At 54.9% G+C, this 286,137-nt stretch overlaps 1 protein-coding gene across 1 annotated transcript; it reads right to left on the bottom strand.

Annotated features, from left to right (window-relative positions):
• Positions 1-71,031: 71,031 nt before the first annotated feature.
• GLI2 (GLI family zinc finger 2) lies at positions 71,032-242,841 on the bottom strand (the record flags this gene model as incomplete). The annotated part of the gene is made up of 13 exons (XM_080668094.1): positions 71,032-73,463; positions 74,905-75,241; positions 76,713-76,994; positions 78,416-78,580; positions 81,691-81,840; positions 86,620-86,754; positions 89,950-90,072; positions 90,938-91,151; positions 92,384-92,585; positions 101,562-101,747; positions 104,532-104,734; positions 125,117-125,222; positions 242,703-242,841. 13 exons carry the CDS (start codon positions 242,839-242,841, stop codon positions 71,032-71,034), a joined length of 4,674 nt encoding a protein of 1,557 aa, XP_080524220.1.
• Positions 242,842-286,137: the final 43,296 nt, after the last annotated feature.

Genomic DNA, 286,137 nt, shown 5'->3' with positions numbered 1-286,137 from the left:
CAGCGGGGGGCAGTTAGGGGTGATCAGGCAGGCAGGCAGGTGAGTGATTAGGAGCCAGCAGTCTAGGATTGTGAAAGGGATTTAGGCCTAATCCCCGAGATCGGGCCTAAAAGGGCAGTCGGACATCCCCCAAGGGATCCCAAATTGGAGAGGGTGCAGGCTGGGTTGAGGGGACCCTGCCCCTCATGCATGAATTACGTGCACCAGGCCTCTAGTATGCTAATGATATGCTAATGCTGCTCAACTGCTCCCTATGATGTGCACTGACCATCAGGGGGCAGATGCTCTAACTGGTAGGTTAGCTTGCTGCTGGGGTCTGGCCAATTGGGACTGAACGAGGCAGCTGGACATGCCCTGGAGCCCTCCAGCAGTCCCTCCCCGGCTGGCCAACCTCCCACGTCCCTCCCCGGCCCCAGTGGTGCACTGGTGGGGTCCCTCGGCCTGGCCTGCACCCTCTAACAATCTGGGACCCCTTGGGGGATGTTGGAGAGCTGGTTTCTGCCTGATCCAACAGGCCAGGCCAAGGGACCCCACCAGTAAGAAAAGTGTGTGTGTGTGGTTGTTGGGACATAACTGCTCAGATTGTTTTATGACAAAGATGTTTTTGTTGCTTTTTTTCTTTCCTTTTTCTCTTTCTTTGCCAAACATCTCTTTCACCTGGAGGGAGGACCTGCCCTAGCCTCCCCGGCTCTGGGGTGAGAGGAGCTGGTTTCTGGTTGCACAGGACTTAGCCTCTGGGTTTGGGAGCCTCCGAGTTCACTGGGCGAGCACAGAGGACAGCACATAAGGGAGCTGTGGCAGGGAGAAGCGGGGGGGGGGGGGGCCCTTCCTCTAACCAGGGGGCATTCTCTAGGCCTGGCTGGGGGGACGTCAGGCCCAGAGGCCCAGATGCACAGAGGCCTCTCGGGCCTGTTCCACAGATGCCAGTCCTCAAATGCCTGAGTCCTGCATCCCAGACAGGTGTGCAGGAGCCTCAGCGCAGTATGCTCCAGGTTCTCCCGTGGACAGCACAGGTCACAGGGGACCCAGGGCCCCTGAACAGCCCTCCCCATCATGTAGTTTGGCCGTGTGAGGTCCAGAGCTAGGGCACTGTCCAGGGGTGGGGATAGCTCAGAATACAGAATCAGCCTATTTATAGCCCCAAGTGACATGCTATGTCCTGTACACCCAAGTGGGTGGCCTGGGAGGTCTCCTCATCAAACATGCTAAAGAGAAGGAAGGGAAGAGAAAGGTGGGGGAGAGAGGGGAAAGGGAAGGGAAGGGAGGGAGGGAAGGGGAGGAAGGGAAAAGAAGGGAGGGAGGGAAGGGGAGGGAAGGGAGAAAAGGGAAAGGAAGAAAGGGAGGGGGAGTGGGAGGAAAGGATGGGAGGTGGAGAAAGGGAGGGGGAGGGAGGAAAGAGAAGGGAGGGAAGGGAAAGGAAGGGAGGGAAAATAAGGGAGGGAAGGGAAGGGAGGGAAGGGAAGGAAGGAGGGAAGGGGAAGGGAGGGAAAGGAAGGGGAGGGAAGGGAGGGAAAGGAAGGGGAAGGAAGGGAAGGGAGGGAAGGGAGGGAGTGGTGACTCTGGTTGAGGGACATGGTTAACCGTAGCAACCCCCAATGGAGGAAGCTGGGGGCAGAAGCACCCTGGCCTGGCGTCCTGCCCACTACTCACACTCCTGCCCGCCCCCCCGCCCTCCCCCCCCACCCCCACACTTGAAGTCACATACAGCCGAGGGCTGGAGAACCCACTGCAGCTGACTGCACTTGGCGGAGAGGGCTTAGGGCGGACCTTTGGGGTCACGGAAGATCCAGTCACAGGAGGTGCCCTCCTCAGCCCCGCAGAGAAGAGAGAAGGCCAGAGGGCTCCTGGGTGGGCCCTCGTGGGGCCTCTGTCTCAGGCCCAGGCTTTGCGCATGCAGCTCTATCTGCCGGGGTGGCTTTCCCACTGGCTTCACCTGCTGACTCCCCCAGAGCTGGCCCAGCAGGGCAGGTGTCCGGGGAAGCAGAGCCCTGGCTCCCATTGCGGACCAGGAGCCAGGTCTTCGCTCCACTTCAGCGGTGCCTCTGACTTCATCTCTCTCCCAGGGTGGCCTCCCAACCATTTCTACCCCAAAGGGGCAAAGGAGAGAAGAACCAAATGCCTGTGCCCTGTGGCCGAGGGAGGAGGCAGAAGTGTGAGCTTTCTTGGTTGTTTGATACTTTATTCAAAACATAGTCAAAACTGGCATTGTACTCCACAACACGCTGTCTTTGTCTCAACATCAGGAGTGGCTTGATGCCTCCAGCTTCGCAGAACCGGTGCTCAGGAAGTGTGGGCTCTCCCCGGCATCTTTTTGGGCCTGGCTGGTGGCATACCTCCGCCCAGTCCCACCCGAGTCCCCCACTGCCACCCAGACCCGGCTCAGGAGAGCTGGTGTGGGAAGCAGCCTCTGGCCTGTGTCCAGCCGACTTGCGCGCCCACCCCCCCAACCCCCGCCCCCGGCACTTTTCTTCTGAGCCTTTTCAGGACCTTGTCCCACCTGGTTGGTGATAAACCCCAGAACGGCCTGCAGCCACACCTGGGAGTGTAGGCAGGCCGTCTGGGGTGGGGGAGGAGCGGGGGGCAGACTCTGAAATCAATGACCCGTCCCTGGGCCTTTGTCCAGGGTGCTCCCGTGGCTTCTGAGCCTTAGTCTCTTCTTTGGCCCCACCTCCCTGCCTCTGTCCCTAGGACCTGCCCTTGGAGAGCCAGCAGAACATGAGTGCTCCCAGCTCATGCCAGCTCTACTCAGTAAACATCCCGAGAATCCGGCGTGTGACATGTGGATATGGTCTGTCCTGGTCACTGGAGGCACTGAGGCAGCCAGGACACAGCCCCTGCTCTCTGTCCCTCACATCAGCTAGGGAGACTGGCAGTGACAAGTCCATGCCAAGAGTGACCCTGGAGTAGGTGCATAGACAGAGCAGAGGGCAGGTGGGAATGTGAGTGCATCAGGGAGAGCTTCCTGGAGGAGGTGGGGGTGCAGCAGCGTCTCAAGGGAAGATGGTGGTCTTATGCTTTAGCTGCGGAGTGTTCGTTTAGTGATAGTGTCTGCTCCCTGCATGCCTGGCCTGGGCTGGTGGGTGCCCTGCCTGGATCCAGGTCTGGGGCTCAGGTGCAGGGAGGAGAGAGAAGGAACTGGCAGAGTTCATGAGGCTGGGCTACATCTGCGTTCCACGTGGGACATCCAAAGGGGGTGCCGGCGGCCAGGGCCCCTGTCTCCTGGCCCTGCCTCGAATGGCCCGAGAGTGGCACTGCCCACCTCGCTCATTAGCAGCTTGGAAATTCCAACCAGCCATCCCACATCACAGCCCTGATAATTATAATAAATTGTAGCATCTCAGAACCCAAAGCCCAAAGGTGTCTGGGGCGCATTAACAAGCCCTCAGCTAGCAGCAATATGCTGCTACAAAGTGAAAGTGCGGCTGAAGCCAACCAGAGGCGCCCGGTTTATTTCCGGTCCCTACCTAAGCCAACCTCATTAGGCTCACCCAAATGTGTTCCCCTAACGATGCTCCCGCAGAGGTGGGGCCCACCTCCGTATGGTCTGGGCAGCCGGGGCTCCTAATCAAAAGTAATAATAAGAATTAAGAGCAGCCTATTGGACGCTGCTACCCCTGCCTCCACACATCGTTCTAGCCGGTCCAGGCTGGCTGAGGACCAGGAGCCCCGGGCCCTGCAGCGAGGCGAGATTTATTCCAACCATGCTGCCCTGGCAAATGGCGCCAGTCCTCCTCCCGCCCACTAACGAACATCTGCTGGTGGTTGCTGGAAGTTCAAGGACTCGGGAGGCGGCATGGAGGTGGTGCAATCACCACGACTCCCGAAGGCTGTGGAATAGCCTACCTCAGTGCCCTGGGGTCCAGCTCTTCCTCTGGGAATACCCTTTGTTGCTGCCCTCCTTGCCAAACCTACTTGGCCCCCAACACTCAGCCCTGTGCACCCTCATCTGGGTGCCTTTCCTAGCGGCCAGGCCACCGGTCAGCCCCCGCCGCCCCCCTTTTCGCCCCCCAGCCCAGGCTCGACCTCTCATGCAGTTCTTTCTAACCATCCGTCCCCTTTTTGGTCTCTGAGGCCAAGGCTCAGCCAGGCGCCCAGGGCCTCCTACAAGTCTGTTGAGGGGTCAGTGTGAGGTCTAGGAGAGAGAAGGAATTTCAGAAATAAACAGACGCTAGCATCTTAGTGCCTTCCCTTCGGCTAAACCTTCACAGGCTCGAGGTTCAGCTCCTGGACTCAGTAGCCCCGGGTGGGCACCGACGCTCCCCTTGCTGAGGACATCAGCACATTCTGCCTTCCCCACCGGGACACCAGCCAGGCCTAGCGCCTCCACGTGGCCACTGCCCAGGTCACTGCTGCCGCCCATGGCATTCCAGGCAGACCTGTCTGAGGCGGGAGAGGGTGGGGGGTCTCAGGTGAAGAGGGGAAGGACTTCAACCTTCCCTTTCCTGCCCAGGGGGACAGCGGTGGGGAGTTTGCTCTGTCTGGGTGTGGCAGCCAGGACTGAAGCCGGCCGTGTCTTCAATAGCCTGGCTGAGTGGTTGGCCTGTGGGTGCCAGCAGCCAGGCTGGTCCTAGGAAACCAGAGGCGCCCCCCTTGGAATGCCAGGAATGGCAGGGACCTCACCAGGTCTCTCCCCACAGGATTGTGCACCCGGGGCAGATGCCAAGGATGCTTGCCCTTGCTGCCTTTTCTCTGTGCAAGGGACACACACACACACACACACACACACACACACACAGGCAAAGCCTCAGGAGCTGAGTCCATTGTAAAGCCTCAGTATTATTCTGTGGCAAAGTACCTGCCCTCCCAGCAGGCAAGAGGTTCATCCACTCACAGGCCCAGCAGGCTTTTTCTGAGCATTTGCCCCAGGCCGGGACTGATGCAACTCCAAGCAAACTGCCCACTGTCTAGTTGGAAAGAGAGATAGACCTTTAACAAACATACAAATAGCAATAAAATGACAAGCCAGGACCAGTGTGGTGAGAGAGGTGTCAACCACTCTGGGTGTGAACCCCATTTTCACACACATCAGCTGTGTGACTTTGGCAAGACAATGAACCTTTCTGAGCCCCAACTTTTTCACCTGCAAAGCTGAAATAGTGATGGCACCTGCTGACCTGGCTGGTGTGGCTCAGTTGGCTGGGGTGTCGTCCCATACACCAGAAGGTGGCAGGTTCGATTCCCAGTCAGGGCACGTACCCAGGTCGTGGGTTCGATTCCCAGTTGGGGTGCATGCAGGAGGCAACCAATCAATGTTTCTCTCTCTCTCCCCATCTTCCTCTCTAAAAGAAAAAAAGAAAAAAAATCAATAAAATAATGTTTAAAAATAATAATAACGGCATCTGCCCCTCGGAGTCATGGGGAAGCTTAGACAACCGTGTTCTGCTCCAGAAGCCTGACGGTGCAGGGCCACCCTGCCTGCTCCAGCCCACCCCAGTTCCTGGCCACTTCCAGACTGCCCCAGCTGCCCTGCTGTCCCAGGTTTGTCGCTGTCCTCCCTGCTAAGGTCCCACACCCCCGGAAGAGACAGGCCTGGCTGCGGAGACCGACCCCTCGCCCCCCCACAGGCAGGCCTGGCCCCAGCAGCCCTGGAAGGGCAGCCCCTGACGTGAAGGGGAAACTGTCCTGCTCGCTGTCCTCGGAACCTCGCGGAAGCGGTGACACGCGAGTGTGGACATTAATGCAATCGAAGGGTAATTCAATCACTTTATAGAAGTTGATCTGTCCTTTTTATTACAATTACTGTCGGCTGGGGTGTTTCGTTCCATCACGGAGAATAAACATCATTTATCATACTTGTAAAGATTAGCCCCCGACAGCTCCGGCTCTTGCTTTGCATAAATGTGTATTAATGGCGGCCCTGCCTGTGGTGTGGGGAGAGGTCTATATTTCACAAGACTGATTAGGCTCTGTCACCGCTGCTTTAAGTACCGTCTTATCATGACTGATTCACCCCGGCTGCAAAACAGCAGCCGGGATGGGGCTGCCGGGCAAGCGACGGCGGCAGCGGAATGGAAAGCAGGCGGGACGGTGCCTCTGCTTCCTCCAGGCTGGAGCCCTCTGCCGCCCCGCACCGCCCCTGCCAAAGCCCTGCTCAGGGCGCAAGGCTGCCTGGGTGTCAGGCTGGCCCTCTAGCCTCTTCTGAGCCCCCAGCACCCCCACCCAGCCCTCAGCGTCCCCCTCTGAGGCCCTCTAGGCTCTCTCTCTCCTTTCTTCTTTTTGGGGTGACTCGTCCGCCAGGCCTTTCTCTGTCAGGAGCCCCTTTGCAGCCTCCTCTTCCCCCTGTGCCCAGCTGGGGTGCTGCTGCCCTGGCCACCGCTGCTGTTGCTCATGCCGGGGTCCAGCCCATGCCTCTCCTGGGCCCTGCCCGGTGTCCATGACCTCACACCCAAACTCCCCCCCGCCCTAACCGCTACCTTGTTCATCCTCCCACCTACTCTCCACATCCTGGCTGGTGCAGACCCACCTCACAGAAAGGTGGCCACAGCACTCAGGACTCCCCCCCTCAGCACCTCGTCAGCAGGTGTCCAGCTCCCCAGGGCTCGCGCTGACCCCTCCCCACTGCCAGACCTCCTGCCCAGCCGGCCTAGCACATCCCTATCCCGTGAGCTCACACTCTCTCCAGACTGAATTTGGTACCTTCTCCCCACATCCAGCCACTGAGCACAGCTCCGACTCACATGGTGGCCTCCATGCACCCTCCACCCCGCCCAGGAGAAACAGGACCTGAGCCTCGGGCCCAGCACTCGCAGCCCTCCCCCCACCCCGACAGCATGAGCGGGATGGGGACAGAGAATGTGTGCCTCCTCAGGGCTCTCACTCACTCTGTGAGTCAGAGCACGGGCGCAGGAAGCATATGCCTTGCTAGCGGTTTTATGGTTTCATCTGTGTTACACTTGTGAATTCGTTTGGGTTTTATAGCTCCGAAAGGCTGCATATAAGGCTGTCCCTATTTAAGAAAAATTACAATAAATATAATTCAGATACTAGAACTTCCTAAAAGTGTCTGTTCATCACGGAGAGGGCAGGGATTGTGTTTGTCCCGTCCACATGTACCCTAGCACCTGCCACAGTGCCTGGCACGTAGTAGGTGCTCAGCTCACGGCGTTTCTGTGAAGTGGAGAGAAGAGGGTGTCTGTGTGGATGGGGGCGGGACCTCGGAAGCACGAAGCAGATGCCACTTGGCTGTTTGCTAAGCGGATGGATGAACAACTGCACGGACTGTTCAGGGCCTTTGGGAGCATGAGCTGAGGCAGGAGCAAGGCTCAGCCCAGCGCCCTTCTCACCCAGACCTCACCGGAAACAACTGCAGCGGCCTGGCTCGGCCTGGACCTGGACACCCTCAGGGCCGCAGCTGCCTTGGCGTCCCTGGACCCACCAGGCCTCTTCCTGACCCCGTGGGCCTCCCTGCTGAGTCTCCCATTGACTCTCAGGAAGAGTCTGGGTCTGTGCCCAGACTCTCCACCTCGGGAAGGGCAGAGGGAGCGGCTTTCTGGAGAGTCCCACTCCACACAGCTCGTCCACGTCAATGCAGTGGTTTTAGTTCCATCACAGACAGGTATACCCGCCACAGCCAACTGTAGGGCATCTCCCCACCTCAACAGAGACCCTGTATGTCTAGCTGTCACCCCATCTGCCAGCCCTTCCCCAGCCCCTGGCAGCCACTCCTGGGTTTTCTATTTCTATAATCTCACCTGTGACAAATGTTCATGCAAATGGGATCTACCGCCCCTTCCTCCACCTCTTTCTTCTCCACATCCTTCTCCTTCTCTCCTCCTCCTGCCTGTCTGCCTAGAACGTGGACACAAGGCTGGAGGGGGACCCGAGGCACCTCAGGATGGAAGCCACACATGGGGCGGAGGATGGAGCAGAGAGGTAGAAGGCACCTGTCTCACTTGAAACTGAGTGGAGCCCACGGGCTACAGCTGGACTTTCTGCTCCAGATTCCATGTTAGTGAAAAAAGCCAAACAAGACAAATAAGAAAAACCCTACTTGAACGACTGCGGCCGGTGTCTGCTACTTGCCAGGTACGGGGTCCTGACTGCAAACAGATGGGGGCTCTGATTAGGCAGCTTCCCTGCTCAGGGGCAGCACGGGACACCCGCCTTTGCCAAAGGAGATGACAATGCATCAGCTTCAGACTCATGGTCTTTTGTGGTCTGTGCCCATTTCCCGCTGTGGCCCCAGGTCAGAGGGCGTGGCTTGTTGCTGACCCTTTCATTCTCAGTTACACTTGGCACCTTCTCCCCCGACCCCATGTCCTCTATCCTTCCACCTCCTCCTTGAAGATCCCCCTCCCCGCCCTGCCTTCAAGGCCAGCTGCATCGGTGCTTGTCCATACAGGCTCCACCTGCCCCCACCTCACACCCATGCACATGCACATGCTCAAATATGCACACACATACACATGCACACACATATGCACACACATACACATGAACATATGCATACACATACACATGTGCATATGCACACACACACATACACATGCGCACATGTACAAACATGCATTCCCCCACACCCGGCTTTGTGTTGGGTACAGCAGTTATCTGTCTGCTCTCATCCCCTGTCTAGCTTGTAAGATTTTTACTTTCCTGCACCCACCCCCTCTGGGGCAGGACAACTGTGCGCATGTCATATGTGCTCCACACATGTTTTATGAATGAATGAACACCAGTGACTCTTTGTTACTACTTTACATGATATGGAAACATATTTCATGCAACACATAAATGTAATAACAAGTGTTATTTATTGGCCACTTACTCTGTGACAAACACTGTGTTAGGCACTTGATTTCAAAAAAATAATAATGTTTATTTTTTCTTTTGTATATCCAAAGAGTAAATGTTCTTTGTTGAATACAGAAAAATACATTCAGTCATCCACAGTTCTACCCAATTCTCTGCACTGTAACTCTGGGTGAATAGCTGTATATATGTATATATATGGTTTATTATATAGAGACAGGGAGGCAGAGAGAGAAAAGGGATCATGATATAATGGACTTTTTGTTAATTTTTAAATTGCTGGTTATTCTTTGACTAAGTATTTTAATTTTATTTCTCAGCGTCACCTAGATCCACATTTTACACACTGGAAAACTGAGGCTCAGAGAAGCGAATTCATGTGCCCAAGTCATAGAGCTTGGACAGCAGCAAAGTGGAACGGAGCCCCAGATCTGTGGGACTCTACGCTGTGCTCCTTCCACCTCACTCAACATCCGTAACCTCACCGAGATTTGCTCACATAAGCCACAGAGATGCGCACCACATATTTCACACGTGACTGTGTCTGTCACCATGCACTGCACACATCTGCATCCACACACCTGTGTGCCTTCGCCTGAGTCGTCATCTGGAGCCCATGGCCTTAAAGAGGACATCGATGGGCTTCAGTGGCTAGCAAGCCCCCTGAAAATTTGTTTGCAAAACTTTCTGTGTATGTCTGAATGTCAAGTTTTATAAAGGAGGATTTTTAACTTTCATGAGTTCCTTAAAGGGCCTATGACCCACCCAGGCCAGGAGGCACTAAGGTATTGACTGCACGTGTCCGTGCCAGGCCACCCTCTGTGTACACAAAGGCGCTCACGCATCATCCAAGTGTTCCAGCTGCGCCAGTCTCTGAGCCAGTCCCTCGCCCCACATCCTCACTGTGGTTCTGCTCTGGGAGTTCCAGGGAGGACTGACCTGGCTCATGAGTGGATGTCTGGCCCAGAAAGAGCAGCCCCAAAATGGGTGCTCAGGGAACATCGGGGGACCCGTGTCTGCTAGGAGGGGCCAGTGAGGGCTGGGTGCGGGGATCGGGGGAGGCAGACCTTGTCACAGGTGAGGGACAGCTCTGAGAGGAGGGGCTCAGGAGGCAGAGCCCTTTCTCAGGACAATGCTACCCGGGAGGACGCCTGGCCTCCAGCTCTCACTGGGCTGACCTGATCTTGGGCAACTCACTTCCGCTCCCAGGTCTCAGTTTCCCCTAATGCAAAAGTAAGAGCCTAGACTGGAATCAGAGCACGGCCAAAATATCATGCTCATAGCTAAAGAGCCAGGGACTGTGGCTCCTGGTCCTGAATCGCCAGTTACAGTGGCCATGATTAGCTTGCTAGTTGATTTCTTAACCCCAGAGCACTGAAACTGCTACCCATCCTTCCCCCAGAGCAGGGAGAAAGAGGCTGTGGGAGACAGGAGGGAGGACGTCCTGAGAGGAGGGAGGCAGGGGAGCTCTGAGTGTCCGGAGGACAGAACCGTGTTGCTTCCTTCTGTAACCCCAGCTCCTGGACGATGGCCTGGTGCAAAGCAGGCCCTGTATGAGTTTGCCAGGGCTGCTGTGGTGAAGACCATAAATTAGGTGGTTAGAACAACAGAAATGCATTGCTTTCCAGTTCCAAAGGCGGGAAGTCCAAAATCAAAGTGTCCACAGGGCCATGGTCCCTCTGAAATCCGCAGGGAGTCCTTCCTTGCCTCCTCCAGCTTCTGGTGGCAGCTGACAATCCCTGGTGTCCTGGGCTTGCAGCATCATCACTCCACCTTCCGCCTCTGCTTCTCATAGCATCTCCCCGTGTGTTTGTCTTCATGGCCATCTTCTTACAAGGACACTGGTCCCCGTGGATTAGGGACCCTCCCGTTCCAGTATCACCTCATCTTAACCAATTACATCCGCAGTGAGGTCTTGGGGGGTAAGGGCATCAACATACCTTTTTTTTGAGGTGGTCACTATTCAGTCCACAAAGTGTCCAATACATATTTGGGGACCAAGTGGGTAGTGGCTCTTGACCATCACACTATGAGAAGATTGCCAAGGAGGTAACAGTGAGCTTACTGGGACATGGTTTTCCAGTAATCGCTGCTCCTTGAGGGGAAACCACCGTTGACTGCACTGGAACAATTGAGTCATGGATGGAGAGTGAAGCATGTGTGAGTCAAGGGAGGCAAAGCTCCGGGAGTGTGACCAGGAGCAGATGAGGTGGTGTGGACAGGCGAGCAGGATGCGCGGTCAGCGGTGGTGAGGAGACGCCCGAGACCACGGTGCTCACAGTCCTCCTGCTGTTTTTCCATCAAGGTGAAAGTTGCTTTTACATTCCTACAGAGCAATGTAAGTGTGACGTGTGTTTCACCGTTTTATGTAGCTGATTTCATATACTTTTTGGCGGTTTAATAATGTTTTGGACATAACCTTCTACCTTGTGACTTCCCTGTTTTGAACCTAGCCTTAATAAAACACCTTGTTGTGTTAGCCAGCTATGGTGCTTGAAGTTGTCTAGGATACTTGAAGCCTGTACTCTGGAGTTCCAGAATCTTAACAGCTGGGGTACAAAACCATGACATAAAACGAAAGCAGGTATCAGGAATTCCATTCTGCAGGTGGCCTCTGCACGGGATCACTGCTTCTAGGGAAACTCATGCGAATCATGGACAACGCGCACGTCAGAGATGCCCGGGGTCACTCTGCTTTAGCATTTGCCTGTCCCAGTGTTCGGACTTCTTGCTGTAATAGTCAGCATTTAGTGCAGGGAACAAAAACCAGGCTAGGTGTTTTGAGTAGAAAGGATTTAATACAGGGAATTGAAGACTGACCAAGTCATTTGAAGGGTAGAGGGACGGGTTCCAACCCGAGTCTCCAGAAGTGGCTACAGCACAGCAGGACAGGAGGTTAATTCCAGGACCACATTGTCATCACTGAGGCCTGGGACCAGGAAGCCGGGGTCAGGGGGCTGCCGCTGCCCATACTGCCTGAACACTGGGCACAGAGACAGCTGCCTAGTGCCCATGAAGCTGGTGGCGGGCACTAAAGCCCTGAATCCAGCTGCTGCTGCAACCACCTCTCAACTCTATGAAGCAGGAGGCGGGAGCGGGTCTTTCCTGTTTGCCACCAGCTTTAGGGAGGTGACTTCCACTCCTGTCTGTCTTCTAACCCCATGTAAGTGCTTCTAATCAGAAAACCATTTAAAATCCAGGAGTCTAACTGCAAGGGACTCTGGGAAACGGAGTTTAAGCTTTCAGATCTGCGCAGCAGGTGAGGCGCTCTGGGTGGGGAAGACGGATGCCGAGGCCCGTGGCGGCACGCTGCACTTTGGCATGTTCTCATCATGGGCCAGAGATGTCCGTTCTCTATAGGGTGGAGGCAGAGCACGCAGTGCTCCGAGAAGAGAGACCGCGGAACTCCAGCTCCTTTGCACCAGGCGTCACTGTGAAGGGCGCTCCCCCGCTCGCTGGGCAGGGCTTCAGAGGGGTTAAAAGGAAGGAGCACCTCCAGGCAGGGCTGTCCAGAGGAGCGGTTTGCAATGAGGGACATTTTCATATCAGGCTGTCAGCACAGGGCCCTTGGAGTGTGGCCAGTGCGACTGGGTCACTGAGTTCTTACGTTTCGTTTAGATGGAAATGCCATCACCACACAGGGCCATGGCTGTCATATTGGACGGTGCACTCTCAGAGGTGCCAGAAAGACCAAGCCCAGGACCCTGCTCCCCACTCCGCTGATGGCTGCATTGGTGGGCTTTGGGTAGGTTCCTAGATAGAAAGCAGCGGGGCAGGGGGGAGAGGAGGGGGGGCATACCTGAGGAAGGGGCAGCATTCCTGAGGGGGGAGCAGGAGGGCTGGTGTGCTGGCTGGAGGAGGCAGCAGAGACCAGGCTGACCCAGGAGGGAAAGCAGAAGCCAAGAGGGTGATCCCGTGACAGGAGTATTTTAACTAATAACTGGGACTACTCACTTCCCATTGCTGCTGTAATAAATTACCACAAACTACACAGCTTAAACTCCACGAATCTGTATCTCACAGTCCGAGGGTGAGGTGTCCAGCGTGGGTCTCCCTGGGCTAAAATCAAGGCGTCCAAGGGCTGCTTTCCTTCTAGAGGCTCCAGGGGAGAACCTGTTTCCTGGCTTTTCCAGCTTCCATAGCTGCTTGCATTCCTTGTCTCATGGCCCCTTCTTCCACCTTCAAAGCCCATCACTGTGACCTCTGATCCTGTCATCACAACTCCTCCTCTGACTTCAACACTCCTGCCTCCCTCTTCAAGAACCCGAGTGACTGCATGGGCACACCAGGTAACCCAGGAGAACCTCCCTGTCTCAAACCCTTAACCTAACCACAGCTGCAAAGACCCTTCTGCTAAGGAAACATAGTCACAGGTTCCGGAGACTAGGACATGGACATCTTTGGGGGGCTGTTCTTGAGCCTATGACATTCTCTATTCCCATTCCATCCATTGCCCATTCCTCACCCCCTGTCACTCCTGGCCTTTCTCTCCCCCTTGTCCCCAAGAAGCTTGCTTTGTTTCCTCACAGAATAACAGCAGAACAGCAGAAAATATGAGGCATTTTTTGCTTTTTAAGTTTCAAGAGTCTAGTGTTATGGGATTGGCAATAGGCCAGGAAGGGAAAACTGACAAGTAAGACTGTGGGTTGATTTGAAAGGTCAAGAGCAGAGGAAATCTGTGTCTCTATAGCAGTCAGGATGGGTAGGCTTTGCTGCAGTGACAAACAACCTCAATCTCATTGGCTTAACAAATGAAGTTAATTTCTCACTGTCACTCCACATCCATTGTGGGTAAACTGGGAGCCGCCGTTCATATCTGCTCACTGCGGGGACCCGAGCTGATAGAGCAGCCACCACCCAAAGCATAACCTTGTCTCCACAGCAGAGGAAAAGGAGTGTGACAAATTGCAGACTAGCTTTTAAAGCTTCTGCCAGAGATGCCCTCGTCACTTCTCACTTTTAATTGGCCCAAACAAGTAACATTTAATGTCAAGGGGGTAGGGAAGTATAACTCTCCCGTGCCTGGAGTGAGAACCAGAAACGTTTGGCCTGCAGAGCTCATGACCACTAGGGCTCCTTCCCCAGGCCGAACTCCAGGAAGGTGGCTAGACGCCAGGGAAGTAGCTACTCAGGAGGTCAGGACAGGTGGAGGGGCCAGGCGTGAGCCACAGAAGTGTTCTGAGCCCACGTGATAAGGGAGCAGCGCATTTCCTGGTGTTGAGAGGGACAGGCAACGGCTGTGGGAGGGGGGTTGAAGAGGCTGGGCCCAGGCCAGCCTGGAAACCCAACACCAGTCAGAGTGAGGATGTCCCTGCCAAGTCCAGAGAGGGCCATTGGTGACTCCGTGCCCCCAGGAAGGAGGTAGTGAATTCTGAATGGCTCAATTCAAGTTTATTTCCGCAGTGGCATAGGGGCCCTAAATAGAAGTTAAGTTTAGATGGAGAAATTATTTTTCATTTGCACTGTACCTAAATATAAACCAAAGGCTGGCGTTATAGGACGTTCAGGTAATGTGACTGACTTGGGTCTATGTACCATGTGACATGCTGGTAGTTCTTACAGTGAGAGTTCACTGAATCACCTCTTTCTACCATTTAAAAAAATATCCCGAGTGACTAAACATTTCAGCAATAGCCTCCACCTCCTGCTGGCACAGCCTTTTTCTCAGGTGGTGACTTGTAGTGCCCCGAGGGGATGCCGAGAAAGGATGCCCACAGTCAGACACAGCACTTTCCCGTGGAGAAGGCTGGTCCTAATGTAACCACTTACAGAGTGGTCTGTGGCTCCAGTACACATGGTTCTCAGGCAGTCCTGTGCCGCGGGGGCCAGAGAGCCCCCACAAAGTGAAAATGGAAAGGCAGAGGGAGCCCTATTCTGCACCTAAAACCAAATGTTCGCGCTCCCAGTTGTGCTGTCGGGGTGTGTCTCCACAGGCTCAGGCACCACCACTCCTGTCTACTTCATACTTGTTAAGGAGGGACAGCACTGTCCCAGCCTGGGAGTCAGGTCACGGCCTGAGGGCTGCAGGTGACCCAGAGCACCGACCAGTGGGTAACCATGGCATGGGGAATCCTGTGACTGGAATGAATCTCAGATCCCGCACCAGGAGTCTAGAGTCAACAACAGACCACGAAGTTAACTTTGTTTTGGCCTTTCAGAATCCTCACTGCTATGCTGTCGGATGAGTTGAGCAGTTATTTATTTTTAGTCCCCATTGTCCAAAGATTAAACCCAGGCACAGAGTGTCAGCATCTGTGTAACAGAGATGGCTCTCCCTGAAATGGGTCTGTTACTGTAGGCAGCTGTCAGTCTGAGCATGGGCCTGGGTGGCCACTTCAGCGGGGTAGGCCACACGGGGGCTTCACAGAGGGTGGTGGTGCATTGGGGTCCAGGGGTGCCCTGCAGACTCCAGCTGGCTTCCTTGGATGTGCATGGGCCCTGTCCAGGTAGGAGGTAAGCTGAGGGCTGCAAAATCTCCAGGCTTCCTGGTGGTGGGTCCTATTGCTGCCCCCCCTACCGTCCCCCTGCCACAATCCCTCTATCTTAGACAGTCAGGATGCATGGGGGAAGTCTCCCCATTGGCCAAAATGGCAGGGGGAGGTTCTTACACTGAGTGCACCAAAAGCTAGAAAGATAAATGGACAGGGCTTCAGGGTGCAGGAAAGCTAGCAAGATAGTTGGATAGAAAAAAGCCCTCTCCTCCCTATCCCTGTAAGAAGCATGGGCTTGAGGAAGAGGGAGATGGTCTTTGAGAGGGCATCCACATTCTCCCAGAGCAGCACCTGAATAAACCTCATTCCTTTTGCACCAGCTCCTGTCTGCACAGCGTTTTTGTTGTTACTTTTCAGTTACAGGTCCAGGTCCTGAATTGCCAGCTCTCACTGGCTGCAGTGCTTCTCTATAAATGTTAAAAGAACTTTTATGGAGCAGGAGTGTTTTCCAGACCGTGCCAGGCAGCAAAAGGGACCATACCCCTAAGTGGCTCTGCTCCACCCAGGTGGATTATTGCCTTGGACAGGGCACACAGAGTCAGGGCTCTGTGGCCCTGTCCCCTCTTGTGCATGGACCCCATTGACCAACATAGCAGGAGGGGCCCCCAGTGGGCTGAGGCCTGCAGCTCAGGCATCTCCAGGGAGGAAGCATACCTGGGGGGAGCAGGCAGGTGGCTGACAGTCTTCTCAACAAGAGGGCAATAAAGGGATATTTCTCCTTTCACCCTGGAAACTCTAGCTTCAGTGCCACATACCCTTCCCAAGCAATCCAGCCAAACAATGATTTTCCCAGGCACTATTGTTTCCAGGCACTGGGACCATTCACACTCATGGGGTCAACGCTCATGTGCCCAAATGTCCCCTCCACCACCACCTGTGTGGCCTGGGTGTTGGTACAGGGTTGGGGGGGGGTCCTCTTTTTCTTGTCTTTTGAGGGTATCTCTAGCCTCCTGCATGGGGTGAGGGTCAGGTAATGGCTGGGTGGTCATCCTCCCTAAGGAGGGTCAGGTGCTGTCCTGCTCTGCGCTGGTTGGGGGTACCCCTCTTCTGCCTATTCTGGGTGCTACCTCGTCCATTTTCCTAAAGAAAATGCTCAGTGGCATTTCTGGATGACTGAGCCAAAGCTGCCCTAAGCTCTGACGTTTGCCTTTGGGCTGCACAAGTGTAAAAGCTGCTCTCCTCGAGCTCCTGGGCTGGGCGTGGACTGTCCCTCAGAAACCTCCCTTTCCCAGCCCCTCCTCCTCTCTCTTTATGCCCACACTTCCTCCAGTTCTCTCTGTGCCTCTTCTCTTCTGCGTATCCTCACCTCCTTCTCCAGGCTCTCACTGAGTGGAGGGACAATCACACCTGCTCCACTGGAGTCCTATGTGTACCCTGCTGTTTCGGTGACCTTGCATGTTGACCTCTGCTCTCTGCCCTGGCACTAAGGTTCTCTCTCTCTCTCTCTCTCTCTCTTTCTCTCTCTCTCTCTCTCTCCACCCATCATGCATATTCCTACATGCAAGAAACAAGAATGTTCATTTGCATAATCACAATACCATTAACAAAATTAGGAAATTAACGTGGATAGAATATTATTACTGTTCTACAGAGCTCATTCAGATTCCACCATTCTCCCAATAATGTCCCTTAAAGCAAATGAAAACCAAGGATCATGTGTCCCATCCCTTTAGTCTGCTTTAGCCTGGGCCAGTTGTGCAGTCTGCCTTTGTATTTTGCGACCTTGTCATCTCTGAAGGGCACAGGCCAGTTATTGTGTAGAATGTCCTGTGACCTGGCCTGGTGCCTCCCAGGGTTCAGCCCAGGCTCTGCATCCTATCAGGGATCCCCCAGGAGAACACTGTGTCCCCTCAGTGCATCCATCAGGAGGCTGGTGATGTCAGTTTGTCCCATTGATGGGAACACTCAGTTCAGTAACTTGGCTAAGGTGGTATTCTCCAGATTTGTCCACTATACAATTACTATTTTTTCCCTTTGGCGCTAATAAGTGTGTGTGTGCACTAAAAACACACACTATAACACATCTTTCTATAACAAATTCAAACAATCAACAAAGGCACCTTCTCCAATGCTGTGTCTCAAAGGTAACCCTTCACAATTTGGTTAAGAGTTGCATCTCTAAAGAAATGCATTTGCATCTATATTTCCCCCAGAGTTTTTACAAATATGTATACATTTTTAAATAAATAAGAGTAGTATGTTGCACAAATTGTTTTTGAAACTTAACCATTTTGTCCAGCAACATAAAATCATAGTATTATTTATTGTTCATCCTTGTTTCAATTTGTTTGTAATTACGGCTAAGGAGAGGGAAATTATTGACTATTAATATTTCTTCTGTGAATGCCCTGTTCATACCTCCAGTTCCTTTTGTAATTGTCCAGCTTGTCTTTTCCTTGCCACGTTGGGGGTGTTCTCTGTAGAGTGCCGATACCCTAGCAGTAAAGGACAAATTAAAGGAGTGTTTGGGGCCCTTGAGAACGGTGGCAGGTGAGCTGGGGCTGGGGAGGTGGTGGGAGCGCAGGGCTGGTCTGCAGGCCCAGATCCTGGCCCTGGTTCTGCAGGAAGGGGAGGGCCCCAGGCGTGGACCCGCCCAGGGGATTGAATTCTAAGATGATCTGTGTGCACCCTGGGGAGAGGGCGAGGCCTGGCGGGTGAAATGCATGCTGTTGAGGTGCTTGGAGGATGGCAGAAGCTGTCAAAGCCCCAGTCCTCGAGGAAAGTTTGATGGTGGAAAGCAGGGTTCTGGGGAACTCCGGAAAACTGGCCGTTCAGACGGAGCTGGACTCCTGCCCTAATGGGCGTCTTTCATTATCATTATCCCCATTAGTGCTTTATTGTATTAGTTATAGCTAATTTACATTTTACTGAAGCATTGAAAACAGATTGCAGATATTTGAAAACAGATGTTATCCTAATGTTAAGGCAAAACCATGAATATTTATAATGATTATTGCCGGATCAAATTACCTGGATTGAACAGGGAGGCTTGTTCTAACAGCTTCAGCCAGGAGCCTGGCGAGGGAGACAGAAAGGTATTGACAAACTTTCGGGCACACTTCACCTCTCCTTCACGTGGGATACATTTTTGTGGCCTTCCCACGGACCTGGGAACAGAGAGTGGTTGTTAAGAAACCAATTTAGGGATTTTCCTGCTGCTCTTATTCATGGGCCAAGTCAGGATTTTCCATCTGGCTTTTTCCACCTGCTCCTTGGGGAAGGTCTGCCAAGCTCTCTCTAACCTGAGCAGCAGCAGTGCCTTCCCAGGCTGCAGCGGGGAGGCCAGGCTTCTGAGCCCCTCTCCCCACCCCCCTGCCAAGGGCTTCAGGGCTGCCAAAAGCCAGGGGAGCCTCAGGCCAGCAGAGTTTGCCGCTGTCTCCCAGGCGGCTTCCATGGCTCCGGCCAACTGGCCTGCCACGCAGGACTCTCTCTCTGCTGGCCACGCACAGAAGCATCAGGAGTAGAGCATGCTGGGCACTAGAGGGGTAGAGGGTGGGGGAGGGCGAGATGGGTAAGGGGTCAACTGTGTGGTGAAAAATGGAAATTGGACTTTTGGTGGTGAGCACACAATGGAATATATAGATGCTGCATTGTAATGTGGTGCATCTGACATTTATGTATTATTACCCATGCAATTGCAATAAAAATAAATTTAAAAAGTTGAGAGCCTTTCCCTTGCAGCCTTCAGGAGACCCTGCCGGGGGTCGGGGCAGGCAGGGAGTGGGAGGAGTCTGCTGAGTGCAGGGTGGGCGGTGCCATACCAGCCCCTCGGGCCCCACGTTTGTGTGCCCTCCCTTGCCTGCCCGCACATACTTCTGCATTTGCACCCGGCACCTGCACCTGTCCTCAGGCAGGGAGTCTCCTGGCCCCAGTGCGGAAAATGAAAGCACCGAGAGTTACCCCCAACCCCCCGCCAACACACACACCTTAACCAATAGCTGGAATGGAAGCCCAGCTCTGGCAGCAGGAGGGGGCGTGTCGGAGGCACAGCTTCCATGTCAGGGTCCCGGCAGAGCAGGCTGACTCTCCACCCTGGCTCGGGCCTCCTCCCCTTCCTTCCTTGTCCAACGAAGGGACAAAGAAGTGGTGCAGGGACAGAGCCTGTTTCTGAGCAGCTGACGGGCAAGTGGTGGAGACAGAAGCGGGAGCAGACAACGAGGGAACTGGAGGCTGGCAGGGGAAGGGCACTTCCGGCCTGCAGCGGAGACTGTTGAGCGAGGGTCAAATGCCCACACACGGCCTGTCACACTTGAGCGCCACTGCAGGTCACATGGCAGGCTGGGAACTGTCCATCTCACTGAATCCTCATGGTGGCCCTGCAAGGGGGACGTCATGAGTCCCATCACTCTTCTAAAAGACGGAATCTCAGAGATGATGAGCGACTCACTCGGGAACATTTATTTATTTACCAAACTTTTATCAAGAAGTGGATAGAGCATCAGCCTGCAGACTGAAAGGTCCCAGGTTTGCTTCTGGACAAGAGCACTTACATGCCTTGGATTGCAGGCTTGATCCCCAGTAGGGGATGTGCAGGAGGCAGCCAATCAATGGTTCTCTCTCATCATTGATGTTTCTATCTCTCTCTCCCTCTCCCTTCCTCTCTGAAATCAATAAAAATATATTTAAAATAGGGAAAACATTGTTTTGTTTTGTTTTTAATGCCTCCTGGGGCCTAGGATATGTACTGGGCCCGGGAGGATGGCGGTGAGCAAGTAGACACAGTCTTGTGATCATCATGTTAGACTTGATGGGGAAGCTAGCGGTCCAAAGATACAGTACACATGGGAACATGTCATAAATATGTAATCTCAACCCATGGAGAATGGAAAGGCACAGGATGCTGGGAGAAGCCACGGTGGGAGCAGCCTGGGAGGTGCTGCTTGGGCTGGGAGTGCCCAGGAGGGTGGTGGGGTGCCAGGTGAGGAAAACGGTGGGAGCCGCGGGCAGGGAACCAGAGAGGAGTGCAGAGCCCCGGAGAAGAGCTCCATGCTGGGGCTCTAAGCAGGACAGGGTGACTGAGGGTGCAAGGGAGAGCTAGAGAGGCAGGCAGGGCCATGCAGGGCCATATCCTGACACTGTGAGCTTGGCCTTGTGGACCAAGCTTAATGTTATGCTGTAGTGAAGAATAAAAGGCAGTTATTTGAGAAAAAAACAGAGCTGCAGCCTGGGAGACACAGATTCAGGGTCTACCTACAACCTACACTGTCCCTCGGAGCCAGTGGGGAGGCCTTCCTGGGGAGGCCTTCCTTCACAGAGTCCCCCAGGTTCTTAAGGAGGCCCCTCTGAGGTAAGTGAGGTACCAAATTGTGCGGTTCTAGTTGGACTGGGCAGTTGGTAGGAAGAGAGACCAGGCCCTGTAGGCTTGAGCAGATGGCATCAGCAGTGGACGCGGGGGTGGGGGGTGGGGGAGGGGGGCGCGAGCTGGGAGTTTTTCCTGGGGGCAGAGCTGTGAGGAGCCCCTGTCAGCAAGTGCCACCAGGCTCTTGTTATTCATAAAATTTGTGTCCTCAGATGACCACGGAGAGTCCATCTCAGCAGATAGATTCCTTCTCAGCGTTCACATCACATGGAGCTTTTTCTTGGGCTCCACAGCCTTGTTCTGAAGGCCATGGGCAGCCGTCGGGTGGACCTGCCCACACAGGATCGGTCGGATTTGAGTGCCAGAGCCCGAGCTCTGTTACAGTTTGTGCCTTTAAGGACAAGGCTGGGGCTGGTCCCTGGGCTGCGTCCGGATAGGAAGAAGGTCCCAGAGTGCACCTGGCTGGCCAGTCCAGCTGGCTCGTTCCACCTTGTTCAACGTGGGCCATAAGACTCTTTCCTCTGGGCACCTAAACAAACATCAGCAGAGGGCAAAACACCCAGGGTTCCCAAGAACACGCGTTCTCAAACCAGGTTTCTGAACAGAGAATTTGCATTTCTAGCAAGTTCCCAGCTGCTGCAGGTGCTGTTTCTGGGACCCCAGTTTGAGCACCACTTCCTGGGCCATGCTGTGCCCCAGGGAGTCTCCACATCTGCAGGTCCCTGAGGGCAAGCCACAGAGTGTGAGGGCAGCCGCGCCAGGGGAGGGCGGGCCTTTGCTGGAGTATCATCAGAGTTCACGCAGCAGAAATGCATCTATGGAAAGGGGTTCATTACAAGGTGTCAGCTTACCCCATCGTGGGGACGGGCTAAGCATGTCCAAAATCCAGAGGCAGGCAGACAGAAAGGGCTGCTGAGGAGCAGCTGGCCCCACAGACACCAGCTGAAGCCTGTGGTCCCAGGCAGTAGGAGGGGATAGGAGGGGGAGGAAGGGCGAGCAGCTGTGGCCCCCACTGCAATTTGGAGTCTGTGGGCTCAGGGAAGGCCTAAGTCCTCCCAAAGGGCTTCCAATCAATGAAAGCAGTCCCACCCAGGAAAGTTCCCCTTTGATTAATTTAAGGTAAACAGACTGTAATCACATCTGCAGAATTCCTTCCCCACAGCACGGAGGTGAGTGTGATTGGGAGGAGGTGTGTATGCTAGAAATGGCCACGGCCTCCATCTGAGAAATTACCCCATGTGGCCCAGTGTAACCAGAAGCATGCCAGAAGGGGCCTCTGGGCTGCAGCCAGCCTGGCCACACTGATGTGTCCCAGAGCTTGCAGAGCGGGCAGGATCCCCAGCCCTTCAGAGGCTGGCTCAGGCCCTGCAGGGGCACAGCTTCCAACCCTGGGCCCTCCTGCTGCCATAGCTTTCATGGCCCCTCGCTCTTTGGAATGTGCCTGCTGCCCTGGCCTCCTGTTACAGTTTTGTGCCTGGGGGCTGGTCCCTAAAATAGCCTCCAAGGTGGCAAGACTTTGTCTCCAACAGTGGAGACCAGGCTGCAAACACCAGCAGGTGGGATGGAGGCAGGAGCTGCCCAGGGAGGTCAGGCTGGCCCAGAGCAAGGGCTGGGAAGGAGGCCCTTTTATCCAGGCTTGGGCATGGGTGGCAAGTCTTCCTCTCTGGGCCCAGCTTCCCCACCTGGACAGCGGGGTGTAGGAATCCATGATCCTTACAGACAAGTGAGCAGACTCTTAGAGCTGCCAGATGAAAGGCACCAGGTCCAGTCCCCAGCAGTGGGGGTCACAGCGGGTGATGCTGGGAGAAAATGGAGCAATGGCTTCAACCTGAGGAAGGAGCTTTATTTTCCTCCGAGAATTCTATATGATCACCCAAAGGGTTATTTAAATGTGACGGTAGAATAGAAGCATTGTTAACCCTGAGAACCTCAGAAGATTCTAGCCCACCCACGTTTTCAAAGGAAACTACCCAAGGAGGTGCTGGCAAAGGAAGGCTCAGGACTGAGCGTGCGGAGGTGTGGGCTCTGCAATGCAGGGGCAGGTGGGTGATGACGCCTGAGAGCCCCCTGGAGGCTGCCCAGGCAGGGAAAGGCGCTGCTGGACTGGGCTTGAGGCTTGGAAAGAAGCATTAACTAACATGCGGCAGGGCTATGGGACATTTGATAAAAGAAAACAGCAATAAGCCCACAGAAAATTAAGCTGGTGAAAAAAGTCAATTATCTATACATATAAAAGCCTAAGCGACCGTTACATCCAGTTAACCCAATGACCAGTCGACTGGTTGCTATGATGTGAACTTACCACCAGGGGGCAGATGCTTAATGCAGGAGCTGCCCCCTAGTGGTAAGTGTGCTCCCACAGCCAACCTCCCACAGCCAGCCAACCTCCCGTGATCCCTCCCCCGAGCCAGCCCCAATCGTCCCCAATCGGGACTAGGCGAGATGGCCCTGATTGGCCCCAATCACTGGCCAGGTTGAGGGACCCCACCCGTCCATGAATTCGTGCACCAGGCCTCTAGTTAAAGAAGAATAAGAGATGTTCAAGAAAAGAAACAAAATCACTGCTCAGCAGCAAACAATATTTACATGCTATGGCAATGTAAACAGGTACTGTGGACTTAACCAGGAATAATGATCTGTTTACATTAAGGATGTGGGGAGAGAGAGTCCGTGGAAGGGAGCTATTCTAACAGCACACCATCAAGTAATGCTAAAAATGGAACAGCCAAGGAACCATTATTAACAATGAGGTTGTCAACACCAGAAGAAATGGCTAAGGGAGTCAAACATCAAAGGCGGTTGGAGGAGGGGTGAGGGTTAAGAAACTGCTAGACTGTCTTTTAATACTAGTTGATTAAAAAACTGTATGCATATAATTTTATTAAAAGATACAATTAATTTAAAAACAATGAAATTACTTTAAAAATGGGGGCAAATGAAAAATTTTGAACACCTTATTGTAGGAGGCCTACTATCACAATATCAGACCCTGCCAATCCCCTCTTCCCCCATACTACTCTGCCCCACCCCGCCCCTCGCCCCGTGCCTGGGAAAGCGGGTGGACAGTGACCAGGGCTCTTCGAGGAGGAGCGGGCCAGCTTAGTCAAGGAGAACATTCCGATGTGTTGATTGTTTTGGGCAAACAGTCGATCTGAACAAAAAACTTTTCAAGAGATAAATAAAGGCTTTGGTGGATGATCCCTTTCAACACTTAAAATAATGAGCCTGGCTAAGCAGTGCGCGAGGGCTCGGAGGTGTGAGAAGGCCGGGCAGCAGATGCTGGGTAAACAGAGCGAGCTTGTAAAGCCGCTCAGAGGGCTTCCCCTGGCTTTGGGCGGCTCTGTTTACAGATTACCGCACCCGGGGCTGAGTTCAGGAATTTCACATCAGGCAGGAACTAAACAGCCAGGCAAACACGGTGCCTGGTACTAAGCTATTTGTGTTAACACTGTACATACGCCTCTAGCTGCTATCGTTACATAGCAAGCAGCGGTCGCACGTTGATAGCTATGCAAACAGCTCCTGTGCGCGGCTGTTTGCCCAAGCTCCGTGTTGATCTAGTGAGCCCCTCTTGGTGGGGGACATCCTGAATGTAAACGTGATGTGAGCAGGCTTGAAGCCAGCACGGCAGCTCTGCAAACACGGCTACTAACGGCTGTTTGCAGGGACAGTCATCCTCATTACCTGCGGGTTCCGTGTTTGTGACTCAACTGCTTGTTAAAACAGATGAGAGGCCCTGAGTCCAGTCGGTGCTCACAGCTCTTGGTGGGCGTTGCGATGAGCAGGGCAGGGGACGTGCGCATCTCCCACGCCCCCTCGCAGCCCAAGAGGAGCAGGCCAGCCCGCCTGCCCACCCACTCTCATCAGCAGTGTCTTCCTCATGGTCTATTTAGTGCCACGTTTTTCACATTTTGGTGCTTTTTGTTGGCGATCTTGCTGTTTAAAATGGATTTCAGCGTAATGCTGACGGCTGCCTAGTGTTCTAAGTGCGAGCAGGCCATGGGGTGTCTAATGGGGAAAACGTGTGTGGGAGTTCTGTTCAGAAGGCGTTACCATGCGGCTGGCGGTGAATTGAATGGACAGTATTTATTAAATAAGGTGTCTTTAAACAGGAACACTCATAGAACAATGCTAGGTACTGATTGGTTGATAAAAATGTTGAGTCGAGGCTCACAGGAACCCAAGCCTGTGTTTTCCCAGGAGCCAGTGGTGCAGGATGCAATCATTCTGTGATCACCAGGACATTGTGGCCAGAACTGTGTAGAGAATGAGGCACACTCTAGTTAGTAATATCTGGTAACAGTTGTGGCTGCCTCCCCAACATCTGCACCTCACACACCCTCTCCGTGCAGCAACCAGCCCTGAAGTGTGCGTGGACCCACTTCACGCCCAGGCCCAGGCTCGGGTCCTGATTGGTGGGAGCAGGTCCCTGCTCTCCCAGCCTCTTATCACAGGATTGGTTCAGGAACAAGAGCATGATCTGAGTTGCTCTAACCAGAGTTAAGCTTGTCTTACATTAGTTCCTCAGAAGTAGGGATGCCAAATACAGGACACCCAATTAAATATGAATTTCAGATACATAAGCAACATTTTTTAGTATAATAATGTCTTAGATATTTCAGGGGACATCCTTATACTACTAATTATTGGTCATTTATGTGAAATTCAAATCCAACTGGGCTTCCATTTATTTTTATTTCACTTATTAGTTGGTATCAATATTGACTTTGTTATTGTTAACTGCATTTTCATTGCTGAGTCAGGCAACCTTACCAGACGCAGCCTCTGAAACAAGATTCACTCTAAGGACGTGCCACCAGGGAGGAGCCAGGCCAGCTGTGATTTTGGGCGAGGCCCTGCAGAAGGCAGCGGGGTCCACAGCGAGCACATCACGCTTTGCCCGGAGCGGGCGCCGGGCATCCTTCAGCTCACACTGGCACCTTTCTCGAAAGGCTGGCCCTGGGAATGTGGACTCTCAAGTACCTCCAGATCTTCACATGCACCCCCCCGCCCCCCCCCCCTCGCCCCACCACCCCAGGAACCCAAGGGCAAGCGTCTACAAAGTGTTGTGTGGCCATTAAAGGCGAAGACACCAGAATCAGTGAGAAGGATCGAGGGGTCTGGGTAGACCACCCCCAATATCTACCCCAGAGCTTTTGCTCAAGTTGGGAAACAGCCTGCATGTCAGCCAGGACCTGGATTCCCATTTTCTATAAAAGCTGCCATATCTGAAAGGGGAGGCAGCTGAAGTGCCGTGAGCAGTGTCCCACAAATTCCCGTTTGCCCGGAACTTGAGAACGTTGTTGGGAAATATTGGGGAATATGGTCTTTGTAGATGTAGTAAGTTGAGATGAGGTCATATGCGATTAGTGTGGCAAATCCAGTGTTACTGATGTCCTTAAAGAGGAGCATAGAGACAGAGAGAGGCGCAGAGGTAGATGGAGGCGAGACCTGAGGGGCACAGCCACAGCCAAGGAGCGGCAAGGCTTCCAGGAGCCACTGGGAGCTGGGAGAGAGAAGGAAGGGTTTGCCCAGGCTCAGAGGGAGCGGGGCCATGCTGGCACCTTGGTCTCTGATTCCTAGCCTCCAATATGTGAGAGAGAGAGTCTTTGTTATTTTTAGCCTCCTGGCTGAGCTCATTTGTCACGGTCCTAAGAAATGGATGCAGCAACCAAGGACGAAGCTGCCACCACCAACCGCAAAGTATCGTCATGGAAACACCTGGGCTCCCCATGCCTGGACCAGCCCACACCTGAGGTCAGCCCACTGGGGCTCTTCACTTAGAGGAGCCAGTCAGTTTTACTCGGTGGCTTCACCGGGTGGGGCTGGAGTTTCTCTTACTCGGAGCTGACTTCCCAAAGCACTGTCTATGGGAAGGGACTGGAGCCAAGTACAGAGGCAGGTGCCAAGCTGGCCCAGCATCAGTAACTGGGGAGCGGCAGAGGAGGCCGCCCGGGGCCCCGCCTGCCCAGGCCTGCAATATGGGGGCAAAACTCTCCTTCTACCGCATGTGAGGATCTGGGCTCACAAACTGTCCTGGTGCTCCCAGCTGGGGGAAATCTCTGAGGCTATTTTTTTTTTTTTTATCACATTAAGTAGCGGGTGCCATGAGAAACTAAGAGGGGTTTGTCATTGAATTGTTTGAAACCACAGCTCTTTCCCTACAGAGCTGACCCAAGTGCTGCGTCTGGGTGACCTGATAGGTGCTGACCTGCAGAGCCCCCAGCCTGAGCTGTGTCCCTCCCCATCGGCACTCATGGCCCCTGCGGCTTGAGCATCAGCAGCCCATTTGACAGTGGGGTGGCCAGAAGGCAGGCCAGGGTAGAACCCGTGGCCCCTGCTGCCCCTGTGGCTCCATGGCTCCCGGGGCCCTGCACAGGGCTCTCTGCCTCTGTCTCCCAAGGGCAACACATCCTGGATTCTACTGCTTCTTTCCCTCCTAAACGCACAGCAACGTTCACCCGGAGTCTGAAGCGAGTAGAGCCCTGGGTGAGCACTGCATTTTCAATGGCATCTCCAAGCACAGCCACAGAGCGCCTCGGCAGGTAAGTTAGCAGCGATTCAGCCCCAGGAGCCCGCTCCTGGCTGGCTTCCCAACACAGGGCAGGAGGCCCAGATCAATCGCCACTGAGACTGCGCTCTGCCTGGCGGTGCCCCAGGGGAGAAGTCCTGGGCCCCAGCGCTCCGCAGGGAAACGCAGAAGGGGCTCTTGCCTCTTCCTTCCCCAGGCCCAGCTGTCCTGAAATATTCATAGCGCACCAGGAGCGGAAGGCCTGGGGAGGAGGCAGCAGCGCCGGCCTCCCGGTGTGCTGAGACGTGCATCGCTTTATCGAAGCTGATGTACACACGACAATCTTTGATTCCATGGGATGCAATTGGCAGATTTAAAAAGTTTGATTTTCTGAAAATTTCCCTCAGAAATAAGGTAGTTTAAAGAGGCCTGGAATGCTTGGGAAGGGCAGGTGGGGCAGGATCCATTTGGACTGGGCCTCTGATGAGCCACACGGCCCGGGAGGTGGGCTTCTCCCTGAGCTCTCTCACCATCTGAAGGCGGTGGTGACCCAGACATACTGGCTTGCGGGGACTGTGGAAGCTGGCCAAGGAGCACCCCTTCCCAGCCAGCCGACGCCTGCCGTGGCTCAGGGTCTGATGGGGATTTTAGCCTTTTCGTCTGTGTGGCCGGGGTCCCGGATCTGCCTTGGATTTTTCCACTCGTCTTCCTTTCTGGGCCGTACAAAGGCAGTCGCTCTGTGTGGGCACCATGCCTCTCTGAGTCAGAGAACTCAGCGTCCTGCCCAGCCTCTAACCCTCACACACGGTCACCCACTTTGGGGGCCACCCACCCAGAAGTGGGAGCACAGCCTGATCTGAAAACAGCCCGTAACGCTGACCCCTTGATCCTGTGGAGACGTGTGCATGGGGAGCCCCCTCCTGCTGACCGGCTCCCAGGCCCTGTCTGAGGACCCCTACCCCCCAGTTCCAGGGGCTGACTCAGGCTTACAGATTCAAGTATACAGGAGCCCATCTCCATCTGGGAATCATTTAATTTCTGATGCCGAGCCCCATTCTGTGTGATGGATCCTGGTACTGACATGTAAACAGAGTCCAAGTCAGTGATTCCTCAGCCACTGTGGGCTCAGGACCCCTCTTTTCAGAATACCCTGCCCTCTGGGGTCAGGGTGAGCTGGGGTCAGGTGTTGGCAAACTCTTAAGGGGGGTTGTTTCCACTTGTCGGTGGGCATCTGGCTTGTACCTGTATGGGACCAGGTGTGCCAGGTGCGCCCACTGAGGCTCCGGCCACCACCAGCGCTCCCTTACCACAGCCTGTGGATTCCACGGGACCCCACCAGGCCCTGGGATAGAGCCAGCCTTCACCCCATTGTCCTGCACCTTGGACCCAGACCCCTGGCAGGTCTCAGGGCTGCTCAGTCAGTTACCTTAGCTCCCAACCAGGCCTGGGACCAGGGACCTGCACCCTCATAGCCAGGACACTCCTGCACATTCCACTGTCACCGGGCACCGGGCTGCCCCGGGAGTCATTCACTTCCCTCTCAGCCCCCCAAACTCAGAGACTGCCATACCCGCCTCAAATGGGATTTGTGGACAGCCTTCTCTATATTTTAAAGCTGCTATTGTTAACTTAAAGGTAAAAAGGCCTTTCAAGTGAAGGCACACACAACTGTATTTGAGATCAGTAAGAATAGCTATTTTGGAATCACTAATTCAGGCGAAGCCCAAATAGTGCTCCGATAAGAAGACGGAGACGATGGTGCTTATGGGACAGGGAAGGGCAGCAGCGGCGCTGTGGGAGGAAGGCTGCCTGTTGTGTAGACAGTAGGACAGTGATGCGCATTCTGAACAGAGTTTCATTTCCAGGCCAGTGGGCCTATGTTCGTTCCTGTTGAAAACCGTGTTTTAAGGCCCAGTTCAAAGGCTACCTCGTGGCTTTGACACCCGCAGACCTGAGTTACAGGCACGCAGGTGCCTCTTGCCCCATGGCTGCGCTCCACTCACAGTGGCCCCACTTATGTTATTGTGACACGGTCACCCCTTTCTGTCACTTGCAGCGCATGAAACATGCACCAGGACTGGGCTGTGTTCTGTCCCACTGTCCCTGTTCCCGTGCTCCCACGAGTGTCAGGTCCACAGGGCAGGCGACATGCTGGCGCTCAGAGGCCGCACCCCCCTCAGGACCTGGGAGGACTGAGGCGAAGCTGGGAGCGTGTCTGCCACTCGCTGGGAGTCTTGCCCTGCGTCGGCCTGGCACACAGTGGGCGTCCGTCACAGCTTCCTGGCTTGTGCGAGGGCACTGAGCAAATGCGGGGCACGCTCGGCAGTGAGGGCAGGAGCCGGGCAGCTCCTGTGCGGGGGAACCGCCCGGAGGCAAGGGTGGACGCTGCCCTCATTGTCGCCCAGGTCTGCGAGGTGAGTGTTCTCTATGGGGACCCGCTCCCCACAGTATGTGTGGTGTGAACTCTGGCTGACCCCTAGGGAGTGCTATTCAAATCCCTCCATGCACCCTCACTGCCTGGCCGTCCAGGGTCTCCGTGCCCTTCTGACTTGTCCATCCTCCACTCTTGGTCAAGCCAGTTGTGGCCGGGGACGGGCCCAGCAAGGGGTGTGGGCACTCCTCCCACCCACTCAAGAAAGGGCATCCTGCTTAGGTTGCTCACCAGTAACGAGTGGCCTGGGGACAACTGCCAAGCCGCCCCCTCCACAGCACCAGGCAGCCACCCTGCCCCCGCCCCCCCAATCGCAGCACCAGTCAGCCTCCCTGCCATCCTCCCACCCCCTGCAGCACCAGTCAGCCTCCCTGCCATCCTCCCACCCACTGCAGCACCAGTCAGCCTCCCTGCAATCCTCCCACCCACTGCAGCACCCAGCGGCCACCCTGCCACCCCACTCCCCCTAGCACCCAGCGGCCGCCCTGCCACCCCCCACCCCCCACAGCACCTGGAGGCCGCCCTGCGCTGCTTTTGCTGGTCTCTAGGCAGAGCAGTGCTGTTGGCAAATGGCCTGTCTCTTCTCTGAGTCTCTTGGTGAGCAAGCCCACTCCCACCCTGTCTGCTCTGCAGGGTGCCCTCCAAGCCCAGGGATAAGAGTCGCTCACATGCAGACCCGCTTCTGTGAGGTGGCAGAGTGTCGCTTTCCAAAGGCTTTCAGAAAGGACAGCCCTGGGGTTGAATGGCAGGTTAATTCGGATCCACAAATTAATTTTGTCTTTTGTATATCAAGGGTGTGTGAGACTTATTTAATTTGAAATAAATGTAATTATAGAAATGAATGAGCTATCAAAATTTTAAACATATGATCCATCAATATTGGCATGATGCGAGTGGCTGGTTATTAGAAATAAAATGGGTCTTGGGCAATATGGAATTCCATTTCCCCACAGTGTGTCTCATTATGTCTTGACATCTGGGTTAATGCTAAATTACAATCCTTAATTTCCAAGTCGGAGCTTAATTTCTAAATAGGAGGTTAGCATAAATAACCTCCCAGCTGTGGGGCTCCTGGGGGCTCCGGGAAGAAAACTTTCAGGCACAAAAGCCTGTGGTTTTGTGCAATTATTTGCCTCCCCGCCCCCCCCCCCCGCCCCCGCCATGATTCTCCCCACAAGTCAATGCTGGGCTCGGGCAGCGGTGCAGCCAGGTGGCAGCGCTCTGATCACCAGAGGTTTCTGTGAGCGCCATCTGTCTGGTGTGACTCCCAAGACAGTGAGAGCCCTGAGACAGAGCTGCCCTGCTGTCCGTGCACCCAGGGCAGACATGGGGTGCCATGTCCATCACCCACAGCAGCTAGCCATCCAGGAGATTTACCCACCCCTTGCCCCTCAGACACAGCCGGGCCAGGGCCACGCTTCCATCCTGCCACGGACCATCACAGAAGGAGACACAGAGGGACTTCATAACCCAGGCCCACGCGTGAGCTGAGGAAAGCAGACGCTTATGTGACCTGTGCAATACCACAGAGCTAAGAATGCAAACCATCCCGCCGGCTCGGAGGGCAAGCTCTGAGAAATGGTTCATTGCAGAGTCAGAGTGAAACCTCGCACACTGTTGGCAGTCTCAAGAAGATAAGAAGATGCAGGGGACCCGCCCCCCTCACACACACACACACACACACACACACACACACACACACACACAAACACACAAGAGCCAGAAACCTGGAGGGGGGCAGAGGCTGTGCCAGGTCAGCGAGGTTCGAGGTGCGGGGAGATGGAGGTGATGGGCAGGGACGACAAGCGTGCAGTGTGCGGGAGTGGAGAGCACACGCTGGGGAAGATTGAATTGCTGGCGTGGAGGACAAACGTGGCATGTTCTCCCAGATTGCTGAAAAGAGGGAAAATAGATGCTCATGACAAACATTAATAAACTGCACATTGAGGGCAGAGAACAGATCCAACTTCCTCATGATCTAACATAGGTATTCCTAAGGAAGGAGGAAGTGTCTGCTGAAATTACTGCCTCCCTTCCCATGCCCAAGTCAGATCTTCCCTGCCCTCCACTTTCTCCGTTTCTCAGCGCTGCTTCATTATTCTCCGGAGCCCAGCCTACTCGGCCTGGCGCTCTTGTTTAAATGTTTTCACTTGTTTGTTGGCTGTTTCCCTTACTAATCTGTAAACTCCCCAGGGCAGGAATGTTGTCTTATTCACTGCTGTATTCTCAGTGCCTGGAACACATGTTCTCAACAAATACTTTTTGAATAAATGAAAGTATAGAAGTAATGATCAAATACACTGTATTATTGAAAACCCTTCCCAGCTAAAGAGCTGTTGTGTGGATCAAAAAGGATTCCCTTCAACAGCAAAAACCAATCAAGAAATATATTTATAATCATAGCTTACAAAGCTTTTGGAGCTACATTATGAAGAAAAAGTCCTTAAGACACTAGACAGCAAAGTAAAAGGTAGATCTTAGGGAACAAGAATCTGGCTAACCTCAGAGCTCTCTTCTGCAGCCTGGAATACCAGAAGGCAATAGAGCCCTAGCCAAGCAATTCGAAGAAGGATCCCAGGCTGAGATGTTACAGACAGGCCACCTGGTGCACGTGAAGACAGCTTAACTAGAGCTTCTAATATGCCAGAGCCCAGACCTCCGGGGAGCACCCCGATTAGCCAAAGACATGCCCTGCAGGCACCCCAAGCAGCCAAGCTGAGAATTCAAGAAGGAGAGAGTTGTGTGAGCAAACACCAGGCATCCCCAGAAGGTTTCCCCTCAGCAGACCTCTCCTGCCTGCACCAGGCACACCACTGTGGCTTCAAGCCTCCTTCCACGACAGCCTCTGGGGGAAACGTAAAGCAGGTGATTCAGTGATGAGGGTGAGAATAATCATGGTGGAACAACTCTGTGACCAACTGTAAAATAACCCACTGGAGAGCCTCTCCTGGGGCAGGGTTTAATAGCAGCCTCAGAAGTTCAATTAAAGATGATTGCAACTATGTAATGACAACAATAGTAACAGCAATAATTATGGTCGTAACAGTAATAATAACAACACGAAGGAGGAGGAGATGGAGAACAGCGAACATCGAATGGCCTTCGGTGTGCCAAGCACTTTTTATTTCATTATCACCACAACCTTTTTAGACCAGTTTAAATTAGGAGGAACTGAGGGTCAGAGAAGTTATGTTATCTGCTTACTCACATGGCTAGTACGTAGCAGACCGAGACTCAAGCCTGAGCAGTCCAGAGTACATGTTCTTCTTATGTGCACATGAACTGTTCACAAAGATAGACCAATTTGCTAAGTCATACAATTAATTAATTGACTTCAAAGATTGAAATCTTATGGAATGTTTTTTGACAAAGGTATTTAATTAGGAAGCAAAACAAAACAAACAAGAAACTCTAGAAAATTCCCCAAGTATTGGATGTTAACATACTTGTACATATCCAAGAGCCTATTGGTCAAAGGTAAAATCATGAGAGAAATCTAAAAAACTTTTAAACTGAATAATGAAAAAATAACATCAAAATCATGTGATGGAGCTAAACCAGTATTTGAAGGTAAATCTCTATTAGAAATGTTAGAAACATATATTTGAAAAGAAGAAAGGTTTAAACTCAGTGATTTAAACTTTCACTTTAAGAAGCTAGGGAAAGAAGTTGATTCTTTGACCAGGTAAATAAAAGTGATAAGGCATTAGCAAGAAAACCAAGTAAAAAAGAGAGCAAATAGAAATCACCATGCTGAAACATGAGAGACACTGCATGTCCTATAGACAGTAAAAGAATAAAAAGGGAAATGTTATGAACAACTTTGTGCCAATAAAATTTACAAATCAGATGAAATGAATAAATTTCTTGAAAAAACATGTCTTATCAAAACTGACTCATTAAGGAATGAAAACTCTGAATAGCCTTGTATCTATTAAAGAAATTATATTCATAATTTAAAAATCACTCTACAAAGAAAACTCCTGATCAAGAAGAATTCCCTGGTGAATTCTATCAAACAATTTAGGAAGAAATACTACTGATTTGACACAAACTTTTGCAGAAAATAGAGGAACAGGAAATATGTTCTTATTTTCTGACTTATTTTGTGAAGGCAGAATAACCCTGATACAAAACTGACAAAGACATGAAAGGAAAAGGAATTACAGACCAATATTCCTTATGAATTTAGACACAAGAATCCTTGTATCTGTGTCCTATTGCTGCTGTAACAAGTCACACAGAGTTTGTGGCTTAAAACAATGAGCATTTATCATCTCACAGTTCTGGAACCGAGAAGGAAGAGGTCCCTGAGATGAAGGCGTCAGCAGCTCACTCTCCCCAGAGGCTCTTGGGAGGATCTGCTTCCTTCTTCAGCTCCTGGGGCTGCCTTCCCAGGTCCCCAAGCCACCACGCCTGCGGTTTCTCACAGCAGTGCTCACCCCTCCTCCACTTCCGTGATCAAGTCTCCCTCTTAGAAGGACACTTGTGAGTACTTTTGGGGCCCACCCAGATAATCCAGGATAATCTCCCCATTTTTAACTTCCTCACATCTTCAGAGTCCTTGTTGTCATTTGAGGTAACATCCACAGGCTGCAGGGATGAGAACATGGGCGTCTTTAGGGGCCATTTTCAGCTGACCACAATCTATACACTGAAGTGGCCAGATTATTATGATCTCTGAATGCATAATAATTTGGCCACTCAGTGTATGTGTGTGTGTGTGTGTGTGTGTGTGTGTGTGTGTATGAGGATTAGAGGCCTGGTACATGAATTCATGCATGGGTGGGGTCTGGCCAGCCTGGCCAGGGGGAGGGGACATGGGAGGTTGGCCAGCCTGCCTGCTGGTTGAACTCCTGATCGAGGGGACAATTTGCATATTAGCTTTTTATTATATAGGATATACACTGAGTGGCCAGATTATTATGCGTTCAGAGATCATAATAATCTGGCCACTCAGTGTATATATAAAAGCCTAATATGCAACTGGTCCCCTCAGGAGTTCGACTGGGAGTTTGATTGCTCACTATGACGTGCACTGACCACCAGGGGGTGGCGCAGAATGAAGAAAGGCTCCAGAGGGCAGCGGCAGCCAGGGAGGCCCCGATCGTCCTTGATCACCAGCCAGGCCTAGGATCCTTACCCATGCATGAATTTCATGCACCGGGCCTCTAGTCCTTAATAAAAATTAACAAATCAAATCCCAGAATCTATAAAAAGGGAGAATCGTGATTGAGTGTAATTTGCCATGGAAGGGTTTAACATCCGAAAGTCAAACAATGTCCCAGAAGGGGAGATGCGGGAACTTTCTGGGGTGGTGGACATCGTCAACATCTTGACTGAGATGCTGCTTACACAGATGTATACTTACACAGGTATACGCTTGTGTCAGATTTAACATTCATGGTCCTTGTATTTTACTGTAAGTACATTTTACCAGAAAAAGACAAAGCAAAATAACAAAAACAGAACAAAAAAGCCCAGAGGCCAGAGAATCATTCCAGAATGGTGGGCGTGAGCATCAGTGAGGAAACCAGGGGAGAGCCAGATTGGGGAACCTAGGGCTCACTTTTGCACTTGTTCCATAAGGTGCTCCAAAAACATCTACACACACTTTGAATATCGATAAAGGCAGTGCTTATTAAAATTTCAATTTCAAAATTGAGCCATCAGCTATTAACATGTGTATACATTTTGGGGGGACACCATGTATTTGTCATGAGATAGGCAAAGAGTGATGTCAACCAGGCATTGCATGTGGGAAAAGAGAGGGGTGGATAAGCTTGTGGTTGGAAGTGGGGCAGGCAGCAGGTTGGGTTATGTTTTCAGCTAGGGTGACTGGTGACTGAGGCTCTCCACTTTGGTGGGCTTGCAGGAAGAAGGTGATGCTAGCTGACTGCCTGCCCGCCTCTCCTGGCTCAGGGGAAGTGCAGACAAGGATATAGCTGGCTTCTCTACCCCTTGTCACTGCCATGGCTGCCTTTAGCAGATGTGGCTCTGGGTGCCAGTTGCCTGCTCCATCAGGAACCCCAGAGCCCAGGTCTGTGCCCTGATCCTTCACCTCTCACCTGAGGCTCCTGACCCACTTGCAGTGTGGCTGTCATGGTGGGCACTCTGCCTTTTCCCACTGGTTGGCATCCCCATGGAGTCTGCCCTGGTGCCATCATAGGCCTTTCCCTAACAAACACCTTTGTTGTTGTTGTTGTTAATCCTCACTCAAAGATATTTTTTCTATTGCTTTTCAGAGAGAGTGGAAAGGAGGGAGGGAGGGGGAAGGAGACAGAGGAGAGAAACATCGATGTGAGAGAGACACATTGATTGGTTGCCTCTCACACGTGCCCTGACTGGGGCCAGGGATCAAACCTGCAACCTAGGTATGTGCCCTTGACTGGGAATCAAACCTATGACCCTTTGGCTTGGGCTGACGCTCTGACCACTGAGCACACTGGCCAGGGTGACATCTGTTTGAGCTTAAAACATGGAGTGCTGGCACACTAATTGTATAGGAGATATTCGGGTGGAACTGCTTGACACAGCCACTCTTTCTTTTAACATTTTACTTGAAAAAAACTTCAAACTTACAGAAAAGTTGCAAGAATATTACACAATATACCCTTAACCCAGATTCACTTTTTATAACATCACGCTCTTGTTGCTTTGTCACGGTGTACTTCCTTCTCAATATACACACACACATACACACACACACACAGTACACATGCACATACATGTACACACATATACAGTACACAACACAGAGACATGTACACATACATATGCAATACATATGCACATACACACATACAGCACACATGCACACACACATAGCACATACATGCACATACATAACAGCACATATGCACATATGTATATACAGAACACACACATGTACATACCATACATGTATACACACACTGAACACATGCAATACACATGCACATACGTGTGCACATACATATACATTACACATGCACATATACACATATGCACATGCACATACAGTACACATGCACATACATATACACATACATATACACATATATACATTGCTGAGAACAATGAATTAGCGAAAACGGAACCACTGCTCCTGAGGAAGTAGAGGGTGAGGTTCCTGTGACCCTCTGGTTAACATTTTCATCAAATGATCATCAACACAACCTTGTTTTACGTGTTTTTCTATTTAAAAACCCCGCATTTAATATATACTGTTGCTTCAATGAAGTTGAACTCACAGCCAGCAGCACTGTAACTCAGGACTGAGCGGAGCTTAACTAACACGCATCTCCCCGTCAGCCCTGTGCATAGGACACTGGCCAGCAGCGTGAGTAGATCCGGAAAGGCACTTGCTGGCAGTTAGAGCTGAGCAAGGGAGCAACGCGTCACCTCATTCGACTTTTGTCATGTGCTCATGAGGTGATTCGAATCCTCCCACTCTTGTATGTCTGCAGATGGCTGACAAGCACCACATTGGTTTGGGGTTACAAGAAATGTTAGTGAGCAGGCACATTCCCAAATACAGAAGAGTGAATAGTGAGGATTTACTCGTGTGTGTGCATGCGTGTGCGAGATCCTACAGCCGCTATAACAAGTTGCCACACATTTAGTGGCTAAAACAACACACATTCCTTCTTTTACAGTTTGAAAGCCGGAAGTCCAAAATCAGTTTCATGGACTAACGTCAAGGTGTCCACAGGGCTGGTTCCTTCCTTCTTATCGCATTTAATCTGGAGGACGCGCTCAGCTTCTTATTTGCCTTTTATGATGCTGACGTTTTTGGAAAACACAGGCCTTTTAAGAAAGCTTGGGGCTCAGTTTAGGCTGGATTCAGGCCATGCGGCCCCCACTGGAATTCTACATAGTGATGTGTTCTTCTCAGGATGTCCCCTCTGGAGGCACATGTGACCCATTTGCCCCTCCTAGTGATGTACGTTTTGATCACATTAATTTTAATAAAGATGTGTCCCAAATTCTCTACATTACACTGTTGTTCCCCCCCTTGCAGCAAATATGCAATCTATGGGAGGCTCCTTAGACCAGTGGTCGGCAAACCGCAGCTCGTGAGCCACATGTGGCTCTTTGGCCCCTTGAGTGTGGCTCTTCCACAAAATACCACGGGCGGACGCGCACGGACAGTGCAATTGAAGGAGTACCCTAATTAAGTTAATAACAACGTACCTACCTATATAGTTTAAGTTTAAAAAATGTGGCTCTCAAAAGAAATTTCAGTTGTTGTACTGTTGATATTTGGCTCTGTTGACTAATGAGTTTGCTGACCACTGGCCTAGACCATGCAAAGCTCTCGTTCCCGTCAGTGTCCTGGATTTAGCACCCACTGATGATTCTTGCTGAACTAAGCTTTACTGTCATAGCTGCACACCCTCTGCAGTTACCGGTCAGCACTCAGGGATCTACTGTAAACACGAGGCCCTTCTCCGTGTCGTTACTTCTCTGTGTATCTCTTTACTGTCAGTGTAAACCGGGTTCTCAGCGCGGGCGCTGCTGAGTTGTGCCGCACGCCGTTCTCTGTGGGGCTGTCCTGGGCGCTGTGGGGAGCAGCGCCTGGCTCTTCCCGTGGCCACCTGGAGCCTCCGCTGTGACACCAAACTCGTCTGCGGACAGAAGTCCCCATGGAGCTGCACTGTCCCCAGGTGAGATTCACGGGTAGAGGTTTGTGGAGTCCCGTTTTTTTCCTAATGGTTTATGTTCCTTTGGGGCTCAGTTGTCCCAGATTTGGCCGGTGGAGCCCTGTCAGCGTGGCTCCTGTGGCCTGGTGCCTGCCCCTTCCGTGTTCCAGTAGCTCCTCACTTTCTGCCACGAGCTAAGCCAGCCCCGCGGGCTCCTTCCCTCCCCAGCCCCGGCACCCGCCGCTCCTCCAGGAGGCTGAGGGCACGGTTGTTTGACTCAGCATTGGCGACAGCTGCATCCAGAGTGAAAGCGAGGCCTGCACGCCTGGCCCGGGGGGCTCCCGCACCTGCCTCTGCCCTGCTCCTCACTGACCTTGGCCACGCCTGGTCTGCAGCTGCCCAGCCTTCAGCCTCTGCCCTTCCCCTTGGCCTCGGCCATTTGTCTTGCAGTTGGGAGTTTTGGTGGGAATTCAGTGCTTTCAGTGTGATCCAAGGGAGGGACTCAGTTTACCACTCTCGGCTCCCAGCCCTGCAAGGAGAACATGGCTCGCCAGCAGGGCCCCGGCTTTACCTGGCTGGTTCAGAGGCGCTCAGGGCCACCGTGGCCTGGACAGTGAGGAGCCTGGATCACGAGAGACGTCTCTGCCTGTGGTCGCCCCTCGTGGGTAACACAACAGAGCCAGCCCCTCGGCTGCTGTTCTGTATTCTGAGGCGAGTGCTGTGTCACAGGCATAAAGCAGCTGCCATGGGAGGGGCTCCTGGCCTCTCCCAGTGAGTCCCCAGGGCCACGGGTTGCGTGGGTAATTATAGAACCTAACGCTCTACACTGGGTGCCTCTTGGAGACAAAGACTCTATCTTTTTGTTTTGTTTGTTAATCCTCAGGATAGTCTTCCATTGATTTTTTTAGAGCGAGTGGGATGGAGGGGGAGAGACAGAGAGAGACACACACATTGATTGGTTGCTTCCCACCTGCGCCCGGACCAGGGCCAGGGATCCAGCCTGCAACCGAGGTACGTGTCCTTGACCAGAATCGAACCCGTAACCCTTCTCCACAGGCTGACACTCTATCCATTGAGCCAAACGGGCCAGGGTGACTCTACCTTTTCAGATCCCCAATTTTTTATTATTAAAAGTTACAAACAGAAAACAAGTTGAAAGAACAGTGCAGTGGACCCCTGCAAGCCTTCCACTTAGATTCAACAGTTGTTCAGAGTGTGCGGCTTGCCTTGCCAGCATGTGCACGCGGAGCAATAGACTTGCTTTCTGACCGCTGGAAAGCAAGCTGAGACATGGCGTGTCTTACTAACACTCCACATGTGCCTCCTAGAAAAAGGGCGCTCTCCTACAAAGCTTCACCGCCCTAAAATGGCAGCAGTGAGTCTCTGCAACACCCAGGCCCTGATCCTATGCAGACCCACCCGCTGCCCAGGGGTAGCCTCACAGTTTCTCTTCCTTCATTTCTGAGCCAGGAGGCAGTCACGCTTGACCCTTGGTGGCTGGATCTCTCTGGACTTTTAGATGAAGAATCACAGGGACTAAAGACTGAAACCATAAAACTCCTGAGGAAAGCGTAGGCCGTCGGTTCCCTGATGTCAGTCTCGGTGATGATCTGGATCTGCCACTAAAAGCAAAAGTGACAAAAGTAAAAGAAACAAATGGGGACCACATCAAATGAAGACACCCCGCACAGCAAAGGAACAATCAGCAAAGGAAGAGGCAGCCTACTTCATGGGAGAAACGCTTTGCAAATCCTAATGTTATGTGTCAACTACACCTAAATACAAAGAATCAAAAACCTAAAAAATAGCATCCCTCCTCCCCCTTCTTGTCCCATGGGGAAGGCTTCCTGCAGAGCCCAGCCAGGGTCCTGTAGGAGAGAGTGCTCCTGCCACCTGCCCTCATGCCCAGGGCAGAGCGGGACTGAGCAGCGGAGGGGCTGTGCGCTGGTGGACGGGCCTCCCCCGGGAAGGGGCCTGGGCTGAGCTGGGCTGGCAGGCAGGCTGCTAGGCGGCAGCCCTGCATCCTCGGTCCCACGCACCCCACCTTCACGCCCTGCGGTGCATGAGTTGATTGCTCTCGTTCTTTGGGAGATTTAATCTGTTTTATTGAATATTAAGATTCTCAAATCAATACCCATAAAGATGCCCAGCATAAATACAGTCCCACCCCAGGTTGATATTTCCACCTAGCTGGTTCCCTTGGCAGCTTCCCGGGCTGGTGGAGTCAGCAAGGGCAGGGCATCATGGCAGTGCCCAGCACGGGAGACCAGAAAGCCGCATGCTGCCCCTCCCAGCCTCATCTGGGGGAGGGCCGGGCAGACCCGGGAGCGTTGGCCTGCACTGGGTCTCAGGAGCCACCTTCAGGGGGCCCTTGTGCAAGCTAGCAAACCCCTATCTCTAGAGCAGTGGTTCTCAACCTTTCTAATGCTGCGACCCTTTAATACAGTTCCTCATGTTGTGGTGACCCCCAACCATAAAATTATTTTTGTTGCTACTTCATAACTGTAATTTTGCTACTGTGTTTGCTATCTGTGTTTTCCGATGGTCTTAGGCTCTACAGCAGCAGTTCTCAACCTGTGGGTCGCGACCCACAAAATTACAGTTATGAAGTAGCAACGAAAATAATTTTATGGTTGGGGTCACCACAACACGAGGAACTGTATTAAAGGGTCGCGGCATAAGCAGGTTGAGAACCACTGCTCTAGAGGGTCCTCCTTTGTGAAATGAGGGCCAACAGTCACAGGGCAGCTCTGCGTTAGCCGACATCACGTGCCAGTGGGGCCCTTAGTGCCCACCAGGGCAGCTGCCCAGCCACAGTGGGGTGGACCAAGGAGAGACCATCAGGCGAGGGGCAGGGCCTGGGGCAGGCCTGAGAGGGAGAAGGCTTGTTGGGGCTGTGCAAGGGACACAGCGGCTGTGGTCACAGGGGGCACGGGCCAGAGAGAAGCAGGAAGGGGAACTGACCAGCTGAAGAGAAGGCTCCCGAAACACCACCACCTTGGGTGCCAGGTGCTTCGAGGTGCAGCCGCTTGCCCGCTAGTCCTTAGAGAACCCTCTACTCCTTGTGAGGACCTCCTTGCTACCGGCTGGTGGGGGAAGTTGAGTACCCTCTTAGCCAAAGGATGCTGGCCGGAGCTGTGCCTATATAGTGCCCAGCGTGGAGTTGGCAAGTGATGGGGCAGAGCGTGCTGATCCCCCACCTCCCACCTGCATGGCCTGCCCGGGAATGGGGTGAGCAACAGAGTTCACATGCCTGGAAGGGCTGAGGGCACCCGCAGGCTGTCCAGATGTCTAGTCATTCAGGGGCTCTCCCATCACTTGGCTGTAGTCCCTCACGAAGGGTTGACCACTGCTCCCCTGCCTCCCCATCTTGGTTGGCCTGTCAGACCTCACTATGGTGTTGGGTTCCGTCGGAATAGAGCCACATGCAAGCACCAGCTAAGATGCACCTCAGGGTGACTCAGTGCTGGACAGGGCCCTGGAGGTGCCCAGCAGGACCCGCAGGGGCAGGCGGCTGGGTCGAGGTGCCCAGGGTGCAGAGAAGGGTGAGTCAGGCAGGTGTCTTGGAGAAAGGGTGGAGTGAGCTGAGCCTTGAAAAGCAGGGAAGGCCTGTGGCTGAGCTGAGGGCCTTGGGGTCTGAGACTGGCTTGTTGGTGCTTTTAGAAGACCAGGAGTGGGCCCTGCCTTCGTCTCTCCCCCTCAGCAGCGGAGACGCTAAGTGAGGCCTCCGCAGGACGAGGGTGGTGGCGGGAGGAGTCCGCCCTGGCAGCAGAGGTGCGGGGTCTAAAGAAATTATAGAGACAATGATGAAACAGACTCAGATTGGCTCACTTTGCTGTCGCCCTGAGCCAGCGAGTCTAAACTGCGTCAGGGATAACATCTCCTGGGCCCAGACAACCTCTTGTGGATGTAAGTTCTGGTTAGTTTTCATGATGTACGTATAAGCTTCAAATGAACATGCTTTCCTTACTATCCTCCCCTAACATCGGTTTCTACCTGGAAGATAAGATGAGCCTCCTGTTGCACAGGCAGCCCTGACCCGCGGGCCCTGCCACGGGGCTTCGCTCCTGCTGGCACAGTGCGAGCTCCCATCCCTCCTGGCACCGACTTGCCACACAGTCTTCGAAGAGAGACCTCAGGACATAAGGTGCCAGTTAGTGTGCAGGACTGGAAGAAGCGAAGCAGTGCGCATTGCTAGGGAAAGGGTCTGCTGGTTCACAGGGGGCATCTGGCAGAATTTGCATAGCACCTTTAAAATCTAAATTTATATGATTCAGTGTTTGTTAGTAACTTTATAACAAAATAATAAATCAGGAAATAAAACATTGCATCACTGTGACTCATTAGTGGCCTAAATTGTACCCTTTGCAGATGTTTCTGCTTTATTAAAAGTCACTTATTAGTTACCAGACAGTTATTTATATAAAATACTAGAGGCCCGGTGCATGAATTCGTGCACGGGTGGAGTCCCTTAGCCTGATCAAGGCTGTCTTGCCCAGTCCCTATGGGGGCCGATCGGGGCCAGCCAACCGGGGGGAGGGACCGCAGGAGGTTGGCTTTGGGAGTGCACTAACCACCAGGGGTCAGCTCCTGCATTGAGCGTCTGTCCCCTGGTGGTCAGTGCATTGTCATAGTGACCGGTCAAGTGGTCCACCGGTCATAACGGTCGCTTAGGCTTTTATATATATAGACTAGAGGCCCGGTGCATGAAATTCATGCACGGGGGGGGGGGGTGTGTCCCTCAGCCCAGCCTGCACCCTCTCCAATCTGGGATCCCTCTCACAATCCAGGACTGCTGGCTCCCAACTGCTCACCTGCCTGCCTTCCTGATTGCCCCTAATCACTTCTGCCTGCCAGCCTGATCACCCCCTAACCACTCCCCTGCCAGCCTTATTGATACCTAACTGCTCCCCTGCCAGCCTGATTGCCCCTAACTGCCCTCCCCTGCAGGCCTGGTCACCCCTAACTACCCTCCCCTACAGGTCTGGTCCCCCCAACTGCCCTCCTCTGCAGGCCTGGTTCCCCCCAACTGCTCTCCCCTGCAAGCCTGGGTCCCTCCCCTCAACCGCCCTTCCCTGCTGGCCCGGTCACCCCCAACTTCCCTCCTCTGCCAGCCTGGTCACCCCTAACTGCCCTCCCCTGCAGGCTTGATTGCCCCAAACTGCCCTTCCTTGTAGGCCTGGCCCCTCCAACTGCCCTCCCCTGCTGGCCATGTTGTGGTGGCCATCTTTGACCACATGGGGCAGCCATCTTGTGTGTCAGAGTGATGGTCAATTTGCATATTACTCTTTTATTAGATAGGATTATTAGCTCAGCTTATAACTAAAGGATCAAAGTTCAAACTGCTAGGTAGACACAAAAGCTATTGAATAAACAGCTGACCTTTTCCTTTGAAGTACTGAAATATTTGATTTATTTTCTTTTCCTTTAAAGTTTTTCTTAATTTTCTTGACCTGAATGGGTGTGTATGTGTGAGTGTGTGTGTGTGTGTGTGTGTGTGTGTGTGAGAGAGAGAGAGAGAGAGAGAGAGAGAGAGAGAGAGAGAGAGAGAGAGCGTGTTTGTGATGTTGAATAAGAGAAACATTTTACTGTCAGTGCTTTTTCTGGGCATTAATCTTTTTCTATCACATGGTTGTTACTGAAAGTGTTTGGGTTATGGATGACCTGCCGTTGTCTGCTCAGTGCACCCGCACAGGGATGCCTTGAAGCCAGCACTACTTACACCTGCTTTGCCGGTCCGGCTGTGCTCTCTGTATGACCTTGACCGTGGGCACACCATGGACCGTTCTGTGCCTTAGGCTCTCTGTCTGAGAATGGAAATAACCATCTCCCACGGCTACTGGGAGACCCTGGAACCTAGTCTCCAAAAGCAAGCTGGCTGAGGTGAGAAAGAAGCAGGACCGTGCACCCAGGGCTCTGGCTGTGGCCTAAGGCAGGCCTGGCTACTCCCCTCCACCCGCATGGCCCTGGGCAAACACTTGTCCTTGCTCGGCCTCTGTGTTCTTGGCTGCAAGAGGAGACCATAGCAGCTGTCTTTGAAGTTTTGGCGAGGGTTAAAGAGAACAACACATCAAGAGCCCACCTAGCCAAAAAAAAAAAAAAAAAAAAAAAAGAGCCCACCTAGCCTTGGGCCTGTGTGAGTGTTCTGTCAGGAGAAGGGGGTTTCTAGGGAATCACACACTTTGGGGTGGGAAGCTGACTCCTGAGGAGTGAGGGAGCCTTGGGGCTGGAGGGGACCAGGGAGGAGGGTGTGGGAGTTCCTCAGAGAGGGAGAGGCCCGGGCACCCAGCCCCTTCCAGAGGCTGATGGCACTGGCCTTTCCAAGGGCACCTCCAGCCCTCCCCACCTGCTCCTCAACCCCCCCCCCCCCACCCAGCCAGCCCCCAGGGAAGCACAGCCCAGAGCTTCTGTCCATCAGATTACTGGGCAGCGTTCAAATAATTCCGATCCCTGGGCTCCACCCTAAGCGTTCTGAGTCTATAGATATGCATTGGGAACTATGAATTAGGTTTTTAAAAATTGAGGTAAAATTAAGATCCCATAGAATTAACTGTTTTAAAGCATACTGTTCAGTGGCAGCTAGTACACTGGTCACCTCTATGCAGCTCCCAAATACTTCTGTCACCTGAAAGGGAAGCCATGCCCGTGGAGCTGTCACTCTGCACCAGCCACGCACATGCTCTCTGCCTGCGGGCTCGCCTGATCTGAGCATTCCACGCAAAGGGAACTAGGCAGCAGTGCCCAGCTTTTCTCACCCAGCATCAGGATTTCAAGGTCCATCTCTGCTGAGCCCGAATCAGTTCTTTACTCCTTTTTATGGCGAACAGTATTCTATGGCAAGGAGACACCAATGTTTTATACTTTCATCGGTAGATGGACATTTGGGCTATTTCAACCATTTGGTTCTTGAGAACAGTGTTGCTGTGAACATTCACGTATAGGTTTTGTTTGAATATTTGTCTTCAATTAGTTCGTGTGTGTAACTAGGAGTGGGATTGCTGGGCCACATTGTAACTCTCTGTTCAACTTTTCAAGAAACCACCAAACCGTTTTCCACCGTGGCTGCACCATTCTGCATTCCTACTAGGAATGCACGAGGGCTCCAACTTCTCTGCAACCTCACCAACATCTTTTTTATTTTTGTCATCCTAGTGAGTATGAAGTGGCAGCTCACTGTGGTTTTGATGTACAATTTCCTAATGACTAATAACATTGAATATCTTTTTGTGTGCTTCTTGGCCGTTTTTGTATATCTTCTTTGGAGAAACGTCTATTCAGTTATCTGCCCATTTTAAAAAATTGGGTTCTTGTCTTTGTTGCTGAGTTGTAAGAGCTCTTCATATATTTTGGATAATAGGCTCTTACCAAATATATGATTTGCAAATACTTTTTCCCATTTTGTGGTTCACCTGTTCACTTTTTTTAACTGTGTCATCTGAAACGTTAAAGTTTAGTTTTTTTGTTGGTTGTGTGTGCTTTGGGTGTCATATCTAAGAATCCATTGACAAATACAAGGCCATGAAGATTCACCCAGTTTTCTTCTAAGAGTTTTACAGTTTTAACACTCACATTTGGGTCTTTGATTCATCTTGAATAAAGTTTTGTGTATGGTATAAGGTAGGGCTCCAATTTTATTTATTTTTTGCATGTGGATAGCCACATGGCCCACCATCATTTGCTAAATAGAATATTTTTTCCCCCATTGAATAGCATTGGCACCTTTTTCAAAAGTCAATTGACCATAAGCATGTGGCTTTATTTCCCGACTCTTAATTCTATTCATTGGTCTATATACCTAACCTTCTATCCTATGAGTACACAGTTTTGATCATTCTAGCTTTGTAATAATTTTCAATATTGGGTTATATGAGTTCCCCAAACTTGTTTTTCTTTTTCAAGATTATTTTGGCTATTTGGGGAAACCTGAAATTTCATATGGATTTTAGAATCAGCTTTTCCATTTCTTCCCACTTTCATTTGAATTGAAGTAATTTGAGTTTTTTCTGTGTTTTTTTTTTTTCTTATTCAGTTTAACTAAAAGTTTTTCAATCTGTTGATCTTTTCAAAGAACCAACTTTTTGTTTTCTTAATTCTCTCCACTCCTTTACTATTTCTTATTTCATCTGTCAATGCTCTAATCTTTATTTTTTCCTTCCATTTAGTAGTTTTGAGTTTAGCTTGTTTTCTTTTTATAGTTCCTTAAGGTGTAAAGTTAGGTTACTGATTTGTGATTTTTTTCCCAGTTATAAATTTACCTCTTTTCACTGCTTTCCTCACCTAATAGATTTTGGTATGTGTTTTTTTTTTTTTTTTTTTTTTTCATTTTCATTTATCTCAAAGTGTTTTCTGATTTCACTTATAATTTCTTCTTTGACTTATTGGTTGTTTAAGAGTATGTTATTTAATTTCCACATGTTCATGAACTTTCCCTTTTTCCTTCCATTTTGGTTTCTAATTTCATTTCATTGTAGTCAGAGAAGAGTCTTTATAAAACTCAGTCTTTTAAACTTAATGAGACTTGTTTTGTGGCCTTACATTTGGTGTGTCCTAGAGTATGTTCCAAGTGCACTTGAGAATAATGTATATTCTGCTGCTGTTGGGTGGAATGTTATATTTTTACCTGTTGGGTCTACTTGATTTATTGTATTTGTTGTTTAAGTCTTGTATTTTCTTATTGCTATTCTGTCTAGTTTCCTAATGGATCTGTTTTTTTCTTTCCTTATTGATCTTCTGTTGTCTACCTATTATTGAAAGTGGGGCATCAAAGTCTGCAACTATTGTTGAAATGTGTATTTCTCCATTCAATTTTGTTATTTTTTGCTTCATATATTTTGAAGCTCTGTTGTTAGGTACATATCCTATCTAATAAAAGAGTAATATGCAAATTGACTGTACCTCCGCTATACCCACAAGCCACACCCACCAGCCAATCAGGAGCAAATATGCAAATAAACCCAACCAAGATGGCTGTGACCACAGAGAGCAGGAGGGAGGCTTGGGTTTCCCCGACAATGGAGGAAGCCAAGCTTTCCACCTGCCCTTGCCGGCCCAGGCCTCCACTCCAGGCTACAAAGTTTCAACTATAGAAGATAAATAAATCCCAACAGAAATGGCTGCAGCCACGGAGCGAGCAGATGGCTTGGCTCCGCTCCAGGCTACAAAGTTTCAATTGTAGAAGATAAATAAATCCCAGATACCAGGGGTTGCCAGGGGGTGTGGCCAGCCTGCAAACCACCACAGGCTCCTCGCCCAGGCTGCCCCACGCCCCAAGGGAACCCCCACCCTGATCCGGGACACCCTACATGGCAAACCAGCTGGCCCCCACCCATGCACCAGGCCTCTATCCTATCTAATAAAAGAGTAATATGCAGATTGACCATCACTCCAACACACAAGATGGCTGCCCCCATGTGGTCAAAGATCCTGCCCCCATGTGGACACAAGATGGCCACAACAAGATGGCCAGCAGGGGAGGGCAGTTGGGAGGGACCAGGCCTGCAGGGGAGGGCAGTTGGGGGGGACCCAAGCCTGCAGGGGCGGGCAGTTGGGGGGTACCAGGCCTGCAGGGGAGGGCAGTTAGGGGCAAACAGGCTGGCAGGGGAGCAGTTAGGCATCAATCAGGCTGGCAGGGGAGTGGTTAGGGGGTGATCAGGCTGGCAGGCAGAAGTGGTTAAGGGCAATCAGGAAGGCAGGCAGGTGAGCAGTTGGGAGCCAGCAGTCCTGGATTGTGAGAGGGATGTCCAACTGCCTGTTTAGGTCCGATCCTAAACGGGCAGTCGGACATCCCTCAAGGGGTCCCAGATTGGAGAGGGTACAGGCTGGGTTGAGGGACAACCCTTCCCCCCCATGCACGAATTTCATGCACTGGGCCTCTAGTATATTTATATTTGTTTTACCTTATTGATGGATTGACAATTTGGTCAATATGTAATATCCTTTATTGTATCATAATACTTTTTATCTTAAGTCTATCTTGTCTGATATTAGTACAGCCACCAAGCTCTCTTTTGGTCACTGTTTGTATATCTTCTTCCATTTTTTTGTTTTCAACTTATTTGTGTTTTTAGATCTAAAGTGAATCCCTTACAGACAGTGTATACTTGGATCATATATTTTCTTATTTGGCCAATTTTTTGCCTTTTGATTGGAGAGTTTAACCCATTTATATTTAGAGTTATTGTTACTAAGGGAGAACTTACTTCTGTCATTTTGCTGAGTCTTTTCTTTGTGTCTCATAACTTCTTTGTTCCTCATTTCTTCCATTACTGCCTCTGCTGTGATTGCTTTTTTTTCTAATGTATGATTTTTATTTCCTTCTCATTTCTTTTTTAATCTCTCTCTCTCTCTCTCTCTCTCTCTCTCTCTCTATCTATCTCTATCTCTATCTCTATATCTATTTTCATTTTTGACCTTAATAGTTACCCTGGGAAATACAATTAACATCTTAATTGTATAACAATTCAGTGTGAATTAATACCAATTTAGTTTCAGTAGTATACAAAAACTCTGATCATTCACAGCACTGTCCTTCCCATGTTGTTATGGTCACAAATTTTATCTTTATGCATGTGTACCTATTAACATAGGTTTGTAATGACTGATTTATGAATTTGACTTTTAAATCATATAGAAAATAAGTTAAAAATCATAATTGCAGTGTGATTAGATCTTATATATTTCTACAACCATTTGTCTGACTGATGGTACCCCACAGTTCTCCTAGGTTCTGTTCATTTTTCTTTACTCTTGTTTTCTTTACGCTCCTCAGACTAGATAATCTTAATTGACGTATCTTTAAATTCACCAGTTCTTTCTTCTGCTTGCTCAGATCTGCTACTGATGCCTTGTAGTGAATTTTTCATTTCAGTTATTGTACTTTTTGACTCCTGAATCTCTATTTAATTTCTGTTGTAATTTCTATTTTTATATCTGCAGTCTCTATTTGGTGAGATGTTACTCTCCTGGTTTCCTTTAATTCAGTGTTCACGTTTTGTTTTTGTTTTGTTTTGTTTTTAATTCTTTGAGCATTTTTAAGACAATTGATTTAAAATCTTTGTCTAGTAAGTTCAATACCTGGACCTCCTGGTGGACTGTTTCTACTAATTTATTTTTCTTGTCAATGCACGGTATTTCCTTGTTTTCACATGCCTTATAATTTTTTGTTCAAAACTGGACATTTGTTGGCAACTCTAGAACTTTCTTAAAAATTGTGTTTTTATTGATTTTAGAGAGAGAGGAGGGGAGAGGGAGAGAGAAAGAAATATTGATGAGAGAGAAACATCATTGGCTGTCTCCTACCTGCCCCCTATTGGGGATCAAGCCCACAACATGGGCATGTGCTCTGATGGGGAATTGATCCAGAGACCTCTTGGTGCATGGGACAATGCTCAATCCACTGAGCCTCACCAGCCTGGTGGCAACTCTAGAAATCTGGTCCCCATCAAGGGTTTGATTTTGTTGGTTATTGTTGTTGTGTGCTTGTTTAGTGTTCTAAACTACTGTTGTAAAATCTGTATTCTTTGTCATGTGTGAGAACTGAGGTCTGTGTTCCATTAGCTTAGTGGACAAATAATGTTTTGACGGTTTAAAAAATGGCTGGAGCTCTGCCAAAACAGAAAAGAAAGAAGAGGAAAAGACTACTCCCCTAGTGTTTGAAGACTGGCTCTGCATCAGGGCCATTTACCAGTCCGCCCAGCCTCAACATTCTGCTTTTATGGTGCCTGACGATCAGCCAGAGAAGAAAGCGTAGGCTCTTCGTGGGCCTTTTCTGAATTTGCACCCAGCCCTGGTCATGTATCAACTTGTTGATACTGTGGGATGCGTGGGAGCTTTTAAAAGCCCTTGTTCCCCAAGAACCTGCTTTCACAACCTCTTCCTTCCCAGGTTTTCTGGTCTGTTGATTGCTTGTCCCTCTTGTTGCTTCTTACACCTTTAAATGCTATTGGCAAGCACCACGTAGGAAGCCACTCCAGCCTGGGAATGCGCTGAGATGGTAACAACTAAAGCAACCCCCTGCGCCAGTCCTTCAGAGAGCCACCAGACAGGTCACAAGGCAGCCACAGCTCATGAGAATAAGTTCCATCTTGCTCCCTCTGGCACCAGCAACCTGCAGGGAGGGCTGCTGTCTGCACGGCCACTGCCTCTCTGGGGAGGGAGGGATGGCCGGTAGGTGATTTTAAATGCCATGATGCTCATTTACTGAAAAGCAGCAGCTTCCCTACCCCCAAACCTATCCCTCCTGTACATTTCTGACTAGATTCCAGAAGTTGATTAGTGGCTTTTGTGGAGGGCTAGCGCCCTGGAGTTTCCCGCGTTGTCATTGTCAGTGCCGTCACTTTTGGGTCAGTGTATTTTAAAGTGACCCTCTCAGGTCATTCCTACCATCTGGAGGCCTGGGAAACCTACCCCATGGCACTGATCCAGGCACCCCCACTTGCCTGGCCTCTCCGGGTCTCTCTTCCCCAAGTACACATTCAACAATGTGGCTTCCAGATCTCTTCTCTGGGACTTTTTAAAAAAAATGTAATATCCCTCTTTATACCAGTACATAGCCCCAGAGACTTCACATCACACCCTGCAATGGCCTGGCCACAGGGCAGCTGCTGCCTCTTTGGCCCTTGTCAGGAAGCCAGAGGCAGCTGTGGTGTTCTCCGATGTTGATTCCCTTGGCTGGTGACGCTGCACTGTGCTCAGGGCTTTTTCATAAGGATTTCTGTCCAGGCAACACCTCCGTCCCCGTGGAATTGGCTTATTAAAGCTCAGCATTTGGAGCAGTTTGCCTTTCCTCTCTCATCCAAGAGGTTAAAAATGTTGACCAGGGAAGGGCCAAGGCTGGAGCTCTGCAGTACATGATGAGGGGATGCTCACCAACAACCATCCCTTCAGCAAGAGTCCTGGCTTGGCTTCCCCCAGAGCAGAGCTGGAGGCAGGGATATGGGTGCGAGTAGTTTATGTAGGCAGCACTGCCAGAGAGCACAGGGCCAGGGTGGGGAAACAAGATGGGGAAGGGCAGAGCCAGCAGAGAGTGTATTCATGAATTAGTCACAGCTATGGGCAAGTGGGCCATCCCACTGAGCCCTGGGTTCATTGTATAACACACTTTAGAACTGCTCACAAGGGTTGAAGAAGCTGTCCATCATTGGTTGAGAGTCACTCCTGGGGCACTAACATCTGGCTTACCCTAATATGAGCCAGAACACACTCACAGCCAACAATTCCCTCAGGTAGACACAGGAAGCCATTTGTTTGTGCAGAACCTATTTGCCTGGGACATCCAGAGTGGGCCATCAGGCCATGAGTGAGACCCAACAGTATCTGCTTCACTTCACAAACATTAAGGACCTCGTACTGTCGTCCAGGATAGCGATGCTGCAGTGCCCAGAACATAGAGTTACCCTCTAGTGGGTACAAAGTGATAGGCAACACATTAAGTCAGCAAGCAAACAAAATGGCATTATTTAGTGATGAAGGCTACAAAGAAAATAAAGCAATGACTGGGAGGACTGGAGCTGCGGTCACTTTACAGTGGTGGTGGGAGACGCTTTCTGAAGAGGTAAATATGAACCGAGAGCCTCCAGGAGGCAGCGATGGGCAATTCTAGGAAAAGTGCTTTAGAAGAAGGAACAAGTGCTAATATCCCAGGGCAGAAATAAGCTCGGCTTGTTTGAAGAACAGAAAGAAGTTCTGTTTGTGAATAAACTATGGTATATCCACACAATGGAGTACTACACAGCTGTAAAAAATGAGAAAGCACTCTATGAATTAATATGGAGTCATTTTCAGGATACTCTATTTCCAGAACACTCTCTGGATGTGGGAGTATGCTCGGGCCATGTCAGGGCAGTACAGAAGAATGTCTGTAGTAAGTCACTCTTCATTGAAGGACAAAGATAAATAAGAAAATATAGGCACCTACCTGCTCATTTGTGCAAAAGAAATATAGGAAAATAAACCAAAATTAAAGAGTTTGATTAAGGGTGAAAGGAAGGGGTTTGAGAATGGGCAGAAAGAAGAGTGAAATGGGAAAAGGATATCAGGTAGTGAGGAGGGTGACACTTTCTTAAGTACAGGCAGTCCTCGGGTTACATTGGACTCAGTGTACACCGTTTCGTGGTTACGTCACCGTCTCCCATTTATTTGTAAAAAAAAAAAGTTCCGCAATTTCGATGTATGTACATGTGCTTTATGTTTTTTATTATTTATTTACCACAAGTAGAGGTCAGGAATTGTTATCTTTCTTTTAAATTTTTTTACTGTTTCACTTCATTACTGCTGTGTATGTGCTCCATGTGAGTGACATAGGTGCTTATGTAGGTGGGTTCCGACTTATGGCGAAAATCACGTTACGTCGCGCTATAGGAATGGATCTCCGACGTAACCTGAGGACCTACTGTATATCTTTTTTATTCTCTCTGGCCCTTAGAACCATAGTAACATTTTATATACCCTTCACATTCCTCCAAACAAAGAAATTGAAACCAGCTAGGACAAGAGGTTAACCTGAGATGAAATGCAAACAACGTGCATTTAGCTGTAAGAAACCAAGAGCATAACCACATTGTAGGATGTGGGGAAGAAAAGAAATAATTTAAGTAACTGTGGAAAGAGCATCTGACTGAATATTGTAAAGCTAAAGACAAAGTGTACATAAATGTTGTAACCTAGTTTTTAAATGGTTGCTTTCAAGGGTATAATTAGCAAGTCTGAAATTCTTTAATGTGTACACTAGAACAAATAAGTAAATAAACTATAGATAATGAAAGCTGGTTTCTCACTATTGAAGAAGTTACAAATAAGAAAAATGGGAGGTGCCCTGGTTAGTGTGGCTTAGTTGATTGTCATCCACACAGAAAGGTTGCCAGTTTGATTCTTGGTCAGGGCACATGCCGGGTTGCAGCTCAATCCCCAGTAGGGGGCATGCAGAAGGCAGCTGATCAACTCTCACATTGATGTTTCTCTCTCTCTCTCTCTTCCTCTCTAAAAATCAACAAAAATATTAATAAAAAAGAAAAGTGGGAAGGCTAAAGTAAACCCTATAGTGTTGGATTAAAATCTGAGCTATAAGTATGAACTCATGGTATTTAATAAAAATTCACAGGTAAACATAATATGTGTGTGCATGGGTGATTACACATATCTATTTTCTGGCTGTATCTGATGAGTGGTCTAGAACAGTGGTCGGCAAACTCATTAGTCAACAGAGCCAAATATCAACAGTACAACGATTGAAATTTCTTTTGAGAGCCAAATTTTTTAAACTTAAACTTCTTCTAACGCCACTTCTTCAAAATAGACTCGCCCAGGCCGTGGTATTTTGTGGAAGAGCCCCACTCAAGGGGCCAAAGAGCCGCATGTGGCTCGTGAGCTACAGTTTGCCAACCACTGGTCTAGAAGCAATGGCATCCAGGAGCAATGAGCACACCTAGTGCCCAGATCTTGGTTTCTAAAACCATTCTTCAATGAAAGGAACTAGGGCTCTATGGAGAAATGGTTGATTCCAGGGTTGAGGCAGGAAAAATTCGAGGTGAGTCTGGTGGTTCCAGAAGTATAGAAACCCTCAAAACAAACAAACAAACCAACAAACAAACAAACCAACAAGGAGGGAGCATCTGAAAAGAACATAGGAGTCAACCTCCAGGAACTCCCAATGGTCAAAGCTAGAATAATTTGAGCAACAAAATAAATGATGGTATTAGATTTTAACCCCCCAAATAAAATAAATAGCTATGTGTCCATACTGATATATATATATAAGTAAACAAACAGATAAAAAGAATAAGGGAGAAGCAGCAGCTCTCTCTTACAGTATAATCTATATATATAAAAGCCTAAGTGACCGTTATGACTGGTCAACTGCTCGACCAGCTGCTATGACACACACTGACCACCAAGGGGCAGACACCCAATGCAGGAGCTGCCCCTGGCGGTCAGTGCACTCCCATAGCCAACCTCTTATGGCTGGGCAACCTCCCATGGTCCCTCCCCCGGGCCGGCTGGCCCCAATTGGCTCCGATCAGGACTGGGCAACACAGCCCTGATTGCTGGCCAGGCCAAGGGACCCCACCTGTGCACGAATTTGTGCACCGGGCCTCTAGGCTATATATATAAAAGCCTAAGCGACCAAACCACCGAACCACCGAACCACCAAATGACTGGTTGACCAGTTGCTATGATGTGCACTGACCACCAGGGGACAGACGCTCAATGCAGGAGCTGACCCCTACTGGCCAGTGCGCTCCCAGTGGGAGCGCCGCTCAGCCAGAAGCTGGGCTCACGGCCTCCATGGCAGCGATACCAAGAGATGACAGCGCTACCAAGAGGCAGCAGCAGCAGGCGCAGTGGGGCCGGGATGAGCGGGAGTGGTGTCCAGGGCTCCTCCCCGGCCACCTGCCGCTTTCTGCACTGCTACATCCCTCGGGGGATGCCAGACTGCTGGTTTTGGCTCGATCCCCACAGGCACGATCCATTTAGCTGGCAGTCTGGCATCCCCCTAGGGGTCCTGGATTGTGAGAGGGTGCAGGGCAGGCTGAGGGACCCCACTGGTACACGAACCCGTTCACCGGGCCTCTAGTTCCATTAATATATGTGGGAGAAAAGAGAGAATATATATATATGAAGTCACAGATCTGCAGTTGGTGAGCTAGAGAGCCTGTGGAGCCACAGGTGCAGCCTGAGACCAAGTCCAAAGGCAGGCAAGGACCAGTGCCCCCACTGGAGGACAGCCTGCAGTCCTTGCTCCGCCTTTTTGTTCTACTCAAACCTTCAGTTGATTGGAGGAGGCCCACCACACTGGGGAGGACAACCTGCTTTGCTCAGTCTACCAATTTCAATGTCAGTCTCCTCCAGAACCACCCTCCCCGCCAAATAATGTTTGACCAAATATCTAGGCACCCCATGGCCCAGTCAGGTTTATGCACAACATGAACCATCTCAGATGGCTCTTGGATTCTCATGTTAGTCAACTGGTGAATGGTGGTGCATTTGCTGAGATGAGGAAGGCTGGAGGAGAAGAAAGCTCGGGGCTGAAGATTAATTTAGAGATGCCCAGGAGACCTGTCAGAGGACGTAAGACAGACAGGTGACTATTGGAGTCTAGAGTTCATGGGCGAGGTACGCATGAGAGTCCTCTGCACATAAATGGCACTTAACACCTTGAGATGGAACAGCTCACCCAGCGAGAAAAAGCAGAGGGAAGGGCTGAGGACTGAGCCTGGGCCCCACTGGTCAGAGGTCAGTGGGATGAGGAAGGGTCAGCAACAAGTCCAGAAGGAAGGGTCTTGCGGCCACGCGCCTGTTCTTGTTTTTGACTCTCTGAGATGGGGTGTGGCCACTGCCAATCCATTTAGCTGGATAGCCATCTGGCCCAGAGTTCAGTCCATTCCAGTCCAGTGCACATTTCCAAGTGCCTCCCAGGTGTCAGGGCAGGTGCCGACAAAGACGCTCCTGTCAAATGGGGAGATGACCCCGCGGCAGAGCCTCCGGTGCCCAGGAGATCACGTTCTTTCATCTCATCTCATGACCCCTGATTGAACCCCTGCTGTGGGGCCTGGCGCAGAGAGAAGAGCTAAGAATGCGAAGTCAGATGAGACATGGCTATGCTTTCCAGGAGCTGGTAGTCTACTGTTTGGTAGGAAGAGACCTAAAAAGACATGTCAGTAAAACATTCCCTCCTCGAGACTTCATCACGCCTCTGCTGGAGGCAGGCCTCTCTGGGGAGACAGGGGTCCAGGTGGATTCGGCAAAACCCCCCCATCCTCCTTCACCTGCCTCCCTCCCAAACCCTCCTTGTCCGTGTGATGCAAAGGCTCGATCCAGAGGAAATGAGTCATTTTATCTCATTTCATTTTTATGACCAACAGATGCAACAGAGCTGTTCCTGTTTCCAATACCTGGTAGGTCAGGCAGATAAAGCTGAGCGAAAGCAGACATAGCGACGCTTGTGTGTGTACACCATGTATACACACACACACACTACACACACACACACACACACACACACACACACACACACACACACATGCTCTTCTCCAGCTTCCAAATTTCTTAAGTGTTAGGTCATTTTCCTCCCTGGCCAAATGGCTGTCTGCCGAGTGCTGGGGCGGCCCATAAATCGTCCTGCCCATGATATAAAACAGCCTCATTGCCAGCGGGGCTGCGCGGAGAGGTGCTGCCAGCTCGTAAAGCAGGGCCGTGTCACCCCCACCGAGCGGAGGCAATAAAGGGCGCGGGGAATTACCTGCTCCGCAGCTGTGCACCGCGGGGACGTGGCAGCCAGCCTAATGGGCTCCCCTGCCCCGCCACCTTGTAAAGCTCTGCAGTTAAACACAATCCCGCCCTTGCCCCAGAGCAATTTCTCTCCGGGAGAGGCAGCTTCCCGAAAGAGAAACTGTCCCCAAACCCAACCTCGCACCAAACTCAAATGTCCAAATAAGAGGAAGGTGACATCATTGGGCCGTCAGCATCTCCCACGTGTGTAGCTGGGGCTCTCTCCCCAAGGCTCGCTGCTGCTGCCAGCTCCTGCCCTCAGCGCCACCACCAGACCTGCTCAGCCAGTGCCCACGTGTGGCCCAGCTCAGTGGCTCTCTCCACAGCCTGAGCAGCACAGCCTGCGGCAGCTGGACCCTGGCAGACGGCTCTCCCACCCATTGGCGACCACCCATAGGGGGCCTCAGGGACAACTCGCTCCCTAATGACTAACTATCCCAAAGTGTCTCCACTTTCCTTGAGTCTCTGATGACCCTTGTCCTGCAGACCACAGGCACTATGCCAGTGGAGAGGCCAAAAGCCCTCTCCTATTACCAGTGCCAGACCTACAAGCCACGTCCCTGCTGCGCTCCTGCCCCTGCCCTCTTGATCTGACAGGGCCATCGACCAGCCTGCTGTCTGAGGCCAGTCCTCTCACCTGCTGGCCTCCCCGCTCCCAAGGTTGGCCACCATGCACTTTGGTTGGCCCCACTTCCTGCTGCGCGCCCCCCACCCCCCCACCCCCGTTGGCCACCATGCACTTTGGCTGGCCCCACTCCACTGTGTCTTTTTGGCCTCTCTCTCTCAAATGGATCCCTCTCAGCAACTTACACTTAAGTTTTTCCTATAAAATAATTGCAAACAAACCCTCTCCAGTAATCGTTCTCTCTTTTCTGCCCCCCTTGCTGGCACAATTCTTGAAAGAGTGATCTCTACTTGCTTTCTTCAGGTCCCACCTCCCACTCCCCATGTGCCAACCCACTCCAGCTCCTGTCGCCAGTGAGTTTGTGCAGTGAGGGTAAGTGACCCAGTGAGTGGGAAGCGCAGTTGTGCTGTAGAGAAACAATATAACAGATAAGGAGATGGGGCTAAGGAGGAGGTTATACTTTTATTTTATTTTATTTTTTAAATATATTTTTATTGAGTTCAGAGAAAAAGAGAGAGGGAAAGAGAGAGAAACATCAATGATGAGAGAGAATCATTGATTGGCTGCCTCCTGCACATCCCCAACCGGGGATCAAGCCTGCAACCCGGGCATGTGCCCTGACTGGGAATCGAACCATGACCTCCTGGTTCATAGGTCGATGCTCAACCACTGAGCCACCCCAGCCGGGTGAGGAGGTTATAATTTTAAATAGGATGGTCAGGACATCCAAGGCCTGAAGGAGACAAGGTGTGACTCAAGTGTATATTTGGGGAAGAACATTCCAGTCAGTGGGAACAGCCAGTGCAAAGCCCCCGAGGCAGTGTGCTGGGAGTATTTGTGGGTCAAGAAGGAGGCCAGGCTGGATGAAGTGGTGATGTGGAGAGGAAAGATGAGGTCTGAGAGCCTTTGGGCCATAGGTCTTGGCTGAGTGCAATGGGAGCACGGGTCAGTGACAGGAGAGCAGAGAATGACATGGAGAGTGAGAACAGGCTGTAGGAGATGGGGGGTGGGGACAGGTAGACCAGTAAGAAGCTTGGGATGAGATGGGGACACAGCAGTGGAGCGGAGTGCTGGTAAGCCAGCTGTTCCAGGAGCAGCCGGCCCCGGTCTGATCCCCACAGCGAAAGGCTCCCACCATGCAGCCTCACAAGGCCAGTGGTCTCCCAGCCGCCAGCGGGTTTCCTGTGAGCTGTACTTGCTCAGCGCAGCACAGGGCCCTTGGGCATTTCGTTGGGAGGAGAAGAGCTTGTGGATCGTCTCTGAAATAGCCCAAAAGGACTCCTGGCAAGTGGGGTGTGGGATGTGAGAAAGGCCAGGCCAGGGGTGGCTGCAAGGCCGCCCATCTAACTCCTCATGTGGAACCTTCACCTGGTCTCACAGTGGTCAGGTGGGCTCATTCCATTGTCACCGCTCCTGGGGCTGCTCCTCCCCGGATGCGGATGCTGGGCACACCCCCTCTGCTGGTTCCTCTGTCTCTTGCCAGGCCTTCCATATTCCAGGGCAACATCACCTCCTGGTTCTGGCCCTCGATTGCTGCTTTTTCTCAGACCCTTTTCCAGGCCCTCTCCTCTCTGAAGCGCCACTGTGCCCAGATGACCCCTCCTCAGCTCCCACGACCTCCTGCGTGGAACTGGCTCACGAGCCGCCATCAGGGTCCCGGCTCTCCTCCAAGCTCCAGACCCACGAGCCCTAACACCTCCCAGGCCTGTCTTCTTGGATGTCTCTAAAACACACCAAACTTAACACATGCAAATCTGAACTCCGAATGCCCCCACCCGCCCCGCCTCACACCGTCCCCATCTGGCCACAGTGGCCCGCGCCCATTTTCCCCATCACCGAGTCAGGTGAGTAGGAAACCTTGACTCTCCCTAACTCCTCCCACCCTGCTCCTCACGGGGAGCCCTTTGCTAAGAAGTCCTGCGGATTTCACCTGCTGAGCAGCTTGAAGCCAAACACTGCTGTCCATTCTCACCCCAGCCCTCCCTGGTCACCTCCTGTGGTCTCATGCTGGGCTCCTGGCTCTCGCTTGTCCATCCTGCAGCTGGACAGCCATTTCCAACGTGCAGCCCTGTCGGGCCATTGCCTCGAAAACCTCTCTGGTGCTCTTAGGCCACGTGCGGTCCCGGGACAGGGCCTTGTGCTCCGGCCTCCTTCCTGCAGGCCTCTCACGGGTGGCCTGCCCTGCCAGCCACGCCCGCTCCCTGTCAGTTACTCTCTGTGCCTGCCTCCCCCCTCCGGGCATCCCTTGCTCAAATCTTTGCCCAGACACCTGTCACTGCCCTTGGCGACTCATCCCAGAGACCAACACTGTCGCCGCTTCCTCAGCCTCAGAGACGCTTCCCCAGCCTCTCAGCTTGGTCAACGCTGACTCTCATGTGTTCTCAGCGTCGCGTACTCTCCCTCCTGACCCCCGGCCTGCCGGTGCCCTTCTGCTTGTGCGATGGTTTGGGTAATGCAGCCCCCCCCCCCCCCCCCCATGGCTGTGAGCCCTGTTTTGCTCACTGCCGTCTCCTCATGATGAAGTAAGGGCCCTGGAGTTGGACCCTCAGAGTGGGAATGGTGGCCTGCCCCTGAGGGCAGCGCACGCTTGATGAGTTATTCCATTTCACTAGAGATCATGTAGAGCCTATCATATAAGGGGCTGTGAGGGTTACAGGGCTCAAATAATGCAAACGCAGCTCAGAGGCATCCCTGCCCTGGCCAAGGCCTCCCTGTGGGTGAAGTGCACTTCCTTGTTCCTTTGACTCTAGGTCTGGCCATGTGACTTGCTTTGGTCCATTCAATGGGACGAAAGGGACAGTATGCCAATTCGGAGTCTAGGCCTTAGGTGTTACTGCAAATTCTTGTCCGTCCTCTTGAGCTTCTCCTGTTGCCACAAGAAGAGTCTTCCCTGGGTCACTGCTTCCCCTCCTGCCTGGGCCACCCACTTGGGGCCATGCCTGACACAGACCAGCCCGCCCGCCTGCATCAATGGGGATAAATGACCGTTGTTCTTAGCTCATGACTTTGGGATGTTTTGCTCCCAGCCTTCTGTGGCACTAGGTCATCTGCTCCAACAAATGCCATGTGCTTGGTGCAGAAAACATGGTCATGTTAGTTCTCTGTCCACAGCGGCTGTGGCACGTCCCCAGCCTGGCCCTAGAAGGATGTGCTGGAACTTCATAGCTGTCTGCTTTTCACATGTTGTGTCTCCACCAGGCTTGACCTGAGATGCAGAACCCTGTGATCGGTAGATGACAGACAGACATATAGATGTAGGTATATGGATATGTGGAGAGATGGAGGCAAATAGATGGATAGATAACGATAGATATTGATATATGAGTAGATATAATTATAGAGAGCTAGAGAGAGCTAGAAAGCTTGATGATGCTGATATAGGCTGATGATAGATGCAAAATAGACATATAGACAGGGATAGAAATGGATCTGTCCCGAGTTGTGGCCTTACCCAGGTGTGGGGCAGGTCAGGTTAGCTGGGTAAGGACCTTGTCTCATGTCAAGACCGGAGCCCCCAGGACAGGAGGTGAGGAAGGGGAGACGGGTGTAGAGTGGGGACAGAAAGGATAAGCTAGAGCCCACGAGGACGAAGGTTGTGTGGGTTCTTGAGGTAGCTACCCTGGTGGTGTGAGTGTTTTTCAGAAGCCAGGGTCCATGGTCAGGGGACTACACAGACCCGCCTGGCCCAGGAGTGGGGATCCTGGAGGGTCCAGGGAAGGTGAGCAGCAGCCGCCCAGCCCACTGCCCCAGGGCACCTGGGTGGCTGGCAGGTCACAGGTCAGGGAGCAGGACCAGGGAAAGGGATGCCTCCCTCTCCCACCCTGCAAGATGAGAGTGAGCATCCAGCTCTGGAGCGCCTCAGAGCACAGGATGCCCGTGGCTCCCGCTGGACCCAGATGGGCTGCAGTGCTGTTTGTCTTGGTCATTGTCTGTGCACTGGGTTTCCCACTGGATGGACTTCACTCCCTATGAGGTCACCAGGTCTTTGAGGGCAGGGCCTCTGGGCTTCTCACGTACACCTTTATTTCCCTCCTGATTCCTGCCTTTCCTATTCTGTCTCCAAGACCATAGCCTCCCACCTGGCCTCTGGCTTCAGTTTAACCAACCCCTTCCGATCTGGTCTAAGGATAGAATGTAGTAATGGTTCCCAACTTTTTCAAGAATGAACCAACCTTCTTTCCTTTTCTTTCCTTTCCTCTGCTCTTTTCTTTCTTCTTCGTTTCTTTTCGCCTCTCTTCTTGTCTCCTTTTCTTTCTCCTCTCCTCCTTCCCTCCCTCCCTCCCTCCCTCCCCATCCCCCTCTTTTTATTTTTGCTGTATAGTTTTGGGGATATGAATTGTAATACTTGTGCAATCACCACCATAATCAAAACATCTCCCTCCTTCAAAAAATACCCTGGCACCACATCTCTGTAATGGAACCATTCCCACCCCAACCCTGACAACCACTGTCTGTTCTCCATCATGAGGGGTTTGCTCTTTCAAGAATGTCTTATAACAGGAACCACTGAATATGTAACCTTCTGTGACACAGCACCACGCCCTCGGATTCACTCAAGTTGTTTCCTTAGTTTCTACCTTTTTACTGTTGAGCAGTCCTTGTACGAAAGGCCACGGGTTGTCCATCCATTCACCTGCTATGGACACTGAGTTGTTTCAGCTTTTGATGATTGTGAGTAGAGCTGCAGGCAATGCCCGTGGCTAGGGTTTGGGTGAGCATGCATTTTCATTTCTCTCGGAGTAACATCTAAGGGTGGGATTCCTGAACCATGTGGGAACTCCATGCTTAACTTTATAAGAAACGGCAAAGCTGCTGCTGAGGGTGGCCGTGCCGCTCTGCACCCGGCCAGCGGGCGTGGACTCGTCACACGAAGCTGTGCCAGCACCTGGTATTTTTAGATTTTAGCCATTCTAGCAGTTGTGTAATGGCACCCAGTGTAAAATTGCACCTATGTTTACATTGGTATTGCCCTAATGGTTATTGATGCTTATTTACCATCTATATTTCCTATCATCTGTCTTTCACTCATTTTTAAATTGGATCATTTGTTTTCTGACTATTGAGTTTTAGGAGTGCTGTATTTATTCTGGATACAAGTCCTTTGTTAGATATGAAATGAGAACATAATTTCTCAAATTTGTGCCTTGTCTTTTCATTCTCTTAACAGAGCCTTTTGCAGAAAACACATTTTTCATTTTGATAAAGTCCCATTTCTCACTTTTTTCTTTTATGGGTTAGGTTTTTGATGTCATGTATAAGAACTCTGCTTAAACTCAGGTCACAAAAATTTTCTCGTGTGTTTTCTTCAAAAGTTTTATGGCTTTATATTAGATCTATGGTGTGTTTTGAGGTAGGTAATCTTTGTTTTTTAAATACATGTATATATTTTATTGATTCCAGAGAGGGAGAGGGAGATAGAAACATCAGTGATGACAATCATCCATTGGTTGCTTCCTGCATGCCCTTTACTGGGCATCACAACCCAGGCATGTGCCCCTGACCAGAAGCAAACCTGGCACCCTTCAGTCCCCAGGCTGATGCTCTACCCACTGAGCCAAACTGGCCAAGGCAAGGTAGGTAATCTTATGTATGAGGCCTGAGCTTCAGATGAAGTTTCTTTTGTTCTCTTCCTATGGATATCCAGTTATTCCAGCACCACTGGTGGAACAGACTATCCGTTCTCCGTTGAATTGCCTCTGCACCTCTGTCAAACATCACTTGGTCCTATTGTGTTGGCCTTTTTCTGGGCTATCTATTTCAGAAGTTGGCAAACCTTTTCTGTGGTGGGCCAAGCAGTAAACATTTTAGGACCATGGGCCATATAGCCTCTGTCTCATATCCTTTTTTAAAAAAGTGCTCTTAAAATGTAAAAACTATTCAGAGCTCAGCATCATATGAAGATAGAGCGTGGCCCTGGCTGGACGGCCCTGCTCACTCTGTGCACTGGCCGCATCTGTCATCAGTGCCACCTGTCCCGACTGTGGCAGCTTTGCAGGAAGTGGTCAGGCTTGGTGGGTGCTCCGCCCACGCTCGTCCTTCATCGGTGCTCTCAGACCGTCGTTTTCACTCACGAGATTGTGGCCATGCTTGGATTTATGTCCACCATCTTATTCTTTGTGCTGCCCCCTGGGTGCTTTGTTTATTTGTTCCCGTTCCCCCTTTCTGCCTTCCTTTGGGTCACCTGAACTTTTTGTTAAAATTCAATTTTCACGTGTCTGTTCTGTGTTTGCCGCCCCTGCGAACAGTGAATTTCTGTCCTGAAAGCACCAGCTTTACAATGACCGTGCTGAGCTTTCCTCAGGCTCCTCGAGTCCACACTTTGCCACCCCCCGTGGAGAATGCTACGTAGCTCACAGGGCCCCTTCGCCCTCTCCCTCTGTCATCCATGTCTTATGGCATCTACCTGCATCGGGAGCCCCATCACACAACGTTATACTTCCTGCTTTCAACTGATGAACAGATTTTAAAGAACTCAAGAAGGAAATCTTCTCTATTCACCCAGCTACGTGCCCTTCCAACTGTTCTCCCTCCTTCCGGGCACTCCAAGTGTCCTTCTGCGGTGATTTCCTCTCTGCCTGTAGAAGGACCCGCTGCAAGGCTTCTCCTGTTCTCCTTCATCTGAGAGTGTGTCTATGAGTGACCACTCTACCTTCCTCCCTGAGGGATATTCTCCTGGGCACAGACTTCCGGGTTGACAGTCCTTTCCTTTTAGCATTTAAAAATATTCCACTTCCTCTGGCCTCCAAGGTTTCTCATGAGACATCTCCCGTCCCTTCAGGTGAATTTCTGCTTATCTTCAAAACCTCGCCCAGGTCTTACTCCCATTACAACTCTGCTAATTGAACATGCCCCCTTCCTGCCACCCTCCCGCCCATCACTCCTTTCTGTGCATGACATCACACACATCACACACACATCACTCCATGCTGTAGTGATTTAGTCTCATGCTGGGCTCACCCACTTGTTCTCTGTCATGTCCACCAGCTGAGAGAGAGAGGGGGCGGGGAGGGGGAGGATGGGGAGAAGGAGGAGATTAAGAAGCAGCAGTTGAAGACTGATCTTTTCAGGAACCTCAGATGACCTCTGAGCTCAGAGAATGTTCCTGGAATTGCACTGATTAGTCAACGAGGGTCCTGTGTCGGGAGAAAGCAGGGTGCCATCACAGAGGGGGTCTCTCACACCCAATCAATTGCAGGGAATCCCCAGGTGGTTCAGGAAACGATTGACGAGGGTTTGCGTTACCGTAGACTCACTCACTCACTCATTCATTCTTCAAGTGTGAGATCCTGGTAACACTGGCATTGTGCTCAGAGGACTTCAGTGTTTGCACCCAAAGGAAACATGTTTTAATGGTAATTTTCTGGAACCACAGCAGAGGCCAGTGGAGTAGACTTTGAAGTTGGAAGGGCCCATCAGAGACCCTCAGCCCAGTGACAAGCATCTGTTGGTCCCACCATGAGATTCTGCGTGAAGGCCTTTGCTCTCCACTCAGCCCAGCCTGCCAGCCCCGCCTCCTTCCTCTTCCTTTCATCCAGTAGGAACAAAATGGAGCACAACCCAGAACTCTCCAGGGCAGCTCAAAGCTTCTGCGGCATCCTCCCTGTGCACAGAACGGCCTCTGTCCAAATACATTCTGAAGGGCCCCTCACAAGATTCAGCGTCTCTGTATCTCTCAAAGCTTTGTCCCGCCCCTCCTTCCCGAAGCCCTGGAACTACCGGTTTGCAGACACCTGAGCAGAATTAATGGAAACTACTGCTGGGCCCCAGGTGCTGGACCTGGGAGGCCACGTGAGTCAGAGGTGGCTCCGGCCCTGGCGGCTCCCAGCCAGGCAGAGGGCAGGCTGGTGGTGCCGACGGGGGGCCCTGCGTCTGCAGTGTGCTGGGGGGCCAGCTCACCTCGGGGGTTCTGGGGAGGGTTCCAATTCTTTCCTAATGTGCGCACAGCTCTTCCACGAGTGTGCCTCAGTTCATCTGGTATTGAACTGGATCAGCTACTTTCAACCTTTTTCACCTCCTGGTGCACATAAACCAATTACTAAAATTCCGTAGCACACCAAAAATATGTATTTTTTCTGACCTGACCAAAAAAAAGTATAATTTTGATTTATTCACACCAGATGGCTATTGTGTTGGCTGTTGTCATTTTTCTGTTTGACAGTCAAAGGGAAAAGCGCTCAGTGCCCCTGACTACATAGGCTGGTACTGCATGTTTAAACACTCTTGCAGCCACCGGTTGAAAATCGCTGAACTAGATAGCTGGTTTCAAATTCCACTCTGTGTCTCCATGTCTGTGCCACTGGAATTGCGCCGATTAGTAGATGAGGGTCCTGTGTCAGGAGAAAGCCAGGTGCCGCCACAGAGGGGGTCTCCTAAACCCACTCAATGGCAGGGAATTCCTGTTGGGTGGTCAGGGAGGCGGGATGTTTGGAGGTTCTGAGTCTCCGGCTCCCAACTTCAGCAGGATCAGCTGCAGCTCCACTTTTAACTGTGGCCTTGACCTTACAGAGCCAATTTCACTCGAACAAACAAAGGCGTGACTGTTAAAATTGGAAGGCCTAGACGACCACGGTAGTTGTGCCCATGACACCCCGGATTCACAAGGTCTCTACAGAATGGGTCGTGTGGACATATAAACTTGGAAAAGACCTCTAGGCGTATGAGGCTATTGGCAACGCGCAGCGTTTGAGTAGGTAGTAGGCACATTGCAAAGGATTAACAATAGGCTCTCTGCAGATGAAGAGGGGGACGCCCTGGTTTGTAGTGTTTGCCAATTCCTGTGGTGAAAACTCTCCCATTTGGCCAATGGCCAATGCCAAGTAATTAAAGTGAAGTCTCTGAACGCAGAGTTTGGGAAGAGGTGCAGGAACTGGCTTTGGCATATCACTGCTGACGGCACCAATGAATGACCCCCCTGTCTTCCCCCTTTGTGTGTAGAACCAACGAAGATACAGAATCAGAAGGAAGATGGCAGCTACAAGGTCAGGCTTATCAAAGCTGGGTGAGTGGGCTGCTAGATCGGATTCTTGTTCAGATACCTGTCTCTTTAATTCTAGAAGCGTGTGCTCCCCTTGCCAACATGGGGCCCAGGCATGTGACTTGCTTTCTGTCCAAAGCCGAGGCCTCGAGAGGCTTCCTGTGCTTGGCTTGTCCTGTTGTGCTTGTGCCATCACTGTCAGAGGTCCAAGCCCGCTCAGGCCGGGAGAGGTGGCACCGAAGAATGAACTGCCTCAGCGCTCACCCAGGCAAGGTCCCCTCGGCAGATGCATAGATCCCTGAGCGAAATAAAGGACTTCTGGGCTGCTGTGGTTTCTTTAGGTGGCATTATTGGGCCTTAGTTAACTCATTCAGAAAATGGCATGGGAGGCTGCTGTAACGAAATCCTCAAACAGGTAGCATAGGTTTGGAACTGGGCAGTGAGGAGATTTAGAGAAGGTTAAAAAGTGGCAGAAAAGTGGTGACCCATGCTATGTGGTGAAGAAACATTTGGTAGAAGCATTGCACGTGGTGATCTGGGAGGAGGAAACGCACCTGTGCATTTATGGACTTGGGCAGCGGTTTCCAGGGACGGCCTTGTGACCTTGAGCTTCTTCAAGCCATAAAGGACAAGGTGTTTCAAGTACAAGATGAGTTCAGAAAGGAACCCGCCATTCACATGTAGAATCTAGAAAAGAAAGTTATTTCTCATCTCCAGTCCTCCAGCTGCTGGAAGATCTTCGGATTAAGCCTTGGCCTGAGGTACCCAGACCCAGTCCAGGCCAGGCCGGAGGCATGCAGCTCCGAGCAGAGAGTTAGGGATGTGCCCCTGGGTTGCAAGGCTCTTTGTCTGAGGGCCCTGGAAGGAGAAAGGTGGCTCTAGAGCAGGGGTGGGCAAACTTTTTGACTCGAGGGCCACAATGGGTTCTTAAACTGGACCGGAGGGCCGGAACAAAAGCATGGATGGAGTGTTTGTGTGAACTAATATAAATTCAAAGTAAAGGAGCGGAGGGGAGAGCAAGAGAACCCTCAGCTCCTTTGGCTCTGCGGGCCGGATAGAACAGCCAAACGGGCCCGATCCGGCCCGCGGGCCGTAGTTTGCCCACGGCTGCTCTAGAGCATCCTCTCAGTGATTACGGGGTGCCTAGGAACCTTCAGGGCATGGCCTCACACAGCCCGAAGGTACCCGTAACCAATGTAGAGAGGAACTGGCCCGACTGGAACCATCCATGCAGAAGAGCCGCAGTGTCTGAGAGGGCTGATGGGCAAGTGCATTGTGAGCGTGGAGTACAGGGGACTGAGGCTTTAAAATGGAAAGGACCTCGAGGCTCCCAACTTCCTTCAGGCAAGAAGAGGTAGAGAGTTACTCCACCACATAAGGGGACACGCCTTCCAGTGCCCGCTTCCGGAGTGGCAAGGATGATGGAGGAGGAAGACCCCCAGTGGGGGCAGCGGCCGAGCACAGGGGACTGCGGATCGCTAGGGGCACACTTCGCCAGGGTAGAGGCACGGGCACTTCCGCCCGCAGGACTTCGGGTGCTGGGAACAGTGGCTGCGATGGCAGTGATCCGAGCCCTGCCCACTGCATGCTGGGTGTGCGCACGGGGCAGGGAACGGCTTCTGTAGTTCCTAAGTCTCTGGGTCAAGAAGAGCCACGTCCAGCATGAACGCAGAGCACAGGACCTAGACCCCGAAACTGATGACTGGCTGGATAGACGGGGCCGTGGAAAAACACACTGCAATGGGGAGGACTATGCGTTATCGTTGAGAAATGCTCTCTCCCTCTCATGCCCATGGACGCGTGTCCTTCCTGACATCAGCGACAATGGGTTTGGCCATATGACTTGGTTTGGCCAAAAGAATGAGGTGAAACCGACGGTGTGCTGGTCCTCAAGGACGCACACTTTCTTCTTGCTTCTGCCGTCGCCACAAGAAAGCAGTGCTCAAGCCAGCGTCCTGGTCCTGGGGGAGGACGAGAGCCACGGGGAAGACCCCCAAGCTGCCCAGCCAGGCCAGTGAAAGTAGCTGCCGCGGCTGCCTGCAGAGCTGCCAGCCCGCCCAGCCCAGCCGGGACCGGACGCTTCAGCTGACCCAGGTTCAGGAGCTAATACATGCGTCTTGCTCCCGAGGTGAAGGCTTCGTGGACATTGTTAAGGCAGCACAATGGCGGCTATCGTTCACTGACGGAGGGTGCGGTCACTTGAATGGCCACCTCGGGCTTCTTAAAGCTGTGGCTCATCCTGCCGCAGGCAGCACCGAGCAACTAAGGTCCTCAAGCAGAGCTGAGCTGCTTCCAGAAACTTAACAGCAAGCGAAGGTGCCGAGCCTGGAGCTGGACTTTGAAGGAGGCGGAGGAAAGGGTGGGCCAGGCACGCTCGGTCCCCCTCCTGAGTATGCAAGCAGCGGGGCGAGCCCCCAGGAGGAGCGAGGCCAGGAGTCAACTCTGGCTGCGTCTTTTCACCAGGAAATTGCTGCCGGGGAAGTGGGGGTTCCCCTGACACTTGGGACGCTCTGCAGAAAGGAAATGGGCTAGGTCCCATTTTCCTTGGTGTTTCCTATGCCTGGTGTTTCCTTGGTGTTTCTGTACCTGGGAACCTTCTTCAGGCCACATGCCCCCCTGCCCCCACACACACAGCATGGCTCCGAGTTTAAACACCCTCCATTGGCTCACGGGCTTCTTCCCAGTGTGCCACCCAGTGCATTTCCTCAGAAAGAGGAGGGGGCACCCAGGAGGCTCCCCCCACACCCCTCCCCGCAGCCCAGCAGCCCTCTTCCCTGCTGTCCCGTCCCTGTCCAGAGCTCACCCCAGGCCTCATGCCCTAGTCACTGGCCCCACTGGGTGGCTGTCTCTGCCAGTGGTTGACTGATCTCTTACTAGACCTGAGCCTCCCCATGTACCTGCCAGGGTCACCTCCCAGGACGGAGCCCTGCTCAGGGCTGCTCCCCACGGGCTCTTTCGCCCATGGCTGCTGCCGGTATCCTAGGCTCCAGCTTCCCGTCCTGACTATTTCTGCACCAGAGCACAGAGGGCCTGCCCGTTCTCCTTGCCCCACCCAACTCCCATGCCATCGGACTGCCCCTCAGAGAGGAGGCTCTGGGTGAGGAGTGCTGGGGCTGCCCCTGGGTCTGGGACGAATGGCTCTCCGAAAGTCAGTGCAGATATTCAGAGCAGCCCCTGGAAGAGCAGCCAGATACTGACTGTTACATGCTAACCCCACCCCCACCCCAGACAGGCAGCACACACATAGCCAGCAAATGCGTCCGCATTAAATATTTCTGGGCAAATGTGAAATAGTCCATTCTGACACTGTTGAGAAAAAATACAGCCTAATTTCTGTTCAAATGCACCAAATTTACTGCCCAGGGCCTCATTAACTGTGTCAAGGAGGAAGCAGATAGACAAAATAAATTATGAAAAAATTACTTTTTTAATGTACAAAAAGACTTATTTACAAGTTGAGCATGTCATCTCAATTCATAGCAGGTAGAAAAAGCTAAAAATGTTGTGGAGATATAAACTTGGCTGGATGCCTCACCTACAGTATTTTCAGGGACGATGTCTTCTGTACAGACGATATACAGGGTGGGAATCCTGTGACATCCCCGCTCAGGGAATGAATGACCACCACAGCCCAGGCCCCGGGGCCCCTCCTGGGGCTGTGATTTGGACAGGGCCTTTCCTTGGAGCTTAACAAAGCCCTGGGTGTTCTGGGATGCAGAGGGCCCGGTAAGGTATTGGCCTCTCCTGCCTGAAGCCAGGGTCACAGTCAGTCTCAAGCTCCTAGTGGTGCAGTTGGTTTTGGCAAGGATGCCACGAATTCAACATGGGGAAGGGGGGCGGTGTGCTGGGGAGGATGCACCACTCATCCTACAGTATGTTCAGCATGTCTTCTGACGCCAGTTCCTAATCCCACCGGAACAGGAGAGTCCAGTGACGTCCTGAGCCCCAGGAATCAGCCAGCTCCTTCCCCTCCCGCCCCACCAGACGCCATGCACATCATCGTTCTCTGGAACGAATGAGGGCAGAGGGAGGGGGTCCAGAGGTGCCGGGACTTGGCAGGGACCCTGGGCCGCTGGCGAGTGGGCAGCATGGCCGGAGGCAGCTGGAGAGGCTGCCATCAGGGCCTGGGGGAGAGTGGGCGGGCAGTGCCCTGGGCAGACGGGGCTGGGCAAACATGTGACTCTTCCTACCCCAGGCGCCCGAGGCTGGGCCCGTGCGCTCTCACTTCCTAAAGGTCCATCCACGCGTGGTCCCTCGGTCATCCCTGGCCCGCAGCAGCTCCAGCAGGCCCGAGGTATTTAGAAGTGCGTGTTCTTTTCAGGGAGGGCCACGTTTTACATGCGTGAACACTGTAAACACGGCCTGGAGCGGCCTGCCGCTTCTGAGCACCCCCGAGCATCACGGTGTGTTCTTTCCCTTTTCTGGCAATATTCCCGATCTTTATTCATTCTATACACGTGGGCCGTCTGCCAGGTGCACACCTGGCTCTGCCAGGTAGAGATGCCGGTGCTACCACCCTTGAAATCAGGATGTGCTCCGAGTCGCCTGGGTAAACTCTCTTTCCTCTGTGACCAGGGACGTCAGAGGCCACATGACCAGCTTGGGGAAGGGTTCCAGGGGCCAGCAACTCCTTGCAGGATTGGAATAGAAGCTCATCTTCCTGGATTACAGCATCCAGTATGGCTTTCTGATTCAAACCCAAACATGGTCCTCTGCCCTTGTCCTCGTGTACTTGGAAAGCCCTGGCCGGGGACCCCTCTGTGACAGGTACGAAGGAGCTGAGCAGAGTGGTCCTCTACTCAACAACACCAAAGGCGGGAGCACTGTGTAAACGAGCCTTCCTACTGAGGTTTTTTCAGTGTTCCAAAAATAACCCCAAAGAAGACCAGACAGGATGCACTTAAACTTGCCTTAAAGTACTGTGGTCTGAACCAGCCACTGGCACCATCCCCCCCTCCCCCCCGCAGGCCTAGTAATACTTTTTTGGAAGAAGACAAAATGGATGACACCCCACTGTGGAAATGACGGTTCTTCGGAGTCCGCTCAGCACCAGGGGCCGGGGCCTTAGGTCATCATGTTGAGGAACTTGCTTTCCTCGGCCAGGCTGGTGAGCATGGAGCTCATGTCCCCGACGGCCATGTTGCTGATGCCCATGGGGACGGAGGGCAGAGTCAGGGAGCTCCGGGGGGTGGTGAGGCGGGAGGAGCTCTGGGAGAGGCTGTGGAGGAGGCTGGGGCTCAGGGTGCCCGAGAGCAAGCTCGAGTGATCGCCGTCATCCATGATGGCGTCGAAATCGATCTGGGAGGCCTCCAGCAGCTGGGAGTCCACAGTGCTGGACACCTGGTTGACCCCTGGCGAGGACAAGGGCTGGGGCTGGAGACCCTCCGGGCAGGCCTGTGGCTGCGGCGGTTGGGGCCTCATGACCTGGCAGCCTACGTGGTTCTCCAGGTCTCCATTCTGTTCATACATGTGGATTTGGCCATAATAGTAGAGCATGTTGTGGTCCTGGGCTCCACCTGTGTCCTGTGGGGGCAGCTGAGGAGGTAAGGATGCCATAGTGCCCATCGCTCCCTTGGGCACAGACTCTGCCATCTGCTGGTTGGCTGACACAGCAGCCATGGCATGGCCGGTGGCCCGGGCGTAGGCCAGCTGCTGCCCAGCACGTACCACCCGGTGGCGGCCAACAGGGCTGGGCTCAGGAGGTGGCCGGGGTTGCACTAGGCCGAAGCCGGGCCCAGCCAGCCCCCCTGCAGCCTGCTGCAGCTCCAGGAAGCCGGGCTGGTGGGAAGGCAGAAGGCTGGGGCCCTGGTGGTAGCCCTCCTGGCTCATGGGGGCTGCCAGGTGATGGCTCTGCTGTGGGTAGCTCTGGGCTGCATGAAGTGGTGCCATCCCGGCCAGGGTGGCATTGGGGGCCCCAAGTTCCCTGCGTCTACTACCCATCATGGAGGGGTCGGGAACAACTTCCATTTGCTGAGGGAGCCCCAGGTGACCGGGCTTGGCTGCCAGGGTGCTGCAGGATGTGGGGAATGGGTGCAGGGCCCCGCCCATGGTGCTGGTGCTCAGCTGGGGGTGGCCTTGGTCGTAGCTGGCGTGGGGGCTCGCTGTGGTGGTCATGCTGGGACACTGGCCCCCAGTCCCTGCCTGCCGAAGCTGTTGCATATGATTTACCCTGGGCCCGGAGGGGGCTCCACTGCAGGGCTGAAGGAGTGGCTGCGCGCTGCCCAGACCCCGAGGGCTCGGCGGCAGGCCCTGTGCGCCGTAGCCCGGGTACTGGCAGAAGGCCGGCTTTTGCTGCGCCACCGCCAGGTTGCCCTGCAGAATGGGTGGAGGCTTCCCCTGGCTGCTCAGGGCGTCCATGGTGCCAGAGCTCACCTCATTCCACTGCACAGGCATGCTGCTTTTGCTCGGGCCAGAGGGGGCGCCATAGCCCAGCTGGCAGCCTCCCAGCCCAGGGGCGGAGGGGCCCACGTTGGAGTCTGCAGCCACCATCCTGCGTTGGCCGTGCAGCCCTGGGCTGGGCAGTTTGGGGTGTTCAGAGAAGCAGGAGCTCTCGGGGGGATATGCCTGCGGGGTGCTGTCACCCAGGGTGCCCGCATGTGCCTTGATGTACTGAACCACGTCATCGGGCAGCACCAGGTCATCCTCGGGCAGCAGGAGGGGGCCCTCAGGCGCTGCACCATCGGTCCCCACTGCCATGGCTTCCATCACCACGTTCTCGCTGATGCTGGGTGGTCGGGGGGAGTAGGTGCCATGGGCGAGGCTGCCCTCAGAGCTGGCGGGACCCTGCAGGTGGAGGCCGCGCCTCTCGGCAGCGCAGGGCTGCAGTGGGCCCGGGTTCACATTGTGGGCGCTGAGGAAGCGCTGCACCCGAGGCGGAGCTAGGGCATCTGGCCGCCTCACTGGGTCACTGGCCCGCCGAGCCCCACTGCCACATGCCTCGTGGGGGAAGGCGGGTGCAGGCCCTGCGTGGCTATAGGCCAGCCCACCACTGCCTCGCCGGGGCCCCAACACGTGCTCTGATGCGTCCAGCAGAGCCAGCCGGGTCCGCAGGCTCCCACGCTCCAGGCCTGGCAGTGGTGTGGGGGGCGGCCCACCTGTGGCCGCCGCGTACTTGGCTCGCAAGCTGTACTGCTGCGCGGGCGTCAGGCTGAGCGGCCCTGTGCCCACCCCGCTGCCCTGGCTGGCCTCGCTGGAGCGCCGGGATGCATCTGTGGAGATGGGATCATAGGAGTCTGCCGAGCTGGCCTGGGGCGGGCGGCCAGCGCCCAGGGGCGAGGCCTCGCTGGAGCGGCGGCTGGAGAAGTAGGGGGAAATGCCGGAGGAGCGGCGGCTCACCGTGTAGGCCGAGCTGACTGTGCTGGCGGAGCTGTCGCGGCGCTCCTGCAGGTGGCTCAGCACCGTCACCTCGCTGGAGGACAGCTCTGACAGCCGCGGGTTGGGTAGCAGCCCCAGCGGCCTGCCACCCCCACCGCAGCTGAAGTTTTCCAGGATGGAGCCTGTGGGGAAGGGAAGAGGTCAGCACGGGGTGGTGGGAGCGGTGCCCTGCCCGCTGGGACCAGGCCGAGGCTGCAGCCCGGAGCCCTAGGACACGGCTGGCGCCCAGCAGGCACTAAGCTCATGATTTCTGATGGAAGCAGTAAGGAGCAGTAGGTGGGTGAACGTGGACCTCATTGTGGAGGGTGGGCAGCAGAGTCAGGGCCGATGCCGTGTGGCTCTCCCATTGCCTGGCCGGCCCTGAGTTCCATCCAGCTGGTGCTCTGCATTCCCAGCTGTGGACGGTGACCTCACCATGGACTGAGCTATGGAGAAGATCCCAGGAGGCCTGGCCCTCACCCTCTGGGGGGGCTGCCAGTCAGGATCCTGGGACAGGACTTACGGTGTGGGGGGCAGGCTGCTTGTAGGGAGGGCCGAGACCCATGCCCACGGGAGGGAGGAAAGGCAGTAAGGTGGGCAGGAGAAGTGAGCAGTGACAGGCCCGACGGCCTTGGCAGACCTCACGGGGAGTTCCAGGCCTCAAACAGCCCTTACACTCTGGCAATGATCAGTCCCTGGATGGAGGCACCCTGGGAAGGGTGACCTTGGTGAGTCAGCTGTCAGTGACCCAGGCGATCTCTGTAGGAAGCGGAGATGTGAAGCCATCTGCTAGCAGTTCCCTCAACAGCCGAGTCAACAAGTCCTCCCTTAATGAAGAGCTGGTGGTGCATCCCCGTGTTCACGTCTCCCTAGCCCAGTCCTGGGTCCACACTGGCCGTCAGTCCCCGAGGGAGCCTGGAGGATAAGTGCCCTGTGGCTGCTGCACTGCCTGGCACAGGGTCAGCACCCAAGAAGTGCTTGGTGAAATTGCCTTCCATCTCAAAACTTGGCCAACACCTCCTGAGGTTGAACACAGGGCTGCCTCCTACAGGAAGTCCTCCCTGCCCTTCCCTAGTGGACAGGCTTTCTCTCTCCTCCACACAGATCTACCTCCGTGCTGTTTGGCCATTCTGCGGGTGACTGTGCATCTGATGGCATGGCCTTCAAATGAATGCTCCTTCTAACCACAGGGTGGGAGACTGTATCACTCCTGCCCATGGCCTTCGCCACGGTGCCCACAGCAGGGGCCTGATAAGTGGCCGAATGAATCATGAGGACGAGGATGATGTGAGCAGGGTGTGCCTGTTTTTAGGGGTTGTAGGGTGCAGCATGGTGTAGTTGAAAGAGCCTGGGCTTTGCAGCCACTCAAGCCTGGGCTAAGTCTCAGCTCTGCCATTGGTTTAAGTGAGGCCCTTTCATCTCTCTGAGCCTCAGTTTCCTAGTCTGTGCAACGGGCTGGTAAGATCCACCCTATTGTGGCCAGTGAGAGGACACATAGCGCTTGATGGGCATGAACCTGCTGGGTGCTACCCCAGGCTCTATCCCCCTCCCCCGCCAAGCCCACACGCCAGGACCTCCACTCACCACTTCCCGGGAGGGGAGGCAGCTTGGGGTTCCGGGGGTGTGGAGCTGGCCCGGCCCACGAGCAGGAATCTTTAAGTGACTTGAGCTTCTCCTTCTTGAGCTGCTCTAACCGGTGCATGGCGGTCATGTGTTGGCGCAGCTGCAGGCCGCCAGCGGAAGGGGCGGCCAGGGCTGAGGTGTCGGGTCCCGGGGGCGTGTCATCCAGCGCTGTCAGGTCTCCCAAGCTTCCAGGCCCTGTTCCCGGCATGTCCACACCGCTGTCATTGTTGGGGGCACTGCCCAAGGGAGAGGGCTCACTGCTGCAGGATGACTGGGCCCCAGGGCTGGCCTGACACAGCTGTAGAGGACGTGGTGAGGTCAGACTCAGAGGTGTGAGAACCACCTGGCCCTGCGCCCATGACTGCACCCACAATGCACCCTTGCACACCCAGGGGCGTGAAGAAAGCTGCCCTGTGAGGACCATTCGAATAATCTCTTCTCTCAATCTTGGCCTCCCCAACTACAGGATGGACCTGAACTGCCTTCAGTACAGAGTGGTAGGTGGAAGGGACTCATTGGCATGGAGAGGACACCAGTAACTGTCAGCCTCCCTGCCCCCCACCATCCCTGTGCTCAGCCCACCCTCACTCATGCCAGCCCGCCCCACCCCCACTCGGAGATGGTGAGTTGTCAACAGGTGGACACCTGGAAGCTGTGTCCACAGAAGCGGCCGCAGCCACATGAAGTTGACATGAAAGGTACTTGAGCATTCACAACAATCCCGATGTGCACGATGAGGCAAGGGACAATGAAAGCTGCTGACGCCTTCTTAGCAGGCCCCAGGGAGCGTGTTAGGAAGGGAAAGGACAGGCGGGGAGGGACCTGTCAAAGTGCCATCACACCAGCCCTGGCTCTGGGTCGGGGCAGAGGGGCTGGGAGTTCATGGCGCATGACAATGCAGAACCCACGGAACCCGGATCTGAGCCCCAGTGAGGCTGATGCTGGAGGAGCTCCTCTGGGCTCATTTCTAGGCTGATTGCTCCCAAATTCCAGACTTTTCTTTGGGAAGCTGCAAAGCTCCATCCTGTCCAGGCACCACCCACATTCCTCACCTCACTCAACACCTTCTGTAGGTCAGTCCTTCTGTCCTCTGCAGCCCTAACCCACACCTCTACTCTGCCTGTCCCTCATGTGGGAGAGGTCCCCACTGCTTGCTCCTGGGCCTGTCAGCTTGACTCTTGCTGCTAGCCTTGCCTGTTCCAATGGTCCTACCTGCCGTCGACCTATCCAAACCCACCTTCACCTGGACAGGCCCCCAGCCCACCCTCACTCATGCCAGCCCGCCCCACCCCCTCCGGCTTCTTGGCTCACCTCAGTAACGTCTATCCTTGGGGGAGGTACAGTCGGGGAAAAGAGGTGGAGACAAAGAACAGGTGGTTAGAACAAAAGGAGTGGAGGCCAGAGGGGTGAGGATGCAGACAGGACAGAGGGCAGGGAGCCGGAGGCGGCTCTGGTGCTGGTTAGAAGGCAGACACCGGGAGCCACTCCCGCCCCTCGCAGACTGGCCACGTGGGGGCAGGCGTTCCCGTCGCCCACAGCCTGCCCAGCACCATAGGACCTGCCACAGAGCTTCTGTGAGGCCCATGGTGGTGAAGGGAGGACAGTCAAGCTGGAGAAAGGAGGCACAATGTGGGGTGCTTAGAGAGGGGGCCTGGGAGGGCCCACAGCTGCAGGGGGCCTCTGGACCCCAGGCGGTGCTCTGGAATGGGCCTCGCCTGCTGGGCGTGGCTTCCTGGGGGTCGGGGCCTCCACTGCCCAACTCTGCTTACCCCGGAGCTCTCGGTCTTGATGGCTTTGAGGTGCAGGCAGTCCTCCGTGGACTGCCTGGTGCTGCTGGCCTCGGCGCTCTCCTCAGAGCGCTGGCCACCAGGCTCAGTGCCGGCCTCAGGGTCCCCATTCTCCTTGAGCAACAGGGCGCGGAGGTGCACGTCGTTGCGCTGCTTCTTGGTCACGTGAGCATCTGGGCCATGCACGGTTTTCACGTGCTTCCGGAGAGAGCTGGGGTCCGTGTAGCGCTTGGTGCAGCCTGGGATCTTGCAGATGTAGGGTTTCTGGGAGAGAAGCAGGCGGCGTTACGGACGGGCCATGAAGGCACTCGGAATGGGGCACTCCCCTCCGGAAGCCATGCCACCTTGTGCAGCCAGCGCATCTGGATGGAAGGGGCCTGCCCTGCCGCCTGTGTGCACCGTTTCCGGCAGGTGAGCATGTGGCTGAGGGAGCCCGCCACAAGCTGGGGGCAGAGATCAGAGACTGGAGGGAGGGGACAGAGCCTGGCATGACCATCCCGCCGCCCTGGCCAGGGCGCGGGGGCTTCTGACATCAGCAGGGAGGGTGACACTTTCCTGTGCCCGTGAGGCAGTGCCAGACCCAGGCTCTCTGAGGGAGTCGGGCTCAGAGAGGCAGAAGAACTGGCCCAGGAATGGGATGAAGACCCAGGGTTTCTGAACCTCAGTTCTGAGCTCATATACATGCACTCTACACCCGCATACATACATACATGCACATTTATATGCATACACACATGTCTACATGCAGGCACACACCCAATACATACAGGCACACACATATACACATGCATGAGTACACATGCTTACAAACACATCTACATGCACATCTACATATAAAGCACACACATACCCACATGTGTACATGCTTACAAATTCACACCCACCACATGTAATTCATACATATGTACAACCACACCCACATACATACCCACATTAACACACACATACACACAGGCACACAGTCACACACAGGCACACACCCCTCTTCCAGGCCAGCTCATCTGTAGAGACTGAGGGGTTCAGATACCTCTGGGAAGACCTCTAACTTCTTACAAGCATTGGAGCAAGTCCCTTTGGGGTTCAAAATGTATCTAAGCCCTAGCTAGTTTGGCTCAGTGGATAGAGCGTCGGCCCGTGGACTGAAGGATTCTGTGTTCAATTCCCAGTCAGGGCACATGCCTGGGTTGTGGGTTCCATCCCCAGTAGGGGTTGTGCAGGAGGCAACCAATCAATGATTCTCTCTCATCATTGATGTTTCTATCTCTTTCCCTCTCTCTTCCTCTCTAAAATCAATAAAAATATATATTTAAAAAATGTATCTAAGCTTTTAGAAATGTTCTTTCTGGAGTCTCCCTGAGTGACAGCATTTGATCGGCAGGGCAGGGCCTGGGAGGTGGGTAGAGCAGACGCCATGGGCTCCCGCCCACTTCCTTCCCCGGGCTCTCAGCCCCGCTAGGGCTCTGGCTCTCGGGAGAGACAAAGGCTGCCTTGTGTCCCCTCACAGGTCAAGCGGGACTGGCGGCACTAGCGGGTAGACCTGTCCTCACCAGCTGCGCGGCCCTGTGTGCTGAGCTGACAGAACTCAGTGGGGAGAGGGCACCTGGCACCTGGCCTCCAGGCGTCTAGAGGCCACGGGGCGATGCATTTGCATGCGTGCCTTTGGGGCCCAGTGCAGCTGGAGGTACCTCGTTGGAGTGCGTGCGGTTCTGGTGCTTGGCGCGGTCCGAGGCGTTGGAGAAGGCCTTGTTGCAGCCCTCGTGCTCGCACACGTACGGCTTCTCCCCAGTGTGGGACCGCAGGTGCGTCTTCAGGTTTTCCAGGCGCGAGTAAGCCTTCGAGCAGCCCTCGAACTGGGAAGAGGCGGGTTTGGTCAGCGAGGGCGCCCCGGACCCAACGCAGGAGCCTGGCCTTGGGCCAAACATGCTCCTCCCCAGCCCTGTCTGCTCCACCCCGCAGTGCAGCCAGGAGCGTGAACTTAGCAGTAACACTTACCTTCCTTTCTGATTAGAAAAATGACACCTGGCATTTCTGGAAAACTTGACCAGGACTGAAAAGTACAGAGGGATGACCATACTGCTGGCGCTGCAGTTCATCTCCATACATTCTTTTTTAAACCAAAATTGGGAATGTAGCATTATTTAGTTATGTTTTCTGCTTGTTAAAATCAACAGCACATTGTGAGACCATCAGTAAAAACTCTTTCAAATGTTATTTTTAACTATTTCCCAATGCCCCTCCCTGACTGGAACAGTTCTGTGCATCAAATGTGCTGAGAATAAAATCCAGAGTCCTCGTGGCCTCGCCCTCGCTCTGGCCACCACGATCTCCTCAGATCCTTGAGCCCATTGGCTTCTTCCAGGCTGGGCCTTGGCACACAGTCCCCTTTGACTAGACCCTTTCCCCCGCCCCCACTCACCTGGCCCTGGACTGGCTCACTGCCTCTCAATCTTGTAGGTCATCCCCTCCAAGAGCACTTCTCTGATATTCTTAATCGTGATAACGACCCCTCCCCCTTTAAGCTCCCTGACACAATTTAGCATGATCTCAATCGCCCTGTGACCCGGCCTTCCCACTAGGGTACAAGTTCCACGAGGGCAGTTTCCTTTCAGGTCCTGTTCATTTCTGTGTCCCTAGTACATAGTGCCAGGTGAAAGGAACACCTTCAGGAAGGAAGGAAGGAGGGAGGGAGCGAGCGAGCGAGTGGCAGGGAGGGCGGGGGACCAGGAGTGTATACTTAGGATCCTGCAGCTGCATCCAATGTACCTGTGAAAACTGGCCTCAGAATGACAGGGAAACGAGCAGGCACTGTCTCATTCCCCATGCCCCCCTATGCCCCCCCGACCCCCTTTATTTCTGACTGTCTGAGCACACGTGTCTCCAAAGGCCTTTGATCTGTTTCTGCCACTTATGGCTCCTGTCGGAGGCCTATGGCTAAGAAAATAACTTCCTGCAAAGGACCCAGAAGAGCCAACACAGTCTTAAAAAAGGAGGACTAATTTGGAGGATTGACACTTCCAATTTCAAAACTCACTGTAAAACTACAATGATCTGACTGTGTGGTACTGGCATAGGACACAGAGGTCAATGGAATGGAAGTGAGAGGTCAGAAATGAGCTCCCATGTGTAGGGCCATCCGATTGTCAGCAAGGGCGCCAATGCCGGCCGAGGGGAAAGAACAGTCTGTTCAACAAATGGGACTGGGACAACTGCAGAACCATGTGCGAAAGAAGGGAGTTGGACCGTCGAGAATACAAAAGGGAACTCAAAATGGAAGAGCCGCCCTATAAAACTATATACAGGGTGGGGCAAAGGAGGTTGTTGAAACTCAAAACTTTGTGCTTCAAAGGAAACTATCAAGAAAATGAAAGAAAACCCACAGGATAGGAGAAAATATTTGCTAATCATAAGGTCTAGGAGAACTACTACAATCCAGCAATAAAAAGACAAATAATTTAAAAATGGACAAAATATTTGAGTAGACATTTCTCCAAAAAAGATATATTAAGAGGCCAACTAAGCACATGAGCAGACACTCAACTTCATCAGTCATCAGAGAAACACGAATCAAAATCACAGTGGCATGCCACCGCAGTCCACTGTGATGGTGGGGATCAGCAGACGGGTAACTCACGCTGGCAAGGACGCGGAGAAGCCAACCCACGCACTGCCGGTGGGAAGGTAAGTAGTGCAGCAGCCTCTCTGGAAACCAGACTGGCTGGTCCTCAAAAAGTGAAACCTAAGAGCTTCTAGCTGACCCAGCAATTCTGCTCTAGCATGTGCACCAGAGAACTGAAAATAGGCCCACACAAACCTGTACACAGATGCTCACAGCAGCATATTCATAATAGCCACAGAGTAAAAACAGTGAAAACATCCATCAACTGAGGAATGGATTAGAAAACTAGGACCTGTCCATACAGTGAAATACCATTTAGCCCCGACGTGTAGAAATGACGTGCGGATACACGCTGCACCACCAATGAGCCTTAAGAACAGGCTAAGTGAACAGGCCAGGCACAGAGGCTCACATTGTGCGATTTCATTTCTATTGACTGGAACAGGCACGCTCAGGGGTAGGAAGCAGATCAGTGGCTCTCAGGGAATGCGGGGTGGGGGTGGGGGAAAGAGCTGGAAGTGACTGCTCACAGGTCTGTGGCTCTGACGCTCTGACGGGTGATGAAAATGTTCTGGAATTAGCTAGTAATTCACAACTTGTGAATATACTAAAAAAAATCACTGAAATTGTACCTTGTTAAACAATGATAAACTTCATAGTATGTGAATCTTATTTCAATGAAAAACTTGTAACAAAGGTAACGTATTTCATTGAATCCTGGACAGCACCAATTTTAAGACAGCCTGGTTTCAGAGGTAGTAAAATGAGAATAAAATATACATTTTGGAATCCATGAAACAGGGCAATTCACAAAGAGGCGCTCCCAGAGGGTTCAGCTGCAACCCATCAGCGCCCTTTCAAGAGGGACCGGTTTCTGTGTGTGAAAAAGGCCTTACCGATGATCATCCCAGACCCTTCACTCCCTAAGGGAGGCTGTCTGAAAGGTCTTCTATTTGTGTTCACTTAAAAAAACAGAGATTTTACCCCCTCATGGTTCAAGCTGTGACCCCCAGTGAAGCTTCTCTCTCTGCAGGGCACAGGCTGCAGGTGCTGCCCCGCCAGCACCTGTGTGGGTCACCCAGACACGAGAAGTGGGGTACAGCTGTGCTGGGAAGTTTGAGGTGACATGGACATAACCACAGAGACGCTGGCACACTCCTACTGCAGCACACGCCCTGAGCGAGAGCCAGAGTTCCGGACAACAGGAGGCGAGGAGCCTCAAGGACTGAGACAGGCAGAGGGCCCAGGGCAGGAGCAGACTGAACAGCCCGACCCTGGGCTCAGCCTGGCCCAGAGCCGCAGGGGCCGCCCTGCGCGGCTGCGGGAGGGCGAGGGCGCACTCACCGTGCACTTGTGCGGCTTCTCGCCCGTGTGCCGGCGCATGTGCACCACCAGCATGTACTGCGCCTTGAAGGGCTTCTGCTCCCGCGTGCAGGCCTGCCAGCGGCACACGAATTCCTTCTTCTCCCCGTGGATGTGCTCGTTGTTGATGTGCTGCCGGAACAAGCCCCAAAGCGGGTGAGCACGGCCAGTGCCTCAGACCCGCCCTGGCAAGTGCAGGCCACCCCCACAGACCACCACCCACTCTGTCGGGTCACCCTCCGGCCACGCCTCCTCCTTGTGGTTAGCGGCCATTAAGTGAAGACATACTGTGTGCTAATGTCTCGGCTGCATTTCCCATTTAGTCATCAAAGCAACCATCCCAGATGGTCAAAGGTGTCCAGCTCACCCCAGACGGGGCTCCGGGCTCCAGTCCGTGAGGACTGGTGGCCATGACGATGCTCCCGGCTGTGCTGCACACAGTAGGCACTAATTAAGTGCAGTGAGGCAGACAGGGTGCCTGAGAAGCCTCTCCCGAGCTTGCCCCTGTTGTCCCAGGTTTTTACATGAAGCTTTAGTTATAATGGAAACGTCAATGCGTCCTGGTCTCCATCTGTGATAACCCGTAAGATGGCAGGCTCTGTCCCTTTGCACAAAGGCCCAGCTTGTTGGTGGCTACAGGGAATGACCCTCTCAGAGGACCCTGGGACCGTGTGGCACTGCCCCTGGCACAGCACAGCCTGGGGAGGGAGCAGAGCTGCCAGCGACCGTGTGACTGGTGGGCAGCATGGCACTGGGACCCTGCTCGTCAGCTCGTGGCCCACTGGGGCGAATGAGGCAGAGCAAGGCAAGCAGCCGCCCTGGACGGTGGTCCTCAGACTGTCTTGGCCAGCACTGGCCTGGCAGGAACAGGGCTAACTTTTCTGCCTCTCAGGCCCTGCGCCCACACCTGGCCTTGGCCCTGGCCTCACCATCTGTATGGTGCCCAGAGTGGTTTCTCCTGTACGTGGAGCCACGGGCCCGGAGGCTTTCTGTTTCAGGTATCAGCTTGTGGGATTGGGCAGAATCTGGGGTTTAAGTCACTTGCTTTAATTTTTAGCCGTGGGCTGCAGTCCTCCCTGAAGCAGGCGCATCGCTCACTGCCCCTGAGCTGCAGTCCTCCCTGAGCAGGTGCATCACCTACTGCCCCTGAGCTGCAGTCCTCCCTGAAGCAGGCGCATCGCTCACTGCCCCTGAGCTGCAGTCCTCCCTGAAGCAGGCGCATCGCTCACTGCCCCTGAGCTGCAATCCTCCCTGAAGCAGGCGCATCACTCACTGCCCCTGAGCTGCAGTCCTCCCTGAAGCAGGCACATTGCTCACTGCCCCTGAGCTGCAGTCCTCCCTGAAGCAGGCGCATCGCTCACTGCCCCTGAGCTGCAGTCCTCCCTGAAGCAGGCGCATCGCTCATTGCCCCTGAGCTGCAGTCCTCCCTGAGCAGGCGCATCACCTACTGCCCCTGAGCTGCAGTCCTCCCTGAGCAGGCGCATCACCTACTGCCCCTGAGCTGCAGTCCTCCCTGAGCAGGCGCATCACCTACTGCCCCTGAGCTGTAGTCCTCCCTGAGCAGGCGCATCGCTCACTGCCCCTGAGCTGCAGTCCTCCCTGAGCAGGCACATCACCTACTGCCCCTGAGCTGCAGTCCTCCCTGAAGCAGGCGCATCACTCACTGCCCCTGAGCTGCAGTCCTCCCTGAGCAGGCGCATCACCTACTGCCCCTGAGCTGCAGTCCTCCCTGAGCAGGCGCATCACCTACTGCCCCTGAGCTGCAGTCCTCCCTGAAGCAGGCGCATCACTCACTGCCCCTGAGCTGCAGTCCTCCCTGAGCAGGCGCATCGCTCACTGCCCCTGAGCTGCAGTCCTCCCTGAGCAGGCGCATCACTCACTGCCCCTGAGCTGCAGTCCTCCCTGAGCAGGCGCATCGCTCACTGCCCCTGAGCTGCAGTCCTCCCTGAGCAGGCGCATCACCTACTGCCCCTGAGCTGCAGTCCTCCCTGAGCAGGCGCATCACCTACTGCCCCTGAGCTGCAGTCCTCCCTGAGCAGGCGCATCACCTACTGCCCCTGAGCTGCAGTCCTCCCTGAAGCAGGTGCATCGCTCACTGCCCTTGAGCTGCAGTCCTCCCTGAAGCAGGTGCATCACCTACTGCCTCTGAGCTGCAGTCCTCCCTGAAGCAGGTGCATCACCTACTGCCCCTGAGCTGCAGTCCTCCCTGAAGCAGGCGCATCGCTCACTGCCCCTGAGCTGCAGTCCTCCCTGAGCAGGCGCATCGCTCACTGCCCCTGAGCTTGGGCGGTGGACATGTGATTGGTGCCCCCAGGACTTTTATGTCCCCATTTTGGGATGTGTATCTACCTGGGGTGGAAACAGGTGGTGTCGGAGGCTCACACAGTGGTGCACAGGACACTGCTCCCCTGCTCCCCCCCACTGGGGCTTCTCCCTAAAGGCCAGGCAGTGCAGGTCCCATCCTCCCCTTCCTCGCCCTCAGCTCCAGGCCTGTCCTGCCTGTATGCCCGTCAGGCTGGGCCCGCCTCCCCGGGGGGGATGGTGAGGGGGGAAGGTGTGTGGAATATCAGGTCCTGGAGTCCCTTCTCTCCAGCCCCAGCCCCTCTCTTCTCTCGTTCTCAGTTCCCGATCACTTTCATCCCCCACTCAGCCTCTAGACCCACACTGTCCAATGTGCCAGTCACTCCCCACTTGTGCTCTGAGCCCCTGAAATGTGGCTGCTCCCAACTGGGATGGGCTGTAAGTGTAACCACACCTCTTTCAAACACAGAATGAAAAACTTCCAATGTCAAATGTTCCAATATTTTGTTTTATATTGATTACATGTTGAAATGATAATCTCTTAGATATACTGGGTTAAATAAAGTATATCATTAAAACGAACGTTGCCTGTTTCCTCTCACTGTCCCTTACACGTGCTCCTACATAGTATAAGTGACATGCAGGCGGCAGCGTGGCCTGCAGTCTCCTCCTGGCGATGATGCCGTGGATCTTTGAACCCCGCGAGGCTGTCCGAGCTGGACACCGAGGCCTCATGCCTGAGTGACAGGCCCGACTGGTGTGCACGTAAACGCCAGCATTGCTGCAAGTAATATCTACAGCACCTTGAACTTCAGGGGAACCTTCTCTATTCGCCTCACTTTCTGTTTTAAAGCCTTTCAAATGATGGGAATGTGCCCTGACAATGCCTTTCATTTTTCTTATTGGCTTACTTAGCAACAAATTGTTCATAATCGACTGAGGGCTCAGCTCGCCTGTGTGCCTGCCGCCATCCATCTTCCCGGGAAGCAGAGACAGAGCTGGTGAGGCGCCGGCTCCCCTCTCCCAGGGGCTAGCTCTTCCGGGGCAGGTGGAGGTGCTCACGTGCAGCCGCAGGGACAGCCCTGGCACAGGCGGGAGCCTGCAGTGGAAGCCCTCCTTCCCGCTCTGGACCCCTCTGCCTTCATTTGAGAAATGCCTCCCTGCTCCTTGGGGCCGACTCACTCATTACTGAGCACATCTTGTCATCCTGGTCTCACTCTGCCCAGCCTCTGCCAGGCCCAGACGCCGCCCCTTCTTCCTCTAATTGAATCTGATCTGCCCCGTAACTCAGCTCCCAGATCCCTTCTCCATCTCGGACTCCTTGACTCAGAGTATTGACAGACCCTGTCTCACAGGTTCTCCGTCAGCTGCAGTGATGGTCTGCTAGGAAATTTGCCTCCTGGATGAGAATGTGGGAAGAAAACCCCAAACACAAGAGAAACCTACAACACTTGAGAGCAATGGTGGCAGATGGAGGAAGTGGGGGAGTGGGCGGTGCTCTAAACGCTGAGCTCCCAGCGCTGGGGAGAAGGGCGCTCGCTCGGGGTGGCTCGTGGGTGCGAGCAGTGCGGGCACAGGTGTGCATGTGCGTGTGCAGCCCCCTCACCGTCGCGCTGTTTAGTGTGGGGCTCACCTTTACAGACACTCATTCACAAGGAGCGTGTGCTGGGACCGGGTGTGGGGGCTTGTTCTTGAATTTAAGTTCTCTTCTGGATAGAGAAGAGCGGCACTCGGGGCTGGCATGAGGACAGGGAGAGAGGCAGAGGGGCGACCAGGCATGGGCTGTGCTCTCTGCTAAGTGGTTACGCTGGGGTCCTATTCAATCTCCACACCCCTGTGGAGTAGGATTCACAGGAGGAACACTGCGGCTCACGGAGGTTGAGTCGCCTGTTCTCACCTGTTTAGACTCGCTGGCTGTGGTTTGAAGCCTGGTGCCTCAACGCTGAGCCCCATGCCTGCTCCTCCCACTGCACAAACTGCCCCGCGGCCGCCACAGCAGGTGCCGCTATCGAAGAGTTTGCGGTGGGGGCCAAGGCGAGGGCGCACCCTGATGGCGCACCCACTGCGTGGTCTTCTCGGGGCTCCTGATCTGCCAGTACCAGGCACGTTCACGCAGGCCCTCTCTGATCGGGCGGAAACAGCCACCTGCACCTGTGCGGGTCGCTATGAACCGCCTCCAAGAGGAAGTCACCAACTTCTCCTCCATGGGAGAAACTTCCTTCGGGTTTCAGGGTCAGGTTTGCTCTTACTCTGCGCACGATGCCGGTTTAGCTAACCTTATTTCCCTCTTTGCACTGGTTGCTAGGAACCTCAGGCAAAGTGTTTACGTGTGAACTATAGCTCAGAGGACTTGGCTTTGCATACTAACTGGATTCCTAACTTCCTTTTATTGCTCATTTCCCTTTAATTGTCCCCTTTTCTTGTTCTCCTTCTATATCTTGTACTGCATATGTATTTGTAAGCCCCCTTTTAGACCCAGGGCCTGGATGAATAATCACGCTGCCCACTTGCAGAGGACATGGCACCCCTTCTGTTTGGGGCCTGGGAGGCTGCAGGCTCCCTGGGCCGGGCCCTGCCCCTGCTGGGCGGCTACGGGGCTGGGATGCTTACATGCACCAGCTGCTCCTGCGTGTCGTACTCCTTAGTGCAGTCCTCCCAGTGGCAGTTGGTCTCATAGATGACCACCTCCGCCTCCTGCTTGCAGTCATCCCTGTCCAGGTCTTCCTTGAGGTCGGCCAGCTGCTCCTAGGGAGGAGCAGAGCACACCACTGAGCCTTGTCCGGCACCCAGCCCCGCCCAGAGGCTGCCGTGAGCTCTGCACAGGCTGTGCCAAGGCTCTGGCTGTGCAGTGCACGCACACAGGCATGCACACAGCATCGGCTCCCCAGCCCCTCCTCAGCTGGCTCTTGCTCATCACTCTCCCAACACACAGCGTCCTGGGCCCTTCCCTCCTCTCTGATGCCAACCTGTCATCACCAAGGCATCTCGCTGACATGGCGGGAGAGTAGCAGCGAGCAGGTGGTGGCTTTGCGGTTTGGCGTGGTTTCCCCTGCGAGGAGCTGGGTAGGCCCACAGGCTCCGGGGTGGGGCATTTTAGTCACAGGGTCTGCTGTCCATGGAGGCAAGAGAACCCCAACAGGCATCTGGCCTGGCCCTCCAGACCTCTCACTTTTGTACTGTCCTCTCCTCCCAGGCACCCAGCACACCTGGATTCGAACCCAGGACAGCACACGGCTGGGTGAACATGCTCGGCACGTCCTCCTGGCAGCAGGCTCTGCGGAACAGCCTGCAATGGGGGCTTTCTTCCTGCGCTGCAGCCAGAAAGAAGGCTCGGGAGAACTCCTCGCCCTCCCAGACACACAGCGAGTGTGGAGGCCTGGACTTGGACTCTAGCCTCCCCAGCATGGGCCCACGCGTGTCCATTTCAAGGTGGCAAGGAAAGGCCCCAAGACAGGCCTCCACTCAGTCACAGGTGCTTAAATTAAAAGAGGACACTTTTTACTCCAAAACCAGCAATAGACTGAGCATAAATCAGCGGCACCGCGCCTCAGCTAATGCGAACACACACTGGCCAGGGCAGCCTCCCAGCAGGGCCCGGGGACAGGCTGGGAGGGAACAGGAGCTGGTGGAAGGGAGGCACCAGAGCCCCGGGCCGGGAGGAAGGCCCACGAGGAGCTCCAGAGGACCGCAAGGGCTCCCCTGCTCCGCTGACTCCTGATGTCCCTCTGGCCTGCCAGGCAGGCTCGGAGCAACGCCAGGCAGTAGGATGATTTGCTTCCATTCAGACTACCTACCACTGGCACAGATGTCCTGTCTTTCACAGCAACCTCTGGGGCAGACATTTATAGCTCAGGCTGAGGGGAAAACCTCTCCCCACAGTCAGAGCTCCCACAGACTCCAGACACTCAGCCTCACTCCTCACACAGCTCTGTGGCTAGGGGTGACACCAGCACCACGGCTCCTGCAGCCGGGGGACCTGCCCTCCCGCCTGCCCTCCCGTGGAGCTGGAAGGGCTCCTGCAGGAGTGGCCTCGGGTGTTTGTGAACGTACCTTCCCATCAACGCACTCGCTCAATGCAGGCGTTGTGAAAAGGAAAACGAGGCGTAGTGTAAGAAGTCCCCGGCAGCCCCCGGTCACGTTATGGGAAGGCGCAGAATGCCCTGCCTGACTCCTTAGGAAGGGGCCGCAGGGCCTCCTGGTGCCCGCTCCGCCCTCGCAGGAGACCTGGACCCGGACTTCATGCTCTGCTGATTCGAAGAGGAGGCTGCCAACGGACACGCATGTGGGGACAGGGTCGGCGGGATGGCGTGCCCCCGGGCCCCCAGGGCGTCTTCCTAGGCCACATGTTTAAGGCAGGCAGGGAGGGAGGCTGGGCTGCGTTTTGTGCAGAGGGAGAGCATGCCCACCCACCTTGCAGAAGTCCAGTCACGGAATCAAGACAGAGTGACATGGTGACAACCCCCTCATGATGAATGGCTCTCCCTCTCCTGACACAAATGAGGAGCCCAGCTGGGCAGGCAAGAGGGCTTGTGGGGCCCTGGGCTGGAGGGGGCGGAGGAGGGCGGCTGCCTGTGCTCAGTGTGGCCTCCACCCGTCCTCGCTGCTCCCGCGTGTAGCTCTCCCTACAACGTGCGCCGCCCTCATCCATTCCCTCCGCCCGATGAGGGCTGCCCCGTGGAAGCCACGCATCACACTAAGAGGCTTTGGCATCAGCGAGGGGAGAAGAATTTGTCACCAGCCCCTCTGTCTGCCTGACAATAACAGAACCCAATATTTCACAAAAATTAAGTGCCCAGAGCATGCCCGATGGCTGCAGTCTGATAAAGGATTGTGTGACAGAGGCAGGGGAGAGAGGGACAGGAGGCCTGAGCATCGCCGGCGTCAGTGCTGTGACAGGGTAGTATCGGATGGAGGCCAGGCCACCGTGAGAGACGGGGTGGGAGGCTCATCTGTGTGGTCAGCACTCACCCTGAGCCCTTCCCCCACAGCCTTGCTGCAAGAGCTGGACTGACTGCCTGTCCTCTCCGATGTTGGACTAGGAGGCAGGGTCTCCCGAGGGACCTGCACAGGTCTCAGCCCGCACAGGGCCACCCTGGCTGTGGGTCGCTCCGTCCCTCACCTTCCCCTTCACCACACACTCATTCCCTCAATGTGCATGGAATCCTTGGAAACTATGATTTCAGTTACCGTGTGCCAGGCCCGGTGTACACCCTGATGGCCAGGAACCAAACCAGACCCTTCCCTGAGAGGGCCACCTCCCCACAGCTTCCGGTGCAGTGCAGGAGCAGCAGAGTGACCCGAGGCTAGACTGGGCATCTGGCAGCTGCAGCCTAGTCTGCAGGAGGGTCAGGAAAGGCTGAAGTGGTAGCGAAGGGGGCAGGGCTCCAGGGAGAGGGAGCCGCTTGGCAAGAGCCTGAGCCATCAGGGGACGTGAGCACCTCGGGCTTGTGCTGCATGAGGGTGAGGGTTGTGGTGGGGGCGAGACAGCTGCAGCCCCAGATCATCCATTCACTCATTCTGAGGACATGTTAGAGAAAGGAAGGGGGAGAGAGAGAGAGAGGGAGGGAGAAACACTGGTTGCCTCCCGTACTGGCCCCAACCGGGGATCGAACCTGGAACCCAGGTATATGCCCTGACGGGGAATCGAACAGGCAACCTTTCGGTGCATGGGATGATGCTCAACCAACCGAGCCACTCCCGCTGGGCAATTCGGCATGTGTCTGACGAGCATGTAAGGTGCAGGGTGCTGGGAACACAGCTCTGGTCCTCCCCGAGCTCAGGACCGTCCGTCCACCCACCCTGGTTCAGTCATTTGCTCATTGGTTCATGCAGGCAGCCACCTGTTCATCCTTCACCAGCAGGGGCTCAGTCCCAAGGCTGCTGGCTCTGCGGACCCAGGCCTGGCCCAGCCTAGAGACGTGAGGGTGGCGGGCAGGTTACCTGCGTCAGGGTCACCGGGGAGGCTGGCCGCAGGCCCTCGGCTTCCGTCTTGACCTTGCTGCGCTTATGAATGACGATGGGGTTGACGGTGCTGCTCACAGCCGATTCGCTGTTCTGCTTGCTCTGAAGGGGTGCAGGGGAGACCTGTCACTGGGGGCAGGGAGGACATCCCAAACCTCCAGACCCTCCCCACACAGCCTATCTGGGCCAACCCTTGTGTTTGGAGTGGGAGAAACTTGAGTCCTTCCAGCTTAGTCCCCAGCCAGTGGCACGGCCAGGAGAGAGCCCGGACGGCCTGCCAGCAGCTCGCGCTGTGTCTGCAGCAGCGGAACAGAGGCCTCTCTCTGGAAGGGGGCTCGGAGGACTGGGTGAAAAGGGAAGGGACTGAGAAGCAGAGTCTCACGGGGATGTACCGTACAGCATAGGGAATAGAGTCAGTAACACTGTAATAACTCTGTATGGCGCCAGGTGGGTGCTGGAAATATTGGGGGATCACTTTATAAAGTATATGATTACCTAACCACTGTGATGTACACCTGAAATTAATACAAAATAACATTGAATGTCAACTGTAATTAAAATATAAAATTAAAAATTTTTTAAAAAGCTGGTCTTTGGTGAATCCATGATCTACAACTAAACTGCACGATATTAATTATTATTCATTAATCCATTTTGTATTCTGGGCAGGGAGCGCCTACATTGTGCCGACTGTGAATTCTAGGTTTCTCTGTCTACTTACCTGTTTACTGTGCAGGTGACATCAGAACTGAGGCTGGGCGCTGCCCACAGGAGTGGGAGCAGTGTCAGGACCCCACCCAGCCTCATCCAACCAAGGCCTTTCAATCATGTGGCCTCTTCACAGAAGGCACCCCTAGACAGACCTGCACCCGAGTCCTCCCTCACGTTGCCAGTGTGAGATGGGGACCACCAGCCCTCGTGGAGTCAGAGCATCTGTTGGCTCGCCCCGCGCCCTGCACCCGCCTACCTGGCTGGCGTCGTTCAGACAGTTGCTGCTGCTGCTGAGCTGGGTGGGCGTGGTGTTGATGGAGGTGAGGGCCATGGGCTGCTGGGCCAGGAAGGTGGGGGAGGGCTGGATCAGGGGTGGTGTGTGTCCAAAGGCCGAGCCCAGGCCCCTCTGCTGGCTCAGGATCTGCTGGTAGGCCACGGGGTTGATGGGATGGGGGAAGGTGAAGGCTGGGCTGCAGAGAAGAGCAGATGAGGTGGTGGAGCAGAGGAGAGGGAGGGGGGACCAGGGCTCTGCTAGGCTGACACTTCCCGGGCAGAGAAGACCTTGCCCAGGGATCGGATGGGCAAGTGCTAACCTCACCATCACCATGGCTCTGCCTCACTCAAGAACCAGCAGTGGCTCTCCACTGCTGCCATCACAGGCGTCGCCTTTCATGCTTAGCCTCCAGACCCTGCCCCAGGTGCAGCCTTCACCCTGGCAGGTTGGCCCCCAGATTCTGTCCCACCCCACCCTGGCACTTCACGGCTCTGGTGTGCAAAGTGCCCTCCTGCTCCCTACAAGCCCCACTTGGCCTCCGAAGCCCGTTCTAATGCCCTCTGGGGCACATCCCTCTATTCTTCCCCGTCTGCTGCACTTGGGTCTACATTGCCACGCGCACTAGCCTCTTTCCAGAAGAGCTCACTGAAGGAAGAAGATGGCCCGAGGCTGAGCATAAAGAACGCTGTGGCTCCCCCCTGCTCCCTCAGATCCCACTCCGACGGAGGGTGGGGATCGGTGGCCGTGTCCTGAGAGGCCCTGTGGACAGCTATGGTGAGGGCCTCCTGGAAACGGAGCCCTGGGCCCCATCACCCTCAGGTGACTGCAGCCACGGCTGGCAGCTTCGAGGGACCAAAGCTAAGCCCGCCTCACATCCTGACCCTCAGAGGCGGTAAATGCCTGTTGTTTTAAACTGCCAAGTTTAGAAGTCATTTACTATGCAGCAAAAGGTAATGAATATGTTTGTTACCACTACTATTTCTGGGTCCTTGGGCCGAGCTCTCCCAGCATTCCTAACACCTCTGGCCTCTCTCGGGATGCTCAAGGGGAGCACATGGTGCTATCCGAGTAGATGGGTCTGAGTCCTCAAACAGGGGCTGGGCTAGTGGCGTTGACGAGGTTGGGGTGTACCATGCGGTGACCACGTGGGAGCCTGCTGCCAGCTAGAGACTCGCATGGCCCAGGTCAGTGTCACTCACCCTTGTGTGCCCCCAAGCGGGTCAGGGACCTGGCTGCTTCACGGCACTCCCTTCAATACTAGGAAAGTCACCTTTGACTTCAGGACCGAATCTTTCATGACAGGCACACCAGAAATTGTGTTTGGGGCATGAAATCCTGTCTTTCTTCTCGGGTGAAAGTGCTGACCCTTCCTACTTGGTCCCCAGTCCAGCTCCCAACTCTCAGCCTCTGCTTGAAGGCTGGGCTCACCTGAGGGTGCCCGCCGACAGGTGCCCGTAGGAGCCGCTGGCGGCCGAGCTGCTGCGTGAGTTGTTGATGTAAGCCACCAGCGAGTTGGGGGAGGTCCGGATCATCCGCTGCAGGTCCAGGCTGGCATCTGACAGCGGGGAGATGGACAGCGCCCGCTTGCGGCTCAGGCGGGGTGTCACCCGTGGGCTGGAGAAACGCGACACTGTGGGATAGCCAACCCAAGGCACATCAGCAAAACGTGTTTGGGGGGGGGGTGAGGGGGCAGGTGGACTGCAGGTGAAGGACAGCTCTGCCATTCTCGTTGTGGCCTCTTGGGCCAGGGCTGTAGCCATTTTCAGCCTCAGTTTGCTCATCTATAAAATGGACTGATCCACACGTGGTGTGGTAAGGACTTAAGAAGCACAGGTTAGAGGCTTGAGTGAATCCGAGCACTGAATAACGTTAGCACCCTTCCTGTTCACGATACAGGGACCAGCTGGACCCACCAGTGCCTGATGCAGGACAGCAAAGTGCACAGGGACGTGAACCACCCATGAGGCCAGTACCAAATGGTTGCCGGTTCGATTCTCAGTCAGGGCACATACCTGAGTTGCAAGTTCAATCCCTAGTCGGGGCATGTATGAAAGGCAACATATCGATGTTTCTCTTTTGCATAAATGTTTCTCTCTCTTAGCATGTCCTCTGGTGAGGATTAAAACAAAAAAAAAAAACCCACCAAAAAACAGGGCTTGGCCAGTGCCTAGAAGCCCCTCTGTCTGTCCAGACCTGCCCCAAGCTAGCCGGACCTCTAAAAGGCAGCTTAGTCTTCCTGTTTTTGAGTATTGGCCTATTCATGTAAATGAAATTGTAAATACTATTAGATCCAGCTTCTTCATCCAACGTTAGTTTGTGAGATTGCTCCGCACTGCTGTGGGTGGCAGTCACTGGCTTTTTCATTGTAGAAAATTCTATTGGGGGACTCTGTGGCCAGGGTAGCCTGGTATGTCCCTGGGGGACAGGTCCTATGTGGTCTGAGCTGGTCTGAGCAGGCACCACGAGCACAGCACGGAGGGGCTGGGCCAGGCCGCGGGGAGCACAGAATGGGGGGCCCAGACCAGGCCGCAGGGAGCACAGCATGGAAGGGCCAGGCCGCGGGCAGCACAGCACGGAAGGGCCAGGCCGCGGGCAGCACAGCACGGAAGGGCCAGGCCGTGGGCAGCACAGCACGGAGGGGCCAGGCCGCGGGCAGCACAGCACGGAAGGGCCAGGCCGCGGGCAGCACAGCATGGAAGGGCCAGGCCGTGGGCAGCACAGCACGGAGGGGCCAGGCCAGGCCGCAGGGAGCACAGCACGGAGGGGCCGGGCCAGGCCGCAGGGAGCACAGCACGGAAGGGCCAGGCCACGGGGAGCACAGCACGGAAGGGCCAGGCCGTGGGCAGCACAGCATGGAGGGGCCAGGCCAAGCCGTGGGGAGCACAGCATGGAGGGGCCAGGCCATGGGGAGCATAGCATTGGGGGGGGGGGTGGTCAGGCCGTGGGGAGCACAGCATGGAGAGGCCAGGCCAATCCGTGGCGAACATAGCATGGAGGGGCCAGGCTAGGCCATGTGGAGCACAGCACAGAGGGGCCAGGCCGTGGGGAGCATAGCATTGGGGGGGGGGTGGTCAGGCTGTGGGGAGCACAGCATGGAGGGGCCAGCCAGGCCGCAGGGAGCACAGCATGGGACGGGGGCAGGGCCAGGCCGTGGGGAGCACAGCATGGAGGGGCCAGGCCAGGTTGTGGGAGCACAGCATGGAGAGGCCAGGCCGCGGGGAGCACAGCACGGAGGGACCAGGCCAGGCCACAGGGAACACAGCATGGAAGGGCCAGCCAGGCTGCAGGGAGCACAGCATGGGAGGGGGGCAGGGCCAGGCCGTGTGGGGGACAGGGTGTGTTCAAGCACCCACTGGGGTTGTTTACAGGACACCCCTCCAACCCGGGGCCACTGACTGGAGGACATGTGGGCAGGGGCCAGCAGGGCACAGGGAGAGGCTGTTCCACACAGGCATCCAAAAGCAGGGCACAGCGGCCAGAGGATTGACATGCGCCTGCTGAGTGCCAGGCACTTCTCACGCCTCCCTCATCCCCTCACCACAGCCCTGGATGTCCGACTGGGGACCCCTTCACAAGGAGGACAATGGGCTCCAGAGAGTCTGGACAGGGTGGAAACCGTGGTGTGTGGAGACCTGTCCAGTGATGTCAGACCATTTCTATGCCGCTGTGTTGTCCAGAGGAGACCCAGGGCCCTGCCTGGGGTGGGGCTGCAGGAGGAGCTGTCTGGAGCCAGGGCCGGAGAGCCCCGGGGGCAGGGAGCCACCGCAGGAGCAGGTCCTCCTCCCTCCCTGCAGTTATGTGTGAAGAGCAGGCTCGCCTGACTCCGGGGAGAGACACTCCAGGACCCCAGGGGATGCCTAAGACTGGGATAGGAGCACACCCTACACACACTTTTAAGTGTTAAGTAGTTTAATCTTCATAAGCACCCTATAAGGAAGGGGCTATTATTAGCCTCATGTGCAAATGACAAAACGTTTGTCCCTGGAAGCCTTGGCAGAGGAACAGAGGGGAAGGCAGGTAGATGGCCACCAAAAACACCACCTCACAGCTTCTGCTCGGGGTGGGAGGTGAGTATCTTGGGAGGGTGCTCCTGGCGGGGTGGGGTGGACACACACACCATGTGGGGCCCACAGCCTGTGCCAGCCGGCCACACAAACCTGATGCTTCGCAGCTGCCTTGGAGCATGCTACTTAGCTGCCACGAGCCTCTCTTTACCCGTCTGCACAATGGGGCAGTGTGCTTGGCTGACAGGGTTGTTGTGAGAACACATGGAGAGGAGGAAGGGTAGTGCCTAGAACCCAGAAGAGCATCTGCAGGGGGACCGTGAGTCGATTCCTCTTCGTCAGGGGCCAGGAGGACAGGTGGGCAAGGGGGGCCCAGAGTGATGCCTGGAGCGAAGGACAGCTTGTCTAGAAAAGATGGCGAGGCCGCACCGCAGCACAGCGTCACTACGCGCTCGCTCACCCGCCCATTCGGGTGTCCTCTAGCCTCTTCGTTCTTATTCACCCAGTCACACCACGCCAGCCCTCACTTTAAAGGGAACTCAGAATAAGAACAAAAGCGTTAGGAGCTGCTGGCCAACGGGGAGATGTGTGTGGGGAGACAGCACATCACGTAAAGCAGAAATACACGCATCTTTGTGATACAATTTTACAAAAAGGTTTTGCCAATATTTGGATTCCCACCCTCTCTTGCGCCCTTAACAAGAGGAAACAGGCCAAACCTGACAGTAATATTCATCTCCGTTATTCCCACCCCTCCAGGGAAATGTGTTTATTAATGCGCCTCTTCCCTTGATAAATTACTAAACAGAAAGGAAAGCCTGGCACTCATTTCCCGTGGCTTCTCCTGTGATTTATGACCAGGATTGGTGGAGCCGCCGCCTCCGCTCATCTGTGGATGTGCCTGTCCTGATGTGCGACGGCCTCCGGGCGACCAGCCACAGCCTGCCCTCACCTAGGCGGGCCCGACGCTGCCCATGCCTGCCGCCGCTCACGTCTAGACCCTGCCTCACCACGAGTTCTTTCTTCTGCTCATCCATGTGTTTGTTCCTCACTAGCAGACCCTTGCGCAGTGTTGACAGTATGCCAGGCACCGCTGGAGGCCGCGGGGTCTGCAAGCGAGGAGGACCTCCGGCCTGTGCTCCTGGACTCACCTTCCAGGTGTGAGATGGGAATGGTGGCTCCCCACCAGCAGGATTCGTGAGGTGCCACCTGTGCTGGGTCAGCCCAGGTAGTGCTGTGCTCGGGGGGTGGCTGCATTCCCCGGGGAGGCCGGGAAGGGCAGGAGATGTGTGAACAAGCCCTGTAACCAGGCCGACCCAGGTTCCCATCTGGCCGGTAGCTCTGAACTGGTTGGCTTTGGGTGAGTCACTGAAACTCTGTGAGCTGCCCCCCACTGTAAGACAGGCCAATAGCACCTCCCTCCGGGTGGCTGTGGGCTGCTGACCAGCGTACCCATAGCTGGTGGACCGCCTCTGGACCCAGGAACCTGGGCTGAGGGCGGCCAGAGGGATGCAGGGAACCTGGCTCCCAAGGACCCTGGAGCCATTTTTGCTCCAGATGCTACTGTCATCAGCACCGAGCTGGGACACACCCTCCTTGGGGACAGCAGGACGCACCCCTGTGGCAAGCTCCTGGGCCCCGAGTACTTGGAGGTGGGGGAGGCCTCCTGCCCGGCCCACTCTCATCCAGACCTTTTCTGGACTCACTGAGGAGAGGCTCTAAGGACATCCAGCCGAAGACCTGGCCCTGCCCAGAGAGCTGCCCGCAGCCCCTCACCGCCCTGATGGGGTGAAGAGGGAGGGCTTCGGAGTCCAGGGCTGGGGGTGAGGGTGACCAGCCCGTGTCCTACTTCTGCGATGTAGGGCTCCAGCTCAGCTTCCTCACCTGTAAAGTGACTGCATAAGGCTTGTCTCTCAGGGCTGTTGGGGCAGGCTCAGCAGGTGGCCCGCCTGCCTCACTAGCTGTGCCTGAGCACAGCAGCCTGCCCCAGGACCTCGGCCAGGCCTCTCCTCCTCGGCAGCTGGCCAGAACTGCCTGCCTCGGGCGGCTGGCTGTCCCTCCATCAGCTCCTCCCGCCTCTCCGCGGTGTGATCAATGTAATTGGTTTCTGAAAACCCCCCTGGACCCACAAGCAGCATAAAGAACGGGCGTTAGAATGGAGGTGACATCCGAGTCAAATTAGTGTCAATATGACAATAAAATATACAGCCTGGAGGAAATATGGGCTGTAAACAGACAACATTTCAATCGGAAACATTTCCATCTTCCCAATGCGGTGGGAGTGGAGGGAGTGCGCGGTGGCGGCTGAGCCGCTGGTAAATCACCAATCTTCAACAGACAACACGAGGAAATTCCACTTTAGGGCGCTGATGACAGCCAGAGAATTCCGCTCTCCAGAGAACCCGAGGCAGAGGATAACCATGGGCCTCTGACTGGTTATCTACTGCCTTCCAACGCCCCCACCCCCGCTCCGTGCTCTCCGGGCTACAAGTTAGATCCTTTAAGAACCAGAGGCAGCGAGCCTTCATTGACCCCAGGAGGCCAGAGCTCCCAGTAAGGGGCTGGGCTAGCAGGGAGGTGCCCTTTCCTGCCACAGCCTGGCCTCCCTGGGAGGCCTCAGCAGGCGCCCCACAGGGGCGTCCACCTCCTGCCTCCCCTCCACACCGCCATGCGTTCCCCTACGGAGGATGTATGCCTATATAAATGAGATTATTTTAGGCTCGATGGAGACACAGACAGGGACGTCTTCCTCAAATATTATCAGGTTTCCCATTTAAAAAAAACGCAAAGTTCCATTTTAGCATCCATTTCTTTAACCCCCAAAGGTGAGTCTATTAAAAGTATAATCTATACTAATAAAAGGGTAATATGTTAATTAGACTGGGAGACCTTCTGGGAGACCTTCCAGACGTCCTTCCGGTAAAGCCATGGTGGTGGGGCCAAGGCAGAGGTGGTTAGGGGCGATCAGGCTGGCGGGGGGAGGGCAGTTGGGAGAGATCAGGCCGGTGGGGGGGGGGGCAGGTGGGGATGAGCAGGCCAGTGGGGGGGTAGGTGGGGGGCGAGCTGGCTGGCAGGGGGTGGCAGTTGGGGCGATCAGGCCGGTGCGGGGGGGCAGTTAGGGATGATCAGGCCTGAAGCAGGGGGGCAGTTGGGGTTGATCAGGCCAGCAGAGGCAAAGTGGTTAGGGATGATCAGGCAAGCAGGCAGGTGAGTGGTTAGGAGCCTGCAGTCCTGGATCATGAGAGGGATGTCCCAGATTGGAGAGGGTGCAGGCTGGACTGAGGGGACCCTTCCCTACCCCGGCACGAATTTCGTGCACCGGGCCACTATTATTAAATAAAGAATCGTGCAGATGGCACTTGTCTGAGGTGAAATTGTGCTGTTGGTTTGCCAGTGAGTGGATGGGGAATGCTGTGCTGGATGCAGACCCCCGAAGCTGTCCCACTCACCCTCCCAGGCAGCCTCAGCCTGCAGACCCCATCCCCACACCCTGTTTTGACAGTCAAAGCCCCGGAAAGTTCTCTCTGCCCCACTGTTCTGCCTCCTCTTGGACTGTGAAGGCAGGTGCTGAGAGAGGATGCTGGGGGGCGGGGAGTGGCCTCAGGGCCGTGTCCTTTGTCCTGCCAGGAGCTTACACAGAGCAGCGCCACGAGGGAGGACGCATGGCAGGGCATCACTGTGTCCCTTGCACCTAGAATGGTGCCTCACTCCACCTGAGAACTGATTTGCCTTCCAGGCCAGAGCTGGACGGCGATGCCCCCCTCTGCACCTTGAGCCTGGGGAGTTCTCAGGACTGAGGGGCAGGCCGGACGGCAGTGGTGTGATGAGTCAGTCAGCGGCAGCCGACCCGAGCTGGGTGTTCTCGTGCCCACTGGTGAACCCGCCTCCTCACTCCCTGCCTTCCAGTTCTGAGGCCCAGACCTTGCGTGTGGCCCAACGCTGAGTGCCCAGAACATAAAGCTGCCCTGTCCCCAGCCCCGTCCTGGCGCTCTGCACGCTGACAGCTGCTTGCCCAGCTGTTTCTTCCCGAATGAGTTTGCACCTTCCTATCCCAGATGCTTTGTGACTGCCACACAACGTGTGTGCTCACCCACAGACACAGAGGCCTGCTTCCTGGCAGCCATGCTCAGACCCAGAGTGTAGACATAGAAGTGCCAGCTAGTGCAGTCTAAGCTCCTCAGGCCCCGAGCGGGCATGGAGGGAGGGGCAGCTGGGCTGGGTAGGACTGGGGCAGTCTCGGGAGATGTGCCGACTGGCCTGGGTACTAGGACACGGTGCAGGATTGAACCAGGCCGACCTGCAGGAGGGCACTGCAGGCAGGAGCAGGGAGTTGTCCGGGGGAGTCTAGATGCAGTGGGTGGTGGAAGTGCTGTGTGCCCTCCTTCCCAGACTGCCTCTCGGCTCCGGCTCATGCCTGCTTCTCGTTGCTCACTTATCCCCTTGGTCATTCGGCAGTCACACCCTGGGGATCCTCATCACCCTCGGGGTGAAATTCAAATTGTGACATGGTTCCAGTGGCCTTCCCTCAGCCTCATCTTTCCCCACTTGAAAGACGGAAAAGGATACTGGGGAAGACATTTACACTAGTGGTAACTGAGCACATGCTAAATGCCAGGCACTGAGACAGGTTCACACATAAGATCTCATTCAGGTCACATAGCACACGGGGCCGGGTGTCACCGTCCAGACCTTCCAGGTCCCATCACAGGCAGGTGCTGGTCTAGGTATGCCCTCAGCTCACTGCTCACGCCACCCTGACAAGCACCCTGGTGTGGGCCCTGCTGCTCTGGGCTGAGCTGGAACACAGCTGGTCCAGGGGGTCCTCCCTGAGGCCATGGCTCACCGGCTAGTCAGATGTGCTGGCTGCCTGGAGGTGGTGGGCCCAGGAAAAGCCAACGGTGCTAGTGACAAACAGATCGGGGCTTGGAACCCTGACTCGCCACCTAGGCATGTCACTTGGTGCTGGGAACCCATTGGCTCATTTTAAGTAGGGGTAGTACTTCCAGCCTTAGCAGGTGGCTGGGGGGTGTCATGCGAGGGCCCAGGACAGAGGCAAGTCTCCTCACAGCAGGTGCTCGCGCCTCTCCTGCCCTGTGGGACACCTGCTCCACCTGACCCTGCGGCTGCAGTTCTCTGTGCCTGCCCACTGTCCAGCTGGCCCAGCCCATCCACACTGAGGCCCTGCGAGGTGGGACCGGTTTGGGGTCACCTGACAGTAGGACATGGCTGTTGGGACACACTGTCCAGTTTTATGCACTGTATGTGGTTGTCTGGTTTCTAGCTTCGACAGGTCATGTGTGCACAACCTTACCACCTGCTGTCACCCTCCGGCTCCCATGGGAGCACCTGCAGGGATGGCGGGAGGAGAGAAGGGAGCATGTGGTGAGCGTGCATGGGGCCAGCAGGCTGTGCTTCACACTCTACACCATGTGCCTAGTGCTGGATAAACACCACCCTGAGGGAGGAATGAGGAGGGAGTGCGGGGGTGGGGTGGGGGGCAGACCCAGGGAGCAACTTCCTGTCACGTCCCTCAGGGAGCATGGAGGGCAACGTGGCCAATAAATGAGGGGGCTGCAGTGCTTTGCCTGCACACTCTTTGGGGACAAGAAGGCTCAGGGGCTCAGGAACCGCCCTGGTGGCTCCTGCGAGTGCGCACTGAGCGGCAGAGAGAGGAAGCCAGTGGGGGCAGGAGTGCGTCTGCAGGCTTCCTGGAGGGGGTGCGCCGCAGCCAGGCCTTAGGAGTGAGGGGTGGCTTTGCCCCAGCTCACGGATGGAACTGCGCAGGCCAAGTCCCAGGGCTGTCCTTCCCTCCCTAACTCCACATCCCACCTGGCAACGAACTTCCGGCTCCCCCTTAACTCTCCGATACATGACCGCCTTTCCCCTCTCCTAACCAACCGCTGCTTCCACGTGCCTCCTACATCTATCCTCAGAGCAGTAGTCAGAGTGGGGTTCCTTTTAAAAATACGTCGGACCTCGTTACTCCTCTGTCCAACCCTCTCCGAGGGCCCCTCCCACTCCCCACGAAAGCCAATGTCTTACCAAGCCCCAAGCAGCCTGCAGAGGCAGCCCTAGAATGCGGCACCCCACTGCTGCCCGGCTCACGGGTGCCAGGTGCACGGGCCTCCAGGCCGCCTGTGAGCTCAGCAGGCCCGCTGCCTCAGGCTCTGCACCTGCTGTTCACCTGCTGGGTCACTCTTCCCGCATATTTCCGCATGCTCCCTTTTTGCAATTCTTTGTTCAAACATCACCTTACCCATAAAGGTTTCTCGGTTTCAAGTTACGCCTGCACTGCACACGGTCGCCCCTTCCCGGCTTGGCCGCCCCGCCCCCCCCCAACCCCCCCCCCCCCCCCCCCCCCCGTCCCTGAAGGCAGAGGTGTGTGTTTTGTCCCCTGTAGTGTCTGCGATCCCTGAGACACTCACTGAGCATTTGTGTGTGTGGCTCCCTGTGTACACAATCCTGGCCGGGATTGGGGTAAATCCAGACCCATCCTTAGGGCTCCTTACCCCAAAGGCGCAGCAAGCACCCGTCTCAGCCCCTGGGGGCACCGTCAGCCCCATCCCATCCCGCTCCTTGCCACCACCTGGCCCAGCACTCACCGTCCACTGGATTGAGGTAGTCGTGGAGATGGGGGGTGCCAGTGGTGCCCCCCGTCTGCAGGAGCAGGTCCCCGTATGACGTGGGGTGGCCCGCCATGAGGGCCACCTGGTGGTAATAGTCTGAGGGGTTGGTGCCTGCCGGGGGGAGGCCAAACAGCCCCCTCTCCTTAAGGTGCTCATGGACCACTGTGGGCAGAGGGGAGGGAGAAAGAAAAAAGCTGTCAGAATCTGGCAAAAAAGGAAAAAGAACTACCACCTGGCCTGAGGAGTTCCCCTCCGTGTCCTGCAGTCCAGCCCTTGTCCTCTGAGCGTCTGTGTGCCCTCTCCTGGCCCCGTGTCTGCACTGAGCAGGCCAAGTGGGTGGGCATGTTTCTGCCGATGGGGAGGGGAGGCCAGCCCGGCCTCAGCTCTGCATTCCTCCACTTCACCACAGCCATACCCCCACCCTCCCCTTCTCCTCCAAGCCCCGCAGAAGCCCACAGCTCAGGTCCACAGGGCCTGTGCTGCAGAGAGGCTTCAGAGGAAAGATGTAGATGAAGGTGCCAGGGCAGCAGATGGTGAGCTGCCTGGCAGTGCCACTGCGCATTCCAGGTGAGAGCGCAGCCGAGAGCTGGCCAGGCCTGGCTAGATAGAGCCCCTCGCCTGCCGCAGGCCACCAGCTCCCTGTCCAGTGGCTGCAGAGCGGCTGTTCACCTCTAGCCCTCACTCAGCCCTGCCCGGGCCTTAGCAGACACAGGGCAGGCACATGTCAGTTCTCAGGGGCCTGGCCCTCAGGGCTATGGTGCCAGGGAAAGGACAGGGGGCTTGGAAACCACACATACCCAGGGCGAATCCTGGCTTGTATCAGGTCTGTAGAACTCGGGCAATAATGCCCACCACTCCAGGTCTTGCTAATGATAGCAGCACAAGGCTGTGCGGAGCGCTCGCAGGTCTATGAGGCGTGGCGAGAGGGAGGCGGTCACTCTCTGGTTTCACTGTCGCCACACCGCAAGCAGGGTCGCCTTTACCTCCTTAGCACTTAGAGGGCCAGGGGTCCTGCCCAAGGTCACACGGCAGGTGGCTGGATCTAGAGCTCAAGTTCCCAACCACTGCGCCCATGCCCTGCCATCTGTCCTGCAAATACCACGGAAGACCTCCTGTGGCTGGAGAGAGAAGCCGGCAGCAGAAGAGGCTTCCTCCTCCCCCTGCACCCCATCCCTTCTTCCTCCTCCCTTCCCCCATCTTCTACCCCCCCCCCCGCTCTCTCATCTCTTCCTCCTCCTTCCCCCCTCCTCCATCTGCTCTTCCTCCTCTCCTTCCCCTCTCCCGTCTCCTCCTCCTCCTCCTCCCCATCTCCTCTGCGTCCTCTAGAGAGAGCCTGGCCTCCAGCCCCGGCGCTGTAAGGCCTCTGCCTGTTGTCCATCCATGAAGGAAATGCCCTCATCCCCCTCCTCGTCTGCCCCCTCTTCCCTGAAGTCTTCCCCATTTCCCATTCACCCTCGGGCACACGCGGTCTGGCAGATGCTGCCTCATGCCAGCAGGTGCTGGGCTGATGCTGCCGGGTGAGCCTGACAGGCTCCTCAGTCTCCTGGGCTCTGGGCCAGGGCCAGTGAGGCCTCAGGGTGCCTGGTCCACCGGAGGGGGCAGGGTCATGCAAAGTAGCCACAGCCTCTCTGCTGACCATCGGCTCTCATGGGTGTGGGAGCGGGTAAGCAGGTGTGGTAGGAGCCACCTCAAAGTTTACATCAAAATCAGGCGTGAAGCCAGAGCTCGGTCAACTCATGTCTCCTTCAGGGCAGCCCGTCTCGCCACGTGGCTCTTCATGGGCCACACGGCTGTCCCTGGCCCATAGGTCTCTGAAGCATGCTTGGCTCCTGGCCCTCCTCTAGATACCCCACGCTCCCCTAGTCCCCTGCCCCCCAAATGAGTGTGCACTAGCTCCCAGGTGCTGTGACAAGTGAGCGCAGCCTTGGTGTAACTACTGCTAGCACAAGTTTTACTCCCTCGAGGCCTGAAGGCCAGAAGCCCACAACCAGGTGCCGGCAGCACCCCGCCCTCGAGGCTGTAGGGCAATCGCTCCTGCTGCTTCCAGCTTCTGGGGGTGCTGGCTTCCTTGGCTCATGCAACATCACTCCCATCTTTGTGCTGTCTTCTCATCTGTGTGTCTTATAAGGAGACTTGTCCTTGGATTTAAGGCCTGAGTGGACAGCCCGGATGATCTTCTCATCTCAAAATTTCCAAGGAAAATACATCCACAAAGGCCCTTTCCCAAGCCAGGCCGTGCTCTAGGGTTCAGGATGAGACCTGGACTTCTCCCCTGGGGGCACCACGCAGCCGACGCCACCACATTCGAACTTCAGGGCCTGCACCCTCATGCTCCAGCCGCCTGGCACGGGCATCAGGAGAGGCGGGGCACCGCCCGCTGTCCACGAGGGGAGGCGGACGCAGCACACACCCCTTCAGACACTTCAGCTCGGTCGAGGCCAGCAGAGCGCAGGGCTGGGTTCTGACCCTGAGCGGTGGTGTTCAGGGCCCGTGGCTGCAACCTTTTGCCTGGTCCAGTTTCTCTTCAGTGAACAGGGGGGAGCGGTGTGGCAAGGCACCTCCTGGACCTGTGGAGGCTGAATTCTCTCACCGGGACACTTGGGCCTGGAGCTCAGCTTCACTCTTGGCCACACCCAGGAGCTGGGGGAGGTGCAGTGGGGACAAGGGATGCGTGGGCCGTGGTCCCGGGCCTCTGCCCGCGGGCTCACAGTGCACGCAGCCATGGCCTCTCCTGGCACTGACTTCAGGCCCAGGGAAAGGTTTCAGTGGGCAGGTTTTGAGAAGATTCACCTGGTTGCTTATTTTTTGTTAACTTTTTTTTTTCAACTACAGGTGACATACAGCATTATATTAGTCTCCGGTGCAAGAGTGATTAGGCATTTGTATGATTTAGGAAGTGACCCGATAAGTCCAGGACCCACCTGACACCACAGGGCTGTTACTCACCATCAGCGGGGCTGAGGCCCCTGGCTGCAGAGATGGTGGGGAGCGTGGGGCTGCTGTGCACGGCACGGAGGTAATGCTCCATGTGGGGGCTCACATACGGGTGGGGGGCGTTGAAGGGGGACTCCCCGGGGCCGGCGGGGTGGGGGGAAAGCCGGATCAATGAGATGTCGGAGATGACGGGGCTGCCACTCAGGGCAGGTGGCCTGCAGAGAGAAAGAGGAGCTTTCTGAGGAGGTGTGGCCTGCTGAGGAGGACGTGCAGGGAGGCCCGCACACAGCAGGACCCAGGGGCACCTGCACTTGTCATTTGGTATGCCAGCATCGCTGTCACCCTTCAGGAGTCCGAACTCTCCCCCAGCCCGTGAGTGCAGGGGAGTGCCTGCGTGCCGGCGAGGCTGCCCCCGCCACCCCGTGTAGGGGTAGAATGCTCTGCACACATGGCTGGGTTTGCTGGGCCACAGGCTCAGCAGGTCGCACACCTGTGCAAGGTGTCACCATTGCTTCCCAGTGCGCTCCGGGCTGCATACACAGCGGTAACAGGTCAATCTTTGTTGAAGGATGAATGTGTGTATTCTGCAAATGTGTGAAAAACAGAACATGGAGATACTAATGCTGGAGTAAGACGCAAAGCGCTCATATCCCTAACAGACATGAGAAGAGGAGGAACCGGAGATGCCCCAAAGGAGAAGTGTGGCCTCAGCTGGGCAGTCCCTGGTGTGAAGTGCTCAGCCAGGATCCGCTGTGAAGGAAAAGGTCGAGATTCAAGAAGAGCTTTAAAATGGAGCTGTAATTAAGTCTGGAATATCATTCCAGCTTCCCTCAGATGGAATTCCTTCCAATGCTTCGAAGCCTCCCTTCTCAGATGTCCTGCCGACTGTGGCCTGCCTTGGTCCCTCTGGTCCTGGCTGGCACAGCCACCACCCATTTCTACGTCCCGAGGCCGGCCCTCAAGGAGGTGCCAGCTCTGCTCAACGTGAGGACGGGACTTCACACAAGACCTGCTCGCCAGGGCCCGTAGGCAGCTGTCAGCATGTGAGCTGCAGGGGTGTTGAGAGGTCACCTCCTCCCAAACATGCCCATTAAAGAAAACTCACAACCAAGTCGCTTGGGAATGAAATTCACCAAAATTCAGTTTTCAAATGTTTTCAGAAAATAGGGTCTCTCTATGACTTGGCAGAATGCAAAGAAAAGAATGTGTTAGAATCACACAAACCTGGGTTAGAATCTCAGCCTTTAACAGCTCAAACTGAGCAATTACTTTAACCTCCCCAAGCCTCAGTTTCCTCATCTGTAAAATGGGGATAAAACAGTATCTATTTCAGAGGGTTGCCAGGAGGATGAAAGTCCCCAAAATGGTGATGCAGCTGTCAGCCTGCTGTTACATCATCAGCACCGCACTTTGAGGGAAAAGCCCAGAAGTGCCCAGGGGGCCCTCAGTCTTCACATGGGGTTGATGTTGGATGCAAAAAGCTGGCACCATTAGAACTGGTTACTTCAGAGGGAAGAAATGTCTGCTGGCTGGAGCAGAGCGAGATCACAGAGCATGTTCAATAGTGCATGCAACTGCGCTTACAGCACAGTGCCAACCAGGAGCAAACAGCTGCCCTGCAGATGGCTGAACAGCTGGGCTAACAAGCTACCCGAGGCTGCTCCCCGGCCTGGATGTAAGCATTCTGCAACCTTATTTTCTAGCTTTCGCGGATGCGATTGCAATGACGTGCAGATCCAAGGAACTCCCAGGCCAATTCCACGCTGCCGCACGTCTTGGCCTCAGATGCCTTCCTGCGCCCTAGTCCTCACTGGGCTAATTCTTTGTCCTCCCTGTAAGCCCAGGTCAGGGATCCCCCTCAGTGGGATCCGCCCTCCCTGAAACACCTTCCTGGGCACCGGCTCTGCTTCCTTCTCCCTGCTGCCCCGCCCCCGCCCCGTGTACCGCTCTGGTCCTGGTGGGTGGGTCCACCTTCCAGTCCTGCCTGGGAGCAGGACCTGTCCCGGGTACCTCTGAATGCTGCACCTGGCAGGGGGCAGGCATCCTGCAGAGGCATTCTTGAAACAGGTGAGGGCTGCACGTGTGTGTGCCAAGTTCTGAGCGTGGTAGAAGGAAGCCTTGGGGATAAACCTCGAGCTGTTCCTTTCACAGGCCTCCGCCAGAGGCCAGTCCACCGCGAGGAACTGCGCTAAGTGTGAGGGGCTCAGGAGATGGCTTTGGGCGGGGCTGCTGTGTGTCTAGGGCCCGCGGGCCGGATCTGGCCTGTTCAGCTGTTCTATCCGGCCCACGGAGCCGAAAGAGCGGAGGGTTCTCTTGCTCTCCCCTCCGCTCCTTTACTTTGAATTTATATTAGTTCACACAAACACTCCATCCATGCTTTTGTTCCGGCCCTCCGGTCCAGTTTAAGAACCCATTGTGGCCCTCGAGTCAAAAAGTTTGCCCACCCCTGGCATTCCCACCAGAGGACAGGTGTGAAGACAAGACTCAGGAGACCGTCACCTGTGGGGCAGGGAGGATGCCTATAGGTGACTCTTGGGACAGACCTTGGGTGAGAGGGTAAACGTTCTGGAAGGCTGAAAAGGCAGGGGCCGAGCTGGCTTGGGGAAGAGTTGAGGTGCTCCCCATTCTCAGACCTTTTGCTCCTTCCCCACTTGGGGCAGGGGGCAGGTTCCCGGGGCCCACAGGCGCTGGTCGGGGCTGTGTCACAGCAGCCTGTGGTCCTAGGGGGCCTGCCCAGGCCTCTGGCACTGGGTTGCCCTGTGGAGCCCACTGACCACAGCTGAGGCCCATGAAACAAGCCATGGTTACACGGGGAGTTAAAGGGCCATGTTCAGGCCCAGGGCAGCCTGGGTGTCTGTAAGCTGACCCCATTCCACGGCCAGGTGGGCCTCTCCCAAGTAGGAGGCTGGATTGGGTGGTGCCTGTGCAGCATGCGCCACAGTGGGGCCTCCCTGGGGGCGGGGGAGGGAGGTAGCCCAGTCTAGCTGCAGAAGGTGGGCTCAAAGGTGGCAGGTGGGGCCTACTTCCCCGCAGAGAGCAACTGGGACGTCTGTCTCCACTTTCAGTTGCCAACCTCTGGGGGAGAGTGAATTCTAACCCCCTTCCCAGCACATGCTGCACCAAGAAAGCAGGGAGCTCGTGGCTTCGGGGCACCTCCTCCGGTCTCAGGCCAAGGCTCAGCGGGGAGGTCTCAGTGGCGATGACCTTGAACAGCAGCCCACGAGGAAGCAGAGCTGCCTGGCCACCGGGGGACATCAACCAGGAGCTCTCAGGGTCCAGAGAGGGAAGTCACCTCTCCAAGTGGTGCAGCCAGAGAGACGCAAGCCAGGATCCCACCCACGTGGGCCTCATTCCCAGGAGGTGCTGCCCTCGTCCCCGGAGCCACCCCGCCTCACCAGGGAACACACGAGGTCTCCCTGTCCCTGTGACAGGGCAGGAAGCTTGGAGGGGCCACTGCTGTACCCGAGACAGACGAGACAGGGGACAAGGTGAGACAGGTCAGCTCACAGGGTAGACGGAAGGCGCACGGGATGACCCCTTGCCCTTCCCAGTGCCAGGAGGCTGCTGGCGCTAGGGCGGGGCGGACCAGGGCTCAGTGCCCCGAGGGCATGCTCCCCTGCGGTGCCTAGCGGGACTGGATTGCTGAGGACAGGAGGGAGCTCGAGCGAACCTGGGCCAGGACACCGCCGCCTCTCCCAGAGCACTGGCTTCCTCACCAGGACTGACCCTTCCCACTGAGTGGTGGCCGTGGCCAGGACACTGCCCCTCTCTAGCATCTCACCAGTGCTGGGCACTTGCTAGGGGTTAACAAGCATCGACTCCCTTCCCTGCTCTGCCACAAGTCAACTTGGGGTGTGGCACATCTACTGCCCTGGCTGCTCAGTACCCAAGACAGCAGGCCCATCTGCCAGCATGGCCACAGGTGCCCTCCAGACACCTCCTCCAGGAGGCCTCCCGAGATGGCCCCTCAGCACAGCACCATGTAGCTGTGCCCTGACCTGGAATCTCCTCCAGGGAGCCTGCCTGGCTGCTGGCACCATGGGCCACATGCATGAGTTTCCTTCTAATCCAAATAAAAAATTCACAAAGTAGGAGCTTCACGTCATTTTACACCTGGGTACACAGCCAGAAAGGCTGGGCCATGGCCTCAGGCCACTCAGATAGCAGGCAGCGGAGCTACAACCAATCCAGGTGGGTCTGGGCCAGAGCCTGTGCAGAGAAACGGGAGCTCCTGGTGACTGGGGTTCTCTGTGAGCAGGGCTCAGGGGGAGCATCGGGGAGGGCAGCACCTGAGAACGGGGAGCTTCCCCCTGTGTGTCAGCCCCTCTTTGTCTTCACCCCCTCTCCACCCATCGCCATGCACCGTGCAATCCCGCCCTCAGGAGGGACTTGGACCTCCTCCTCCCCCTCTGCTGTGAATGACGATAAGGATCCAGGGGCACCAATGTTCCAAGAGATGTCATTTTGATAGACCCAATAAAGCCAAAGGCATCCATTTCCAAGGCAGAATTCCCAGCATTACTAATGCATTTGGGGGTTGAGGGGGCCTCCTAGTAGCCCTGAAATCACCCCAAAACTGCCAACCTACAAAGCAGGTCCTTCAGAGGCTGGAGCGTCCTTTTCTTGGGCACTTGGTCCCATCCCCGGCCTCACTTAGAGTCCTGGGAGGCTGAGCTGGGGACCATGCCATGGAACCGCACCAGGAAAGACATCTGCTGGAAAAATCGGAGCCACTGCGTGAGGCCACCCTCCAGATGCACTCTCCTTTCCTCCCCTACTTCCAGCCCTTACTGTGGGGGCTCGACCCTGCTCTGAGCTGTGGCCTGGCCAGGCTTTGAATTCTGGCAACTGAGTAGAGACTCAGGAGGTGGCCCTGGGGTGGGCGGAGGGGCCGGCGGTGGGTGCTTGTGTTGAAAGGGTTGCAGTCTCCCTATGTCGCAGGTGTGCAGGCACGCACACGCTCATACGCAGGCCACAGCGACAGGACTGGCAGAGTCCACCTTTTTCACCCTGTGCGGCTTGAACACTACTTTATGCATTGCCTTCTTCCCTCAGTCCAGCTCTGAGCTCATCTGAGCCTGATTCCACCAGTTATTTCTTCATATACTTGTTCATATTCCCAACAAAATTGTCTCAAGCACTTGCTCTGTGCCCAGGGAACTATAGGGAGCTCAGAGCCCAAGTGGAAGAGGCAGACCTGCAAATGAAGTACGCAGTGAGAAGTTTGGTAAAAGCTCCAGCAGAGGGACAAACTCCCTAAGGGTCTGTAAGTATGAGGAAAGGCTTCTCAGAGAAGGTGAAATTTGGGCTGGGTTCTGAAGGATGAATAGGAGTTTATGAGGAAGCAGCATGTGCAAAAAAAAGGGTGGAATATAAGGATGTGTGCGTGTGAAGGTTATGCCTGGGGGTGGAGCACAGCCCACAGGCGCTTTGGGCTGGATCTGTATTGGACCCATGTCCCCGCTTCTGCTGGGGGGCGGGAGGGGGGGGCATGGCATGTGACTGAGACCATCCCTTGCCGCCAGGCGCCTGGGACAGCAGCTTGGGCTGAGCCCTTTGAGTAGGCAGTGCTCTTGGTCCACAGGGTTGTTAAGTGAGTAGGATGTTAGTGTGGAGCTGCTGGAGACTGTGAAGGGAGAGGCCAAAACTGAAGATGATACAAAGAACGTCAGTATTGAGAGACGTAGAACCAGTGTGTTGAACTGAACCCTGGGATGGATCCAGCTTCACCAGAAGCTAGTACCTTGGCCTTTGCAGTATCTGAGCCAATACTTCTGTTTGTTTAAAGCAGTTTAAGCTGACGTTTTCTGTCTTAGGCAACCGCCAAGGCCTTTCAAGGCAACCTTGGCCATTACGGCCTCCCCTCCCCAGAGCGATCCTAAGAGGCACAGTTCCTCGGCCTGTCCACTCTGCCAGCTGCAGGATGTCCTACCCACAGCTGCTGAGGGCAGCAACGCTGGCTTCCCTGTGTGGCCATGAGACACAGCAGGGGGCTCTGGGTGAGAAAAACAGTCAACTACCTCCCAGCTCGTGCGCACGCATTGGTGATGGCAGCAGCACTGCAGCAGGGTCCCGCCTTGGCAGGCTGGCGTGTGCTTCCTCCAGGTGGGTGCTGGCCTGCTGGCTGGGTCCGGCTCCTCCACCGGAAGGCTGGGGCAGGCCCAGAAAGGTGCCCTTAACAGAGTCTTTCCTCTTCCCTCTTTCCCTTCCTCCCTGTTGGGAGGGGGTCTTGCAAAGCCCCCTGGACAAGATTTGAGGGCCAGGCCCAAAGACCAAGGTGCTGGCCAGGAGAAGAAAGAAGAAAAAGGAGGAGGGAGAATGGACAATGCAAGTGGAGACCTAGCTGGCCGGTGGCTGTTCTAGCGGAACTGGATGCTGCCCTGGGGAAGGTGACACGGGGAAGCAGACCTAGGGAAGCTGCGAACATTCCCTGCACAATGAGCGCATGCGGCACCCCCAACTGCAAGGAGGTTTATTGTCTCCATTTCACAGAGGGAAATTGAGGCTCAGGACAGTAAGAAGACTCGACCCAGTGGTAGAGCTAGAATGGACGCTGGCCTTTCTGACTGTGAAGTCGGGCTCGGTACTGAGACGTCTCCAACGTCCACTGGGAGCCAAGCTTCTGCCTCAGTGTCTGCCTCGGGGAGTTCACCTTGGCCCAGTGACGCGGACTTTAAATCCCTAACCAACAGAGCCGTGAGAGGTCACCTCAGCCGGTTCCCATGCTGACCCTGGGGTGGTGCAGGCTTAGGGGAGCCCCCACCACCGTGGGTAAAGCCTGGCCTTTCTGGATTCTGCCACTTGGTGTGGGCCTGGGTGGGGCCAGCTGCGAGCCTGTGTCCGTGCCTGCAGGACGGGCAGTGGGGCCTGCCCGAGGGTCGCAGTGAGATGGGCTGAACTCAGCGCCGAAAGTGTGCAGTGTGGCCCTGGGCACTCGGTAGGTGCTCAGCCGGTCTCGCCACCCCCTTCCTTAGGTTCACCAGATGAGTAAACGCAAGTGCAGAGGGTGGAGGAGTGGACCCAGCCTACATCTTCCCACATCACGTCCTAGGCCCCTTCCCCACGTGTTGGCTCGAGATTTTTGCCAGGAGATGAAAGGAGAGGTACAGGTGATGAGGACCCTCCCCGGCCACGTGTACTCTCAGGGCCACCCTGGCTGGGCCGAGGGAGCATTCCTAGACCCAGGGAGACAGGCGCCATCCCTGGAGCTGGGACGATGGGGACGCGCTGCTAGAGGACGCGTGGCCTCCTCAGGGCTGAGAGTAAGAGTAAGAGTAAGACTTTGCTTGGTGGGTCTGACCCATAGCACAGCCAGAACCAAGGCCTAGGGCAGGAACCAACATGCTCCTCAATACATAGAGAGGTGGGGACGGAAGCTCAGGGGTCGGGCCCTGGGCCCCACCCGTGTGCCTGTTTGGAGAGGCAGACAATGCAGGGCTGAGGGGTGCTGACTCACCCAGCTCAGCAGGAGCTGCTGGGCTGGGGCAGGTTCTGCCCCCCAGGGGTGGGAGCAGGAGGTAGGACCCTGGCACTCGGGAGACGCCCCTCCTGATGGCTTTGTGCAAAGGCCTCCCGTGCAGGTTAGCAGGGCCGGAAGGAGGCAGGAGTGGGCCCTCTGTGTCCTGCTTTGGCCCAGTGATGCGGTGTTTAGATCCCTCACCAACAGAGCAGTCAGAGAGTAATGATCTGCTGTGTACGCCAAGTTCGCGGTGACCCGGTAGGAGCTACTGCGGTAGTGAGTGCAGGGTCTGGGGTGGCGTGGGCCCTCGGAGGCAGAACTCACCCTCATTATCAAGGTCACCTTTCTTCCCACACCCTCAGCTCCCCGGAGCAGGGCCACGTGCTATTTCCTGGGGTAGCCTAGCTCCCATCGGAGCTCCATCGAGGGCAGGCTGGCAAGGCAGGGAAACTGCCCTCCTGCGGAAGGGCCTCCAGGCTCTGTGCGCCACCCCCCCTGCCCCCAACCCCCGCACACAGGGCCTGGGACGTGCCTTCCCACCCGCCGCCGGGATTACACGGTCACTGAAGCCCCACAGTTGAATGCACCCTGCAAACAGCCCCGACATGCCAACCCTCCTGCCCCAAGGACGGCGTGCTCGCACACACCGGTCCCACCTTTCGGCTGAGATGCTACCACCCACTGGGATGGCAGGGCCACGGGAGAGGCTAGCAGGCGAGAGTGGGCAGGCGTGACCCCTATGCTGCTGCCAACCTGCTGGGGGCCAGGCACCATTGTCTCAGAAACACTAGCAGGTGGTCACAGGCCCACTGACCCACTGGGAGAATAGTTCCTGAAGATGGCCTTGCCACGCGGAGCTCACTCATCCCCAGGCTAGGGCTCCTCAGTGCCAGGGCTGGGGGTTGGCAGGCGTGTCTGTCTGTTCTCACCCGGGCGTCCCCGCAGCGCGGGTAGTGCCTGATACCGTAGGCCCACCAGCAGACAGATGACAGCTCCGCCGAGCTCCCTGGCGGAGTTCTAGCTCCTCTTCCCGGGTTTTGGTTTTGGGGGTTTTGTTTGATGTGTGAAACTATGTTGGTGAGCCGCTTCCACATTTTCCAGAGATTAATTTTAAAAGTTCCAGAAGTCAAGTCCTTTTAAAAACATACTCAGGGGTCTACCAGTGCAAGATGTAAGTGAATTCTTCCGGAAAGCACTGGAGAGCTGCTCCCGCCCTAACCGGAGCCCAGGTCGCTTGTTGCATCAGTTTGCATGTTGCTCCAGGACTGGCTGCCCATCCGTGTGGAGGAGGCTCTGTAAACCAGCAGGCAGGCACCCTGGAGAGCACTAGGCCCCGCCCAGTCACTGATGGCACTGGGGCAGGCTGGGGTCCGAGGGAGACTCAGCCAGGCTCCACACTCAGGAATTTGGGCAGGTGGTCACAAACCTGACTGACAAGTGCAGCACCGGGAGTGGTCACCCGAAATTCCCAGGATCCACCCTGAAGCTACACATGTACAGATCTCAGAAGAGCTCATGAATGTCCATGAGGCTGTGGGGAGGACAAGCTACCAGGGTGTGGCGATGCTACTGCTGAGCAGGGTGCCCCAGGTCCAGCCATGAGCTCAGGGAATTACAGCCCCCCAAGCCTATGGTTCACATGGTTGCCTAGACAAAAATCAGCGTGCTGGGACCTGTGGGTTATGAATAGAGTGTGGACACCGACTGTAGCCTGCAAACAGAACAAAGGGTGCTGACACAGCAAAGGGTGGAGGTTAAGCATTCATCCACTTTGCTGGGGCAATCTGAGAAGGCTTCCTGAAGGAGGTGGCATCTGAGCTGGGCCCAGACTCTTACAGAAGAACAGAAAGAAGGCCTGAGTAGTGGAGGCCTGGTGTTCTGAGACAGGAGAAGAGCTGAGCAAAGGGCAGGTCATGTTGGGGAATAGCTAACAGAGCCCAGGGCTGAAGCTCTGACCAGACAGCTGGGCAGGAGGAGAAGGTGTGGAGAAAATCCTAAAGCAAATGTCGATAGCATGAGCTACGTTACAATGGGAACTTCTCTGCACCCAGCGAGAGGAGAGACCAGGCCCAAACTGGGAGAGGTTATTTGCAACACATATAACTAATCATGGAATGCATAGTCTTACAACATAAAATGCTTATTCAAATCGATAGGAAAATGACAACTCCATAGACAAATGGCCAAAATTGCGGACAGGCATTTCATAAGAAGGAAACGTTATCGGCCAATAAATAAAGGATGCTCAGCTTCTTAGTAATAAGGGAAGCAGAAAATTAGAATTACAGGGAGATGCCACTTTGGCAAAAAGTAAATGTTGATGACATCATCCTGGTAACAGGAGGTGGAGGGAGCTGAGCCCTCCAACCCTGCTGGAGGGGTGAGGTCAGCAAAGCCGACAGAGGCCTGGCACATCTGAGAGGGTTAAAACGTCAACACCTCTGTCTCGGCAGTCTCGTTCCCAGATGCTGGTGTGGCCCGGAGGGTGGGACAGCAGCACCACGGCAATAGGCTCAAAAGAGCAAAGGCGCAGACGCATCCCAGCTGCCTGCCAGCATAGAGCAGCGAGTCTAATGAAGTGGGATCCCCAGCACTAGCGGGTGGATCTGCAGGAGGAGCTGCGTGGCATGAAAGCAGGAACACACCTGCAGCGATCCCATTTCTGTACAGCCCACCCGGCAAAACTGAACAATGCGCTGTTGGGGCCTCACCTACTAGGCAGACGCTACAGCGTCTGGGGATGACAAGCTCCAAACCCCAGAGATGGGAACCGAAGAGGCTGGGCCGGACGGCAGAGGGGCACACGGGGCTCCAAGGTGCTGCCATCGCCCTCGGCCTGGGGCTGGGCAGGGCACGAGGATCCGTGTCCTTAAATTTTCACCAGGCTTTTGCTATTCTTTTGTATGTCGTTGACATTTAATAAGACCAAATTTTTAAAAAAGCATAGCTGGGTGGAAGCTGGCTTTGGGTGAGCAGTTGGCTGAGTGGACGGGGTTCCGGGTGGGAGTGGAGTGGTCGCAGGGCTGGTTGTGAACGTGTGTGGGCGGCTGGAGAGCGTGTGAGGGCGGAGGGTTCAGCGGTTGCCTTCCTCGTCACCCAGGGCTCATCTTGGCTGCGCCAGCTGTCTGCCGCCCAGGCTCCCTTCTGGGCAGCCCCAGCCGCCCACTGGGCCTGCTCTGTGACCGACACACATCTGTGCACATGCAGTCCACCGACCCTCGGCTCACCCTGTTCCCATCACAGCCCGCATACTCGCCAGCCCGAGCTGAGTGCCAGCTTTCGGCTGTCAGGCCCCGAGGAGAGCCGCAATAAAGAAATCACTGTTTCCAGTTGACAAAGAGCAGATTTCTTACTAAGTAAACACTGATGTTTTCGTAGGGAAATTAGGTTATAAAATTGCGCCTACAAAGGAGGTCATACAGCTGGACTTGGTTAAGATCTAGCCACATGGGCAACAGGGGTTAATTCAATCACCCACCCTTTATCACATCCCCCCACCGCCCTTGGAGCAGGAAGATTGGAAGGATATCAGCTTTTCAAACATAAAAACCAAAAGCATAAAAACAAGAGGAAGTATCCAGGAGTCTTTTTTCCCAGTGAAGTGAGGACGGGTGCGGAGCGGGGTAGGGGCGGGCAGGAACAGGCTGGCTGGGGAAAGGCTCTGGGGGAGCCGGTCTGGATTGCCCTCCACAGTGACCTGTGGCCCGGGCTAACCTCCACAAATGAGGGGCCTTTGTCTGTAAGAGCAGCCCTTGGCTGAGCACAGCTGAGCAGAACCTTCCAGAAAGTCAGTTTCCTGTGTCACAGGGCAGACGTCAGGGTGCTGGAAGGGGCGCCCTGGGTAGGAGTGAGGCATAGGGCTGGGGGCTGGGTTTAAGCAGTGAGCAGAGGCCCGTGGGAGGGAGGGCCCCTAGGGAGCACTCCCCCGCACTGAGAGCCCTCAGCTCAGCCTGGCCGGCCCTGGACAACCCCAAATAGGCTAGAGCGGGTTGCTGCCGACTTCACCAAGCTCTTGGGACCATTGGTGTGCCCTCTGAAAAGGCCCTCTCTCACACTGGCACGTAGCAGGGACAACCCACAAAGGCAGTGCAGCCCCTGGTCTGTGGGGGATGGAGAGCGGCAGGCCTCCGGCCTTTCTGCTGGGGAACTGCCCATCCCTGGTTTCCTGGTGCTCTGGGCTCCCTGTTCCCGCCCCCTAATACCACCCAGTAACGGCCCAATTTCTCCCTGTCCCCTCCCAGCCCAGGAGATCCTCATGCTCCCTCGGGCCTGTATCCCCACCCAGCACCTGGCACAGGCTGGCAACCACAGGCGTTGGGCGGGCATGGCCACAGGAACTGCCCCAGGAGTTAAGCAACAACTAATCTCTTTCTATTTTGCTTGGGCGGGGCAGGTCAAATTCACATTTCAGAACTGCAGCTCCTGGACGGAGAGGATGTGCCCAACATATTTCTCCTTCAGGCACTGGGACGAGCTATCCACGCAGCGGTGCTGGCTGCAGCAACGAGGCCTGCAGAGCGCAGCAGCAGGGCCACGCAGAGCACTGCTCCCGCATTCCTCAACACACGTTGCTCGGGCTGGCAGGAGTGACCCTGAGCGACAGCGCTTGGGACACAGATCAATCCTGCAACGACGACTTAGGCGAATAAATAAGTGCTTTCTGGGCACTGGTGTTGGCTTCTCCCTCGAGTGGACAACCTGGACATATGCCGTGGGAGAGACGCCCACCTCAATCTGCCCCACCAACACCTGTAATTTGACCATTAGTGATTCATTCCTTCGGGTTAATTACTGTTCTGTTTCCATACTTCCCAGCAGGGATAAGACACTGTGGCTCTAACACATGCACTGAGAGGCCCCTTCCTCTCCAACGATAATCGTGGCATAGAGGAGTGTGCAGGTCCGAGCTCACTTACTAGTTGAGTGGTCGTGGGAAGCTCTTCAATTCTGGGAACCTCCAGTTTTCTCCTCTAGGACTTGGGGAGAATATCGCCCACATTACAGGGTGTTGGGAGGACTGGATATAGCACCACCGGCCCTCACACCAACAGAGTGCCTGGAATGAAATGGCGTGTCCTGTTGGTGTCCACACAAGACCGAGAAAAGCACATGATTGTCCGGCGTGCACTCTGTGCCAGAAGCTGTTCTGCATGCTTCGTACACACATCTAAGCCTCACGCCCACCCATGTGGGGTGCGGCTGTGTCCCTGTCTTAGAGATGAGGACACCGAGTCTCACGAAGGTTACACAGCCAGCCCCAGGACAAAAAGGCAGGTTGTGAACTCTGCCCCGCCCTGTTCTGCCTACATCCACAGGGTGTGGGATGGGAAATGGCCAAGACGATGGGGCCCGAGCAGGACAGGAGAGGCCCAGTGCATCACCTCCCACCTTGCAGGACTGTTCCACCAGGCAGCTCCTCCCAGGCCTGCCTCATTTCTGCACATCAAGATGTGCTTTGCTCCAGGCCCCTCCTGCCCAGGGCTGGCCACACAGGCTCTCTCTAAAGCCCAGAGCCAGGCAGCCTCTCTTCTGCGAGAAGCCAGCACTCATCCAAGATCAAAGAGCAGGCCGCCTTATCAGACACGCTCCTCATGAAACTTTTACAGGCCAGCCTCCATTATGAATGAGCTGTCTGTGCTGCACCTTCCTGGAGCTGAGGAGCCCAGGCTCTCGAAGCTCGGGGTGGGCGGTGGGCCTCCAGGTCAGATGTCCCAGGTTCCAATCCCAGATGCGCTATTTACTAGAAGGCTGTCGCTGGAGAAGGCAGCCAGCCTCACTGTGCTCGGTTTCCCTAACAAGTGGAGTGGCAATGCCACCCTCCTCCTAGGGTGTCGATGAGGGGGAGGTGATAGGACCCAGAAGGCTGTGACTGCCAGAGAGGGGAGGCCCTGCCTGGAGGGTCTCTGAGGGCCATCACATCCCTGTGAGCCACATCGCTGTCACGCAGTCCTCACATGGCCATGGAGGTTGGCACATTGGCCCTACAAACAGCCTGGTCCCAGGGTTTCCGGGCTCCCTGTGCCTGCGGTCCAGCTGCTCTGAAGAAGTGGTTGGTCACGTGGGTTTTTAGGGAGTGCTCCCTGGAGACAGAGGAGAGCAAGGAGCCTGGGGGGAGCGGAGGGGGGTAGGCAGCAGCGGTGGCGGCAGTGGTGGTACAAGGCTCTGGTGGGTGACCCCAGGCCCATGCAACCTCCTGGCCCAGGAGACAGGTGGACTTGCCCTTCAGAAGTCTCATCTTTCCACAAGTTTTTGAAAAACACACTTTTGCCGAGGGAGGAGAACATTTTTTGAAAAACACGAAGTCAGTGCTCTATGAACGATGAGCCTGGTATGCTGTGCCAACAATCAAGAGGAAAATGCCCACATAGCTTTTGGTGCCCTCCCCGCCCTTTCCTCGGTGCCTGGCTGAGGACAGAGCTGTCGGGGCCCAGGACAATGCAAGTGAGCCACAGGCTGAGCAAATGTGCCCGCTACTCTCATGACGGTGGGCAGTCTTCATGGAATACTGACCTTGGAAAAAGCCATCTTCCAAAGCCCCGGCCCGGGAGGCTCATGAGCTCAGCCAGCAATAGCAAAGAAACGACTTTCTTAAGAGCACACAGAGAGGGCTAAGCACCCCATTAACATGCAGGCACCAGCATCAGGCATCTTCACAGCGCTCTCAGGGGCCTCTGGGTAATTTGCACCTCATTAAAATTAGTGTGACAAAGTGTGCGGATGGTGGTGGGAGGTGGGTACTCACACCCACCAGCTGGCATTCCCTCCCTTTCCTTAAGGACTGGAGTCAGCATGTTGACTTTGCATGAATTGAGAGGTAAGCCCCAGAACCATCTGTCCCAACAAGTGCCCCTCCCCTCCCCTGTGCAGGGTGGCCTTGGGCCGTGACCGCTGCAGCAACCACAGCTCCGGGCAGTGACCGCAGGGGAGTGGTTAGTGGTGGTCGGGTCCAGAATCTAGGCAGGTGCTGGGGGTCATGGACATCGTGGTCAGGTATGGAGCTGGTAGCAGGAGAGAGGAGGAGACTGTCCTTCCAGTGGTTGAGACGTCGCTGTCCACTGCTCCCCAACCCGTACCCCAATATGCTCACGTCTTTCTGCAAGTTGAGAATATGAATCGATTTTGGTCAACTTGAGGGCACTGGATCTGGGAACAGTAATGAAAGGAACAGGGGGTTTTTAATACCCCAAGGTGTTACTTCAGAGTCCTCATCCCTGGAGCCACGCCCTGCGGGCTCCGCCTCTGCAAAGCCAACAGCCGTCCCTGGGCCACTTTCGTGGGTATAGAATGAGCAAGGCAGCCTGCGGGCACTTGCGAACTCCAACCTGTGAACTCCGGCCTGTGGGCACCTGTGAAAAAGCAGATTCCTAGGCCCCACCCCAGCCTGAAAGAACCAGAACTTCTAGGGAAGGGGCCTAGGAATGTGGGTCTTTCAGATATACCCCAGTCAGACCTTCAGCCAGGTTTGAGAACTGCTGCACGAGATGGTCTCTAAACTTCTGGCTGGAAGTGGCTGGAATGGGTCCTCTCTGAAGCCCTGGGCAGGGCTGGGATGGGAAGGACCCAAGCGACACAGTGAGTGGAAGGTCAACCCCCACCTCCTGAGCCAGGAACACGAGCTTCCACTTTCCCGGCCAGTGCATGAGCGAACCGAGCCCCAGGCAGCCTACACTCCCGCTTGCAGGACACCGAGGCCCTGTCATGTCTCAGCCTGGGTCCCCACGACACCCAGGCGAGCCAGTTTCTAAGGGCCAGGGCCCAGGAGGGCCACAGTGCCCTCTCTCCTGCTGGCAGTCTCCAGGTAGTGGGGAGCCGGCGGGGCTTTCTTCTGACCCCGAGAAAGGGCTCTTGGCTGGGGGATGGGGGTGGGGTCACAAGAGAACTCTGTCCTGGGGGATGGGGGTGGGGTCACAAGAGAACTCTGTCCTGGGGGATGGAGGTGGGGTCACAAGAGAACTCTGTCCTGGGGGATGGGGGTGGGGTCACAAGAGAACTCTGTCCTGGGGGATGGGGGTGGGGTCACAAGAGAACTCTGCCTGACCAGCAAGAATACTCCCCCCAGCCATTTGTCTCCCCATCACCTGTGGTTTACAGGTAAGAGGTGCTGCACCAGGAGACCAGGGGCTGGGCCGTTCCCCTGCTGGAAGGCTCTGAGCATTAGCAAGCGCTGCAGGCCCTGTCAGGTCTGTACCTCAGTGAAGGGAAGGCGGCTCCTGCTGCTGTAAGGACAAAAGCCTTCCTGGGGTAAGGAGACCCTCCTCTCTTTGCCCCCAGTGGTTACTGCCTCAGCCCAATTTCCCACCTTCCTGTGCCACAGCCACCCGACAGTAGTTCGCCCAAGGGCATGGTATGGCTTGGCCCTGCCACACAGGTCTCGTGCCTGCGGACAACTTCCTTCTCTGATAGGCCAATGGAGTAGCAACAGTGATACCACCATTATTAGCATCTATGGAATGTTCCCAAACTCTCACTTAAGTCACCCCATTTAATTCTGAAAGTAACTCAGTAGATGGCGCAGGTACCCTTACTATGCATTATGCCCTTTTACAGATGAGAAAACTGAGGCTCATTCCTTCAGGTTGGTCAGCACTAGGGTACAAGCCCCTAGGGCCTGGCAGGGCTGGTGACAGCAGTGCCCCTGTGGGCCGGGCAGGGCAAAAAGGCCCACGGTGGAGCACTCTGCCCGGAGCCCTGGGCACTGGCGCTCCGTCACGCAGCTACTGGACCATGAGAACCAGAGTGGACCAGGGTCCTGGGTGCCTGTGCAGAGGCCTGTGCACGGAGCCGCAGGCAGGAGCCTCGAGGCGGGCTGACAGGAGACGACACTGCGCCTCATTTGCTGACGAACGTTTGTGTAATTAGACACATTTGCTGCTGGCAAGGAGGAGGAGCGGCCACAACAGCGGCTCGCTGGATCGGGCTCCACCAGGCTCCCCCATACTAATCGCAGGGCCTGGGCCACAGGGGCTGCTTTCCTCCCGAACTCTGTCCCGTTTCTTACCTGGGACACTGAGGGCAGGGGTGAAGGGGCGGGCTTTGCAGCACTCGCCTTGTCCCCCTGTGGCCTGGCCGGGACCCACTGTCCGGAGGACACTGTGGAGCCACTGGCAGCCAGGCCAGCAGGATGCGGGGAACAGTGCTGCTGTCACGGCCGGGGTGTGAATGGACTAGCCCTCCTTGGCTCCTCAACCCTCGAGCAGAGGCAAGCCTGGCGGCCGTGCAGGGCATGCCCTGTGGAGTGGGGACACCTCTGAGCCTGTGTCTGCACCTGAGAGCTGCAGATTTAACCCACCCCCCAGGGCCACTGGGAAGTGAGGGAACACAGCAGACCGGCTCCAGGGCACAAATTTCTCACGTCCTTTACTGTACGTGGTGATGCTGGGCTTGCCACTGGGACTGGGAATCCCAAATGAGTTGGAGAACGACCCTCAGAGAGTCCCCGTCCTCAGCCCTGGGACCTGGGAATGGGACCTTCTGTGGGAAAGGGCCATTGCAGACGTAGAATTCAGGACTGTTCTCAGTTGTCCCGTGGCCCTCAAGCAATCACAGGTGTCCTTATGAGGGAAGCAGAGGGAGAAAACGGCCGCAGAGGAGGATGGCCACGTGAGGACAGAAGCCAGGGAGAAAGGCAACGCGAAAGGAGGTGGGGCTTGTGAGCCACGAAAATGGATTCTCTCCTGGAGCCTCCAGGAGGAAACAGTTCTCCTAGAAGACTCCCGTCAGTCTTCTGGCCTCCAGAGCTCCAAGACCAAGTCTGTCCTGGTTAACCCACTAAGTGAGGTGATTCGTTATAGCAGCGGCAGGAGACTCATACAGTGCCCTTCAGTTATCCAGGAAAGTGAAAGAACCGCTGGGCCTGTGAGTGACAAGACGGTTTCTGCAGGCCACTGGCCTGGCCAGACTTCTCCTGCGACCTGCCATCATCACCTCCTTCTCCAGGTGCTCTGCCCACACACTGCGCCTCCCTGGCTAGGAAGGAGGCAGGCCGGGGGAGGGGGGGTGAGGAGGGGACGTGGCCTGTGTCCAACCCAGAGCTGGTGAGTGGCGAAGCCTGGAGAAGACACAGGGCGACCTCCTCCCACAGCTCCCACTTGTACAGGGAGGGATAGCACTAAGGACCCCCATTCAGCAACCAGGCCCTGCCTGCACAGCGTCTCAAACCTGCGCCCGCAGTAGGCATGGTACATGCAGACCGGGGCCTTGCCCTGGAGCTGACTCCGCAGGTCCGGGCCTGGGGACCTGCATTCCTAACAGGCTGGGCACCACCAACCTAGGGCAGTGCCCTAACCAAGGGTGGTCTGTGCTCTGTGGATTCGGTGGAACCTGCCCAGGGGTCCTGGAGTCACACATGTGCCCCTGGGAGAGGCCAGTGTGCGACCGAGGGGCTGGGCTCAGGGGCAGGAATGAGATTTCTAACTTCCCAACCCTACGTGAGTGACCCTCATGCCAGCTACTTATCCTCTCTGTGTTGCCTCAGTTCCTTCCTCTGTAAAGCGGGGTGACATGAAATGCACTCTCACTGGGCTGTTGAGAGGACTGAGATGAAACAGAAAGTGTTTAACAGTCATAGGTCAGAGTTAACCCAAGAAATTGCATTCACCAGTGAGGGGTCTTCTCCTATCAGCTGGGGGGAAATGTGAGCCTGGATGTTCCCTTGCAGCGAGGGGCTTGCCTGGAGCCCCTCCGGGAGCTCTCAGCACTGAGCACGCCCACGACTGGCCCTGGGACCCAGCAGGGAAGCACTTCCCACAGGCCTGCTGTGCCCAGGATCCATGTCCCGAACCAGCCAAACATGTCTCAAGAGCAGAAAATCAGCAACTCCAACCCCTCCTAGAAGGGACTCAGCTCCCTTAACCCGCTTAGGTTCGCAGATGCCACCAACTGAGCAATTTCTGGGGATCCACTTGCTCCAAACGTATGCATCTCCCCGAAGCTGCTGGAACTGGCCTCTGTCCCCGGCAGCAGCCAAGGCCTGAGGCCTGAGAGGTGAGCGGGGCTGCGGTGGGTGCATGGCTGCAGCAGCAGGTCCTACCTCGTCCATGAGAACCAGTACATGTGCTGAACGTGTCGGAAGACAGGGAGACAATGTCCAAATCTGGGACAATGTGAACAACACACTAAACAGTGATAACCAGAGACTATAACTCATCGACTATCACAAATATCAACACATTTATTTGAAAAAGAGAAATGGGGGAGAAGGCACAGCTGTGCCTCACAGGAGCTTTCTAGCAGATAAATGTGGGAGGAGCGACGTGAATGGAAAAGCGGCACTTGGCAAAGACCAGTAACTCCTGTTTCTGACAGAAGCCGTCATGGAGGTTAAAGTTTGTGGGTGCCAATGTGATGAGAAGGAGGATATGCACACATTACCAAAGTGACTCCTAGTCATTACAAAGCGACCGTCTTCAAACTGGAGAAACTCACCGGAACTAAGCGATCACAACTAATCCCAGGCATGAGAAGTGTCACCTTGATGTGCCCCCGGCAGGAAGGGCACAGCATCACTTTTCTCATTATTTCCCAAAACGCATATTCTGAATTTAATCTGAGGCAACATCAGACAAACCCAGAAGGATGTTTTACACAGTACCTGGGCTGTCCCCTTCAAAAATGCCAAGGTCATGAAGAGAGACTGAGCAATTGTCCCAGATTAAAGGTGATGATAGAGATAAGACAACTTAAATGCAAACGCTGGGTCCTGAACCAGAGAGAAAAGACATTAGCAGGCACCTGGCCAAATCTGGGTAAGACCCAGAAGTTAGTTAATAGCACACTTGAGGAAGTGGAGAAGGGTATAATGAAAATCTTTGTACTATTTTTGCAACCGTTTTTATATGTCTGAAATTATTCCAAAGTAAAAGGTATTTTTAAAAAGAAAATAAAAATCCCAGATCTGATCTGTTGTGGAGAGGCAATGCATGTCCAGAAATAGGAGTCACCTGAGGACTGGGCCCCTTCTCAGTCACCTGCCCCCGACCGGGCAGAGGGCATGCTTTGAACATAGTGAGTGCTCAGCAAGTATTCACTGCCTCCACTCAGCTGGGAGCCGGGAGAGCAGTGGGTGGGATGCATGGAGGGCTGTGCACTCAGCAAACAGTGATTGTGCACCTATTGTGCGCCAGCCACTGGCAGAGCCTGCTGGGAGGCAAGTGTGAACCCATTCTGGCCCCTTAGTGCGGTGGGATCCAGGGAAGGGTCCCACTCGGTGCATGGTTCCCAGTGCCCCCAGAGGAGGTGCTCCACGCTGAGGCTTAGAGGATCTGAAGGAGATGCCAGGAGGAGGCCAGGGCCAGTGGGAATCGGTGCCCCATTCTAGGCAGGCTGGGCAGCTGGAGCCGAGACACAGGAACTTGCGACAGGGTTGTGAGTGCTGGAACCACAAATAGCACCTGGACAGGTGAGGTGGCTGGGTCCAGAGGGGCCACAGGGCAGCTGGGTCTGTGCAGTAGGTCCCTCCCGGGCAGGTGTGGGAGCAGCAGATATGTTGGGGGGAGCAGCATGGCCTTTCTTCTAAAAGCAGACATGGGGGTAGCATGGGCATGGCTCATCAGGTAATAAAGACCAAGAATAGTGACATCAGCTACAGGCCTCAAGAGGTGTAGTGGGACAGCACTGGTATCTCACTGTCTGCGGTCTCAAAGCAGGAGCAGGAAGAGGCCCCAAAGTATAACTTGGAGCTTGTCCTTATAAGCAGGGTGGACCCTATAACTCAGTGTCCAAGTCGGGACACTTCAGAGAGGGAAAGGGGTGCGATGAATTATTATGCTTGGACAACATATGAGGAAGGTCAGCATACTTAGATGGGACCTTTGGCCTGAAGGGGCTCCCATTGCCGGGGGGTACAGAGCCCCGGTGCTGCTTATGGATCCGCCAGGAGAGTTGGCAGCCTGGGAAGTGGTGAGGGGGGAGATGGCTGTGCTTCCCTTCTCAGGTAACCAGAGGGAACTGGGTGTCCACATCTCACCCACACAGCCACTCAGGGTCCTGGCCAATGTACCCGTGGGTGGCAAAGGTGACAATGCAGATCAGGAACTCCAAAAAGAAAGACGGAGGCAGAGAGGTGGCCAGGGCTGGCAGCCTGGCTTCCCCAGTGCGGGGAGACTGTAAGCCTAGGCGGCGGGCCAAGGGCAGAACTTACCCGTGCATGCCGTGGGCAGAGTGAGGCTCGTAATGGTACCTTCCCTCCTGGTGTCTCATGTCAATTGGTAAGGGAGCATGGAACGGTGGCAAAAGGTGCTGCGGCACTGTACAGGGGGAGAGAGACAGGACTTCAAAACCTTTCCCCTCCCTCGAAAAGCCATTTTCAAAGGGCTTTAAAGCTCAATGAATTTCAGAGCAAAAGCAGTCAGGACAGGGGGCTCCGAGGTGCCCGGCTATCACACACCCATGAAGGGGATGAATAAATAATCAAAGTCAGCCAGAGAACCTACATCACTCACATAAAAGATCCCCAACCGCGCTCTTGACAAAGACAAGCAGCTAAGCGCTCTTTGAACTCGGGGAGATTACAGGCTGGGCCGCAAATCAGGGCTGACAGAGCCGACAGGCTTCTGCCCATCCCGGCCTTGGCTGCGTGGCTCCACTGTGTGGGTGACGGCATCCACGCCAGCAGCATTCGCCTAGAGCTCTGTGAAGCCCGGGCCCACTCCGCTGCAGCCAGCAGACACCTATGTGGGTATGTTAATTCCCCAGCTCTTACCATTAATTACTGACCCTAAGCGCGCTGGCGGGGCCTCCAAGCTGTAAATGCCAGTGCGTGAGCATCAGTTTCCAGAGGTGAGTCAGCCCCTGTCTGCACTTGGCCTGCCCTCAACAAATCATCATGGTAATTGTAGGATGCTCTTTGCTTATTAAGAAAAAATTCCTGGGTACCCTGGAGGCAAACGTAATTACAGGTGCTAGGAAAACAAGCCTCTTTAAAAAGTAGTTAGACTGGAGAAAGGGCTAAGACGTGGAGATTTCTCTGCGGACTCACTCACTCAGGAAGGCCTGGCCAGTGGGAGTCAGCGGTGAGGCGGACCTGCTGACTGGCTTTGAGCCGCGGCCGTTTGTTTTCCACGCATGTGGGGCAGCAGCCCGCCAGGCCTGCCCTAATAAAGGCACACAGACACTGCTGCTCACGTGCAGGCTCTGATGCTGTTCTGTAAACACTACCCACTCTTTGACTTTACTGTGGTAAAATACACACAACAGGAAGTTTACCATGTTAATCATGCATAAGTGTACAGCACAGGTAAGCACATTCACATTGCTGTGCAACCACCACCACCGTCCACATGGGACTTTTTCATCGTCCCAAGCTGAAACCCTGGACCCCTTACACACTCCCCATCTCCCCACCCTGGCCCAAGTGACCACCACCCTTTTTTCTGTCTCTATGAATGTGACTACTCCAGGTCCCTCATCTGAGTGGAGTCGACAGTACTCGTCCTCTCGTGACCGGCATATTTCACGAGCATCATGTCCTCAGTGCTCATCCGTTATACCATGTGCCCGATGGGTAGACCCCGTTTTGGTCATTCATTCATCCCTTGATGGACACTTGGTTTGAATGCTCTGAACTCTTAAAAAGAGAAAACTTTTCTCCAGACACTTTAAACTTAATTTTTACATATTCAATTTTATCTTCATAATTCCACAATACTGGCATCTTCCATGGGGACTTGGAACAAAGAAAACCAATTTCTTACCCTGATTAAATCAATCTGCCAAACCCAGACTCCAGAAATCTTGGGCTCACAGGGGAGTTGGCCTCTAAAAACGGAGGTCAGCGCCGCCTGCTTCCATGCGGGGACACACTGGGCTTCAGGAACCCTCGGAGAGTCCAGCAGGGAAGCAATGACACCTCTCCAGAGGCACAGGAAAGGGCCTATATGGTTTCCTCAATGCGGCCAGGCAGACTGAACCACAGTACTGTTAACAAACGTTTCCCTGAATTTCCAAAAGCCCCTTGGGGCAGCCAGGGTGGGTGTAATTGCACCCACTTCACAGATGAGAAAATGAAGGCCAGGGGCGATTTCAGCTCAGTCATGGGGCTGAAAAAATGGCAGAGCCAGGAGGAGAGTCCAAGGCCCTGGACAGCTGGTCATAGCATTTCCCTCTGCCCAGCATGAATGAACACTCAGAGGCAGCCCTATGCAAGGGGGATGCCTGGGCCTCCTGTCCCCGCCTTGCTCATGCACTGTATTTAGCAAATGCACTCAGTATCAGGCCTGTTCTAAGCACTTTGCAAATATCAACTCCTAGGTCTTCACAGCAACCCGAAGCTGCACTCACCCCAGAATTCCTGGTGTTCCCGCTCTCCACCCCCAGCACCCGTGTGTTCCTTTTCTCCCCAGAGTTTCACCAACAGGGTTGAAGGGGGTCCCTTAATGCAATATCAGATTCCCCCACCCCACCCCAAACAGGGCCCCGCCTAAGCAGCTGTGAGCGGAGATGTGTCTCTGTGCAGGGTTAAATGCAACTGCTTCAGGTCTGAAGAGCTCTGGCCTCCACAGGAATGAAGTGTGCGTGCTAGTTTACAAGGCAAATGTGAACTGGAGTGGCGCCAACACTGACCTGCCGCTCCACCAAACCAGGCTGTGCGTGTGTGCCTGTGTATGGGTGCGTGTGTGCCTGTGTGTATGTGCCTGTGTGTATGTACGTATGTGCCTGTGTGTGGGTGCGTGTGTGCCTGTGTGTATGTACGTGTGTGCCTGTGTATGGTGCGTGTGTGCCTGTGTGTATGTGCATGTGTGCTTATGTGTGGGTGTGTGGGTGCCTCTGTGTATGTGCGTGTGTGCGTGTGTGCCTGTGTGTATGTACCTGTGTGTACGTGCGTGTGTGCCTGTGTGTATGTGCGTGTGTACCTGTGTGTACGTGCGTGTGTGCCTGTGTGTATGAGCGTGTGTGCCTGTGTGTATGTGCGTGTGTGCCTGTGTATGAGTGTGTGTGTTTGTGTGTATGAGCGTGTGTGCCTGTGTGTATGTGCGTGTGTGCCTGTGTATGAGTGTGTGTGCCTATGTGTATGAGCGTGTGGGCCTGTGTGTGGGTGCGTGTGTACCTGTGTGTATGTGCGTGTGTGCCTGTGTGTATGTGCATGTGTGACTGTGTGCGCGTGTGTGCCTGTGTGTGTGTGCCTGTGTGCATGTGCGTGTGTGCCTGTGTGTGTGTGCCTGTGTGCATGTGCGTGTGTGCCTGTGTGTGCCTGTGTGCTTGTGTGTGTGCCTGTGTGCATGTGCGTGTGTGCCTGTGTATGAGTGTGTGTGCCTATGTGTATGAGCGTGTGGGCCTGTGTGTGGGTGCGTGTGTACCTGTGTGTATGTGCGTGTGTGCCTGTGTGTATGTGCATGTGTGACTGTGTGCGCGTGTGTGCCTGTGTGTGGGTGCGTGTGTGCCTGTGTGTGCCTGTGTGCCTGTGTGTGTGCCTGTGTGTGTGCCTGTGTGCATGTGCGTGTGTGCCTGTGTGTGTTGTGGGAGGAGGAGCCTGGGCATGAGGGACAGCCATCCACAGAGGACCGCTGCAGCTGGGGTTGCCCCTCCTTTCGACGGTCCCTGGGGTGATGGCTGTGGAGGTGACATGGGAAGCGGCTTTCTCTTTCTCGAGTCAGAGGGGCAGGGCAGGGCCTCGGCACCCCTGCCGCCTTCCAAGCAGCTGACACCCATGGGATGAGCAGGCAGCAGGGACTCTGGCCACAGCCCTGTGCCCCTCTTGTTACCACTTGGAGTCCTCAGAAGGAGCCTGGGAACACGTGTTAGTGGTTCACTCATCCAGGCATTGGTGTGTTAGGTCAGTCGGCAGCTTGGGGGTGGCCCAGTGCCCACCAGGTTGGGCAGGGGAAGTGCCACAGGCACTCATCCTCAGTGATAAAGATCAAAAGGCCCTCCTGGACCTTTGCCATGGCACCATGGATCCTTTTCTCACCAGGAAGCACATGGAGGCTCTGTGTGGCGAGTCTGCCGTAGGAGAGCCACAGCCAGGCAGCTCATGGCTCCACTGCCTCCCCCCATGAAGCCCTAGGTGCTGCCAGCAGCCAGCACCCAGGAGGCCCTCAGCAGCAGGGTCTCCGAGGACTCACATCCACACAGCAGCCCCCGGGATGGCCCCAGGGCGGATGGACGTGTGCCTGCCCACCTTCAGAGAGGACCAGTCCACTCCTAGCATGGGGCTAAGCCTGGCAGCAGTCATGTAGCAGTAATCACTCATCCTACATCTCTTCCTTCCTTAGTTCATTCCTTTATCCAATCAGTCACCTGCCGGGTATCTGGGCATGCTCTTAGCAGGTAATGCTCTAGGGCCCTGGAGCAGTGCAGAGACAGCAGCCCGCGGTGCCACTTCACAGAGCCGGGCAGCTTTCCTGAGGACACACGCCATGAACAAACTAGCAAATATATTTATACCATCCTGTCAGAGGATGGCGAAGCTCAGCGGAAACGGGCTGGGCACGGGGGCAGAGAGGGGATGGAACATGGGGTGGAGTAAGGGCTCCCGCAGGACAGGTGCACCAGGTGGGGGGACGGCAAGTGCAAAGGGAAGACAGCAATGTCAGCGCCAGGAGCAGAGGGTGGAGTGAGAGAGACAGGGAAGAAGGTCCCACAAGCCTGGTCTGGTTGTGGGAAGGACTCGGATTTTTTAGGATGCATGGGTGGGGTGAGGGGAGAAGGGTTCTGAGCAGGAAATCAAAAGGCCACAGGAGCAGGGCCAGGTGGTGTGGGGCTGGCGTGCGCATCTGCCAGAAATCTCAGATGGGCCCTGCCACTAGTGACCATGGGACTTGGGAGAAATTATGTCTTCTTTTCTGAGTCTCACATTAGCCATCTGTGCAATGAGGATTACGTGAGCTCTAATTTCCTTCCTACCAGACAGTCCTGCTATTTGTGAACTGTCACCGCGCCACACCTGTCTCAGCCAGGGACATGCCAAGGCGTCCCGAGGGACATGAGCAAACCGCAGGAGAGACCACGAGTAGGACACAGAGGGGCCCCTGAGAAGGCCACGGGAGGGACCCAAGCGGGGCACGGGAGGGACCCCGAGCAGGCCAAGGGATGGACCCCGAGCAGGCCAAGGGATGGACCCCGAGCAGGCCAAGGGATGGACCCCAAGCAGGCCACGGGATGGACCCCGAGCAGGCCAAGGGATGGACCCCGAGCAGGCCAAGGGATGGACCCCGAGCAGGCCAAGGGATGGACCCTGAGCAGGCCAAGGGATGGACCCCGAGCAGGCTACAGGATGAACCCTGAGCAGGCCACGGGAAGGGCCCTGAGCAGGCCAAGGGATGGACCCCGAGCAGGCTACAGGATGAACCCTAAGCAGGCCACGGGAAGGGCCCTGAGCAGGCACAGAGGGGCTCTGGTGCAGGAGCTGTTTTATCTTTATGGCCCTATCTACAACACACTGACCCAGTGGCCCTCTACCTCCTCTCAGCCCACCAGCCACAGGCCCTGTCACTGAAGCCACTTGTAGGACAGTCCCCAAAACTGTCTCTGGGACCAATAGCGCACTCCCGGCAAACTGAGGGTGAAGGCTAACCCTGGAGCATCCGAGGTTTGAGGACCTTTCAGACCAGCAAGGACAGTCCCCAACTCCCGTGAAGGAACCTTTCAGAGGCAGATACTTAGCCTGGGTCCCTGGGCCAGGCCCCAGGGGAGTCGCCACGGTGGACTCTGTGAGCAGGCACTGCCAGCAGCCCAGGACCAAGAGGATGAACAAGAACAAGAGCTGCCTTGGGTGACATGTGGAAGAAGACCCTTCCACATGTTGTTTTCATTGTGGGCTCTTTTTTCAAGTTAAACAAAAATCCAAGCCCGGCATCCTTCAGGAAGGCGGGGGACACACCACATGCCAGCGCTCAGCGCGGCTCTCTTTAAGTTCAGAGGGAGAGACTGAGCTGGGAATTTTCTGTGGGTGCCCGACCCCCTGAAGGAATGCACATTTGGTTTTGATCCCACACAGAAAGACCAACCATCTGAGAAGCAAGGGTGGCGGCATGCTGGCTTTTTTTTAACCCCAGAATTTTCCTGTGCTAAGGTTTAAATGCCCAGTGCTCCTCGCTGGTGGTCCCAGGGAGGCAGCGTTACACGGCAGTGTCCCTGGTTTAAGGATCTGGCTGTGTGAGTGAGAAGGCCAAAGAGAAGGTGTAAGGGGAGCAGGGGCGGGGGGGGGGGGGGGCTCCCCTGGAAGCCGGGCTCTAGTTCATCCCCATGCATCAGACATGAGGACTCTGGTGAATTTCTGACGGAGAGGATGGGCGGGGTCAGCAGGGGCTCAGACAAAGAAGCAGGAAACTGGGTCATGGAAACATGACGGGGCATCTGTGTGAGCAGCTGGAGGATTCCCCTCAGGTGAAGTCATGTGCTGCTACAACACGGAGGCACTGCCAGGGGGCGAACTTGGAGCGGGCCCAGGGGCGGGCCCACAGCTGGAGGGTAGCTTGGTGAAGGCAACCATCTCCCAGGAGAGCCGGGCGTGTTGGGGACGCACCAGCCCCTGGGCTGTCCGGTCCCTAGAGGATAGCATGGTCTCCAAGTACCGTGTCTCTTCCATTGAGACTGAAGGAAGGCCTTAGCTCGGACTCCTGGTTCCTGTGAGCAGAGCTGCCTTGCCTGCCACTGACCGAGAGATGGCACAGGTATCCTGGCAGGAGGCTGTCCTGGCACAAGGCAGGCCTGAGGAAGGACGAAGCACAAATCCATCTCAGTGCAGTCGGGGGAACTCGGGAGGGAGGCCAGGGGCCAGAGCAGGTCATGGGTCCCCATCCTTCGCGGGCAGCTGACCCAGGCCCTGGGGCCACCATGCAGGAGGCTGGTGCCGTGGCTGCCTCATGGCTACCGGATGGGCTCCAGGTGGCCTCTGGTAAGCAGAAATGGAGGCCTTCTAGCTTGGCCTGGCTGGGGCCAGAGAAAGATGTATTAGCCCCCAATTTCTATCACACTATGGGGACTCTGCTTGGGATGCCCATTAATGACTAGCTGACCACGTTCCTTTCACTTACAATTCCTTGCAAGTGACAAGAGCTCCGAGTGCCAGGGTCTCTGTCGGTAAAGGAGGAAGGACGCCCACCGGCTGCTGTGCTGCGTGTCCACAGTGTCTGCACAGAGTGGGATCTCGAGCTTCGGGGGAGACGTGAATCAGGCCCCTGTCTAGTCACGGGGAACTTCCCCCTGATCCCCATGCATCAGAGAGGAACTCAGACGCGCATCCACAGTTGATGTGCCTCCGTGAGCACCCAGGGCTCCTGCTCTCCGAGGTGCAGAGCGGGCGCAGGCAGGATGCCACGTCATGGCTTTGGGCACTGCAGGAAGTCTCTTATAAATGAACCTGCTGACCGCCACCCAGTCCCAGTGGGCCCATCCACAGGGGGCTCAGGCCAGCTACTCTGAGAGCCAGCTGGGCCCACTTTCCGTTCCCTAGTGTCTGTGCCCTCACTGGCCAGGACACAACAAGCAAGTGAGGGGACTCACAGGTGACTCTGGTGAGTCAACAGCGCCATGAATTTGACTGAAAGGATGATGTTTTTATAAAAGCACATGTATCCCTGACTCACCTTCCTCCCGCCACACCACCCAGTGCTGCAGCTGTGACTTGGCCCTCAGCAAAGTCAGTGGCAAAGGCGCTTAAGCAGAGAGCGTGTGACTGGGTTCCAGAGGGTAATAACACCTCCCGTGTGCAGGAGGATGGTGGTCCAGAGGGTGGACCCCTTTAATGACCCAACTGCCTTAAAGCAAACCCAGCTCTGTCCCCAGGAAGCGAGGGGATCAATGGCCTGACAAGTGCCTGTCTGGCAAGACTGGCCTCCCATAGAGAGCCTGCCACTCCATTCCCCTCGATGCCTGCTCACCCATTAAACCGTTTAACCTGCAGGGGACGGGGATGGGAAGACGCTCTGCTGATGAGAACTGTTCATCGTGGGAAGAAAGGGGGCTCTCTTCTTTTTGCCCCTTGACCTGGTCATTTCAGCTGGACACTGGCAGGTGGCCTGCTTGTCACGGTCTCTGTTTCAGCCACTGAAGCGGGCTCATCATGGATCCACAGGGCAAGACCCCTGGCTCTCTCCTGCTCCTGTGAGGCCCCAGCCCCACTCCTCGGGAAGCGGGAGTGCAGGCTTCACAGGATACACCAGAAACGGCAACACTAGCTACCGAGAAGGGGCTGACCGAGGGAGATGACGTTGCCCGGACACGTGATGCCCCTGACGTGGCCTTGACCACAGGCTGCGGGCTCTCCTGGTTCCAGCTCCTCAGCCTTCTCCGGAATCCAGGGGAGCTGACAACCACCAGGGCCCAGCTCTCAACCCCGGGCCCAGGACCACCTAAGGCTCCCACTTGGTCAGTGGGTGAGGACCCTGCTTGAGTGCACTGGGGACCTAGAGTACGGGACGCAATTCCTGCACAGGGCAGCTCTGCAGAGGATGTCTGTAAGGCCGCAGAGCCTGGCCCTACGCGGCAGGTGGGGTCCGCGCGGCACAGGCTGCCAGAATGGCCTTGGACTCGAGGAAGGGAGATTCCCACGCAGCCCGGAGCAGCCAGGAAGGCCCCCTGGAAAGGCGGTCTCAGAGCTGGGCCCGGAAGGGGAGACCCCGAGGGAAGGGAGAAGATGACGAGTTCCTCAGGCTCAGGCAGTGCGGACAGAGTCCAGAAGACTCGATGGTGTCCCCCACGGAGCTGTGTGGCCTGAATCCTGGCCTGAACTTTGTGGCCTCTCCTGTACATGGAACTAGGAACACCTCTGCCTGGGGTCCCCGGGAAATTAAATGATGTGCACCTGTAACAGGAGGCACCGTGAGCACCTGAGGCACTAATAGCGCTTCTCAGGCCCCAAATCACCTGCAGCTTTGCAAACACGCTCCTGCTGGGGCCCCTGCAGATACGGTGACTATCGCGCTGTCCTGTGTATCAGGGCTTCTGAGCAGTGGACTCAGGGGGCCTGAGCACCACGAGGAACATGGGCTTTGAAGGCATCACCATTCCTGAGCTTCTCCACGCTGCAGAACAGAGGCGCTTGCTTGCCGGGCTGGGAGAAGCCCCACGAGACAGCACGCAACCGTGCCTCCGGCTTGGGTGGCCTCAGTCAACTCTGAAACCCTGCAGACAGGTGACTCAGATGGCCAGGCCTCTCCCAGTGGGCAGGGCGCCACCGGCTCAGGCCTCAGAGCTCGAAGGCATGCGAGTCACGGGAGTCCAGGGGCGCCTCCTTCCCGGGGCCCGGCCTTCTGCCTGCGAATGGCACCACCACCCCAACAAGCCCCGACAGGCTGCTTCCCAGGCCTCTGCTGATGCTGATGCCCAGGCACCGCCCCACAGGAAGCACTTAATAAGAATAATAATATCCTGAATGGCACTCCACAGTGGGCAATTAAAAAGCGTTTCTGTCTCACTGGGGGGAGTGGGGGATGAAAATCAGACAGGAAATTCCAACACCACGGCTGGCTGGTGTCCTGCGGGCTGAGGCCCAGGCTGCTCGCTCTCACAGCCAGTCCTGCCCCCACACAGCGCTTTGTAGGACCAGGGCCCGCCAGTGCACACCCCACCCCACAGCCACAAGCTGGCTTTTCCAAGAAGGTGCTGCTTGACAACATATGACAAAATAGATGCTGGAAAGAGCGCAGGAAGCTGGGCCAGCGCCAGCTGCCGCACCAGGGCAGGGCCCCGAGCTCTGCAGGCAGCGGGCAGGGCTGCAGGGAGAGTGCTCTCTGTGAGGGCTGGCAACGCACCCGCCCCAAGGCCCCTGGGAGCGGCAGACTCCTGTGCCACAGGCCCTTGCTCAGGAGCCCGGCCGTCTGGAACCAGACCCTGCCCAGCCTCCGTGACTGGGAGAGTAAAAGCCCTCCAGTTTGCGGTATTTCAGTTACACAACCTGATCTGACTGAGACACGCTCGGGTGGTGAGGCCAAGATAAGGGGAACAGGCCACGGGAGGCAGATGGGACCTGGGCCAGAGGCCACAGGGTCGTGGTGGACAGCACTGGGCTGCAGCGGACACCGTGGCCAGGCCTGGACCCATCACTGATGCTCTTTGCCTGCCTGTGCCTTGGTTTCCTCATCTGTGCAATGAAGGCAGTGACAAGACCCACACCAGAGGGACACTGGAGCAGAGCTGAGCGGACATGTGTCCAGAGCTTGTGCAGGGCCAGCCCTGCGAGAACCTGGGAGTGCCAAAGGCCCTCTCCATGACCTCCTGCCCTCAGCTAGGTGTGGGAGATCAGGGGGAGCTCCAAAGGCACCCCGAGGAGATGGGGAATGAAACGGGTTGCCCAATGGTCAGGGTAGACGAGTAGGGTCTCACATTAGAAAACCTTAGCACCAAAATACCTCAGAGAAGGCCAAGCCTGATCATGTTTGAAGTATCCTGGCCACAGATTCTGTTCCAAAGGAAGTAAAGTCAGGACCCCAAACCCACAGCAGACTGCCCAGGGGCTGTGGCTCCACAGGTGTGCCCTGCAGACCTCCAAGCGACCTTGCAGAGAACACAAGCCCAGGCCAAGGGCCTGGAGAAGAGTGGCCTGTGACACCCCGTGTTCCAGGCTCCTGCCGCCTGTTCCAGAGGCAGGCGGGTCAGTGTGGCCCAGCACTGCCGGGTCACCTTCACAAGCGTTCCCTGGAGTCTCATCGCCCTCAAGAGGTTCACCTGCCCACTTGTACCAGCAACACTGGCAGCTTCAATGCTGTCACAAAAAGCCCACTGTCACGGGAGACGAGGATCCCACGGGTCCCGACGTGTCACTGCCACTCTGCTTCCCTCCGCAGCTCCCATCCCTTCCTGCAGAGTCTAGCAAGAGCTCAGCCTGGCGCTGGTCCTGCCGCAGCCCCCCAGAGCGCCGAGAGCCTGTGGACGTTCTGCTGCCGTTCTTGAGGGGCCACAGCGCTGAGTCCCGCCAGGCACTAGGGACACTTTCCCGGGCTGGCGAAGGCAGCCCTTATTCCAGGGTGTGCGCTGAGGCAGAGCCTGCCAAAGCCAGTGTCTGAGATGCAAAACCGGGCCTGGCATCTGCTGGGAGGACAGCCTGCAAGCACCTCTGAGCATGGCACTCGGGCTGCATGCGTTTGCGTTCCGCCGTGACAGCTGGTCACACAGCTTCCCTTCCACTGCAACAGCCTCTGAAAGGCACCTCGGAGCCCTGGCCAGTGCTGTCCCAGCGGCAAGGTGGTACTCGTTTCCTTAAAGGGATTTTTTCCGTAAAACATTCTCTACCCCAAACTAGTCTCTCTCTTAGTGCCCACTGTCAAATGCAGCCCTGGCCTCAACATACAGTGCACATGCTGTCTTAAATCTCCTGGTAGTCACACAAAAAAAACCTTAAAAAGAAACTGGCAATAATCCTATAATAAAACCCTAATATGCAAATCGACCAAACGACCGAACAGCAGAAGGACTGTCCGGACCACCTTCCGGGTGACCACGCTATGAGATGCACTGGCTCCAGGCCAGCCAAGGCGGGTGTGATGCGATTGGTCGGGGGCCCCGCCACTGACCCATGATTGCTCCACAGAAGGAGGCCCAGGCTACCAGGCTGGTGGCACTGCGGCGGGTGTGCGGGGCCGGCCAGCAATCACCCCGTAGAGGGTTGCCCAGGCCAGCCAAGTGATCGCATCCCATGCCTGTCACCCGCAGAGGGAGGCGACCAGTGGAGGTGGGGGAGGGCAGCGCTGCACAGATGGCAAGCAGTGGCAGTGGCGGGGGCGGGGCCAGCTGCTGGCAGCCAGACAAAGGAAAGCCCCTGATCGCTGACCAGGCCTAGGGACCCTACCCAAGGGCTCCCGGATTGCAAAAGGGTGAGGGCCAGGCTGATGGACAACCTCCCCCAAGCCCCGCACGAATTTTGTGCACTGGGCCTCTAGTCTTCGTATAAATTCATTGACTCAGCATATCTAAAACATTATCATTGCAACATATGACCAACATAAAAATCATTAACAAGCTGTTTTGTATTCTTTACTTTATACTAAGGCTTTAAAGTCACTGTGTAGTTTACATCTATACACTTCACAGTTCAGAGCGGCTGCACTTGAAGTGCTCAGCAGCCATGGGCCTGGAGGGGCTGCTGCTGAACCCACAGCCCTAACCAGTTATCACTGGGACGGTTCACAGACCTCCAGTCTAGGCTGAGAAAAGCCCCAATGGCACAAAAACATGGTGATGAACATTCTCCCCAAATTCAGTTCTTCCTCAGTTCTGGCTCTTCACTCCCTGCAAATGTCTATTTGGCTACTTCCTGCCCTTCCACCCTTGCTTCCACGCACTGGACTCCCAGGGTCGCTCCTTCTACACCTTGGCCTCAGGGCAGAGCAGAGTGAGTCAGCCACCCACTGCCTTTCCCACAGGGCTGGGCAGGTGCTCCTGAGACCTTCTGACAAAAAGAGGGTCTCTAGTGTGAATCCTGAGGACTAAGAAGGGCTCCTGGTGGATTTTTTTTTTAGTGCAGAGCCTAGCAGTCGTTCTGCAGAGGCCTCTCATCAAAACTGCACTCAGAGGGAAGCCTGCACTGGACCACCTGCCTCTACACTCCCAGCCTTCAGCAGGAGTTCCTGGAGTGCTAAGCAACAGGACTGAGGCTCTCCCATCCAACTGAAGATGTGCCCCTTTGGCCACCAGGGCCAGCGGCAGGGACTTCTGTCTAGAAAAGCCCACTTTCCCTATTGGAGCTGACAATATCTCGCCAGAGCAGAGCAGGGCAGAGCAGCGCCGCAGCGCCATCCGCAGCCCAGGGTGGAGCAGGGCCGAGTGGAGTGCACCACCACGGAGTGAGGCTGCCTTGCTGACGAGGCCTGGCCCCGGGCCGCCTCAGGGCCTGCAGTCGCACAGTCGCGCTGTCAAGCTTTTGCAGTAAATAAAGTCTCCTTTTTCACCACACCCCAACTTAGGGATTCCTATTGGCATTGAATTGGCGCCAACGACCATCTGTTGCCACCAGAAAACAAAGCACATGCAGGGACTGTGCGGGGCGGGGATGTGGAAAAACACTGGCCAAGCCACGTGATGCTTCCAGAAGCCTGGCTCCCTGTGCAGCACTGGCTCTGCATAATTCCGACCCAACTGACTGGATGACGGTTCCAGCACGTGCCATTCCCACCACCCTTCCCACCCTCCAGCCCCCACCTCCACCTGCTGCTCGCAGAAACGGGTTCCCTGCATCGGGACACCGGAGGTCCAACTGGCAGGGCTGGAGGCCAGGCCACAGGACTCCTAGGAAAAGCCCTCCCCCCTTTTTGCTGGTAGAGAAACTGAGATGTAGAAAGGACAGCGCGTGACCCACCCCGCTGGCCCTGAGCAGGCCCAGAACCCTGTTTCCTAGAATAAGACTGTGCAAGAGGAGAGAGAGGAGAACAACTCCAAAGGCTTCCTGGGCATCAGAAACCCTCTTGCGAAACAGTATTTGATGAGCTAAGTGTGAATGAAAAGCAGCAGGAATCTACGTCCTTTAAAATAAACAGGGTTAAAATAGGGGCAAACTCACACACAACGTGTTTCGGGGCCAGAGAAACCAGAGCTGTCCTTCCTTCCACAAACCCAAGAGCAGCCTGGCCCATTCTCCCATTTAAGGTATTGTGGGCCGCGACCCTGCTCTGTGGGCCCAGCTCTACTCCAGCAAAGGGGATCTAGAGGCGGGATCCTTGACAGGCAGCCCCAGGTCCTGTCATTGCCTGGAGAATGGAGTACAAAGCCCAGCATCGTCCTAGCACTCTCCTGATCCTGCCCTCAGACTGGCCCCCAGGACCAGACCCCAGAAGGCCGTCCCCCCTCCACACTCCCAGCCTGCAACAGTGCTCACTGTGCCCAAGATCCACCCCCACCCTGCCTGTCTTCTTATCACACCAGCTCACAAGCGAGTCCAGTCCACTCGTGCCTCCTCTAGGACGCTTTCTAGACCTTTCTTCTGCCCCTCTTCCAATCAGGCAGAAGATCTGCCCTCTGACCCCATTTCCTCAAAGCTGGAGTCCAGTACCTGGGCTGGGGTGGGGGGGTGGGAATAATGTCCAGTGAGTCAATGAATGAACAAGTGGGGGATGAGGGAGTGACTCTCCTCACTACAGGAAAGGAGAACATGAGGCTGGCAGGTGACCAATAGCTGCTGACATTCTGTATTCATTGATTTAGGACCCCGGGGAGAGAGCCCTGCGCACAGCATGGCAGACAGCAGGGGCAGACAGACACAGTCCTGGCCATGCAACGACGTTGCCGTCAACGACGCACTGCATATACAATGGTGGTCCCATGAAATTATAACAGAGCTACATAATGTAGCACCACGCATCACTCACATGTTGTGGCAATGCTGGTGAAAATAACAGGACAGCATGGACAGTCATGTATAATATGCAATACTTGATAATAAACAACATGCTACTGGTTTATGTGTTCCCTATACTATACTTATTAAAGTTATTTTAGAATACTGTATTTCTATTTATAAAAATGAAATTTGCTGTAAAACAGTATGACGTAAAAGATGTATGAGAGCAGAGTAGCAGACAGAGTATTAGTAGACAGAGAAGAGTAGGAGAGAGTACTAGTAGATAGACAGAGCAGAGTGGGAGAGAGTACTAGTAGACAGAGCAGTAGCAGACCGAGTACTAGTAGGCAGAGCATAGTAGTAGACAGAGTACTAGTAGACAAAGCAGAGTAGCAGAGAGAGTGCTAGTAGAGCAGTAGCAGACCGAGTACTAGTATGCACAGCAGAGTAGTAGACAGAGTAGTAGTAGGCAAAGCAGAGTAGGAGAGAGTACTAGTCGACAGAACAGAGTGGGAGAGAGAGGACTAGTAGAGCACAGTGGGAGAGAGGACTAGCAGGCAGAGCAGTACAGATTCCTTGGCTCATGAGCTGGGACCCTCCTCTGAGACGGACAATGAAGGTGGTTCTAACAGCGAATGCACCAGGCTTCCTACATGTTGAGTGTTCCTAACATGTGACATTTGTTAACTGATTCAACGCTATAGCACTTGGATCTAGAGTGCTTGGAGGGGAATGTATTTTTATTATCATCCTGATTTTACTGGCTGGGGTCAGACCCAAGGTCTCACTCCATGCCTGGAAATTCCAGAGGGGTTCTTATGGGGAGGGAGGGGGGCAGAGCAGTGAGAGCTCTCCTAGTTCCATTAAAACATGAGTCCAAAACCTGGTCAGTGTCGCTCAGTGATTGAGCGTTGACGTATGAACCAGGAGGTTGCTGTTCGATTCCCTATCAGGCTCTTGCAGGCTGGATTCCCAGTAGGGAGCGTGCAGGAGGCAGCCGATCAATGATTCTCTCATCATTGATGTTTCTATCTCTCTCTCCCTCTCCCTTCCTCTCTGAAATTAATAAAAATATATTTAGCCCTAACCGGTTTGGCTCAGTGGATAGAGCGTCCGTCTGTGGATTGAAAGGTCCCAGGTTCGGGGGTTTGCAGGAGGCAGCTGATCGATGTTTCTCTCTCATTGATGTTTCTAACTCTCTATCCCTCTCCCTTCCTCTCTCTAGAAAATCAATAAAATATATTTAAATATATATATACTTAAACAAACAAACAAACAACACCTGAGGCCAAAGAGGAGGCCCAGGGTGCCCAGTCCCTCCCAACACAGCCTGGGCCGGGCTTCAGTGTGATCTGAGCCGCAGGTGTGTGATGGAGGGGAGAGAATCCACGTGGCCCAGCAAGGAGGCGTGGCAGAGCCCACCCACTCCAGGAGGCACAGGGCTGCGCTTGTGTTTCCACTTTGCTCACGGCTTTTCCAAAAGTGGTTACAACCTCCCCCCGAATAAAAGGGTATTCTAAGTGCTGCCCAGGGATGAGCAAATAGGAAGCAAGTCCAGGAGGGACCTCAGGGAGGGGTTATCTGTTTCCCCAGCTGTGCTCGGTGCCTGCTAATAACCCCCATGGATCATTCTGCCTGGCTCAGAAAACGTGCTGACTGGCATTAAACATGGGCCCCTTCCCCCCGTGGCTCAGCACCCCCGCAGCACATGTGGGTGCTCCTTGTTAGCATGCTGCTGGTGTACCTAGGGCGGTGAGGATGGCAAAGGGCCACCCCAGGCCCCCCAAGTGACTGCAGTGCAGAAAAAGCACCCACCTGGCTTTGTGCTGATTAATGGTGGGTCCCACTAATAGCCCTGCTTAACACAGGAGTTTGTCAAGATTAAGTAATTGCCTTAAACAAAAAGTGTTTTATCTGTAAGGCCTGCTGACGAATGACTCGTGCTGGGAAACGGGGTGATGGATGTCTGTGACTCCCTGCCACCATCGCTCCCCCATTTGCATAAATTAAAATGCAGCCCTTGATTAGGGTGAGAAACCCTGCAAATCCTGCCAAGGGGAGGGGAGGCCAAGGGCCCTGCAGTCACCCCACCTCAGGCCTGCGGGCCACTGGGGACCCCAAACTGCCTGTTAGCATTACACTCCCGGGACGGGCAAGGCCCTGAGGCAGGGATGAGCCAGGTACCCACGGGCTCGAGTTGGGACAGAAGAGCTGGGGGAAGAAAGCACAGCGCAGGGAAAGTGCTGACACCGTCAGAGGCCCTGAGGAGACAGGGAAATGGGGTGGACAGCCCCTCCGCGCCCCATAGCTAGCTAGCCCAGTGCTCGCACACCGCAGCAAGCCCGCCTCTGTCACCGAAGCCATGGCTACTCACAAGGCTCTGCAGTCCACGGGGCTGTTATCAGGTGGTGGCCTGGGACCAGTCAGGATCCCCTGTATAAAATGGTGCACAATCTCACACCACTAGCATCAGGTTCCAGGGTTCCAGGGTTCGGGGTCATGCAGTCCATGTCTCCTTAAACATTTCATGCTCACCCCCTCCAGATGGCACTGTGAAAGCGACAATCCCGGAAATGGACAGAGACCCGTGCAGGGAGGCTGGAGACAGTGACCCCTGGGCCAGTGGGCAGGGAGGACACTGGGCTCCCCGAGTCTGGGAGGCACATTCAGGTTCTCTCCTGCTGGGACCCTCATCACCGAGCAACAGAAGCCTGATTTTACAGATGAGGAAACTGAGGCTTGATGAGTATGTAACTTGTCCAAGATCACACAGCAGGTAACTGGCAAGGAGAGGAGGAGTGAGTGATCATGCTGACCCTGCAACTTCAGATGACTCAGGGGACGCGAGCTAGGACGCTCACAGCCTTTCTGGGGTTAGAGCTTCAGCACGAGCTGTGGGTGACAGTGAACCCTGCTCCTCACCTCAGGGCAGAGGAGGAGGGTAACTTGGCACTAACATGAAACCCCGGTCGGCCTGCATCTTTCTCTGCCAACAGTCTGCCCCGCAGCCACAGGCCATGCAGTGCCTCCGGTGGTTGATCCCACCTTCCTTTGGGGGCAGGGCAAGATTCCCAAACCAAACCACCCACCCAGAATCTGCCTCTGTGCGGGAGCACCGCCAGCCAGAGCCAGGAACTGTTCCCATAACATTGGTTTCTCCGCAGCCACAGTTCCAGGGCCGATGCCACGTGTGGCTCAGTGGCGGGGAGGAGCCGTGGCCAGATCTGGGTCAGGGGACCGTCCCTCCCTGGAAGCAGAAATTGTGACTTCTTCCAAGTCCACCTCAGCTCTGGAATGCGTGCGCGGAGTCTGGCTTCTTCCCCTTCCCAGGTGCTGGGAGGGGCTCACAGTGAGCACGAGTCCCAGCGTGGAACAGAGAAAATGCTCCAAAGTCAAGGCCCCTGCCACCCAGGGCTCTGGGAAGGTGTCCCCACAGAGCTGCTGAGTGGGGGGAAGGCGGACTGGCACGGCCTTGCTTTACCCAGTGCACAGGGATGCCACCCTGACACGCATGCCTATGCTCCACACCCTGCTGGTCCTGGGCACCCTGCTCCCAGGCCCAACCCCTTAGGCCAGTGGTCGGCAAACTCATTAGTCAACAGAGTGGCAAACCGTGGCTCGCAAGCCACACGCGGCTCGCGAGCCGCAGTTTGCCGCTCTGTTGACTGAGTTTGCTGACCACTGCCTTAGGCTGAAGCTGATGGAGGCTGAGAGGACAGACCACCAAACCAGGGCTTGAAGGGCCTCCCTCCTCACCACCAGGCAGATGGTAGCCACTTACCACACAGGGCCGGGGGCAGGTTTAATGGCCTACTATGCGGGGTCTCATGTAAACACAGGCCATGATGTGCTGTCACGCCATCCTTCTTGCCACCCCCACCCCAAGGATCAATAAATGCCCCGGAGGGCAGCAACCTCCACACCCATCCTGTTCACTACGGTAAGAGCACTGTCCCCGCCAGCACCTGTGGTGGAAGTGCGCGTGTACGGCGTGACACACGCGAGGAGCCAGCATGCGGCTATGCCAGGCGGATGCTGTGCCCTTGGAATTCACCTTGATTTGCTCTTCACATCAACCCTGTGGGGCACTGTCACTACCCCACTTTACAGGCGAGGAAACCGAGGTTTGGCGAGTATGTAACTTGTCCAAGATCACACAGCAGGTAACTGGCAAGGAAGGATTTGAACCCTGGTCTGTGACTCGGGAGCCTGAGGTTTAACCATCTCCCTGTCCAGCCCATCCTGATGACTGCTCTCTTTATTCCAGTGTGACTGGCTGGGAAATGGAGACGCCCGAGTCCCTGGCTGTGGAAAATGTGCTCCCCGTGTTATGTATGCCAGCGTCACGGGGTCTCTTCCTGAGCGGCCGCTCCTGTCCAGAGCCCTCGGAGGTCACCGGGCTCCCAGCCCAGTCTTCAGATCCCGACACACAGGCATGAAGGTGACAGGTGCGCAGAGGAGTGGGCCAGGGAGGCCCCGGGATGAGAAGCAGCAAAGTGCGCCATGTGTCATGGCGTCGCAGGCAGAGCAGTGGAGGAGGGCAGGGCGAGGTGGTGCGAAAGGCTGGAGCAGGGTGAGTCTGGGGCGTTCCACATCTTACATGACACAACGGACATCGGGCACCAGCCTGCTGGTGATGGAGAGGCGTCAGGTTTAGGCAAGGGAGTAACAGCGTCAGCATTGCATTTTACATCCAAGGAGCGGAGGGTGAGGTGTGTGGATGCTGCTGGGGTAAGGAAGCGAATTAAGACGCAGACCCTACCTGAAGTGATGGGGGTGAAAGCTGAAGGGCCTCCACGGGGAGGCAGCGGGGCAGAGGGAGTGCACCCCGACCTTGTAGGCGCAGGGCCAGCAGGACTCGTGCTGTGCAGGTGTGGGGGTGAGTGAAGAGTGAGCTGGCCTGGTCAAGCATCCTGGGAGGGGTGCTGACTTGAGGCTTAGGCGAGTGGTGGTGTCCCCAACTATGAGAGGGGACACAGGAGAGAGAGGCTGCTTTGAGGGTCTGAAAATGGCGGTTTCTGACCTGCTGAGTTTTGAGACGCTGTGGGGCATCAGTGGCCAGCCACATCCAGAGGCCAGTGTGGACAAGGTGGAGCTGGGAGACAGCTTTTAGAAGACACTGGGGTGGCTGGAGCCCCGAGTGAGAATGACTGTGTAAGGCTAGTGGATCAGGAGGGGAGCCAGGCTGGGAAACGGGGCTCCTGTCAGAGCTGGCATGCTCACCTGGCCCTCGGGCCTCCAACACTGTGGCCGGGGTGCTCCCTCTGGTCCAGCTTCCCGGCATCCAGTGGAGAGGAGGGTCACTCCCAGTCGGCACCCAGCACCCTTGGGCTCATGGCCACATAGGGTGTGGACATGGAGGGGGAAGCTGCTAGGGAGACGTGGCCCTTCCCAGGTCAGAGTTTAGGGTCCCAGTCATGCTGAAGCCACTGACTTCCTATCGGACCCGAGACCCAGGGCTTGCCTGTTCCCTGCCCCAGTGCAGGCCACGAGGGGGCGGAGCAGGCAGGCGGCTCTGGCTGAGGCCGGCAGCGTGCCTCGCAGGGAGAGGCAGAGCCTCCTCTGGCTGCACACCTGGGTCCAGGGCACCGTGGGCTCAGTTGGTACTCAGAGCCCAGCGAGGGCAGGAGCAGGGTGAGCTGGGTGTAATGACCACCAGCGTAGAAATTTGACCTGGTTTAGGGTGGCACAAACCACTCCCTCATTGGTCCCTAGTAACAACTGATTAACAAGCACATCCTGTGCGTTCAGGTGTCTGTTGGGTCTTGAGTGGAACAGAAGAGGCAACAGAAGCCGGAGCCCACCTTGAAACCCGTGTTCCCACCGTGGTCCCAGGTGCAGGCAGGAACCTTCCATCGGCCTGAGCGGTGCCCCAAGCCCAGTCCTGGAGCAGCCGGGATGGTAGACGACAGAGAGAGGCCAGCCCAGATCAGCCTGGGCTCCGCAGCGCTCCAGCTCCCAAACAGTGAGAAGTCACCAGGCTCTGAGTGTCCTGCACAGAGGCGGGTTTGGTTTCCTAATCCTGGCTCTGCCGAGAACTGGCTGTGTGACCTTGGGCAAGTCATTTCACCTCTCTGCACCTCAGTTTCCTCCTATGTAACTTCCTTCCCTCGAGGGTCATTGGGAGCAGTCACTGAGATCACAGAAACGCAAGCTCACGCCCTCGCTGGGGTCGGCACACCTGCCCCTCAGGTGAGCAGCCCTCCCACCTTCCAAGGTGGCAACTTGGAGGGTGGAGGATGCACAGTGGACAGGCACCCCCCCCTTAAACTTGGGGTGCCACCGGGAGGATCTAGCACTTCCCACACCAGCAGCAGGTGGGTTTGAGCTCCCCTCTCCTCTCCTCCCCCATCCCTCCCACCTCCTCCTCCTTTACAGGAACTAAGAGCCCCTTTTACAGCCCTCATGCGGGCCCCTGGGAGCCAGCCGGGGCCGCAGTGAGTGCTAATACTCCCAGGCACATTTACTGAAACCTTTTGACATGGAGGATATTTTTATGAGATAAGTGCCCTGTGTCGGTATCAACTGGCAAGTTTCATTGCTCACATTTCAGTCCTGCAAAAAGCCTTTTTCAATCACTGTCCGTGGCAACAATAAACTTTAATGGCTGAGAGAAAGCCTGCAGCTCAGGCGCAACCTGTCCTTCCACATCTCTGCCCTGTGCCCCAGACCTCCCTCCTCTCCCCGCAGGGCCAGAGGCCCAGGCAGAGAGGCAGACGGAGGGTGCCATCGCTCCCACCCCAAACCCCCTGCTTCTCAACCTCGGGGATCACAGGCCCTGAAAGCATATTAGAAACACCAGGGAATTAAAAATGCCAATACCCAGCCCAGCTCTGACCAACTGAGACAGAATCTCGGAGTTAGAGTCGGACACTGGCCTTTGTAAAAGCTCCCAGGGGGCTGCGGCAGGCAGTGGGCAGAAAACAGCTGCACTTCCTCCCAGCAGGCAGCAGGTGCGTCTCCTGCAGGCCACTCCCTTGCTTACACACCTGCACTCGGACACGCGTTCTGCACCCGGAGATGCCAGGCAGGTGTGTGGCTCTCTAGTTGGCAGTGAGAGAACCGGAACCAGAGATCACAGGTCACACCGAGACCCAGGGACCGACGTGCCCTCAGAGCCGCTGCTGCATTTCTATCCTGTGAGTCCTGGGGGCAATGAGCATTGGGTGAAGGGTAGCCAGGCAAGGGAGCGTCAACGGATGAAGAGTGAGTCCGGGGATGGATGGCTGCCTGGCTTCTGCCTACAGGAATCCCACCGCCATGTCAGGGTCCTACAGAGAAGGATGGTGCTTGGTGTTCCCGAAATGCTCACTTTTCAGAAGATCCTAGCAGGTTCCAGAACTTGAGGCAGGCAGGGCCTTCCCCTGTCCTCCCGGTCATTCCTGGCACCACTTACAGAGCTGTGCCCGTGGCACATAGCTGGACTCAAGGGTTGACCATGCTCCTTGGACTGAGGTGAGCTGAGGACAGCTCCCTCCCCACACCTGTATCACACTCCAAGCTTGCCACCTCTATGTTCTCCCACCACCCACCTACCTCGCCCCAGCCTCACCTCCCACCATCCCCTGAACACCCACCCACCGCAGCAAGCCCCGGACTCCGAGACCCAACCAGGCCTGTGAAGTTGCCCCGGTGGACTCTGGCTCCCCGGAACATCTCCCAGTCCCTCTCATGGCGTCCGCCCTGATCCCGCTGGGTCGCCTGCAGGAGCAGACAGGGGACTGTCCTGGGGGCCTACAGGCTCCCCTTCGTGGGCCGCACTGCTGGCTAGCTGGCGAGGCCTGTGGTGCGGGTCTCTGAGTGTCGAGTGCGGAGGGAGACTGTCGGACCCTGTGCAGAGCTCGACGGAGGCCAAGCCTGCCTCTCAGCGAGATGCTGTTTTTCTCACACATCCCTAGCCCACCGGTCTGCTCGGTTGTGCCCAAGTGGCAGGGCTCTAGGAAGAGTCTACCAGGATCGAGCGCTGGGTCCCAGCTCTCACTGGGGAAAGGGCCGAGGCTGGGGGGCCCAACCCAAACCAAAACCGGAATGTTTCCCCCACAGCTGTCTGGCCCCTAAGTCTTCCCTGGAAAACTGGCCTCAATAAATCCCTCTTTTGCCATCCATTTATTGCATCTCACTTCCCTCCCCTGTCTCAGCCTGAACCATTTATTACAGCCTCAAAATGAACAACTTCTGCAACTTCCAAATACACTCACCAGCTTCACCTGTCTTCCCCTACTCCCCCACACATCTCCTGGGGAGATGAAAAAGCCCAGCACTGGGGACCCATTAAGCATGTCCTTTGAAATGCATGCGAGCTGTGGGTTACTGGGTGAACTCCAGCCTCTGATGAAATGGGAACCAGATGCGGACCTGGAGGTGCGCAACATCCTGCCACCACAGCCGTCGTCACCAGGAGGAACGTGGGAGGGCAGCGCAGGCCCCAGAGAGGCTCTGGCCAGTGTCACCGGCCAGGTCCCTGGCACCAGCTCCGGCTGTAATTTTAGCCATCACCTAGGACAAGAAACGAGGGCCTCCCGACAGCTCTGTGAACACCCAGGGCCTTTTAGCCTTCACTCCTCCTTCCTCCTTATTTTGCACACTCGCAGAAATCTGGCGTAAGCTCTCATTCTAAGCCCGAGGGAAGGCTTCCTCTCCGCCTGGGGACTGGGAATGCCCAAGCATGCAGTCCTTGATCACAGAGCACGGATGCCTGTTAACCAGCACCAATTCTGGCTGCAGGCGTTTCTTAGGATCACGTGTTTGCTCAGCAAGCCCTAACAACCAAGTGTTAAATGGTTGCAGTGGTGTGCTGAGATGTTAACCAATTCTCAGGGGAAGGCAGAACCCTCGTTTGTGGCATTTGCCAATTTCTATGGAGTAAACCCTCTCACTGTGGCTGATTTCAAGTTACCAACCAGCAATCCCTGAACTTGGAGTTGGGAGGTGAAAGAACCGGCAGCCATCAGCTAGTGTGAGCTGCCAAATGGGGTCTCTACAACCCGCACTGAATGCATCCTTAAGCAAGGCCTTTCTTCTTTTTTTTTTTTTTTAAAAGACAAAAACATCTCGATTTCCTGAAAGTAAAATATCATTTTCTACCTAAAAAAAATTAACGGGATCTTTTTCTGGAAGAGACCATCCAATGATGAAGAGTGTGCTGAAGCGCCTGTTTGGAAATAACCTGGTAACCTATCCACAGGGCGTTCCCAGCCTCGATCTCACCCCAGCGTCATCTAGGTGGGAAGTTGCTGGACAGAGGCTGATCACAAGGAACTTACCACACCAAACGGCGGTGGGCAACCGAACGGTGCGACAAGGGGGAATGACCACCGTTCAAGATGATGCCGCCAGCGTTTTACCACAAACAAGAAGGAAGAGGGCACGCCTCTTTCTGAAGTTGGGTTCCCATGCATTCTCTCTCTCCCAGGGGCCTGTGCAGGCGCCTCGCTCTCGTGCTCCTGGGGCCTAGCTGGGGGCTGGGATGTGAAGACCCTCCCCTTCGATGCAGCCTCTCCACCCCAGGCCTGAAGTCATGGGCTGACCAAACAGATGAGATAAATCAACGCGAGGACACTGTCACCCTGGGCAATCCCGAGCCACTCAATCTCCATGTGAATTTAGCAGCTCTGCGTGGTTTTTAAGAAGCCAATTGAATCCTGTCACTTTTTAAATGATACCTCTTCACATCCAGCCATGATTTATCTTCCACTGAGGAGCAACTCCGCGTCCAAACCATGGGGGGAAGGCCCACGGCGACGCCTCTTCATCTACAGTCGTCCCCACTCAGTAAAACACGGTGACGGAGGTTTGCCAAGTGTGAATTCATGTCGGCGGGTCATTTTGGTAAAGCTTAAGTGGCTTTATTTGGAAAGAAAATACACATTTAAAAAGTGTTTACTGATCTGAGAGGGGTGAGGGTACATGGGCGGTGTGTGGAAATTTGTGCCGGTACATACCCCAGAGCTAAGATTTATACCGAATAGGAGTAAGGCTCTGTTTTTCCTTTTAACCTAAAAAAATAAAAATAAAAATGCTTTCAAATTCTTGAAAAGTCCAAAGGCATGTGAGTGACCACACAATGTACTCATCATTCTCAAGGCACATGCGGAACCTGAACTTGGGGACCCACGGGGGGATAGCCCTGGATGTCCTCCAGCACTCGAGCAGGCCTCTCAGCAGCACCGACTTGCACTTTTTTGCTGCAACCACGGCCCCAGAACCCCCTGGCTCCTTCACATAGAAGCTGTGAACGTAAAAGACAGGCAGGCAGAGGAGGGACAACAATGCCCCAGAGAAGTAGGCATTGTCCCCTCATCTCGTTTCACCCACACACCCCTTACATGTCAAGGATTATCATCCCTGCTGGACAGAGGGGAAACCGAGGCAGCGCATGCTCAGATCCCGTGCACGGGTCACCACTATAGTCAGCAGGTTTCTTTGAGCGTTCATGGAGAAAATGACAACTGGGAAGTGACTTGGGAAACTGCCTGTCTCAGGCCTTGCTACTCACTGTGTGGACCCAGGACCCACAGCCTCGGCATCAGCCAGGAAGTGTCTAAAATGGAGAATCCTGGCCCCACATGACCTACAGGGTCAGAAGCTGAATTTTAGCAGACCCGGGGGCGACTAGTTTGTACAAGGAAGTCTGAAAGTTTGAGAAGCACTGGTTTAAGGGCTATATTCTGCTAAAGAAGGAATGAGAAAAGTATGTGTTTGTGTGGGGGGGGGAGGGGGCAACAAAAAAGACGGGGCCCATTCTGCATCCCTGGAGAATCTGCCCAACTCAGAACCCCAAACAGAGCAAACACCCCCAGCTTTTCCCAGTGCCCCCACACCCCCCGCAGGTTCGAGATGCAGATGCTCAGGCTCCATGTGGACCGAGGAACCGAGGGAGCCAGCCGCTGGGAATGGAGCCAGTAGTGGTCTCGCTCCACAGGCTGAGGTGCTGGACAGCCTGGCGCACACCCCACAAAGGGCCACTGTCCCCTCACAGAGCCATTTGCATTTTATTGCCAACCCACACCTGGCTTGGACACCAGAGGGGAAAACAGCCTGCATTTGTACTCACAGAGCCAACCCCATTTCTAAGCATATTTTCACCTGGTACCTCATTTACCCTCACAGCAGCCACAGAGACAGGCAAGCTGGGCCCTGCTCTCCTGGGAAACCGCCCGTGTGAGCCAGGCCGTCCTGACAGACAGCCGGTCCCCGGGCTGTGCTCACGCACTTGCCCTCGTTTCACTGTGAGTTGCACCCACACAGCCAACAAGGCCTTCCAGACCCCGGAGAGGAGGCGTCCCACCTGGCCCAGCGGAGCACGCTGGGGCTCCATCTCCCACCCTCCAGGCCTCCCATTCACAGCTGCAGGCTGAGGGGTGGTAAGCCTGTGGTGTGTGTGTGGGGTGGGGGGGGTAAGGGGGAGAGCTCCCACATTTCCAAAAAAGGCAGCCCTCAGCAGCAAAGCCCTGGAGGTAGAAGTGTGCTCCCCCTGCCCAGGTGCTGGCTCTGTTACAGGGGAGCCGGTCCCACTGAGATGCCTGCTTGTAAACTCAAAGGCACAACGAGCCGCTCATAAGGAGCCCAGGAGGGAGCTGTCCGAGCCGCTCACAAGGAGCCCAGGAGGGAGCTGTCCGGGAGGAAGGCCTGCGTGGAAGATGCCCAGAAAGGCCGTGCTTGGTGGAGGGTGGAGATGTGAGCACATCTGTCGGAGAGAGTGGGGATCGCGCTGGGCCTTCTCACCGCAGACCCTTCCACGCTGCCTGAGTCTGGAGGTGCCATGAGCTGCCTGTGCCTGGGTTTGGGAAAGGTGCTGGCCTGTGTGCCTGCACTGCTCCGGGAGGGGTCCAGGACACCAGCGGGTGCTGAATCATCAGGGACAAGTCACTTCACCTCCCGCAGCCTCAGCTGCCTTGTGTCAACTGGAAGTAATAATTCTGACCACCAGGGTCGCGGGGCTGAAGTGAGGCTCTCTGTGTAAAGCGTCAGCCCCATGAGTGCTCCCTCCCCTCTGCAGCCGCCCTGCTCTGCTCTACGGGAAGAGAAACAGCCACATGGGAATGCGCTGTGAGGGAGAGGGAGGCTCGGTCCGCGCATCCGCACGGACTTCCCTTAGGTCTCCAGTGAAAGCTTCCTATCTATTGGGTGTTTGTTTCTCACTGTCGATACAACACGCTCACCGAGATTTTCTTTTTCTCTGCAGACACAGCAATGTCTGGGGAACAGAATCCCACACTCACGCATTGGAATGACTTTCTTTACAATTGTTAGGTTTTTGTTTTGAAAATCTCCTAGAGCAGCACAGCGTGCCACTGCACTTCACTCTCATTTGGAAGGAGAGGGTGAGGGTGGGAGCCACGTTGCACAATCGCAACAAGAAAAGGCAACGACGGGGTAAGAGATCCTCCCTGGGAAGGCAATGTCACATTTACGCCTCCGAATGCAGGAAGCGGGGAAGGTGGGGACCCCAGGGATTAGCACCAAGACTGGTCTAATTGGACAGGGCACTGACATCAAACGCGTAAGATGACGGCAGTCCACTGGGTGTAATTATCAGGTGACTTCATGAAATGGGGTGAGAAAGTCTCATAAAATTTTAGGACCATAGATGACCAAGTTATATATGTACAGGACTGAAGACATGGTCAGTTCGACCTCGGAGGTTATCAATCAGACCCGCCATTGCACTAACAGGGAAACCGAGGCTCCGAGACAGCCCCTGCCCCCCTGAGGTCACAGAGGCTAGTGACAATGCCTCACGCTTCCTTTGGTTTTCATTTTCCAAAGCAGAGAGAGCTGTGAGGTGTGCAAGTGTCTCGGCGCGTGATCTAAGGTGTCCTCAGTTACGAGGCAGGGAAGGGCTTGGCTGGCGGGGCGTTCCCTGCAGACAAGGAGACCAGCCCCTCGGCGGAGAAAAGCCAACAAGATGCCAGTGGGTCACCCAGAAGGAACCCAGCAGAAACCCTCCCCCAAACCCGGGCCCACAGTCTCGTGACTGCCTAACAACAACAACAACTTTCGCTTTTTTTAAAGCTTTATTCTTACCTCTTAATAGCAAAGTGGGGGCATTCAGGGTCCTCAGTGTGGAGAGGTGAAGCTGAGAGGAAACATGACTTGCTGTGAGGAACCCGGACAGAGTGAGGGCGCAGAGCCATGACTTCCAGACCCGCAGCCCTGTGTCCCCTCTAGGCATCAACTCAGCGCCTGCGCCTCTGAGGCTGGCGGACGGGTTGGAGGTCTGGATGTGCTGTGATGGAGAGGGGCGCCATGCAGGGCCAGGGGGGAGTGTTGGGGAGAGAGCCCCTTATTCGAGGTAACCTAAAGGGGAAGGGCTCTGGGACCTCTGCCCCCAGGACAGTGGTAGACTCTCTCCCACTCCGTTGCCCGCCCTCACACAGGCCACCTGGGACAGAAGGGGGCGCCCCTTCCTTCCAGCTCCCCTCCCCAGCATTACCTTTTATCTGTTAATGTTTAGTGCATGACCTCTTTCTCTTCACTCCACCACCTCTTCTCTCCCGTCGACCCTATTAAACCACATGCCCTTTGGAGGCTGCCTCCAGAACACAGGGTGACAGGGGATAAGCAAACCCCATCAGAGCTGACTCGGGCCTCATGCGTGATTCACGCCAGGCTGGGGATCCCTCAAGACGCAAAGAGGGGCCAAGCTTCAAAAGGGTTTTGTGTATGTGCGTTCCCAAGGGGACGAGGCCTGTTTAACACTCCCACCTTCACCACAAAATTGCCATTGCTATTGGTGGAACGTTGCCCTGGAACTCGGACGCGGCGGCCATGCACGGGCATCTTCTGCCTTTAGAGTCCCCCTCCTCAGTCTCTGTAAATGTGCCCTGCCCAACACAGTGGCCTGGCTTACACATTTCAGGCCTCCATTCCTCCTCTGCATGGGCCCTGCCTGACCCCCGCCCCCATCTAGGGAACACATGGCCCCTCTGGGTTCCTCTGGACCCCAAACTGCCTCTGACACCCTGGCCCTGTGACTTCCATAGACTCTTCCACTGAACCTCAGCTCAGCGGGGCCTGGGACAAGGCCTGGGTGGGAGAGGTGGGGCTGCCTCCAGGTCCCCAGTTTCGGACAGGGCGAGAGAGTGTCCAGACTCACACAGGAGGGAGGGAGGGAGGGAGGGAATTAGGGACATTAGACATTATAAGTCTTAGCTTGATAGGAAGCACCACCTAGATCCTGCACACAGTTCAACCACCAGGGCTCATAGTGCCGGCTCCTGGCCTCCGTTTCCTCAACTGTACAGTGTGAGGAAGCGCCCCATTTGTGATGACAGAGGCGTGCCAGTGACTTCAAACATCACGGTGTCAGAATTGGAAAACTTCAGCTAAAGGGGGACCAAATCCTTCATGTTAAGCAGAGGCCAGGCAGGGGGATGTGAATGGGAGACCAGGAATGAGAAGCAGCACCCTGCCCCCCCCTCCCCCGCCATCTCCCAGGCCCACCAGCTTCCACGAGACCCATCTTCTCTCGTGGAAACTGGTGGGAAACACAGATTTCTCATTGATCAAATGTTGCCCCAAGTCTGACAGGAGATGCTTAACTTCCTCGCCTCCGACCATCTGACCTTCCTTCCATAAATCCACTCCGTGCCAAGTCCAAGCAAAACGCTCCTGCTCCACAGGGGCAGCAAGATGCATTTTCAGTTCTTGCTTCTTTTCATCATCGTTGTCTTTTCCTCCCGTTTCCCAGGAGGGGGGAACTGCTGGGCAGCAGAGAGCGCAGGCTGGCCCGGGGGGCTGTGTCCACAGCCTCGTGGCCAAACCCCCAGCTGGGGAGCCCCTTCCCTCACTGTCAACCGTGTCCCTAGGGAGGTGCCCACTGGGCAGGAGAAAGCAGGAAAACCGCTTGTTCTGGAGGAAGGCAAGATGGGGAGTGAGGGTTTATCTGTGTGTGGCCTTGGAACTAGCTGATCCCCGCCCGCCTCCTCCCTTGGCAGCTCTCTTGACAATACTGGGGTTCCTCCCCCTCCAGGCTCACCAGGTGCAGATTCAGAATCACCACAGTGGCCCTGGCCTGTGGCTCAGTTGGTTCGGCATCGTCCCATGTGCAGAAAGAACCACCGAAATGGAACCAGTGGGGCCCTCGCCCTTAGCCCTAGCAGTGAGGGCTGATGAAGCACTGCCAGGGGCAGACAAGCGAGGGAAGAGCAGGGGGCAGAATGCAGGCAGGGACAGAACAGGTGCTCTGAGAGCTGGAGGGTAACGGCGTCTGGGCACAGTTCAGACCCGCCCCTCTGTCACCGGCTGCAGATGGGCGTGGGCCCAGGGAAGCTCTCCTTTCCAAGGGAACAGGCATCTGCCACCAAAATTGCATTAAAAAATAAACAAAGAGTTTTGCATTAACAAAGCGCACAGATTGGGTGACAGGCAAATGCTTGGGAAGAACCAAGAAGGCAAGTTGAGCCCAAGAATGAGACACCCCTCCTCCTGGTGAGTCGGAGTTTCAGCTGGCCAGGAAGTAGAAAGGAAACACTAGTAAGTGCCCCGAACTCAGATCCAGCTGTCACAGGACCCCTGCCACCCCTTTCAAGACTTCTGTCCCCACAACGGGCCTCTCTCAGGCCTCCGCCTTCCCGTGATTAACATGATGTGAATTTATTCTGGAGGGGGAGCTGAGGGTTGCGGGGTCAGGTGGGGGTCAGGTGGCTCGGTGTTAAATCACGCTGTCAGCCCCACACAATTCCTCTGTCCTCAGGCTCAGTCATTACTGGGGCTTATGCAAAATAAACAGCTTTGCTAAGTATTCCCCCAGCCGGGCCCACAAAGGCCTGGCTAAGGCTCAGAAAACAGCCAGAGACCCACAGACGGCTGCTGCTCGCTCAGCTGTGGGGCGGGAGTGTGCATGGGTCCTGTCCATCTTGTCTTAGTCTGCTTTAAGTTTTCCTTTTTGGTTGGTTTTGTGTTTAGCTTTTCTTCATTGGTTTTTGTAATTCCTCCCAAGACACCGCCATGAATACTGTTAACCTATTCCTGTCTGCGCTGCCTCACTCCCCTCATTTCCTCCCTCGAGCTGCACAGGAGTTTCAATCCCCACTTTCTATGGGGGAACTGAGCCATGAGAAATCTCTTATGAACGCTCCCAGAAAGGAGCCAGTTCTCAGAGGACTCGACCTTTCAGGACAGGCTCTGCAGCGGGGGCTGTGGGGCCCAGCAAGAACCATTTGTCCCAGAGCCACCCACAGGCCCAGGTGGGGAGGGAGCCGAGGGCAGGGCCACCGGGTTTTGAAAACAACTCTCCCTTTCTCAGGGAATGGGGTTTGGGTATTCACTTTGAGCCTCCCCTGCTCCCCCTACTCTGTCCATCACCAAGAGCAAACTAAACCAGAAACAGGAAATAACAGCCCCACAAGCTGTGCAACTCAGCCTCCCTCCCAAACTCCCGAGGGCCAGGCGGGGCTACGAGGCAGCTAAGATGGTTGCTCCAAGACACGGGAGTCTGAAACCCGTAACTGTGCCAGGTAGCAGGGCTCGCCTCGGCGGGTCATCGTCCTCACTTTGCCCAGGAGGGGAGTGGGGCGTGGAAGCAGCTTGCTGTGGGCGTGGTGGTGGTGGTGGTGGGGGGGGGGGCATCCCGTCTGACATCAAGTCCACAGTGTCTGCCAGAGAACTGGCAATGGCTCCATCTGGTCTGGGTGCCCCAGAGCGGACCCGGAGATGAGGATGTGAGTGCTGGGGGTTTATTTTGGAGGCAACAGGCCAACTGTAGAACAGCAGGGACAGGCAAAAAAGGAAGGCAACTAAGCAGGGACATCAGCACCCTCGGGCAACCAGGCTCAACACTACAGAGACCCTCTGACGGCCTGTGGAGGCTTGACCTTAGACCCAGGCTCCGACTGTGGGGTGAGGGGCTGGGGTACTGATACACCAAATTCTGCCAGAGACATCCGCTAGGTAGGGCTGTCGATTTGGGGTGCTAACTTCCTGGCACCCTGGTCTGCCACCAGTGCAGCAGCCAGGGAAAGCCCTGGGGCACAGACCCGTGGGTGCCAGGACCCAGTGCAGTGGTCAGGAGGCGGGAGCGAGTGCAGGGCGCAGTGTCCTCTGCCACTCACTAAGGGTACCCAGCTGGAGCCCCCCTGGCTGGGCCCTTGCTGTCTGTGAAGTAGGGAGCAGGCTTTGTGCACCCACTATCCTGAAGAGTAAATAGAGCCCTGGGCCCTACCCAGCAAAACCAACACTGGATCATGTGGTCCCACAACCCAGACCTGAGTCCTCCCAGACATGGGGGACCTAGACCACCACCCTGCAGGAACCCCTCCTGGAACAAAGGCCCCCTTATGGCCCAGGCCAAAACCAAGGAGAGGACAGCCTGCGACTTGAGCAAAGAGCAAACCTGCCTCCTCCCCTCCCTGTCCCTTCCCCTGGGCCCTCACTGGGAACAACAGGCCAATACTTTGGGTGAACACCTGTTCAGAGTGCTGGCTAAGTAGTCCAAGGTGACAAGTACATAGCCAAACAGAGGTCACATGGCCAACGGTTCTGCAGGGTCAAGACGGGAGGGGCTTCACCCACCGCCCCTCAGTGGGTCTGTGCTGGTCACACATGGGAGGGGGGGGCACTGACAAAGGAGCCCCTACTCCAGGAGTCTGTCTTGTCAGTCCATTTTCTCCCAATTCCCCAAGGTCTCCGTGCCAGCAAATGAGGACAGCCTGGTGGGGAAGTCCCCTTCTACTACTTTCCAAATGGAGTCGGGGGCACGGAGGGGGCCGTCGCACGGAAAGAGGAAAGAACAGTGATCTCCACGGTGAAGAGGCCAATGTGGCTTTCCAACTGCACCTCTCAGGAATGGCGGGGGCTCTCCAGGGGAAGGCACCGCACCCTGCCCACTGCCACGGAGCAACCCAGGGCCTGCCCTCCAACGCTCTCCAGCCCTCTGGCCCAGCTTCAATCACATTCTGTGGTCCACTCCATTTACTTGGTTAACTTTATTTCTCAAACACTTACATAGCACTCACTATAGACCAGGCACTAACAAAGGCGATGCATTGTATCCTCAGAACCACCCCTACAAGGTAGGTCTCCTTGTCTTCCTTTCACAGAAAAGGAAACTGAGGAAGAGGTCAGGCAGAGTCAGAATTCAAACCCAGGCAGTAAACTCTTACCCACCAAGCTGTATCGCCTCTCAAAAGAATCCTTTTAGAACATTTGTTCTTCAAGGCGGCTCCAGCACCACCTCCTCCAGAAAGCCTTCCGAGCTTCCTCCTTTCCTCCTTGACCTTACTCCTGAGCCCCACTCCAGGTTGAGGTCGCCTGCTGGTCTCATCCCAGCTCATTTTGTGCACCATTTGTGCCACCCTGCCTGCTCCTCCTCCACCCTGCAGCTCCCTGCAGCCAGAGAGCTTGTCTTCTCACGCCTGGTGCCTGGTGGGTCCTCCAGGAATGTCTGCTGACAAAAGCACTGTCAATGAATGAACAAATGGACACGATCCTGGCAAGGCCGTAAGAGAAAGCCATCCCCAAGAATGTGAAAATGGCTAGAGGTGAATGAAGCAGGGCTGCCCGTCCTGGCTTCTCCTGCTGCCCAGCTGCCAGTTTTAGGAAGCCAAGCCTTTGGGGACTCCTGAGCCAATGGGGGCTCCATTGCTCACCAGACTCCTATAAGCGCAGATGTCCCGAGGGAGGCCTGACGCCTTGTGAAACATACGCCTGCTTACTTGGGGAGGAGCTAGGAAAGACACCTGTCTAAATGCACATTGCAGTTTTTAACTAATGCTTTTAATTTGGAGATTATTTTAGATTCAAATGCAGTTGTAAGAAATGTATCCTTTACCCAGATTCCCTAATGATACCTTGCAAAACTCCAAGGCAACACCAGAACCAGCCTGCTGACAGCAATAGAATCCCGTCTTGTTCTGATTTCCCAGTTTTGCTTGAACAGGCACCCCTCGTTTCACTACCTCCGTGTTGTTGTGCTCCCCAGATGTTGCGTTCCTTACAAATTGAAGGCAAGGCCATCCATGAGCAAAGAGATTACCACTCGCTTTATTGGCAGTTTGGAATCGAACCCACAATACCTCTGGGGCATTCCTGTACTCATGCGTGTGTGTGCAGGCTCTGCAGCCACCACCTCAGGGAAGATTCTGGACAGTCCCATCAGCACCAGGGCCCTTCCTGTGCCCTGTTATAACCACCTCCTCCTCCTCCTGTGCCTCCCTACCCACCACTGACTGACTTTGGCCCCTGGTAATCTGTTCTCCATTTCTAAAATGTTGTCATTTCAAAACTGTATCTAATGTTATGGTTTGTAACCTTTTGGGGTTGGCTTTTTCACTCAGCATAATTTCCTAACAATTCATCAAAGGCGATGTGGGCATTGAGAGCCCATTGTTTTTTATAGCTGGCTAGTAATCCACTCTATAGATGAACCACAGCGTGTGTGATCATTCAGCCACAGAAGGACGTCTGCATTGTTTCCGGATTTTGGTTATTACAAATAAAGCTGCTAAAACATTCACATATAGGCTTTTGCATGAACCTAAATCTTCACTTCTCTGGGGTAAATGCCGGATCATATGGTATTTGCATGTTGATTCAGTAAGAAACCGCCAGGCTGTTTTCCAGAGTGGTTGCACCATTTACACTCACACAAGCAATGAGTGAGAGATTGGGCCCTCCAGCCCCTCCAGTGCTGGGTGCTGCACTGGCTGTCTATGTCACCTGTCCTGACAGGTGTGCCACGTCTCACAGTGGCTATAGCTGGCGCTCCCTAGTGGCTAATGAAGTCGAACATCATTTCATGTGCTTAGGCACCATCTGATGCATCCTCTTTGGTGAAATGTGTCTTTCATGTCTGTTGCCCATTTCCTGAGTGGGTTGGGCTTTCACTGTTGAGTTCTGGGAGTACTGCAGGTTCTGGGTGCTAGTCCTTGTCAGACACGTGGTTTGCATGTATCTTCTCTTCTGCAGCCTGTCTTCTCATTCTCTTAACAGGGCCTTTCAGAGAGCAAGTATTTAGATTTCAGTAAGGTCCAATTTAATTGTCTTTTAGTGGGTCCTGTGCCTGGCCCTGCATCCTGAAGACTGTCTTTCTAAGGTTTACAGCCACACCGCATTCCGATTTCTCAGGCTTCCCTCAGGCACAGGACCTGCGCCCTCTGAGGTGGGAGGCATTCTGCCTGCGGCCTTGCCCGCCCAGTTGGTACCTCCCAGCCACCTTCTGAGGATTGGCTTCGTGTGAAAAGATGAAAAGAAACCTCTACTTAAGCTTCCTTAGGACATAAGGCTGCGCCAGCCCCACAGGCCTTCCGACCATTTTCCACGGCCCTCTCTGACAGGCAGGATGGGAAAAGGGCCCAAAGACAAGAGGCTCGCTCTCAGTGCCCCCATCTCCCTCCTCTCTGAGGACCAGGTACAAACGTGTCCTGGTTCCTGGACCCCCCGGCACTTGACGACTGACCTCCCCCAGGGAGCATCCCTTTTCTGGACCAAGTCCTTACAGCATCTAGCCTGAGCCCCCTCCTCTGCAGGGTGCCGGGCCAGCAGATCCACCTCCATTTTAACTGTAGAGAGGACAGGAAACACTAAGTCACTGGAGCTGGCAGGACTGCGAAGTGTTGGGTTCTGTTGTGAAAAAGGATTCGCTACCGAGGCCTCAGCCAGCACTGGCTCGCCGAGATGCCCCGAGTCCGCTCAAGGGGGCTCATCTGCTGGGTTGCCCGGCCTGGAACTGGGGGGCCCGTCTGCTGGGTTGCCCGGCCTGGAACTGGGGGGCCCGTCTGCTGGGTTGCCCGGCCTGGACTGGACCCAGAAGAGGCAACTCGGAATAGAGACCCATTCGGGGAAAACTGGCATCACTGATGAGTCACCTTGCATCACACAGCTCTGACTGTGACAAAAGGAGATCCCTGATGATCTGAATACAGACTAATCCAACAATCTCACCACCCACCACACCCAAACCAAGCCCCAGCGCAGGGGCTCCTCCGGGCAGCATGGCCCGGGCCTGCCTCTAACCGCCGCCAGCTCTCCCGAGTCACACGGCACAGGGCTCTGTGTCTGAAGAAGAAGCAACACAAACAAGAAGATAAAAGTGATGGCGATGTTGCTCCAAAAAAGAGACTCAACCTCGGGTCTGGTTCCTAAGGCTCAGAAGTGACATCCCAACGTGTCAATGATGTCCCAGAAAACACCAAAAATCAAACCCAAACCTCTCCAACCTTGCCCAAAAGGATGGCAACCACACTGGATTGCAGGCGTCTGGGCAGCCAGGAGTGTTTACCCTGCAAAGGAGGGCCTTCCCACCCGACTGGCCAACAGCCCTCTCCCCTCCCTGCCCACTGCCTTTCTCCCCGGAGCCTTTTTTTCAGAGCCCAGCCAGGACGAAGGCCGGTGACCGGGCAGGAGCTTAAGGGGCCCAGGCAGGGCTGGACCAGAGGAAGGCCACTGCAAATCACTTTGGCAAACTTGGACTGAGCCACAGCCACGGTAGCTGGCAAAAAACCAGGCGCCCGTAGGCCAGGTCCTGCGAGCTGCATCTAAGCCGCCGGGAGCGGACTTGCCGGGGCCCTTCTGCGTGAGCAATGAAAGGCTCCGTGAATGGACTTCCAAAGCTGCTTAGCCGCCTGTCATGTTGATCTAGCACCGCCCTGGGATCCGGCCCTCTCAAGGACCTGGGCAAATGCGGTATTAGTGATCCCCTTCCTCTTAAGGGTTTGCTCTAGCCACTCCACTGTTTCCCAAGGAGGAGACCCCCGACCCTGACAATCCATCAAGTGAATGCAAATTGTGGCCCAGACAAAACCAGGCAAACAGCACCCTGCTCCGGATAATGGTCTCTGTGGGAGAAGGGCCCTTCAACGATGATTGCTGTGTACACACTCCCTAAATGTCCCCACTTCTGATCAGCCTCATAATGACTTGTGTGCACACCCGCCTCCTTTGAAATGCTCCCAAGTGCATGGCACCGGCTGACTCAAGGCTAACCTCAAACAGCGGCCTTCCAGGCTGCCCAGCGCCAGGAAGCGGGCTGCGCAGAGCTCGCCCCGTTGTCGATGACAAGCCTTTGGAAATCCAACACCCGCCCGGAAAGGAAAAGAGCACTTCGGGGGGCGATAGTCACAGGCTGATGCTCTGGCTGGAACTGATCTAATTTGAGCATCAATTCAGGTTCACTGGGGGCTATTCCCAGGTCGCCCCTGAGCTGTATGTTTACACAATGGGCACGCGGGGCGCGTGGAGGGCCTGCCGCTTGCGCTGGCCACTGCTTACCATGTGGGCGTTTCCAGGCAGCATCCAGCCACCTGCTTTCCAGGATCGCAGGAACCCGCTGGGGCCAGCTTCTGAGGGCCGTCTGAGAAGCCACCGCTTCCTAGAGGGCTCCTGGCACCTACAGAGAAAAACCTGGTGTGTTGGTGCACCTGGGCCCAGACCTCTCTCCCAGGCCCAGACCTCTCTCTGGCACTGGATGGCTCTGCCCGCCCCTCGCACAAGTCCCAGGCTCCTTGGATGTGACAAAAAAAAAATGTCTGCATCTCCTCCACACAGCCCCTACCTCGCGGGGACACCGCTGCCCACTCAGCCACACGTCCTGGCTCATTCACATAGCAGCGGTGGTGTGGGGCCACACATCTGCCTCTGGGCCCACTCCAGGCCTCTTTGCCCCGGCCTAGGTCCTGGCAGGCCACTTGCCTCACCCCCGCTGCCCACGCTCCTCCAGGCCCCCAGGAAGCCCAGAGCCTTCCAGCACGCAGGTCTGCCCCTGGCACTCTCCTTCATAAACTCCTTGGCAAAATGGGACTAGGAATTCCTTCCCTCTGAGGTCGGTGTGAGGAGCACCAGCTGGATGGTGCAACGAGCTCTGGCAGCTACAGGTGCCAATAAAGAGGAGTGGTGTCCCGCTTCACTGTCTTAGTGCCACAGAGGGAGAAAAGCACGTTTATGATATTAGCTCGTGGTCCTACGTGGTAACAACGACGACTTCAATGCTAATGACACTGACCCGCACCTGAGGCCCCGCCCTCACTGATCCGGTGAAGTTCGGTGCCACTTCATTCTTCCTCCTCCAACTCAAGAGTCCAGAGGCCCTCGACTTCCAAGGTGCAGACAATTGTATTGTTAATCATCCCTGGAGGCCTCAAGCCTGAGTCACTGTCCACCTGCTAGACCCCCTGTGCCAATAGCCACCCCATGTGCTCGACTTGCGCAGCGGGCGCAGGACCTTCCTGCCGCTGTGGCTCCCCCACAGCCCTGAGGTAGCCAGTGAGACACACGTGGGCCACAGGAAGGGCCACGAGAGCACGTGCTCCTGCAAAGAGAAGGGAGAGGAGCAGGAGGTGCCGCCTGCCCAGCCAAGGGGCAGGAGGGGAGCAGGCGGGTTGGAAAGGCCTGGCCCATGTGCCTGAGGCTGGAGCAGACAGGCACAGGCGTGCCACCCGTGGGGCCAGTGCTTCTAGAACCAGACACACTGAGGCGGCACCCTGGCTGTGAGGGGCTGTCTGGGAGACTAGCCTGCCCCACAAAGCCAATGGGGCTGGCAGTGTGACCATATCCTCACTCTTGGGGCAGGGGTCTGACAGCGTGGCCCTGTGGCAATGACAATGACAGGGTCCACAATAATAGGTGCCTTCGTGGGCAGGCTCAGCAGCAAACGGACACAGGCAGGCTTGCCCTCAGGTCCCCGGTCCACTTGGGGCCGCAAACTCTCACAGCAGTAGGCACCATGGGGCAGTGCCTGTGGGTTTTCCTCCTGGTGTCCTCACCATTCCCAGAGGAAGACCTATCCTGCTGGGGAGAGGGAAATCAGGGATAGCTTCCTGGAGGTGGTGACCTTAAGCTGGACCTGGAAGGGCAGTCAGATTTAGATGGTCAGAGAGGTGGGAGTGGCACTCAGAGAAGAGGCTTTCCCCCAGGAGGAGAGCCAGACATAGACAGAGGGAGTCGAGGAGCAGCCAGGCTGACAGCAGCAATGGCGGGGGGCGGGGAGGGTGCAGTGACCCCTCCTTCTGGCCTGGTGGGTGAGCAGACGCCTGGCCTCACTCCAGCAGGGAGGTGGGGCAGGGTTTGGGCCTGAGCATGTGGCTGGCAGGGTAAGCATTGCTGACTGCACTGCCCACTCCAGATGGACCCTGATGGCTGTGCTAATGTCACTTGGCTTCGGGGCAGGTGAACGAGGGGACCAGCCTGATTAAATCCACCATCTCAACCAGGGCCCACAGCTGTATATCTCCAAAGTGGGGGAAGTGACATCTCACCGCCTGCACACAGCTTCATTCCCGAAAAGAATGTGAGAGGGGGAAGGTCAGGAGACAGGCACAGCCGTAAACTTGATGGAAGGTTTAGCTGGAAGCCCCATTAAATCCACACACGGCTTGACGCTAGGCAATGTCCTTCTCCGAGTCTGCTGAATGGGGCCAGGGAGGTGAGGGACTCACTAAGTAATGTCCTCATTTTTTGGTGTCTCCTATTACCCAGGGGATGAAAAACCCATTACCCATAAGGTTTAGTGGCACTTGGTCCCAGGACTGCGATGCTGTCCTTTACCTGAGCCCTCCCCTGGCCAGCATGTGCAGTGGGGCCTCTGTTGGCTTGTCTGTCCATTCCAGCATCCATGCAGCTGGGTCCCTGCCTCCCACTCCCACCAGGTGGGCCCAGGCAGGGGTGGGGGTGGGGGGTCATCCCGGTCAGGAGCACTTGTGATGACTGGCTGTGAGCCCAGCACTGGGCTACCTGCGAGAGGTGCCCGTGGCCCTCGAACCTCGGTGCGACCTGTTCCTACAAATCATGCCTCAACATACGCCTCTCCTAGTGAGGCTCCAAGCACAGAGTGGTTTTCCTGGAACGGAGTCCCCTTGAGAGACAGGGACTGGAGACACGGGTCTAGGGGCCCTCTTCTATCCCACCACCCACCAGGTGCGAGGGCACACCTGGCCCAAGGAAGTAACATCTGTCCAAGACTGAGCCCAAGAACTGCACAAAATGGTGAAGATAACAGAAATGAGCTCAACTCTCAGCTGTGCAACCTTAGTGAATTACTAAACCTTTCTGAGCCCCTATCTCCTGGATCTGCTACATGGGATCGCAACAATGCCTCTCCTCCCTGGAAGGCTGTGGGATCTAAGGAGTAAATGTAGCAAGTGCTCAACCAACACCTGCCAACAGCACAACTTCCTTTGCAGCTGGCGGCCCAGGTTATCTTCCTCTAGGCCTGCCAGGAGTGTGGCCTTTTTCACTAGCGCAGGTACAAACGAAGGCTGACCCCGTGCAGGGACTGAAGGCACCTCTCCTTTCTCCCCCAGAAGCCCCAGCTAAACATACTTTATGAGGCCATTTATGTGGTATTCTGGAAAAGGCAAAATTACCGGAACAAAAAAATAACAGAGGTTGCCGGGGGCTGTGGTGGGGTGGGAGAGACTGCAAAGGGCAGGATGAACATCTGGGGGAGAGGGAACTGGTCTATATTCATCTTGATGTGATGGTGGCTACACGACTGTACGCAGGTGTTAACATTTATGGAACTGTACGCCTCAAAAGGGCAAATTTTACAATAAGAAAAGTATACCTTAATACACCTGACTTAGAAAAAGGAAAATGGAGAAACGAAGACCCCCTCGGATCAGGTGTGAGACTAGGAGTGAGGCCGGGCTGGGCAGCTCCATCCTGGAGGCGAGAAAGAAGGTCTAGAGCAAAAGCAAAGAAAGTCAGCAGGGCCCACGTCTTGGAAGGGAGTGGGGGCCCACGTCGTGGAAGGCAGTGGGGGCCCACGTCTTGGAAGGGAGTGGGGGCCCACGTCGTGGAAGGCAGTGGGGGCCCACGTCGTGGAAGGCAGTGGGGGCCCACGTCTTGGAAGGGAGTGGGGGCCCACGTCGTGGAAGGGAGTGGGGGCCCACGTCGTGGAAGGGAGTGGGGGCCCACGTCGTGGAAGGGAGTGGGGGTCCACGTCGTGGAAGGGAGTGGGGGCCCACGTCGTGGAAGGGAGTGGGGGCCCACGTCGTGGAAGGGAGTGGGGGCCCATGTCGTGGAAGGGAGTGGGGGCCCATGTCGTGGAGGGGAGTGGGAGCCGACGTTGTGGAAGGGAGTGAGGGCCCACATTGTGGAAGGGAGTGAGGGCCCATGTCGTGGAAGGGAGTGGGGGCCCATGTCGTGGAAGGGAGTGGGGGCCCATGTCGTGGAAGGCAGTGGGGGCCGACGTTGTGGAAGGGAGTGAGGGCCCATGTCGTGGAAGGCAGTGGGGGCCCACGTCGTGGAAGGGAGTGAGGGCCCATGTCGTGGAAGGCAGTGGGACCCCACTGTCCAACACGGGATGGATGGACCACAGAGGGACAGCCAGCCAGGCCTCCGTGCCCAGGCCCCAGGGCTCTCTGCACTGTAACTGCAGCCACTGCCCGCTCTCTGGCTTGCTCTTCTCCCCTGCGGCCATACTTCCCAAGTTCACAGCGTGCCCAGGACGTCAGGGACACCTGCATTCCACAGGTGGGCCTCCGAGCTGGGTGCCCTCCGCCCTGCACACCATTCCCCTTCCCTGGGGTGTGGCATCCTGGAGGCAGACCTCCGAGAGCTCAGGGCCTGCGATGCCGCCCCTGCCTGCCCTCCCCCCACTCTGGACTCCTCTGAAGCTGCGGCTCCTGGAATAAGTCCAGGGTTCCACCTCCCTCCTTCCAGCCCCAGGGCTCCCCAGGGTGAAACCATAGGCAGCACATTCGTCCAGAAACTGGCTGCAAACTCAGTCAGGTGAGCCCTGATGTGGGCTGATCTGCTCAGTTTACATGCTGCATCTCCCCTTCCCTGTCCTGGGTCGCGAGTGTGTCTGGGATCTACCTGCAGGCTTCACTGGTCCCTTGTCACATTCCGTCCCAAGGGCCTGCCACTGCAAGCTGACTTTGGAGGCTGAGTCCCTGGGAGCTCCCCGCTCTCCAGCCATGCCACATGGCTGTGCTGCCAGCTCCATTTGCCCTCCCTCCCGTCTTCCCCTCAACCCTCCCTCCTACCTGCTCCCCCCACACCCCAGGGGCCCTGGAGAAGGGGAGAGGGCTGGGACTTCCTCGGCTGGACACTGTCCCAACCACTGCACTCTGGGTGTGGCACAGGGAACTCTGACAGGACACTGGGGAGCAGGCCCAGCAGCTCTGGATTTGAGCTGCCTTTCTGAAGGCATCACATTGCATCACATTCAAGGTCTTTAGAGAGAAAGTGACAACACTAGCTGGGACCTCTGTGTACCCAACACATGGACCTGCTCAGATAATCCTACCGAACATCCTGTAAGGTTAGTGCCTCACCCCCATTTTACAGATGCAGAAACCGAGGCTCTGAGAGGTCATGTTACCATGGAAACACAGGTAGCTTTTCCACCATGAGGTGCTGCCTTCAGGTGGGCTAAAAAGAGAGACTAATTTCCTGTTTTGCTCCCTGGGGTAGAAGCGCTCGCTCCCATCCACAGGAGCAGCAGAAGCAGGACTGGGTCCTGTGGACAAGGACAGAGGAAAACAACACCAAAGTGAGCTCAACGTCACCTCACATACCCACATTTTCAAAACCAGCACAAATCAAATTGTGCTTAGGATATAATTTAGCTTTTTATAATATCTCATATGCAAATATCTCAATTGTCATAACTCAGTTTCTACCTGCTTTTTCTGGCTTCTGCCTGCTGTCTGGGTGTTCCAGGGCTCGGACAGAGAAACCACAGCTTTGCTTCCTAGTGGGCAAAACAAGGTGTGTGTGTGTGTGTGTGAATAACCACATATGTGACCTGGTTTCCCCTCCTGAGGGCAGAGCTGGGGGCCCAGATCGGGGAGGGAGGAGGGCTGGAGTCTGAGGGCGGGAAGGAGGAGCAGAGGTGCGGTGGGAGGAGAAGGGATGTCAGACGGGTGGGATAAAATCCAAGCACCTGGACTTCCGTACATTGGCCCTGCCCAGGCTGGAAAAAATGGGAGAACATTCATCAGTCCTCGGCTTTAAATCTGAGTGGAAAACAATGAAGTTTGCCCAATTCTCTAACTAAAGTTCCCAACCAGCAAAACCCCTGTGGCTGGTGCTAGAAATTCACGTAAACACAGTGAGGGCCCAGGCAGCGGACAGAGGACCCCAAGCTGGTGAGTGCTGGGCGTGCCTGTCCACAGACAGAAACAGGTCCCTGCTTTCCCATTCCTCACACTCAGGTCCTTAAAGAACCCTTTCCTTCCCTGTAAGAGCCCAGTGGGGTGAAGGGGGAAAGCAAACACCCGCTTCCTGCCACCCTGCCGGGTGCTAGGCAGGCCACCAGGTGCTGTGCCGGCCACCGGGTACTGTGCCAGCTGCTGGGTGCTGGGCAGGCTGCCGGGTGCTATGCCAGCCACCGGGTGCTGTGCAGGCCGCCAGTGCAGGAAGCCCCTGTGTATTCCTCCCCTGGTCTCTAGCACAAGGTGCAGACAGAGGGAAATGCACACCATTTCTCCATGTAGGCAACTTAATGGGCATTTAAAGTCCTAGTGCTGAAACACAGCCCACTGCCGGAGCCCCACCTGATGCTGAAGAAAATGATGCATTCACTCGGCTGGCTGAAGGTCCGCAGACATGGCAGGGTGGGAAAAATCCCCATTGGAGCAGCTCATGCAAACAGGGGAACACACTGGATTAGAACCTACTGGTCTTGGTCTGCAAACGCCTGAGTAGTAATTACGGGTTACTGGGGGATGACAGCCCGGCCGTTAACTGACTGCAACCTCGTCACCTCCAGGCATCCGGCCCATGGCAGGGCTGCAGCCAGGGCGGACTGGTGGACATGCGCCTCTCTAAGCCAGCACCTGGCTGGGGAGCCCTCCCTCCATGGTCCATACAGCCCTACTCCTGCCAGCCTGCTGACTCTTCCCTCACACTGCTGGGGCCGTTGGCTCCCGCCCAGGGAGAGCCTGCAACAGCCTCCTACTGTCTCTCTCGTCTGCACCAGAGTGAGAATGCCAGCCTGACCCGACCCACCCCCCACTCCACATCACAGCCCCCCCGACCAGGCTGCAGCTGACCCTTCAGCCCTTTCTGACACTCGTTTTTTTCCACTAAGTCTCCCTAATACAAGGTCCTTTTCCATTTCCCCATTGCTCCAGGCTGGGCAGTGCCGGCTCAAAAAATAAAGAAAGGGGGAAAAAGCCACTGTGTGAAGGCACAGGGTTGGGCACAAGAGGCATCAGAACTGTAGAAAGTGAAGGCCCAGTCCTTGCTGGGCAAGGACCAGATCCGCCACTGAGATCTGGGAGTGATAGTGCCAGACACACGGACACACACACACACACACACACACAGCCACTTCTGCAGCTGCACCCAGACCTGGGCGGGTGCTGGGGGGGCCGACCTGAGTAGAAGGGGAAAGCTCAGAGGGCTTCCAGAGGGAGAAAGATTTTTAGAGCCAGAAAAATTAAAACAAGTTTGCTTTTTTCTTTCGGCCATGGAATATGAGTTTTAAAAATATGGTTCCTAGAGTGTATATAATTCTTTATTCTACTTTTGCTTGTTAAATTGTACTATGTCATTAAGATTCTTGATAAATATCATTTTAGTGAGTTCATACGGTCTCCTTCCATAGACAGGCATTAATTGATTTAAACATTCCCTCATGCAGCCAGTCTTACACACTATAATGTGGCTTTACGACATCATGATTCTGCTTATGCTGCTTTCCTTGTGCCTAATTATTTGCATAAAGCGATGGTCTTCGTCAGTTAGAGCCATTATTAGCCATAAAAAGTAACTAATACATTTGACTGGAACATCAGAAGAGGAGAGGGTGCTGTCTCTCTCTATTGCCTGGCCGCTGGAGGGAGAGGCCACAGTGAATATCTGTGGCTGAAGGCAGAACAAACAGGCGAGTCAGCGGGGAAGCGACTATTCCCCAAGGTCTATTTTTCCGAGTTCACAATTCTTTAATTTCCCATCAGGAACCTAGGCTCAGCCAACAGTTTAATGTACCCATCTCAACCTGAACAGTTTTTCTCAGATGTTAATGTAGAAGAATTTAAAAAAAATAAACAAGTAGCCCTTTGATAGCAAATTCCAATATTAAAACAGGGAGACTGGTATAGGACTTTAGACAACTGGCAGCATTGATTAGAGCTGACCACATGCATGCCTCAGGCCCCACGGCCTCACTCCCAGGTACGTGCCGGGAGGAATGCACACATGTTTCCGCCAGCCTGCACAGGACGTTCACTGGCAGCACCGAACCGCCCCAGAGGTCGCCACACGGGGACAGGACAGTATATTGTGCCACATTCACAAACAGGGAATAAATACTATTCGACAATGAGAATGAACAAATCACAACTACATGTAACAACATGAACGAATTCCTCCCAGATAAGACAGAAGCTAGACGCAAAAGTGCACACACTGCACAACCGCACTGCTATAAAGAACGAAAGCCAAGCAGTGCCATCAGAGGCAGCATGCCTGTCGGGGGAGGGACTGGGAGTGGGCACGTGGGGCTTCGGGATGCTGGCCGCGGTCTGTTTCTTAATCTGGGTGCTGGTTACATACGTGTGTTCAAACGATAAAACTTCACCAATCTGTACATTTAAGATGCGTGGACCTTACTGTATGCGTGTTATATTCTAATTTTTGAAGACTGCATGGTTAATTTTATACCTCATCAAAATAGTTTATTTTAAAACTTTCTCGAGATCTTCATGTGAGGCCCTGCAGACACCAAGAAGTGACACAGGATGTGTCCCTGGGCCTGCAGCCTGGTTTCAGGAAGTTCAGACTGACATGGTAGGATGGCAAGTGGCCAGCAGGGTCCTGCACAGGGCCGGAGTGACCAGGAGCAAGCCTCCTGCTCTGGGCCTGCTGGGAAAGCAGCCACATGGTCACATTAGGAGGCACCAGGGTCAAGCCTCGAGCAGATGCAGCCCCTGGAGACCCAGGGCCAAGCTTGGCCCAGCCCCTCCCGGCCACACGCCATGCACAGCAGGCCTTCTCAGATCTCTTGCCCTCCAACCTCTTGTCCAGGTTCCACGGGGCTCTTTAAGAGAAAAAATATCCAATAATGAATCTACAATTAAGCCAAGGCCATAGAAGGGAGCAGGCAAACAGGGCCCTGAAGCATAAGCCTCCGCTGAGGGAGTCTCTCCCTGGCTGGGAGTCTGGTGACTGCCCGACACGGGCCACCCCTGACTGTCCTCAGGTGCCTCCAGAGCCTGCTCAGCGGGGTCAGCGGAGCCTTGCGCCTCCCTGCTGGCCCATGCACACAGGCCCGTGGAGAAAGGCCACCTGGAGAAGGCACCACCGTGGCCATGTAGCCGCCGTGTCCCTCACCCAGTCCTCCAGCCAGCTGCAAACTCGCAGAAGACAGCTCCCTCCCGCCTGTCACCCAATCTTATTTCTCCGGAGAATATTTAAATCACATGAGGGGATTTTATTATTTATTTATTATTATTATTTTTTTAATATATATTTCATTGATTTTTTTACAGAGAGGAAGGGAGGGATAGAGAGTCAGAAACATCGATGAGAGAGAAACATTGATCAGCTGCCTCCTGCACACTCCCTACTGGGTATGTGCCCGCAACCAAGGTACATGCCCTTGACTGGAATCGAACCCGGGACCCTTGAGTCCGCAGGCTGATGCTTTATCCACTGAGCCAAACCGGTTAGGGCAACATGAATGGATTTTAAAATGTTCCTTCTGATTAGATTTGATCTTATGTATCTTTGTAGATGAGATTTAAAAAAAATTTATTTTTCAATTACAGTTGGCTAACAATATTATATCAGTTTCAGGTGTATAACATAGTGATTAAACATTTATATACCTTACAAAGTGATTCCCCCCCAGTAAGTCTAGCACCAACCTGGCTCCATACATAGTTATTATAGTACTAGAGGCCTCGTGCATGGGGGGTGAGGGGGTCCCCTCAGCCCAGCCTGGACCTTCTCCAATCTGGGACCCCTCGGGGGATGTCCAACTGCCGGTTTCAGCCCAATTGGGCCAAAACCAGCAGCCGGACATCCCTTAACAATCCGGGACCGCTGGCTCCTAATTGTTCGCCTGCCTGCCTGCCTGATCACCCTTAACTGCCCCCCCCTGCCAGCCTGATCACCCCTAACTGCCTCTGCTTGCCAGCCTGATTGCCCCTAACTGCCCCCCCCAACTGGCCTGGTTGCCCCCAACTGCCCCCCTGGCTGGCCTGGTAGCCCCCAACTGCCCCCCCTGCTGGCCTGGTCACCCCTCACTGCCCCCCCTGCCTGGTTGCCCCACACAGCCTGCTGGTCAGTCCTTTGGTCATCCCTTGCTAACCCCCCTGCTGGCCTGGTCACTCCACGCAGCCTGCTGGTCAGTCATTTGGTCATCCCACGCTAACCCCCCTGCCGGCCTGGTCGCCCCACGCAGCCTGCTGTTCAGTTGTTACTGTGAGGGCATCGTGACCAATTTGCATATTACCCTTTTATTAGTATAGATTATTGACCATATCCCCTATGCTGTACTTGACATCCCATGACTATTTTTAAAACTGGCAATTTATACTTCCGAATCCCTTCACTTTTATCACCTATCTCCCCCAATCCTCTCCCATCTAGAGACCATCACTTTGTTCTCTGTACATGTGTTTGTTCCTGTTTTGTTTGTTCATTTATTTTGTGTTTTAGATCCACAAATAAGTGTCTAACTTATTTCATTACACATAAACCCTCTAAGTCCACATATGTTGTCGCAAATGGTAAGATTTCATTCTTTTTTTATGGTTAAGTAATATTCCACTGTATATATGTACACATCTTCTTTAGCCAATCATCTATCTATGGACACTTATAATGTGCTCATGGATAGGAAGAATAAATATCGTTAAAATGTCCCTACTACAGATTCAATGCATCCCTATCAAAATACCAATAGTATTTTTCACAGAACTAGAGCAAATAATCCTAAAATGTACTCCAAATAGCCACAGCAGTCTTGAGAAAGCAGAACAGAGTAGGAGGAATCACACTACCTGTATCAAACTATATAAGACTCTGATAATCCAAATAGCAGGAGACTGGCATCAACACAGACACAGATCAATGGAACAGAATAGAGAGCCCAGAAATAAACCCTTGCCTGTACGGTCAATCGATGTACAACAAAGGGGGCAAAAATATACACCGGGGTAAAGACAGTCTATTCAGTAAATGGTGTTGGAAAAAAACTAGACATGCAAAATATGAAACTGGACCACTTTCTCACACCATATACAAAAATAAACTCAAAATGTATTAAAGATCTAAATGTAAGACCGGAAACGATAAAACTCCTAGAAGAGAAATACCCATAAACCTTAGCAATATTTTGGGGATCTGTCTCTTCAGGCAAGGGAAATAAAAGGGAAAAAAACCAGGGACTACAGGTGAGATTTGACCTCATGGATCTTTGCAGTGGGCTGCACTAGCAAGCTTTGGGGGACACGTGGCTCTGCCCTGCTTCAGTGCTCAGTGACCCCTCAGGTCAGAGCATGCTCAGCAGGACACCGGGGAGGGTGGCCTTCCACTGCACTGCCCTGAAGAGCCTGATTCCTAAATGAGAAGCGCTGCTCTTGCACAGGCAGGAGAGCATCCGATCACTGGAGGCTGCCACGGGGAAGGACCCGCAGCCCCAGGAACAACCCACTTTGCCCAGGACACTGCCTGACATTGCCCCTGCCTTCTTCCAGTTCACCACAAATGGTTTGTCTCATCTGCAGATGTATATTCTTTTAGATATACTATCTGAATGAATCACAACATCTCAAAACTGGGGTTGGGGGAGAATTACGTTTCCTGAGCAATTACTACGTGCAGATAGCATTTTCTCGTGTCTGGATAAAGCAATTGTGTTGCAGAAAGAGCAACAGCTTTGGAGGCAGATAGAGTTTGGATGGAATACTAGCAAGCCTCACCTCACTTTCCTCATCTGTAAAATGGGAATAATAGTATCGCATAGATTTAGTCTGAAGACTAGCGACAATAGATAGAAAGAGCCTGGAACAGCGAAGACCCAATAAATGTTGGTTCTTATTTTTATAAGTTTCTGTACTCTTCAATGGACAAGTAATTCACGCTTCATTTAACAAGTTTCCTAGAGATCACCCTATGTCAGAATGAACAGATCTAACTCACTTTTAGCTGCCGCTGGACTGTTTAAATTGTTTGCAATTTTTTTGTTATTAACAATGCTAGAAGGGGACTTTCTGCGCATGCCTCATTTGGTCCAAGTGCAGCCGTTCCTCCAGTTAGAGCTGGAGAAGGGTCATTGCTGGCTCCGGGGGTTCTAAATATGTGTTATGTGCAGCCAAATGCCCTGCAGCCCATTCCCACTGCTCCTGGCCTTCGTTAAACATGAGCTGACTTTTAAGTCTTTGCCAATCTGATGTACATTCCCCAAGGACTAAGAAAGTTGAGGGTTTTTCCTTATGTTTAAATTACATTTGTAATTCTCCTTCTATTCATCGACTATTCATATATTTTATCCAATTGTCAAAAACTGGACGTTCTTTTTCTTTGTTTCACCAAGGTCAGTTCTTCAGCTGTGTTACACGCGGGGGAAAGATGCCACCACCCAGCCTGTCACGGTCTTCAATGGGTTGACGGCATCTTTTTCAAAGAAAAATTTACACTTTTCCCGATGTCTGCAATCCACTTTGAGGTGCATCAAAACCAGACGAGGCAGAGGCTGCCAACAACCTCTGTCGAATAGTTTAAATTTTTCATAATAAAAAGGTCAGAAGAGAGTATGCAGTTGTGCTGTGGTCCAGTGTATGCAGCTCTTCCTGGCGGCTTTCACATTGGGGCTGGTGTAAGGCTCCCCAAGGCAGTCCAAGTGCCGGGTGAATGAGTCTCGTTTCCTAAGTTGGATTTTTAAAAATTCAGTTCTTGAATCCACTTTCAATTTATGTTTGTAAAGAGATGAGGCGTGGATTTAATTTTTTGTCTCTATAACCCACTGTCTTAATGTGCCTACTGAGCTGTCCATCCTTCTCTACCGACGTGAACAGCCATCCTGCTGCAAACTAGCTCCCAGCTGGGCCCCCTCTCTCTGGGCTCTGCACTCTGCCCGAGGCTCTGCTGTCACCGCTACAGCTTTAGAATATGGCGCAGTCCTGGCGAGGCAGACTTCCCGTCCCACCACTGTCCTCGCCTACAAACAGTCTTGGCTCTTTCGGGTTTTCTCTTCCGTGCACATTTTATCCTCACCTTGGAGAATTCATTGGGATACTCATAGAAGTTGGGTCATGGCTGATGGCACAGGACTGACAGGGGACAGCACACCTGCTGTAGGGCTGGGCAGTGTGAGAAACAGACGGGAGGAGGTGCCCGCTGACGGCCTGGGCTACCCCAGCGGTCCACACCCGGGGACAGCTGTCAGTATTGCTGATGCTGCTACGAGCAGGACATGCTGCATCTATCCCATCGCTTCTAGTCAAGAAAATGCTCTCTTAGAAACCCGTTTCAAATTCTTCCCAAGCCCAGCCTCTCCACCGGCCCACGCCCACGTCCCCACCAAAGAACTTTGCTCCTTTAGCTCCTTCCCCCTGTGTGCCCACCTCTGAGTCTCCGCCCCTCCCGCCCAGGGCATGGCTCCCCCGCTAAGACACCAGCCTGAGCTCATTCCTCCTGCTTCCCCTGGAGTGTTGATCGACTTCTCCTGGCTCCTGGGTCCACACTGGGTCTGTCAGGGCCTGTAGGCAGGTGACACGGTGAATCGGCCTCCACTGTGCTCACACACCGTGTGCTAACAGGGCGCTGTGTGCCTGTCCCCAGGTCCCAGCATAGGAGAGCAGCCTGCATGCACTTAGCCACCCGTGTCGGACACAGGCACCACCCTGCAGCCACTTACCTAGCACAGACCCCAGGCCACTGCCAAATCTCGTAACACCTGCCACAGCGGTGTCACCTCCCACTTCATGGAGGACACAGTTCCAGAGCAGAGCTTAAGGCTAAAAGTGGGGAAGTTAGGACCCACACCCGGGATTGCCTGTCACTGCTGAGCCACATTCCGCCGAGCGATGACTGGCCCAGGGCCCAGTCCTAGAAACAAATATGCCTGGATAGTCACCTCCAGGCCCGGCCTTCCTTCCCGGGCACCCAAGCCCCAGCTCCCAGCTGCACTTCTCCCAGCATCTCCGCTCCTTCTTCGCAGGTACTGCAGCTGCCACCGTGTGCAACCGTTGACAAACTAGTCAGCTGCTGCCCGGGCCTTGGGATCTGCCGTGCCCTCCTGAGCAGAGACACCTCATTAGTGCGCTATATTTCAGCCCCAAGAAAACAATACAGCCGAGAGACATAAACAACAAGTACAAATGCTACAGGTCACAGATGATCGATGCCACTGCAGATGTTCAACGTGGGCGCTCACACAGACAGGAGCGAGGCCGCTTCCCGCACATCCGTCTTTCCCCAAACGCTGACGCAGGGAGAAGTCAGCAAGCCGCGCGGCACACACGTAGGGCGCGCGCGCGCGCGCGCGCGCACACACACACACACACACACACACACACACACACACACACACGTCAGGGACCGTGGTCCCTGCCCACCATGAGCCTTTCTCCTGCCGGGAGCTATGCTGTGTCTGATGACTTTCGGTGTTTCCAAACGCTCACTATTCCACTTTGGCAATTGGCTCTTACGGTTATGATCATAACATTTTTTTTCCTTGCTACAGGCCCAGGAATTTTTGTCTTTGAAAAAATAAAGTTTCGAAACACCCAGACAAGTTTTGAAAAGAGCTGGCCAGCCAGTCGAGAAATCGGGCCAAAGTCAAGGAAAACAGAGGCTCTTGCAGAGACCCACCCCATGGAGCCCTCACGAACCAGGCTCTGGTGGCCAGACGGGCGGCTCTAGGAAGGAGGCACGGGTGCCGTCACAGCTGGGCTGGGAGCCTCCGAAATGAGGACAGCCGGGAGCTGGTGCTTCCCCGGTGGTCACGGTCTGCAGGCAATGGGCCCCCCAGAGCTTGGGGTCAACAGCTCCCTCCCGGAGCAGCCTCGACACAGTGGTCGGTGTGACCTGGACAAATCCCCGGGGCTCTACCCCACAGTGCCTGTGAGGAGACACAAAAATGATCACACACTGCAAACAAGCGAGACTGTGTGTGGGCTCTGTGGCACACAATGGGAGGGAGAGGCTGGCACACGTGCTCAGATGAGGGGCTCAGTGAGCCACTGGCCCTGGAGGGGCACTCAGGGCCCCGCCTCCCGCAGGAATGTAAAAAACATCCTGTAGGCATTAAAAAGGAGACCAGCGTGCTGTCTGAGGACCCCTGAGATCCCAGCATCCTTTTGCGGGATCCAGAAAGTCAAAGCTATCTGTAAATTCAGAGGCTGTTTGTCTTTTCACTCCTGTTCTCTCCCGAGCGTCCAGTGGGCCGCAGAGGTCCCGAGGAGCAGATCTGATGAGAAAGGCCTGCGAAGGCTACCTTCTGCCGGGGCAGGCGCAAGGAGCGAGAGCCCAGCAATGCCGGTCTCCTAATTTTTTTGTTGTTTAAAAAAATATTTTTTTAAAAATGGTTTATTTTCATTAACATGTAGTAGGTTTATTACTATTACTTTTAAATGAGTTTAAAATCTCTTTTAAATTTCTCAGTTACCATTTCTAAAATGGTAAATATATCAACCGATATAATGCCTCCAAAAAACATCAAGTCTCAAGAAGTGCTAAGCATGTGAAGGAGTTCCTGAGACTAAAAGGTTTGAGAGCTGCAGCTGCAGAACCTCCCAAAGGGCTTAAGGGGGCAGGAGGAAAGGTTACCAAGGAGCAGAGACAATGACCTCATTTTTGTAAAACAGGAGATGGCAGAGAGAGGCGGGGGAGGGAGAGGGAGAGAGAGAGTCGGCACTGTGCTGAGCGCTTCAGGGATGCGGTTTATTTAATCCCATGATACCTGTGGATTATCAGCCACATTTTACAGGAGAGAAACTGAAGGCTGCAGGTCAGGGCAAGGCTGAGCACCTTGTCCACGGCCATGCAAACGGGAGGTGACACAGAACCAGGACTGCAATCTGGACTGCTCAGTCACCAGAAGCCTGTGTCCCTGAGCACTAAACCAAGTGGCCTTCCCTGCAGGCCCTGCGTCTTGGGGAGTGGCTGTGTACCAAGGCCTCTGCCCACCCCTCCCTGGCACTGACCACACATGGCCCGCTCACTCTGCTGTGTGGACATCATCTCATCCCTGGTTGATAAGAACCCAACCCTCTTATATGCATCCTGCATCCCATGTCCATCTCTGGACTGGCAGGTGACTGACAGACAGAACCTCAGTGGGGCCCAGATACCAATCCTCTCTCAGGCTCACTCCAAATCAGAAGCCAACCCGGCCTGTGGCTGGGACTGCCAGCACCTTGGACATGAGGTCATGGCTGAGGAGCTATGCTGGGCACAGATCTCCAGCCTCAACTCCTGGACCACAATGTGGGCGTGGAACAGATCATGAGGGGAGGGAATGTCACAGCCTGTGGTCACACAGCTGCCGCCACCTCCAGCCTGAGAACCCCAGCCCTCAGCCGCCCACCACCGACCGCCGGGCACAAGGACAAAGTTTGTGCTGTCACCATCTCACCTGCGCAGGCGGCTTCCCATCCCTTCTGCCTGTGGCGCAGTGTGATGTCGTGGCGAGACCCTGCGTGTCCCCCCGTGCATGCCCTGGGAAGGGCTGGAACTCAGCTGATTCGTGGATGGGTTGGTGTGCTTGCTGTGGGAGTCGAGAAACATAACAAATGGGCCCAGCTCCGTGTGCAGCACCTAATTTGCAATAATATTGAAGTCTCCAACAATAACTCATTTACTCTTATAATATATAAAAAAAGACAAATTGCTACATTGAACATGCATTTTCTTCACTGCAAGTAGCTGCTACCCCAGGGAGAAAGCCCTGTGTTGCTAACTAATAGTAAATCCTTTGGAAAATCATGTGTCATAATGATGGACAACCAGGGAAGGGGTATTAAATAGATTTAGAGGTTAGCTACTCTAACAAGAACAAAAGACGTCCTTTTCAAACCTGCACCTATAGGAGCACGGTCGGCCCTGATTAGCACTCACCTTCTGACAGCCCAGGTGCACAAGGAGAGAAAAGTTTCCGTCCTGGTGGGTGTCAGCACAGAGAGGCAACAGGAAGAGGGACCGTGGGGGCAGCCTGGGCGTGTGCGGGCTCGCCCCAGCCCCAGACTCCGCTAGGATCCGGGAGTTAAAGTAGCACCCAGTTGCCAAGGAGCCAGACCACTCCTGTGCATCCCGGAGCAAACACTCAGGACACACCCACCACACCCTACCCAGGGCAGGGCACTCTATCTTTGAGAAGAAAGCCACGACCTCGGGATAAGGAAGGCTCCGAAGGGCCCTGGGAGCACGGGCTGCCCAAGGTGGAGTTAAGGCCGTGGCCTGGTCTGGAGGAGGGAGGCTGAGGAAGGACTGCCTGTCCTCCCGCTAGTCCGTGACTGCTGCAGCCAGGCCTCATGTTTTCCAATCCACGTCTCCAAGTCCCAGATTTGGCTTTCTCAGTTTGGGAATCCTGGCCTCAAGGACAGGGGTTGACAACTGTGTCCAAAATCCTAGGCAGCCCCTGCCTTTTCTTCCACCTCTTGTCAGACTTGGCGTTCCCAGCTGGCCCCGGCTGCTCACAGATCTGAGAGGTGGGCGTGGGGTGGAGCTACTGCTGCATGCCTGTCCACCAGACTCCACAGCAGGGGACACAGAGGAGGAAGATGAGGTCAAGGCAGCTGTATGATCTGTGGGCAACCACACGCCTACGATGCAGAGACAGTAATCGCACCCTCGCCCCGGGGGGCAGGCACTGGGCTCCTCCCGGTACCTGGGCCTGCTCTCCAGCAGGATCTGGACTTGGAGCTGCAATTGGAGCTGGCATGTGGCACGGCCACTTGTTGGAATCAAGGGTCAGTGGGTCAGCTCAGCAGCTGAGTTGCTGGAGGGGCAGAGGCACCCGCACACTCTTGCCACAGGTATCAAAGCTGTAGACCCAACACCTGCCCTCCAATGACGACTGAGCTGGCACAGGTGGGGGTCAATGCCACCTGTGAAGTCCAAGTTTTGGTGTTGTCATTGCAAATCAGTTTCACCAATTCCCTTTGATAACCGGGCCAAATCGCTGCCCTCACAGGACTCACTACACACAGTCATTAGAGTTTCCCTCCATTCATTCAGTCAGTCAGTCAGTCAAGGAACGTTTCGCTCTTGAGCTGATGATACAAGTAATCTACAGTCACGACCTCTCTCACTGAGACAGAGGCAATTCCGTGAAAACAGTGCTGAAACCCGGTTCTTTCCCACGTATGTTAGACTCTCCAGCACCCACCACTGCGGGTGGCCTTGCACTCCAAGCCCAGCTCAGACACAGATTCCACTTACACTGTCGATAGACTGCTCTAAAACTCATACTACACGTTATAGCCCAACATGCTTACATGTCTTAGGATCTGGAAAATTATCCAAAACTGTCCAGAAAGAGAACACAATACTAAAGCAAGTAGAGAGAGCTGTGTGCCCCTGCGGTGTGGAGAGGAGAGGTGCCCCTTGAGCGCTGAGAACGAGCTGGCTTGCGTCTCCTAGCCACTCCATTTCTGACTGTAAAACACCAAGCACAGATCGGATTTCACCCGCGCCTTCTGCCTTCCGATTGCCAAGCTGTTCCTCTGCTTGCTCCTGGCATCGCACTTCTAGAAACCTTTCTATGGGGTAAGCAGCACTGCCTGGTGATTGATGACCATTTCGCAACTGCTATCAGTTTACTATTTTAACCAATATATCATAAATCAGGAAGAGGAATGCTGGGCCCAACTGGAGAGTGTAGCTTTCGCTCATTACTTGGGAGGATTATAGCCATTTCATAAAATCCATTATCTAGGGAAGGATCCTATTGGCGAGGGCCAGGGAAATTCATTTCATGCTTCGAAAGTTTGTGATGGGGCTGGCTAGAAAAAAGAACTAAATTGTTTGGAAGGTGGGGATCATGATTTGTTAAAAAAACACAAATGGCCAAGATTGAGCTGTGTCCATTATACCAAATGGCACTCTGTACTCAAACGCTGGGCACCGTCACCCAGGGCCATCCCTGACCACGTCCTCCCAGGCTCCCGCAGCTGGACAGAGGAGGGATCTCCCCTGCCTGCCCCCACTCCAGCCAGGCCACTCTCACCTCTCTCATCTGTCACAGTCTGTGGCTGTCTGCTCTTATCTCTCCGGTCCTATCTCAACAGGGCAACTAGAGGAATGTCCCCACACAGCCACTTGGTCGGCCTTGTCCTTCCCACTGCTCCGAGGATCGGGCCCCACTTCATGGCCTCCCACATCAGGCAGGCTCCTCTGTCACCGCGGGCTCTCATCCCAGGGACAGTGGATTTCCCCTAAGCACAGGAGCTCCTTCCCCCAGGGGATGCAGACACACTGGCCCTGCGGGAATGCCTGCCTGTCACACGGAAGGGTCTATCCCGCTACAGCCACTGCTTCCCTACCGCTTGCGGGTTCCCAGCCCCTCCTCCTGGCACTGTCACGCTGATTGGATACCACTGCTGTCACCATTTCCCTGAAGGCAGCCGCCAGGAAGACCTCACCTTCTTTCCTAACTTTGTTTCCAACTGACAAGGGGAAAATACACATGTCCCAGGAGACAGCCCAAACAAGGCCAGGGGCTGCCTGTGAGTCCCTGAGGGGTGAGTTCCTCTGTGACAGGGAGCAGGTGGCAGGTCTTGGGCAGCAACCCGCACCCCCCACTGGAACAAGTCCCCCCACCGTTAGGACCCCTGGGGCCCTCTTTCCCAGGTGCTTTTAGTAAGACCAAAAGAGGGACAATAAAAAAGGAAAGGAATGATAACACCCAGCCGGCAAGGCTCAGTGGTTGAGCGTTGACCTATGAACCAGGAGGTCATGGCCCGATTCCTGGTCAGGGCACATGCCCGGGTTGCAGGCTTGATCCCCAGTGTGGGGCGTGCAGGAGGCAGCTCATCAATGGTTCTCTCTCATCATTGATGTTTCTGTCTCTGTCTCTTCCTCTCCCTTCCTCTATCTGAAATCAATAAAAATATATTTTTTAAAGAAAGGAATGATGAAAGTGTCTTCTAGATTTTGCTTGAGCCTCTAGAACATTCTTTTTGAATACGACTTTGTTTCCTTCTCTTCTAACCTCAACTTTCCCCAAATTTATTCCTCATGTGAAAACAGCATCTTCCCCAGGGAAGCTCAGTGTTACACACACGGTTTTCTAAGTAGCTCAGAGCTGCTCAGCTCAGCAGACAATAAAGATTCCTGTCTGGAGTCCTGGCTGCTGGACCACCGGGAATCGGAGTGGCGAAGACGAAGCCTCAGAAGCTCAGCTTTGCCAGATCTCAGAAGACACTCCTGGTTCAAAGTTCCGGCTGCACCCGGAGTTTGAGGGGCTTGGGAGGGGGGAGCAGGAAAGAAATCCTAGGCTTGAGGATGTTAATTTTCCTACCATGCCCTCCCTGGCAGCCTCGCCCATCAACATTGCGAAGCTGAAGTCTCTGAACTTCTTTCTCACTGTTTTCTCTTCAGGGCCTCCTCTTCTGGCCCCCAGTCTCTCTCTCCTCCTCTCCAGTCCTCAGTGGCCCAGCTCTGCTCCCTCCCACGCCTCCTCCCCCGCCACTTCCCACAAGGGCTCCTGCTTTGTGCTACTTCTTATCCTGGCTCCAAGCTCTCAGCCACAGACTCGCAGGGAAGGGGAAGAAAGCAGCAGACTAGGCCCGTGTGGACAGGCGAAGCCTCCTGGTTGCCACTTGAAGAGTTGCAGAAAAGCTGCCTTTCTCCTTTAACTTACCCCAATGACCAGGAGGGAGGAGGGATGCCGCCTGGAGGGGCACGGGGCTGGGAGGGCACTGCCTGGCCCAGAGGCCTCAGCTGGAGCCCCTGGATGGAGCCGCAGGAGGGAACATCAAGTGGCCGCTGGGAGGGAGGCGGGGCTGCAGGGATGATTTATGGCAGGGGAGGGTTTAGGAGCACAGGCTGGTTTGACTTGAGGGATTTGGTGCTGCTGGGGTGTGCTCCAGTGGACGGTGCCTTTCCCAGGCTGGGAGCCCCGTGAACCCTTCCTGCTGGGAGAGGCCCCAGGCTTGTCCTCCAAGGTCAGGGGTTGTGCAGGGAAAGGCCCGAACTTGGGTGGCCTGGTGCTTCAAGCTCACAGCTCTGCAACCCCAAGAGAGGGAGAGCGAGCTGGGTGGGACCTTAGGGGCCATCTGGACCAGAGGCTTGCTGGGTAAGGAGGGGAAACTGAGACCCAGGTGGGAGGGTGACTGGCCTCCAGGCCACTGTCCCCTCCTCTGGAAGGCCCTCTGGTCCTCTGCTGCTCCTCTGCTGCTCCTCAGGAACATTCGGAGCCAGGACATTCGGACCCCACCCCAGCCCGCTGAAATCTCACTGAGAGTTTCAGATTTTTGAATGTGGGATCCTTTTCAGGCTGTGGGAGAACCACTGCCTACCTGTCCTGTTCCTTTCCCTTCCGCGGGGAGGGAGACGTGGCAAGTCCTGGGACACGGAGTTCCCATCAGACGGAAGGTTGGAACCTTCCGTTTGCGACTCACAGATCCCTGTGGCTTGTGGATCTTCCGGGTAAGGTCTGCCAGGCCTGCTGACCCCACGCAGCCCCCACCCGCTCCCACATGCCATGTGCGGAGCCCACAGCAAGGCCCCACACCCAAAAGGGACTACATGAGCGGCCCCGGCGGCGCCCAGCTCTGCAGCCCTGGCCAGCCCTACCCAGGCCTGCCACTGCCACCACCCTCCAAGCAGGGGCCCTGGGCCGGGAGGGGAGGAGATGGCCAAACCAGACGCGCTCAAGGAGTTGCAAAGGGTCAGCGGGTTGTCTTGGTCAATTACGCAGAGCTCATCCCCAAACCTCCTGGTCAGCAAAAAGGAAAAGCAGACCCCTCCTGGGTGGTACTGCTCAGATGGCACCGCAAAGCCCACAGAAAGCAAACAAAGGAAGCGACCCCACTTTGCCTCAGCCTCGGGGGATGTAAAGCCAGGGAGGCTGGCAGAACAGAGCCTCTTTCCCTGTCCTGCAGGAACCGCCTCCCAGAATGGACACCTCCTCCCTGGGGGCGAGGATGCCATGGAGCTCCTGCAGTCCAGAATCCTGATCCTTCCACCTGGGGTGCTGGGGGTGGGTGGGGCTGGGGCAGAGGCGGGGCTAATCCACACAGTTAAGAGCTGGCCTCCCAGCTGTTTGCCTGCTGGGAGCTCAGCTAGTGAGATTCTTCTCAGCTCAGGGCATGTGGCCATTCTGGGACCTACGCAGGCACCACAACCACACTTTCAAGCATTCTAGGAGCTCACACTGCCTTCTTCCAACCTTCCCCAAAGCCCAACCCCACATCACACTGCTCCCAGACAGCAATGAGGTGGCGGTCCCCAGACGTCTCCACCCTTCCTTGCCCTGGGCCTCCTCAGGGAACGCTCGGCCCAGGAGGCAGCGCTGAGATGGAGGAGCCTGCCCCTGGCAAACCCCGACGCTGGCTGCCACACAGAACCGGCTGCTTCCTGGACCCCACAGCCGCCTCCAGAGACAGCCGCTCCCACCCGACCCCGTATAGGCCCTCCATAGGCAGCCATGGTGTAGGGGGCTTTAGAGAAACTCGCTCTGTGACTCACAAGTGACCCAGAGGGAGCAAGTGCCATGCTAGTCTAATGACCTTCTCGGTTAGACAGGGTGAAGACCGCCAGGAAGCCCAGCCCCCAGCTCTCACATTCAGACACACTGGGTCACACAGGGCAGCACCCACAGGCCCAAATGATCACTTCGAGCTGCGTTGGCCCAGGCCAACCTGTGCCAGAGGGAGCGGTGAAAACAGACACAGCCTGGGGACAAAACCATGGTGGCAGCTTTCTCCCCGCATACCGGGGTCGTGTCCACCCCAGAAGCAGCTCCTGGATAGAAGGACCCTGGCAGCCCACCAGGGTGTCCAACTGGCATCCCGTTCCCACTCCCCTCTCATGGAGCCCCCTCCAATGGGCTCTCACTCGACACCAGTTCTCCACACCCTACAAGCCTGGCTCCACCATGGCCCAGTAGGTGACATCCAAATCTAGTTACCACCCTTGGACACCTGTCTAATTCTCCAGTTGCCCCCAAACTGGCCTTTTCACTGCCCTAATGTGCCTGCAGGCCTGGCACGCACCCTCTTTCCTGCCCTGGCCCTCCTGGGCCCTCCTAACTCCAGGTCCTCTGAGCGTGGCCTCCCAGGCTGGGCCTCCCTGGCTTCTGTGTGCCTTCAAGGGATGTATCGCCTCAGACCCTGTATTTTATTCTGAATGCAGGCTGTTCCCACTTACAAATGAGCCCTGTTCTTAAAGTTCAGCATTTTGCAAATAAATGATTTGGAACTCAAGTACACCTTTCCCATACAGAACCGGGTAGGTTTCCAGGTGAGCCCGCAACTGCCCAGGTAACCCACAATGTGGTTAAGCTGGTGCATATTTGCAGTGAAAACTTTTATCTTAAAAATACAATGCTAGTAACTAAGCAGACTAAAGCCATTGAGCATTTGATTGAAACAGATAGAGAGTTGTGTGTTCCTGAAGCAAAGCAGAAGTTCATAAAAGCAGAGATGGCTTTGCACAGCCAGGGCTGTGTAGTCTCAGGGTGAGGGGGAGTGGCCAGGGTCAGTGTGGGAGCTGGTGGGAGGCACAGCAGGCTGGGTGGTGCAGGAGAATGACTTATGACAGTTCTCAGGGGACTGCAAAGCAGACCTTGTGCTCCCAGGGTCTCACACAGCCCCTCTCAACCCGCCACGAGCACCCAGTCTTCTCCCATGGCCTGCTGGCCCGAGTCAGGAAGAGCTCCTCATCTGTAATAAGGTCTCGGGCCCTCTGGTGGGACTCCCATCACCTTATCACCTGAGAGGCAGATACTGTTAACACCCCTGAGCACCGAGGCTCACTGGTGAACAGCTAGAAGGGGGCACAAGCGGATAGCCAGCCACGCGGCTGCCTCGAGAAGCTCTCCCACAGTTCACACTGCAGGCAACTGAGGGGCCAGCATCCTCTCTTTCCTCTGTGGGGAGGAGAGGGGAGACATAGGCTGCAACTTCATGCCTCCAAAGAGCACAAACAATCTACCACGTGCCTCAGAGCCCTAGTGGGACCTGCGGCTGCCGACCTCTCTGAGCTAGGGCCAGCCTCACACTTCATCTAGGTTGTTTAAAACCCCGCACTCACCCAGAATCGTGGGGTGACTGCTCAGCACAGGCACCAGTGAAGCCACGATGAGTAAGATAGTGTGCAGCTCCTTAAAGATCTGAGAACGCAAGAGCTGGACCCCACCTGCCAGGCAAGGGGCCCTTGGCCAGCGCACCTGCACGGGGAGTGCTCAAGGTGGGCCCATCTCAGCTGCAAAGGGCTTCTGCGTCCCGCAGCTCTTGCCAAGTCACCCCACAGGGGAGGCAGATGGGCAGACACTGCTCAGCACACAGGTGAGGAAACAGGAGTGCCTGAAATCCCACAGCCAGCCGGGTGGCAGGACAGAGAGTGAGGACTGCCTGGTCCCCAGCACCCTGCACAAGGCCCAGCACCTACTGGCAGAGGGGCAGGTAAATCATGCCCTTCTGTCAGGAGGAATCCGTTATGTAGGCATTTGTTCATTCCACAGACATTTAGTAAATGCCTTTGGGGTCAGAGCTCCCCCGAAGTTCATTCCAGGTCACCTCGGAGGCCTCCTGCACAGACCCCTCTGTGACTTCCCTTCACCTGGAGTCCCAGACTCGGGGGCCTGGCTTCCCCCTGCTCACTCCCCAAGGCAGAGGGGTGAGCAAGAGACTGCGCAGGGAACAGGAAGAGCAGCCACAGCCAACTCCCCAGATGCTGCAGTGCAGGGCTGAGCGAGCATCCGGCCACTGGGCCCCCTCCCCTGTGCCATCTCCCAGCCGCTCACTAGAGCCTTGCCGGCCGGAGACAGGCACCTTCCCTTACTTGTTTACTTCAGGGAGAAAGAGGAAGAAAAGACGTACACATGGGGCCACATCACACCTTCTGTGGCGGACACACGTCTCCGCATCCTCCTCCCCAGCTGGGTGGCTCACCCCTCAGATGTATAATGAATCAGGCACTCACACATTAATAAAAAATGACAAGCGATCATCTCATTGAAATCCTCTGAGCTGCTGGGCTGCAGACACAGTCCTTTTGCAGTTCTTCTGTGTGCCCGTGGCGATCAGTCTGTGGGGTGGACAGGCCAGTGAGTGACATCTTGGCTCTTACTGGCAAGCAGGCAAGTTACCTTTGCAGGGTGGGCAATGCAGGGCCCATGGGTTATGCCTTTTTCATCTCCATTAAGAAAGGGGCCGAGCTCAGCTGGCCCAGGTCCCCCAAGGTCAGTGAGGCAGCAGAGTATGGCGGGGTGAGGGCCAATCCTGCCACGGCATTGGAAAGCCACCATGTTTGCGTCCCGAAGGAGCCGAGATCTGGCCAGACTTGGGAACTGAACCACCTGACTGCCTTTTTGTCTTAAAAAGCATATAGGTGAGCGAAAGGACTGGACAGGAGCCTGGGTGGCTACAGGGTGGTGGCCGCAGCCCGTGGACCTGGCACTGGGACCCTCTCTCAGCTCCTCTCACCTAGAGCTGAATCGCAAGGTGACCAGGACCAGGAGAAAGCCCCAGAGGCACACCCAGGAAGCCCCCCAGCCTGCTTCTGAGGCTGGCCGTCCATTCTGTGTTTTACACTCACTTCGGCATCTGCTACATACAAGTCTTAAGTTCACTGTGGTGTTTTACAGGCAGCTTTGGAGCCTGGAAAGACAGAGCCGAGGGACACAGGCAGCCCCGGATGGCATTCAGGCCGCATCACTCACAGGCTGTGTGGCGGTGAGGCCATAAGGAGCCTCAGGCTCCGCTTTTGCACCATGGGTGACAAAGCTCCCATGCACAGAAGATGAATTCCGAGCTTTAATTCATCGCCTATCACACTATCGTGGCACAATAAATGACAGCTGAAATTACTGGAGGCCTTGGTCTTGGTGGTCCAAGACTTTAAGAGCCCAGAATCCAGCACACAGCCTTGGTCACTGTCATTTCAATCAGTGTCATCACCAGCACATCACTGGACACTCCCGCCTGTGGACACTGCCTTGGGGCCATAATGAATCAGCGTGGATTTTCACGACAGTCCTGCAGGTAGGGACGCTAACCCCTACAGGACTGGAAGAGGAGCAATTCATCTGGGGCCTCAGGAACTGAGTGACGGAGCCTAATGCCTTTCTCATCCCCATGTCTAGCACCTGTGCCGCCCTCACTGCTCCAGAACCCTCGCCAACGCCCTAGTAACAAAGGAGCAGGCCAGTTCCCACCATGAGCCCTGCCTGGGTTCGCCCCTTGCACAGGACCCTCCCCCAAGGCAAGCCAGTTACGCAGGCTCTCACACGTCCTTGACCCACCAGGACAGCTGCCAAAATGCCCTTCCCGGGTTCCTCCACATTCATCCCTGACCATTCATCCTGCATGCTGGGCACTTCTCCAGAGTGCCTCCTGATCACTCCAGGTCATGTGAACGCTGCTGAGTTCCTCCCCCAGAGTCCTGACAGTGGGCCTGGCCCGAGAAAGACTCCGAGCTTCTCTAAAGGATAATGAGCACAGGCAGCTCCAGGGCCTGGGCCAGCGCTTAAGAGTGAATCGTAGGGACCACAATGAAGGCAGAGCAGTGCAGTAACAGGACCCAGGCCACGCAAGGGGGGATATGAAGTGCCAACGTTCACACGGGACCAGAGCCATGCCCTCAGCCGCACTCTCAGCTATGGATCAGATGAGTCTGGATACAGCCTTGGTTCTTTACCACTGCCTCCTGTCTGGAGGACCCTAGTAATACTGACCACACCTCACTGGTCCACCAAGTCAGCCCTCCACATGGCAGCTGGGGGAGCGCGCGTGCCTGCCTGGCCTCTGCAATGACCGCTGGGAGCAGACGGGCCAGGGTGGCGGGGTGGCGCTGCATTTCTGTATGTGCTTCAGTACTGTTTGCACATGTTCTGAAAAGTATGTATAACTTTTTAGTAACAAGAAAGGGGGATAATCTATGGGGTTGTTGTGAGGCTTAGCTGCCTCATTCATCACTCATTCATTCATCCAGCACAGCATCCTGGCTCTGGTTTCAGGAAGTAGCCCCTTCCTACTGGAGTGGAAGGGCCATATTTAGGTACCAACAACATTCCAAGACAAAGGAAGGATGGAGTAAGACAGAGTACTCTCAGGCAGGAGGCCTGGGCTTCTGCTTTCATAACCAACTCAATGTCTGACCTCAGGGTGACCCCTGACGCCTTGAGGCCTGAGTGGCCTCACCTATAAAAGGACAAAGGCTCCTCCCATCTCTGAAGCTGCCAGATGTTTGGTTCCAGAAAATACCAAGTAACTTGGGAGGCCCAGCCTGGAGCAATCCCCTTCAGAAAACTGACAAGAACATCCCTGTAATGAAGCCATTAGCCAGGACATCCTGAGGCACGGGGAGTCGACGCCCCACTTGGCTGTGCCTTGGCAGAGCCTGGTTCAAGCCTGAGCCCGGTGCAGAGACACAGCCAGGCAAGCACGCTCCAGTCCTGCCCAAGCCTGGAACACACAGGAGACAATCCATTGCAAAACCTGTGCCTCAGGGTGGAGCCTGCCCTACATTAAGAAACACTTTCCAAATGAGATAATTATTTAATAGGTAATAAACGGAGTGGGGAGGGGGCAGAGGGAATTCAGATGATTAAGTGCCTGTGCCCCTGGCACTGTGTGCCTTCCCTAGAGCTGAGCCTCCCACCCTCACCTTTTAGTGCCTTCTCACTCCCAGCTCACCTCCGCCACTTCCCAGGTATCGTGAACCAACCCACTGGCCACTGGGCTGCACAGAGGGCCCTAGTCTAAGAGCCCACACAGCAAGGCATCAGTGACTCAGAGCATCGGGCCTGGCCTCCAGCAGCTCTGCAATTTCTCTCTGCCCGTCCTGCCTGGTGGTGGTGATGCGGGGTGGCGGGGGCGGGGGGGGAGGGCGAGGGGGAATTACAAGGCCCAAGAGGGAATGTGGAGGGATGTGACCAGACAAGGGTGGAGCCTGGAGTGCAGTGGGCAGAAGTCAGAGGGTACCAATGTCCACTGCTTGATCCTGGCCTAGGAGTCCTGTGTCCTCAGGACTCTGCCCATTCCAACTCCACAGGGTGCAGAATGGGGCTGTCACAGGAGGCCTTGAGCAGTCTCTGAATCTGGGGACATGGTGTGGGGGAGGAGGCATCACCCACCAATCAGGTGCCAGGACCATGGGCAGTGCCTACATGCACATGCAACAGCATAGGTTTGTTTATATCTTGTTTCTTGACAAGTAAGGACATTGAACCTCAGGAGGTTAAGTGACTTATTCAAGGTCACCAGTCCCAGGACTCGATTCCGCCCTTGCCTGGCTCCAAAACATGGGCTCTTTCTACAGCACCAAGCTCTGTACTGATGCCCACTCCCCTGTCCACCCGGGCACTTGGCAGGTGCTCACCAGTGTGAACTCCCTTCCCCCCTCAACCATTCTAGACAGATGCCAGTCAATCCCAATCTAAACCCACCAAAGGTGCTTCAAGCAACTCCTCAAGGAGAGCTCTGAGAGTTGCAAGTGATGAGAAGCAACATGACTGAGTGAAGGGCCTAAAAATCTGAGTGGGTCACAAAGAGAAACAAGTAGAAGTATAAGCAAATGGTAAGGAGGGTTTGCAAGGGCCAAGGGTCATGATCAGGCTGTGAGTGCAAAAAGAAATCAGAAAATAGTGAGAGGGTGGTTGGCCTACTGGGGGCTACACTTAGAAAGTGGGACCTGGATGGAAATGGCTAGAACATAGTAGTGGTCAATGAAAAATGTGTAGGTGGGGACAGATGGGTGAATAGGGGTGAATTGATGGATGGGTGAATGAATGGGAGGCTGGGTCGATTGGTGGTTGGATGGATGGATGGATGGATGGGTGTGTGGATGGGTAGGGAAATGGGTGTGTGGGTGTGTTGGTGGAGGGGTGGTTAGGGGAATGGGTGTGTGGATGTGTGGGTGGATGGGTGGGTAGGATAATGGGTGTGTGGGTGGATGGATGGGTGGGGGGATGGGTGTGTGGATGTGTGGTGGAAGGATGGGTAGGGGGATGGGTGTGTGGATGTGTGGGTGGAGGGTTGGTTAGGGGAATGGGTGTGTGGGTGTGTGGTGGAAGGATGGGTGGGGGGATGGGAGGACGGAAGGTCTATAGTCAGGGCATTTCCTCTTCTCTCTGTCTCCACCGCTCATCCCTACCTCATTCTTCTCTTTCCTCTCCTCTACAGCCATTCGGCTCAGTATGCCCAGGTCTTTTGTAGGTGCCCACAGAGGACCGTCAATGGCTTCAAGGACTAGATTCATAGCCCTGCATAGGTTAGAGTATCTCATGAAGTCATGCGCTGGTCTGCAGACTAGCACAGCCAAAAGGCACGGAGGGATGAGCTTTTCCTCGCAGCCTTCCCCATCCCGTCTTCAGCAGGCCCCAGCTCACACCTTCATTATCTCTGCCTGCCCAGGCAGCTTCCACCTCAATATAAATCAAAGGGCCCCTGGCCTCAGTTCAAATCAAAAACAGCTTATTCCTTCAGGGCCTGAAAAGGAGCCAAGTCTGCCAACGGTCCAAGTTGCCCATTCTGGGCCTGTCTGGTTTTTTATCCCCATTCCAGCCACACAAGGCTTCTTCTGATGCCCCTGAGAAATGCAGAGACAGCCAACAGAAGCACCTGGGAAAACAATGGTCTGCACAATAACAGGGAACAGGGGACAGGAGATGCAATGACACAGGGCTCAGGACTGCAGTAGCCCGGAGCTCAGGGGACCCTGGGGGTTCTTGTTGCTGTGGGAATATCCCATGGGAAGCTGGGCCAGTCCCCTCACACAGTGGCCAGTCTAAGGGCAGGAGAAACACGGGGGAAGGAGGGAGGTCCATTTTAGAATGAGGCCCCTGATCTTCCAAATCCCTCCCTGGCCCACCTTACTCCCCAAGGGCCATCCTGCCTCTGGGCCTAGGGACAGCCTTCTAAAACCGGCCTGGCATGGCTGCCCAGATCCTCACCTGGAGCCCAGCAGGCACAACAGTGGGAGATGAGCTGGGCCACAACTACGACTCTGACTCAGGAGGCAGCCACTGGGGCAGGCATTAGAGTCCACCTGAGACTTTGGAGGCAGGCATCCCATGCCTTGAAACACGCGTGGGCAACACAATGAGAGGAGCTCCAAGGAACAGGAAGAGGAGGAGGGCGTTCTTGGAGCGGCTCAGCCTAAAGTGGCAGAAAAGCTGGATGGGTGGCAGGGAGAGTTCAGGCAGGAGTGGAGTCAGCAGCCCAGGGTTGCATTTAAGTTGCAGCACTTTGTAAGTAACCTGCTGCCCCAAGCCTCAACTTTCCCACTTGTAAAATGGAGACAAGCACAGCGCCTTGGTATTATCAAGAGGACCTGAGATAATGCAGCTCAAAGTAAGCATTGCATGAATGGTGGCTGGTCTTGTGAATAATGGACCTGGCTTTCTTAAGGAGCTCAATAGAAGGTATGCCTGCCTTAACGTGAAGAGGTGGCCTAGCACGGGGTGAGGGCAGAGGTCTGGGCTCGGACAGCCAGGGTGGGAAGCCTGGAGCCACCTTACTGCTGGGGGACCCCAGGCCAGTCACAAAACCCCTCTGGTCTCCATTTCTTCAACTGTCTAATGAAGATCATGAGACCATTTTCTAGGGCTGTGGGGAGGATTATATAAGCAGACGCATGTAGACAGAGCAGTGCCTGGAACCACAGAGCTGTTAGCTCACAGTGCGCTGTCATGTCAATCTTGCTGGGAGGCCCCAGCCCATCTCAGGGTGCTGCCTTTGGGAAAAACCCTTTGGAAACCCCATATTTTGGGGACTGGTTCCAAACCCTAAGAATATCCTTAGTGATGAGAAGAGGGTGCTTTGACCCCAACCCCCTCCCATTCTGTAAATCTGGGAGCACTGAGCCACGGGCCTCACCTGGACGTGTGCTGACGATGACCCAGATGCACAGACCATTTAGGTAACGAGTGCGACCGTGGCCGGTTCCACTGGCTCTGAAGATAAGGCTGAGGACAAGAACCACCTCGCGAAGCAGGCTGGGAGCCGCGCCAGGGCAGTTGGAGCTGAGGGCCCTGCGTGCGCCCAGGCACCCGCCCGCTCACAGGAGCGGTGTGCACCCCTCATTCCTGGGGACCTTCCCAATGCTGTGAACTGTTTGTCTACGAGCTTGTGTGCCTGCTGGACTTTATGTCTTCCTCTCCGGATGTGCTATGTTCTTAAAAACCCCGGCCTCAGTAAACCTCCTCTCATGTGAGGCAGTCAGGTTCATCCTCCGACGGCCCGAGGAGAACTAGCTCCAGGTGGACCCTGAGCCTTGCTTTTCCCAGCCCCAGAGATCCCGAGTGTCCGGCACTGGGCTAAGCTGGGAGTGTCCACGTGTGGTCCCAGGCTCACCGCATCAGCATCATCTGGGACTTCTCAGACTTTTAGCTCACTCCAGGCCCCCTCCCACCAGACACACAGCAGACACTGGAAAAGGCAATGCGGCACCTGCCTTCCTCCCAGCCTCTTCTCATCCTCAGATACATCCCAGCGTTAAAAATGGAAAAACTCAGAACATACACAGTGGAGACCAAGAACATGGGGTGGCATGAAGCGACCCAGTGCAGCTGCAGCCCGCAGGATTCCCAGGGCCACCCGTGATTTCATCTGACGGTCACAGGCTGTGGGAAGGACATCCCACACTCAGCGATGACCATGACCATGACTGAGAACAGCACCCCTGCGACCCCTCTGAAGGGGGACTCCTCCCTCAGAGAAGGCCCAGCGGAAGCTGGCAGGCAGGTTTCCCTGGAGATGGGGCCCAAGGAGGACTGGAAAGATGAGAATCTCTGCAGGCCTGCAGGGACGCTGGCCTGTGCCTGGACCCTCATACCTGCTGTCCTCTTTGCCTTTCAGGCTTTGGCAAACTCCTTTTTAACCTGAGACTCCGCTGGGGATCCACCTCCTCCAGGAAATCTTCCTTCCCTCCAGGCTCCGCCCACCCTGGGCTGCTCTTTGGCTGTCTTTGCTCTCACTTTCCTACATTGTAACTGTCTACACACCTGACTGGTTTGCTTCTATCAGACTGAGCAATCTGAGGGCAGGGATCTGTCTTATTCCCCATTGTATCCCCTGGTACACAATAGGCACTCAATAAATGCTGGTTGAATGAAGGAGTAGTCAGATATGTGCACAGGAACAGCCAGGGCCCACCAAGGACAGTGAGTGCCCGTGTGTCTTCCCTGTCATGGCAGAGCTGCCCCACCCACCACCATGCACCCAGACCCCAGGCCCCAGCCGTGCCAGCCACATCTGTGACCATCAGCCCCGCATCCCTCACAGATGACAGGAGGGGAGGAGGACAGCACGTGGCCCAGGAGGGGACCCCAAGCATAGGGGCCATGTGGAAAGGGGCTCAGCACACATGTGCAGAGAAATGCTTCTCTCCCTCCTGATTTCAACCGCTTGGAGAAGCAAAAGGGAAACTTTGGAGAATGTAGAATGTAGAAAAACATGACCGTGCCACGTTAAGGTTTCCCTGGCTTTTCTTTTCCTTGAGAGACAAAGGCCTATGACTCAATGCACTTTGACAAACAAAAGCCCAATGAGGATCATGAGACCATTGAGGATCAGCAGCGGGAAAGCACAGCGCTGCGGTTCCATGCCAGCTCTCCTGACCTCCCACCCACGCCCGAAGCCAGGCTACAGGGGGATTTTCTACCAGACCCGATGGTGGAACGGAGCCACAAAATCTCTCCTCCATCTGTTCCCAGAACTCCTCACCACCCTCACACCTTCCCTGTTTCCCTCCCCAGGCCTCAGTTCCTATCTGAACTCAAAGCTCCTGTCCTGAACAAATGCCCTGATCTTGGCAGCCCCAGCTTCCACACCTGTGCCTTCTTTGTCCCCCTGAGAGTCACCTGGCCATCCTGCAGCCCTGGCTTAGCCCATACCTCCCCTCCGGAAAGCCACAGCCATGCAGATCATCACATCACTGAACCTCACGGGCCAGCTCGGAGCTGGCTCCTCAACCCCTTGCCATCCAGCCCCTCTTGAGGGATGACAAAAGGGGCGCAGAGAGGGTCAGGCACTTGCAGTTTCCCAGGGACACACTGAGAGGGGACCAGCTGTGCCCACACACAGGCACAGTGAGCGCTGGCTGGCTCTGCAGGGGTGTGGCAAAGGCCTGCTGCCCTGCGAGGCACATGGGCTGCTCCGTGCCGTGAGCTCCAAGGTCACTCCTCAATGGGACATCTGTATTCCAAGCCAAAGGAACGAACCTGTAATGGTGGAATTCCAGCTTCAGCCCCGGGTGGGCTGGCAAGGCAGGAGAGGTGTCTGCAGACCGAGAAGCTGCCCCTGCTGTCTGCTTACCTGCAGCCCTCCCTCTGGCACACGGGCACCGGCTCCCAGTTCCACCCCTCAGAAACGCACTCATCCCTCAGGCCTGTGTTGACTTCACTGGTCCCCAGGGTCATGTCATCTGACATAGGGTGCCAGCAGGAGCCCTGGCTCCCACTGAGCGGTGAGTGGCAGCCCCGGGCTGGGGGGCAGGATGGGGTTTTAGCACTTCCGCTGGCCTGAAGTGGCCCCAGTTAGGCCCAGCACAGAGCTGGCCCTACACGTGGAGCCTGGGGGGTGCTCCCTCATAGGAAAGGGGTGCACCAATCTCTGCTTCCAATCTGTCTGGGTGAGCCGGGACAACCGGCACACTCCGCCCTGTCCTCCTTCTGTCAGATCCCCTGCAAAAATCCAAGCGTGGCGTTTGCCACTGAGAGCCCCCCACGCAGGAAATCCCTCCACACAGGAGAGCCCCCCACGCAGAAGAGCCCCCCATGCAGGACAATGTTGTCCAGGGTCCTGGGAGATGGGGCTCAAATCTCAGAGCTGCCAAGACTCCACGCAGGGCCCTACCCTCCTGCTCCAGGCCTGAGGCTTCTTCCTCTCAGTGTGGAGCTCGGGGCCCTGGGCCCAGAGCCTGCCTCCCAGCCTTAGCTACTCTTGAACTGACCAGTGTGTCTTATGATGTGCTGTGATGCCCCCCCACCCCGACCCTGACGAGCCTGCCCTGGACATCCCCAGAGGCCTCTGCCCATACCCACAGGGGTTCTTGGCAAACCCTCTTCCTAAGGCTTGCTCCATCACAGCTCTCTGCCCTCAAAGTCACCTCCTCTGAGAGGGCTTCCCTGACATCCAGTGGGGGAGACTCCTGCCCACTCTGTGTACTTCCCTCCCAGCAGCCCTCACTGACACTGTCTGGTGTACATGTCACAGGTGAGCACAGCATCTCCAAGGCAGCAAGGACTGCTGCCCACCGCCCCCCCCCCCCCCCCCCCCACCGCCCAGGCTCGGGACTGTACGAGGACATCACATGGGGCCTGTCCCTCCGCCTCCCATCATGCTTAGTTCAGCACAAGACAGGCCCAGGGACAGGGAGCAGGCCAAACGCAGGTGTCCCCCAGAGCTGTCTCAAGGCCCTGGCCTCCACTGGCCACCGGGCAGGGCTGCATCCGAGGAGCCATCCGAGGAGCTGGCACAGGAGCCGCTGTGACAGCCTAGCCGGGCTCTCCCTGTGCAGGGGCCGCTGTCTCCCTCGGCTCTGATCTCACTGGAGCCCACGGGCTGTATTTTTGCATTTTTATTTTCTAAAAAAGTCAAACGAAACAGAGCATTGAACTTTCCTCCTGGGGAGTCCCCACAGCCCCAGCCCAACCGGGCCTTCTGCACAGGCTCGTCGGCGGGTCCCTGCCGTCCTGGGCTCCCAACTCCATCCCAAAGGTTCCCCTGGTAAATTGCAACGTTCACATTGTTTCATTTTAATTTTCATGACTCTTCTTTGGCTTTTGGGTGGAAAATGTAAGCAATTCTGCACATGATTTTTAAAAAAATTGCACAGAGGAGCTTATAATGAAAAGCAACAGTTCCCCCCCCACCCCCCACACACACCCATGTGCTCTGGAGGCACCTACTTTTAACTTTTTAAAACTTCTACTTTCAGTTCTTCTGACGGCTGTCTGATCTATATAAGGAATATATTAAAACATCTTGGCTGGAGTCTTTGATCATATGAGCTCAGTGTTTCCGATTTATCAGTCATTTATGTGGAGCACAGCTCAGTTCATTGGCGCCTCCCAGCCACACCTTCATCCCGGAGTCCTGATGACCGGGCGCCTCTGCCCAGCTCCTGGGCCCTCACCCCGCACACCCACCTGACTCAGGAGGCAGCGGCAGTTTGCGCCCTGCCGTCACCCCACTCCGGTCTCCCTGCTGGGGTCCCAGCCCTTCCCTTCCTTCATCTACCCCCTTACTTTGCATCAGAGGACCCTGAAGTAACTGTCTAAGAAAGATGTGAGGGAGGTAAGAGTTTTGAATCCTCCCTGCATGACTGGAAAAGTCCCTCCCCGAGTGAGGGTTAGTTAGGCGGAGTCTGCTAATCTCCTTCCTCCTGCCTCGCACAGTATGTGCAGAAGAGGGGGCATAGGGTAATCCTCCCACCTTTGTAGACCACCTGGGTTTTTGTTTTCTATTCTCTAGAAATTTTTAGAAGTGTCCCTTTATTTTTGGTTATCAGAAATTTCACAAACACAACTAAATGGGATTTTTTTAAAAAAGTGCTAGGCTAATTGAGGATTATTTTAATGTGAGGATTTTGTCCTAATATGGGCAATTTTCTTGTATTAATTTTTAAATATTTTTCTCTTATCTGTTTTCAGTTTCAGTTTCTGGAACTTCCATTAATTACATAATTACCTGCATTAATATTCTAGCTTTCTCACTCTCCTCTCATATTTCTCTTTGTCTTTGGCTTTTTATTCTTTTTTTCCCATGGTTTCCAAAAATCACCTTCCATCCTAAAAAAACTTTTCATTTCTACCATCATATTTTTCACCTAAAGCTGGTTTTTATTTTCTGAATACTCTTACTTTGTAGCACCCTGTTCTTGTTTTATGGATGCAGTGTGCTCTCCATCTTTCTGAGGTACCAAGAGGGCTGTTTTCCGCTTACATTGCATCTCTCCTTGAATTCCGTTTCTTCTGGGACTATACTTCACCCACGGTCTATACTGACATGGCTCTTCCACGTAGCTGGCTCCACGCAGATGTCAGGTAAACCTTGGAATCTATTCATGTGTAGAGATGCGACTGGAAACCTGGCTGGAAGTTCTGCAGGTGAGTGGGGCTGGCCCAGGGGAAGCTTCAGCTACTCCCGGGGCTCCCTAAATGCCAGAGTGCGTGAGGCTCGGCTCTGGGCCCAGCACACAGGCTCTGTCCCGGTTACCCAAGTCAGTTTAGCTTCTCTGTGGAAGAATCCAATTATCAACATCAACACTGTTGGCATAAGAGATAAAACACCTATGCCGGTCACTCTCCATCGGGGAGTCAAGAGGAAGAGAGGGGTCAGCTGCCATTTAATCTTTTGTAAGCTGCTGTAAATACACATGCCTTGAAGCTGACCGTTCAGCCACTTGTTAAATGTACGGCTCAGTAAGGACAAGTACACGCACAGTGTGGTGCTGGGATCGCCACCCATCTCCAGAGCCATTTCCCTCTTCCTGCCCTGCAACCTCCCACCCTCCAAAAGTGACTCCCCCCCCCACCCCCACCCCACAAGCCTGCAGCCGCTCCCTCCTTGCTGCGTCTATGGACCTGACTGTGCTGGGCAGCCCAATGAGGTGGAATCAGCAGCATGTCTTTGTGATGGGCTGATGGCACCTCTGAGCACCATGTCCTCAAGTGCATGCATGTGCAGAACTCCCTTCCTTCTTAAGGCTGAATGACATTCCGGCATGTGGATACACACTGTGTAACCATTTCTCTGTTGTCCATTTACTCATTTTCCCCTCGTCTGGCACGGCTCAGGCTGGCCCCGGATTGGTAGTCCATTTACTCTTAAAGCGACAGAGAGTGGCCCTGCCACCATCTGGCTCAGGTGTGGCCTGCGCGTCCGCAGACACCACACGGATTGGTAGCCCATTTACTCTTAAAACGACAGAGCGTGGCCCTGCCACCATCTCCCAGAGGAAGGCGTGCTGCCCAGGTCATCAGAGACAGATCTCACCCCTCCCAGCTCCGTCCCCTCTCACAGGGAACGCTGTGCACTGTGTCCACTGTGTGCTTCCAGACCTCTCCACAGGATCGACCCGAGGCCCACATCTCCTTTCCCCGGTGCCGGGCCAGGTCACCAGTGCGGGGCTGACAGAAGCAGCCACGTTTAGAGGAAACGCAGAGCTGCCGCCATGTTCAGCAGAGAAGGCGAAGGAGCCAAGGAGACTCCCCTTCAGCTCTTCCCTCCCCCACGCCCCGTCCTGCCAGATTCCTCGCAGAAACAGCTGAGAAGGAATGAACAATGAAATGCAGACCTAGCTTCTCTTCTTGATCCCGAATACCCTGCCTCCACCCAAAATAAAATGGAAGGCTGGGAGAGAGGGAAAACCCAGGCCAGAGTCAGGACGGCCACCTTGCTGCGGCCTGGCTGTGAGTGCCACTGACCTGGACGCCACCTCCTGTCTGATGAGGCGGGTGAGGCTGCGTAACTCCTGACCTCACGGCATTCTTATGTCGGAGCCCAGTCCTGCTGGTGCGTGCCACAGCCAGGGCCACGCCTCTCCTCCCCGGCTGTCCCACCAGGCAGCTCCAGGAGTCCAGGGCTGAGAAAAGCTTTCCCACCAAGTCCCAAGGACAGGAGTGCCAACGCCTGGCTCAGGTGTGGCCTGCGCGTCCACAGACAAGGGGTATCAGGATGTAGCCTGGATTGTTCACCCCTCTTCCCCCACCTTCCAGGGGAGGCCGGCAGCTCCTTAGGGCTGCTCTGAGCACCGGCCACCCAGCACCTGCCGCTCCTAAAAGATAGACCAGAGCGCGGTGTGGGGCAGCGACATCTGCTACACCCTCCTCCACGGGCCTCCCCTCTCTGGGCTTCAGAGACACATGTGGTGAGGGAGGGGCACTGGTGGGGACCCAGATGCCTTCTGAGCCTCCAAGCTGGGCCCTGGCCTCAGCTGGATCAAATCAACTCCCTGGCTCCAAATAAGAACCCCCACCCCTGCCCCCCACGCAGCCAGGACAGGAGCATCTGAGGACCAGAATCTCCCGTCCCGCTGGGAAGTGCTTGGCTGCTTTCAATACTGACATGCCTGTTAGCCACCTCCCTGTGCCCCACCCCCGTCATCAATTCCTAAAGTTCTAGGCTGAGCAGGCCCAGAAACACACCCGCCACCTCCTCTCCACCACTGGCAACTCAGGGGAGCCTGCTGGGCGCTGGTGGCCAAGTGCCCCTCTCCTCGGCCAGGCCTCTTCCTCCAGTCCTCAGAGGGCTGGGCAGGGTGCCGGGGCAGCGCCTTCCCCCCCAGCAGCACTGTGACTCCCGGGGGCACTTTGCCCTCTGCAGGCCTCTTTCTCCATAAAACATAGTCACATTTCTATTTTATAAATGTCTTGGTTTAGGGATGAATATAATCCCGACTTCTCATTAAAACAAACACACAACACTAAAACATTTCTGCGGGCCCCTGACAGCACTGTGAGCCTTCAGCACTGTGCCCACGGGGCTACGGGAAGCTACCACTGGCCAGGGCCAGCCTGTCCCAGGTAGTCAACTCATCCAGTGTGCCCAGCACTGTCCAAAGAATGCCTCAGTCCTGGGCAAACCAGGACAGTCGGTTACCCTGCCTGCTCCGGGCTCCCCTGGAGCAGGGACAAGCAGAGCGGTGGAACCATCCCTAAACCTGGAGACTCAACAGAAGCGGCTGGGCCCTTGCCACAGGCCAGTATCCTGCGGGGAGCTGCAGACACAGCTGAGCCCGCTCTGCTCCAAGGTGCTAGGCTCAGGGTCCGCTGGGAATGGACACCTCTAGAGCACTGGCTCCGAGCAAGGCCTGGACGGAGGGTGGGGTCCATGCCTCTCCTCCGGGACCATGGACTTCGCCTGCACGGCACCTCGGAAATGTAGTTATGGCCGTGGGTTTTCTGCGTAAGGAAAACGTGGCTCAGAGAGGTGAAGTAACTCACCCAAGCTCACCGGCTTTGGGGGGAGGGCCAAGGCCCAAGCCCTGGACTGCCTGAAATGACCCCAACGAGGGGCTTTCAGGAAGGAGGAGGGAGGCCAGCCCACAGCAAGACAGAGACCCGCTCCTGAAATGGCAGCCCCGGGCAGGGCTCGTCCATGCCTGGCCCCCACCACAGACATCCCTCGGCTGGCCTGGGGGAGGCAGAGTCACCCAGTGACACCCACTCTGGAACGCAGAGTCACCCAGTGACACCTGGCTCTGTCTCTAACCAGCTGGGTGGCCTTAGATAACAGTGCTGAGCCTTGGTTTTCCTGTCTATAAAATGGAAAAGGGCTGCTGTGGATCAAATGAGTTCAGCTGTGTGATGAGTAGCCTGCTGCCTGGCAATCAGGAAAGCTCAGTAACACTGTCTCTCATACTGTTGGTTCTACAGGTCCTGGTGCGTGCCGGGAGTCTGATGAGTCACGAATCTCTACTAACCCGCCAGAAGCCTGGCATCGTTGAGGAATCACCCTCCCCATGCTTCCATTCAGGAGACTAACGCTCCCAGGGCCAGTCACGGCCCGAGTTCACTAGTGGTGGGACAGGCCCAGTCAGCACAGAAGCCACTGGAGCTCGCACCATGCAGTTTCCTTTCCAGCTCTCCCAGGGAGCGCTCCTCCCGTCCCATCCCATCCCAGGCCACCCAGGGCTGGGTGGGGTGTCTGAGGACGAGACAGGCAGCCACCCGGCCAACTGGCAGCTGCAGTGGGCGAGCCCTGGAGGGCCAGCCCGTGTGGGCGCCCTGGGCCCCAGCTCAGCGAGACACGTGTGTGCACCCGACTTACTTGGCTTCTTGAGTGAAGCGGTGCCTGCCAGTACAGCAGACCTTCGATGGAACAACGAAAGACAGGTAACAGGAACAGTGGGGCCTTGCCCTTTCCCTTTCCCTGGGTATTCTCACTGTTCCCCTCGCCAGGCCATGCAGAGGGCAGCTGCCTTGGAGACCAGGAGAGGGGCTAACATTCTCCTCACAGGGACCACCCAGGAACTTGCAGGTGAAGGTGCCCTTCACAACATGGTGTGGGCCAAGGAAGTGCCAAGTGTTGTCCTTACTTGTTTGGCTCCTGAAGGTTTAGGGGTATGCTCAGATGGGGTACCCCAGAGGGTATCTGCCTCCCGGAGCACTGATTACAGCACAATATTACCTTAACCATTTTGTTTTGGTGATCAAAAGCACAATCTAAGACTGAAACGTCCAGGGAAGAGAATTTCATCTCCTTTCTAACTAAACTGAAAACATTTTGGAGCTCGGAGGAATCTCTGAGAAATCACCGTCAACATTCCCATTTTACAGATGGGGAAAGTGAGGCTCAGTGCAACATAGTCGATTAGAGGTGGGTCTGCCTCCCCAGCTAGTACTCCCCACCCCCACTGCACTTGGTAGGACAGGGACTGGGCAGAGGGTGGACACCCACACAAAGACATAGGAAATGGGGTTGTATCCAAGCAGGGCTGGAGCCACCAGTTTTGTAGGTTCAGTTTAATGTCATTTGCCAGTTAGAGCAGGGGCAGCAAGCTGCAGCCTGAGGGCCAAATGCCCCCTGGCACCTGTTTTAAGGCACACAGTCCTGCCGGGTCACTCACTGTCTGCGCTTTCATGCCTCAGCAGAGGTGAGTGGTTGGGAGAGAGGCCGTGTGCACTAGCTGAACAGAGGACAATGTGTCCTGTCCAGCTTTGGACAGAACTAGCGTGCAGATCCTGATTCAGAGCTGCTGGAGTGACTCAGCTCTTCTGTGACACCAGATAGGACCCCAGCCCCCAGTCACAGAGGGGGAAGCAGGCCCAGCTGGAAGTCACACTGCAGGCTCCCTCAGAGCCACGCTGTCCCTCTCCCGGCTCCAAAGCCCCTGGACACCCTCGGGCCTCGAGAAGGAGCTCCAGTAGCAGAGCTGTCCTGCCACGTCACTGTGCTGAGCCTAACCGGGATGGGGTGTTTGTTGTCCTTTTCAAAATGTTCTCCCAGAAGAAACAGGGAGGCTCATGTCCTTAAACAAAATCTCTGATGCCCTGTTTGGAATCATTTTTATTGACAGCAAGACATGGACTGGGCATGGCTGTAAGTAAAGACAGATTCCAGTCATCCCCTGCCACCTGGCATCTCAGGTTGTCCTGGTGCCACGGTTCTGAGTGTGCCCGGGAAGGCATGGCTAAGGGCTCCGCTCTCCACAGCAGAGCCAGGAGCCTGCGTGTGGATCCTGGTGTGGGTCCCTGGGAACGTGCATCAACACCTGAGCCCCAGGTGTCTGTCTATAAAGTAGGGGTGTTACAGGGTTGTTGGGAGGAGTAGATGAGAGCGTCCCAGAAAAGTGGAAAGAGAAGATGAGGCTGGTCCAGAACATAAGCTCAATAAACGCTGCCACTCACTATCACCATATCCTGAAACGGAGAATGGAAGCCAGGCCTCTATTTACTAGCAAAGGTTTGCACCAGTACATGGAACACAGCTTATCACAAAAAGCCTTATGTTAGGTCAAAAGTGAACTTTCTACCAGATGTGATGCTCACATCATACCTGTGCCTTCATGTTTAACTTGGTGAGCCAATGTTACAGCCCGCGGGTGACTCCTGGACCAGACTCCTGCCAGGCCCCGGGCAGCCTCGCTGAGAAGCCCTCCTGCCATGGGTCATGGAAACTGCAGTTAGAAGAGCCCACTTGGGATTCATTCGCAGTTAATCTCTAAACTTACAAAACCATTTCTATGCCGTCTACTAAGTGAATTCTCTCAGTGGTGAGTGTCTTCATTCACTTGTTCAGAACCGTACCTGTTTGTCTGTGCATGAAGGTCTTAGAAAAATTCCTCTAAGTGCAAGGTCAGCCCACAGGCCGCCCAGGAGGCGGGGCCCGCCCGCCCAGGCCAGGCAGCCTTGGCCCCAGCGCCGGTTATAACGTCAGAAGGCAGGACTCCCTGTGAGCTGCACTCTGTACCCTACAAATGTGCTCTCACGGGTGTGAAGGAACAGGAGCAAGTCGAGCTCTTGCAGCATTGTTCGAAAACAGCAGAAGACTGGAAATCTAAATATCTATCAGAGGCAGCTTGTTAGATGAATTACAGTTCGTCCATATAATGGAATATCAAGCAGCCATAAAAACAGATGAAGAAGCGCTTCAAGCCTCATATGGACCAATTTCCAAGATACATTGTCAAACCAAAATAGCAAGATGCCAGCAATTGCATTAAAAAACATATGTATGTATGTGTGTGTGTAAATTTATAGGTAGGCCCACATTTATAAATATTCACAAATATATGTATTATTTACATGGATACATCTAGAATATCTTGCAAACGCCATGTGAGACATTGGGTGCCTCTAGGGAGTGGAACCAGTTGGCTTGCTGGGAAACAGGGTTGAGAGGTGTTGTTGTTTTTTTTATTTTTTGTAAGTAGTGAATTTTGAATCATTAAAGTTACGCTACTTAAAATAGTAAAATAAATAAAAACCTAACAAAAAGCCAAATACCTCCAACTTCCTGATAAAAGGGTGAACTGGAACAAGGGAGAGGGGGCACCATTTATCTTTCCCAGGTCCCCCCAGCAGGGGTACCCCCCTCCCCGACACATGCGCGCGCGCGCTCCCTCCCCACCGAGGGCCTGAGATCCCCGCTGCAGGCTCCTCGGCTACAGGCTCTGGGAATGGCCCTGCACCCACAACCCCAGGACAGCCAGGAGGCTAGTCACTCTTCTCTGGCTTCCCAGCACCTGGCAAACCAAAGGTAATGAAGACGTGCTCTAATCCGTGCCTGGAATAGCCCTGCACGCAGCAGACACTCGTAAACACTGTTGGAATAAACAAAGACACAGAGGGAATTCTGGAAGTAACAAGCACGTAGTCATCACTCCCCACTAAGGTCACTGTGAGCCCTGAATTCAGTGCGGGAAATCTCTCTCACTGGTTATAGAGAAGATGCGCTCCCAGAATGTCATCTGACCTGCAAAGATGACTCAGCAAGGATGGGGCTGAGATGAGACTAAATGGGCCCTCCCCGCTCTTCACCAGGCCCCCTCACAACCCCAAGCATTGGGATTGGATGCAGAGCGTCGGAGCCTTCCAAGATGACTTGTGACTTAGCCAGTGGATTTGGGAATAAGACAGATGCCAAGACTTTCCTCCCCTGAACACCGACCACTTCCCGGGTCTTTTACCTGGAGTGGATAAAAATTACAGCTCTTTCCCAAACTATGGGTTTCTTTCCCCATCAAGCTAGTCTTCTACCTTTAACTTGCATATGAGAAACAACAGCACAGTGACTTGATGAGGTGGGTGAAAAACTCTCCAGCTCAGTAAGTACAGTGACTACCTATTTAGATGCACATGGGAGCGGGCAGGAAAAGAAAGCCTACCAGGAGCACCCTGGAGACCTGGAGACCAAAGCAGCTCAGGTGAGCGGATGCTGGGAGACCCAGAGGTGGGCCTTTCACTGGGACCCCTGACCCTGGCTCAGTGACCATGCAAAGAGGGGATGGGGGACCTATGAGAAGTGGGCACTGACAGCCCCATGTGTGGTCCTGGAGGGTCACAGCTGCACAGCCTTCCAGCCCACCTGCAGGGACACGACAAGACCCTGGTGCTTACACTTCTGGATGGGAAATGAGTGGGGTTTTAGAAGTCTCCTCTGAGTGTCTGTAACCACCCGCCTGCCTACTCGTTGGGTGTCAGTTCACATTTACAGCCCCAGGGGGTCCAGTTGATCCCACACATGTGTTATTCCTAAGGACCTGGCAGAGTCATGGAAAACCACATTGGAGGGAGAGAGCCGCAGCTCAGGCCCACAGATTTCCTACAGATAAATCCCTATTCACTATTCCAAACTACACATTGCATGCACACATACACACACTCATGACATGGCCAAGAATCCGCAGATACCACAAAGCGCACGGCGAAGTCCGCCTAAGATGCTGAGTGAATGTGTAACAGAAAGATAAAGAAGGTGGATAATACACAGCATGAAAAAGAGCTATAAAGACAAGGAGGACAGAATGAGAAAGTTCCAGATGGAGAGAATTGGAAAAATAGGGGGAAAGGTGTAATTTGAAGAGATAATAAACAAAAATGTTACAAAACTGAGGAAAAGGTAAGATTTAAAAAATAATGAATACCTAGACATCAGAACCCGTGGGGGGTAAGTGAGCAGGACTTGGACAATGGCGTCTGCTGGGGAGAGTGGGAGAGGACTAGGGTGAAATCAGTCACCAGTGCCCAACCCAGGGAATTAGGACCTAACACGGGGCCAAGCTAAAAGAGGGAAGAATGGGTTGTGGGATAGGAGAAGCAAAAGGAATCAAGTAACGGACCTTTAAGACCAAATACCCGAGGAAACACAAACGTCATAGGAATGAAGAGAGACTTAACTATAAACACTGCGGACAAGTGTGATAATGGGAGAGACAGACATTTCTAGAGAGAGATGGACTGACAGATTTACTGAGATGACGCAAAAAGAAACAGAAAGTTGGAATTAACTCTAACCATTAAAAACAAACAAACATGGCTCTAAAAAACAAAACCAGGCTGTGGTTTTGCAGTCTGGGTTTTGAAACCGTGGAGTAATGGGTAATCCTTAACATATACAAATATTTGAAGACAATCCTTAACATATAGTTGACACATGAAAATGTGAACACATACAAATATGTACAAATATGTTTACATATACAAATATTTTAAGGTAATCCTTCACATATTCAAATATTTGAATACTGAGAGTGGAGTATTCCTTAGCATATGTTATGTGGCTAATCTGGTGGATACTTCAACTAAATAAGAATAGAAAGAACAAATTTATAGGTGAATCTCATTGCTAAACAAGAATCAATGGTGTGACAATAACAGAAATGTATTAAAATAAACATCCTATCTAATAAAAGAGTAATATGCAAATTGACCATACATCCGCCACACCCACAAGCCGCATCCACCAGCCAATCAGGAGCAAGTATGCAAATTAACCCAACCAAGATGGCTGCATCCACAGAGCGAGCAGGAGGTTTGGGTTTCCCTGGTAATGGAGAAAGCCAAGCTTTTCACACGCCCTGGCTGGCCTAGGCCTCCACTCAAGGCTATAAAGTTTCAATTATAGAAGATAAATTCCAACAAAAATGGCTGTGGCCACCGAGCAAGCAGGAGGCTTGGCTCCGCTGAAGGCTACAAAGTTTCAATTATAGAAGATAAATAAATCCCAGATACCAGGGCCTCTGCTTGGGTCTCTGGGGGGGTGTGGCTGGCCTGCAAACCACTACAGGCCCCTTCCCCAGGCCACCCCATGCTCCAAGGGAACCCCCACCCTGATCTGAGACACCCTTCAGGGCAAACCAGCTGGCCCCTACCCGTGCACCAGGCCTCTATACTATCTAATAAAAGAGTAATATGCAAATTGACCATCACTCCAACACACAAGATTGCTGCCCCCATGTGGTCAAAGATGGCTGCGCCCATGTGGACACAAGATGGCTGCCACAAGATGGCCAGCAGGGGAGGGCAGTTGGGAGGGACCAGGTCTGCAAGGGAGGGCAGTTGTGGGCGATCAGGCCAGCAGAGGAGGGCAGTTGGGAGGGACCAGGCCTGCAAGGGAGGGCAGTTGGGGGTGATCAAGCCTGCAGGGGAGGGCAGTTAGGGGCAAACAGGCTGGCAGGGGAGCAGTTAGGCATCAATCAGGCTGGCAGGGGAGTGGTTAGGGGTGATCAGGCTGGCAGGCAGAAACGGTTAGGGGCAATCAGGAAGGCAGGCAGGCGAGCAGTTGGGAGCCAGCAGTCGGGCCTAAACGGGCAGTCAGACACCCCTCGAGGGGTCCCAGATTGGAGAGGGTGCAGGCTGGGCTGAGGGACACCCACCCCCCATGCATAAATTTCGTGCACCGGGCCTCTAGTCATAACAATAAGAGGATAAAGAAGTCTTATGACTGTCTCAGTATTTATAGAAAAGCACTGATAGAATTCAACATTAATTCACAATCAGGGAGCCTTTACAAAATAGGAACAAAAAGGGAATTTTAAATGAACTATAGGAAACCATTAAACAGTAGTCTTATGTATGGTAACACTTCAGAAATATTCCCAAATCAGGAACAAGAGAAGGAAGCCCACTCACCAGGCTCTAAATATTATTAAAATTAAGTCCACCTATTTCTTTTTACTTTTTAAAATGTGGACCCCAACATTTCTTAACTTGAGCATGTTGGTCACATGATATGGCACCTGTGCCACTGGACAGTTCTACTCTAGACGGAATGAAAGAAGCAAAATAGAGATAAAAATCTAAGAATTGGAAAAGAAAGAAAACTTCCATAATTTATAAATGATATGACTAAATAAAATGTCCATGAAAATATATGGATACATGTAATAAGATAGTAAGATCCTACTGGAAACAGGATCAACATATAAAATGCAACCACATTCCTAGATGCCAGCAATAAAGAATAACCCCAAGAATAAATTTAAAATTGGCACTTTAAAATTAAGAAATGAAGTAACTGCTAGGAGAACAATTAATTATCCCACAGATAAAACAACTTGATCCCTACACCATGTCAATGACAAAACAATTCAAGCCAGATTTAAAAACTATATGTAGCCTAGCTGGTTTGGCTCAGTGGATAGAGCGACGGCCTGCGGACTGAAGGGTCTTGGGTTCAGTACTGGTCTAGGACACATGCCTGGGTTGTAGGCTCGATCCCCAGTTGGGGGTGTGCAGGAGGTAGCCGATAAATGATTCTTTCATCATTGATGTTTCTATCTCTCTCTCCCTCTCTGAAATCAATAAATATATATTTAAAAAAAAAACTATATGTAAAAGTACAATTGTATGACTTAGAAAAAATATAGGAAAATATCTTTATGGCCTCAAGGTAGGAAAGGACCTCTGAAACAAGATACAAATACAAGCCATACAGAAAAGGAATGATAAACCTGATTATGTTAAAATGTACAACTTTTGTCCCAATAAACCATATCATAGACAAAGATAATGGCCAACCAAAGACTGGGAGGAAGTATTTATAACACATCTAAATAATAAATGATTAGTATCTCTTTAAAAAAAAATAAGGAGGAGGAAGGAAACACATATCAAAACAGGCCAACTAGGGGAGAGGAAACCAGAATGTCCAGTTTGCAAATGAGGGGGTACAAATTAAAGCAAGGTCATCTCCATTTACTAGAATCTAGATGGCCAGAAAACGCAGTCTAATAAGATAAATCATTGTCTGAAAAGTGTAGAAGGGTAGATTTGTTCAGTCACATTGGAGAGCAATTTGGCAGTAGTATCTCATAAAGCTGAAAATGTAGGTGCTCTAAGCCCAGGATTCCTGCTCATGCAGATACATCAGGGCTTTCGATGGTCTGTGTGACGCAGAGAAACACATTTTACATCACAGTGCCGTCCACACGCGCATGAGCGCACACACCGAGGAACAACCTTACCTTCACTGCTTGCGATGCATTGTGGTATTTTCTGTTTCACCTTTTCAAATGCTGTTTGTTACCCACAACATTTACTTCAAACCCCCTCCCGTAGAACTTCTGGCACATGTACACAAGGAGACATGTTCCACCCATAGCAGCAATGTTTGCTATCATAAAAAGTTGTAAACCACCTGAATAACCTCAGCAGGAAGGTAGAGAAATGGGTTGTGGAATATGCATCATTGAGCACCCAGAGTTTTCCATGAGAGTTTCAAGTAGGGAATGGATGCACCTCAAAACCATAATATAATGAGCAAGAAAAACTACACACACTATAAGAACATGAGCATACGCCTGCAGATAATAAACATGAGATTCTCTGGACCAAGGTTAGCCAGGTGGAAGGAGCAGGGGCAGGTAATGGAGTCCCAGGGGCAGGTAGGGGTCTGCGTGATGGTGAAGTGGGCCGGCCCTGGCTCAGAGATTGTCCCCGCCCATCCCAGCAGAATGCTCTATTCCTGACTGCTTACAAGTGCCAGGGCATGGTCACAGAAAAAAGGAGACTGAGTTTCTGAATTCTCTACCCTGAGCATTCCCTACTGTCTGCACTCAGAGCAGACGAGCCCCCATCTTGGTATGCCATCCATCGAAAGCAAGGCAGAAAATAGCAAGCTGCGTGCAGGTATATGCATTGGTAACATTTGTGTGTGTGCTTAAAGTATTTATGTGTGTGTGTGTCTGTCTGTCTGTCTATCTACCTACCTACCTACCTACCTGTCTGTCTGTCTGTCTATCTTTTCTAAAGGACCAGACAAGCCAGTCAGAGGTACTTTCAGGGCCCCACTGCCTGGAAGGTCAAAATAGTCTGGAGCCTGTCTAGCGGAGGCCTCATGGGTGTCACCGCACAGGCAGGCTCACCTAAAACAGTCATCTTAGCATCGCAACAATTCTAAGTCAGTCTCTCTCTCAGAAGACATCTGATCAGCTCCACCAATGCCTCCTGTAGTTGGGACCAGCTCCTGGGTGGCTCTGGGAGATCTGCCTCAGCTTTCCTTTACTGCCTCAACTTCTTTGTCTGATAAATGGTAGAAAGTCTCCCAATCTGAAAGGCATGAAGCAGATCATCTGGACAACACGTGAAAGGGAGAAAGTGACGGCATGGAGCAGCCAACGCGGGGCTGCTGATGGCCTGTGAGGCCTCAGGCCTGCCCAGAGGAGGGTGTGTCTGCTCTGGGACATGCCAACACGTACTGAGGGGCACATGGGTCCTGGCCTCCTCTGACCTTACAGTCACCCTGCATGCGGTGTCATTGTCTGCATTGCAGGTGGGGAAACATGCACACTCACTCCTGTCACAGCTACTCCCGAAGCCCGCCTCCACGATGGCTCAGGCAGTACTCACCCCCCTCCATCCCAGACCCGACCCCCCACCGTTTGCTGATCCCCTTGCCTGCTTCAGAGAGATTTGCTTCTCGTTGCTCTGGCATGTCCATTAGAGACCAGTCACGCTATCAAAATTATCGTGCTTGCTCCAAACAGTCTGCCCAGTGACAACTGCACCCAGCAGCTGGTGGAAAACCAGCTGAAAACCTGCGTGGGTTTAACCAAGAAAACCTGGGGCCCAGGGCCCAGAAAGGCCCACGTGAGGACGCACAGCGAAGTCCTTCACACGTGGTCTCACAGCCCCGGAACCAGGACGCCGTGTGCATAATCCCAGTGATGAGCACGAAACCAGTGATGACTTGCACAACTGGTGGCAGTGACTGAGTGGCAAGGGACAGGGTTCCCATAAAGGAGGCCAGGAAAAGACCTGTGTACAAAGGGGTCTGCAGGGGCCTGAGCCCCCTTGCACCCTCCCGGTTATTTCTATTTTCTTGTTTTCTGTATTCGTCCTGTTCTGGCATCTGGGGGCCTCACTTACTGGGGAGAGACTGCCCCTCCCAGGGTTAGTCAGCCCAAACTATCAGGAGAGTGCCTTTCACATGCAAACCAACCAATCCAAAGCCCACACTCCAAACCACCTCCTCTCTCTGCCTCTCATACTACCAGAGGCAATATTCCCTTACCCTCATCACTCCAGGGCCAAGTACCGACAGCTAGAGACAGCCCGTGCCCCAAAGCCCGCTGGAACTGCTCGCACTAGCCAGTCCGGGGCTGGCTTACTGTGCCTGCCCACTCCTCACCACAAAATCCACAACCAAGGCTCCCGCCCACGCTTTCCCCACACTCCATCTGCCTGGGCCGGCCTGGCCCTCCCACGTGTGGTCCTGCACCTCCTGGGAACTGTGAGTAACAAGCCATCTTTTCAGTGGCAGTTGCCTCCTGATGGCTGGCCTCACCGCACCTGTAATAATGTACCTACTTTTGAAAACATTGCACCTCATGCCGAGGATTCGGGGCGTGGTGCTGTGGGGGCGTGAGCACCCTGTGCTGTGCAGAGACATTCACCGGTCACTTGGAGAGCCGAGTGAGAGCCAGGCCAGCCCCTTATGTACAAGCTGAGACTTTAAGAACTGCACCGAGGTAACTTTGGGAGACCTGAGAGTTGGTGTCCAACTGAATTTTAAACGTTGAATTGTGGATTCTGCTCAGAGAATCTAAATTCAAATCCAGTAACCCTAAATGGCCTGCATTTTTCCTGCCTGTCATGATGGAGCTTGGGGAGCCTAAGGACCCTCCTAGCCCAGGGGCCCCAGCAGGTGTCAGCTCGCCGCTGGTAACCAGAGGGGCAGAGGGAGGTGACCTCTGAGGTGGAAGGTGGCGCTGTGACATCTGAGCACAGTGTCCACGGAGAGAAAAGCCTCAGGGAGGCAGCACCTGGAGGAGCTGCTGCCCACACTGCAGAGAAGACTCCCCAGCCCGCGAGGGCCCTGCAGGTGCCAGATTCTCTGGGCTCTGCACGTGGGGAAATGGGTCTCCCAGGGGTGTGGTGACTTGCCCAAGGTCACACAGCCAGGAGATGCAAGCCCAGGTTCCTGGCCCAACGCCTCTCCTGTGACTGGATTTCTGAGCTTCCACCATATCCCATCACCATCCCTCCTGGCTGACCCCTTCCTAGGTGGTTGGACAGGAAACCTCCAGCCTGCCTGGCCGCTGTCCCATGGGGACCCTCCTCTTGGCCCTGCTGCTCCCTAACAGCCATGTCTCCTCCCAAGGACTCAGCTGCCTGGGGCTCAGGAAGTCCTGCCCGGGTCACCAGCCAGGAGGTCACCACCCAGAAGGGCAGCTCCCTTCAAAACATAAAGTCATTTACTTCCCAACTGGCCAAGCACACTCCATGGCAGTTTCAGCCAGGCACTCCCCGGGGCAGGTCAGAGGCCAGGCGAGATCTGCGCAGGCCCCGGTTAAAACTGGAAGGTGGACATGCTGTTGCCTTCAAGGGCAGACACAAATGCCAGCCCCAAGTAGCCGAGTTTCCGGGTTGAACAGAGCTGTCTGCCCCCAGCCCTGGAGAGAAGGCCATGGGGCCTGAGTCAGGCTCAGAGCTGGCTGCCTCTTTGCACAGGCCCTCCCGCCATGCTCGGGGGACCTTGGAGCCCTGCCTTGTGCAACCTGCAGGCCCAGCCTGGACCAGGTGGACATGTACTGGGGCCTCCATCCGCCGACTCCCTCACCACCGAGCAAATGCCACACAGCATTCCTGGCAGTTTATGGGAGGTTGAAAGAACCAACTAAAGGACTCACCATCAAGTATGTGTGGGGTGCAAGCTTTCCCAGTGCCCGTAATGCAGCCCAGGCAACCCTCGGCCACTCCACTGACTGAGACTTTGGGCAATGGTATTTGGGCAATAGTATTGAGAGTATTTCCCAATCCAACAGTGTTTAGGACATCCTTACCACATGGGGTACTTTGTAGGCCCAGCCTCGTCTAATCCCCACAACAGCCCCGTGAGGTGGGAATCACAACGAACCCTTTACAAAGGGAGACACTGGGGCCTGCGAGGTTAAGAGACTTAGTAAGTGTCCAAACAAGATTAAATCTGCACTCCTGGCCCGGAGCATGCACCAGCCCCTTCCTGACCTCTCGCTGCCCCTCGCGGACCCTCCCTACCTCTCGCTGGCCCTCACGGCTGTGACGAAGCTCTTTCTCAGGTGCTGGTGCAGGGAGGGAGCTATCAGAATGGAAACTTATTTTGCTGAACACCTCCCACCAAGAAAAAGGAATAAAAATACTCAGAGCCGAACTTTTCCTTCCTGGGTATGAGCCCGTCTGGCTTGTGCGTACATGGCCTTTCTCTCAGGAAAACCAGGTGCTTTCCGGCTCTGAGGCTGCCCTGGTGCCGGTCCCCCCACAGCAGGGCAGTCACCCCGGACGGCTTTCCTGGGAGGAACTTGGCTGACTGCCCAGTTAGAGCAATGCCCAGGGGCCCAACGGAATGCCCTCAAGGAACTCGTCTGCTCCCGGGCCCAGCAGAGGGCGGCCAGGCACAGGGCAGGGCCCACTGCCACCCAGGATGAGCCCATGTGCAGAACAGGATGGACAGAGAGGCCGGCGACAAACAGGGAGGACAGCGGAGAACCAGAGACTGAAAAGAAGAAAGAGAGGCAAAGAGACGATGCAGAGGCAGAGGGTGAGACAGCGACATGTGCAGGCATGGAGCGATGTGGCACAGGGATGGAATGAGAGAACCAAGTGGCAGAAGGAGAGGTACACAGACTAGCAAACAGTCGGAGAAGGACAGTGAGGAGAGAGGAAGAGATAGAGAGAGCCGCCCGGATGTAGACAGTGATCCAAGCAAACAGGCAGAGAGATGCCGCCTCACACGCTGGCCTGGCCAGGAAGGTTCTAGATAAATACCTCACCCACCTGCACACCCCTCCCCTCCCCATGGCCTCTTAAGTACATGGCAGTGGCCTGGCCTGCAGCAGCCCCAGGTAACACACCACTGTCCCCCATCTGCCCTGAACTCTGTCACCTCGCCTGGGTGAAATGGGCCCCCAGGCCCACACAGGGCTGCACTGTTACCTCGTGGGACACACATCTCCACACCAGGAAGCCCTCTCCATAGACGGGGGCGGGGCCTGGCACCATGGATAACAGTGCGTGCCCATGTATACGCAGGCTGTGAGCCCACACTCACACGTGCACAGGCTCAGCAAACCCACTCCCTGGGGAGCCAGCTCTACCCCGCTCATCCAGCACCCTGGAGTCGAGGGCCTGCTGGGGGCTTGGGCATGGCACAGGGGCAGAGGGCACCGTGATTCTGTAGGCAGAAGGATCTAAGCCAGCCTTGGGCAAACTACGGCCTGCGGGCCGGATCCGGCTGTTCTATCCGGTTCTCTTGCTCTCCCCTCCGCTCCTTTACTTTGAATTTATATTAGTTCACACAAACACTCCATCCATGCTTTTGTTCTGGCCCTCTGGTCCAGTTTAAGAACCCATTGTGACCCTCGAGTCAAAAAGTTTGCCTACCCCTGATAAAACACACACGATGACAAGGAGGGACCCCACACTACCTGATGGTGGCGCTGCATGGCCTCCGTGGCTGCACCAGAAGCCCACCCAGGTAGGCGCTCAGGGTGGCAGGTTTCAGGCTAAGGGTGCAGATGGGTAGTGACCTGCCCAGGGTCTGGTGGCCGTTAGAAAGGCCTCCGCCCACACCACCAGACTCCCACCCAGGCAACAGCAAACGATGACATCCGAACCGTCCACCACCATCACCCACAGCTCTTCGGCTCAAAAGCCGCCTTGTAAGCACCACGTGGACTCATGGGCACACACACAGGCACTCCCCGCCTTCCTTGAGACACGGGCCCACCACCGCCAAGCCCCCTTCCTTCCGAACAACCAGCACAGTGCTGACTCAGTGGGGCCAGGCTCACAGGAATTTGGCCCCACATTTGCCTCTGTATACCCAGAGTCCCAGGGAAGGAGTCCCCTAAAGGAAAGAGTTCTGGTAAGCATGCAGTATCTCTGGCCTACACAGCCCCTCCTGCAACCACCCCAGGCCCTGGCCCACAGCCCGGGCCAACGTGACACCTGGTGAGGGAGGGGACACCAGGCATTGTGGGCCTGTGATATCAGCCAACAGGGACAAGGACCTCCTGGGAAACAGTTACTGTACACAATCTGATTTATTCCTCATAAGCATCCTATGTGGTCAACACTCTGTTACCTCCATTTAGAGATGGGAAACAGGCTGGGGCTCATTCTACCTGCTGAGCGCCACATAGCTGGTAAGTGGCCGAGTGGGACTCAACCCTGGCAGTGTCCAACTCCAGGATCCGAGGCCTTAATCACGAAACTACCGTTGCATAGTGTCCTCATAAAAACATGAGCTATGGTCAGAAACACGACCAGGTTCCCACAATGGGCCACTCTGTAAAACACATAGAAAGAGATAGTTTACTCAACTACTAACCAGCTTTGACTCAGTGTCTGTTTTTCACATACACACTATATGCGTGCCTGTAAGTGTGTGAAGGGTGTGTATAAGTGTTGGTGTGCATGTATATGATGCTGTGTGTGGCAATGGCTGTTTGTCACTATCAGAGTGTGCATACGTGTGTAAGTATGTGTGACTGTGAGCGTGTGGATAAGTGTGTGCACACTTGTGTGTAGGTGTGGGGGAGTGTGCGTGCAGAGCGTGCGCTGTGTGCTTCCTCTGAGAGCCCTGAGCCCAGCCTCAGCCGGTGGGGCCAGGCAGACCTCTGGGAAGGTTGGGAGGAACAGTGAGCGTGGACAATGATTTTTTTGGAAGCTGGAAGTCACGGTCTCAGCAGAGAATCCATTTTAGTAACAAGAGAAGTGGAATAACGTGGCAAATTATATGTCTGACCAAATAAATTATTCCTTTCATTTTACCGTTTTGTTTGGAGGGGAGCTTTAAACCTCATCTCCAAGCACATTCAGCAAGTGCTTACTGAGCGGATTTGGCTGTAATTAATATGAATTTAACTTTCTTTTCTTTCCCAAGGCAGGGACTGGAGGACACACAGGCAGGACAGACTCCTCAGGCTGCGGGAGGGTGCACAGGCTGCGAGGGCAGAGGGAGAGGGAAGCCTGCGACCTTCATTGCTGCTTCCAATACCCTCAGCCCGCCTGTAATAAGCTTATGCTGGATTTTCATTCTTTTCACAGAGAAGAAAGAAATCAGATTTACATTTCTCAACCCCACATATTTCCTCCACATCCCACCCTCAGCCTCTGTCTGGGGCTGAGAGCTCCATGTCCTGGAAGTCCCACACCGGGGCTCAGGCGCAAGACTGGCCTCACGGTTGGCTTCTCAGGGAACAGCAGCCTCAGGTCCAAATGAGCCTTTCCGCAGGACGCCTGGGCCTGGCCCCGGCACATACCTGCCTCTGTGCAGCCAGCGGAGTCAGACCGCCCAAGGCTCATGGCAGCTTCACCAGCCAACGGGCTTTGGATCTGCTCCTCACTGACTCTTTTTAAATTATTGAAATTAAAAACTGTGGTAACATATGCATAACATAAAATGCAGCACTTCAACTATTAGAAGTGTACGGTTCAGTGGCATTAAATCCATTCACATTGTTGTGCAGCCATCCCACCATCCACCTCCAGACCTTCTGTCTATTCCCAAATGGAAATTCTGTTCCCATTAAACACTAACTGCCGGGGCCCCCTCCGCAGCCCCAGCAGCCACCACTCCACTTCCTGTCTCCAGGAAGGTGACTACGCAGGTGCCTCATGTAAGCGGAGTCACACAGTGCTCGTCCTTTGTGGCTGCTTCTTTCACTGGCACCATGACCTCAGGCTCACCCCTACTGCAGCCTGTGTCAGAATCCCCTTCCCTTCTAGGGCTGAACACTATCCCACTGCACGTCCATGCCACGTGCCGCACGCGTGTTCATCTGTTGATGGACACCTGGGTTCCTTGCACCTTTGGCTGTTGTGAGTAATGGTGCTGTGAACATGGGTGTGCATATATCTGTTCAAGACCCTGCTTCCAATTCTGTTGTGCATATGCCCAGAAGTGGAATTGCTGGAACGTATGGGAATTGTAGGTTTACTTTTTTTTTGAGGAAATTTCATACTATTTTCCATAGTGTCGGCACCATTTTACATTCCCACCACCATAGGGGCTCCGGTTTCTCCAAATCCTCGCCAATACTTGTTATTTTTCTGTTGTTTTGTTATTGACCATCGCCGTGGGTGTGAACCACAATGACTCCACCTGCTCCCACGCAGAGGCCCTGGCTCAGTGGGCTGAGTTCACTCCTTGGCAACAAGTATCAGCAAAACCTGCACTTGGACCAGCCCCTGTCGTGGAAGAAGATGGCAATGGGCAGGACAACTGGGCTGCAGTTAGCATCCCTGGAGTACACACACTTATTGACACGGTGCCAGGCTGTTCTAGGAGCCAGGGCACAGCGGTCCCTCATGGACTCAGGATGAGAGAGCGAGGTGGGATCCCTACTCGAGCAGGGAGCCCCAGTGGTGCATGTGGGTGGGGAGGTACAATGCCCAGGAATGTGCCCAGCGTCTGAAGGGAGGACAGAGAAAGCGAAAATGCCTGCCACGATCCGAAATGGGCTCCGAAGGTTACCCTGGGACAGTCATCACGGGGAGACTTAGCTGCCTGATTCTCAAATTGCTCCCTGGGGACCTGAAGTGGAGAGGCCACCAGCTTTGAAATCCCAAGGCTGGGGTACAAACGTACCTCTCCCACCTGCTGTGTGACCCATAGCACCTCCTCTGTCTCAGTCTCAGGTCCCAACTCTGTAAAACGGAACACAGGGGATCCTCGCTGACTGCAGGGATTGAGGCTATTGTGTGTACATTAGACAAAAATCTCCATGAACCCAAAGTGCCCTCGCACACATCGGGAGGCCCCACGTGGACATGGACCTGCTGCCTCGCAAGACCAGCTCCAGGCTCCTCTGTGTGGAGACACTGGCTGCCCCCATCCAAGCAGCAGCCAAGGGAGCTGGTGCAGAGGCCGTGCAGGGAACCCCGAAGCAGAAACGCCAGAAGCACAAACTCTAGCTCAGGAGCTCATGGTGTACGAGGCAGGAGTGAGCGTGCCCGGATGCAGACCAGCGATGCTTGCTACCACCTTCACTCCAATCTGGCTCCGGCACACTCAATGGAAAAGTGGGCAAGGGCACCGTTCAAATACGCGCGCTCCGTCTCCCTCTGTGGCAGTCTCTGCCTCTCACACGAGTGGATTTGCTAAGTAGGGTACATGCAGGTGCACGCCAGCCCCGGCTCCCTCCTGCCTGCCCCACTGGCTGGCTGCAAGCACGCAGCAGTCTATGGACAGAGCCTGGCTGAGGCCCAACGCTCTGCTCTGTCACAACAAAGGCAGCCGTCACCCAGCCGCCTCCCATAGTGCCCAGCAGCAAGGGCCTGTGGGATTCTCCCCCCGGCATCCTGTCCCTCACAGAGATGCTGCTGGGCCACAGCTGGAGTACAAAGCTCTGAGCCACTGAGGCTCGTGCAGGGACATCTGTGAACCAGTAGACACAGGAAGGAGGCGCCCCTGTGATCTTCTGTCTGGTTATCCAAACATTTCCTGGCAGGAAGGCCCAGGCCCTGCAGACAGAACACAGCACAGGCTCCGCCTGGGGAAGCACAGACTAATGGCCGAGGAGAAGCCCTGGTGTAGGCTGAGGGGGCAGGACAGGGTTTTCAGCCAGAGAGAGAGTGAGGGGCACTAGCCAGAGGCGAGTATTTGGAGGCCGCTCTGGAGCCAGTTCCACGTCTGAGCCCAGCACTCGGGCGCAGGACCAAAGCCTAGAAGGTAGACTTGAGGACCCCCAGCTTCTTCAGGGTGGGAGAACATCCACTCCGGTGAGACAGGGCTTCCACACCCCAGGGGGAGGGCTCCGTTCCTCTAGTGGCCACCTCTGGGAGAACAGGTAACCATCAAGATCAAGGTTTCCCTACTGCCCTCCTCCACCACCCACCTGCGGGCGCCGGGAAAAGACAAATTATTTTTGCTCCCACATTCCATTCTCCATTGCCCTACGCTCACACATACAGTGATCACATCCACATCGTCCTTGTTCCCGAGCCTCCTCTCCTCCCAACAGCTGTGTGACTTCAGGTGAGTGAGTTAACCTCTCTGAACCAAGCTCCGCTGCTGTTTTTGCTATGCTATGGCTTCCCGATTTTATTTTTTTAAAAAGTCATTCCAATGTAAATCACCCAAGATATGAACATTTAGATTTCTATAGTTAATGAATGGTAAAGAACTATTATTGTTTATTATATGATGTTAATGCACTACATAATTCCATTAATTAACTAACTGCTTTTGTGAACAGAACATATGAACGTTTTGCTCTGTGTGTGGTTTTACAAGAATGGGACAAATTACACAGTGACATGGAAAGCTAATGGCCACCACAGTGTAAATCCTTCCGTGGGTGCAGACAGTGGGTCTCAGCGAGGTGGGTGGAATCAAAGCTCTGAGCCACTGAGCCACTGAGCTCTCTCTCAGCCTGTCCCATGGGCCCTGCCCATCCCTGTCCCGGCCTGTGAGAATCCCGCAGGGCTCAGCTTCCATGTGGCTTCCTAAGTTCCCAGCCAGGATGAGTGTCTCAATCACCAACCAACATCCCCTAGACCCTGCCCTGAGCCTCACGTCTCGTCTCCTGAGCCCACAGCGGGGGAGAGAATCCGGGAGAGTGTTCTGAACCCTTCCTCCCAATTCCAGCTGTTCCATGCATGTCTCCAGGCTACCCACTTCCGTGTGCTCCCCCAGGCCCACAGCAAAGCTGCCACAAGCTGGCAGATCAGAGGGATATTGAATTACAGCTGAGTCCCCGCCACAAGCCAGCTCCAGACGGAATGCTTCTTAGTGTGAAAGCAAACCTCAGCACGTCCTGGGCAAGACATGTCTCCCTCTCTGCCTCTCCCACACTTGCCCACTGGCTGAACCTGCACCTAGAAAGAGAGGCTAATCTAATGATGGGAGGGTCCTCTCTCCCCCACCCCATAAAGCTCCAGTCCCTTCCCCCCGCCAGGATGGCTGAATTTATAGATTTGGGATTGCTGTAAATTATAATGTAATTATACTGCGCCAGGGGCAGCCTCCCACTGCAGAAATTAAAAAGCAATTCAGGTAAATGATCTTTAGCTACAGCAGAGCGTCCCTGCAGAACTCATTAAGTCCAGGGACCAAAAGGCATACCAAAGGCGGAGTGCAGCCTGCTACATGTCTAATGCTGCCTCACCTTGGAAACCAGGCCACCGGCAGCGACAGGAGCAAGTCCCACCCAGATGCCTGCCTGCCCTTCACCTGCCTCTCACTACAGACTCTGCACACACCTGTCCAGGTGTCTCTCCAACACCCTTTTGGCCTGCCATTGCTAGACCATTCCATGGAGAACAGCCCATCCGGGCTGGGGAAGGAGGAGCTGGGTTATCTGCAGAGGTATGTTTTAAGTAAATGAGAAATTAGCCATTTTGGCTGCATGAGTATCATTTCCTCCGAAGCTCTGAATTCCAAAAGCCCAGAGAGTCATTTCAGGTTTTGTTTTTTAAATTTCCTTCATTGAACCGAGCACTGGAGGAAGAAATTATTGCATAGTAAGAAAGGACTGGAAAGAAATATGCTAACATATGAATGATGGGAGGAAGAATCAGAAAAGAATATGTTGATATTTACTGTGCTTTTCTGCATTAATAAAAATCTTAGATTGCTTTAATAATCAGAGAAATGGTGACCATGTAATTTGCATGTGTTCCTGTTTTCTATCCTTAATACCGTCACCATGTACTAAGGGGTTGGGGGTGGGGCACCACCTCTCTTGGTGCTAACTGTGGCAAGTGGGCACCAGGAGTCCCCGGGATGAGGGTAGGCTCAGGAGCTGGGGGGAACACAGGTTCGGGAGCCTTATGACACACCAGGCTGCTTGCTGAGAACCAGCTTGCAAAAGCCATTCTGTTCATGCACTTTGAGCCACAGCCCACACCAGTCCCCACTACATTGCCTTAAGCACCTACTGTGTGCAGGTGCAGAGTCCACAGCCCAGTGTGGGCAGTGAGGTTCTGGAAGTCTGCCCTCACCCACTGTACTTCCTGGGAGGGTATCGCCTGCCAGGCACTGTTCCTAGTGCTTTGCCGATGGCAGCTCACTGAAATCCTGCAACGATCCTGGTACCCGCCGGTGGGAACTCTACAAACAAGGCACTGAGGTACAGAGGGCTCATCAAGCCACTTGCTCCAGGACCCATCTGGCAGGTCAGTGGCAGAGTGTGAACATAAACTAAGCCAGGCCTCAGCCACAGCAGCCTCCTCTCCAAGTAGAGGCAGGAGGCACAGCAACCCGTTCCCAAGGCCACTGTCCCTGGCCCCGTGGGATCACAGCCCAGCAAGAGCATCCACTGGTACTGTGGATGGCGGCCCAGCCCAGGAGGGCCGGAGGGACCCAGCCCTCTGCTGTCCAGCTGGTGCCCTGGACAGGTCCCCAACAGTAAAGAGCCTCGGTTCCCCCATCTATAAAATGGGGGCTGCACCTGCCTCCAAGGGTCGTGGCAGAGACTTGGGTCACCGTGTAACGGGCTGGTTGGGGCAAAGCAGAAAAAGCATCTTTCTGAGGACAGTCTACAACTTAAGGAGGAAGATGAAGGGAGTGGGCTGGGTGCCCCCTGAGGGTGCGGGCCCCCTACTGGGCCCACCCGTAACCTCTCCTCCTCATCCTCCCATCCAGCTCTGCCAGGCGTCCAGGCAGACCCTACCACACCTGTGAGTGTGGGGCTGGGCCAGACGCACCCCTGGATGCTGGTCACCCCCTCTCCGTGGTGCGACAGCCTGGCCAGAACGAGACCAAACACCCTCCCCAGAGCTGAGATGCCCTTTTTTGTCACCTGGGCATCTGCTAGCTCCTTCGCGGTGGACGCTCACTCACAATGCTGCTGGCTGAGACACAGGCCCATCCCTAATTTGGGCATTTTTCTCCGCATCCAATCAATAGGAAAACACATCACATACCGGCCCTCATAACTTCACTCCACGGAGCCCAGGAGCCGCCGGACCCCGGGCGCAGCTGGGCGTCTGCAGCTGCGTGGCGCTCCTCTGCAGACACCCCGGGAAGCACTGTCCCCAGCGCCGCTCGGTGGCAATTCTGCCGGCCATGCCAGGCCGCCCACCCGGCAGGAATGGTGGACTGGCAGGGCTTGGTGCTCCGGGCCCTGCGCACACTTTTCCCACTTCCCCAGAAATGGGGCGGGCCCTGAGTCTTGGCCAGGCGTCTGAAACCACGGGAGGCCACACTAGTCATCGCATCGGCACAGGGCAACCCTCCCTCCCCCCCCCCCCCCCCCCCCCCCCGCCGCCGCCCTCCACTGAAAGGCCTCCTGGTCAGGGACTGACAAAGCGAGGAGGCAACCTCAGCAAACCGCTGCTCTGGCGCCTCCCCCACACCTGAGCTCCGAACTGGTGGCCGTCCTCCCCACCCGACACTTAAGTGCCCAAGGAAAAGCCAGGCCCTCCCACCAGACCGCGAAGCTGCTCTCCTCCAGCCCCACATCCGTGCCTTTTCCTTTCCCCCGCTAAGTTCCTGCCACTGTGGACGGCGAACTCTCACAGAGAGACGACACGCAGACACACACGGTGCCACACACAGGTGTGCGGGCTGGGGTGGTGACCATCCCCGCAGCCCTCCGAAGGCCGCACAACCACACCAGCCTACCTGGGAGGTGTGGGCGGGGTCGGCCAGGAGCCCACCGGGAGCCCCTTGAGGCAGCTCCCCGCCTTGCTCAGCCACCGCCTCCCTTCCTCCTGCTCAGCCTCTGATGTGATCCCTGAGAGGGGACTAATGCTCACCAGCTGGCTTGGTGGTTTAACCCTCTGGTCTTCCAGGGCGCCCAGCCAGGCTGACAGCATGGTCCCTCTCACGGGCCCCACAGCCCAGTCGCTGGGAAGTCAGCAAATAGGAGGGCAACAGCTGGGAGTGCAAATTCGACAGGAAAGCGGGCCAGTGGATGAGGGGAGGATAAACCGTTCCAGGAACCGCTCTCATACAGCGCTCTGGTTCCCACGGAGCCAGGGGAGCTCAGGCCGAGCCAGGAGAACCGGTCAGAGGGCAAAGGCCCCAGCCTGGAGCCTTCTTCCAGCCGCCTCTGCAAGACCCCATCTTTCTAGGGGTGATGCCTCAGGAGAAGCTGCTGGGGAAGGTCTCCCCACAGAGCACTCAGCAGTCCCCAGATGCACACACTCGGAGCTGTCGCCCTCCCTGCGCTGTGCTCCCACTCTGCTCTCTCTGTCACACTGTCCTGCCTGGTGAACTCCTAGTCATCCCTCAGAAACCAGGCACAGGTCCTCAGGAAGCCTTCCCTGCCGCTCCTCCCCCAGGGGCAGGAGGAAGCATCTGGGGCAAACGTTCCTGAAGTCCTCGCCATATTGAGGTGCGAATCCTGTGCTGGTCAGTCCCTCCTCCTGACTGGGGAGCCCCCTGTGGGCTCAGATGGTGGGGTGTCTGCCTAGGGACTGACACAATGACTGGCGAATGCCTGCAGCTGGACAAAGAAACCGACCGTCACCAAGCCTCTCAGATCGACTGTTCTTGAGACCAAGGCTCATGTCAGAATTCTCTGTGTCTGCTATCAGGGCTCAGCGGCTCAGTGGCAGAGAGGAAACTAGGAGGGCGTGGATGGAGACTGTGATGGCATTCTGCATCACCGGCATCCTATCACTGGGTCATCTGCTATCGGTGCTTTCATAAAAGTGCAGCACAGAGCTCACCCGTCTGGAGGGCATTCAGCACTCAGTCTACCCACAGGAGCCAGGAACCCAGAAAGGACAAGAAGCCCCTGGGCCCCCACCCTATGCCTCAGGGCCTCACAGGAAGTCGAAGGGCCATTACTCAGTGCCCCTGGGTCCTTGGTTTAGAAACAATTCTAACTGATTTCTATGTTTTCTTAGCACATAAACCTAGGTAGGTAGGTGGGTGTAAGTAGGTAGGTATAAATTAAAGAGGGCAGGGGCGTGGAAATACTCTAGATAAGCAGGTTACCAGAAGGTGGGAGGAGGGAGGCAGCACTATAAAGGAAGAGGGGCCTGTACTTGGGGCTCAGAGAGACTCAAGTTCAAGTCTTGGTTGAACCACTTCATAGCCGGGTAGCCTTGGCAACATGCTAACCAGCGGGCCTTCCATAAACACCCAAATGCTTTTTGAATTAAACAAAATTGACTAATTGAATTTGGCCTTGAAGGAGCCTGGGGATTTGGAGAGGCAGAGGCCTAGAGGAAGACACTGGGCGGGTCCCCTGTAGAGACTGGCCTAAGAACCCAGACAAATGCAGGCGGCTCAGAAGCGCTTCTGTTGGGGTTGGGGTGTGGGAGGCAGGCAGGGAGCAGGCGGGATGGACACAGCATGTTAGCAGACCCTACTGGTCTCTCTGTAAGGAGTTAGCACATGTTAGCCTGGCTCCTGGCTTTATCTGCACTAAGTCCCCGAGCCATTCAGCACCCGCTGAGGACCCAGCCAGTTGGAAAGGTCGGCTTTGGGCCACTGGCACCTACATACACCTTCTCAGGGGCTGCTGGGGAAGCTGGGCTGTTTTCCTCTTGGATGAGACAAAACCCTGAATGCGCCAAATGGCAGCCCTGGTGCAGACACAGGCCAGCCCATCCCAGAGCAGGTGGTATGCACCACCGCCCCCCAGGCTTGGGTAGTGCTGTCACCCAACAAGGATGGATGCTGGGGCTCTTTGGAGTGTTCTGGTTCTTCTCATCACCCCTCTGCAAGGGGTGGGGCCTAAAGCTCAAGCAGCTCTGAGCTCTGCCAAGTGCAGGCATGAGGTCCGGCCACCTGAAGCCAAAGCAGGATGACTAGGATGGCACTGAGGCAGAGAAGGAGGGACGGAAGCGAAGTCCCAGGCTTTGCCTTGCTCACGGTGACGCAGCAGGCAAGTCGGGACTCCTGGCCTCATGAAGCAGGATTCAGGAAGGTGCCGCCACAGGAGGCTCATGGCACCTGCATCCTGGGCCATATGGGGGCATAGGTCTCCAGTTTCCATCCTGAATGAGTGAGGGCTGATAATGCTGCCCCTCAGGGCAAGCCCGGGGACACTGCGGTCTGAGGGTAGGCAGAAGATATAAAAAGTAATAAACAGGCCACTTTCAAATGGAGCAGAAGCACCAGGCCGGAGGAGAGCATGTCTTATGCTGCCAACCTTTGTGATACTAAAATAACCTGTGGACTGGGCCCAGAGCAGCCTGTCTCCCCAAGAGCTGTAGCCAGGATGACAGGAAAGCAGATAGGGGAGGAGGTGCGGCAAGCACTGGTGAGGCTGGGAGGAGAGGGGTGAAGACCACCAGACCGCCCACTGCACTGGGTAGCAAGGGGAGCGCGGCCCTCACAGTCAGCTGGGCAAAGGGCGGGGCATGGTCCTCATGGACTGGGAGCACACACAGTTCTGCCAAGAAAGGGTGCTAGGAGGAGGAGCGAGGAAGAACAGACAGAGGGCAGGTGGGAGCAAGGGGTGCCGGCAGAGCTCTGAGAGGGACCGTGGAGGTGCTGGTGTCATTCCCAAGGGCTCCCTTCCCAGTATAGTTATGGGATGGGCTGTTACAGCTGAACCCTGTGTGGCTTGGAGGGGGGGGGGGGGGGCGTGCAAAGCAGGGGTCCTCCGTCAGGGCAGGGCACTGTCACTGCGCTTCTCAGTGACACCAAGATGTGACTCATCCCTCGCCTGTCCCTGTGCATTTGGAAATCGCCACAACTTGACAGCCGGTATCTCCAATTACTAAAGCATAATGCGTAACATAACGCAGGAGCAAAAACCACTCTGCAGCTGCAAGGTGTGGAGCTTGCCAACGAACGGTAATGGACAGAACACAGAAAGGTCTCTGATACGGTTTCAGATCCCATGTTGTTCGTTTAAGAAACAAGCACCTGCCACGTTTTGGTGTAGAATCAAAGAAGAACATCTACGTGCTGAAAAGGCCTTTAAAATGTCACTCCTTTTCTAACTGTATCTTATGTGAGGCCAGCCTTCCTCCACATACAACCAGACTGCAACGGACTGAGCGCAGAAGCAGACCGAGAGCCCATAAGCCAAAATTAAGGAGGTTTATAAAAGTGCAATCCCATTTTCACTCTAATTTTTTTAAAGTTACTTTTCATAAAAATAAGCAACTTACTGTTATTTTCCAATGAGTTAAAAATTAAAATATTTAAAGTTTTCTCACTTTACATTTCTAGTAAGGTAACCCGTGTAAATAGAAGCTCTTTGGGGTCCTCAACAATTTTTAAGGGAGCAGCAGGCACACCACCCTGGGCCAGGAGGACCCGACTGAGGGAGGCTTCCCCTGTAGCCCCCGGCTCTGTGCGTGGAGGGTGGCAGCCAGTGGAAGGAGACAGACGTGGGCTCTGCCTGTACCCATGGGTTCCAGTTGGTCCACGCTCTTCCCTTTGTCAGACCCACTGCAGACCCACAGACCTACAGCGGCGTTGGCCCAACACCAGAGGCTGAGACTTTGGGCTTCACCGCTGTGGTGGGCTGGGCCCATCACAACCTTGTCCTGTGCCACTCACTGGCTCTGCTCCCATGACAGGACTGGCGCAAGGCTGGGTGTCTCAGGAGCCGTGAGGCATGGACATGGCCCTGAGAGGACATGTGGGGCGGCCTGGTAGGAGAGAAGTTGAGAGCAAGCAGGCACAGGGGGCGGGGACACTAGAGGCCAGGGAGGTGGGCCGGAGCCACGTGTGCCCAGAGCTTGGAGTCAGCTCCTGGAGCCACGGAGCCATTGCAGACAGTTATGGTCTCTTCTCTGGTGGGGGGCGGGAAGGCAGCAGTCGGGGTTAACGCTTGCTCTCCCGGTTTCAGACATGGTGATTTGTGGCTCCTGGTACAGAGGGACTGCGCTCCGTAACGGCAGATGCCTTCTCTCCAGGCTGTACTGTGGCTTTTATGAGTAAACGTTTCCCGATAAAGACGTACTGTCTGCAGAGACCCCTTCACCCCAAAGGTAAGGGTTTACGTGGCCTTCTCACTGCTGTTACTTATCTTTACAAGGGCCAGCGAGAGCCTGCTCACCAGCAGAGCTTTTCATTCCGCTGCATATATTTTCAGGGACTGGTTATAAGTCAGGCGTCCCTGGGGCTCGGGGGCTGTCTCCTCCATTCCGGGCCAGCTGGGAGGAGCATCCCCGGCCCCCTGGGCACTGACCGTCCGGGAAGACAGGACACAGGTCCTTTTCTCAAGGACGTAGCAGGGCACTTTCAGGACCCTCTGGCCCATTTCTGGCCCCTCTCCAAGCAGCAGTCCTGTCCTGTTCTGTTCTCTTCCCCATTAAACCCACGCATAGCACAGACCCGATGCACCGTTCCCACCCAGGCACAGCTGTCCGGCCACAGGGGAGTCCTGTTCTCCCCTCCTGTGTGCTCCCCAGGAAGCATCTCCCCGGGAAGTGTCTACTGCACCACTCACCTATCTTCAAGCCAGCGGAATCCATCTCAAATGAGCAACCACAGAGAGCCCGGAAAAGACTTTCCAACCCCCAGAATCGTGACCTGTCCCCCTTGCTGTCTGCGCAGCAGATGCCTCGGCTCCCGCTCTGCTTGGCGCCCTCGCCACTGCAGTGCACCCCCACTTCCAACACTAGCACCTGCAACGCCTGGTCGTGGGTTTTCTCTGCCTCCAAGGCCCACTCTGCCCACAGAGTGCCTTCCAGCAAGGCCTGGCAGGAGCTGGTGCCAGCCCTGGGCTCCCTTCCCCGGGGGTGGCAGAGTCACACGGCTTGGAGCTGCCCTGGATGGAACTCGTACAGTTTTGGTGGCAACTGCCCGCTAAGGTACCCATCACCAGTGCCTTCCCTCTCCTGTCCCCTGCCCGTCCCCTGCCCACCCTCCAAATAACCCATGTGCAGGAGCCCTCCCCTGGGAGCCTGCTCCTGCAGACTGGCACTAAGACGCCGCATGCCCACGTGACCTCAGAGCAGGGCACAGCCTGAGACTTTCCCTCGATGGCCAGGAGCCTGGGCAACCTTTTCCTCAAGACCAGTGCCACAGCCTGTGACCTGCTGGAAATGGGACTGCAATCACGAGAGGCGAGAGGCAGCGAGAGGCTGGCAGCGGGACCAGGTGGGGAGGGGCATCTGAGCACAAAGGGCCGAGGCAGCTGTACAGACGAGACCACGCAGGAGGATGGTGCAGCAGACGGCAAAGTTGGGGTGCGAAGATGGGGTGTCCATCTGCCCCAGGCAGCCACCAGCAGGAAGTCTGACGCTGGGCCTGGTTCCCTGCCTCCCAAGAAATAAAGCAGCTGCGGGGCCAGACTGTTCCCCAAGTGCCACGGGCACGTTTCTGAAAAGGGGGGTTCAAGGATGTGGGGGCTGTGTCTCCATGTGGGCCCACTCCGCCCCACCTCCCGGGGAAGAACTTTCAAAGGCCACTCTTGCACTCTTGCCTCCCACCCCAAAGCCAGCGAGCTCCTGGGGTCCCTGCAGAGGGAAACATCGACTCTGCTTTTTGTTTCGTTTTGTTTTTTTAAGATCCCAGAAACTTCCGATTCCTCCTTAGAGATACGTGCACAAACAACGTGTTGGCCACCCACAGCCCAGCCAGGACATGGGGTCAGTGTCAGTGAGACCGGGCACTAACAGGTGAGTTCTGACGCTCTGAATGGCGGCACCTGGGCATTCTCCTGGCCCCTGGGATGTCACCCAGCAGCTGGCGTGGGCCTCCTCGGGGCCTCAATGCCGTGGATGAGCATCACCAGCAAAGATCTGAGGACCAGTTTCTACTGCTTGGAGTTTGGAAGTAGCAGGCCCAGCCTCTGATGTACTCAGCTCCCCCCACACTCAGCTCCTTCCCTCCCCCACGGCGCAGAACAAGGCCCACAGAGGCCCCCCTCACCTCCGGTCAGGGCCTGGGGATCACTGTGAGAGCCACCATTCCTTCCAGCCTCACCTGCTTGTGCTGTTGACAGAGGACACTCACCTTCATGGGCACGCAGGAGAGGAGAACAGGACTCACATAAAGGTTGGGCGAAGGGGCAGTGCCCTGGGCCGACCTGGGGCTACACCTGAGCAGGACAGCCCAGGAGGAAACCTTCTGAAAGGGAGAGAGGGGACAGGCCAGCATGCCCAGGAGGGGTGTGTGAGGAGGGGCCTGGAGGACAGGAAAGGGTGGCATCCAGACAGAGACCAGGGGGTCCCTCCAGTGTCCCCCCAAGAGCTTGAAGTGCCCCAGAGGCCCACTGTGGAGTGACAACCTCAGGACAGAGAGGAGGGCCTGAGAGGTCCCCCACACCCACCCTGCGGCCAGCCCTTCCCAGTCATCTTAGGATGACCCTGCTGTGAGGCCTCTGCCTCAGTCCTGACCAAGCCCACCGAGCGAGGACACACTGTCCCAAGTGAAAGACCAGGGCCCACGGGGCTGCTGCCGCTCCCACGTGGCTGGGACCCAGGGCTCTGGTTCTGAGGAGCGCCACTACAGCCACTGCTGATGAACCCTGACCTTCCCTGCAGGGAAGGTGGCCCTGGGCCGTGGACACATGAGGCTGCCTCGCACGGGACCACCTGAGCCAGCTCCGCCTCTTTCCTCACAGCGCATCTGGAAGAGGCAGCAGCTTTAACACCCTGAGAGACATGGCTGAGCCCCCCAGGGCTCCCCCGCCTGCTAGAGCCCCATTTTACAGTCTCACTGCATTGGCCATTCATTTGGGGACTTGCCTGTCTCTGCCAACTGGACTGTCCGTTCCAGGAAAAGGAGCCCTTTTCTGCATGTTCCTGCAGCCACCTAGAGACAGAGCATACCCAGCACACACTAGGCCAGCCGTGGGCAAACTACGGCCCGCGGGCCGGATCCAGCCCGTTCGGCTGTTCTATCCAGCCCGTGGAGCCAAAAGAGCGGAGGGTTCTCTTGCTCTCCCCGCCGCTCCTTCACCAGCAGCAGTGTTAACATGGCAACGTCGGGAAACACGGCCGCAGCTCCTTCCTCTGAGTGGGCTGATTTATATCCTCCCATTCAGTAGAAGGAACAACCTCTCAATCTTCCAGAGGCTCCCTGTAATGCCCGCGGAGCGTCTCCCGACATCACCCTGGGAATGCGTAGACACGTTATAGTGGTGATGTAGGGAGACACGCCCCTGGAGAGCACAGTATCAGAGCCTTTCTGAAGTAAGATTAAGAGCTCTACTCAAACACAATTTTTTCCTGTTCCCACATTCTGTACATCCCAATGACTTGTTAATAAAACAACAAAGACTTTCAGCTTTTAGGGCTTGTATCCACTGCAGTTTTTTTTCCCACTGGGGACGCGTGCAGCAGGGAAAAAGACACACAGAGGACATGTCACACTAGCCATGCTGCGGCTGCATTTTTTGCTGATACGGATGCAGTATCAGTAACACTACCGTGGCCACTAACCGCATGTGTTAGCGGCAAAACAAATGCATTTTGCGCTGCGTTTGCTTCTCCCCCTTGTGCCTGTAAAAATGTGTGCTACAGGACATTTGTGTTAACATGCACCACTGCACATTAGCATCAACGCAAACATGATGGAAACCTATGTACCCTGCATTAACCCTAGCTGCGCTGCATTGCAGTACTGCACCACACTGCAACGGCAGCACGGCCAGTGTGAACGAACCCTAATTCAATGGGTTGAACAAAAAGATTGTATAGAAATGTGATGAACTAAAGATTTTATTACAAAATCGCTTAATTTCAGGGTTTCAGAAGTAATTGGACAAATGAAAAACTGAAAATCAAATGTTCATATCTAAAACTTGGATGAAACCCTTTCCTGGTAATGACAGCCTGAAGTCTTGTACTTATGGACATCACCAGATGCTGGGTTTTCTCCTTTGTAATGCTCTGCCAGGCTGTCACAGTAGGGGTATATATATAAATATCCTGCCATTTCCAGCTTTTAATAAGAAAAACTGTTGCAATGGGCATTTAAAAGTGGCACTTGGTTGTTTTTATAGAGTCCAGTGGATGCAATCTGACATTGATAATGGGCTCTTTCACACTATGTGCACTGTGGCTGTTTTTTGCCAGTAACGGAAGTGCTAGTGGTAACTACTGGTTACCCATGTTTTGCTCTGCCCTAGCACCTCCCATACAAGTGTGTCTGGAAGACACAGCAATGTGCAACTATGTATGTTACCATAAACAACATATGTATGTTACCATAAACAAAGGGCCTGTGTGAAAGATACACAGGTTTCCTATGGAGGAAAGGGGTTGTTCTCTATGGTCAGGGTGTGCCTCTGTCCCATGTCTGAACTTTTTCAGATGATTTTGTTATATATATATTTTTTAGAAGACCAAAAATGTTATAGTAGAGCAAATATAATCACTTGTTTTTATACTTTACTGTCTTATTTTAGTAAAGAATTTAATAAGAGAACGGTACTGTTGGTTTTAGCCCAATATTAAACATGAGTGGACCAAAGAAAAGGAAAGTGGACAGTGAATGCCAAGTGTTTAAGAGGGAGTGGACAACAAAGTATTTTTTCACCGAAGTCCGATCAATGCCGGTATGTCTGATATGCCAGGAAACACTTGCAGTCTTCAAAGAGTACAATCTCAGCCGTCACTTTGCCACAAAGCATGGCAACTATGCTAGCAAGCAGTCACCTCAAGAACGGGAGGCTACTGCACAGAGGTTGATGGCTAAATTACAGGCTCAGCAAAATGTCTTTCACAGACAAACTGCAATTCAAGAGACAACTACCAAAGCAAGTTTTATGCTATCATTCAAATTAGCAAAAGCTAGCAAACCTCTCTCTGAAGGCGAGTTTTTGAAAGAATGTATGATAGAGACAGCAGGTCTCTTGTGTCCAGAGAGCAAAGGCAAGTTTGAAAAACTCAGCTTATCGCGCAGGACAGTGACTCGTCGAGTAGAACTGATTGATGAAGACTTGGCCAGCAAGTTAAATAGTAAGGCAGAGTTCTTTAAGTTTTATTCACTAGCATTGGATGAAAGTAATGACGTAAAGGACACTGCTCAGCTCTTAATTTTTATCCGAGGGATTAGTGACAATTTTGAAATTACGGAGGAGTTTTTAGCCATGGAGCCACTGAAAGGAAAAACACGCGGAGAGGACTTGTATGACCGGGTCTCTACTGTCATCGAGAAAATGAAGCTACCATGGAGTAAACTTGCTAATGTCACAACAGATGGATCTCCAAATTTAACTGGAAAAAATGTTGGACTGCTAAAAAGAATTCAGGATAAAGTGAAAGAGGAGAACCCTAACCAAGATGTTATTTTTCTTCACTGTATTATTCACCAGGAATCATTGTGCAAGTCTATATTACAACTTAATCATGTTGTTAATCCAGTCATAAAGCTTGTTAATTTCATTCGAGCAAAGGGACTTCAGCACCGTCAGTTTATTAAATTTCTGGAGGAAACTGATGCGGATCACCACGACTTACTTTACCACTCTCGTGTCCGCTGGTTGAGTTTGGGCAAAGTTTTCCAACGAGTGTGGGAGCTCAAAGAAGAGATTGGTGCATTTTTGAAATTAAAGGGGAAGTCTGACGAATTTACTGAGCTGAGTGACAAGAATTGGCTGTGTGACTTTGCATTTACTGTAGATATATTTTCACATCTGAATGAGGTAAATGTGAAGCTACAGGGAAAAGATCAGTATGTACATGACATGTACACTAATGTGAAAGCCTTTAAATCGAAGCTGATTTTCTTTTCCAGACAAATTTCAGACAAAGTCTTCACTCATTTTGCCACACTAGCCACACGGAAGGAGACCATCCAAAACATGAAGAAATACAGCAAATCACTGGATGACCTGCATGCAGAATTCTGTCGTCGGTTTTCTGATGTTGAAAAAATTGACCAGTCACTTCAACTGGTGGCCTGTCCTTTGTCACAAAACCCTGAAACAGCACCAGAAGAGGTGCAACTGGAACTCATCGATCTTCAGTCTGACTTGGTCCTAAAGGAGAAATTCAGCTCTCTTGAACTGAGAGACTTTTATGCTTCACTTAATGAAGCCACTTTTCCAAACATCTGGAGGATGGCACAGAAGATACTGGTGCTGTTTGGGTCAACCTATGTTTGTGAGCAGACATTTAGCGTCATGAACATCAACAAAGCCCCTCACAGATCCAGCTTAACTGACGAACACCTCAGATCTATCCTGAGAATAGCCACAACAAAACTAACTCCAGACTTTGATGCATTAGCTAAAAAAGGAGACCAACAATACTGTTCCCACTGAAGTTGATGTTTTAAAGACCAAAAACCTTTCAACCCAGTCTACATTGCCATCTACATCTACGTCCCAGGCATAATTTGGAAGTTACACTAAAGAAAATGTTTAACTTACTGTTTACACATTTTGTTCTTTTCTATTTGTTTTAGTTTTAAATTATTTTATTATATTTAAGTTTAATTTGAAAGGCTTTTGTACCTTTCCTTTGTTAGGCAATTTTATTTTGCCTTTGCCATCTTCAATATAAGGTATGTTATTGTGCTATGATTCCTCCATTTTTTGAAGTTTCAAATTATAATAATTAGTGTTTACATTCTTCTTGTTAAAATGTTTGAGATGAATAAAACTATTGAAATAAAAAAAAAAAGACCGTACCCTTTTATGTAATGATGTTTACTTTGAATTTATATTAGTTCACACAAACACTCCATTCATGCTTTTGTTCCGGCGCTCCGGTGCAGTTTAAGAACCCATTGTGGCCCTCGAGTCAAAAAGTTTGCCCACCCCTGCACTAGGCCCTCAGTACACACCGGGGACCGGACGGCAAGAGGGAGAGAGGGAGAAGGACAGAGGAGGGATGCTTTTCTGAAGGGCAGCGCCATCCAGCAGAATCACCTGCATGGCATTTGTGGAGAGGGACTGCTTCCTGTCACAGGACACAGGTCAACCCAACAAGAAAGTGACTTTATTCTAAACGTCCCTCCCCTGCTCGAAGCCCTTCTATGGCTCCTTACGTCCCACAGCCCAAATTCCTCGGCAGCGCATCCCAGGCTCCCTCGGCTGCTAACACCTCCCTGTCCAAGGGTGTCTATCTACTCTCGGGGCAACACCTCCTCTTAAGCAGGTGTGCTATTGCCCGCCCTCCACACGGCCATCTCGTCCACACCCCAGGTCTGTGCTCATGTCCCCCCTCCGAGGACCCTCCCATGTGTCCCTCCTCTGAGGGCCTCTCGGTGGCCCTGGTACTTCTCAGGGGAACTCTCGTGCCCTCGGGGGAGCTCACAAGGACAAGGAGAGAGGGAAGGGGGCAGGCCTGGTGACTCCAGGTTCAGCCCAAAAGAGGAGGCCCAGGGTCAGAGTGACCACAGTAGTGATCACTGCTTCTAAAGAGCCGGGGCTCGGGGTCCTCCCACTGCCCTTGTCCACAGGGCCCCTGGTGTCTCCCAACTGGCTGCAGTGAGGGCGACATTCTAATTTGGCTGCCCAACATCACACAGTCCCCAGGGTTATGGGCATATGGTCTCAGTAACTGGCTCGCAGGGGCAGGGGGCCCGGCCAGACCAATGAGAAGACTCCTGGACTTTTGCTGGAATTACCTGGAGGGAGACACTTCTCCATCAGAGCTCAGGGCGCCGGGCCCACATTCGCTGCAGGGCTCTTTGCCACCTGCTGAGGACAAGGCCGCTCCGATGGCTGAAGAGGAAAGCCAGGTGGCATCGCCAGGGCCTCAGCTGCTGCAGCCAGGGCTTCCCATGCGGAGCTGAGAACTCCATGTACTTCAGGGGATCTAGGTGGGTTTCTGTCACTCGTAACAAGCGTCCTGGCTGTTTCTATGGAGATGAGCCCTCTGTTCAGGCTATTTCTGCCTGCCGTCCTCCTGGGTCCTCAGACATCACACATGGTCCTCCCGGGGCATGGCCTTAACCCTGGCTGCTGTCCACCCTCCATGGCCACAGGCTGAAGCCAGCCTAAGGGGCGGGCATGGGGCAGGGGAGAGGAGTGGCTCCTAGAGCCACCAGCTGGGACTCACTGAGGACAGGTGGAAGCCATGAGGTGGAGGCAAGAGGACAGGGAAGTGAAGAGGGAAACCCCGGGGCTCTAGGCCAGAACAGGGGAGGCGGGGGAGGGGTGTGTGCAAACAACTGCAACCCTCACGTGCCAACTCCGCCACTTCCATTGCCCAGCACACGCCCTCCACGGTGCTGCTCTGAGGGGCCTGTGACATCACTGGGGGGTGGAAATGGCAATGGCTCTCCGGCCCACCCCTCTGGGCGGCCTGTGGGCAGGGACAGTGCCCTGGCTGCGGAGTCGGGTCTGCTTCTTCCTGGGCTCCTGCACATGCCCCTGGGTGGCCTTGGCAGCCCTTCCCCTTTCTGGGCCTCAGTGGACCAGGTGGCCCCTGAGATCCCTGCCACTCAGAAGCGTAGAAGAATCTGACCCTGTCCAGCTGCGGTGTCCTCGGGCCCCGGGGCCCTTCCCCCGCAGAGCAACGAGCCCGCCTCCCGTACCTGGAGCAGCAGCGGGACTAGCAGGGTCCGGGCTCTCGGGCAGGCCATTTCTCTCCACCCCACCCGACCGCAGCCCTGCTGCAGAGCCGCCGCTGCCACGATCCATTACTTAGGGACCAAGGGAAGGCGTAATCTGGTGATGAAGAACTGGGAGTTAGCGGAGGCCGGTGCTCTTTTCGAGTGATTTACTCAGCTCCCCCCACACTTGCACCCCTAATGCAATTATTTACTTTGTTATTAAACGCCCTCCTTCCACTCGTTATTCTAGAGCTTCTGGAGCCCATGGAATTGGCCAGAAAGCTGCTCCTTGGCCAGGGGAAGCCAGGGCCTCCCTGCAGGGCAGCAAGGCTCACGCAGCCTGGGGACTCAGCCGGGGTTTCGGGGCCACCACAAGGCCAGGCCCGATGCCACAGGCCTCTCTCCCCTCCCCGCCTCCCTAACTTTCTCCCTCACCTCTCCCTCCTTTATTCCTTCATCCTTTCTTCCTCTCTCCCTTCTTTATGAAAACAGAGGTATAATTCACATACCATAAAATTCACCCTTTTACAGTGTAGAATTCAGAGGTTTTAGTGTATTCACAGGTTGTACAACCATCACCATGATCTAATTACAGAGCATTTCACCACCCAAAAGGAGCTCCATTCCATACCCAGGAGCAGTCACTCCCGTCCCCCGGGCCTCCCCGACCCCCACCCCTCAACCACTGATCTTTCCTCGGTCCCTGTGGGTCTGCCTGTTTGGGACAGTTCATGTGAATGAAGTCATACAATATGTGGCCTTCTGTGTCTGCTTCTTTCACGAGCATAGTGTTATTAAGGCTCCTACAAGTCAAAACATGTCTCGGTATTTCATTACTTTTTATGGCCAAATAATATTCCATTATGTGGACATGCTACATTTGTTTATCCATTCATTAGTTAATGGGCACTTAGGTTCATATTTTAGCTATTATGAATAACGTTGCTGTAAACACTTGTATACAGCTTTTCGTATGAACATACGTTTTCAGTTCCCTTAGGTGTGTACCTAGGAGCAGAGCTGCTGGGTGCTCCCTCCGCCCGTAGTGGCTGGGAAAGCTGGGGGCCTGGTGTGTTAATGCCGCTGTGCACCGTGGTCAGCTGGAAAGCTCTGCACTCCTCTGACCAGCAAAGATACAGCCAGGTGCCCAGCCGGCATGGCTCAATGGTTGAGCATCGACCTATGAACCAGGAGGTCACGGTTCGATTCCCAGTCAGGGCACATCCCCGGGTTGCAGACTCGATCCCCAGTCGGGGGCATGCAGGAGGCAGCTGATCGATGATTCTCTTTCATCATCAACATTTCTCTCTCTCTCCCTCCCTCTCCCTTCCTCTCTGAAATCAATAAAAATATTTTTTTAAAAAAGATACAGCCAGGAGTTGCCGCAGGCCTCTAAGGCAGGTGACGCTATTCTCCAATGAGGACCATGACAGCAGCCCCTGTGGCCCGCATTCCAGACCCACCCTCGGCAGAGCTGGCCAGGCGAGCTCCCTTGGCCCCGTGTACAGATGAGGTAAGGGCGCCCACACTCACACCTGGATGTGGACCCCACCTGCCTGCCTCTAGCTGAAGCCTGTTGCTTTCCTCATCACCAACAGTCGGGAGGGATGTGACCAATGTCAGACTCTGGAGCCGCAGGACCTCAGCTGCATGGTCACATGGCTACACCCACCTGGGATCCCCAGCCGCCCAGGGCTCACTCCAGGGCAATCAGGAGGCTTCTCCCTCCACCCACCCAGCACCCCAGGTCCCTAGACAGCACTGCCCATCCCTGTGGCACCTGGACCCTTCCCACTGCAAGTTGGGTTTTCAAGCTAACTGACTTGGCAGGCATCTGCCTTAAACCTCTCTGGCTGTTTCCCTGATGCCTGGGGAGGGGAGACTGGGGAGGGGAGATGGGGAGCGGAGGTTGGGGAGGGGAAGTTGGGGTGGGATTTTGGAAGCTCCACCTGCCTCCCAGGCTGGAGCCCCTCTCAGTCCCCAGGGGCCACTCTGCTGCTCCCCACACCAATGTCCACCCACACTTCTCTCTGTTAACTGGGGCGGGGGGCAGGGGGAGGAGTGACCCTGAAGATCTCGGAAGGCCCAGCTCCTGTGCCCAAAAGGCTCTATGTTCAGTCCCCAATGCCTCCAGGTGTCCCACATCCACCCCAAACACCAGGCCTGACTTCATTATCTTCAAAATGTTCCTGAAATCAGAGGCGGTGAGACCTGACCACAAACAGGAAATAAATAACCCCCACCCCCCAATGATAAATGGTTCTATTAGCAAACCAGATTGTTAAACTCCGATATAACAGCACGCAGGAAACTGGGCCCATCCATTCTCCCTCCGGCGCACACTGAGTTGTAAATAGGTTATTTTGTGTGTAAATAACACATTAAAACACAGCATTAGCTGTGTCTTTTGATAGAGAGGAAATTGTTACAAATAAATAATTCGGGACAGGAATGTAAAATAAGCCAGATTTAATAGTGCATGCCTGGTGCAGCCGTGTTAAACATGACTAAAATAATAAAGCCCAGAATATACTAATAGTAAACTATGCTCTGACATCAAAGTAATGAGGCTATATTTTTACCAGGCTTGAGAAATGCTAAAATTAGTTTTGACAGAACCAAACATCAGAAAAATGTTTCTGACATAAATACTGTCAATTTGGGGAGCTGGTGTTTGGGCTGGGAGAGGGTAGGGGTTAGGGGCAACTGTGTCCACCCCATTGGCAGGTCCTAGGGAATCCGTTTCCGGTCCCAATGGCGTCACCAGCTGACTGTTTGTGCTTCACGCCTCTGGACCTCCGTTTCCATGGCTGTAAAATGAACAGGTTCGAATGAGATGACCTAAAGTTCCTCCACAGGACCCAAGTGGATACCTGAAACCACCCTATAAATACTGTGCTTTTTCTCATACATACGTAAATTAAACCTATGATAAAGTTTAATTAGGCACAACAAGATTAACAACAGTAACTAATAACAAAATAGAACAATTATAACAATATTCTGTAATAAAAAGTATGTGAAATATCGTTTCTCTCTCTCCAATAACCAATCTGGTAACCCAGGCGGCTATGGAGTGACTAAGGGCAGGGATACGGACAGCATGCAGAGGCTGGACGAAGGCATGATTCGTGTCCTGGGAGGGATGGAGCCAGACAGCACAAGATTCCATCACCCTTTGCAGAACGGCGCACAATTTTAAACTTGCTTTTTTATTCCTGGAATTTTCCATTTTATATTTCCAGACTGAGGTTGACTGCAGATAAGTGAAACCACAGATAAAGGGGGACTGCTATACTTGGAAATAGCATCCAAGCCCCCCCAACACTATAACAGTTAACATGCACAACACAATAAAGCACGAGAAATGAGGCATTTAGGGCATGAGGTCTCGGTGTCCTGCGTGAGGCCAGGATATGCAGAAGGAATGCTCACCCAGGTTTATGTCACTAACATTTAATGCACATCTAAGCAGGCTCTCTGCTAACCCCTCTAGACACTCTCCGTGTCACCTCACAATATCCAGAAATTATCTCCATTTTACAGACCAGAGATATGAACTGCCTTGCCCCAGGACCCACAGCTAACAAGCGGGGAGCTGGGAAGAGCCAGTCCCTTCCGCTGCACTCTGCCATGGCCCAAAAGGAGCGCCAGCCCTCACCCTGTGCCCAGACACTCCAACCCTCAGCACCTGAGGCCATGCCAACATGCCATCAGGAGTCATTCAGACCCGCTGAGAAGACGCCCGGCCACCACGCTGTGCCTGCTTCCGGGGTATGCCAAGCTGTTGGGGAACTGAGCTCTGCTCTCCAGAAAAAGTCCGACGGGAACTGGCTGTTCCGTGTGGCTGGGCTGTTAAAACAAGCTCAGAAGCAGCATTCGCGGCAATCCTGAAAATCACTTAAATAAGAATAATTGACCACTTAGTCACATCTGAGTGCACTTCCAGCCCAAGACAAGAGCGTGTGGCCCTGGCCAAGCAGCTCAGGTAAGCCAGGGAGGCTGGCCCACTTGGTAAGTTCCAGGGGCCTCATGAGGGAAGAAGGGGCCAAGGATCAGGCCAGCCCCGAACGACCTTGCAGAGGCAGCTGGCTGCACCAGCCCACCGGGCACACACCTGGCATGACAGGGTCAGATTCACCCCCTCGTTCAACAATCATTGCCAGGGGCAGGGCACAGTGGTGAACAAACGATGCTCTGCCCACACGGTGGGGGAGGGGTGTGGCACAGAAACAGAGGGGCAAAGACACCAGGGACTCAGGCACTGATCAGTGCAGGACACGGTGAGGCCCACATGCCATGGGGGACCCCTAGCCCCGGGCATCTCAGCAGGAATGCTCACGGTTGGCTTATTTACACATTCCAGTGTTTGAATTTGAGAAGCATTCCAAGACAGACGTGATGCCTCACTACAGAGCAAAGATGGACCTCAAAGAAACATGCAAAGAAGCCACAGAGCCAGTGAACAAAACAGTGGTGGTGCCGGTGCCGGTGGCAGAGGCCTCCTGCAGCGAGGGAGCTCTCTGCCAAGTCACGCTGTGCTCAGCCCTGTGAACGTGAGGGCCATGCCACTTGCCAGGATCCAGTCCAGCTGCATCTAGGAAGTGGGAAGCCTGTCAAACATGCACATGGCCAGGCCCCGGCCCGGGAGGTCCTGTTTCCGCAGGTCTGGGAGGCCTGGAATCTGCATTTGTTACAGTTGTCTCCTGAGATTTCACGCGAGGCCAGCTTCAGACCTCTTGGCTGCTGCACCCTCAAAGTTCAGGGGAGAAGGATGAGTGCAAGAGGCCCGGGGCCGCCAAGCGCACTTGTTCAGGGCAGCCTGGGCCCAGCGGCAAAGGGTTGAGACCAGGTTTGATCTCCTGCCTTGTACTCCCTCCGCCACTCCCGAGTGGGGAGACACCGGAAATCAGAGCCTCCCACCACCTGTCTGGCCTCAATGGGTCAGCTAGCAAGGGTCCGTGAAGGGCAGACTTTCTAAGTCACACCCCACGGACCTAGAAGCGAAAAACTGGTGAAAGCTAATAGTTAGGTTGGACCTCATACAGAACTGATGTGCCCAGCACTTTACATGTGCTACTCGAGTAATTCTGACAACACTATGAAGTAGGTACTATTATTACGTCCATTCTATAGATGAAAAAACTGAGGCACATACTGCCCAGGGTCAGGCGACCTGGCTGCAGAGTCTAGGTTGCTTCCTACCACTTCCCTGCTCTGCACAGCAGGGGCAGCTACTACCCACGAGGTGCCCTGTGCCAGGCAGGTGGAAGCACATTATGTGTCTGCTGTAACTACAGAGCAGCTGCATGTATGATTCATACTTTACACCTGGGAAGGCTGGCCATACCTCATACAGTCTGAAAGCACATACCAGAAGGAGACTCCCACCTTGTGCCCTGAGCCCCAGACCCCGCTCTCTGCTGGAGCGGCTGGTGGCCTTGAGCAAGTCCCTCCCCACCTCACGTCAGCCTCTCCTACACAAGGGAAAAGTGGCAAAGGGGAGGCGCCAACTGTTCGTGAAGGAGCCGGGCTCCAGCCTCATACCCAGGAGCTCCATACGGGGTTTCCAAGCTCTGCCACTGAGGACATCGCCTCCCTTCCGTCCCCTCTGCTCCCTCAGACCGTCACGCTCTTCCTCATTCCCACTGTGCTTGAGATCAGCTGGCTATCAAGGGACCTGAGCGAGACTGTGGATGCCATGAGTCACTCACAGCACCTCGGCCACCTCTGGAAGGATGTAATAAAGCTCCAAGGTCACGAGACCACGAAGACATTGGTCCATGCCCTGAATAGGAGGAGGCCCAGAGAAGGGAACAACCTGCCACACTGGGACCCAGGGATAGTGCTGACCTAGAACCATAGCCAGGGCCCCTGGGCCACACCACCAGGAGTTCCTCACGCCATCCGCAGAAGGTGGGCATCACGGTGCCCCGGCACCAGGCACCTGTTCCCAGATGCCCTGCTGGCTCCATGCAGGAACAGCCGCTCCTCCCTGACTCCAGGAGGGCCCTTCCCGGGCAGGCTGCTCAGAGAGGGGCAGAGGAAGCCAAGTGGTGGGCTGGCTCCAATGACACAAGCCACCTGCCAGGGGCAACTGGGCTGACAGGTTACATCCACCCGCTGCTGGAAACTCATCCATGGGAGGGCTCCCCTGGGCAATAAGGGGACAGGGGCCTCTGGGGGTGGGCAGGGTCGGCCCCCTGGGGTAAGGGTAGGTGGGGTGGAGCAGGGTAGGTGCCTGGAGGAGCTGCTGCTCCAAGCTATTGGCAGCTGCCTGCCCCGCCTCAGGTCAGAACCCCTCAAGCTCCTGTTGTTACTGCACCACTGGTGACAGCAGGTCTGATGCCAGAGGGGCTTCCCCCAGCTACTGTCTAAGGCTGTTCCCTGCTACTATGACACGGCAGTGAATGACGGCAGTGAATGACGTGGGGCAGTTCATAAGCCACTCAGCCCTGGCAAGGGAGAAACAGCTGAGGGCCCAGCAGAGACACGCTGAGCCCGCTTGCTGGAGCTCCCTCAGGCCTCAGGCGCCTGGGCCTGTGCATCAGGCAGAGGGACAGCTGGAGTCACCACAGGCAGGGCAGGCCCTGACCCAGAGGAGGGAGCAGGCCAGGTGCAGACACAGCCAGGCCGGGACAGGAGGCCAGCCTCCAATCCACCGCCAGGCTCTTGGCGCTGACCTGCCCTCCCCTTACGTCTGCCTCCTGGACACCACGCCGCATGAGAGTCCTCCCTGGACACGGGCTCCAACCCGCTCCCAGTGTCGTTCGATTCCCCAGGCTCCAACCCTGAGCTGCGCCAGCATGACCCGTGGACGGCAGCCCCCACATCATTTGAGGTGGTTAGAAGCTCAGACCCTTGCCCTGTTTACGCCATCCCAGCGCTGGTTAGGAACGCAGACCCTCATGCTACCCAACTTACTGGCCGGGCCCTGCACTCTGACAGTGACCCATCTGTGCTCACATCAAAGTGAGGGGCCATGCCCGCACTCCACCCGCCCCGCTGGCCAAGGCGAATTTCCCGCTGCTGCCGAGCTGTGCTTGAGCAGTGAGAGCAACAGGGCGTGACTAAATGCACTTGAATAAAAGGGAAAGAAAAGAAATCTAAGTCTCTCCATTCCTCAGAGACAGAAATAGTTTTGTGGCCTCCAGATGGACTGCGCAGACACAAGGGGAGGTCTCGCCTTCCCGCCAAACTTTCCCACCGGGGCGCTGGCACGGCCAGTGGAAAGCAGAGTATTTCTCTTCAGGGCAGTAAAATGAGAGGCTGTGGCTCCATAGTCCTTCTGCTATAATTAAGTTGGCCAGAAATTCACCTAAGGATACTAAATTCTGTACCTGACCCTCTAATTACAGCCAGAAGGGATCAAGAGACAATTACTTCTAAAATAGTCCCTGTGGGCCAGAGGCAGGAGCAATGTCTGGCACATCTCAAATGCACCAAGTGAACGCACCCCAGGGCCGCCCAGCAGCCCCAGGCCTCCTTTCCCTCCCCTCCCCTCTGAGTTTGCAGGGTCTCCTGCTGGAGTCTGAGCCAGCCCAGTCCTCCTGCCACAGATCGGGGTGGCCAGACCTCTGGGAAAGCCTGCAGGCACCTGTCACAGTGCCTAGGATCTGGGAGCATGGTGCCCTCCTCTTCACCCTCCATAAACCCAGCATGCCTGCCCGGTGACATGGGCCACCAGTCCAATTAAACCCTAACAGGCTAATGAAAAAGACCCCTGCTGCCCACCAAGTGTGCAAAATAGAAAGTACCTCCTTGGGCAGCCGCCGCCGCCGCGGCCACCGCCAGAGCAGAGGTCTTCCTGCCCGCTTCGGTGAAAGCAGCACCCTCCGGGATCGCACTTTTGCCTTCTTTCTTCTCCACGGCGGAGGCAGAGGCGGACGTGTCCATCTTAGCTGCTCATGGTCCTGGTGGCAGCCCTAAAGAGAAGACAAAGACACTCACCAACACTGCCCCAGACCCAGCCGGGAACGCCGACCCAGATTCCCCGCCGCCACGCACCGCTACAGCAACCAACTCAATTCTCTCATAATTGGGAAGGAGGGTTTAATTAATTTTGAGGATTATTAGTTCTGAGATTCATCTGGTCTTTGAACGACCTCACGGACAACAGGTGCACGTTTTCATTATTTTTACCCCAGATTTTAAAACCTAAGCAACAAGTCAGTTCCTGCCACCGAGTGGTGAGCAGCAAGGAGAACTGCATGGTGATATGGAGTCAGCATCACAGTTTTCTCCAACTCAGAATCACAGGAAAGAAAATAAATTGAGAAACAATGACGTGGTGGTCCAGGAAAAAAAGCCCTTGTTTCCTGCCCCTTCCCTGCTCACCGGGACCCATCTTTCATTTATTCATGTGCATGTCCATCACTCATTCATTCCTCACATTTTCCATCACTTATTCACTCACACACGCTCAGTCAATAGATTTTTAAGCCCCTATCATGCAGCCGGCCTCGTGCCAGGTGCTGAAGACACAGTTCACGGAGTTTACATTCTACTTCAGAGACAATAATAAGTAAGGGGAAGTCAGTGTGTATTTAGCTCCAGTTAGAGAAGGGGCCTGGGAAGAGAAAGCAGAGCGGCAGGATGGGGCAGGGTGCGAGGGGCTTGCCACTGTGAGGTCAGAAGAAGCCCAGGACAGCCAGAGGGTAGAGGTAAGAACCAAGGGCCTGGGTGGGAGGGACTGGCTGTGTGAGCAGCAGCAAGGAGGTGGGCGCAGGCCCTGGAGGGGGACAGAAAGTGACTCATCGTGAAAAGGGGTCATTCTGCTGTTGTGTGGAGAGCAAGTTTGGGAGGAAGGGGCACTATCACAGGGACTCCGGGAGCTGCGAGGGTGGCCTGGGTTGGAGGGAGGTGGTGGGCCACGGGTGTGCTCAAGTGCTTCACTAATATGCTTCATCACTCGCACATGTGGCTGACTCAGTGTTTGTATCAGATATTACAGAATGGAAATGTGAAAGTCATCTTTCAAAAAGAAGTGGGATGTCAAAGATGGCTCCAATTTTGACAGAGCAGCTGGATGAATGAGCGGTGGTGCCATTTGCTGAGATGGAGCACCGGGTGGGAAGCAGGTCCGGGGCAGAGGTCAGGAGCGCGGTTGGGCCATGAACCTCTGAGATGCCTATTAAGACCCACAGAAACTGCTGGAGATGCAGGATGTAGCTCAGGGGAGAAGTGGGAGCTAGAGATGGGAATATGGTGGGCCCAGGGCAGGCCAATGCTTCCAGATCAGAAACCAGCCAAGGAGAGTGAGCAGGAATGGCCAGTGAGGGGAGAGGAGAGGAGGGGAGGAGGAAAAAGCCCAAACACCAGGAGAAATATCTTCATGAAGAGGAAGGAATGATCAGCTCGACCACAGGAAATGAGAGAATAAGAAGATGAGGTCCAGAGCTGCAGGTTCATCCACATGGGGTGACCAGGGCCCGGTGGGGTCAGGAAGAGACTGGGATGAGTGTGGAAACAGAAGCCATATCTCAGGAAGCTTTGCCATAAAAGAAACAAAGAAAATGGGTGACAACTGGAAGGAGTTCAGGAGGCCGTGGTGGCTGTCCCAGGAGGGAGGCAGGTGGGTCCACAGCCCATGGAAGGGACCACCCTGGTAGAGGGCTTGTGGACCACAATGTGGCAGAACGGAAGGCAGTGGTCACGTCCATCCCTGGGGCCTCAAGGCTAAATCACCTGTAGGACCCAGAATCTCATTTTCTCAAATCTGCACCCTACTTGGTATCTAAGTAAAGTTGGAGTGCACGAGGGCATGGTGTGGCACATGCAAGACGGTTCCCAGGGCTGCTGGTTGGTCGAGTGAGCAGCACCTCCTGGTGTGGTCTGCACACACCAGCTTGGCCGCTTTCAACACTTTCAAACTCCCCGTCCAGACACCCACGGCAGATGGGGACAGAGACATCTTCTGAGGATTCTGGCAAGTGATGGCATTCCCTTTGGTCTCAAGATTCCGGGATCACTACCTGATCCTTCAAGACTACTTGTAAAATCTGTTCTTTTAGACTCTGGCTGTCTGGATGGCCTGGGCCTGCTCTTCCTTCTCTGCTCCCTTAGCCTGGCCCCAGTCACTTGAGCTGTACCTTTGAGTCACCTTCCTCCTCCCCAGTCTCCCACACATCTGATCAGCTATAATGGCCATCGCTTCCCCACTAAAGACCTAACCAGCACTGCCTCTCCCAGCTGGCTGCTCTGTACCAAGCGTCCTTCCATTCTGGGTTGGTCCTGAGCACCTTCCACACAACCTTGCCCCCACCCCACGTCACCATCCGACAGCCAGGACCCTTTCTCAAAACCAAATCTTGAGACTTTCCTAAAATCTCTCAAACAAGCAGCAGCTGGTGTCAGTGTGCCACATACCGATCAATAAGAGGCCCAAGACCTGGCACTAGCACCGCCTGCCTTGCTTCACAGTGGGGCCTCGCCTGAACACTTCCAAGCCCACTCTGTAGCTCCTGTCAAGGTGGTCCCAGGCAGTGGCTGACTTTGCACCTCCCCAGAGGCCCCAGAGCCAGTGCACCCAGTGGACAGCTTCTGACTATACCAGATTACAACTCTACACATTCACAAGTGACACACTCAAGGGGCAGACTCAGTGACACCAAAGTCCCACTGAAGCAAGTCCTGCTCCCTAGGAGTGTCTCCTGCACAGCAGCTCTTCCATTGTAGTCGCAGCTGGTCCTCACAGTCAATTGGCCTGGAGGTCAATTCCTCCCATGATACCAACAGCAATCAAGGCTCAACTACAACAAGACTGTGCACACAGTCCACACAGGGGCGTACCTAGAGTGACCAGCTTAGGTGACTGGGGAGGCTGAGCCACTGAGCTCTACAGGACACCTACTACATAAGGCTACTCTACCAACTCCAGGAGACATAGCAGCTCTATCCAATACATAGAAACAAACACAGGGAAGCAGCCAAAATGTAGAGCCAAAAAACATGTCACAAATGAAAGAATAGAAGAAACCTCCAGAAAAAGAACCTAATGAAATGGAAGCAAGCAAACTACTGGATACAAAGTTCAAAACAATGATTATAAGGCTGCTCAAGGATCTTAATGAGAGCTTCAAGGTACTTAAGAAGACTTTCAAGGATCTTAGTGAGAATTTCAAAGATATGACAAAGGATCAGTCAGAATTTAAGCATATACTAACTGAAATAAAGAATGATTTACAGCAATTCAACAGAAGAGTAGAGGAGTCTGAGAATCAACTCAACAATTTGGAATATGAGGGGGGAAAAAATACCCAATCAGAAGAGCAAAAAAGAAGAAAAAATATGAAGATAGTGTAAGAAGCCTGTGGGACAACTTCAAGTGTACCAACATTTGCATCATGGGAGTGCCAGAAGGAGAAGAGAGCTAGATACTGAAAATCTATTTGAAGAAATAATGACAGAAAACTTCCCCTACCTGGTAAAAGAAATAAACTTACAAGTCCAGGAAGTGCAGAGAATCCTAAACAAGATGAACCCAAAAAGGCCCACACCAAGACACATCATAATTAAAATTCCAAGGGTTAAAGACAAAGAGAGAATCTTAAAAGCAGCAAGAGTAAAGCAGCTATCTACAAGGGAGTGCCCATAAGACTGTCAGCTGATTTCTCAACAGAAACTATGCAGGCCAGAAAGGAGTGGCAAGAAATATTCAAAGTGATGAATAGCAAGGACCTACAACCAAGATTACCCAGCAAAGCTATCATTTAGAATTGAAGGTCAGATAAAGAGCTTCACAGACAAGAAAAAGCTAAAGGAGTTCATCACCACCAAACCAGTATTACATGAAATGTTGAAGAGTATTCCTTAAGAAGAGGAAGAGAAAGAGGAAGAGGAAAAAGAAGAGGAAGGGGAAGGGAAAGGTGAAGCAGAAGGAGAAGGAAAAAAGGTAAAAAACATAAACAATAAAATGGAAATAGGTACATATCTATCAACAATTGAATCTAAAAATAAAAATAAATGAACAAGGAATCTAATGAACAAAATAAACTGATGAATAAAATAGAACCAAAGGCATGGAAACACGGAATAGACTGACCAATCTCAGAAGGAAGGGGGAAGTGAAGATCTTATATGCATGCTAGAGGCCCAGTGCACAAATTCGTGCATGGGTGGGGTCCAGCCGGCCCACCCTCATGGGGGCCCATTGGGCCAGGCTGGCAGGGGAGAGTGGCCACAGGTGGTTGGCCAGCTGGCCCGGCCCCCGATCGGGGTGTTTGGGGGCCGATCGGAGCCCGAATCAGGCTGGTTGGCTGCCACAGTGTGTATCATAGCCACCAGTCGTTCTGGTCTTTTTGGTCATTCCGCCGTTCCTGTCGTTGGGCTTATATATATATAAATGTGCATAACTCATGGACACAGACAATAGGGTGGTGAAGGTGTGGGGTGGGGTGGGAACTGGGTGGAGGAGGGCAATTGGGGGATAAAAGGGGACATCTGTAAATACTCTCGTCAATAAAGATTTAAAAAAAATGAAAAACAAATCTCACCACATCCCTCCCCTGGATCAAGGCCTTGCTGAGCCCCCTGGGCCTTCAGGTAAAGTCTTCCTGTGTCTACCTACAGCCTCCTCTCCCCACCTCCTCTTCACACTCAGTTCCCTTGTAAACCAGCAGGCCTCTGTTCAAGCCATGCCGCCAACCAGAGACTCTTTACCGTCTCCGTGTATGATGGACTCCTATTCTTCCTTCAAGATGCCACTCAGATATCCCTTCCTTCAGAAAGCCCTCTACTCCTCTCCGGTCATGGCCACTCCAACTTCTGGACCCCTGCAGCAACCAGACACCCCGTTATTGTACTCATCATCCCCTCCAGGTCAGGATTGTGTGGAACAACTGCTCAGGAATGCTGGTCAAAGGCTGTGAGGGGCCTTTGAGGCAACACAGCACTTAAGTAACTGTACAAGTAATTTTGTGAACAGCATAGGTTTTCCTCCCAAGAGCTCAGGTGAAGGAATTTAGGCCAGACTTTGAAACACACCTTGAATTTGGAAATAAGGACAAAAAACAAAAAAACAGCCAGAACAACAAACCTTTAACAAGCGTTTACTAGCTGCCAAGCACTTTACAATATTTTATATAGGAACAAACCGATGCCCAGAGAGGCTGAGTAACTTGCCCAAAGACAAACAACTTAGAAGCGGCTGTGCCAGGCCCCAAAGCTGTGCTCCAGAGCGCCACAGTGAGCGCCCCCTCGAGCGACGATCCTGCAGGGCAAAGGTTTTGCCAGAGTTCCGGCAGGCACTGAAGTAACTGACTGTTGAGCCCTTCAGATTTGGAGGCACTGGGCCAGGAGTCTAAGAAGCCCTGGGAGCAGGGCTCAGCATGGCCCCTGTCCGAGAGCCAAACCCAAGGTGGTGAGACTGGTGGATAGGGACCACCGGCCAAGGGCTGGGCAAATGCTGAGGCTCTGTCCAGGCTGCTTGCAAAACCCTGGCTCTACGGGTGGCACCTGTCTGTGGAGGCTGACCAGGTGGGGCAGCGTAGGCGTGTGCAGTTACACATTTACTCACTAACTCTTTACTCGCTAATTCTTCATAGACACCGCAGCTTCGTGCTTCACACTGCACTAGGCTGAGCTGGCCAGGCTCCACACACCCTCAGATGAACTGGGTGTCCTTCCCTGCATTTGGACACTCCCACCATCAGGGCACCTCTTGCACAGCTGATCACAATCTTCTATGCACCTAGCTGGCTCTCTGCTGGACTGGGACCTCCTCCAGGGCAGGGCTAGGCCTTGCACCCCTGGGTCCCCAGGCCCAGCTGGGCAGGTGCTCATGGGATGAGGTGGGCACGGGGAACCAGACGTGTATCTGGAAAGCACAGGCTCAATGGACTAGAAACCAGCAGAGTGAGGGCACCCACAGGGCTGGCACATGTGACCAAACCCAGGCTCCTGGGAGGTGTCCCCAAACACAGATGGGAAAACTGAGGCCAATAACACTGAACCCTCACACTTTAGTGTCAGGGACTCCAAGGAAAGAAAGACACTCAAGAAGGGAGGGACTGTGTCAGCTTCTATTAAGGGACATGAGGAGGTTGGAAAGAAAAGGAGGAAAAGGCTGTGATGTTGGGGAGCAGCTGCTGCAGCTCCTGCAGGCCAACATGCCCCTGTTATGTTGTCAGAGTGATGTCATTACCCCGATTCTTACAGAGGAAGGAGCTGCCCTGGTGCCACTTTCCACGGAGGAGGCAGAAGGGCCAGGTCTAGAGCCGGGGGCGCTGGCCAGAAAGCTGCCCGAAGCCTCAGGGCGAGGCCAGCACAGGACCAGGTGAACAGAGTGTGGGAGGAAGCATACTTACCCAGATTCCTCTTCCCAGACTGCCCAGAAGCAGATGTGCACCGGAAGCTCAGGGGCTCCCTGAAGGCCTGCGGGAAGCTGGCCCGGCCAGGGACCCTCAGTGCCTCATGCCACAGGCCTCATCTCCTGCAGATCAGCCACCCTCCCCAGACCTCCCCTCTCAGAAGAGGAAGGCAATAGACAGAGAGGCTGTGCAAATCACAGGCATTAGCGGGATTAGCACAATTTCTGGGTAAACACCAGGCTCCAGGGTCCTAGGCAGCCACTTTCACTCTCGGAAGCTCCTCGGATCAGAGGCAGATGTCTCGGCCTCGTCAGCAGCCTTACCTGGGCCCCAGGGGACAACAGGGCACCAGCTCAGGGCTCCTACACCACAGCTGGGGGCTTGCTGGTTTGTATGGGGTCATGTCCCACAAACCACACAAGAGGGGTCCGGGATGCAGCATTTGTGGGGGCAGAAGGAGAGAGCACCCTCTCTAGCGAGGAAACGCACTGCTCCAGCAGGTCTGCGCTCACAGAGGGGATGCAGCCACGCTTCTAGTTCTGCTAAGGGGAGGGGCATGAACCCGTAGCCCCCAGGAGCACCCTTGCCCTCAGGAGAGGGCACGCAGGTCACTTGCTCTCTGGGCCTCGGCATCCTAGGGCATGGGCAGCACCAAGAACCTCAGAAGGCATTCAGCGGCCTCCTGGAGATCCGATTCCCCGGGTCTGCGTGGACAGTGCGGGACAAACAGCCACATTTTTCACAAAGTCCCATGGCTGTTTCCAATGCACTGGCAGGTTTAAGAACAAATGCACTGGGTGTTCATAAGGCTGCTTCCAGCCTCCAAATAAGTTATAAGTTAAAAGCAAGGCTGCAGCACCTGAATGGAAAAAATGTTTATCTTCGTTCACTGGGAACTGGAAATTGTTGTCTCCTTCAGCTATGAATGTGGGCATCAAATTGCAGTGCCCATGAGCCTGCCACCAGCACAAGTCGCAGATGTGCCTGCACCTGCTCACCTCAACGCTGCACTAAAGGTCGCCATCAGAGCCCCTGAACTTGCCGGTTGTGCCGGCACCTTATGACTACAGCACAGAGGCGGTGCCTTTGCATTTGCTCACAGCAGGCAGTACTACTGGCTTCTGTGTGTTTATTCTCGGCATTGACAGCATTATTCCCAGGAGGAGTCCCCGGCACAGAAAAGGTTAAGAACTCTGATGAAAAAGACTGACTTGAAGAATAAATTAATTATCAGAGCAGAATGAGTGAATCTCTCTGAAACCTGTGATCGCAGACACCTCCCACCACCTGGCTTCTTTGAACTCCTCTAACGAGTGAGTCACAGGAACTGGAGCGGCTTCCTGGGCCAGTCAGTCTCCAGGAGAGATGCAGCCTTGCCTCCCAGCGAGCCAGCCTCCCCAGCCATCACGTCCTCAATCCTCTCTGATCTCAGCCATGTGGCATGCGTGCCCAGGCCCCACACGCACAGTCACACATGGGCACACACAGAGCACACACAACATAGAGCAACAACCACATACACAGTCACATGCATGCATGCACACATAGACCACATCCACACATACACAGCTATGCTTGTGCTCTTGGGCACACATGCAGAGTCAACATGCATACATGGTCACATGCCACACATACATGTACTCACATACACGGCCACACATGTGGGCACACCATTGCATAAGAGATGCACACAATCACATGGATGTGTAGAAAGATACACACACATACACTGCGATAATAAACACCCGCCCTGCCTTTATCACAAAGTTATTTTTAAGATGAAATGAGATAAAACACATGAACGTGCCTGGAGTGAAGAGCATTCAATGCGGCTCAGATGAAAGGAAGTGAGCATTATAACATATTATAATTGAAAAGAGGGGAGGGTGCTCAGTCTCTACTGGCCCCAAAGCCCCAAGGACTCGTCCTATATCCTCTCTGAGTAGCCAGACGCCAACCACTTCATTTCATTACCTCAGTGCTGCCATCTGTAAAATGAACGTTCTGAAGTGTGTTCCCGGCCTAAGGGATAACAGTCCATAGTGCAGAGGGGGCCTGACTTCCCATGTTGGAGGCATGAGGGAGTAGACATGTGCTTCAATTCAGCCCCACTGGCCCACCTGGATCACAGCCCACGCTCACTCCTCCACCTTGTAGGAGAAAGAGAAATGGATGAGGTGAGGAGGGTTCCCTAGGGCTGCACTTCGCTGGGACACCACGCTGGCCCTTCATGGCAGGGTCTGAAAAATCCTCTTTTCAAATATGTGCGCATTTATTCTCCCAAGGGAGAGCTGTTTGTGCTTGGACGAGTGCAGTCCATGGCAGCTGTGTGTCTTTGGCCATATAACGTCCCCTCTCTGAGCCTTCATCTCTTCCCTTAATCTGGAGCATCCTCCAACTTCCCAGGGTGGTGGAGACAGCAGCCATCCTTCCCAGCACAGTCAGGAGCATGTATTACAGCAGCAGCCCCCACACATCAGCCCATAGTTGGTTAGACCTGGGTGGCCAGGCCTCTGAAGGAGGCACCTTTCTCCGAGAAAGGCCACTCCCCAGGGGAGGTCCAGCGGGAAAAGCAGGGGCCCCTGCTGGCCGCACACCCATCTGTGGGACCTCAAGCCTAGGCTGCACCTGCTTCCACTTCTTTGTCCACCTGCCTGTCTCTGTAGGTGAAACCGAAGCCCCTGTGAAATGGCTCCGGTGGGCCAGCGGCACACCAGCTCCGAGGAAACCCAGACACCAGCCCCGACACGGGGCTCCAGGCAGTGCTTCAGGGGACTGTAACTGACCTCCGCCACCAGAGAGGGGTTGGGAACAGCGTGTCACAGACCTATCCGAGGCTCGGCCCTCTTCGGGCTGGCCCCTCTTGCACCACCCAGGCCAGGGTTTCCCACAGCCCCTGGGGAAAGGGGAACCAGAGCCTGCAGAACAGCCCTGGCATCCTGGCCTGGTCACACCTTCAGGAAAAGGCCAGCCCATGTGTGACCAGGCCAAGACCCTAGGGCTCCCTTCCAAGGTGATCAGGAACCTCAGGCGCGGCTAGTGTGGGGGGCACCGGCACACAGCACCTGCTCCTTATGGATCAGACCCGTCTCTACGTGGGCTTGGCACGCAGCCTGCTGCCCATCTTCTGCCCAGTGGGATGTGTGGACAATTCCAGAAAACAGAGTTCTTCTCAAGTCCCCCATGGTATACCGCGTGGCACCCTCCATCCTGTGTGACTCAGAAGAAGGGGCCCCTCGAAAGGCTCCATCATCCCTGCCCAGGGTGTCCCCTGCACTGGGAGCAGAGAAAGAAAAGATAGGAGCCTGTCAGCACCTGTGGGTGCCCACCCACACCAGGCCAGTGCTTCTCCTGTGGTAACACACTGCCTGCCAAGGTTACCCGAGGAGCTGATACCATGTTCCTCACTTCACAATGAAACAAGCCCAGGAGGGTAAGTAACCCACCCAAAGTCACAGAGCTAACATTTGGCCAGGCAGGTCCTCTGGATTCTGAAGCCCACACGTTTTATACCTTTTCCATCACAGCCAAACTCTTTTGAGGATGTGGACGCCTGTCACGTGCAGGGAATATTGCAGGTGTGTCAAAAGGTCCGGTTCATACATTTCACCGAAGGCTAGAGCAGCTTGTGCTAACATCAACCAAGAGCAGAGACCTGATGGCCCTGGGAGCTCAACGACGGAGGGGGACTGACTGTGGCGTGGAAGGGACTTCCAGGTGACCATCCAATCTGCCCTCTGGTTTCAAGGCAGGAAATGAGAGGCCTTGAACTTGGCCTACAGAGAGGAGAGGGAAGGGCACCCCAGGGGCAGGAATGGCATGAGCATGGCCCTTGGCACATTCTGGAGGGAGAAAAAGAGAGGAGAGTGTTCCCAGAGGGAGAAAGGAGAACCAGGTTGAAGGGAGCTGAGGGGAAGGCAGGCTGGGGAGACTGATTTTATGAAAAATGTACCTTCTTGCCTCCTAGTCCTGGACATTCTGCTGCACCAGCTGGCTAGCCTGGCTCCCACAACCAAGCTGCTTTCTGCAGCGTTGGACCGGAGGCCTGGAAGGTGGGAGCAAAGCCCTCAACCCTCTGGCTGTGGCAAGGGGTGGGCACCATGCACAAATCCCTCTCCCAGCGGGTGCGCCTTATCACTCCTGGGTATACTGTTCCAGGTAAGGGCGCTCCCTCATTGCCCAGTCCCTGGGCTTGCCGCGGTGCAGAAACACTGATCATGACCCCCAACTCACTGACTTGCTGGTCAGAGCAGCAGCCGCGCGGCCCTCCTGCGGCCCCGCCTCTGGTAGGAGGAGATGGGTGTCAGGAGGACTGCAGCTGGCAGGAGGCTTTTTTTTTTTTTAAATTCTGGGAGGGTGTGGGGAAGAGCTGCTTGGTGCTTGACACTCTACTTGCAATGGAGGTGATTTTCTGAAAACCAAGGCCATGTCCGTCCACCTGCCTTTGCATCCCCAGGCTTCGCTGCCCAGTTTCATCTCTGCGCTGCCCAAGGAAGCCAGGCTTTAAAACCCAGCATGCTGCCCCGATGCACTCCCGCTGGAGTCCTGCTGGAGCGCTCCATGCTGCTCTGAACCATCACGACACTACCGGCACAGCAGCAGCCGGCATGTTGGCATGTTCAGCAAGAGCACAGAGCGCCGGCTGGAGAAGGCCCACGTTCAAATCCAGCTCCACCCAGAGCTATCAAAAAAGCCAGCTTCTCAGGCCAAAGCTTCAGTTTCCTCACCTGTACTATGGGCATGTCAACAGCGCCTCCCTTGTGGTGAGGATTAAAAGCACAGGCCTGGACATGTGAGTGCCCCGCTCAAAAGTTTCCACTTTACCATCACTGCAGCCTGGGCAAGACTGTCCATCTGCCTGCCCACTGGGCACAAAACCTGTTCCAGGCAGTGCCGAGGGGCAAAGCCCAACAGGAAGCCTGTGGGAGACTGAACAAGGCAGCCTGGCAGCCCCGTCCTCTCCACCCACCCCAGTGCCTCTGGAGTCTAATGTGGAAAGACTCAGGCTGGCATCCTTTTGGAATGTGCCATGCTGTTCCATTGCAAACACCCATGTCCATCCACTTCCTCCATGGAGAGCGCCGAAGCTGCAGTAGCCCTGGAGTGGGGGCTCTGGTGTCTCCCTGAACCCCTCCTCCCCCAGCATACTGCCAGCAGAAGCACGCTCCCCCTGCTCCTGCTGGGAGGCTGCTGTTCCGAGGAGAACAAGGGGCTCGCTGTGCGCGCCCAGCCAGACCCAGATATTTTAACAGCTGCATTGTGCGTCTCTGAGGCGCGATTCCTGAGCAGGGAAGAAAAACAAGCTTCGCCTCTGCCCCAGGAGGGAAAACAGACTGCCCTGGGTAGGCTGCAGGCGGTGGGCAGCGGGAAGGCCCCGCAGGGCTGGGCAGGGCAGATGGGGGACAGGCCTGGCACACAGGAACCAGGGCACCGAGGTCCCTGCAAGGGCGCCCTTAATCCCTGACTGGGCAGAGGAAGAGAAGCAATGACAAAGGCCCGGCAAGTGGAGAAAATCCCGGAAGGAGGCTCTGAGAGGGGAAAAAAGGACTGGAAAGGCGGGGAGGGACCCACAGAACCAGGTCCAGTCCCCTCCACGGCTCCAAGGCCCCACCGTGGGATCTGCCTCCCTGTCCCTTCAGGCTCACTCCCCCATTAAGCTGAGGGCAATCCCCCCACCCAAGCAGGCTGCTTACACTCTCCAGCCTCCTCCTGCAGTGCAACCGCCCCAAAGCCACCAGGCCAGGTAGGTTAGCGATCTTAGGGATCGGTCCTGTCTCCTGTCCCTGGGATCAAGCCCCCACATCACTGTTTTAAGTACCCTTTTCCGGCCCTGTTCCCTTTATGCCTGCCCAGACACAGGCTCAGTCAACATTCGATGAAGACCACGAGATTGCTCGTGGGCACTAAGCTGCAAGGACCCTCTTCTTGTAGCCCCTCAGCCCCAGCCCCACCAGGCCAGGGTGGCTCCTGTGAGCTCAGCACTCTGGGTGGGGAGTCTGAGGAACAGGTGCAGGGGAGCATGGCTCTCTGAGGTCGGAACTTCTGCCACAGGCGGGAGTGACCACACTGCTAGGAAGATCTTCAGGGCAGAAGTGCTACCCGCCTAAAATGCAGCCCTCCCCCTTAGAGGGCGAACTCCCTGAGAGCAAGGCGGTTATGCGCGGTGCTTGGCATTCAAGACCGCATCCCTGAGCACCTGTGCGCTGCATCTTTAAGACAAATTTAAAAAGTGCCTACGTGTTGCTTAAAAGGTGCTGTTTGAGCCACTGCACACTCGGAAGGGCTATTTTCTCCCAGTGGAGATGCAGGCTGGGGAGTGGCACTGTGGGGTCCGAGGCACCATGCAGGTGGCATTCCCAGTCATCGCCCAAACCACAGCTTCTGCCGGGTGGGGGCGGGGGGGGTGGGGGTGCAGACCCAGATCACATCTCACCTCTCCAAGCTTCTTGGCACAAGTGACCCAAGTCACAGAGGCTCTCCAAGGAGGGGGCAGGAGGTCCTGAACCCCACCTGGCGGTGGAGACAGTTCTGGGCTGGCTGCAGGGGAGGAGCCTCCCCCTCTCCACTGAGCCCCTCAGAGGGGGAAGAGGGGGGCGCCGGGACTCCCCAAGCCCTCAGAGCTGGGGGGCGGGGGAGGGGGGCGCCAGGACTCCCCAAGCCCTCAGAGTGGGGGTAGGTTCCGGGACTCCCCGAGCCCTCAGAGCTGGGGGTGGGGTGGGCTCCGGGACTCCCCGAGCCCTCAGAGCTGGGGGAGGGGCGGGTGGGCTCCGGGACTCCCGAGCCCTCAGAGCTGGGCGTGGGGTGGGCTCCGGGTCTCCCCGAGCCCTCAGAGCTTGGGGGTGGTGGGCTCCGGGACTCTGCTGGAACTCTGGTGAGGACCCTTGGGATGAGGAGGCTGCCTCACAAGGAGCCACTCTAGGGCCCAAGCAGCATCTTCCTCATCCCTTCAGTCTCCTTCCTCTGACCCAGGAGTCCGGCACCACAGAAGGCCTCCAGGGTCATCCTGTCCAGGCCCCTGGCCAGGCAGCTCAGATACCGAGCAGCCCCTTGCCAATGATGCAAAGGGCTGTCCCCAAGCTCCTTACCAGTTTCCCCTCAGCTGACATCACTCTCCCAGCTATACCCTGACTTGTGTGCAACTCTGAGTAAGTGTCCCCATTTTGGGGCTCAGTTCCCGTCTGTAGATGGGAGGCTGGACCCCCAGGGAGTGCATGCCATGCCACAAATGGTAGAAACAGGAACTCTGGCATGTGGGGAGCAGACAGGACCCAAACATTGGACCCAAGCCCCCTGCATCCATGAATCAGCAACTGCATCCTGAGCACCAACAACCTCCAAGGCCTGAGGCCACCCTCTCCATGGGTGGCGCTGGGCCTGGGGTAGGGGCAGGGCAGGGTGAGGAGGGCTGGCTACAGATTCAGGGCGGCTGCTCTGCCCCTCAGGGCTCTGGGGAGAACCAGGCCGGTGGGTGGCCTGGCATCCTGGTTCGGTTTGTGCAGTGCCCTGCTCTGACTTGCCCAGCCATGGCCCTCCCCACACCTTCCAGGCAAAGCCCACACCCAGCCCTTCTGTGTGTGCCTCTACCAGGCTCCTTTCCCCAGACTCTGCCAGCAACCACCGGCCAGCACCACCCTGGCCAGTGGCCAGCAGGAGTGTCCAGCCTTTGGGGAGCATCTCCGTGACGAGGTGGGAGGAAGGACCACAGGCTCGCCCATTGTACTGCCCTGGGTGAGCCTTGCCCTGCGCAGTCCCAGCCTCTCCCAAGCATCACTCTTCTCCTGCATGCCCAGGAGCCCATATGCCCTCACATGCCCTTTGGCAGTCCCACACCCCCAAGCTTGGTGACCTGACCCTCACCCCAGCCCTGTGTGGGTCCACTGCGGCCTGAGCACCTGCCCACTCGGGGAGGCCAGGGAAGTTCTAAGGGCTCCATGACTTGGTATAAGCATGAGATGCTTCGTTCAGGTGGCACACATTCTTGAGAGCCTACTCTCCCCAGAAACACCTGTCTCCCACTCCTGCCCATTAACTACTGCTTACACCTCCAAGGCTAAGGCTGGTGTCAGCTGCCCCAGGAGTGCTTCCCAGCTCTCCCACCCAGGCTGGCACAGTGCCCCACAAGTCCCCATGTCAGCCTGGGCATCCACAGCACAGCATCCGTGGAGACAGGGCAGCTCTGTGCGACCACCTGCACCGACACCCGCCAGGCGTACACTCGGTGCCCCATTAAGTGCATTCCGTAAGGCCATCCCAGGGCTCCGGATCAGCCATCTCCCAGCCCCCACACCAGCCCCTCGTGGCTGCCACACAGACAGCTGGCAATGGTTCTTTAACTGACCCGATGCCTGACAAAAAGGCAGCCTCACCGGTTGCTCATATCTTCGGAGGTGCTGGACAGATCTCACTGGCTAAACACCCCTCCTCACTGCCAGGAACCCTACCATTAGAGTCACTTTTTTGAAATGTTTTCATTTTCAAGAACAGTCCATTAAAAGGCAAACGGCTCTAGAATACGGTTAGGCCTTTCCCTAGGTGGAGGGGGCGGGAGGGGAATCAGGGAAGAAACGGGGGACCCAGTGCCAAAAGCCCTGCACCGTTTTGCTGACGGCTATCCTGGCTCTAACTGCAGGTCCACGCCCTCCTGATAAAAGAAGCACGTCTCCTGCTTGTTCCTGCACTTCAGCGTTTCTTGGCATGACACCACGCGCAAAGCCAAGTGGCTTTGTAGTGTGTGCTGCTGGTTCGCCTTCTCTCCTGTCAACACAGCTCTCCAAGGCACTCGCAATAAAGCCCTTTGCCCCCTGGCCTGGGAAGCTTCCTAAAGCCCTGTCTACACCAGCCCGCAGCTCAGTCTCCCGCCTGTTCCACCACAGGCCAGATCTGTGCGTCCAGGTGCCATGGGTGAGCTCAGCTTCGGGGCTCCCCTACCAGGACTGTCCCTGGGAAGATGCTCGTGGCGTCCCAGCCATGTGAGAGGCCAAGGTGATACACGGGACTCCCTCCAATGAAGGGAGTCCTCCGAACTGGCCAGCAGCCACAGAGCAGAGCAGGTTCAGGTGTTCGCTGGCCACCAGACTGTCACCCACAGTCCTTACTCACTTATGCTGGGCTCCCTCCACCCAGGACACATCTGATGGTGGCAGGACTTGGCCCCCCCAACTTCGGGCCTGCCCATATGAAGAGGCATGCCTCCAGGTCCTGGACGCCCTGCCTCCTTCCACGATGGCACCAGGCCCAGTCCCTCCAAACAACCGCCCGCTGACAGGGGCACAATCCCAGGGATCCGCCAGGCAGGGAGCCTCGTGAGGTCCCAGAGATCGAGAAGTCAACTCCATCCTCCTCAGGAATTCTCTGCAGAGTGCTTCTCAACCGGAGCACCCCTGTCTAAAAAGACACCTGGCGATGTCTAGAAACTTCCGACTGTTTCCAAATTGTGCATGAGAGCAGAGTGGGCAGGGCCCGGCCAGGAGCAGGGGTACAGGGAGGGCGTGTGCAGGCCAGGACTCTGGGCTTTATTCTGAAGGAACTGGGGAGCCACCGAAGGCCTCTGAGCAGAGAAGTGATGTGATCAATGTGAATTTACACAGCAAGGCTGTGCGTCATGATACCAGTGCTCCTTGGCACGCTGCAAACCCATGTCATGTTCCAGGTGGTTCTTAGGTTCCCCACAAGCCCCTACTTTACCTCTACTGGGTGGAGCCCCTGACCCCGCAGGCTCTGACCCCCAGGAGGACCTGCTGGAGGGCAAGCCCACTAGCCTGTGATGAAGGAAGGGCAGGCCATCTGTATGTGGGTGCTGAAGGTTCACCCCCTCACGATGGGGACCATCAGAGAGAGCTGTGGGTGCCTGGACCAAGGGAACAGCACCCTCCTCCTGAGAGGGGGCAGCTTGGCGGGGTCAGGCAGACGAGGCTCCCAGGCCAGCACCGCCATTGAGCAGCTGAGGGTCTTGGCAGAAGGCTTACCCTCTCAAAGCTGCAGTTTCCTGTCTGAGTTGACAGTGAGGCCATCTACTCCACAGGCCCCCAGGCCTCCCCACCCGAAAGCAGGATCGCACACACCTGCCTGCTGGGAAGTCCCCGCTCCCTGAGGCGGAGACACGGCTGCCACGCTCCTCTGGAAAGACCTCCACGGCTGCCTCTTTCCCTTCCCTCACCTCTCACTCTCTTACTGCTATCCTTGCCTTTCTCCCCCCGCCCCCCTCCTTTCCCATCTAGCATGGTACAGACAGCAGGCCTGCCCAGCACTGAGGCCATCCCTGCTTGTCAGAAAGAACTGAAGGCAGCATGTGGCTGGCCTGGCTCCCTGCCTTGCAGCGGAGCTGCCTCAGCTCCCTCAAGGACATTCTGTCCAGCCACAAGAGGGGTCTGTGTGCGCGTGTGCGTGTGTGTGTGCATGTGCCTGTATGGATGTGTGCACACCAGACTTCCCTTTGCAGTGATAACCACCAAGGAAGATAGGAGTAACAGGTGCCTTTCTGAGAACTGAGAACCCAAGCAGTTTGGCTGCACCTGCATTCCTTCTCCTGCAGGGAAGCCTGCTGGGCTGAGAAAAGGTGTGTGTCTTCCTTCTCTCCCCCATTCCCCTGAAAACAAACACTCCCATGACACAAGCACACTGGCTCATATATGACACCCTCGGACCCCAGCCAGCTCAGTCCTGCACTCAGCCAGGTTTGGAAAGGAGAACAGAGCAGGAGGGGCGGGTCTGCCAGGGGAGGGTGGTGAGGGGTAAGGGTTAGGGGTCAGGACGCGGAGGGTCTACCCAGCTCTGCCCCTTATTTGCTATGCACATTGGAAGCTGCAAGAACCCTCTTCTCTTAGCCTCCGTCAGGCCCCACCCCCAAGGTCAGGTGGGGATGGGCTTCTATGCGTCAGGTTCCCCGGGTAAAAGGTGAATTAGCGGGCATGTCAGCCACGATTATTATGGGACCACAAGAGGCTCATCCCGCTGCTGGGCAGGGAGAATGGCAGACACAGTGGGCCCGGACCCTCGTTCCGGGCCGGTCTGTTCCAACTCCTTCTCCATGAGGTATCTGGGTTTGGTGGCCCTTTCTCCCAAGCACCGCGTGCTCAGCCTCAACGCCCCCAGCTGTCAACACCGCCAGGCCTGTTAAGCCAGGAACAGGCTGCAGAAAGTCCTGGCCCCACTGCTCAGCCCTGGCAGGTTCATGCACCCGCGGGCAGAACCCGTGGCCAGCAGGGTTTCACAGGCCACGTTGTCTTTCCAGATGGGACCAGAGAAAATGGCCCCCATCCCGAGCCACGCTCCTTGGTATGAGAAATGGAAGGATCATCACGCTGACCTCACAGGGGAGAGGTATGTCCGTCGTCCGTCCGTCTGTGAAGACTTCACACAGCCAGTGCCCCCAGTGCCCAGCACAGCCTGGCACAGGCGAGGCGCAGCAGTCGGCACCCGGCGGTTATTTCACACAGGGAGGGGCAGGCGTGCACAGGAGGCTATTTACACTCTTCCTGTGACGTGTGCTGCCCTGAGGGCCTGGCTCCTGGGAGAGCCACGCTGGGGCCTCTTCGTCCACATTCTACAGCTTCCAGGTCCCCTGAAGCACCTGCCTGCTGAGGCGAGGAGGGTGCCCAACCCCAGTGCTGCACCCAGGCTACGCCCTCCCGCTGGTCCGCCCCAACTCTTCCACTGGCATAACCAGGAGCATCTCACGAGACCTCTGGCATTTCCCACCGGCCTGGTGGCTTCCCTGGCACAACTCCCAAGATCAGGCCACGCAGCCAGCGGCCTGGGTCTGTGTGCCCAGGGGGCCAGGTTCCCCAGCGTCTCACCTGGAAGCCCCCGGGCAGGCCCCAGGCCATGCCACCAGCTTGCTGTACACCCACTAAACACAGGCGGACATGTCCTCGGTGACTTCACCCCCAGCCCCATGACCAGTCACAAGTACAATCGGAGGCCCCACCTGCCTGCTCCCCAGGTCCCCCTGAACCCGGGCAGAGTGCCTGGCCCCGGCCATTCACTGTCACCACCCTCCTGAGACAGACCACAGAGCAGGGCTGGGCCCAGCCCGAGGCCACCTGCCCTGGGAACCTAGCAGACCACCCGCTTTGCTCCCCTAATTATTTCCTCTGGTCGTGTGGGTGATGCATGAGCTGCAGAGACTGAATCAAGACCGACAGGGGGGCAGCTGAGTCACAGGGGAGGGGGCGCTGAGACTGGGGAACTGAGGTTCCAGAGACTGAGGAGCAGCTGCAGCCTGAGGGCCACCAGAGAAAGGAACCCCTTGTGACCGGGAGGAGACAATGCCAGGAGACCCCCGCCAGCCCAGGCTGCTGTAAGGACCCAGTGCAGAGGGACCTTTTCACCAACGAGGGGCATCAGGCGCAGAGCCTGCCAGGTACAGGAGGGCCCCCAGGTGGGGGTGCAGCTTTGGTTGCAGTGAGCACCTGGGAGCTCCCCTCCTCTGTGTCCTGCACTCCTGGGACCACAGGCTGCTGCTCACAGCCAGCACCTGGCCGGGCCCACACCCACAGGTGTGGGGGTGCTGCTCCCCATGGGCCCCACAGCTTCTGCAGCCTGAGTCCTCACCTCTCCACACTGGGCCACTGGCTGGGCCACCGGGGTTCCACGTGGAGGAAAAGTCTGCCAGGACCCCTGTTTTTATCTCCTGCCCTGCCCGTTCCTCTCCAGGCTGTGCAGGTGCAGTCTGTGGGTCTGTGGGTCTGCGGGTCTGCAGGTGGAGTCAGGGCACAGCGCCCCAGGGTGCCCCCCAGTCCCCCCCATCTCAGACCCACCCTCCTGGAGACACAGCAACAGCCCCACATGCACAGCAGGTGCTGGGCAAAGGCAGGGGCACTTGGGGGAGGCCTCTCTGCCCTCATCCCGTTCCAGTGCTCATCACTCACACTCACTCCTTCACATACTCCTCACTCTCACACCCACACACTCCCTCACACACTCCTCACTCTCACACCCATACACACTCCCTCACACACTCCTCACTCTCACACCCATACACACTCCTTCACACACTCCTCCCTCACACTCATCACTCACACATGCACACACACTCCTCACACACTCCCTCAAACTCCTCACTCACACACCCACACACACCCACACACACTCCCTCACATACTCCTCACTCACGCTCCTCACTCACACACCCACACACTCCCTCACACACTCCTCACTCTCACACCCACACACTCATTCACACACTTCTCACTCTCACACCCTCACACACTTCTCACTCTCACACCCACACACTCACTCTCACATCCACACACACGCCCTCACACACTCCTTACTCACACACCCATACACACTCCCTCACATACTCCTCACACACCCATACACACTCCCTCACACACTTCTCACTCTCACAGCCTCACACACTCCTCACTCTCACACCCACTCACTCACACACTTCTCACTCTCACACCCACACACTCTCTCACACCCACACAATCACTTACACACTTCTCACTCTCACACCCTCACATACTCCTCCATCTCACACCCACACTCACTCTCACACCCACACACACTCCCTCACACACTCCTCATTCACACACCCACACACACTCCCTCACACACTCCTCATTCACACACCCATACACACTCCCTCACACACTCCTCACTCACACTCATCACGCACACATTCACACATACTCCTCACTCACACACTCGCTCAAACTCCTCACTCACACACCCATACACACTCCTCACTCTCACACCCACACACTCACTCACTCCTCACTCTCACACCCTCACACACTTCTCACTCACACCCACACTCACTCTCACACCCACACACACGCCCTCACACACTCCTTACACACCCATACACTCTCCCTCACATACTCCTCACTCTCACACCTTCACATACTCCTCACTCACACACCCACACACTCACTCACACACTTCTCACTCTCACACCCTCACACACTCCTCTCACACCCACACACTCACTCACACTTCTCACTCTGACACCCTCACATACTCCTCACTCTCACACCCACACACTCACTCTCACACCCACACACACTCCCTCACACACTCCTCACTCACACACCCATACACTCCCTCACACTCTCCTCACTCACACCTACACACACTCCCTCACACACTCCTCACTCTTACACCCACACACTCACACACTCCTCACTCACACACCCCACATACAACCTATATGCAGACTCACCTCGACTTCCACATTCGCTCACACACACTATACACTCTCACAGACTCACAGTCATACATTCCCACTAACACACGCATGCACACGTGCACACAAACACACACACACCACTGACAGTGCTGTCCCAGTGCTGGACACCCAGTCCTCCCTGACAACAGTGCTCTGCTCTCAAGAGGAGCTAGAGGGGGTTCCTCTGGAGAAAGAAGCCTCTGGCTGTGAGAGGAGGGGTTCGGGGTGTAGAAGCCCTGGCTCTGGGGCCTGGAGACCCTCTGGTGCTCACGGCTCCTGATGCTATGCCCCTGGCCAGCCCCACCACACACTCAGGCTGGCCCCAGAAACCCCTATGCACTGGACCCTTCTCACTCCACCCCTGTGAGCAACAGCCAGCCAAGCTGCCTCCAGCCGGTCAGCCCCAGGCTCCACAGCCCCTCAGCCAGCCTCCGCCCTGGACCTCACAGCTCCCTGCTTGCAGAGGAGGCTGGGTGGAGGATCAGAGCCCACCGCTGCATCCAGGATCGAGGTCAGGCTGCCTGCATCCCACCCGGCCACTCACAGGACCCAGCTTCCACCATCAAGACTCACTGTGATGCTCCTTCCCGAACCCACCAGCCGCCACCACCGATCCCGCCAGCATGTCTAGGACAGGGCCATAGGCCTCGGGCCTACGGAGGCCAGGGTCTGCTGGGAACCAGAGGGGAAATCCCAGCCATCAGACACGCTGGGACAAGCAGACAGGCCAGGGCTTCCCCACACCCGCCCACCTCCCCAGAGAGCCAACAGGACTCCAAGACACACCTTCTAGCACCCGGGACAGCCTTCCCAGAACAGCAAGGGGCCCAGGACTGCATCCCCTCACTTCTAGACCCTCAGCGCCGACCCCTCGGGGCAGGCTCCCACAGCAGGCCTCCTTCCGTTTTCTGAAGGAGTAAATACATGGGTATCTCCCATTCTGGAACACACCTGAGCTCACAATTCCTTCATCTGGCCCCGTGACTCCATCTTCAACATCACACCCCAGCTCACTGCCTAATATTTTCCAATTAAATGGAGCTATGGGGCCTCTTGCCCAACCCCTCATCTTACAAATGAGGACTTGCAGCCCAAAAAGGTTCAGACACTTCCCTGATGCTGCACAGCATGGCAGGACCGGAATTCACCTCCTATTCCCAGCCCGGCCCTCCCTTCCCAGCACATCAGGGCTCAGGACAGGAGGGAAGACAAGGAAATGAAAGGTGGTGGGTTGTAGAGCCCACTCAGACCTGCCTCACGGCACCTGACTGCCCAGTCCCAAATCCCCAGTCCTCGTCACCACCCCACCTGTGTCAAGTGAACCCACAGGCCTCAGCCACAGGTCGCCAGCATCTCTCTCACCCAGAAAGGCGCAGAGAACACGGCCAAGATCCTGGCACAGAAAGTGCTTCGGAAGGCAGATGAGGGAGCCCCAGACTGGGGCCAACATGGGCACATGACCCCCAGGTGTCTCCTGGGAGTGGGACCCCAGCTTTCAGCAGCATCTCCATGACCCACTGCCACAGAGAAGGTCCTGGCCCAGAGCCCTGGGCTCTAGAATCCTTGACCCCAGTGCCAGACACCTGTCCGACCTTCTCAACCATAGGCGACCCAACCCCACCCAGGCCCCTCCCACGGGCCTGAGGCTATAGCCCTCCCTTGAACAGTGACAGGAGGAAGGAGCCAGGCTTGCAGGCCTCGGGTCGGATCCTCCTACAAGCCCTGTAACCAGCGTTATGAGCCAGGCCCCCCATCTGGAAAGTGGGTGTCACGTAACCCGCACTGGAAGATGTGATGTGTCCACACGCGTCAAGACTAGTGCCCAATGGGTTCTTAATGCCTTTGCCTTCTCTCCCTCTGCCCCATCCCAGCCCTGAGGCCCTGTCTTGCTGAGAGGACAGTCCCAGCCCCCAGGCAGAGCCGAGCCAAGAACAGGACATTGACCTGCCTGGGCCAGAACATTAAAGAAAGTCCGGGGGCCACAGGCCTCGGAGGATGACATGACAGGATCCCAGGAGCGCCAGGCCTCAGCCACAGCACGGCCCGTGCTCACCGGGCCGTGCTCGGCCAGCGTGGCATATGTGACCTGTCCAGGCTCATGGAGGGATATTCTCCCCATTTTACAGGCAGAGCGGCCGAGGCATCCTTAAGGACATTCCAGACCACAGGCTCTCCCCGCTTCGCTCTCCAGCCCAGGGAATCAGATACTTCACGCAGAGACCAGGGAGTGGCTGGGCACAAAAAGGCGCCCCACTCCCGAGGCAGACACTGCCTTCTCCTCCGGCACCGGGGTGTGTTTTGCCCATTTGCGGAGCATAACGGTCAGCTCACCCGTGAAGCCAGCGCAGTGGGCATGCATGAAAACACCACCCCTGCCTCTGGCAGGAACCCAAGTGGCACCTGAGAGGTAAGGTATATAAGTAACACAAGCATCACCAAGCATAATTACTAAACATTGTCATTTCGGAAGAAAATTAATTAGCAATAGCTGTGGCTGTCTTATGTCTGCTTAAGCAGTGTGTATCTCAATTAAAATCTAATTGCACAGCGTCAATCACAGCAGATTAAATGGCTTGTGAATCCGAGCGGGCTCATGTCTACACAAAGCCCGAATTAGTGTAAATGGAAGACCCATCTCGGGAGGGGAGGGGAAGGGAGAGGAGGGGAGGGGAGGGGAGGGGTCAGACAGGCAAGCTGGCAGGACAGCTAGGACCTGGCATATTCACGTGCCGGTGCCCGCCAGTCCTGGCAAGGGGTGAGCGCTTCCAGGCACAGAGTTGGATGGGAAAGATGATTCCTGCACTCCCACACAGACCCACCCTTGGAAAAAAAGACTTTAAGCCTGGCTAGAATCAGGTGAATTCTCACGGGAGCCCTGACTGTGGGCCGTGAGCCACATAGCAAAACAGGGTCCGAGGTGGAAAGGTCGGGAGATAGCTGCCAATGATCCATCCAATGGAGGAGGCAGAGGTCTAAGGCCAGGACGACCAGGCCGACAGGGTCACACGGGGGAGCAGGCCAGGCCAGAGGTGATAGAGAGTGGTGAGGACTGTGGCAAAATGGAGCGCACAGGCCCACTGTGGAAGGCCAGCAGCCGCGCTCCCCGCTGGCTGGCCCTGCCCATGCAAGGATGAGGACTCAGATTCTCAACAGAGTCAGGGATGGGTTTTATTATTCCAAATTTCCTGAGTTTTAACACACAGTATAGGACTAACTTAAGGGTTATCCACATTGGACCTCTTGTCTAGGAATTTCTGCAAATACACACCAAAAGGTGCCATCTTCAGATTAGATTCATGGTGCCCGGGGATGGCAGGACTGCTAACTGGTCCAGGGTTCTTTTCAGGGTGATGAAAATATTCTACAATTACACAGTGATGCTGGTTGTACAGCTTTGTGAATACTCTAAAAGCCATGAAATTATACACTTAAAAGGGTGAATTCTATGGTATGTGAAATATAGCTCAATAAAGCAGTTATTTTTTTGAAAAAACGGTCTGATCTTTACCTCCAGTGTACCTAGTGGCTGCCATATTTCTCACCAACGCAGCTTTCACTCCCACCTCTCACATCTGTGTTGAGGGCCTGGTACGAGCGGCTCAGGCAGGAGCTGGGCAGACAGCACGGCCCATGGCCTACACCCAACTGCAACGGAGCTTGCGATACTCTTCTACATCTTCAGGGTGTGGCAGGAGGTGGCCGCTCACCTCTGATGGGATGCTTACAAGTGGAGGATGGTGGGCGATGGGAGGAGGCGAGGAAGGTGGAAGGAGCCCAGCCCAGCAGGCCCCAGTGGTCCTCAAGTGCTCACCCAGTCCAAACTCACCGCCTCCTCCAGAGGCAGCAGCCCACTCTGAGCCTCACATATCCCAGGGTTTAGGGCCCACACACGCATTCTGCGTACGCAGCTACTTCCCCTCCCAGCAACTGGGAGCTGCCTGAAGGCAGGCGCTGTGCCTGCGCGGCTCCCGGGGACACGCATGGATGAGTGATGTTCATCACCGTCGGTAGCACCAACCCTGGAACCGAAGGCACTCTGCCCGCGAGTGCAGCAGCAGACAGCAGTGGGGGCTGACATCGGGGGAGGAGCCAGGAGCCTGTCAGCAGTGCCCGTCTGAGCTGTTACCACCGGCAGCACGATGCCACCCCCAAAGCTTCCCTCCTCAGCTGCAGGCTTCGCTTTTCCTTTCATCAGAGCAGAGTCAGATCACGCCACCCGCCCTCCGGAAAACCGGTGTCGGACCCTGTAACTGACTAAGGCCCGCACTCTGAGACCTCCCACCTCTTCCCCACAAGTGCCCCTAACACCTCATCCAGGCCTGAACGGCGTTTCCACTCGGACCCACTTGCTCCGCTTGGATAATTCACCTACAGGGAGACCTCAGCAGCTGTCCCCTGGGAAGCTGTTTGTTACAGGAAAATGCAGCACGCCAAATCCTGAAACCACTCCCAGTGACCCACAATAGGGGCCAGTTAAGCAATCACAGCATGTCCAAACGACAGAATACTCCTCATTGAAAACAACATTTACAGACTTTCTTAATACAGTGGGAAGGGCTCGTGTGAAAACACCAAGTGAGGAAACTCAGGGTGCAAGGTGGCACGCGAAGCAAGAACTCTCAGCACTTGGGAGCGCCGGAGGGGTCCTGGAAGGAGGTGCTATGGCCGCGGCTGCTGCTGAATGATGGCCGGGGCGGGGAATGTGTTCCTTCTTCATTTATATTTTCCTAAACTTTCCACACTATTCCTTAGCATATGGATTATTTCTTTACAATTAAAAATACAACATTTGTCCACAGCAGAAGATATTAATGTCCCCCGCCCACCAAGGTCAGGTGCCCAGAGCTGAGCCTCCAAGCCTGGGGCTGGGCCCGGGCCCTCCACTCGTGGTGGCTCCTTCTTGCAGCTCAGCCTGGAACTGGCACCCTGGCTGTTCCTGAGACTCCAAAGGTGCTGCCTCCAGTGACACCCTCACTCTGCCATTCGCGGAGGGCGCCTGGCTGCAGGGCACCACACCTGCAGTGGACACCAAGGTGCGCGTGGTTGGGGCCCTCGGAAGGCTTTGCTTTGTGAAAACAAAAACCCAGGAGGTAGCACTAAGCATAGACCGGGCATGAGTCTCTGGGAGCGGGAAGAAGTGGAGAGGCCAGGGAAGGCCCGCAGGGGGAACCATGGGCGTTACCAAAGAATTGGAGCACCATCCCACACTAAGGCTGGCAGCAGAGGAAGTGTCAACCTCCGTGCTGGGCCGTGGCAGATATTGCTGATGGATCCCAGCTCACTTCCCAGCAGTCCTGGGCTCCTTCTCAGGCAGGACCGCCATCAGCTCGCCCAAGCCACTGCCCTCACTGGGGAGGCGAACCCCTCCATCTGTGCGTGTGGGCCATGCAGTGCCTAAGCAAGGGAGTGGCATGGCCGGAGGATTTGACAGGATAACTATGGAAACAAGGGAGCCATCAGCAGGGAGTCCGGGCAGGAGTAAATATCCAAGCACCGAGGCATAAAATGAGTATGAAGCCCCAAAGCTGTGTGGAAGCCCCCTGGGATGGTGACCACAGGGAGGGAGGGCAGCAGGGCCACACCCTTCCTCTCTCCTGACTCTGAGGAGGTGCCCTGAAAGCCCAGCAGCCCCTCTGAAAGGAAGAAGACTGGGCACTTGGCTGAGCCGCTGGCGACAGGTCAGCATGAGGCAGTTACTGCTGGGATGGGCAGGAGGCTCCCACGACAGCCCAGCACCTGCCCGAAGCTCAGCTTCCCAGCCAGAGTGGCGGCCCAGCCATGCTCCCTCTCCCCAGCACCTGCTTCCAGCAGCGCATGTCCTGTCTGCCCGAGGAGACTGCGCATGTCCTTGCAAAGAGGAAATTCCCCTGAGACTCAGGTCTCGGAGGGGGCGGAAGGGCCCCTGGGAAACACCCAGGCAGACCTGGTCATCTTGCTACTATGGTAGCCCAGGCGCAGAAGCGTGGAGCCATCCGCCGCGGTCGCAGAGGTGGAGGCACAGCAAGGTTAAGTCCGGGCTGTGCTGTCCACTGCACAGCTCTGTCCCAAACCCAGCCGAGCTGCACATCGCGGCGCCAGCTAACATGTGCTGACCAGCTGGCGGACGCCAGGAAGGGCGGCGCAGAACCGACGCCAGCCCGAGCGCGGCCCGAGGCTGTGGCACCGGCCTCTGCACCGGCCCCTCCGCACACAGGAGAGGCTGCAGACCTGCAGAGCCAGGACCCACACACAGCCCACCTAGCGCACCGGGTCAGGACCAGACGCTGCCCTTGTGTCCGTTCGGGCGAGCTTTCCAAAAGACCAGACTGGCTGCCCTGGAGCCACTTGCGGCAGTGCAGAGCAAGGCTCCTGGCGGCCTGGGCCTGGGCACGCAGGGCAGAGGTGCCAGTCGTGACCAGTGTCTGGGTTCCAAAGAGTTCACTCCGATTTGGTGTCCTAGGGGCATGGGTGGGTGGCGTGGCTCACAGAGGAGGACTCTTTCCATCTAATCCCTACTGCCTGTCAGGCAAGTGGTCTCAGCGCAATGGCGGAGCCCCAGTTGCCGTTGTTGTGGTTGGATTATTATTAAATTGTTATTGCACGCCCAGCAGGCACCCAGCGCTCTGCAGAGTGTGTCCCACAGGCGATCATTGTGATTATTGTTGTTGTTGTTAGAGGACGCTCAGCAGGCACCCAGCGCTCTGCGGACTGCGTCCCATGGGCAACTCCCCTGACCCACACAACACTCCGAGGGGTCCCAGCCACGTTTTCAAGATGAGAAAACCCAGGTCCTGGAGGTTCACAACCTTGTCGAAGACCACAGAGCAGAAAAGGGGCCAGGGAGAGCTTGGACCCAGGTCCCACCTTGTACCATTCCTGCCTCAAATCATCTCAGAGCACGTGGCCACCCTCCACATCAGATGTGGAGCACCTCTGCCAGGGTCACTGGGTCACTCACCAACACTCCCGAGTGCCTTTATGGCTGAACCAGGAACGAGTGGGACCTAGACAAGGGTTGCTCCCCACCCTCAATGCACCCCTGGTCCAGCTGGGAAGACAGATCAGTAAACCGTCATCAACGCTGTGTATGTGCCGGGGAGGGGGGAGGGCTGAGACGGGGTGCGTGCGGCAAGGGGGTAGGGTCTGAGAGGGGGTGCGACGGGAGGCGGCAGGCCTGGGAGAGGCATTCCAGCAGGAGCTGGGGAGCAGAGGCCTGGAGAGGAGGAATTTGGGAGCACCAATGGGAAGCTGCGGATTCGGAGCACAGAGGATGAGTGTTGTGGGGTAGGTGACTGGCAACACGGAAGTTAAGGGTCAGGGAGCCCCATATGGCGCCCCAACATTGCACAATTCCAGGGGATACCAAACAGTGTGTTCTATGCAAATTTGGCCCCAACAAGAATACGTGGTGCCTGGAGTCAGACCAGCAGGGCCGCCGCCTAGGGAGCAGAGCCTGGTTGAGCCGGAAAGAATGGGACACGTTCTCCGACAACTTGGGGCTGGGAGTGGGCAGGAGAGGCTCCCAACCCAGGGCAGGAAAGGCCCCTGCATGGCTAGCTGTGGGTCCCAGGGTCCCAGCAGGGCTCCCTCCCATCAGCCAATCCCCACCGAGAGAGCACGTATCAAAGGCCAAGCTGAGCACCCACTGCCCCAGGTTTCTAAGACCCACCTGGGACCCTGGCCACGCAGGTTTCAAATCAGCTACTCAGGCAGCTCCTCTTCTGCCAAGTCAAGGGGGCAGGAGGCACAGCCACCTACTCATCAGTCAGGACCTGTCCAGCCATGTCGACTGCTGGAGGCTGTGCACTCACATGCACATGTGTGCACACACATGTAGTGTTTGTGTACACATATTCTAACATACTCAAAATCCATGCACAACCAGAAATGTACTCATACACAAATGCATGCACATACAATAACACAGACACACTCCTACATATGTACGCACACACACACTCTCACACACGAACGTACTCAAGCACACACGCCAGGTACACCACGGGGGCAAGAATTTGAGCCTGCCTCCTACACAGGAAATCACTTCCCCAGCTTCAGGGCTCGAGTCCCACATGGTTTATAATTGCCTTGGCAACAGCAGAACCAAACTGGTGCCAAACTGGAGTCGCCCAACATAGGCACAATGACCCCCCAGTAGCTGGAAGAGCCAGGCAAGGTCTCTAGGGCACAAGAGGGGACTTTGTGCAGAGATAACTTCCCAGAGAAGGGGCTAAGTACCCAGGGCCATGAAGTTCTGGGGTGCCCCCAAGCCCCTGACATCCAGAGAACCTGGAATCTTCCACTGTGTGGCAGAAAGAGTCCACTGGACTCGGGCCACATCGGCTGCCCAGCACTGCCCATGGGCTGGCCGGTGAGCGGGCGCATGCTTGTTTTTGCCCAGGTCACCAAGGAAGCTCACAGTGCGGAGTGAATCTCCAGGGACTCAGGAGCCTCTGCTGATTTTCCTTCATTCCTCCATCTGTGAATCTGCCTGTTCATTTAACCAGTACTGGCTATGGGCGCCAGCACCAGACACCAAGCTGGGTGCCAAGTGGCCCCATAGTCAGAGTGGCTCCTGGGTGGCTCCTGGGGAAGAAAAAAAGCTACTTCCTGCCCCAGAGTGTCCTACTGTTGGGTCATTTCTCAGTGAGGAATGCCCATCAAGGGTGCTGGGCAACCTCCTCTTCCACTTGAAGAGCAAGAGGCACAGAGCAGAAAGCACTTGAGGGTCACGCTGCTCTCTGGGCCAGAGCCAGGGCTGAGGCCAGCCACTAGGGCACAGCGAGGTGAGGTGATCCAGGCAGGGTGAGGTGATGGGGACAGGGGGCACAAGTGGGGGAGGGGGGGAGAGCCAGGTTGGGGCTGCTGAGGAGAGGGCCAGCAGGGGATAGGGCGAGTGGGGAGAAGCCCCCTTGGCTCCCATGCCCCATGCCAATTTGTTGAGGGTATTAAAAAGTTTCTTTTCAATTACTTTTTTCTTGAAAATTACTAATAGGGCTCTGATAGATATGCGAATTAATTTCCCAATTGGTTTGGAAATGAGGAGACCCATTATTGTTTGACCCTCTCACCAGCAGCAGACAGGGAGTGGGGGAGGCTCCTCAGAAGTCGATCACGGAGGAAAACATCCCCATTGCACATGCTCGGCCCCAGGCACCAGACACCGGTGGGGTGCAGGCTGTCGGTCTCCCCCATGCGGCCCGCACCCTGCTCAGCACACCCCAGGACCTGGCCTCATGCTCTGCTTATACTCGGGAAAGCTCTGGGCCCACCTTGCCAGGGTGACAACCTCAGGGGCCCAAGCTCAGCCCCTGGAGGAATTCAGCCCAGAGCCCAGGCCTGCGGCCGGGCGGGTAGGTGGGCAAGCCCAGTGCACGCTGCAGAGGAAAGGAAAAGACAGAAGCCCTTAGGTAGAGCCTGCAAGGTACAGAGACTGAGGCACGAAGGTTTTGAGAGCAGAGCCGGGATCCCACCAGGCCAGTCTGAGCACAGAAACACTCCTCCACTGCCCACACCCCCTCCCTGGCTTTCTTATTCTTATGACAAACATAGAACTTCATGCCACAGGAGCAGGACTCACTCTCCCATTCCTGTCATGTGGTCCCTCCCTCCTGACCACCGTCTTTCTTTCTCTGCTGAGGGCAGCGTCCACGCCCCTCTACCCCAGAGCTCCTTCCTGAATCCTCTCTAGACGGCTGGGAGATGCTCCAGGAACCACAATCCTCTCCAGGTGAGGACCCTGGGGTCAGAGGCCGACGGGCATGTGGCCCTCTGCATCCCTGACATGTGGGCACATGTGTGTCGGGGCCTGCGAGGCGTAGAGGGTAGAAGTCACGCACTGGCTGCCGCATTTCCTGGAGAGACTGACGTGTCCAGACTGAGGCGCCACAGCTGGACTGAAGGCTACGAGGTCAGGAGGGGTCGGCTGGCTCCAGACAAGCTGGAGAACAGCAGGGATGGCTCACCCGGCCCGGCCTCGCTGAGTGAGCCCTGACCCCTCGGGTCCTGAGGTAAGAAAGCACCGCCCAGCCCCACGAGAGGGGAGCTGGCGGGAGACCCGACGCCCCGAGACCCCGTCCACAGAGGGACTTTTGTTTGGAAAACAGACATGTGCACTGTGACAAATGCTGTCTAGATTCCAGTACTTTTCCTGCTGCTTTGTAAATTCCACGTTCTCTCTTGACACCAGCATCTATCTCACTCCCCGGGTCTCCTCAGGCCCATGCTGGCACACACCAAAAAGAAATCAGGCAGCAAGCTTAAAAGCAGAGGGGACAATGGTCTCAAAGACACCTGATGACCTTCGTCTCACCTCCACATGGACTTAATGGACCGGAGCCTGGCTGCCCACAGGCCCCTCGCCCTGCAGAACCTCCAGCCTCCCTGAAGCCTCTTCCCCAAACAAGCCCTCAGGGGCCTGATGGAGGGGCCACAGCTCCGAGTTTCAGCCCCTCCCCGCCCGTTGCCCACCCAGCCCTGAGCAGCCCACAGCCCCGAGGCCTCCCAGGCCCCCGCCCTCAGTGCCTCTCTGTCCCCCTACCCACTCATGCGACATTTGCCTCTCCTCCTGCCTCTTCCACAACTGCCTTGGCCCGGCTGCCACATTTGGCTCCTCTGACCAACACACTCTTTAACCACTCATGCATTCCACATTTACTGAGCACCTACTGTGTGCCCAGCACTGAGGCTGGGGACACAATGAATAAGCCACAGTGACCTGGCCCTCCGGGTGCTCTCAGCACACGAGAGAGCCAGAAAAGCAACAAGGGAGACCGTGGGGCAATGGGAAATGCACCGGGGGAAGCCTGAGCCGGACAAGCACAGAGCTGAGCCAGGAGGCGGGGCTTTCTCTCCATCTGCTTCCTGCTGCCCCAACCAACCCCCACCACCCCTCCCCTCCCCAGGATACTACCCATTACCAGATTTAGAAGGCCCTACCTCAAGAAGCCCCCAACCTGTTAATTATTTCTCTCAGCTTGGAGCCCAAAGGGAGGCTCAAATACTTTAGCACCTGCCCCTGCCTGGACAGGGAGGGGGAAAGCTGGAGGTAGGGAAGCAACTGAGCAGGGTAAGCTGAGGGCCACTCCACCCTCTACAGGGTGATGACTGAAAGCAGCTCTCCTTCCTACCCTCATGCCCTCTCGTCCCTCGACCCGCAGTCATACCGAGTCCAAGAAGACATGTGGCCCCACCCAGAGGGCAGCACCGGGGACAGGAACAAACCCTGGCAGCTGCGAGAGGCTCTGGGGGCAGGGTCCTCAACCCAGACTCCCTGGCTCACAAAGTACCTGCAAAAGGCAGGTGAAGAGGTGAAAGGCACTGCAGGAGCCTACCTGGGCTCTCAGGGAAGGCTTCCTGGTGGAGGAGGCACTGACACTGAGTCTCCAAGCACCAGAAATCACGACAAGTAGGAAGCAGGGGTATTGTAAGCATAATGCACAAACTTATATTTCCACCAGAGGACACTTTATTTTTATCTCCAAGAGGATCCATGCTGCTGAATCACCAAGCCTTACTTCATAATACAAAACCTGCAAATTCTGGAGCTTTCTAAAGGTACTAATATACATACCCCTAACACAGCCCCACACCTCACCCAGCCACGGGGACTGGCCTCACTCAAAGGCAGAAAGCCACGAGTCATATGCCTCATGTGAAGAGGCCACCACCACAGTTAGCAATGGGCCTTGCAGAAGGCGGTTGTCCCCAGACGCACAGGGAAAACCACACAGGTCAGCCTGAGGTCACCCTCCACCTTCTCCCAGTGGCACCCAGGACCGGGTTCAGGGTATGAATGGGGGACTTGTACCCTGATGGTACCCAGGAGAAGCCTAGTGGTTCCAAGCTGGGATGTCTGAAGAGGGTGGGACTGGCTGAGAGGAGCCCTCTGTCCCAGGGGCAGAAGGAAGTTCAAGGTAAGACCCCTGAGGACTGGAGACTAGATGGGCCCTTTAAGAGGACAGGGGCACATGCCTAGAACCAGGTAGTGCTCACTAAACACTGCAAAGTGGAATAACAGCCATCTCAGCTCCTTTTAAAAAAAATCCTTACCCAAGCATATGTTTTACTGATTTCCGAGAGAGAGAGAGAGAGAGAGAGAGAGAGAGAGAGAGAGAGAGACATCAATTGTCTCCCACACGTGTCCTGACCAGGCATCGAATCTGCAACCTTTTGGTGTAAGGGACAAGGCTCCAATCAGCTGAGCCACCCAGCCAGGGCTTCTCAGCTATTTCACTGGGTGTTTACTGCATGAGTAAATAAACAAATGTTACAGCTCTTAGTTTTTTCACCAGACACAAAGCGGACAAGTCAGAGCTAACTTAGAAGCCATTCATTGCAGAAACACCTAGACACTCTTAGAGAAAGAACACTCCATGTTCTGTTTCGGAGATGGTACACAAGTAAACAAGTTCTTTAGTGCAGGACTTCTGAGAGCCTTCAAAATAGCACCGTGCACTTTAAGATTCTGGAAAGCCAAAGAGCTTTCCAAGCTCACTGCGCCCACCGGCCCTCTCTGCCTGCAGAGCTTGTGCATACTCTGGGGAGCCTTCCTACCTTCTCCCTCCCACCACACATGGTGAAGGCAGGCTCCGTGCATGCCCTGCGGCCGGCCTGCAGCCCACAGTCCCGCTGGGATCCAGCCCTCACTTCTACTCGGAGTGAGGGTGACATTAGGTAAAGGCTAACCTAGAAGCATCAGTTCTTCTTTAAAAAGATTTAAACAGTCACATAAACACCTGTAGTGTATCCGTGTTAAGAGCAAATTGCTGTGCCCTAGCCGTTTTCGCTCAGTGGTTAGAGCGGTGGCCCATGGACTGAAGAGTCATGGTTCAATTCCAGTCAAGGGCATGTACCTTGCTTGCGGGGCTTGATCGCTGGCCCCGGTGGGGGCACATGCAGGACACAGCCAATCGATGTTTCTCTCTCTCTGTCTTTCCCTCTCCCTTCCACTCTAAAACAAAATCAATGGAAAAAATATCCTCGAGTGAGAACTCATTAAAAAAAAAAAAAGCAAATTGCTAGGACATGCCAAACAACTAATCGGGAAGTGTGTTCTGGAGGTAAAGGCCATGCTCTTGACCAGGTGGGCAGCACGTCGTGGGCCTCTGGGCCGTCAGTCTCCCGCTCCCCTGGCCCCGTCCCCGCAGGTTCTTTGGCACAGCGTGGAGGCGTGCGTGCAGAGCTGCCCGTGCTCTGGCACCTCACCTGTGCCCCGGGCCACCGGAGCAGGGCCTGCCTCCCTGAGGCCCCACGGATCAGTGGACACATGCAGGTGACAGTAGGAGAGCCCAGGAAGTGCACCCAACACGACAGGTCTAGGAACACGAGGTTCCACATCCCCAGCCTGGCTCCTCTGGGGACCTGATAGGAAGTTCTTAGAGCGTGATATCTGCATGGGGCTGTGCAGTTTATCTCCCGGCCCGGCCCGAGGAGGCAGCTCACACAGCCCTGCCCGCCAGCGCCTGGGGAAAACGTGCAGGCCTGCCTGCTGACAAAGCCGCTCCTACAACAGAACCTGCCCCAACACCTTTAACCTGAGTTTAGGTCTGGGCTTTCCTTTCAGGGCCCCACCTCACGGACGCCTTCCTGACGCCAAACCATGCGCTGCCCCTGTAGGGAGGACAGTCCCGAAAGTCCCTTGGAACTTCCTCTGGGGACAAGATGCCACATGCCAGGGAGAGTGCACGGCTCCTTGTCGTTCTGTCCAGAGGCTGTAATTAGGAGGCAGACTCCGCACCACCGGGTTCCGAGCCAACCCCTCCCTGATCCTTGCTGGAGAGCTCTCCGTGGCCAGAGCACCCACTGGACACCGGCCTTGCTATGGTGAGCCTCCTGCTCAGGAAAAGCTGTCTGAGACCTTCACACAAGAGCCTCACCAAGATCAGTTCCTTTAACTCCCCTTCTCTGCCGGCAGCCTAGTCACAGTGGGTCCTCTCAAACATGTCCTTCTTTCCTTTTCCTGCCTTCCTCCCTCCCTCCCTCCCTCCCTCCCTCCCTCCCTCCCTCCCTCTTCAGCAGACGTTGAAGATGGCCGATGGATGTCAGAAGCTCTGCCAAGAGAATAGAACAGATCTGAGACCCAGTTAGTCCCTCACCAGGTGACAATGGTCCAATAGGAGTCTGTCCTGCGTATAAGCCAAGGAACAAGGGAGGGTGTAGCCAACTGGGCCTATGGGGTGGGGGTGCATTCAGGGAACCCAAGACCAGTTCAGATGGAGCAATAGGCTGGTACCAGGCCTCATTGGTTGATGAGGTCAGAGAAGGAGGCAGGGCCAGACCCCAATGCCTCCTCGCCAGGCTCCTGGACCTCCCAGGCCTTTGATCATGTGGCCCATCTGGAAGGCCCTGCTCTTCTCCCATCCAGTCCAGCATTAACTTTATTTTTTTCTTTTCATATTTTATTTTATTTTTAAATCTTTCCTGTTGCAAGTATTACATATGTTCCCTTCCCCCCCTCCCCCACTGACCCCTTTTAACCTGCCCCACCCCAGGCCTCCACCACCCTATTGTCTGTGTCCATGGGTTACGCATGTATGCATACAAGGTCTTTGGTTGATCTCGTCCCACCCACCCACCCTCCCCCGCCTTCCAGCGTTAACTTTCACTTCAAAGCCCCCCCAGTCCCAACAAGGAAGTCCCTCCCCCTCAGACCCTCCAGCACAGCATCCCAGGCAGAGCCAGGGTGGGGTGCCTCTTCAGCCACTGGCCTTCGCTTCCAGATGGAGGAAGCTCAGCCCAGATAGGAGCTGGGCTCCAGCCCTCCGCAGACCTCCCCTTTACGAAGGGGCAAGGCAAACATGGAGCCTGGCCTGGGCCTGGGCTTGGCCCCTCGTGGGGAGGCCTCTGGCCGGTGCCCCCTCCTCCCTGTGCCACCTGCAGCAAAACCCCGGCCCTTGACATCCTGAGGGTCCGTGTATCTGACCGTCTTCCCCCACCGTAGCCCCACCACTGGGGGCTCTGTGAGGGCAGGAATCGGTTTCATCCACTGGTGTCCCCAGTCCTGGCAGTGCTGGCTCCCAGTGCTGCTCAACAAATACTCATTGGATGATGGCGACCGAGAGAGAAGGAAGGGAGGTGGGTGGAGAGGACGGCTGGGTCTGTTTCTGCGGATACGCTCTCTACTGGGTATGACTCCCTGTCCCGTCTGTCACTCAGCTGCAGACCAGAGAGCAGAGGAGGAGCAAGGCCCCTGGCAGCTGAGGGTCTGGGTTCAAGTCCCAGCTGATGTCCTGGAAGCTGTGGGACAGGCGCCTTGTTTTCCTTCAATAAGGAGCCCAAGCAGGAGGCGCTGCAGCCAGCTGCTGAGGCAGCAGTGAGAAGGCGGCTAGGTCCTGCTCCCGGTTGGGTAAGACCCCGTGGAGCTCCTGGCCCCAGAAGCCCTCCTGAGGGGCCATGGCTGCCGCCAGCCTCAGCTACCACTCTCAATCAGGCTCTGGGCACAGGTGACAACTGGCTCCTGTGCCTCCAACAGCATGTGGCACCAGTGAGCCAGCAGTGTGGGGGCCACTGTGCCCACCTGACTCCCTGTGCCTCTGCAGCAGCTGCGCTGGAGGGAAAGGGCATCAGCGCCTGCCTTACTGGCGACTTCACCTAACTCTCTAGTTTGCCCCTCTGGAAGCTGCACTCCCTGGCTGAGTGAGGGTACCTGGTCCAGGCCAGGGGTGGCTCTCCGGCCCCGCAGGGGCACCCCCAGGAATCACCCCTTCCACTGAGCACCCACCCAGCTCCCCCCAAGCCGCACACCAAGAAGGCAGTCCTCTGTGCGGGACTCCCGGAGCCTCGTCCAGGGAAGGTGGCATCCCTGGGAGGCAGACGGCTGCTCCTGCCCCTGCCCAGGTGCCTTCCTGGGCCCCCTTCTCCTACAGAGCGGCCCCTGGTCAGGTGGCCAGCGAGAGTGGCGATGGGTGCTGACCACGGAGGAAACAGCAAAGACCTCAGCCATGGCCAGAGGGCCAGCGCTTTCTCTAAGGCCCCCACCTGGACTCCAAAGACAAAAAAGGCAGGGACTTTGACCCCTAAAAGCCCCAAGTTTTAGAATAAATAGCAGGGTCCCAGCACAAGACAGACCACTGGCCTGGCCAATGATGGGGACCACAGTCCAGACCTGGGCACAGGGAACCAGGGCTCCAAGGGAGGAGGGAAGAACCCTGGGTTGAAGTGGCAGCTTTCTGGTACCAGTGTTGGGGAAGGGGGGACAGGCCATGGTAACACACAGACCTCTCAACTGTGGCTATGATCAGGGACAGGAACAGGCCACAGTGGCTCCCAGCAGAGGCAGGTGCCAGGCCATGGTGGGTCTGAGCAGGGCAGGCGCCAGGTGCTCCCCTCATTCCACCCCCTACCCAACATATACATGTCACCTCTGATGTGGCTGAAGGAGGAGGAACACCCCACAGAGCAGGCGTTGGGCTGACTGTATTATAGACTGTCCTTAACCCTCCAAAGACCCCACAGGCAGGGCCCCACCCGAAGGCCACCCGGTGGTTCCGCAGAGACTTCACTGGTTAGAAGAGGGGCTGACCGCTGCACAGGCTACGGTCACCAGGCAGACAGCTCTCTGCAAGGTGGGGACACGACCCCAGGGAAGGCAGATGAGGGGCTGAAAGCCAGCGGACCTGGTCCTCAATGGTGCTGTTGCTGCAGAGAGAGTTGCGGAAAGGAGCACCGGCAGCAGGGGAGACAGTGGGCCAGGGGCTGGAGGGAAGCAAGTGCTCCCATTCCTCTGCTCCAACCCCACCCCTACACCCCTCTGCTCCAACACCCCACCCCACACCCCTCTGCCTTGGGGTTCCAAGGCAACTTCTCTTGCCCTGACTACAGCCAATCTAAGGAGGGAGAAAAGAGAGGGGAGGGAGCACTGCCCTGGGTGGGGCAGTGTGGCCAGGGGATAAAATGCTCCCCCATGAGGGCATTCTGGTCCCCACGGGACCCCCATGGCTGTCTCCCTGGTTCTTTTCTCCACTCCTCTCCCCTCAATGACATTCTCCCACCCCGGGCCAATCCCACAGCTTCCCATGGCCGGTTTCCAGTCTGGAAGAAACAGGTGACGTCTGCTACATAAGGTGAGCTTTCTCCTGGGCTACCTGCCTTTCTCGTGCCACCCCACTCTCCTTCATTTTGAAGACCAAACTGTACTAAGATACAAGCCAGCAATGGGATGGGAAGAAATGTCTAGACCGGGATTGGCTGCATCAGAATGGAAGCGCGCCCAGTCTAGACCGTCCCTCCACCCCCTGCCCACGCTCCACGGCAGACGGGACTCAATGCCAGACTTCCCAGCACCCGGCAGGACTGGACCGTGGGGCACTCAGGGTCAGACTCCCGGGACAGGCTCTGGAGGAGAGAAGTGTGCCTGCTGAAGAGGCATCGAAGGGTGGGGTGCCAGGAGGACCTGGAAACATGACGGCAGTTTTGTTTTGACTTTTGCAAAGAGGCAAACAGAACTTCAGGGCATGTGAGAACAGAGTAAAAAGAGACAGGGGTGAGGTCTGAGAAACCACCAAGAAGGAAAGACTGACTGCTGTGGGCCAAGAGCCAGCAGAGGCCTGGGGGGAGGGGCCCCGGCCCAGCCAGCAGCCCCGAGGAGCACAGGTGATGATTAAATGAGGCACCTCCCTAGAATAAGCTGGAGACAGGCCTCCGCACACAGTGCAAAGCAGACAAGTCCCCCGAATCTTCTACTACCACCTCCCAAGGTCACCTCAGTCCCCAAGGAAAGGGTGCACCCCGCCTCACTTTCCTGGAAGGCTTGCCTCTTCGATCCTTGGACAGTTCAGACTTCTAGGCATCCTCTCGAAGGCTCAGGGTCAGGTGACCTCTGAGAGGTGCCAGGCCCTCCTCAGAGCCCACTCCAAGGCCCCCAGCCTGGCTTAGAGTCACTTGGAGCCCTGGGCCAGTCCAGCATATCCCCTACTCTCCACAGATGCAGCAGCGAAGGGCCAGGGGGCGAAGGCCTTGCTCAAAGCTGCACAGCGAGCATGTCTCACCTGCCCCTCCGAGGCTGATGGGACACCAGGGAGGAGTGCCACAGAGGACCGTGAGGAGCAGCCCTTACTCCTGAATCCCCTCACTCATCCCAGGGCTCCATGGAGATCGCACAGGGTGCACAGCCATGTGGCCTCGCACAGGGGGCCCTCTATGGACAAAGGGAAGCCGGCCGTGGGGTAGGGACAAGGAGAGTCACGACAAATCCGGCACAGGGCGGGCCCAAGCCACAGGTGCTGTACCCCTTTCTTCCACTTGCTCTAGAGAAGGAGGGAGGCCAGTGATACCCCGGCTTGGAGGGGACTGTGTGTCTCCTGTCACTTGTGTACCATAACAGGTTTTCTCTTCTGTCCAAGGAGAGGACCGGATGCTAAGACCACTGGCCCTCGCGTGGCCTTCCTTCCAGATTTCTGGCTCCTAAGTGGCTGGTCCGGCCTTTGGACAGTGGGCTCCCCAAACCTGCCACGGCTCTCTCCCCAACCCACAGAGAACAGAGGCACTCACCCTGCCTGCGGGTGATTTACGGCCTCTCCAGCCACCCTTCCCAAGGATGCAGGCCCAGCAGATATTTTCCACTGCCTCAGCAGAGCTCAGACGTCAAAGGGGCCCTGGGCCTGGGCCTTGGCCGAGCCCCAGCTTCCCATCTCCTGAGCACGCAGACAGGCCAGAGGCCCAGGCCAAACATCTGGGCCTGGGAACCAGCACTCCATCACCGGGAGGGTGAGACAAAGCCTGGGCCCCACAGCCAGGCCTCCCAGCCCCGCAATTCACACCAGGCCCTTCCCACTTCCGTTCTCCCCTTTCTCCCCATGACAACATCTTGAATGAGTGCCTTTGCTGGCAAGCCCAAGCACTCTGGGGTTCTCTGCCCGGACGCGGCTCCCACGCTCAGCTATACACTCAGCGCTTGGACAAGCTGCTGAGAGCGTGTGTGGTGCTAGAAGTGAAACCCAAACCTCCGGCCCACACAAATGTCCTCGGAGGCTGAGCTCCCAACAGGTGGGACCCGCCGGCACAACTGGTAAGTTGCCCCTGCCTCCCTCAGCACCAAGCCCTTCCCCAGCAGCCTCAGGACAAGCCAGACTTTCCTGTCCGGTCAGGAGCACCTGGGGGTCAGGACAAGCTGTGCTGTGGCTTCTCTACACCATTTAAAGTAGGAAAAGTCTCTCCAGGGAGAAAAACACAAATTAAGCTTTATGCTTCCAGCCAAGATGGAATAGCAGGGACAGGTTCCCACCTGAAACCACTGAATAACCAGACAAAATATTTCAAACAATGGTGTTCAAGACACTGAACATCAGGCAACAAACAGACAGTGGTCCCTGGGGGACAGAAACAAGCCCCAGAATGCCCCAGGCTGCCAGGCAAGGAGGGGACCTACCAGAACCTGGTGGATTCCGTGACCTGCGGAGATGAAGCGGAAGTCCGGGGAGGCCAGGGAAGCTAGAGTGTGCATGACCGAGTGCCAGAGAGGGCTGATCTGAGACAGAGCCCGGAGATCTGCAGAGGTCTCCCTGGAATACTGCAGAGTGTGGTCAGCATCTGCAGTTGCCCAGGGGCCAAGGAAGAGCCAGCTGAAGGGCTGAGAGAGCGGCACCCAGGGCCAATGCCTGGTCTCACCAACCTGGCTGGAGAGCCCCAGAAGTCACAGGGCATTGGGTAGGGAACTCCAGGATTTTGCCTCAATAGCAAGAAATAATTAGCCCTGAGCTCTGGCCCCATCTAACTAATCTTAATGGCAAGATTAAATGTTCCCAGTAAATCAGCCATGTCACAGGGAAAGGTCAAGAATACTTATAGGGCCTTGGCCAGTGTTGCTCAGTAGGTTGGATGTCATCCCTTGCACAGAAAGGTTGCCAGTTAGATTCCGGGTCAGGGCATGGCCTGGGTTGAGGACTCTATGCCCAGTAGGGGTGTGCAGGAGGCAGTAGATAGCACAGATGGATGTCTTTCTCCCCCTCTCCCTTCCTCTCTCTTTAAAAATTAATTTTAAAATTGTTTTAAAAAAGAATATTTATAGAAAACAAAAAATAGTCAACACCCAATAAGATAAAATTTACCATGTCTAGCATCCATCAAAGATTATCAGGCATGCAGAAAGGGGGGGGGGGGGCGTGTCAGGAAAATACAACCCATAATGAGGAAATGAATCAAAGTGAGCCAGAGCTGACATAGATCTTAGAATTTACAGACAAGAGCCTTAAAACATTTATTATTATTATATTCCAAATGTTCAAATATTAAGGGGAGACACAGAAGATATAAAAAGACCCAATCAAACTTCTGGAAATGTAAAACACACTGGATGGGATTAGTAGCAGATTAGACATTGTAGAGAAAAGATTCATGCACTTAAAGAAATAGTAATAGAAATTATTCAATATATTAAAAAAAAAAGAGGGGAAAATTACAAAAGAAATGAGCATGGAAGATGTGGTACAACTTCAAACTGACTAATATATGTGTAATTGGAGTCCCCAAAGGAGAAATGGGGAAGGGAGGTGGAGAGAAGAAATATTTGAGAAAATAATGGCTGAGAATGTTCTAAATTTGATGAAAACTGCAAATATAAAGAAAATGTTAAAAGTAAACAGAACAGAGATTACTACCTGAGAGTCATTCAGGAAGGAGTTCATCAAGAAGCTAATGTCAGAACTTCAAAAACATAAAGTAAAACTGGAAGAGTTGGTTTAACTCAGTGGTTGGCAAACACATTAGTCAACAGAGCGAGCGGCAAACCGCGGCTCGCGAGCCACGGTTTGCCGACCACTGGTTTAACCTCTGAAAGCCAATCAATGTGATTCACCATATTACCATATCTGACATCAAGAACAAGACAAGGATGTCTGTTCTATAGCCAGTAAAACAAGGCAAAATAAGTAAATAAGACACCCGAACTGTAAGAAAAGAAAAACTTTATTCTTGGATGATGTGAATATTTACATACAAAATCTGATCAAATTTACAAAACAGAATATAAGAACAATACACAAAAATCAATTATATTCTTAATACTAGCAGGTTGAAATTTTAAACTACCACTTATAATAGCTTCAAAAAGCATAAAATATTTTAGGATAAATCTGAAAAACATGTATAATACCTATACACTAAAAACTGAAACACGGCTGAGAGCATTTAAATACTTTGTGGATTAAAGTACTCAATTTTATTAAGGTGTCGATTCTCTAAATTTATCTATATTCATGACAATCTCAATCAAAATCTTTAAGGTTTTTGAAGAAATTTTCAAACTGAGTATAAAATCATATGAAAATTCAAAGGATTAAAATAGCCAAAGCAACTTCAAAAAAAGAACTAAGTTGGAGAGCTAACACTACCTGATTTCAAGACTTATTATAAAGCTCAGTAACCAAGAAAGCATGGTTGGTGTTGGTGTCAACACAGACAAATAGATCAAAGGAACAAAAGAGAAAGTCCCAGAAGTAGGCCCACATTTATTTGGGAAAGAGAATTTTTTCATAAAGGTGTAAAAGCAACTGGTGCAGAAAGAATAATCTTTGCAACAAAAGGTATTGGAGCAATGAAATAGCTATATGCAAATACCCATAAATAAATAACTTTTATCCATACTTTGTGCTATATGTACTAACATGTTAACTCAATATGGATCATGGACCTAAATGTAAAACCTGAAACGTGAATACTTCTGAAGAGAAAACATAGGAGAAAATCTTTGTGACCTTGGTTTAGGCAAAGATTTCTTAGATACAATACCAAAAGCATGATCTATAAAAGAAAAATTTGATAACATGGAGTTCAGTAAATTAAAATATTTTATTCTACAACTAGAGGCCCAGTGCACGAATTTGTCCACGGGTGGGGTCCCTCGGCCTGGCCAACGATTGGGGCCGTCTCACCCAGTCCGGATTGGGGCAATCGGGGCTGGCTGACCAGGGCGGGGTGAGGGGGGAGAGTGTGTGGTAGGATTTTTGGGGGGTAGGACCGTGGGAGGTTGGCTGGCCACGGGAGGTTGGCTGCGGAGCGCACTGACCACAAGGGGCAGCTCCTACATTGAGCGTCTGCCCTCTGGTGGTCAGTGCGTGTCATAGCTACCGGATGGTCATCTGGTCATAACAGTCGCTTAGGCTTTTATTTATATATATATATATATATATATATATATATATATATATATATACATATATATATATATATATATATATATACATATACACACACACACACACACACTGTTAAGTGAATGAAAAGATAAGCTACAGACTGGAAGAAAATACTCGCAAAGCATATACCTGATAAAGGACTCATATCCATAAAATACCAAGAATTTTCAACACTGAATAATTTAAAAAACAATCAATCCAAGGTTAAAAAAAAAGAAGAAGAGTTGTTCAGACATTTTACCAAAGAAGGTAAGCAGATGGCAATGGAGCACACCAGAGAACATCACTCACTGGAAATGCACATTAAAACTACAATGAGGTACCACTACATGCTTATTAAAATAGCTAAAATTCAAAGTTGACCATTCCAAGTGTTAGCAAGGATGTGGTGGAACCAGAGCTCTCATATTCCACTGGTGGGAATATAAAACGGTACAATCCTCTTTGTGAAAAAATTTTGCAGTTTCTTAAGAAGTCAATCATACCAACCTCTTGACCCAGATATACCTACCATATGAGCCAGACATTCCACTCCTCAGTGTTCACCCAGGAGAAAAGAACACCTATGCCCATACGATGACTCGCACAGAAATGTTCA

Source organism: Plecotus auritus, assembly GCF_963455305.1.
Source record: "Plecotus auritus genome assembly, chromosome: 5".
NCBI classification, from domain to species: Eukaryota; Metazoa; Chordata; class Mammalia; order Chiroptera; family Vespertilionidae; genus Plecotus; species Plecotus auritus.
Note: the sequence above shows the minus strand (reverse complement) of the source record. Positions and strands in the feature narration are given on the sequence as shown.